Here is a 288,358-nt window from a genome sequence, read left to right on the forward strand (position 1 = left end):
TGCAAATAGCTTAGAGTGTCTACTTTTCCAAAAGGGGTAATTTGGGCAGGGGTTGTGCTGTCTTGGCATTTCATTGCCTCCAAAACTGTGATAGGTAGTCAGGAGTAAAATCAACAATTTACACCCTTGGAAAGCCTGAAAGAGGCGATTGATTTTCTACTCGGCTAGACTGCAAAAAAGTCTCACACATGGGGTGTCCCTGTACTCAGGAGAAGCAGTAGAATGTATTTTGGGGTGTCATTTCACATATACCCATGGCATGTGTGAGAAATATATCATTTAGTGACAACTTTGTGTAAAAAAACAAAACAAAACAAAAAATAATATATTTCCTGGAACTTGTGGCAAAATATAAAATATTCCATGGACTCACCATGCCTCTCAGCAAATAGCTTGGGGTGTCTACTTTTATGGGGTCATTTGGGGGGGTTTGTGCTATCTTGAAATTTCAGGGCCTCCGAAACTCTGATGGGTAGTGAGGAGTAAAATCAAAAATTTACGCCATTAGAAAACCTGAAGATGGTGATTGATTTTCCGGGTCCCGTACACAGCTAGGCTCTCAAAAAGTCTAACACATGGGGTATCTTCATACTCAGGAGAAGCGGCAGAATGTATTTTGGGGTGTCATTCCACATATACCCATGTCATGTGTGAGAAATGTATCTTTTAGTGACAACTGTGTGTTAAAAAAAATTTAAAATTTTTTTAAAATTTTCCCAAAACTTGTGGCAAAATATAAAATATTCCATGGACTCACCATGCCTCTCAGCAAACAGCTTGGGGTGTCTACTTTCCAAAATGGGGACATTTGGGGGGGTTTCATGGTATCTTGACATTTCAGGGCCTCCTAAACCGTTCTAGGTAGTGATAAAATGCAATGAAAAATGTACACCCTTTGAAATTCTGATGGTGGGGATTGGTTTTCGAGGTCCCGTACACAGCTAGGCTGCCAAAAAGTCTCACATATGTGGTATCCCTGTACTCAGGAGAAGCAGCAGAATATATTTTGGGATGTAATTACACATATACCATAACCAAGGCATGTGTGAGCGTTATATAATTTCAATGACAACTTTGTGTAAAAAAAAAATAAAAAAAAAAAAATGAGCTCAACATGCCTCTCAGGACATTCCTTAGGATGTCTACTTTCCAAAAAGTGGTAATTTGGGGAGGTTTTGTACTGCCCTGCCATTTTAGCACTTCATGAAATGAGATAGGCAGTCAGAAATTAAAGCTGCATAAATTTCAGTATTTACACCATAGTTTGTAGACGCTATAACTTTGGCGCAAACCAATAAAACGCTCATTGAGATTTTTTTTGTCAAAGACCTGTAGCTAAATACATTTTGGCCAAAAAATATGACAAATTGAGTATATTGCATATTTTTGAAAAGAAAGTTAAAAATGTCATTTTTTTTTCTCGAAATTTTCGCTCTTTTTTTTATTAATATCACAAAAAATAAAAAGCGCAGAGGTGATCAAATACCACCAAAAGAAAGCTCTGTTTGTGGGAAAAAAAGGACGTAAATTTCGTTTGGGTACCACAGTGCATGACCGCACAATTGTCAGTTAAAATCACGCAGTGCCGAGTTGCAAAAAGTGGTCCAGACGTAAGACAGCAAAATCCTCCGGTGGTAAAGTGGTTAAAGCATATTAAAAGAGAAGGGTAGGATTTAAAAAAAAAAACAATCATACTCACCTAGGTGGATGCAGCATTGGTCTGATTTTGCATCTGTCCCCCACCCTCTCGAAGACCTAGAACTGATGGAAGACCGCTGATCACTATTTTTGATCTTCAGTGAGTCAGGCACCGGCTCTCTGCTCTGCCCCTTCGGTTCTCATTGGAGCACTGGGTTGCGGAAGTGGCTGGCTCAGGCTCTCGGTAGCACGCTGATAGGCTGAGTCAGTTGCCATCTGAGTGGATCCCGACATTAAAGTCGGGATTCCTCCAGAGTCTGGGCTGGCTGTGTGATGTCGGCCAACAGCAGACTTTAGCCCGCCGTTGGCTAAACAAGGGCCACAGGAGTGCAAAAGTAAGTGTACTTCTGTGACCCACATTAGAAGTGTGGCAAAAGGAGCTTGGCCCTATTTCTTTATACATCTCAGAAAGACTATTAAAAGGAGAAGAAGTATAGCCAAAGCTTGTTTGACAGCCACAAGCTCTCTGCTTATGGAGCACTGAGAACTGAGCAAACAGTTATCAGCTTTGCTCCCTCGGTTCTCAGTCTTCAAGCCGGGGGGGGGGGGGGGTCAGATGTAGCATCGGACTGATGCTGCCTCCACCTAGGTAAGTATAATTAATAAAAGAAAAATGTTCCCATACTTCTGTTAAAGGAGGAGAAAAGGAAGGGCTGAAAGACTACTTTTCTCAAGAAATGCTGCTTCGGGTTTCTTTTATTGAGATGTCATATAGCAAAATGCCTAGGTCCAAATGGTTTCTGCTTAGGGGAAGATCAACCAGAGTGAACTCTGATCTTTCCCTTTTAATAGTGAACACAGTCTAGGCCTTCAGTCATGTGGCACGGTACTGAAAAGAGCATGAAGGAATATTTTCCCAAGTTTAATTTTTTACACTTTGCCTATTCCAGCCAAACCTTTTAATATAGCATTGTATTACCATTATAGGCCCACTTTGAAAACGCTTTGTGTGCCCATACCAAATCTCTATAACACCTCAGGCATGCCATCCTGCAAGTGAGTAATACAGGACAATGTTCCCAGTTTTGGATTAGAAATGTAGACTGGCTACTTGATACAGAAGGAAGAGGTTATAGTAAGGTTACAGTAAGCTGTATTTAATAGGTGCATAATAGTTGGGAAACTTAAAGGGGAAAATAAAAGAGAATTTCAGTAGAGAACACCTTTTTAATGCCCATGCATGTTTTTTTTTTATTAATAAAACTTATTAATAAAACTAACAGTGCCAAGTTAAACAAAATCATTTATAGGTCTCTGTATAGTTAATAAAATTACATAAGTGTATGCACTTTCCAATAAAAAGAATATTGTATTTCAGTAGGCAGCTGTCAGCATATGTGCAGTTTATTATCTTGTGAATAAGTTCATCTTAAACTACAGCTTGCCTTAAAAATATCATAGAAAATATGACTGCTAAAAACAATTCACAAATCTGAAGGAGAAAAAAAAAAATGTTAAAACTATAATTTCAACATTATAATAGATTACAAGGCGTTTAGGAAACAAATACAAAACATTTGCTTCAGAACACATTTAAATGATAATTATGTAAACTATATAAAAAAAACGGTTTACCTGGAAGAATTCAGGCAAATTATACTATAAGCAATATTTATATTTATATACTGTATATAGCAACTTTTAAAACATTTCACAGAACTGCATCGGCATTGCAGAAAAAAAAAAAAAAAATGCTAGAAAATTTATTTAGTTACCCCAAAATATACAACAGAAATCATAAAAGCTGCAACAGTTCAGTTTCTGAACTTTAGGTCATTTCAGGAGGAAAAAAGTTCTTTGGACATTGCATGATTTCTTAAAACCATACTTGACTTGAACCTACATTGAACCCACATTTTCAAATAAAAGCCAATTTGTTAAACCCATTTCATTTAGCATGTATGCATAGCATTTTATTTAATACATGGATCATACATCATTAAGAAGTGTCACAGAACCAGGGGCAAATATAAAATGTGTTGGAACAACAAATAAGGGAGCCAGTGAATTAAATACTATACTCAAACATCCACAGCAAAAAAAAAAAAAAAAAAAAAAAAGAAGAAGGAAAGAAAACTTTGCTTCGTTATAACCAATTGCCTCACCATTATGTTTCCATAGCCATGATATTAGCCAGGGAAGGAAAAAATAGACAAGTTCCTGAAATTATTTGTAACTGGGTGGATACACATTTTACTACATTAGTCGTCGTCATCATTTTCATTAAAGTCATCCTCATCATCATCATCTTCCTCCCCAACGTAGGATACAGGTGTTTCCACCCTGGAGCTGCTGTACTGTGATCCATTGGAGCTGGTTGCTTGCATTCCATCTGCCGTCAAATCACTGCAACAAAAATTGTAGAATTATTCCAAAAACAATTGTGTTCATAGAAAACACCCTCAAAAGTAAATAAATCCTAATAGCCCAGAGAGCCTTCCATGTGCTGCTCCCACCCACATCATGTAATTAACCCATATTGCATGGAAAAGGAAGCAGGGCTGCACCATGAGCAGGCATCTTTAAAACAACACTGACATAGTTACATAGTTTGTGAGGTTGAAGAAAAAAAAAAAAAAAAAAAAAAAAAAACACACCGGTCCATCTAGTTCAACCTATGTTGAGTTTGTGTGTTTTGCTGTTAATAGTACATCTTATACCCTTGTATGTTGTGGTCATTAAGGTGCCCAACTAATAGTTTTTTGAAACTATCGATGCTCCCTGCTGAGACCACTGCTTGTGGAACAAAATTCACAATCTTACCGCTCAGACGATAAGAACCCTTTACGAGTTTAAGGCTAAACCGCTTCTCTTAAAATTTTAGTGAATGGCAACGTGTCTTTTTAAATTCACTTTCACTGAAAAGTTTGTTCCCTATGCTAGGGTCACCAGTTTGGTATTTGTATATTGATATCATATATCCCCCTCTCAAGCGTCTCTTCTCCAGAGAGAATAAGTTCAATGCTTGTAGTCTTTCTTCATAGCTGTAGTCCTCCATTCCCTTTATTCGCTTTGGAGCCCTTCTCTGGACTCTCTCCAGTTCCAGCACATACTTCCCAAGGACCAGTGCCCAGAACTTCATGGCATACTCGAGATGCGGCCGGACCAGAGTCTTGAAAAGTGGGAAAATTTTTGTTTCATCTCTGGAGTGAATCCCCTTTTTAATAAATGCCAATATTTTGTTGGCTTTGCTTGCAGATAGCTTGGCATTGCATGCCATTGCTGAGCTTGTCATCTTCTAGGACCCCCAGGTCCTTTTCTATCTTTGATACCCCCAGAGATTCTCTCCCTAGCGAGTAATTTGCGTTCGTATTTCAGACACCCAAATGCATTACCTTACATTTTTCAACATTAAACCTCATTTGCCATTAAGTTGCCCACCCCATTATTTTGTTCAAGTCGTCTTGTAAGGCTTCCAACGTCCTGTATAGAATTTATGGCCCTGTTTAGCTTAGTACTGTCCTCAAATAATTGGATTTTTGTCTTACCGTAAAATCCTTTTCTCTGATGTTCATTGACTGACACAGCTCCAGAATCTTCTTAACTATTGGGTTATGCTACCCCCCTACAGGAGTAGGATATTCGGCAGGAAAAAGCTTTATCACGTCTATGGGGCAGTCCCAGGGGATACTTCCACACTCTGCTATAGGCATTCAGTTTTGTTGCAAGCAGTGTCAGAAGAAAAATAACCCAACTCAATAGAGGGGTGGGTGCTGTGTCCGTCAAACATCAGAGAAAAGGATTTTATGGTAAGACAAAAATCCAATTTTCTCTTTCGTTCATTGGCAGACACAGCTCCCGAATGTTCCTAACAATTGGGACATCCCAAAACAGTTAAAAATGAGGGGTGAGGTGAAAAAAAAAAAAAGCAGAAAAAATTCTCAAAAAAGGCTAAAACCTAGCCAACCAGGTAACATGGAGCTCAACCGAAAACAATACACCCTCAAAGAGCATCAAGTCCTCTCAAACAGCGGCCTGCAAAACTTTTGCGACCAAAAGTAGCATCCGCAGATGCCAGTAGATCCACTTTATAAAATTTTGTGAAAGTGTGCACAGACAACCAGATGGCCACCTTACAAACCTATATCACCGACGGTTGATGGCGGAAAGCCCAAGAGGCACTAAACGCTTGCATAGAAGGCACCTTAACAGGGAACAGAGAAACCTGACCCTGGATGGAATAGGCCCACACCACTGTCCGTCTTGTCCATCTGGAAATGGTCACGTCAGACGCGACCAACCCTTTGCGAGGTCAATCCATAAGGACAAACAGTAAGGCCGATTTCCTAAACGACTCGGTTGCCGCAAGATACACCCTGAGCGCCCAATCCGTATCCAGAGAGTGCAAAGCAATCCCCTAGGATGTTTAGGCTTAGAACACAGAGAAGGCAACACAATGTCCTAATTCAGATGGAAACCAGAAACAACCTTAGGAAGAAAAGACTGACAAGGGTGAAGCACCACTTTATCTCTGTGAGCCACCAGGTAAGGTTAACAAGACAACGCCGCCAGCTCCAACACCCTGTGTGCAGAAGTAATAGCCACCAAGAAGGCTACCTTCTGAGATAATGTAAGCAGAGGAAGCTTGCAAATATTTTTGAAAGGCATTACTGGTGAACTGACAGCACCAAATTGAGATCCCACGAGGCAACAGAGGCCGTACTTGAGGAGCCAAGTGACGACCCCTTGAATAAAGGTGCGAACCAAAGAATGCGTAGCCAAAGGACGGTAAAAAGACCACTAATGCCGAAAACCTGGCCCTTGATGGTACCCAAGGCCAGGCGCTACAGAACACTTCATTTGAGGAATGCCAAAATCAGAGCCACCGAAAGGGAACAGGGTCTTTAAGTGAAGACCCAGGAAGCGGAGGCGAGAACAAAAACGGTAACGCCCCAAACTGATAATGTTCCTCTCCCACTGCAAAGCAGGGGAAGCATTGGTGACCGACACACATAGGAACGTCAAGGTAGGCATCTTTTAATGTCTATAGAAGTAAGAAAATCCCCCTGATGCAGGGAAGCCACCACTGTACGAATGGACTCCATCCTGAACTTGTGCATCTGCACAAAAGTTCAGCGCCTCAAGGTTCAGGACTGGGCGCACCTTGCCCTCCTTCCTGGGGACTGCAAACAGGTTGAGCAAAACTCCTAAAAATGTTCCGCGATTGGAATCGGGACAATCACCCCTTGAAGCAAGAGATCTTGCACTGCCCCAAAGAGGGTCTGTAAGCAGTCTGGGGAAAGTCGCATGTTGGAAGGAAAGAAACTTTCCGGTGGGTGAGCACGAAACTATCTTGTATCCGGATCGTATGACTTTGTGGACCCAATTGTCTTGTATCAGGGAAGTCCACGGGCCTGGGAAGCAGCGAAGACGTTCCCTCACCCCAGATACAGTTAAGGGCACACCTTCATGCTGAATGAGCCATGTCTGCCGGTCTGGAGAAGCCTGCCCTTGACTTGCCAGACCAAGTATGCTTGGATCCATTAGAGGAAGCACCGAAAGGCTTCGATCCCTTGTCCGTCAATCCTGAGAGATGAAAAAAATTCTTACGAGCAGAAAAAGAGGGCCCACATTTCACGAGGGTCCTTGCCCTTAGTAGCCTGTGGAAGAAAAGTACTCTTCCCCCCCACGTTGAGACCCTTAATGATATCATCCAGGTTAGCTCCAAACAGGAAGAACAGCCAAAGGAAACGCCGAAGGATCACTGCCGAAAGAGAGAGCCGAGCCACTAGGGGAGCTGCATCCAAAGAGGCAGCACAGAAACTGCAGCCCCTGGACTAGCTGGTCCGCGAGCTCAGCAAAGGCAGGTGGGATCTGTTCTTCCTCCAGGTCACGCCGTAAAAGCTTTGTTTAACCTGGAAACCGGAGGGTCCACCACCGGTGAACAGACCACTTTTTGAAAAGGGACTCTTCATAGGGGTATTGCCTAGCAAACCGCTTAGGGACGTCCTTCACTAATTCGCAACAATTCTGTCAAATTAGGCAGAGAAAGGGGAATGCCTTTTGCCACTCTGGGTGGTTTGTGCATGCAAAAGGGAACCTGCGCCCTTGTCGCAGGTTCCCTTTTGAGGCTCACGCACAAATACAATCAGTGCATCCACCAGCGCCTTTTCGTGCGCAGTTGCAGACGTGGAGGAATAATCCTCACTATCTGAGTATTCTCCTTTAGCCACCAGGGGAACCCACAGATAAAGTGTAAAAACACTGCCAAGGGACACCCCCACTGAGCTGGCAGCACCAACCAGTCGCCAGCTACTTTGGCATGGCTGCCATCAAATAATAGACCTTTCCCACAGCGCCAAGGGAGACACCAAGCTGGGCGCATGGCCAGTAGGCTGCAAGCCGTGGCCTAAATTTTTGTGGAGGCCCAGCGGCAAGTGCACGGATTCCAGCCAGTAGGGCCAGCTGAGGAAAAAGCAGATGCTCAAAAGAAGAGCAGGAGATTCACCTAAACTTGCTGGCCCCCCCAACGGAGGCGTCCGACACGGCCACATGGCCTACATTTCGTGGCAGCAGAGGGGAGGGCGGAAGCCCAAACGGAGGGTATTGGCTTCAGCTACCATCAACTAGGGCAGTCCCACATAGCTCCCAACCAGTAGGCCGCAAAGCCGCGGGCCTAAATTTTCTACGGGATTTGGCCGCTTGAGGCGCAGACCCGCAGATACAACACCATGCGCTTCCCCAGCCCAACAACTGCAGGAGGGAGCCCAGAGGACATCCCTGCCCTAGTGACCCCAGGGTGGCGGGGAACCCTGCTCAATCTCCCGTTGCTCACCAGGAAAAAAACTGACCAGCAGCAACCCCAACAAGCTCCCCCTTGAGAGCATGTGGCAAAAGTCAGCTCATAACCTCACCCAGGGAGGGGGGCGGCAGACCCACAGTGACACCCAAAATATAGAGGGGCATCCGGGGGTACCACCATCCCAGGGAGGGTCCCACGTCCACCCCAAAACCCTTCAGGGGAAGAGGTGGGGACATGTACTTAACATACCATGGAAACCAGAGGGGCCCCACTCGGGGCAGACCACCTCTCCATCGGAATGGGGGGGGGGGGGTCTGTTGGCCAGGCGGAATGCTGCGACTCAGGCCGAGGCCATGCGGTATGCGCCCTCGCAAGATGTTTACTTCGTGGGCCAGCCCCTGTCTAGTGGGGCTATGTCGCAGCCGACCTAGCGTGGAGCTGAGGCCTGTGCACGCTTGCTGGCCAGACTGGGAGGACTGTCTGAATTTTGTAAAAAATATCCAGTTGGCCACCCAGTCCGCCAGTAGATTGCAGATTCTCACAGAAACAAAATAGAGATAGAAAAAATTTGATTTTTGTCTTACCATAAAACCCTTTTTCTCGGATGTTCATTGAATGACAGTTCCAGAATCTTCTTGACCACTGGGTTAAGCTGCCCCCTACAGGAGGGCAATGGGCAGGTAAAAAAAAAAAAAAAACACTTTACCACGTCTATGGGGCAGTCCCAGGGGGTATACTCCCACACTCTGCTATAGGCATTCAGTTTTGTTGCAAGCAGCATCAGAAGAAAAGTAACTCAACTCAATAGAGGGGTAGGTGCTGTGTCAGTCAATGAAAATCAGAGAAAATAATTTTACGGTAAGACAAAAAAACGAAGAAAAAAAAAAACAATTTTCCCTTTCGTTCATTGACTGACACCATTCCAGAATCTTCTTGATCATTGGGACGTCCCAAAGCAGTGTTAAACATGAGGGATGGAAAAAGACAGCAGAAAATAATTCCCAAAGGCCAACCAGTTAACATGGAGCTCAACCAGGAACAACTGGAGCTCACCTGAAAGCATACACCCTCAAAGAGGACTAGTCCTCTCAAACCGCAGCCTGCAAAATCTTACACGACAAAAAGCAGCATTCCGAGATGCCAGCATATCTTTGAAAAATTCTGTGAAAGTGTGCACAGACGACCAGGCGGCCGCCTTGCAAACCTGCATCAATGACGCCTGATGGTGGAAGGCCCAGGAGGTTCTAAGCACCTGTGTAGAATGTGCATTAACAGGGAAAGGCGAAACCCTTAATTGAATAGGCCTGCAGCACTGTCTGCTGCAACCATTTCTAGATGGATGAGACAGACGCGGCCAACCCTTTGAGGTCCATCCGTAAGGACAAATAGTAAGTCTGATTTCCTAAAAGACTTCGTAGCCGCCAGGTACACTCTGACAGCCCAAACCACATTCAGGGAACGCAAAGCAATTTCCTTGGGATGCCTGAGCTAAGGGCAAAGTGAAGGCAGTACAATGTCTTCATTCAGATGGAAATCAGAAACAACCTTAGGGAGAACGACTGACAAGGGTGAAGCACCACTTTATCTCTCTGAACCACCAGATAAGGTGAATGACAGAACACCGCCAGCTCCGACACCCTGCGTGCAGAAGTAAAGGCCACCAAAAAGGCTACCTTCAGGACAGCGTACGCAAGGGACGCTCTCTAACATTTTCGGAAAGGTGGTTTCTGGAGAACCGACAGCACCACATTAAGGACCCACAGAGGCAACGGAGACCAGGGGGAGCCAGGTGGCGAACCCCCTGAATAAAGGTGCGAACCAAGGAATGAGTGGCCAATGGTAGTTGAAAGACCGCCAAGGCCAAAACCTGGCCCTTGATGGTACCCAAGTCCAGGGGCTGTTCAACCCCTTGCTGGAGGAAGGCCAAGATCCGGGCCACCAAAAAGGAGTGAGGATGAACCCCAAGAAACTCACACAATGCAATGTACATCTTTCAAGTACGATGGTAAATCTTTCTAGAGATATATTTCCTAGCCTTTAACAGTGTAGTATCACTGATTCAGACAAACCCCTATCCTTCAGCATCTGACTTAACAGTCAAGCCTTTAAAGCCAGCAACTGTAAAGCAGGATGAAAGATTGGCCCTTGGAGCAGCAGATCTTCCCTGAGAGGAAGTCTCCAAGGAGCACTGGCGACCAGTCGTACCAGGACCAGTGAGGCCAGTCTGGAGCCACCAGGATTACTGGAATCCCTTCCCCCTCGATCTTGTGCATGAGGCAAAATTCAGATGATACTGACCCCAAGGAGCCACCAGTGCATCCGCAGCGTCGGCTAGTGGGTCCCGAGCCACAAGATTCTGTATCTTCCAGGTGATAGGAAAGGCCAACAGGTCCACCTCGGGAGTTCCCCACCGGAGACACAGGTGATGAAACCTCCGCATGGAGTGACTGTTCTCCCTGGACCAAACGCCTAATGGAGATAGTCTCCTTGCCAATTTTCCACCCATGAAATGTGTACCGCAGATGGCTGGAATGAAGCGTTCTGCCCACCTTAGAATTGCCGGCTAGTGCCCGAGCCGCCAGGACACTTCTTGTGCTCCCTTGGTGATTGAAATAAGCCACAGCCATGGCATTGTCTGATTGAATCCTCACCGGACACCCCTGAAGGCAATCTGTCCAATGAGTCAGACAAAAACTGATCACCCGGAGTTCCAGTATATTGATCGGCAATGTTCCCTCTAATTTTTTACTGTGCTGAGCAAATAAAAAAATTTCTGAGCGCCAAACTTTAGACTGAGCAATGGGGGGATGTCAATGCAGAGTGACCAGCGTGCCCCCAATAAATTGCAGAGTACCACAGCAATGCCCCCAATACATTGCAGAGTACCACAGCAATGCCCCAATACATTGCAGAGTACCACAGCAATGCCCCAATACATTGCAGAGTGCCCACAGCATTGCCCCCAATCAATGCAGAGATGCCAGCGTCCCGTCCCAGCCCCCCCCCCCCCCCGAATCCCCACTGCTCCATTTAGCTGACAGGAGTGAAGAAAAAACCTAGTAATTCTGGGTATGAAGGTGCAGGTGACATCCCTGGTGATTGGTCTAGTGCCATCCTATGACAGTTTTGACCAATGACTGCTAGCTATTGGCAGAATTTTGCTGCTACTCAAACTATGGGGACTGATGTATGGACTTTAAAAGTGTACAGATCGATAGATGGGAGAAGAGTATTTGAACATCAGATAAGTGCAGTACTTCTGGGTATGGAGGTGCGTGTTACAACCCTGGAGCTTGGCAATCGGCCTAGTGCCCTCCCAGGGGGTGGGGAGACAATTTGCAGCCTTGTGTAAGCTCCAGCCAAAGCAGCACATGCTGGCAACAAACTATTTTTGGAAAACCACTGGTGTATTTACCATAGAAAAAAAAAAAAAAGCCTTCGCTAATTCCCAAATGTTAAAAAAGGTGATGGGAGCACTGGCTCACCCACCAGTGTAGAAACCGTTTGCAACACCACACAGCAAGTGTGTATAATATACTGAACATAGCAATGCACAGAAATGTTTAATGAACTCTTAGTAAAGAATGCACTGTATAAATATTTTAACCAGTGTCAGATCTTACAGATACCCAAGAACCCCGAGTAAGGAAGTGAGGTTTACCAGAACCTGTAAATAATTTTGCATTGGATATACAGAAGAGGAAACAATGATAAAATCTTCCACCTACGACCCGTGCACTTACCTCACGAGTCGACGAGTCACAGCAGCTTCTCTTTAGTCCCGGCACCCGCGTCCCTACATCTTCTCAGTCCTCCCGCCTCCTCCTCGGACCTCGGCCAATGGCATGGGGGTGGTATGCCTTTCGGCCAATCAGGAAGCGGGAGGACCCGCTCCCTGATTGGCCAGGAGGAGGATCCGTGTGACAATAGCGAATTTTCATTCGCTATTGTAACACAATGGGCGGGCTCTCGCGGCGCACTGCGTGGCTGCGCCGTCTGACATTGTACTGCGCGGGACCGTCATTTAGACTGCGCTGCCGCGCAGGCGCGCAGTTTAAAGGGAACATTGTTGATCGGTAGTCTGGACTCCTCTAGGGTCCAGACTCCCTGAGCGCAATCGGTGCCGAGAAAGCTTCCCCATCCGGATAGACTGGCATCCGTGGTGACCACTGTCCAGTACAGGGAAAGGAAAGACTTGCCCTGTCAAAGTGCAAAAGAACTTAGCCACCAGATCGGGGGGGTCCTCTCGTATCCTAGCTCAACAGGATCAGATTGTCCCAAGACTTCAGATTCTTGTTCCATTTGGCAAGAATCTCTCTTTGCAGAGGTCTCACGTGAAACTGGGCAAATGGTACCGCCTCAAAGGTTGACACCATCAGGCCTAGAACATGCATACAAGTCTTTAGAGATGACCAACTGCTGGACAACAAAATCCGAATAGCCTCCTGCAGCTTTTGGAGCTTGTCCCCCAGGAGAAAAACCCTGGCTGAGGCCGAGTCCAGAGTCAGACCCAGATAGTCCAACCTTGTGAACTAAACCAGAACAGATTTCTGTAGATTCAAATTCCATCCAAACTCCAGCAGAGTTCGCACAGTGGTCTCCAGGTTGTTCGACAGAGCAGTCGAAATTCCGCTCGCAGGTCGTCAAGGTACCCCAGTACCGCAATCCCCTGCTGACGCAGCAATGCTAACACCGGGGCCAACACTTTTGTGAAGACCCGAGGAGCGGAGGTGAGATCAAAGGGTAACGCAACAAATTGATAATGCTCCTCTCCCATGGCAAAGTGGAGGGAACGCTGGTGACCTGCATATATTGGAATACAAAGGTAAGAGTCCTTGATGTGGATAGAAACCAAAACATCCCCTTGATGTAGGGAGTTCACCACCGTACGAACCGACGGACTCCATGCGAAACTTCTATACCTGCACAAAACTGTTCAGAACCTTGAGGTCCAGAATTGGACGTACCTTGCCTTTCACGGAACTGTAAACAGATTGAAATAAAATCCTTGAAAACTTTCTGAAGTCAGAACCGGTACAATCACCCCTTGAAGTAAAAAGTCTTTTACCACCCTGAAGAGGACCAGCAGGCGGTCTGGGGACAGTCGCAGGTTGGAGGGAAAGAACCTTTCTGGAGGAAAAGACAAACTAAATCTTGTAGAATCTTGAATCAGCGAGGTCCACGGATCTGGAAAAATGTGAAGAAGTCCACCCACCCCAGACACGGGTGAGGGCACCCCTTTAGGCAGAAGAGGGCTTGTCTGCAGTTCTCAAAGGAGCAGCTCTCGGTTTAACAGACCAGGTCCTCTTGGAATCACCGGCGGAGGTCAGGAAAGGCTTAGATCCTTTGTCCTGAGATCCTGTGGGTCGAAAAGCATGCTTATGAGCCAAGGAAAAAAGGACCCCGTATGCGACGAGACTCTTTGCCCCTGGTGGCCTGTGGAAATAAGAGTACACTTTCCCCCTTGTAAGACCCTAATGATATCATCCAGGGCAGAGCCGAATAGGCGATCCCCCACAAAGGGAATCAGATAACGCCTTCTTATTAGACTGGTCCGCCGACCAGTATTTCAGCCATATTATGCGGCAAAGAATCACTGCTGTCACAGACAGACTGGAGACTAGGGGAGCCACATCCAGAGAGGCGTCACAGATGAACTGCAACCCCTGGACCAACTGGTCCACCAGCTCCGCAAAGGCAGGAGAAGGCTGTTCCTCCTCCAGGTCTTGGCGCTTAAGTCTAGCACACTCCATCAGTGTCTGGGACACCAAGTTAATGGTAAATACCAGGCCTAAGGACCGAATCGGACATAGTAAACATATGGTGGGTCAATGCCTCAGCTCTTTTGTCAAAGGGATCTCTAAAGACTGGAGACTCCTTGAATGGAATTACTACCACAGGCGGTACAGTCCACTTTTTTTTTTAAAAGGGTATCATCAAAAGCATATCGTCTAGTGAAACGCTTAGGCACCGCCACATTGCGTTTTGGACAACCGCACTGATGCGACAATTTTACCAGAGTAGGTGGGAAAAGGCAAAACCTTTGCCATCTTTGAGGCTGTATAGGTACTAAAGGATACCAGCCCCTCCAACGACGCAGCAGCAGCTGCATCCTCTATTTTTAAAGTTTCCTGCACTGAAACAATCAATGCATCCACCAGCGCCTTTTCATGCATGGCTGTTGCAGAAGAGAAATCACCCTCACTATCAGAGCACTCAGGGTGCGTGAACACAGACCCAGCAGGTTGACTGGCGTCCGCAGCGGCCTCATATCTGAGGAGACAGGTGAAGGCAGGGGGCACTTTTTGCTAGCCCAACTGGTCAGAAACAAATCTCCTTTGGACACTAAGGACTTCAGAACCGCCGTCAGTGCAGACAGATTGTTGGGACCAAGAGGGGCCTGCAGTCTCCGAGAGGATCAGGTGGCGAAATGTGCTCCAGGGAATCCATGAGTTAACCAGGGGAACCTTACATTTAAAATAAATAGCACTGCAATGTGATCCCCCCACCGCTGCACTAGTGGCGCTACAGGTCCCAGAACAACCAGCCGCTGCTCCAGCAGAGAGAGAGAGGGAGAGCCCAAGTGCACCCCCAGGGACTCACCACAACCAGTCAGGCACAGACAAGGCACCAAAACACTGCACACCAAGCAGCGATCCGAGGAGAAAAGGAAGTCCTGGAGTTAGCACTAGATGCAGAGGAGAGGCTCCTGCTGCCGATTCAACGCCCACAGGGCTTCAAGAACATGGCCACCGCTATTACTAAATGGGAAACCACAAGAAAATAGCCACTGGACCTCACAAACACGACTGCCGATCTTCACAGCCAGCCATCCATGGCAAAATGGCAGCTCCCACGGTGCACACGAGGCTCCTGGGGCCCACAGGTGACCCCAGAAAAACAATGCAGAAGGCAAGAGGGGACCCCCGGTAGGGGCCCCAGCAGGGCAACTCCCCACCAAATTGGCAGGTCTGCCAATGGTGGTGCGTCTCCCCCCAGCCCTTATTGCCCGCTCAACACCCGAAAACCATACCTGGACATGTATGAGCCCCATAGGGGTGAAAGGGAAGGGGGGAGCTCGGTGTAGGCTAATGTGGGGTGATCCCAAAGGGAATCCAACATGTGGGGGGGGGGGGGACCCTGGCGGGAAGGAGAGGAACCAGAGGGTCTGACCATCCCAGGGAGGGGCCCATAAAACCCCTAAGAGACCACCAGAGGAGGGAGGGGACACACTACTTACCATATCATGGAACCGGGTGGGCACCGCTCTAGACAGATCACCACTTCATCAGAATGGGGGTGCTATCGGCCAGGAGACATGCTGCGACTCAGGGCAAGACCAGGTCGTATGCACCCTCGTGAGACTTAACTCGCAGGCCATCCCCTGTCCAGTGGTGCTATGTCAAAACCGACCTAGCGTGGAGCTGAGGTCTGGGCACGCTCACTGGCAAGACTGGGAAGACCGTAAGGATCTAAATTATCCAGTCGGTTGCCCAGTCAGGCAGTTGAAGTTCTCACAGGAACAGATCATAGCTAGGAACTAGGTCCTTACTCCTGATAAAGGCAGGGGAAAAACAATTCCTATAGCAGAGTGAGGGAGCATACCCCCTGGGACTGCCCCATAGGCGTGGTCAAGCTTTTCTTTCTAGTGTCCTATTCCTGTAGGGGGAAGTATAACCCAATGGTTAAGAAGAATCAGGAGCTGTGTCCATCGAACAGAGAAATGGATTTTACAGTAAGTCAAAAATCCCATTTTTTTTTTCTGCCCAGTCAGGAGTAATGACCCATTTCCTTGCTAGGATCTTCGGTCCTGGCAATCTTTTCCTTTTTACATATAATTTTTTTCTCTTTCGTTCATCTTCTTTCGGCCATCAATGAGCAAATGGATTTTACGGTAAATCAAAAATCCCAATATCTTTTTCGTTCATGGACAGAAACAGCTCCTCATTCTTCTTAACCATTGGAACGTCCCAAAGCAGTGTTAAACATGAGCGGTGGGAAAACAGCAGAAAAAAATTCCAAGACTAACCATAGCCAACCCGGTAACATGGAGCGCAACCAAAACAACTGGAGATCAACTGAAAAAAACAATACAACCTCAAAAGAGGACCAGGTCCTCTGAACATCAGCCTGAAAAAACTTGCGGCAAAAAGAAGCACCTGCAGATGCCAATGCATCCACTTTGTGCACACTTTTACAAAGTTTTATAGACGACCAGATGGCTGTCTTTGAAACCTGCATCACTGTCTGATGACAGAAGGCCCAGGAGGCAGTAAGCATCCGAGTAGTGTGCCTTAACAGGGAAAGGAGGAACCTGACCTCTAATTGAATAGGCCTCAATCACTGTCTGTCTGATCCATCTGGAAATGGTCAGAGCAGAAACTGCCAACCCTTTGAGGGCAAACCGTGAGTTTGACTTCCTAAAAGACTCTGTAGCTGCCATGTACACCCTGATTGCCCGAACCACACCCAGGGAATGCAGAGCAATTTCCTTAGGATGTTTAGGCCTGGGACATATGAAAGGCAACACAATGACTTCATTCAAACGGAAATCAGAGACGACCTTTGGAAGGAACAACAGACAGGGACGAAGAACCACCTTAGATCTGTAAACCAACAGGTAAGGTGAACAAGACAATGCCGCCAGCTTTGACACCCTGCACGCAGAAATAGTAGCCACCAAAAAGGCCACCTTCTGGGACAACGTAAGCAGGGGAACCTCCCAATATTTTCGAAGGTAGATTCCTGGACAACTAATAACACCAATTTGAGGACCCACGGCGGTAATAAAGACCGCACTGGAGGAACTAAAGGTCGAGCTCCCTGGATAAAGGTACGCACCAAGAAAAGTGTGGCCAATGAACGTTGAAAGAAAACCGCCAAGGACGATGATGATGGTACTCAAGGCCAGGTGCTGCTAAATCCCCCTGTTGGAGGAAAGCCAAGGTCCGGGCCACCGAAAATGAGTGAAGCAGAACCCCAAAAGACTCCTACCATCGCAATTGGAAGACCTACGTTGCATGGTGTATCTTCCTACAGATAGATTTTCTAACCTTTAACAGAGTAGGAATCACTGATTCAAACCTCTATCCTCCAGCACCTGGCTTTCAACAGCCAAGTAATTAAAACCAGCGACTGTAAAGCAGGATGGAAGATTGATCATTGAGACAGCAGATCTTCCCTGAGAGGAAGTCTCCAAGGAGCATTGGCGACCAGCCGTACCAGATATGCGTACCAAGACTGGCAAGGCCAGTCTGGAGCCACCAGAAAGATCAGAACCCCTTGCTGCCTCGATCCTGCACAGAAGCCTTGCCAGACGTTTGAGAGGGGGAAAGGCATAAATCAGACGATACTGACGCCAAGGGGCCGCTAATGCGTCTGCGGTGTTGGCCAGAGGATCCCGAGACCATGCCACAAATCTCTCTACCTTCCATGGAATGTGTACAGCAGAGGGCTGGAACGATCATTCTGCCTACCATAGAATGCCGGCTTCTTCCCGATCTGCCAGGACACTTCTTGTGCGCCTCCATGGTTATTGATATAGACTATGGCCTTGTCCGATTGAATTTGTACCCGACACCCCTGAAGACGAATTGTTCAATGATGCAGAAAAAGTCTGATTGCTCGGAGTTCCATAACATTGATCAGCAGTCTGGACTCTTCCTTAGTCCAGACCCCCTGAGCACAAGCTGTGCCGAGGACACCTCCCCACCCACACAGGCTGGCATCCGTGGTGACAACCGCCCAGTACAGGGGAGGAGGATTTTCCTGCCGAAGTGCCGGAGAACGAATCCACCTCTAGAGACTGTGGACTCGTCCCATTTCACCAGAATCTCTTTTTGCAGAGTTCTCTTGTGGAACTGTGCAAACGGAACCGCCACAAAGGTAGAAACCATCAGGCCCAGCAAACGCATGCAAGCCTGAAAGGATAACCATCTGCTGGAAACAGAAGCTGAATTGCCTCGTGAAATTTCTGGAGCTTTTTCAAAAGAAGCAACACTCTGGCTGAGGCCGAATACACCCAGATAGTCCAGTTTTGTGGAAAGAACCAGAGCAGACTTCTGAAGGTTCAGAATCCAAACGAACTCCCTCAGAGATAGAGTAATCTCCAAGGTGTCCATCAGAGCAGTTAGAAACTCTGCTCGCAATAGATAATCCAGGTATCCCAGTAGCGTGATCCCCCGCTAACGCAACAATGCTAGCACCAGATCAACACTTTGTGAAGACCCGAGGAGCGGAGGTGAGACCAAAGGTAAAACGCCACAAACTGATAATGCTCCTCGCCCACAGCAAAGCTGAGGAAGCAATGGTGACCAGCACACATATTGGAATGTGAAGGTAGGCCCCCTTGATGTTGATAGAAGCGAGAAAATCCCCCAGATTTAGGGACGCCACTACTGTGCGAATGGACTCCATTTGGAACTTCTGTACCCGCACAAAGCAGTTTAGCGCCTTGGGGTCCAGCATTAGATGTAAATCAAAAAACTATCAGGGCAAAAATGTGATCAGTGTATATAAATATAAATATGACCAGTGTATCAAAAAAAACATAAATATTAATATAGAGTGCAAAAATCAGATAAAGTGCACAAATCCGGCAGCATACACTTAACTGTGCTCAGACCTCACAATCGGAAACAATAAAAACATAAAATAGTGTTGCGCCAGATAAAATAACTGAAATATATATAAATCACAAAAGAGGACTGTGCAAAATAAACAGTGCAAGTAAATCAGAAGATGTCCATAAATAAATCACAATAGGTGCAAATCAGCAGTGCAAACATAAAAAGTGTCCATTAAATCAATCCCATGCTTCCAGTTGCAAAACAACAACAACGTGAGTGATAAGGAATCCCTTCACCATATGAAATGGCCTCTCCACTTAGTTTCTGTCTTTTATTCCCTTTACATGCCATATTGTGTCCAGAGGTGATAGCCTGGACTAAGTCTCCCTGGTTCGCTGGATATTTTTTTCCTAATTTAAGGATACAGGCTGGTAGTGACCCGTGTATCCGGGTCTGATACTAAGGTGAGCGGCCATTTCATATGGTGAAGGGATTCCTTATCACTCACGGAGTGTTTCTCAACTGGAAGCATGGGATTTATTTAATGGACACTTTTTATGTTTGCACTGCTGATTTGCACCTATTGTGATTTATGGACATCTTCTGATTTACTTGCACCGTTTATTTTGCAGTCATCTTTTGTGATTTATATATTTCACAGTGATTTTAGCTGGCGCAACACTATTAGGTTTTCATTGTTCCAGAATTAGATGTACCTTGCCTTTCTTCCAGGGAACTGTAAACCGGTTTGAGTAAAACCCCTGAAAACATTGCGAAGCCGAACCTGGGAAAATCCCCCCATGAAATAAGTCTTGCACTGCCCCAAAGTGACCTCGCAAGCGATCTGGGGGACAATTGCAGGTTGGAAGGGAAGAACCTTTCCAGAGGTAAAGCCCAAAACTAGATATTCTAGCCGTACCGAATGACTTTGTGAACCCCACTTGACCTGTAACAGAGGTCCACAGAACTAGAAATCAGCAAAAACGCCACCCCCCACCCCAGATACGGGTGAGGGCACACCTTCATGCAGAGGAAGCCTTGCCCCAAGGTCTGGAAGAGCCCCTCGTGGCTTGCCAAACCAGGTCCACTTGGAACCTCCAGGGGAGGCCCAGAAGGACTTTTATCCCTTGAGGGAAGAAAAAAAGCCTTAGAAAACGTTTTTTACGCTGGTCTGCGGAAGTCCGGTCCGCAGACCAGAATTGTCAGTCAGATAAGATGCCAAAAGACCACTGCTGATACAGACAGCCTAAAATCAAAGGAGCCACATCCAAAGAGGCATCACAAATAAACTGTAGCCCCTGGATCTACCAATCCGCCAGCTCCGCAAAGGCAGGGGAGTGGTTTCCCCTCCAGGTCCCAGCGTAAGGCTCCATGCACACAGGGCGTCATAAAAACGTGCTCCAAAGCTGTTTACATAACGCCGGGAAACAGCAGCTGTAAAAACGTGCTTTCAGTAGCTTTTTCTACTAGCGTTATTGCACGTTTGGCCACAGTAGCTGTTAGCAGCGTTTTTTTCTGCCTCCATTCAAAATCAATGGTTCCCTATTGATTTGAATGGAAGTCACACCGCAGGTCGGATCAGGGTGATCCGACTTGCGGTGCGACCTGCACTGTGAGAATCTTGAGGGGGAACTCCACGCCAAAATGGGGAAAAAAACGGCGTGGGGTTCCCCCCCAGGTTCCAAACCAGGCCCTTCGGATCTGGTATGGAATTTGAGGGTAGCCCCGCGCCGAAAAAACGGCGTGGGGTCCCCCCCAAAATCCATACCAGGCCCTTATCCGAGCATGCAGTCCGGCATGCCAGGAAAGGGGAGGGGACGAGCGAGCGGCCCCACCCCCCCTGGATCATACCAGGCCACACGCCCTCAACATGGGGGGGTGTGGGTGCATTGGGGCAGGGGGGGCTCTGCACCCCGCACCTCAAAGCACCTTGCCCCCATGTTGATGAGGACAAGGGCCTCATCCCCACAACCCTGGCCGGTGGTTGTGGGGGTCTGCGGGCAGGGGGCTCATCGGAATCTGGAAGCCCCCTTTAACAAGGGGGCCCCCGATCCCGGACCCCCTCCCTATATGAATGGGTATGGGGTACACTGTACCCCTACTCATTCACCCCATAAAATGCAGTGTATGGAAATAACGACAGGAGACGTTTTGGAAAATTTATTAAAAATCTTCATCCGGCTCTTGTCCTCTCCGGGGGTCTTCTCCTCTCCGAGGGTCTTCTGCTCTTTTGCTGTCCGCCCTTCTTGTCTTCTCCTCTCCGGGGTCTTCTGCTGTCTTCTGCTCTTTTGCTGTCCGCCCTTCTTGTCTTCTCCTCTCCGGGGGTCTTCTGCTGTCCGCCCTTCTGCTGTCCAATCTTCTTGTCTTCTCCTCTCCGGTCTTCTGCTCATTTGCTGTCGGCTGTCGGCTGTCCTTCTTCCTCCGGTCCTCCTCCTCCGACGTCTTCAGCGATTATGCCGGCCTCTGGTCTCTGCAGCTTATTATATAGCCATTAGGGGCGTGGTCGCCAGATGACGTCATCGGAGACCACGCCCCCTTGTGTCACAGATGACGTCATCTGTGACACAAGGGGGCGTGGTCTCCCGATGACGTCATCTGGCGACCACACCCCTAATGGCTATATAATAAGCTGCAGAGACCAGAGGCCGGCATAATCGCTGAAGACGTCGGAGGAGGAGGACTGGAGGAAGAAGGACAGCCGACAGCAAAAGAGCAGAAGACCGGAGAGGAGAAGACAAGAAGTTTGGACAGCAGAAGGGCGGACAGCAGAAGACCCCCGGAGAGGAGAAGACAGCAGAAGACCCCCGGAGAGGAGAAGACAAGAAGGGCGGACACAGCAAAAGAGCAGAAGACAGCAGAAGACCCCGGAGAGGAGAAGACAAGAAGGGCGGACAGCAAAAGAGCAGAAGACCCTCGGAGAGGAGAAGACCCCCGGAGAGGACAAGAGCCGGATGAAGATTTTTAATAAATTTTCCAAAACGTCTCCTGTCGTTATTTCCATACACTGCATTTTATGGGGTGAATGAGTAGGGGTACAGTGTACCCCATACCCATTCACATAGGGAGGGGGTCCGGGATCGGGGGCCCCCTTGTTAAAGGGGGCTTCCAGATTCCGATGAGCCCCCTGCCCGCAGACCCCCACAACCACCGGCCAGGGTTGTGGGGATGAGGCCCTTGTCCTCATCAACATGGGGGCAAGGTGCTTTGAGGTGCGGGGAGCAGAGCCCCCCCTGCCCCAAAGCACCCACACCCCCCCATGTTGAGGGCGTGTGGCCTGGTATGATCCAGGGGGGGTGGGGCCGCTCGCTCGTCCCCTCCCCTTTCCTGGCATGCCGGACTGCATGCTCGGATAAGGGTCTGGTATGGATTTTGGGGGGGACCCCACGCCGTTTTTTCGGCGCGGGGCTACCCTCAAATTCCATACCAGATCCGAAGGGCCTGGTTTGGAACCTGGGGGGGAACCCCACGCCATTTTTTTCCCCATTTTGGCGTGGAGTTCCCCCTCAAGATTCTCACAGTGCAGGTCGCACCGCAAGTCGGATCACCCCGATCCGACCTGCGGTGTGACTTCCATTCAAATCAATAGGCTCCCATAGGGAACCATTGATTTTGAATGGAAGAAAAAAAACGTATAACGTGGCTTAACGCACGTTAAGCAACGTTATGGAGCCTTATGGAGCCTTTAGCAGCGTCAGACGTTTTTTGCAGCTTGACGCTGGAGCTCCTGAACCCACAGTTCCTGGGTTTTTTTTGGAGCTGTAAAACGCCTATGCCACTTGGAGCTCCTAAAAGCTCTATGTGTGCATGAGGCCATAGAATAACATGGATGGGCGTTCTGCAGCTGCAAAAAAAAACGTCTGACGCTGCTAACAGCAGCTGTAAAAACGTCCAGTGTGCATGAGGCCTAAATGTTTGTAAATGTTTAGCCCACTCGTCAGAGTTTGCGACACAGGGCAATAGTAAATACCGGGCTAAGCCGAACCAGCTATAGTGAAACATTTGGCAGACCAGAGCCTCCGCTCAACCAGATCTTTAAAGGCCAAGAACTCCTCAATCGGAATCAAGGTAGCTTTATTTAACCTGGAAACCGGCAAGTCCACTACAGGTGGGACCATCCACTTTTTTAGGTAGGGAATCCTTAGGATACCGCATAGCAAAACGTTTCGGTGACCACAAGGGTACGTTTTGAACAACCTCACTGTTCTGTGACAATTTTGTCAAAGCAAGCAGGAAAGGGGAAATCCCCACCACAGTGGAGGACCTGTGGTGCCAAAAGGGACCGGCGCCTCAGACGCAGCATCTCCCCCATGTTTAAACTTTTCACGCTCTGACATCAATCAGTGCATCCACCAGCAGAATCCGATGGAGAGATGAGGCAGGGGAGGGCGGTGGAAGCTATATACTGTCACCCAGAAAAACAAATCCGGGGAGGGCCGCCAACTACGATCCCGCAAGGGGGCCGATGACCCAGGGTCCACGAATGGACCAACTACTTGACCCCGCAAAAAAAAAAAAAAAACAAGGGGGTCGCCCTCTGAGCCCCGCACAATAGGAAATAGCCCCTTTAAAAGGGGGCAGCCCGCCGTGACATGGAGGCAGGGTATCCTGATGGTTCCACAGTGCTAAAAGGGGTAGGTGCCCTCCATAATAATGGTGGCGTGGTTTTCATCAAAACTTCAACTGCCCCCCACAGCGCCACTCCTTCCAAGGGAGGTGTCAAGCTGGCCACATGTCCTAGCAGGCCTCAAGTTGCGGTCCAGCCGCAAGTGCACTGATCCCAGCCAGGATCACTGGGGCCGCCCCCCAACAGAGGCCAACTCCGCCACATGGCCTAGCATGCAGCAACAGCGGCCTAAATTTTTGTGGATGCCCAGCCGCGAGCCTCAGTGGAGCTAACCGCCCAGGAGCAGCGGAGGGGCGGGGAGGGCAGATGCCTGAATGGAGGGTAGTGGCTTCAGCCACCCTGGTTGGGGCCCCACCCCACATAGCTCCCAACCAGTAGGCCAAAAAGCCATGGCCTAAATTTGGGGCCGGATCCGGCCGCGTGAGGTGTGGACCCGCAGATGCCAAACCATTTGCTCCCCCAGCCCAACAACTGCAGCAGGGAGCCCAGAGGACATCCCTGGCCTAGTCACCAACAACCGTCAGGGTAGCAGGGGAACCCTGCTCAATCCACTGTTGTGCAGCAGGAAAAACGCAGTCAGCAGCAACTCCCAACAAGCCCCCCTTAAAAGCATGTGGAAAAAGCCAGCTCATAACCTCACCCAGGGAGGGAGGGGGCCCGACCTAGCACACAAAAGTTCTGGGCACATTATGTGGTCTCTGAGCAAGAGCAAAAAGGGTTCTTGCAAGAGAAGACCATCAGTTCAGTCACTTGCCTTGCAGAGGTGGTAGCAGGAAAGCAACCTTGGGGTTAAAAAGAGGAGACCTAATGTCTCTGATGAGCTCTTCTGAAGTACAAGTAAAAACCAGGAAATTATTTCAAAGCATCACAGGGACAGGGAGAAATCACATGGGAGACCTTCTACACAACTGGCTTAAGGAATGAGGGGCCAGAAACCTGACCCTTGAAAGTGTCAAGAGCCAAATGCTGGTCGAGACCCAACTGCAGGAAGGAGAGAAATTGTTCCACAGAAAAACTCTTTAGGTGAAAGCCCCTAGATGCACAGGTCGTTTGCATATAATACTAGACCTTGTGGAAAGGGACTTCACAGACATGGGTATGTCCCTGGGCATCAACAGGCATGCCATTACCCTAGCAATTGTGAAGCAGGAACAGTAGATCGGGATTGGTCCATCAGAGACCATCGTGCATCTACTCAAAGACTTGCTAGGTCTGAGTATTATATTTGCCAGGGTCATTCAAAAGGATCACCAGAATGCAGTGATAGCCATTGGCTCCTGCTGCTGTCGATCGTCAAAAGCCAGGAGTGTGAGTCCCCGGAGAGGCAAGGCTCTCGTGGACATCTCTGGATCAAGGGGAGGCTCAGGTAAGCATTAGGGGGGATGCTGCACACAAAAGGTTTTCTATCTTTATGCATATAATGCATAAAAAGGTAAAGGCACAAGGTTTTTTTTTACAACTACTTGAAAAGTAGTTTCAGGAGAGGAAAGGCATAGATCAGAGTATATGGATCCCATGGAACCACCAGTGTTTCTCAACCTTTTTTCCATCAAGGCTCCCTGTAAAATTATGGACAGTCTCGAGGCATCCCATTCTAAAATGTAAACTATTAGAATAGCTTTACATAATGCAGCAACATCCACACGTAGAACACCCACATGCAAATACACTTTTGCACACAGGTACTGACTAGCAATTTCAAGGTTTCTCTACTCCCTTAATTTCTCCCCATCAACCAGCTAATCTCACCCCAGTGCTGAGGAAGAGGGGGCACATGAGGGTTAAACAAGGATGCTGTGAAGCGGGAGATTAACGGAGGACTTCACTGGTTGTTAGGATGCCAGTGTTTAGAAAGTCGTAATGGAGCATAATAAAAACCCATTGCTTTATGTAACTAAAAGACAGGCTTGAGCCACCTGCTGGCTTGTGTATAATTTTTAGGCATTTTGTCAAGGCACCCCTGTAGAAACCTAAAGGCAGCACTATTTCAATTGTTTATCTGTCCTTAAAACAGGTACTTTCACCAGCAAATAGTAGATTCCTTTTAAATGAAAGTTATGGCTGGATCCACAGAGAGAAAATAAAGGTTAGAGAGCCAACAAACACCCCTTAGGGAGAGAAAAACAAACCTATCAGGAAACTTTGTATTAATAAAAACAGTTGAAAAAAAACAGTGCAAAGGGAAAGGCATTGCTGCCTTTGAAGCCCTATCAGATCCAAAGATGGAAATGGATAGAAGAAACAGACTGATCCTCTAGTTTCAGAGTGGTGTATAGCAGAGGGCCCAGCTATACCTGACATAGTCGGGTTTTTTTGAAGGCCAAAGAGACTTAGTTGACAACACAATTCCGGTCTGCAAACATCAACACCATCTTCATGAATGGTGCAAGCAGCCCATGAATCATTAGTGGAAAATGAGCTCGGGGTGGGTTAGCCTTGTAATAATATCCTGATACTTGATTACCCACTCTAACCTATTAATGCTTGCCTCCTTTTATCATTGTTCAAAATGTGACCATTTTTTTTCTGCAGCTGTTTTAACAGGGCCAACCTGTATTTATAAGCAGTTCTTCCAAAGGTTTCTATACAGTGGGTACGGAAAGTATTCAGACCCCCTTAAATTTTTCACTCTTTGTTATATTGCAGCCATTTGCTAAAATCATTTAAGTTCATTCTTCTTCCTCATGAATGTACACATAGCACCCCATACTGACAGAAAAACACAGAATTGTTGACATTGGTGACTTTTATTAAAAAAGAAAAAACTGAAATATCACATGGTCCTAAGTATTCAGACCCTTTGCTGTGACACTCATATTTAACTCAGGTGCTTTCCATTTCTTCTGATCATCCTTGAGATGGTTCTACACCTTCATTTGAGTCCAGCTGTGTTTGATTATACTGATTGGACTTGATTAGGAAAGCCACACACCTGTCTATATAAGACCTTCCAGATCACAATGCATGTCAGAGCAAATGAGAATCATGAGGTCAAAAGGAACTGCCTGAAGAGCTCAGAGACAGAATTGTGGCAAGGCACAGATCTGGCCAAGGTTACAAAAAGATTTCTGCTGCACTTAAGGTTCCTAAGAGCACAGTGGCCTCCATAATCCTCAAATGGAAGACGTTTGGGATGACCAGAACCCTTCCTAGAGCTGGCCGTCCGGCCAAACTGAGCTATCGGGGGAGAAGAGCCTTGGTGAGAGAGGTAAAGAAGAACCCAAAGATCACTGTGGCTGAGCTCCAGAGATGCAGTCAGGAGATGGGAGAAAGTTGTAGAAAGTCAACCATCACAGCAGCCCTCCACCAGTCGGGGCTTTATGGCAGAGTGGCCCGACGGAAGCCTCTCCTCAGTGTAAGACACATGAAAGCCCGCATGGAGTTTGCTAAAAAAAACACCTGAAGGACGCCAAGATGGTGAGAAATAAGATTCTCTGGTCTGATGAGACCAAAATAGAACTTTTTGGCCTTAATTCTAAGCGGTATGTGTGGAGAAAACCAGGCACTGCTCATCACCTGTCCAATACAGTCCCAACAGTGAAGCATGGTGGTGGCAGCATCATGCTGTGGGGGTGTTTTTCAGCTGCAGGGACAGGACGACTGGTTGCAATCGAGGGAAAAATGAATGCGGCCAAGTACAGGGATATCCTGGACAAAAACCTTCTCCAGAGTGCTCTGGACTTCAGACTGGGCCGAAGGTTTACCTTCCAACAAGACAATGACCCTAAGCACACAGCTAAAATAACGAAGGAGTGGCTTCACAACAACTCCGTGACTGTTCTTGAATGGCCCAGCCAGAGCCCTGACTTAAACCCAATTGAGCATCTCTGGAGAGACCTAAAAATGGCTGTCCACCAACGTTTACCATCCAACCTGACAGAACTGGAGAGGATCTGCAAGGAGGAATGGCAGAGGATCCCCAAATCCAGGTGTGAAAGACTTGTTGCATCTTTCCCAAAAAGACTCCTGGTTGTATTAGATCAAAAGGGGGCTTCTAATAAATACTGAGCAAAGGGTCTGAATACTTAGGACCATGTGATATTTCAGTTTTTCTTTTTTAATAAATCTGCAACAATGTCAACAATTCTGTGTTTTTCTGTCAGTATGGGGTGCTATGTGTACATTCATGAGGAAGAAGAATGAACTTAAATGATTTTAGCAAATGGCTGCAATATAACAAAGAGTGAAAAATTTAAGGGAGTCTGAATACTTTCTGTACCCACTGTATCTTATTGCATGACGTTTTTTTATACTTTTTGCATACTATACTTTAAGTGAAAAAAAATTGTCTTGGGGGAAATAAAAAAAAATGCTAGGTCCGGGTAACAAATACTAACAGTAGTGCAATCCTTTTAGGAAAAAAAGTGCTATAGCCCAAAAAACAAAAGTGCAGTCCTTTTAAATAAAGGTCCTAAATTTCATAGAAATCTTCCGAATCAGTGGATTCTTTAATTTTCAACGAGAGATAATATTTCAACCATCACAACCTTCTTTTTTATGCACCCAGTAGTGCTTAATTGGAATAACACTCACCAAATGACCATGACCCCTTTAACAAAAAAGGTATAAAAATCGACCTGGGTTGGCGAGTCTCCTTCAAACACTTTTTCCCCCTGTCAGGATTCTCAAGCAACTCTCCTCCACTCCGCCATAGCATCACGTCATAAAAAAGGGAAACTGATATAGTGATATACCATTTATTAAGCACAAATTAAAACTACATTTGCAAGCTGCTTACATTGCCAAGTGCCCTCCCCAACACTGGAACAGCCCAGAATGAATGTAGGAGCTCCTTCGCTCATGTGGTGAGTGCTAATCCAATTGAGCACTATTGGATGTAAAAAGAAGAAAGCGGTGCTGGCTGAAATATCTCACGTTGAAAATTAGGAATCCACTGATCCAGAAGATATCTATGGAAATTTACAACCTTTATTTAAAAGTACTGCACGGTTATTGTTTTTGGTCAATAGCACTTTATTTTAGAAGGATTGCATTTGCTGTTTACAGCACCTAGCATTTTTATAGACTGTGTAATTATCTATAGTTTATCTATAGTGCCCCCTCACTTTAAAATTTTTGTAGGGTTACCCTAAAGTGAAAAAAATTGTAAGTTTGTTTTGAAGTGGTGTGAAGTATTTTTTTTTATTATTTATAGCCTTGGAATAGCAGACTCAAAAAGGAGACTCCCACCCTCCTAGGACACTACATAATCACTGAGACATGCTGGTAGTGAAAGCGGTTATACCCTGGGCATTCTCACAGTTTTCCAGTGTCCAATCTCGGTAGGCAGCAGTATAACCTGAAGGTTTAAGAGTACTGTGTCCCTCAAAGGGGTGAGAAACTAGTATTTCTCAAAAAAAAAAAAAAAAAAACACTCCCACACAAAAAAAAACAAACCAGTCACCAATCTCAGATTACATTTTTCTCAAAGTCAGCAATGCCAACTCTCAAGCTTTAGTTAATAAACCTGTCTGTGTTGGGGAGAGCAAAACCACAGAAGGGCTCATATCTGAGAGGTGGCACATGCACTTGCCTGCTATGGGAGGTGGTGGAATCCACCAGACTAAAGTTACAACCTCTCTTTACATCACAAGAGTGTGAGGTAATGTGACCTTTACATGCGTTTGTGCACTGCAGTGCCAATCATTGTGAATGCCACCCCAACTTACTTCCATAACATGCATTTGCTGCAGCATAACAAACTGTTTCCTAATTGGTGTTTGGTACCAAAATTCAGTCTATTATTCTCGCTATGAGATGCATTGGGCCATTGTACAATAGTTTATAGCTTAATTAATAGCTTACTGCACATGACTAGCTGCTCACAGCATGTGTTTTTGTGCTTTGGGGAATGTTGAGGTTCACTACATTAAGCGGAGCACCTCAATGCGCAAAAAACGTGTAGTGCAGAGCACAGTATTGTGGTATGAATTGGCCCCAAAACATACAGTACAAACTAGCTGTTGGTCAGAGTTTATTGGTCACATGTGCCAAACTACAGGTCACAGCTAATTTGTTCCAGGGCTCTGCTCCATGTAGAATGCACCCAATGGAAACAAAATGTAGTCTCACATGGAGATAAAGAATATGGCTGTATCAACTAAACCTACTTGTTTTTAAATACTAAAAATGTATTTAAAAAAAAAAAAAAAAACTGTCAGATAAAAAATAATTACCTGGCTGAAAATCTGCGTCCATTTGACACTGCACCTGATGTTGAGGAGACATACACACTGCTGATTGATCCCTGAGCCATTTCTGTTGAGGAAAGATACAAGCCTTTAGTACAATGTCCATGTACGCATGGGTTTTGCTTACATTGCCATATATTTGGCACAGAAAGTTTAAAAAAAAAAAAGTTTTTACCTGTAAAAATTGTGCTCCCATAGCCAGAACAGGAAATGAAAGGCAAATCTCTTTAAAATTAGAGTAGAGAATCTCTGTGTGTCACCAGAAGCACTGTCTCCATTGGAAGATTTTCCCCCAACTCCTGTTCTGGTGTCAATCCAAAATTCAGGATTTTATTTTATTTCAAGTTTGATAATGGTAAACAGGACAAATAGAGAGGGTGAATATCTTTAAAGGGGGCACAGACAGCAATAACAACTGAAAGATGTTTTAATCCGTCTCCACTCTATCCAAAACTAAAGTATAAGCGAAGGCATTTTTTTTAAAGGATAGATGAGCTACAAAAAAAGGAATTTTGACTTGCCTGTAAATTCTTTATCTTGCAGTACAGGACACAAGCAATTTATTCACACACTATGGATTACAGACATCTCCAGGTGACTAAATGCTAGCAACCTTTTGAGGACATGAGCACCTGGGGTGCCTTCCTTATAACTCTAACCCTCTCCGTGAGTCCTCCGTTTTGTAGCAAGCAATACAGAGCATCTTAAATCATACAGTACAAGACATGGGCAATTTATTCAAAAACCAAGTGACGTCCCCAGACGATAAATACAAAGGGTGGTCAACAACTTAGCAAATGGAACTGTGCCTTCAGGCCCAAAAGACAACAGTTTTATTCATATGCATTAGAAGAGTGAGGGTTGATTGATAAATTCTGACAAAAATAAAAAATAAAACTTGTGAAGCGGATTTCTCTGCAAAAGTGAGGCAGTTCATCATTTTCAGACAATAGCAAAAAACTGAGGACTTATGGAGTGGAGTAGGGTTATAGGGAGGTGCACCAGGGGGGGGCCCCAAAAGCTTACCAGTGTCTACTTACCTGAAGTAACAAGCCAATTACTGAAGGTGACCTGTATCCTGTACTGTAAGATTGAGATACTTAAAATTTTTGTTTTTGAGTTTATTACCACTTTAAATACAAAAAATGCAAATGTAAAACTGAGAAATTCTTACATTTTTGCATTTTTTAACTTTAAAGTTTGTCTGTAAAAAAAATAAAAAATAAAGTTTGAGGAAACAATTCCCATATGTCCCCACACTTCCAGCAGCAAAACGGATGTGTCCCAGATTCACTATACAAGTTGAATTACAACTTCAAAAAAACGCACCATGCCTCTTATTACCTCAGACGGTCTACTTTCCAAAAAGGGGTAATTTGGGGGATATTTGTACTGTCCTGACATTTTTGGGCCTCAAGAAACGAGATAGGCCATCAGTACATCAGGACTGATCAATTTTCAGATATATAGCATAGTTTGTGGATTAACGTTCCTACAGACTAAATAATATACACTGATTTGGGTTATTTTATCGAAGAAATGTAGCAGAATACAATTTAGCCTAAAGTTATAAAGAAAGATTTGCAAAATTTTATAACAAAGAAAGCTCTTGTTTTCCCCCTCTATTTTTGGCAAAAAATAAAACTGTGTAGATTAAGTACAGCTAAAAGAAAGCTCTATTTGTGTGAAAAAAAACTATAGAAATTTCATATGGGTACAGTGTTGCATGACTGTCATTCAAAGCGCTACCCAAGAGTGAAACCTGAAAATTGGCCTGGGGAGAAAGGGGGTAAAAGTGCCCGGTATTAAAGTGGTTAATTAGGGTCAGGATCACATTATTGTGAATATAGGCACTGAACTATGAAACGTGCTAGGGCAGTGGGTCTCAACTCCTCTCCTCAGGACCCACTAACAGGCCAGGTTTGCAAAATAACTGAAACATCACAGTAATACAATTTGCTGCTCAGCGATTGCAGTACTCTAGTCTGCATCTCCCCAAGAAAATACTTAAAATCTGGCCTGTTAGTGGGTCCGGAGGACTGCGGTTGAGAACCACTGTGCTAGGGTGTCTCGGTACCAAACACCACAATTGCACTGCTGCGCAATGCTTTCTCAAACTAGGGTCCAGAGCAGTACAATTTCATCCTCATTGAGATGCCTCAAAGCAGAACTTTACCCATAACTTCATATATGTTCTTCAGCAAGGAACACGCATTCCAAATTAATTATGCTACCAAAATAAGTGTGTGCTGAAAATTGCATCCAGCATTGCTCCTGTTTCTTCTTGCTGGAGGCTGCAATTTTGCTGAAGCCCAGAGCCCCTGAATAGCAGTAAATCATAAAGCTGAACTAAACCTATTGATTTAACAGTTTAAAAAAAAAAACAGCAATTCCTGGAATGTTGGACCTGCTGTCACATTTGCTTGTGGCCTCAACCAAACTGTCATACCATCTAATGACTGGTGTCATAACGGATCACATGTGCAGCACCATTAACTGATCTTCGCAGTTGTGTTCTGTGGTTGCTGAATAAAGATGAAGATTTTTTTAAGAGCAACTACCGGTGTGCATATCATCTTTCTACCCACAGCACCATGGCAGTTGCAGATCAAACAGAAAGGTGCAAAGAATAAGAGGGTTTAAGTCCACATTAAAGTGAAACTTTAGTCAGAAAAGTCCTGCTAGATCACTAGAAGCTTTCCCTTTTTGCAGGTATAGCTTTGTAAAAAATAAAAAAGTGTCTATGCTGTTCAAGATCCAGTAATACGCTGTCTCGCAATGCTCTGCACGTGCTTTGTGCTTTTCATTTTAAGGCACTGTCGAGTTTGTAGAGGCCTGATCTGCTGACAGCTTTAACCACTTAAGCCCCGGAAGATTTTACCCCCTTCCTGACCAGGCCCTATTTTGCGATACGGCACTGCGTGACTTTAACGGACAATTGCGCAGTGGTGCGACGCTGTACCTAAAAGAATTTGACGTCCTTTTTTCCCACAAACCGAGCTTTCATTTGATGGCATTTGATCACCTGTGCGATTTTTTGATCATGCGCTATAAACAAAAAAAGAGCGACAATTTTGCAAAAATAACAATATTTTTCACATTTTTTTTATATGAAATTCCCAAAAAAAATTTAAAAATCAAAATTTAACATTTTTGGCCAATTTGTTTTCTGCTACATATGTTTGATAAAAAAAAAAAAAAAAAAAAAATCGCAATAAGCATATTTTGATTGGTTTGCGCAAGAGTTATTGCTTTACTAAGGGAAAGATTGTCATTTTTGTTGTTTTTTTTTTTTTTTTTTAACGAGTAATGGCGGCGATCTGCGATTTTTTTTTTGCTGGACTGCGACATTGCGGCAGACAGATTGGACTCTTGACTGACATTTGACACTTTTGGGGGTACCAGTGACATTACTACAGTAATCAGTGCTATACATATGCACTGTTACTGTAAAAATGACACTGGCAGGTAAGGGGTTAACTTTATTGGAGATGCAGGGGTTAAATGTGTCCCTAGGGGCGTGCTTCTGTTATGGGATGTGGCTGTTTGTGTAACTACAGAGATATACGAGCCTACATAGAAGGACCGTATGATCTCTGCACTTACACAGGGGAGAATGACAGGCGGCTTTGTTTACATTAGCCGCCTGCCTTTCTCCCTCTGTAATGGACGATCGCGAGTGACCGGCGGACATCGGGTCCGCCGGTTACACGCGCGGGGGAGTGCGCCTCCGTGAACCTTGCCCTTGGTAGCCTGCGGAAGACAACTCCCCCCCCCAATATTTTGTACTTGCCCCCCACCGCCGATGTACTGCTAGCTGGGTTTCTGGCCAGTGTCAACGTCGCCAGCAGGCGTCCCGTGCCGTCACAAGGAAGGATGCTTGATGTGACAGGGCTCCAGGTGGACCAACTGTACACAGACCGATACAGGAAATAGCTGCGCCGGACAGCTGAAGCGGTGGCGGCGCGGGAGATGACGTCACTCCACCGCACCGGCTGGAGCCCTGTCACATCAAGCATCCATCCAATCTTGTGATGGCACGGACGGCTGCTGGCGATGTCGACACTGGCCAGAAACCCAGCTAGCAGTACATCGGCGGTGGGGGCAAGTACATGGGCTCAGCCCGACATACGGTCGTGTGTTTTTAACTTTTATTGATTTTATGCAATAAACTGTGTAGTTTTTCCCACCACTATGCCGTTTACCATCAGGTGTTTGTGACTGATTTCATTAATACAATTGTTAGCAGAAGCGCTCCCTAACTTCCAGCCGTCTCTCTCAATATTTGGATTATCGGCAATATCGGCCAGTTCCAGGGCCAGGGCCAATACAGATATATCAGCAAACGTCAAATATCAGCCCTCGATATATCGGCCTTGCCGATAATCGGTCAATGCCTAGTGTTTACCCCCAGGGACTTCCCATAGGCATAGTACAGCTTTTTCCTGCCTAGTGTCCTACTCCTGTAGGGGGCAGTATAACCCCAATGATACAAAAAAAACAGGGTGGGACCAGCGCTATAGAGAGCCTAAATGCTTTTGAAGATGTAAGCTGCCACCAACTTACCCATTAGGTTAGGGGTACAGATTCAGGGTATGTAATGTGGTGTTGGTGTATGGTGCTACCAGTTAGGGAGTGTGTGTATGTAAGATGTTCACCAAAATTCCAATTAAAAACTATACCAATGTTGCCCAGTAAATAAATCATAGAATCACCTTATGCATACAACTATATACCTTCGATTTTCCACATATCACTGTTCAATAAATGGGTGCACTGTGTTCCAAAAAAGAAAGTGCCAGCGTGCTAAGTGCCTTCTGAATCAAACCACACTGCGGATCACATTTGCCAATGCTTTGAACCTAATCAATATTAAAGTGCTAAGTGCCATAAGAGTGCTGCTTGGTTATTGCACGGCAAGTGAAAATAAAAGACGGACTAATTGTGCTTGTGTCCACTTAGTGCTTAAAATGAATGTGCTGTGCCAACTAATATTATTATTAATATATTTAATAGGTTAATACTATATAATACAAAGGTGCTATTGTGGTCCCTGACCTTCAGGGGATATTGAATAATATGCCAGGTGGATCAAATGTGCAAAGTGACAATGCAATCAGTTGACATATAAATGAGAAAAAAGTCTCCGATAATCCGTAGCTGACAGTGTGGTGTCCAATTACTCCAGGTGTAATCCGCTGGATAACAACATACAGGTGTTCAGGTGCATCTACCCGTGGCCCCCCACTAGGTATTGCACTCACCACAATGTTTCCCCCTTTCCACAGGGGCACAGGCTGTATGGGGTTACTGTGTCTGGATCGCAATATTCCCCTATGACGCTATACTCCGCCATACGCGTTTTGTCACAACAACATCATCTGCCACTCCTAATGACGTCCTTGTGACGAATTGCGTAGGGCGGAGTATAGCGTCATACGTCACTTCCGGTAAAGTGGATCTGGGCCGTGGAAGGCAGAAGCATTGCGGCGACACCAGATCCCACTGATTAGTGAACTTCACTGTAAGTCCTCTGCATTTCTTCTCTATACTCTTGAATACCGCACAATGGGGAATCTTCTTATTTTGTCTTAAGCATACCAGACCCACTGGATATCTGAGAGGGGGATATTGCGATCCGGACAGACAGTAACCCCACTGAGTCATTTTCTTTCGCTCAACCGACCTTTCAATAAAAACCTTGTGTATAGCCAGCCTCAGACATTTCAAAAGAAAAATCTGAGTATTTTTCAAAGTAGATCAAAAGTGTTTGATTACCCAACCAGCTTCCTGTACATCTTCAAGAACAAGGAAAACACGGGCATATCAAGTGGGCGGTCAGTCAGCCAGCAAATTGAAAGCTAAGAGGGGGGGAGTCGTATGCTGTGCTCTCCGTTTTCCCCTTGAGTGCAGTACCCAGCTGTGAGTGAAGGTACTGTAAAATGTGTGTGCGTGTGGGTGTTAATCTGTGCGTGTTTATATCTGTACTTTCCCCTTGAGTGCAGTACTAACAGAAGTGCTATTTTAGGGCTTGTCCATAATATCAGAAAGGACTGCCACTCTTCTGAAAACCAAACCATGCTCAGATTGCTTTGCAGAGGCATTTGACAGGCAGAAGAGGCAATATGTGGACTCCTCACCGCCTGCTTTAACCCTCTAAATGCAGCATCACCACACTGCAACAATGCACACAGTTGCGGGGTGGTTGCAGGGCATGTATACACTAGAGATCGACCAATTAATCGGGGGCAGATATGCACTTTCCCCGATATATCTGTATCGGCCTTTGGATTTACCGATACTGCCGATACATTCGTGACGTCATTGCATATGTTGCGCGCACACATTCTGCCTTCAACACCACCTCCCATGCCGATACGCGACCGACGCATTTTACCATGCACTGCACATGTTCTCTGCCTTATCGCCTCCCACAGCCTTGTGTTACAGCCAACTGCAGTCCAGTCACGATGCCAGCCATTCAGCCACCCACCCACCACAGGTTGCCAGCCATCCGACCCACAATAGAACAGAGTTCCAGCAGGCCAGCATCCAGCCACCCACTCCACAACAGGGTTCCAGCGAGCAAAGCAGCCACCCGCCACTGTGACCAGTGACCACACAGTGTTCCAGCAAGCCAGCTACCCACAACAGGCCAGGGTGAGTGACCCCAAGCCAGCCACACTGCCAGGCGTCAGCCACACTGCCAGGCGTCAGCCACACTGCCAGGCGTCAGCCACCAAGCCAGCCACACTGCCAGGCGTCAGCCACCAACCCACAACAGGGTGCCAGCAAGCAACCTACACTGCCAGGCGTCAGCCACCAACCCACAACAGGGTGCCAGCAGCAGCAATTTCAGCAAGCCATTTTTTTAAAATCTTTTTTGTATCTTTCAAATTGAAATGGAGATGGATGAGGAGAGAAAAAGTAAAAAAGTGTGGTCTGGGACTATTTCTCGTCTCAACCTTCTCCAGGAAAAGCAGCAGTGTGAAACACCTGTACAAACATAAGCATGTGATTAGTAACTGCAAAAAACAAAAGTACGTCAAATCTTTGGCCCATCTAAGAGTTCATCATATTGAATTGTATCATGCAGCACAGAAAAAACAAAATGAATATCAATGTGATTTTGATTCAATACCTCCTCCACTATCCCAGCCAACAATAACAGATATGTTTGTGAAAAAAATCAGATGTCACTATCTAGATTGAGATGGAAGATCCCAACTGCTGGACAGAGTAATCACAGAGATGATTGTCACTGATATCCAGCCATTTACAATGGTGTCTGACTCAGGATTTCAGCGGTTGATGTCCATACTTGAGCCAAGCTACACACTGAAGAGTGAGAAGTATTATCAAACTGTAATGCTGGCAAAGCTTCACCAAAAAGCCGTTGACAAAGTAAAGGCTATGCTGCAACCAGAGAATGCTGGCAACTCACTCATTCACGACGGACTGCTGGTCACAAAGAGTCAGTCACTAATCATTCTTACATGCCACTTCATTGACAGCAGATGGACAAAAAGGCAATTGGTGTTGAATACAAAAGTGATGCAAGGATTCCACACTGAGTACAGTAGAGAAAGGTTTATAGGCATGCTTGAAGAATGGGGAATCAACAAAGAGTGATGCTTGCGCAACTTTGAGACAGTGGAGCAAACATGCGGAAAGGAATGAGGCATGATGATATGTCAGACCTCTGTGTCATGGCACACAACACCCTCCTTTTCACCCACCATTTCAAATGATGGTCTGTCAAGCCAAAGAGCTTTGAATGATAGGTTTTGAGAAGCATGAAGAGATTATGCTGAGATTATGCTCATGAAGAGATTAAAAATGTTGTGCTTGCAAGTCTTTTGAATCCTCGATACAAGAACCATGCTTTCTCTTCTGATAATGTATTGGCTAAGGCGAAACAATGGCTGACAGAAGATATTCAAAAGGAGGTGCAGGCTGTTCCTTCCGAACAGACAAGTCTAGAACACTTTTTTTGAAGAGCAGCATGCTGCAAAAACAGAAAAATGTCCAAAAAGACATCAACGAACAGAAGAGAATCTTCTTCATCATGGTCGAATTTAGAAGGACATTTTCAGTGTTTTATTGGGGCCTCATGCGGAGGATTCAACGTTTTCTGAATCTGCAACTATGAGCCTGGATCATGACCTTCCTCTCTATTTGAAAGAACCAGTAATTGATAGAAGAAATAATCCTCTTCAGGGGTGGAGAGAAAATGAGGCACGCTACAAAGACTTGCTTCCCATGCTAGAAGATACCTCTCTCTCTGCTTCTCTGTCCTCCACTCCTCCTGAGCATGTTCATGAAGTGGCAGCATTGTGTGAACAAAACAAAAGACCTTTAACAGGTGACCATGGACATGCTGAAATGTTCTGCTTTCTGCATTATAATATTGTTTTACTTAACTGGGAGTATTGAAAAGAGTAGTGTCCACTCCACTCCAATCCACTGTGTAGCTGTTGCCTAGCTTTTTTCTAGCAGTTTTGCACTGACTGCTGTAGTTGCAGTGAGAGCCCTACTGCAGAGATAGTCCACTGACTCCAGTCCAATCCACTGTGTAGCTGTTGCCTTGCTTTTTTATTAGCGGTTTGCACTGACTGCAGTAGTTCAGTGAGTGCCACACTGCAGACAGAGGTAGTCCTCCACTGACTCCAGTCCTATCCACTGTGACATGTGTAGCTGTTGCCTTGCTCTTTCTAGCAGTTTTGCACTGACTGCACTGCAATAGTTGCAGTGAATGCATTACTGCAGAGGTAGTCCTCCACTGACTCCAGTCCAATCCACTGTGTATGTATGTGTATTGTGTAGCTGTTGTTGCCTAGCTTTTTTTCTAGTAGTTTGGCACTGACTGCAGTAGTTGCAGTGAGTGCCATACTGCAGAGGTAGTCCACTGACTCCAGTCCAATCCACTGTGTAGCTGTTGCCTAGCTTTTTTTCTAGCAGTTTCGCACTGACTGCACTGCAGTAGTGAATTAAAAATATTGCAGGGAGTCCACTACTGCAGCACTTTATTATGCATTACTGCACAATCAGATGATGTGAAATGCAAATGTCCCTGCAAGTGCATTTTTCATGCAGTTAAGGTGTGAAGAATTTTAAAAATGTTAAGATTAACATCTTATGAGATGTGTCGAAATTTTTTTTTTTTGCAAAATTTTACGTGTGAAAATATCGGCAAAATATCGGTATCGGCAACGAAAAACCTATATTGGTTGATCACAGTTGGCGTGGTAACAATGGCTCAACTGCATGGTTTTACTGCCCCCAACCTCACGTGTGAACAAGCCCTTGGTTCACATCTGTGCAGCTGGGCGCAAGGCAGCCCATTCATTTCAATGGACTCCGCAATATGCAGTAACGTGAACCAAACCTTAGACTGGGGTCTGCCTCAAGACTGAAATTACATTTCAAGGGTGCCGTGAATGGAAAAAGGTTGACAACAGTGACCTAGCATATAGAGCATAAATGTATGCATACCCTTGCAATAACACACAGATGCAGATAGGACATAAATGCTAAATGTGAGGTTGGTCTATGTCCTGGCTAAAAACTGAATTTTTGTAAAATCTTACCTGTAAAATTCCTTTCTCTGAGTCCTGCCATCCATTGCTTGCCACCCGATGCAGCGTGTTACTTGACACCCATAGCGTGCCGCCAGATGCAGGGTGTCCCATGCCGCCAGATGCAGGGTGTCGCGTGCCGCCAGATGCAGGGCCTTATCATAGGCTTACCTATAGGTACAAGTTACAGGAGGAAGCTTTACGAGTCCTCTTCAGTATACAAAGTTCCTATTTCTCTTACGTCCGACAGTCGCCGCCACCTCCAAGTCATCACTATTGGGTATTGACTTCCGCTCCACAGAAGTAGCTAGGCATAAGACTTAGTCAAAAGATATTTGCATATACACACCCATGGGGGCTGTCCCACTAGTCAATACCCCCCTGCAGTGACACTCCCAACTCAGTTTGGTAGCATAGCAGTAGGAATTAAGACAACAACCCCAAAAGAGGGGCGGGGGCGGCGACTGTCGGAGGACTCAGAGAAAGGAATTTTACAGGTAAGATTTTACAAAAATTCAGTTCTCTCTTACGTCCTCCGACAGTCGAAAAGGCAACGCAGTACCCACATCAGAGAAAGGAACCTTACACGTACTGTAAGGGAACCTTCTGGGCAACAGAAAAAAGGCTCATCAGGAGCAACAGCCCAGGAAAGCAAAAAACCCAGGGGATTAACAACGCCAAAAGGCAGGGACCCATAACAAAACAAGGGTCCCTCATGACACTGCCGCACTGAGAACTTTGCGGCCAAAGGAGGCATCAGCTGATGCCAGAACATCTACCTTATAGAATTTTGAGAAAATGTGCACCGACGACCAAGTCGCAGCCTTGCACACCTGAGACACCGAGGCACGATGCCAGTAGGCCCAGGACGCACTCAAAGACCTGGTAGAGTGCGCCTTAACAGGGAAGGGTGGAACCCGTTCCGTCAAAGCATAAGCCTGTTCAATGGTCTGTCTGATCCATTTGGCAATGGTCGCCGCAGACGCAGCCATGCCCTTCCGAGGTCCCTCAGGAAGGACAAAGAGGAAGTCCGTCTTCTGAAAAGATTCAGTGGACGACAGGTAAACCCTGATCGCCCTGACAACATCCAAGGAATGCAATGCAACCTCCTTGGGATGCTTAGGCTTCGTACAAAGCGAAGGCAGGACAATGTCCTCATTAAGGTGGAACTCAGAAACCACCTTGGGAAGAAAAGACGGATGTGGTCGCAAGACCACCTTATCCTTGTGAACAATCAAGTAAGGAGAGCGGCAAGACAACGCCGCCAGTTCAGACACTCTGCGAGCCGAAGTGATCGCCACTAAAAAGGCAACCTTCTTAGACAGCAGAGGTAATGATATCTCCCGGATGTTTTCAAAGGGAGAACGCTGTAACACGGACAGAACCAAGTTCAAGTCCCATGGAGGTAAAGGCTCCTTCCTGGGAGGAGCCAAATGTCGCACACCTTGAATGAAGGTGTGAATTAAGGAATGAGAGGCCACAGGGCGTTTGAAAAGAATAGCCAGTGCAGACACCTGACCCTTTATCGTGGCCAGCGCCAGGCGCTGGTCCACCCCAGACTGGAGGAAAGCAAACACTCGACACCGAGTACGAGCGAGGGGAGAACCCCCTGGACTCACACCAGGCGAAATAAGCTTTCCAGGTATAGTAATAGACCTTACCAGAGGAGGTTTTCCTAGCCTTATAGAGTAGGAATGACCTCAGAGGAAAGACCCCTGTACCTCAGGACCTGGGTTTCAACAGCCAGGCCATTAAAGCCAGCGACTGTAAAGCAGGATGGAAGATCGGTCCTTGAGACAGAAGATCCTCCCGCATTGGCAGCCTCCAAGGAGGCGCCACTGCCAGGTGAACAACGTCAGCGTACCAGGACCGGCGTGGCCAGTCCGGCGCCACCAGAATCACCAGGTGCTGTTCCGAGACTAACCTGCGAAGGAACCTGGACAACAACTGAATCGGAGGAAAGGCATACATCAGACGATACTGATGCCAAGGTGCCACCAACGCATCTGAGGCTTCTGCCAGAGGATCTCGTGTTCTTGCCACGAACCTTTCCACCTTTCGGTTTAGCCGAGACGCGAACAGATCCACGTCCGGGGAACCCCACTTCACGCACAGCATTTGAAAGACCTCCGGGTGTAGGGACCATTCCCCCTGGTCCAGGGTCTGGCGGGTCAGATAGTCTGCCAGCCAATTCTCCACACCCGGAATGTGAACTGCTGAAATTGCCGGGACATGAGTCTCGGCCCAAGACAGAATGTCGGTCACCTCCCGGGCCGCCCGGGCACTCCTGGTGCCCCCTTGGTGGTTGATGTAAGCCACCGCGGTAGCATTGTCCGTCTGTACCCGAACAGGACGGCCCCAAAGTCGATCCGAGCACTGGAAGAGACAGAGCTTGATCGCTCTCAATTCCAAGATGTTGATTGGAAGGGAGGATTCCTCCACCGACCAAGTGCCCTGGGCAGACAGGTTGCCCAGGACTCCACCCAGCCTGACAGGCTGGCATCCGTGGTAATTACCGTCCACATAAACGGACGGAAGGACTTTCCGTCCGACACAGCCGGGGACTGGAGCCACCACAGAAGATCCATTCTGGTCCGGCGACTCAATGAGACACTCAGATCCAAGGACTGAGGCAGGGGGGAGAGGGGGGGGGAAACGCCTCAGTGGTTCAAGAGGCTGGAAGGTGAACGTGAGATCAGGGGGTGGCGATTTGGGCGAGACTCGAAAGTTAAACCTATGATGAGCCATAGTGGGGTCAGTCCGGGGGAAAGTATATTTGATGTAACTGTCCCATTTCTCGGAGAAGGATTCCCGTGAAGAGGGTGCTGAGAAGTCCGTATTGGTACTGTCTATGGTGAAAAGTGTGGAGAGCTCTGATCTAACCCGAGTGAGTGGAGGAGGAGATGTGGAAATCCAGTTGCTTAGGATAGTTCTCCTGGCGATTAGTAGACAAGACAGGATCCACATTCGGGGTGGCTTCACAGGTGTGCTGGACCATTTTTGGAGGCGTTTATCGCAATAGCCAAACAGGAGTAACAAAGGGTCCTTGGTTAGGCTGATCTTGGTCACGTCCTTTATGAATGATAGGACTTGATCCCAGAAAATGGTTATGCCGGGACAGGACCAAAATTTGTGGTGTAGTGAGGGCCTTTCTGCCGCACATCGAGGACATTTGTGAGCATCCAGGATTGTTTTATCCGAGAGAAAAGGGATATGTGCACGGTGAAAGATCTTTAGTTGGGTCTCTTTCCATATTGAGTTAGGGTGGTTTTGAGAACTTTGATCATGTTGGGTAGGGTGTCATCGCCTGGAAAGTCCTTAAGCCAATTGGAGGCAGTTGAGGTGAACAGTGCCGGCGGGCATTGCTTTAAAAGGGGCTTGTAGATAGAAGAAATTGTAAAGGTGTTAGAATCCAGCAGGGAATCTATTAGGGACGTTTTGAAGCGGGTCTCTGGCTTCTCAGTTGCTGAAGAGAGGGAATGGAGGCATTGCGCCCAGTAGAAAGTGTCCTTGTCCTGTAGATCGAATTTGTCCTTAATGACATGGAAGGGATGGGGGGATACCAGAACTTATATCACACAGGTGTCCAAAGGTCGACAAACCCTTCCCCTTCCATTGGCAAAACACGGACTGGGTTAAGCATGGAGTGAAGGTAGGATTACCCCGTATCGGGAGGAATTTGGAGAAATGCAGTGGCAGTTTCAAGAGTTTGCGTATCTCCCTCCATGCTATAGCAGTGTCTCTTAGAAGTAGATTGTGGCAGAGTTCCGGGCAAAGTGTCGCCCATTTAGTATGCAAAAGAGCAGTTAAGGAGAGTGGACTGGCCATCTGAGACTCCAGCTCGTAGTTGGAGTAGTGGGAGGTCTGAGATACCCAGTCCAAAGCTGCCCTGAGCAAACAAGATAGGTTATACATTCTCAGATTAGGCAGATTAATACCCGCGTCGCTTCTGGAGAGTTGCAGTTTTTTTATATGAGATTCTTGGTCTCTTTCCCCGCCACAGAAAATGGGAGAAGGCCTTTTGCAGAATTTGCGCATCCTTGTGTCTGATTAGTAAAGGAAGAGTTTGTAGGAGATAAAGGAGGCGGGCAAAGCTGACCATCTTAATGAGGTGGCATCTCCCCAAAAGCGACAGCGGCAATTCCATCCAATTGTCCAGTTCCTTCGTTATTTTGGAGAATAGGGGGGGGGGGGTAGTTTAGTGTATAAATTGATGCCGGGGTGCGCCCTATTTTGATACCTAGGTAGGTGATGTGTTTAGATGCTATCATGAACGGGGAATCCCTTTGCCATGGACGGGGGGGACCTACTCCCAATGGGAGTATTTCGCTTTTGGAGTAGTTTATCTTGAGCCCTGAGCACTGTCTGAATATGTCAAATGCAGAGACTATCACTGGGATATCGGCCGAGGGGTTTGATGTAAATAGTAGAACATCGTCCGCGAAGAGGGAGAGGCGCAGCTCCTGGGAGCCTATTTGTATTCCGTGGAGAGGGGCTTTAGTTAGCAGATATCGGGAGAGGGGTTCGTGTGCGAGGTTGAATAAGAGCGGCGAGAGGGGGCAGCCTTGTCTAGTGCCTTTGTACAGTGTAAAGTCGTCCGTGAGGGCACCCCTACACACAATCTGGCTGAAGGCGAGAGATACATCGAGTTAATAAGGTTGACGAAGGGTCCACGAAAGCCCATGCTGTCCAAGACACGACTCAGCCACTGGAAGTTGTCGGCATCAAGAGTTACAATGGCCATGTCTCGGTCCGGATGTATACGAGCTTGGTCTAATGCCACCAGGACTTTCCTTATATTAACAGTGGCTGAGCGACCCTTGGTGAACCCTGAATGCGCAGGATGCATCAAATGGGGCATAATGTTGGCTAGGCGGGAGGATGCAATTTTCGAGAGGATCTTGACGTCGAGATTTAACAAGGATATAGGCCTGTATGAGCCTGGCTCCAGTGGATCTTTCCCCTTTTTTGCCAGGAGTTTAATGATGGCTTGGTTACCCGTCGGAAGATAGGGTCCGCCGTTCCAGATGGAGGAGTATACATCGACTAGCGTCGAAATTATACTGGGGGAGGCTGTCTTATAAAATTCCCCAGATAGACCATCGGGGCCAGGTGACTTATTGGCCGCAAGATGCTTTATCGTCGACGCAATCTCGTCTGCCGTGATCGGGGCATTCAGTGCGGCTAAGTGATCTCCGAAGATTTTAGGAAATTCGGTACCAGACAGGAAGAAATCAGCTACAGAGCTGTCCATGTCCTCGGGGGCGTATAACGAGGCGTAAAAATCGCGCATGATCCCTTGTACCCCTCGTGGGGTAGAGTCTACCACTCCCGATTTGTTCCGTAGCGAGCCAATGTGGGTGGTGGACATAGGGCCCTTGCACAACCTGGCCAGCAATTTCCCGGCCTTGTTACCGAAGCGGTGTAGTGTCGCCGCGAGGTGTGCCTTATGAATCAGTTCTACCCTGTCGGCCCAAGTGTCGAATTCCTGCTTGGCCGCCAGCCATGTTGTGCGCGCCGTGGGGGTATCCGCCTGAACTAGTGCCCGCTGGGCTATTGTCAACCGTTCTCTGGCCGTTTTGTATCCGCTATTTGTGTGACGCTTAAAAGCCGCCGCAAAAGATATGATACGGCCTCTCAGAAAGGCCTTCCCCGCCTCCCAAAAGAGAGGGGAGCTGCTGTGTTGTAAGTTCGTCACAGAGTACTCTTCCCACGCACGATGTAGGTATGAGGTAAAATCCGAGTTATTTTTAAGGTAGGAGGGGAATCTCCAGATGAGAGGGGTAGGGGGGGGATTCCGATAGTGTTAGGGATACGGAAACTGGGGAATGATCTGAGATCGCTATGTCATGTATGGTGGCGTCGCGCAGGAGGGGGGAGGAGGGAGTCCGTGCAAAACAGGTAGTCGATTCTGGTAAAAAGTTTGTGGGGGTGGGAGTAGAAGGAATATTCCCGGTCCGTGGGGTGTGAATGCCGCCAAACATCTGTCATGGAGAGTGATTCTATTACCGACGCCAGTGGAGTGGGGCCGTCTCGTGGGGTGGCGTATGGTCCCTGACAGGGTGATGATTTGTCTAGAACAGGGTCCATTACCGCGTTAAAGTCACCGCCAGCAATACGGGGGACATTGGGAAGGGTGAGAAGCCGAGCCGCAATTGCGGCATGGAAGGAACGATCCAAGACATTGGGGGTGTATATGTTTGATATGACTAACTCAGTGTTGAAAAGCCGTATATGCGCAGATACATATCGCCCCTCATTATCGGCTTCCGTGGAAAGGATTTCCACCAGGAGGCGCTTGTGGAATAAAATTAGCACGGTGATCCTACGACTTTGCCCACCCAGAGTTTCTCCATGCGCTTCAGATCTTCCGCAAGCAAATGCGATTCCTGGATGAGAGCAATATCTGCCTTAAGCCGTTTAAGGTGACGTAAGACTTTCATCCTCTTAACCGGGGATCGAAGGCCCTTGACGTTCCAAGTTACTATAGGCATGGGATGGGGTAGAAGGATTTAAGACCAGAAGCAATCACATATGACCCAGCTATACCCGGGGACAGCGTAATGGGGTAGACCGGAGTGGGATTGCAGACCCGTAGAGAATCTCATATCCATGGGCTTGTAGGTTGAAGGTAAAAGCACACCTTCATAGGGGGATGGGGTGAGGATGGGATGGGTGGGAGAATGGGATGGAACCACGAATAAACAAATAATGTAACATAGCAGATCAATAATGTATACAGTAAGAACCTCTCTTTACCGCATGTGTACAACACGGAGCCCAGCCCACCAAGCGTGCCCCCTGAGTCGAGCAGGGATGTCCAGACCCACTGAATGGTCCGAGCGGTCAAGGTAGCCCGGGTTCCCAGCCAATCTTGGTACAAAGGGCAGCCGAGGTGTACAGAGCGGAAATAGAGCGTGAGCACATAGTGGTAAAAGAAACGGTGCACAGAACTATAGACCCAGGCTATGGTGCAGACAAGATTAACATTTCAAAGAAAAATAAACAGCATAAACAGCAAACCTGAGAGAATGGCGGGGGCACCACGAGTCCTCTAGGCACACGGCCTAGTGGGAAAAGTCCCAGGTGGAAACCTAGAAATACAAATCACAGATAACCGTGAGGGGGTCCTGTCAGCGCGGAACGTTCGGGCGACCAGAGCTAACCACGTCGGCATATCTTTGGCGTTTGGGAGATTCCTTCCTGGGGCTCCTTTGATCTAACGGTCTGGAAAAGGGAAGGGCTTTGGCAGATGAAGAGGGGCCCTGGTCCCCTAGACGGAGTGAGCGGACAAAAGCTTCTGCTTCCTCTGGATCCTGAAATGCCATTTGGTCGCCGTTAGGTGCACGAAGGCGTAGAGTCGCCGGATAGGCCAGGGTGAATTTCAGGTGTTCCTGATGCAGTTTTGAACACATGGTCTGAAAGGCTTTGCGTCTTTTTGCGACATCAACAGAATAGTCCGCAAATATCAGAATCTTCATGCCCTCAATTTGGAAATTTGCCAAAATTTTTGTAAGATAGCAGACTTGTCCCCGTAGTTCAGATACTTCGCAATGATCGGGCGCGGAGTCTTACGATCTTCGGAGTACAACCCCATCCTATGAGCCCGTTCGACCACACATGTGCCATGTAGCCCCAGAGCAGCGGGTAATTTTTTTTGCATAAAGTTCAGGTATGGCAGAGGGGGCAACGTTCTCCGGAATCCCTATAAATCGCAGATTGCTCCGACGAGATCTATTTTCCAGATCCTCCAGTTTATCCATTATGATGCGATTAAGCTTGTCCTGAGTCTGTTCAGATCCCTGCATCTGATATAGCTCATCCTCGACATTTGATAAGCGGGATTCAGCCTCATTGAGCCTCTTGGAATGTGCCTCCAGCTCCTTTATGCTGGCCATGCCAGCAGCCACAGCTTTCTCCACAGAGGCCGAGATGGTAGGGGTTAATAATGCCACTACTGCTTGGGCAATCTGCTCTGTGGAGGTACCTTGCGACGTGAGGGGGAGAGTCAGTGCAGAGGGCTGCTGTGGTGTGCCCGGCTGTTGATGAAGTGTCCATGTCTGTGTGCTCCGCAGCCGCGCCGAAGCAGGCCGAGACCGAGGCCTCGATTTGTGGTGGGGCCGGCGGAGGTCGGGATGCGGCCTTCTCAAGGAACCGCTCCATCTGGCGGAGTTTAAAATATTGCCGCCGGGTCCCTGGGGTTCGATGGACCTCCGGTGAGGGGTACGAGCCGTTCCTGGGCTGTGGGCAGGCTTTTTAAGCAGGTTTTGGGGGACTCGCCGCAGGAGCTGGAGAGCGCTCACCTACTCCATGCGGCGCCGGAACCGGAAGTGAGGGCGCTCCTTAAGGCAGAGGCGGATTGACCCGCCGCACCGGCACTGCCGGACTTCTGTTTGCCCGTCCAGGGCTTCTTCTGGCTACCCTGACCCTTGAAGGACTTGCCCTTGGTTTGATTCCAAAAGGCACGAAAGGACCCCTGAGTGGGCCGGGAGGTGGAACCCCCGCTTGCCAGGAAAGGACTTGTTTTTCGGGTTCTGGGGTAGGATAGTGCACTTACCCCCCGTGACGCCCTGTACCAAGGTATCCAACGCTTCGCCAAAAAGACGGGAACCTGCATAGAGAAAATCAGCAACTGTTTTCCATGACGTCTGGTCAGCAGACCAGCTCTTCAGCCAGATCAGGCGACGGTTGAGCACCGCAATACCAGACAGGCGTGCCACCAAAGGGGCCTCATTCAAGGCCGCATCACATAAGTACATAACACCTTGGTGAATTTGATCCACCATAGCCAGCGTGGCAGGTGGGGCAGAATCAGACGCGAGGTTGCGCCTAAGCACCTTAGTCCAATCAGCCACCGCCTGAGCCACCAAAACGGACGCAAAAACAGGTTTGAGCAAGGAACCCGCCACCGTATAGGAATGGCGGGCAAGAGACTCCAACCTCCTGTCCGTGGGATCCCGAAAAACCGTTGTCTCCTCAGTAGGAATCAAGATAGCCTTGTTCAAAGGTGTGATCCCCTTGTAGGGGCACACACCAACGCGATTCCGTAGCCGGTGCAAAGGGATAAAGTAACTTAAACCGACTAGGCACCATAAAAGGGCGTTTTAAAGTGCGCCACAGTTCATTTACAGTGTAATGAAACTCAGCGGGGCAGGGAAAAACCTGCGCCGACTTGCGGGTCCTGTGAGTGCCAAAAGAGGACACAATGCCCGGAGGACTGGGCTCATCCTCCAAATGTAGTGTTTCTTTCACAGAGGAAATCAACTCGTTCATAGTTGCGCGTTCTGCAGGTGACCCCGAAAGAGAATCATCAACCCCCTCCACCTCCGCCTCCCCCTCAGACCCCAAAGGGTCCACGGATGAGCGAGACCCTGAAAAGGGCACGCCCACCGCAGCAGCCATATCACCATCTGAATCAGAGGAGACAGATAATCTGGGCCTCGTCCTAGCAGCACGTTCAGCCATCAGCACCTCCATTTTGGACACTAAAGATGCCACTACAGCGGTCAAATCAGGCATAACAGGGACCGCAGCAGGACTGTGGCCCCCCACCAGATCAGCAGGGAATTTGCTGTCCTGAGATTCCATTGCCCCAAGGAAAAATAACAGTGTAATAAACTGGTACTATCCCTTTAAAAACCGATGCGGAGTGCGCAGCCCATCGCTATATGTACAGTGACAAAGCGACCCCAAAAGGAGAAGAAAACTGAGCCAGAAATGACAAAACAAAAGGGCATGGAAGAGACAGCCTGCAGAACCCACCGAGTGTTACCACCTAGATCGCTGCATCCGAGGAAAAGGAAGTGATGTCAGTGGAGGCTGAACTTTAAGCTGCAAATGACCCAGGGAAAATGGCTGCCCATAGAACTCAATGGGAGACTCCGGCAAAATGGCCGCCGACCATGTGTATTAACGATCGGTCTGCCACACGCAAAATGGCGCCGGATGGCGCCAAAACAGCATGGAAATCAGCCCACAGTGAAGCCAGACATGCTTGCCCAAAACAAAGATGGCGGACGGCGCGGTTTTCCCCCGCGGCGGCCGCCGCAATACACAGTGTGAACCCCCAAACACACCGAAGTGACACAGGGGAAGGGGCCCCCAAAAGCATACCGCACAGCAGCGCATGCATCAAATAAAGACCCCCACAGGGATCGCAACAGGGAGCCCACGGCGGCTCAGACATGGGGAACACACAGCATCACAGGACTGCCACCCCAGACAGAGGCCCCACACAAGTACTTACCTGTACCAGATGGCGTGGGGTGCCTCTCAGAACGGAAAGCCGCTGTCCTCATCTGACAGGGAATGCTGTTTGCCAAGGACATTGCACTGCAATATCGCAGATGCGTCCAGTGAGGTAGCCACCTCACAGCTGCATCCCTGCTGCGAGAAGGAATGGGCCGTTCATAATGCCAGGACGAACCATGGCCGAACGCTCGATGGCGGGCTGGGGGTCCCTCTGACCCTCTGCCCTGGAGAACCAGGGCGGCCAGTCCGATTCCCAGCTCTGCAAGAGTCCATCTTCATCCGAAGATCCGATATAAACTAAAGCTGACAAACAGCTAATATATCAAAGAAAAAACTGACATTTTCAAAGAAAATCAAAGAAAAAAAGATCAGAAAGGCTGAGACCGGAGCCCCAGCACAGGGAAAGACTAACTACTCCTGATGCTAGGCAGAAAAAAACTGAGTTGAGAGTGTCACTGCAGGGGGGGTATTGACTAGTGGGACAGCCCCCATGGGTGTGTATATGCAAATGTCTTTTGACTAAGTCTTATGCCTAGCTACTCCTGCGGAGCGGAAGTCAATACCCAATAGTGATGACTTAGAGGTGGCGGCGACTGTCGGAGGACGTAAGAGAAATAGGAACTTTGTATACTGAAGAGGACTCGTAAAGCTTCCTCTGTAACTTGTACCTATAGGTAAGCCTATGATAAGGCCCTGCATCTGGCGGCACGGGACACCCTGCATCTGGCGGCACGGGACACCCTGCATCTGGCGGCACGGGACACCCTGCATCTGGCGGCACGCTATGGGTGGCAAGTAACATGTTGCATCTGGTGGCAAGTGACAAGTTTAGGGCTCCCACTGACTCTGCATTATGGTGAGTTGAACCATTTCAGAATATATAACAATGTAGTAATAGAAATAATGTGATTCAATCATCCTGACACCATATCAAGCGTGGTGTCGGGATGATTGAAGTGCTAAAACCAGTCATTCGCCCGAGAAATCACGCGCTGCAGAATTCCCCATCAACCCTGTCCCTGCTCTAGAAGCAATGTAAAGAAAAGCCTAGATTGAGTAGAAAAAAGAAAAAAAAGTGGCAACAGAACACAGGTTGGTCTTTTTAAAAAAAAAAAAAAAAAAAGAAAAAGAGCAGATTTCCTAGACACTAGCATTAAAAATAAATATTTAAGGCATGCTGCTATTAGGAAGGATTATCGACCCAGGGTTGTATACATTTTTTTTTTTTTTCTGGCAGTATCCAAACCTCCTGTAGTAGTACAAAACAGGTGGTTAAAGACTTTGTCTCTTTAAAGGAAGAGAAATTACATTTTCAAGCATACGATTTGCGTTCTGAATTTCAACAATTGAAGAAACACGAAGTAGAACACCCTGTATTAACAAATTTAACATTGGCAATGTACCACTAGGTGATGCTGTCTGACAGGGTAATTTCTTGATTTGATAAAGGTGGGTTTCCCCACTATAGAGGTTTAGGTGACGTATGTTAAACGTGTTGATGTAAGCAGCGCAGAGGACCCTGCGCTCCAAGTCTGCATTCCACCAGCTGAGCTCAGCCAGTTCTGGTTCACGTCAAGCGACAACCGCGGACTTTAACCACCTCCCACCCGGCAATTGTACATAAACGGCCGGGTGGGAGTCTCGTCCTTCTGAATGGACGTTCCGGAACGTCCTTCAGAAGGAGCGAGATCGCGCAGCGGCGCAATCTCGATGTGCCTGTGTCCCTCGGACACAGCGCAACAAGAGAACATTGATTACCAGTGCAGCCCTGGGGGGGTGGGGTGCCACTAGAGCCACCAGGGATGGCAAACAGCCTGCCAGTGGTGCCCTCCTATCAGTGCTGCCCACCAATGCCATATATCAGTGCTGCCCACCAGTGCCCATTATTGCCATCCACCAGTGCTGCCCACCAGTGCCCGTTATTGCCATCCACCAGTGCCGCCCACCAGTGCCCATTATTGTCCACCAGTGCTGCCTATCAGTGCCACCTATCAGTGCTGCCTATCAGTGCCCATCAGTGCCACCTATCAGTGCCGCCTATCAGTGCCCATCAGTGCCGCCTATCAGTGCCCATCAGCGCCGCCTATCAGTGCCCATCAGCGCTGCCTATCAGTGCCCATCAGCGCTGCCTATCAGTGCCCATCAGCGCTGCCTATCAGTGCCCATCAGCGCTGCCTATCAGTGCCCACCAATGCTACATATCAGTGCTATCTATCAGTGCCACATATCAGTGCCCATCAGTGCTGCATATCAGTGCCACCCCATCAGTGCCACCCAATCAGTGTCTCCTCATCAGTGCCTGTCAGTGCGGCGTCATCAGTGCAGGAAAAAACGTATCTATTCACGAAATTTTATAACCTAAAAAAAATTTTTTTTTTTTTCCAAACTTTTTTATTTGTGCACCAAAAAAGAAAAAATCTGGCAGTGATCAAATACCACCAAAAGAAAGCTCTATTTGTGGGGGAAAAATGAAACAAATTTGGTTTAGGTACAATGTTGCATGACCACGCAATTGTCATTCAAAATGCAACAGCGCTAAAAGATGAAAATTGGTCTGGGAAGGAAGGGGGTTTAAGTGCCCAGTATTGAGGTTAAGTAGCAGAGTTAACTAGACAGGACAGCATTGCCACGCCACTCACGGGTTATTCATCCGAACCTGCATCTTTGCATTGTTGGCACCGGAGTGAGATCTGGATCACTTGGCAGAGGTAGATCGGTCGGGTGCGACCGGAAATCCCTTAGGCACCCTTGATCGACCCATACTCTACGGCCTCTAGCTGCTATATTACAGCCCTGAGTAGTCAGCAATCAATGCGCCAATATGCCTGAACCACTACTCAGTCTTTGGGGACTCACTAACAGTTACCTTACAGTTTGGCTACTGCATTTAAAGCCAGGGGCATATTCATGTGATATTGCCCATTCAGATTACTGTACAATTGACAGCTTTGAACCTCAACACCAGGGTTCCAGCAATTGATGAACAAATTTGTTGGAGGAACACCCACTACTTTTCATCTTTCAAAGACTCGTCATGGGCTTTTTTTTATTGTTGATACCATACCCCTTGGTACCTTCGTTCTTTTTGCTTTTGGATTCCTAGTATTTTATGGAAACTGTTCCATATTACAAGGGGCCTTCCTTGATTTGGAATATTTATATGATACCCCACATATCAAACTATCCAATAAGAATATATGAGAGGCTAACCGATGGAATGAGAGAGAGTGAATGGGGCCCTTTTTAATGTGCTCACCTAGACAATGTTGTCTGTGTGGTATACATAAGGTGTCTGGGTGGAATATTTTATTTTGTAATTAGATTGTCTTTCAATATTAACCTTCCTAGCGGTATTCCCGAGTGTGGCTCGGGGTTAAATTTCAGTGCCAAAAGCGTTAACCCCGAGCCACACTCAGGGTACCGCTAGGAAGATCACTGGATCCTGAAAGCGGGGTTACTTACTTTGTCACCGGGATCCAGCGATGTATCCTGGCGGTGTCTGGCGGCGGATCTTCCTCCCGATCCTCTGTGTGCCCTGGCTTCGGTCTCCTGCGACGTGACATTCGCAGGGGGGTGGAACCGGCGGCAAATTCAAATGTAAAAACACACCAAACACACTGATACAATGCAAAATAAAAAATCACATTATTTTGCCCCCCAGTGCCCTTTCCTGCAGTTTTACTGCACATGCACATACATATATATATATATATATATATATATATATATATATATATATATATATATATATATATATACACATATACATATAAATATACATATACACATACACACACATTCATAACTTATTTATAGTTTTTTATTATATTATAATTTATGATTTTGTGTTTCAAATATAATTTATGATTTTGTGTTTCAAACTTTATCATACTCGAGATGTTATAAAGAAGAACGCACAGTAAAAAAAAAAATCATATGTAAATAGTTGGTTTGGGCTGCTCATTCTTAATTACATGCAAAATAATGGCACCGCTTTCAGCACCTAAAATCCGAAAGAATCATACCGCCAGGGAGGTTAAACTTGTTTTCATCTTACACCGTTGATGGTTCTCCAACACATACTTTTTCTGGGTACCCCCGTGGGCTTCCATTGGTTTTTTTGTTTAATTTATCAACATGGCCCTATTGTTGGTTTCCAAAGCAGCCTAACCTAAAAATATAATACTTGGCACAGACCTTCAATGCAAAAGATTCTAAAACAAGATAAGAAGCAATCAATTAATCTATTGACATTTACCTATATCAGAATATAGAACTCATTTTACGTCTCAACAAGTGGGCATCCATCCAAAGGAAATTTTAGGTTTGTTTAGATTTGTTTTACCCTTTGGTGTGAATGGAATAAAACGAACCTCAATGCCTAAGCACAACTTTGCAAGTTTGACATGTGTTAAAACTGCACATTAACATAAAAAAATATAACTGCGCTAGTGAAAAATATGAGCAGCAACTTTCATTGTGACAACACAAAAACTATATATATATATATATATATATATACATATATACATACACATATATACATACACACATATATATATATATATATATATATATATATATATATATATATATATACATACATATATACACACATATACATACATACATACATACACACACACAGGTGTAAAAATTAGCATATTGTGATAAAGTGTTTTTAATACAAAAAAAGTCAACCTTCAAAAAATTATGTTCAGTTATGCACTCAATACTTGATCGGGAATCCTTTTGCAGAAATGACTGCTTCAATGCGGCGTGGCATGGAGGCAATCAGCCTGTGGCACTGCTGAGGTGTTATGGAGGCCCAGGATGCTTCGATAGCGGCCTTGAGCTCATCCAGAGTGTTGGGTCTTGCGTCTCTCAACTTTCTCTTCACAACATCCCACAGATTCTCTATGGGGTTCAGGTCAGGAGAGTTGGCAGGCCAATTGAGCACAGTAATACCATGGTCAGTAAACCATTTACCAGTGGTTTTGGCACTGTGAGCAGGTGCCAGGTCGTGCTGAAAAATGAAATCATCTCCATAAAGCTTTTCAGCAGATGGAAGCATAAAGTGCTCCAAAATCTCCTGATAGCTAGCTGCATTGACCCTGCCCTTGATAAAACACAGTGGACCAACACCAGCAGCGGACATGGCACCCCAGACCATCACTGACTGTGGGTACTTGACACTGGACTTCAGGCATTTTGGCATTTCCCTCTCCCCAGTCTTCCTCCAGACTCTGGCACCTTGATTTCCGAATGACATGCAAAATTTGCTTTCATCCGATAAAAGTACTTTGGACCACTGAGCAACAGTCCAGTGCTGCTTCTCTGTAGCCCAGGTCAGGCGCTTCTGCCGCTGTTTCTGGTTCAAAAGTGGCTTGACCTGGGGAATGCGGCACCTGTAGCCCATTTCCTGCACACGCCTGTACACGGTGGCTCTAGATGTTTCTACTCCAGACTCAGTCCACTGCTTCTGCAGGTCCCCCAAGGTCTGGAATCGGTCCTTCTCCACAATCTTCCTCAGGGTCCGGTCACCTCTTCTCGTTGTGTAGCGTTTTCTGCCACACTTTTTCCTTCCCACTGAGGTGCCTTGATACAGCACTTTGGGAACAGCCTATTCGTTCAGAAATTTCTTTCTGTGTCTTACCCTCTTGCTTGAGGGTGTCAATGATGGCCTTCTGGAGAGCAGTCAGGTCGGCAGTCTTACCCACGATTGCGGTTTTCAGTAATGAACCAGGCTGGGAGTTTTTAAAAGCCTCAGGAATCTTTTGCAGGTGTTTAGAGTTAATTAGTTGATTCAGATGATTAGGTTAATAGCTCGTTTAGAGAACCTTTTCATGATATGCTAATTTTTTGAGATAGGAATTTTGTTTTTTCCTGAGCTGTATGCCAAAATCATCAATATTAAAACAATAAAAGGCTTGCACTACTTCAGTTGTGTGTAATGAATCTAAAATATATGAAAGTCTAATGTTTATCAGTACATTACAGAAAATAATGAACTTTATCACAATATGCTAATTTTTTGAGAAGGACCTGTATATATTATATATATATATATATATATATATATATATATATATATATATATATATAAATTGCGCTAAATGACGTACTATACTATGCAAATATATGCACTTATGACTGACAGTAGTGAAAAAGTCCCAATTGTATACGGTGATCGCAGAAATCACAAATAATATCCACCGCTGGTGTGACAACCCTCACCGCATGCAGGTCTGCTTACCAGATGACAAATTAAATGCAGCCAAACAATAGAGCACCAAGGATGAATTCAGAGGGGGTCCACTGCCAGGGAGCAGAAAAAAAAACAAAAAATCTGCTCTCACTTGTATTCAACCGGAATTACATAGGGGCCAACATGTAAAAAAATAAAAAGCTCCATAGTGTAAAATCCTCAATGCGTTTATTAAAATTAAAGAAAGCCACTTACAAGATCGCAGAACATTATATATATATATATATATATATATATATATATATATATATATATATATATATATATATATATATATATATATATATATATATATATATATATATATATATACACACATACACATACACACACACACACACACACACACACACACACGTACACACACACACTCTAAATAAATGAATACATTGATCATAAAAAAAAAAAAAATAAAAAAAAAAAAGCTAAAATAAAAAACTAAGAGTAAGCTAAATTTCAATCTATACAGGAGTTCAGTGGCTCAGAGTGGATACACATCTGACAACGGAGTAAATTAATAAAAATAAATATAAAAATTATTCAGTGGAAATCTATGCTCATCATGAATTGTCAATAAAGGAATTGACATCCACATCAAAGTTAAGACCAAAAGGTGTATAACATTTAACCCTATGTATCCAGGCCATCTCAAGCCTTGATAAACCCCTCACCAAGGGTTCACCTTGCCAGTGAGCTAAATTTATCTATGGCTAAATAACTGAATTTTTGTAAAATCTTACCATAAAATTCCTTTCTCCGAGTCCTCTGACAGTCGCCGCCCACTCATTCAGTCTTCACCAATGGGTATTGACCTCTTATCCATAGGAGCAAGCTAGGCATAAGACTTGTTAAAAACAAAGTAATTTACATAGAAATACCTATGGGGGCTGTCCCACTGGTCCAATACCCCCCTGCCATCAGCCATCCCAACTCAGTTTGGTAGCAAGCAGTTAAAGTCTAAAGAACACCAAATAGAGGGGCGGGGGCGGCGACTGTCAGAGGACTCAGAAAAGGAATTCCTTACTGTAAAGGAATTTTACAGTAAGATTTTACAAAAATTCAGTTTTCTCTTACATCCTCTGACAGTCGCTGCCCACTCATTCAGTCTTCACCAATGGGATGTCCCAAAGCAGTGTAGACATGAGGGGTGGGAAACATAACCGTCATAAAGGCAACGCAGCACCCATGTCAGAGAAAGGAACCTTACGTGAACAGAAAGGTAATCCTCTGGGTAACAGAAGGCTCAACTGGAGCAACAACCCAGGAAAGCAAACAAACAAGGGGGAACAAAACAACCCCAACAGTCAAGGACCCACAAAATCAGGGTCCCCTCAAGGTACTGCCGCACAAAGAACTTTGCGGCCAAAGGAGGCATCAGCTGACGCCAGAACATCAAGTTTATAGAATTTGGAAAAAGGTGTGCACAGACGACCAGGTCGCAGCCTTGCACACCTGGGCCACCGAAGCCTGATGTCAGAAGGCCCATGACGCACTCACCGCTCTGGTAGAGTGCACCTTGACAGGGAAGGGCAGTACCCGTTGCTTAATCGAATAGGCCTGTACAATCGTCTGTCTGATCCATGTTGAGATGGTCGCCGCAGACGCAGCCATGCCCTTCCGAGGTCCCTCAGGAATCACAAAAAGAGAATCCGACTTCCGAAAGGATTCAGTGGACGACAGGTAAACCCTGATCGCCCTGACAACATCCAAGGAATGTAAGGCAAACTCCCTAGGATGTTTAGCATTTGCACAAAGCTAAGGCAAAACAATGTCCTCATTAAGGTGAAAATCAGAAACCACCCTTGGAAGGAAGGACTGGTTAGATCGTAGGACCACCTTATCCCTATGAACCACCAGGTAAGGGGAGCGGCAAGACAAGGCCGCCAACTCCGACACTCAGCGGGCAGAAGTGATCGCCACTAGAAAAGCAACCCTTTTTTGACAGCAGAGGCAAAGAAATTTCCCTGATGTTTTCAAAGGGAGGACGTTGCAGAACGGACAGAACCAAGTTCAAGTCCCAAGGAGGTAGAGGCGCCCGCCTAGGAGGGGCCAAATGACGTACACCTTGAACAAAGGTGCGACTCAAAGAGTTAGACGCCAAGGGGCGCTGGAAAAGGACGGCCAGTGCAGACAACTGGCCCTTAATCGTGGTCAACGCAAGGCACTGGTCCACACCAGTTTGCAGGAAAGCCAACACCCTCACCACCGAGTAGGAACGAGGAGAGAAGCCCCTGGATTCACACCAGGCAAAATAAGCCTTCCAGATACGGTAATAGATCTTACCAGACGAGGCTTTCCTAGCTTTGAGCAAAGTAGGAATGACTTCAGATGAGAGACCCCTGTCTCTCAGGACCTGGCTTTAAACAGCCACGCCGCTAAAACCAGCGACTGTAAAGCAGGATGGAAGATTGGTCCCTGAGACAGTAGATCGTCTCGCAACGGTAGCCGCCATGGAGGCTCGACGGCCAGTTGAATGATGTCCGCGTACCAGGACCGGAGCGGCCAGTCCGGGGCCACCAGAATCACCAACTTCGGTTCCGAGACCAACCTGTGAAGGAACCTGGACAACAACTGAATCAGGGGAAAGGCACATATCAGACGATACCGGTGCATCCGAGGCGTCTGCCAGAGGATCGCACGTTCTTGCCACGAACCTTCCCACCTTGTTTAGCCGGGACGCGAACAGATCCACATCCGGGGATCCCTATTTCGCACACAGCATTTGAAACACCTCCGGGTGTAGGGACCATTCCCCCTGGTCCAGGATCTGGCGGCTCAGATAATCGGCCTGTCAATTCTCCACACCCAGAATGTGAACTGCCGAAATCGCCGACCAATGGAGCAGGCACAGCCTGATCGCTCTCAATTCCAAGATGTTTATCGGCAGGGAGGATTCCTCCACCGACCAAGTGCCCTGGGCAGACAGGGTGCCCAGAACGCCACCCCAGCCCGACAGCCTGGCATCCGTGGTAATCACCGTCTACAGCAACGGCCGGAATGATTTTCCCTCCGCTACGGCCGGAGACTGGAGCCACCACAGAAGATCCACTCTGGTTTGGCGACTCAGACACCCTCCGGTCCAAGGACTGAGGGAGCCTGTCCCATCTGGCCAGTATCTCCGCCTGGAGAGACCACGTGTGAAACTGTGCAAACGGTATCGCCTCGAAAGCTGACACCATCAACCCTAGGGACCGCATATAGGTCCTGAGTGACGAGGACTCCCTGTCCCTGAGGGACCTGACCTCATCCTGCTGGGTCGGGTGCTTGTCCTTCGGTAGAAACACCTTCACTTGGGAGGAGTCCAGGACCATCCCCAAATATGGGAGACGAACTGAAGGAGACAAAGTCGACTTCTGAACGTTGATGGTCCATCTGAACTCCGAGCGTCTGAACCGTAGTGGACAGATCGCGCAGCAGGCTCTGACTGGCACTCGACCTTAACAGGAGATCGGCCAGATATCCCAAAAACGTGATGCCCTGAGCCCGTAATAGGCCCAGAACAGGAGCCAGTACTTTGGTAAGCACCCTTGGAGCCGAAGCGAGACCGAAAGGTAATGCCACAAACTGATAGTGTTCCTCCGCGATAGCAAATCGGAGGTACGTCTGATGACCCTCGAATATGGGGATGTGTAAATACGCATCCTTCAGGTCGATAGAAGCCAGGAAATCTCCCAGACTCAAGGAGGCCACCACCGAGCGGAGTGATTCCATGCGGAATTTCTGAACGCGCACGAAGTGGTTGAGAGCTTTCAAGTCCAGAATCTGACACACCTTGCCTTCCTTTCTGGGCACAGTGAACAGATTAGAGTAAAACCCCCAAAATCTGTCCCGATGAGGCACCGGGACGATTACCCCCTGGGCGAGGAGATCCTGCACCGCCCGATTAAGATCTTGCAACCGATCTTGGGTCAAATGAAGATTTGAGGGAAACCCGCGCAGACGTCCCCCCACCCCTGGAACGGGTGAGGGCACCCCCTCAGGCAGTGGCGGAATGGGCCGCCGCACCAGCCTGGGCGGCTTTTGGCTTGCCCGCCCAGGGCTTTCTCTGGCCACCATGGTCCTTGAAGGGTTTCCCCTTGTCCTGTGCTTTGAAGGCACGAAAGGACCCCTGATTTGGTTTAAAGGGAGGGCCCCACTTACCGCGGAAGAACTTACCGCTAGGACTCTGGGGCAGCAGAGTGCTCTAGCCCCCAGTGACCCCTTTAACCAATTCGTCCAGGGATTCCCCAAAATGAAGAATACCCGCATAAGGGATGTCGCACACCGTCTTCCTAGAAGTCTGGTCAGCCGACCAGCTCTTTAGCCAAATCAAGCGACGACAGGCGCGCTGCTAACGGGGCCTTATCCAAGGCCACGTCACACAGATACATAACCGCTTGATTAATCTGGTCCACCATCTCCAAAGTAGTAGGGGGAGCAGAATCAGCCACGAGGGTGCGCCTAAGCACCTTGGTCCAATCTGCCACCCATGATGGAGGCAAAAATAGGTTTCAGCATAGAACCCGCCACCACATAGGCATGGCGGGCAAGAGATTCCAGCCTCCTATCCGTAGGGTCCCTAAACACCGGAGAATCCTCAGTGGGTACCAGAGTGGCCCTGTTCAATCTGGACACAGTGTGATCCACTTTAGGGACCACAGACCAGCGCGAATCCGTAGGAGACGCAAAGGGGTAACGGAGATGAAACCGTTTAGGCACCACAAAAATGTGCTTCAAATTGCGCCATTGTTCAATCACAGTTTCGTGAAACTCAGCGGGGCAAGGAAACACCTGCGCCGCCTTTCGGGATCTGTGGGTACCAAAGGAGGACCGCTTGCCCGGAGGATTGGGCTCATCCTCTAAATGTAGTGCATCTTTCACGGCAGTAATCAGCGCAGCCATAGCAGCGCACTCCCCGGCCATCCCCCTCCTCATCCTCCGTCTCCCCTTCAGACTGGGAGGAAGGAGACCCCTCAAGGGGCACACTATCTACGGCAACCAAGTCAGACTCAGAATCAGAGGAGTGAGAAAACCTCGGCCTTTTCCTAGAATCCCGTTCAGCCATCAAAATATCCACTTTGGATGCTAAAGTCGCAAGTGCAGCAGTAAGTGTAGAAGATTCAGAGGAACCTGAATCATCCACCAAAGCTGGGGGAAATTTGCTGTCCTGGGACTCCATAAGAAAAAATTGTATATGGCGCTGGCCCTTTAAGTTGCACGGCGATCCCACCGCAGTACACCGTTATTAACCACTTGCCGACCGCCGCACGACTATCTACGGCGGCGGTCAGCCCCTCACAGGCAAAGTGACGTAGGTCTACGTCGCTCGCCTGTGAGGGTTTAGGGAGCGAGCGAGCGCGCGCCGCCGGAGGCGCGCTCCCGCGTGGTCACGGACCCCCCCGCGCGTGTGACCGGCGGACCCGATCGCCGCCGGCCACTCTGCGATCGGCGGGGGAGAGGGAGAAAGTCAGGCAGCTTGTGTAAACAAGCTGCCTGTCATTCTCCTCTCTGTATGAGAGATGATCACATGGATCTACTATGTAGATCCATTGATCACTCTGCATACAGTTGAAGCCACAGCCAATCACAGTTAGAATCACGCCCCTAGGGACACACACAGCCCCTCCCTCTCAAATAAAGTTAACCCCTTCACTACCAGTGTATTTTTACCGTAACAGTGCATATATATAGCACTGATTACTGTAGAAATGTCACTGGTAACCCCAAAAGTGTCAAAAATGTCAGTCAAGGGTCCGATCTGTCCGCCGCAATGTCGCAGTACCGCAAAAAAAAAAAAAAAAAAAAAAAAAAAAAAATCGCAGATCACCGCCATTACGCGTTAAAAAAAAAAAACAACAAAAATGACAAAAATCTTTCCCTTTGTTAGTAAACGCAATAACTTTTGCGCAAATCAATCAAAATACGCTTTTTGCGATTTTTTTTACCAAACATAGGTAGCATAAAACAAATTGGCCGAAAATATTAAATTTTGATTTTTACATTTTTTTTGGGGGGAATTTCATATAAAAAAAAAAAGGGAAAAATATTGCTATTTTTGCAAAATTTACGCTATTTTTTTGTTTATAGCGCGTGATCAAAAAATCGCACAGGTGATCAAATACCGCCAAAAGAAAGCTCTGTTTGTGGGAAAAAAAGGACGCCAAATTCGTTTAGGTACAGCGTCGCACGACCGCGCAATTGTCCGTTAAAGTCACGCAGTGCCGAATCGCAAAATACCCTCTGGTCGTTTAGCAGCCAAATCCTCCGGGGCTTAAGTGGTTAAGAGCTAACACTGATAGACCCCTCAGGCAGGAATAAAGCTGATAGCCAGAGATATTCCCCACAAAACAGCAAAGACAGACCCCACAAGTGTTACCACGCTTGCCTGACTATCTCCTCTGCATGAAAAAGGAAGTGATGTCACACCGCATGAGGCAGAACTGGATTCAGGCTAAGGGAAAATGGTTGCCCATAGAAAGCAATGGGAGGCTCCGGGAAAATGGCCGCCGACATGTGCACAGCCGAAAACACACTGCCACACACAAGATGGCGCCGGAAGGCGCCAAAAGTCACTACATACATCGCTGCAGAAGTGCCCATAGTGAAGCCAAGCAGCTGCCCACACCAAAAATGGCGGACCCGCGGTTATTAGCCCCGCAGCGGCCGCCACACATGTCTGCACCCAAACACACAAAAATAGTGTCACTCAGGATAGGAATCCCCACATCATCAAATGTGAGATTTACAAGGAGGGAAAACAGTACACCTCTCTGAACAGTGTCTGGGAGGCTGTGGTTGCTGCTGCACGCAAAGTTGATGGTGAACAGATCAAAACACTGACAGAATCCATGGATGGCAGGCTTTTGAGTGTCCTTGCAAAGAAAGGTGGCTATATTGGTCAACTGATTTGTTTTTGAATGTCAGAAATGTATATTTGTGAATGTTGAGATGCTTTATTGGTTTCACTGGTAAAAAAAATTAATTGAAATGGGTATACTGTATATTTGATTTTTGTTAAGTTGCCTAATAATTATGCACAGTAATAGTCACCTGCACACACAGATATCCCCCTAAAATAGCTAAAACTAAAAACAAACTAAAAACTACTTCCAAAAATAGTCAGCTTTGATATTAGTTTTTTGGGTTCATTGAGAACATGGTTGTTCAATAATAAAATTCTCAAAAATACTCATTTGCCTAATAATTCTGCACTCCCTGTATATCAGCAGGACCAAACGCCCTTTACATGTGCGCTTAAATGAGCACATAGCTAATATCAGAAGGGGTTTTAAACAGCATTTACTTTCAAAACATTATCTTTTGGCTCACAAGAACCCTAAAAATACTCTGTTTTTAGCCATAGATAAATTTAGCCCTTGCTGGTGAGGTGAAACCTTGGTGAGGGGTTTATCAAGGCTTGAGATGGCCAGTATACATAGGGTTAAATGTTATACTCCTTTTGCTCTTAATGTTGATGTGGATGTCAATGCCTTAATTGTCAATTTCATGATGAGCATAGATTTCCACTGAATCATTTTTATATTTTATTTTTATTAATTTACTCCGTTGTCAGATGTGTATCCACTCTGAGCCACTGAACTCCTGTATAGATTGAAATTTAGCTTACTCCATTTTTTTAGCTTTATTTTTTTGTTTATGATCAATGTATTTTATTATTTAGTATACATTTTTCATAATTTATTTACGGCCAGGTCGTTTGTATTGTATGCACATTATCTTCTGCGATCTTGTAAGTGGCTTTATTTAATTTTAATAAACGTATAAAGGATTTTACACTATGGAGCTTTTTATTGTTTTTACATGGTGGCCCCTATGTAATTCCGGTTGAATACAAGTGAGAGTAGATTTTTTGGCTACTTTTTGGATACTCCTTTTGCTCTTAATGTTGATGTGGATGTCAATGCCTTAATTGTCAATTTCATGATGAGCATAGATTTCCACTGAATCATTTTTATATTTTATTTTTATTAATTTACTCCGTTGTCAGATGTGTATCCACTCTGAGCCACTGAACTCCTGTATAGATTGAAATTTAGCTTACTCTTCATTTTTTTAGCTTTATTTTTTTGTTTATGATCAATGTATTTTATTATTTAGTATACATTTTTCATAATTTATTTACGGCCAGGTCGTTTGTATTGTATGCACATTATCTTCTGCGATCTTGTAAGTGGCTTTATTTAATTTTAATAAACGTATAGAGGATTTTACACTATGGAGCTTTTTATTGTTTTTACATGGTGGCCCCTATGTAATTCCGGTTGAATACAAGTGAGAGTAGATTTTTTGGCTACTGTTTTTTTCTGCTCCCTGGCGGTGGACCCCCTCTGAATTCATCCCTGGTGCTGGTTGGAAGCTATACTGCCTCTATTGTTTGGCTGCATTTAATTTGTCATCTGGTAAGCAGACCTGCATGCGGTGAGGGTTGTCACACCAGCGGTGGATATTATTTGTGAATTCTGCAATCACCATATACAATTGGGACTTTTTTACTACTTTGAAAAGTTTATTTATAAAAAATATATAGTGATGATTAAAACATAATAGAATATGTTCCAAACCAGATCTGTGGCGTTGCTGGGGGTCACAGGATGACAAAGCCACTGGGTGAGCCGGAACTGTGTAGATCACAACAGGGAACCAGGCAGGAGGGAGAAGGATCTTATGTGCCAAAAGCAGACCGGACCAGCCGGTAGGGTGGCGTGGCTTCCTCCCACCCGATAGTGTGGCTGCTCGCACCGGAGCAGTGTAGACGTGCCGCGGAGCCACCACCCGGAGGTATCCACAGCGGAGGCCGCTACCTGGAGGTGAGGTCAGCAAGCGTCGGGACCCGGCCTGGAAAGCATCAGGGTTGCCATGACGACATGTTTCGCACTGCTGTGCTTTGTCAAAGTCACTGGGGGGGAACAACAACCTGAACATTTAAGGTGGAGGGGGGGGGGGCACCCAGTGTCTCGATATCATTAACCCCTCAACATCCACTCTTATGAAAATTATAAAAAGGAACATAGATAAAAGCAATTGCTACTGCATAAACAGTTGGTAATGATAGTGGACATAAGCATTCAGTACTGGTACAAACATAAAACTGCAAATATGAGAAGAAATTAGGGCTGGGCGATTTTGCCTAAAAAAAAAAACTTTGATTTTTAAAGAAAAATTTGAGTTTCGATTCGATTTTCGATTTTTTTTCCAATGCACTTAAAAAATGACTTCAGACATCAGATATATTGTCAAAAGTGCAACTTTATTGCTATTTTAACTCCTCAAGAGTTAAAATGCGTAGAATCCCAAAACAATAGACTACTAGACATTAGACAGTAAAAGAAGACGCGGGGGCGTCGCGCTGAGCGGGGAGGGAGGAGAGCTCACTGTGTTGAGGGAGGGCTGAGGAAGGAGAAGCGCTGTATATGTGTGTGACTGACGGACCACCGCCGCGCCTGGATGTTGTGACGTCAGCTGCGGGCGGTGCGTCTGTACAGGGGCTGCGCTGTGATAGGTACAGTCCAGAGAACGAGTCCACAGTAACCGGCCACCTTAGTTGGACTTTGAAACATTTTTTTTTTTTTTCAAAAATTTGAGTTTTTTCTACAATAGTTTTTTCTGCCTTGTGCAGCCAGCTCCTAGCCCGCCGCACAGGAACCAAACTCCCCAGTAACGTTTAGTTTAATTTGAAACTTTTTTTTTTTTTTTTTTAAACAAGTTTTTTGTACAATACTTTTTTCTTAAATTTTTTTTTTTTTTCAATTTTTATAATTTTAATTACAAGATCCTGGAATAAAGTACAATCTTCTGATAGTTCATCTTGGGATCCTTTAGTCCTTTTTACCAGCACCCACGCTTGCTTTGGCTGTGCCCCTGACTTTCTTCATTCTGTTTTTCCTTTCTTTACTAGAAGTCTTTTTCTTTTCATATAGGCTATGCCTGGCAAGTCTGTGTTTGGGCTCGTTTTTGTGCAGCCACCGAACAACCGAACTCCCCACCGCCGCGCCCGGATGTGACGTCAGCTGCGGGGCGGGCGGTGCGTCTGTACAGGCCGGGGCTGCGGCGCGCTGTGATAGGTACAGTCTACCCGGTCTGGATGTGACGTCAGCTGCCGAGAGAGGAAGCGGGCGGTGCGCCTGTACAGATGCATCGCCCGCTTCCTCTCCCGGCAGCTGACGTCACATCCAGGCCGGGGAGACTTTACCTATCACAGCGCGCCGCAGCCCCGGCCTGTACAGACACACCGCCCGCCCCGCAGCTGACGTCACATCCGGGCGCGGCGGTGGGGAGTTCGGCTGCAAGGGAGAAAAAAGTATTGTACAAAAAAACTCGAGTTTACAAAAAAAAAAACCGTTTCTAACTAAAAAATCGATAAATCGATTAAATCGATTTATCGCCCAGCCCTAGAAGAAATAATGAAAAAACGCATAATAAAAACAAATTTAAAAAAATGCAAATAAAAGTAACTGGATGTAAGGATAATATTAATAAAAAAATATATGTATATATACAAAAATCTAGAAAAAAAAAAACAAAAAAAAAAAACGCACAGACTGATTAGACTATTGTGTGTACCTCCAACTCCTCGTTCAAGCCCCCAGGGGCCAAGGACCCAAATTTAAATATCCAAAAGTTCTCCCTCTTACATAAGAGGGAGAATCTCTCATTGTCAGTCAAGGTGCCTTTAGGGATGGATTCTATGGCCATTACCTCAAGCACCTTAAGATCTTTTTTGTGGACTTGTAGGAAGTGGTGGGGGACACTAGGTTTATCGCACCCTATGTGGATTAACCTCCGGTGTTCACTTATCCGGGTTCGCATGGTTCTTATAGTCCATGCTACATATAATAAATTACATGGGCACTGGTCCACAGACCACGATCTGCGATGGGTTTAGGCAGGGAATACCAGATGAAGCAGTTCATCACGTGCTCCACCGACTATGTGGTGTACGTTTTGAAGTGCCCATGCAATTTATTATATGTAGGACGGACTAGAAGAACCATGCAAACCCGGATAAGTGAACACCAGAGGTTAATCCACAAAGGGTGCGATAAACATAGCGTCCCCCGCCACTTCCTACAAGTCCACAAAAAAAATCTCTAGGCGCTTGAGGTAATGGCTATAGAATCCATCCCTAAAGGCACCTTGACTAACAATGAGATTCTCCCTCTTATGTAAGAGGGAGACCTTTTGGATGTTTAAATTTGGGTCCTTGTACCTGGGGGCTTGAATGAGGAGTTGGAGGTACACACAATAGTCTAATCAGTCTGTTTTTTTATACACACACACATATATATATATACATATATACACATACATAATATATATATATATATATATATATATATATATATATATACACATACATATATATATATATATATATATATATATATATATATATATATATATATATATATATACATACACTTTTTTTTGTATATATACATATATTTATTATTACATTGTTATTTTTATTTGCATTTTTTTTTATGCATTTTTCATTAGTTCTTCTCATATTTGCAGTTTGTTTGTACCAGTATTGAATGCATATGCCCACTATCATTACCAACTGTTTATGCAGTAGCCATTGCTTTAATCTATGTTCCTTTTTATAAATTTTCATAAGAGTGGATGTTGAGGGGTTAATGATGATATCGAGACACTGGGTGCCCACCCCCTCCTCCACCTTAAATGTTCAGGTTGCTGTTAAACCCCCCCACTTTGACAAAGCACAGCAGTGTCGTCACGGCAACCCTGATGCTTTCCAGGCCGGGTCCCGACGCTTGCTGTCACTTCCAGGTAGCGGCCTCCGCTGTGGATACCCCCGGGTGGTGGCTCCGCGGCACGTCTACACTGCTCCAGTGTGAGCAGCCACACTATCAGGTGGGAGGAAGCCACGCCACCCTACCGGCTGGTCCGGTCTGCTTTTGGCACATAAGATTCTTCTCCCTCCTGCCTGGTTCCCTGTTGTGATCATCTACACCAGGAGTTCCCAAACTGTGGGTCGGGACCCACTGGTGGGTCACAAGCTGCGTTTGAGTGGGTTGCGCTGAGCCGGAAATCACTGAGAGCATCCCTCTTAAATTGTGCTATGCGAGCCCCCGCAAATTACAGAGAGCCAGAGCAGTCAAATCGCGATGGATTCAGGACCCCGCCCACGCAGTTTACGGAGGCTGGTCTGCATTTTCCGCAAGGAGGATACTTGCATCAGTGAGTACGTATGTGGGCTGTTATGTAGGATATGTTCATGGGGTGCAGATCCTGCTGGCGGCAGCGGTGGTGGCTAGACTTGCGGCGGGATTCTCTCAGCTATAGTGGGCAGAGATGGCAGCCTCTGTGTCATAGGAGGACCAGCTGGCCAGGTGGTGTCAGGAATTCATGGCAGCTTCTGTGACCTCAGTAGAGGATCTGAAGGAGAAAAGCCAGGACACTAGAGCTGCAACTAACGATTATTTTAATAATCGATTAGTTGCCGATTATTTTTTCGATTAATCGGATAAAATCATAAAAAAAACTCAATATGCCTTTTTTTTTTTTTTTTCATTTATTTAAAATAATAATGAACAAACAGAGTGTAAGTTCCGGTTCACACTTGTGCGATGCAGGAAGGCTGCGAATTCGCAGCCTGTTCCCGCATCGCATCCGCACAAGAGGCAGTGCATACTGCCATATGCGATACGCAGGGGGTGTCAATTAAATGTTAACACCCCCAGTTTAATCGCATATCGCAGTGCGATCTGACAGTTCGCACAGGATCGGATCGCACAAGTGTGAACCACTGTGCGATCCGATCCTGATGCAGCTGAAAAAAAGGGTCCTGTGCGACTTTTGTGCAGGTGCAGTGCGAATTTCAGCCATACAAAGTGTATGGCTGAACTCGCATCCGCACATCAGATCGCATGTAATTTAGGAGCAGTGCGCTCTGAATTACATGCGATCAGCACACCCGCAGTAGTATGAACCGGCACTTAGTGACGGTTCACACTTGTGCGGTTTGCGAGAGCGCATGTAATTTGGAGCGCACTGCTCCTAAATGACATGCGATCTGATGTGCGGATGCGAGTTCAGCCATACACTTTGTATGGCTGAATTTGCAGCGCATCCGCAGCAAATTCGCACATGTGGCTTTTTTTGAGCCGCCTCAGAATCGGATCGCACAGTGGTTCACACTTGTGCGTTCCGATTCTGTGCGAACTGTCAGATCGCACTGCGATATGCAATCAAACTGGGGGTGTTAACATTTAATTGACACCCCCTGCGTATCGCATATGGCAGTGTGAACTGCCAGATGTGCGGATGCGATGCGGGAACACGTTGCATATTCGCAGCCTTCCCGAATCGCACAAATGTGAACCGAGCCTTATACCAAATTTTTTTTTTTTTTTTTTTTAATTAAGCTGCTATACACTGTAAATAATATAATAAATGCTTATCTAGATAAAAGAGTTAATATTCCCTATAAGGTGCAATATTATAATAGAAGAATAAGTGAATAAAAACGTCCATGTCAGCCATAGATATGAAATAGGCAGCATAGAAAGACCCCCTATATGTGCTATATGGACGTTTTTAATCACTTATTTTTCTATTATAATATTGCACATTATAAGGAATATTAACTCTTATATGGATAAGCTTTTTATTGTTTGGCAGGGCTGCATTGCATGGACAGGAGTCACAGGACACTGACTGTAGGACTGTAATCTCGGCACTCAAGTGCTGCTGCTTCTGAGTTCTCTCCCTCGATTTGACTCACTGATGTCAGGAAATGGGCGGAGAGGAAAGGCAGAGAGGAAAGGAGGAGGGAGGGGGAGGTCACGAAAGTCCCGAGCAGTGAGAGACAGCAAGTGCAGCCGACGGCTTCACAGAGGAGAAAGGCAGCTAAAGTCAGGAATGCAACGCAACTAATCGAAGGATCAACTAATCGATAATGACAATCGTTGACAACGATTGTAATTATCGATTATTATCGATTTTGTCGATTAGTTGTTTCAGCCCTACAGGACACCAAGACCAGCATAGTGCTCCTCATCATGGAGACTCTGGATGAGGTGTGCTGGGCCCTGGAGAAGGCAACAGGGGCTTCACCTTCACTAAGGACCGCTGGGAGAGGAAGGAGGGTGAGTGCCATATAGTCTGCAGATCACTGTCCTAGGGTGGTTGATTTCTGTCCTCTGCTTGCCTTACACTGTCTGAGGGTGCTGATTATTTACTCATTTTTATATGCCAAAGGTTTCTGACCCCTCACTTAGAACATCTGGCAAGTGTATTCAATAATAAATTGTAAACTTTATGGAAAAAAAATAAATTGAAAAGTAGTAAATTGATATTTCTATTTCAACATCCCCCTCCCTTTAAAATATGCATTATTATTATTATTTGCATTTATATAGCGCCAACAAATTCTGTAGCGCTTTACATTATTCAATTAAAAGCAAGTGGGTCCCGAAGAATAACTGTATTCAGAAGTGGGTCTCGGGCCAAAAAAGTTTGGGAAGCTCTGATCTACACAGTTGAGGCTCACCCAGTGGCTCGGTCCTCCTGTGATCCCCAGCAACGACACAGATCTGTTTTGGAACACATTCTATTATGTTTTAATCATCACTATATATTTTTTATAAACTTTTCAAGGTTTTCCATCAAGCCTGCCTGAGTTACATTGTAGACTATGTACCGTGGAATAGCGCTGCTTCCCCTCCCCCTATGCACTGACTTATGCTGAATCAGCATTAATTAGCAGCAGCACCACACAGTAACTTGATTTTATTCATTCCTGAGAGTGAGAGATATCACAGTTAGTGCTGGAAGTCCCTTTGTTGTTCGACTTTTTTACTACTGTCACTTTTTATTGTCATATCACCTGGACTATTAATTTTTCTATTGCACTATTGTTATTTTGTTTATCTGCATGTTTATGCAAGATCTTATTCACTGATATACCGATTGTTGTGCACTGTGCACATAGATTTTTTTGCATCATTTGTATGGTCATTTTATTATTCTTTTTGTATCAAGCATTCTGTTGGTGTTCACACTTTTTCAGTCAGAAATGTACCCATTTTCATAGTATAGTAGTGCATTTAGCGCAATTTATTTATATTAAAACTGCACATATCACCACAACTACTTTGTGTATCCAGGTGGATTATGCCTTTTTTTTTTTTTTTTTCTCTCAGGACAAATTCGGCTCTCTTTTGGTGGTAAATGGTAAAAAACATCTCCTGATTTTATTGTATTCTCAAAGGAAAACTGGCTCAAAAGAGTAACAAAAAAAAAAAAAAAAAACCTTGTTTAAAAATATACATTTCTTGCTATCATTTACCCCCAAAAGAACCCAAAATAAATTATCTTGCTCGACTATTGCAGCAATACTACATGTGTGTATATTAGTTGTTTGTACCCATAAGTACAGTCCAGAAACAATGGTGCACATTTTGCATTTTATTCTGCCTAAAGAGATGGACACTTTTTTTTATTCTACTCAAAATATGCTGACCGTGACCTTTGACCCCAACACTAACCCTAGCAAACCTATTTTTTTCTTTATAGTTTCATTATTTTTTATTCTTTATTTTTAATTTCTATTTTTTTTTTACACACTTTGGTTTGTTTACATTACCTCTTCTGCAAGAAGGGAAAAAAATACAGGGACAGGCTCACAATGACTGATCACTGATAGCCAATCAGAGGCTATCATAGCGATTAGGTGACCCGAAACTGACAGTCCTGGGTCCCGATTGTTGGCGAGAGTCCGGTCACAGTGTGCTCCCAGCACAAAAAGGGAGATCACTTCCGTGATGCCACATATATGTTATACGTCGACGTGAAGGAGGTAATATTTTGCACAAGACATACACAAAACAGAATTTTTTTTTCTATTTTTACTAAAGTGAAGAAAATCTAACCTGTCACATACGGTTCCAAAGCCTTTGGCACTAAGCTCCGCGCCAACTTTAGATCTTCTGCTGAACAGTTGCCAGTCTCAAGTCCACAAGCCATACCCATACGCTTTAGTACTTCTATATCATCATGTATTTCAAATGTGTTGTCAAAATTAAAAAGATACTCAAATCTGAAAGAGTCAAAGTAGGGGTTTGTTAAAAAGTGTCTTAACTACATTCTCATATCCTTAAGCCAGTATACACATTTAAAAGGCAGTTACACACCAGATTAAAGACATTAGGTAGAGAAACCCATAATAAATACTAAAAAACACCTGCAAAGTCCTGTTATTGGAGCACATGGAATTCGTTTATAAAAAGACAGGAACGCCCACCCAGGCATAACCCCTCACAGCTCTACTAAGACTCCATTTGGCAGCATGGGCTCTATGCTTTTCATATGCTCACCAAGAAAGTATTTTTATAGGTAAACAAAAAAAAAAAAAAAAAAACAATTTTTGTAAAATCTTACCTGTAAAATTCCTTTCTCTGAGTCCTCCGACAGTCGCCGCCTCCTAAATCATCACTGTTGGGTATTGACTTCCGCTCCGCAGGAGTAGCTAGGCATATAGACTTAGTCAAAAACAAAAGGCATTTGCATATACACACCCATGGGGGCTGTCCCATCTGGTCAATACCCCCCTGCAGTGACCACTCCCAACTCAGTTTGGTAGCATAGCAGTAGGTAATAAGTACCCCAAAAGAGGGGTGGGGGCGGCGACTGTCGGAGGACTCAGAGAAAGGAATTTTACAGGTAAGATTTTACAAAAATTCAGTTTTCTTTTACGTCCTCCGACAGTCGCCGCCTCCTCTAAGTCATCACTGTTGGGATGTCCCAAAGCAGTATAGACATGAGGGGTGGGAGACGCAACCGTAGAAAAGGCAACGCAGTACCCACATCAGAGAAAGGAATCTTGCATGCACCGTAAGAGAACCTACTGGGCAACAGAAAAAAACAATGCTCAACAGGAGCAACAGCCCAGGAAAGCAAATACCAACAGCCAGGGACCCAAAAAAAACTCAAGGGTCCTTCATGGCACTGAGAACCTTGCGGCCAAAGGAAGCATCAGCAGATGCCAGAACATCTCCTTTGTAGAATTTTAAGAAGGTGTGCACAGACGACCAAGTCGCAGCCCTGCACACCTGGGCCACCGAGGCCCAATGCCAATAGGCCCAGGACGTACTCAACGATCTGGTAGAGTGCGCCTTAACAGGGAAGGGTGGAACCCGTTCCTTCAAAGCATAAGCCTGCTCAATGGTCTGTCTGATCCATTTGGCAATAGTTGCTGCAGACGCAGACATGAACTTCCGAGATCCCTCAGGAAGGACAAATAGGGAATCTGTCTTCCGAAGGGATTCCGTAGACAGGTAAACCCTGATCGCCCTGACAACATCCAAGGAATGCAAGGCAATCTCCTTCGGATGCTTAGGCTTCGTACAAAGTGAAGGCAGGACAATGTCCTCATTAAGGTGGAACTCAGAGATCACCTTAGGAAGAAAGGACGGGGGTGGTCACAAAACCACCTTATCCTTGTGAATTATCAAGGAGAGCAGCAAGGCAATGCCGCCAGCTCCGACACTCTGCGAGCCGAAGTGATCGCCACTAAAAAGGCAACCTTTTTAGACAGCAGAGGCAACAATATCTCCCGGATGTTTTCAAAGGGAGCACGCTGTAACACGGACAGAACCAAGTTCAAGTCCCATGGAGGTAAAGGCTCCTTCCTGGGAGGAGCCAAATGTCACACACCTTGAATGAAGGTGCGAATCAAGGAATGAGACGCCAAAGGGAGTTGGAAAAAAGATAGCCAGTGCAGACACCTGGCCCTTTATCGTGGCCAGCGCCAGGCGCTGGTCCACCCCAGACTGGAGGAAAGCCAACACTCTTGACACCGAGTACGAGTGAGGGGAAAACCCCCTGGACTCACACCAGGCGAAATAGGCTTTCCAGGTACGGTAATAGATCTTACCAGAGGAGGTTTTCCTAGCCTTGATTAGAGTAGGGATAACCTCAGGGGAGAGACCCCTGTCCCTCAGGACCTGGGTCTCAACAGCCAGCGCCTGTAAAGCAGGATGGAAGATCGGTCCCTGAAACAGTAGATCTTCCCGCATTGGCAGTCGCCACAGAGGCGCCACTGCCAGGTGAACAACGTTGGCGTACCAGGACCGGCGAGGCCAGTCCGGCGCCACCAGAATCACTAGGTGCGGTTCCGAGGTTAACCTGCGGAGGAACCTGGACAAAAACTGAATCGGAGGAAAGGCATATATCAGACGATACTGATGCCAAGGGGGCCACAAACGCATCCGAGGCGTCCGCCAGCGGATCGTGCGTTCTTGCCACAAACCTTTCCATCTTTCGGTTTAGCCGAGACGCGAACAGATCCACGACCGGGGATCCCCACTTCGCACACAGCATTTGTAAGACCTCCAGGTGTAGGGACCATTCCCCCTGGTCCAGGGTCTGGCGGCTCAGATAGTCGGCCTGCCAATTCTCCACACCCGGAATGTGAACTGCCGAGATCGCCGGGACATGAGTCTCGGCCCAAGACAGAATGTCGGTCACCTCCCGGGCCGCCTAAGCACTCCTGGTTCCCCCTTGGTGGTTGATGTAAGCCACTGCGGTAGCATTGTCCGTCTGTAACCGGACAGGACGGCCCCGAAGACGGTCCGACCACTGGAAGAGACAGTTTTATTGCTCGCAATTCCAGCACATTTATCGGGAGGGAGGATTCCTCCTCCGACCAAGTGCCCTGGGCAGACAGGTTGCCCAGGACCCCACCCCAGCCCGACAGGCTGGCATCCGTGGTAATCACCGTCCACACCAACGGACGGAAGGACTTGCCCTCCGCCACCGACGGGGACTGGAGCCACCACAGAAGAGCCAATCTGGCCTGACTCCTCAATGAGACACTCAGATTCAGAGACTGAGGCAGTCTGTCCCACCTGGCCCGGATCTCCCGCCTGGAGAGCCCGCGTGTGAAACTGAGAAAAGGGTATCGCCTCGAAGGCGGACACCATCAACCCCAGGCCCCGCATACAGGTCCTGAGTGACGAGGACGGATTGTCCCTGAGGGACCTGAGCTCGTCCTGCAAGGTCCGGAGCTTTTCCTCCGGCAAGAACACCTTTGCCTGAGCAGAGTCCAGAATCATTCCCAGATAGGGAAGACGAACCGATGGAGACGTCGATTTCTGAACGTTGATGGTCCATCCGAACTCCTGGAGCTTCTGCACCGTGGTGGACAGATCACGCACTAGGTCTTGGCTGACACGTGATCTCAGAAGTAGATCGTCCAGGTAACCCAAGACCGCAATGCCCTGAGCCCTCAGCAGGCCCAGAACCGGCGCCAACACTTTGGTAAAAACCCTTGGTGCCAAAGCGAGACCAAAAGGTAACGCCACAAACTGGTAGTGATCCTCTGCGATAGCAAACCGAAGGTACCGCTGATGACCCTCGAAAATGGGGATGTGCAGGTACGCATCCTTGAGATCGAAGCCAGGAATTCCCCTGGGCTCAGGGAAGCCACCACCGAGCGGAGAGACTCCATACGGAATTTCCGAACGCGCACAAAGCGGTTCAGCACTTTCAGGTCCAGAATAGGATGCACTTTGCCCTCCTTTCTGGGCACAGTGAACAGATTGGAATAAAACCCCCGAAACCTGTCCCGATGAGGCACCGGGACAATCACCCCCTGAGCAAGAAGGTCCTGAACCGCTCGGTGCAGGTCCTGCAGACGCCCCCGGAGGCAATTAAGATTTGAGGGAAAGAATCTATCCGCCGGCCGGGAAAGGAATTCGATCTTGTACCCCGATCGAATGATTTCCTGAACCCACCTGTCCGATATCCAGAGCAGGCCAAGGTTGGAGGAAACCGCGCAAACGTCCCCCCACCCCTGAAACAGGTGAGGGCACCCCTTCAGGCAGAGGCGGACTGATCCACCGAGCCGGCATTGCTTGACTTCTGCTTACCTGCCCAGGGCTTCTTCTGGCCGCCCTGGGTCTTGAAGGGCTTGCCCTTGGATTGGTTCCGAAAGGCACGAAAGGACCCCTGATTGGATCTAGGCGCAGAACGCCGCTTGCCTCGAAAGGACTTGTTCTTCGGGTTCTGGGGCAGCATGGTGTTCTTGCCCCCCCGTAACGCCTTTCACCAGGGTATCCAACGCCTCGCCAAAAAGGCGAGAACCAGCATAGGGAAAATCAGCAACTGTTTTCCGCGAGGACTGGTCAGCCGACCAGCTCTTCAGCCATATCAGTCGCCGGTTAAGTCCCGAGACACTAGACAGGCGTGCTACTAAGGGGGCCTCATTTAAGGCCGCATCACACAGATACATGATTCCTTGGTGGATTTGATCCACCATTTCCAGCCGGGCAGGCGGAACATCATCAGACACGAGGTTGCTCCTAAGCACCTTAGTCCAATCAGCCACCGCCTAAGCCACCAAAACGGACGCGAAAATGGGTTTGAGCAATGAGCCCGCCACCGTATGGGAATGGCGGGCTAGAGACTCCAACCGCCGGTCCGTGGGATCCCGGAAAACCGGGGAATCCTCCGTAGGAATCAAGGTAGCCTTGTTTAACACGGCCACAGTGTGATCCACCTGTGGGGGCACACACCATCGTGATTCCCTAGCGGGTGCAATGGGATAAAGCAATTTGAACCGACTAGGCACCAGGAATGGACGTTTTAAAGTGCGCCACATTTCATTAACAGTGTAATGAAACTCAGGCAGGCAGGGAAAAACCTGCGCCGACTTGCGGGTCCTGTGCGTCCCAAATGAGGACAATGCCCGGAGGACTGGGCTCATCCTCCAAATGTAGTGTTTCCTTAACAGAAACAATTAATTCATCCATGGTCGCCCGCTCTTCAGGCGACCCCGGGGAGGAGGTATCAATCCCCTCCACCTCTGCCTCCCCCTCAGACCCCAGCGGGTCCAAGGATGAGCAGGGACCCTGAAAAGGGCACGCTCGCAGCAGCCATATCACCATCTGAATCAGAGGAGAGAGGCAATCTGGGCCTCTTTCTCGCAGCACGTTCAGCCATCAGCATTTCCATATTAGACACCAAGGTCGCCACTACAGCGGCCAAATCAGGTCTCAGAGGGGCCACAGGAGAACTGGGGACCCCCACTAGAGCTTTGCTGTCCTGAGAATCCATTGCCCAATGTGAAAAGATTAACAGTGCAAGAAGTTTGTACTGTCCGTTTAAGATTGCTGCGGAGTGCGCAGCCCACCGCTACAGCTACAGTGACAAAGACCCCCAAACAGGAGAAGAAAAACAGCCAGAAGCGACAATACAGAAAGATATTGAGAGCGATAACCTGCAGAGCTCTGCAGAGTGTTGCCACCGCTGTCCTGCATCAGAGGAAAAGGAAGTGCTGCTAAAGTAGGCTGAACTATATAGGCTGCATGATCCAGGGAAAATGGCTGCCCCATAGGATTGCATGGAAGGCTCCACCAAAATGGCGGAACATGCGGTCGGAACGATCGTTCGGCTACCGCAAAATTGCGGCGGATGGCGCCAAAACAGCATGTAGTATTGCCCATAATGAAGCCAACATGCTTGCCCATATCTAAAATGGAGGAACCGCGCAGATTTACCCCTGCTGCGGTCGCCACATACACAGTCTGCACCCCCACAAACACCGAAGTGACACAGGGAAGGGGGCCCCCAAAAACACACAGTGCCACAGCGCATGTACAAGCGATCCCCGCAGGGACCGCATCAGGGTGTCCCACAGGCACAGACATGGGAAACACACAGCAACACAGACTGCCACCCCAGACAGAGGCCCCACACAGAAGTACTTACCTGTACCAGATGGCGAGGGGAGCCTCTCAGAAACGGAAAGCCGCTGTCCTCATCTGACAGGGAATGCCGTTAGCCAGGGACATTGCACTGCAGCATCGCAGATGCGTCCAGTGAGGTAGCCACCTCACGGCTGCATCCCTGCTGCGAACAGGGACGGGTTGTTCATAATGTCAGGGCGAACCATAGCTGAACGCTCGATGGCGGGCTGGGGGTCCATCTGACCCTCTTCCCTGGGGACCCAGGGCGGCCAGTCCGAATCCCAGCACCGCATGAATCCATCTTCTTCCGAAGAGTCGACTAAAACTAAAGCTGACAAAATAAACCGCTAGTAAAGTAAGAAAAAAACTGACATTTTCAAAGAAAATCAAAGAAAAGATTAGATAGGCTGAGACTATAGCCCCAGCACAGGGAAGCCTAACTACTCCTGACGCTAGGCAGATTAAAACTGAGTTGGGAGTGATCACTGCAGGGGGGTATTGACCAGATGGGACAGCCCCCATGGGTGTGTATATGCAAATGCCTTTTGTTTTTGACTAAGTCTATATGCCTAGCTACTCCTGCGGAGCGGAAGTCAATACCCAACAGTGATGACTTAGAGGAGGCGGCGATTGTCGGAGGACGTAAGATAAATCATGATTTCTTGATCATACATCACAGGACAGAGAGGAGGTATTACTTGGGATGTCCCAAAGCATTGAACATGAGTAGGTAACACAGCAACAAGGCAAACATGCCCAAAGCCTTGTTGCTTTTGGGCATGTTGGCCTTGTTGCTGTGTAAGACATTTTCTCAGAAAACATACTGTCAGGGAGGAAAATTACAATCCTCACACCAGCTGAATTAAGTCTTCCATGAGGGAAGTTACACTTTCCTAGAAGATGCCTTTCTAATCTTGAGTAGGGTTGGGGGTTACCAGAGTCAAACACCCCTATCCCTGAGGACCTGGGCTTTATAACTATGCTGTTAGAGCCAGCAGCTCAGACCCTACGACAACAAATTTGGTCAATCTAGAAGAGCTCATAACTCCTCTGCCTAAAGAATACATATACCACGTCCTCCTTGGTCAGGCAAATGCTATCAAAATTACCAGAATCATTTTCAACTTTATTCTGATGCAGGACCAAGTTCTGCCCAAGACAATTTCAGGGCTGCTTCCCTGCATGCCACAACTGTGGAATTGTCTGTCTGATGGGAAGCACCCCAAAAATGTAGACAAGACCAATGTATGACAGCTAGCTAAATCGCCTGAAGATCCAGATGTGACTGGCAAACTTCTGCCCCTCCAATAGCCACGTTACCTAAACTGGGTTTTTTTAGGACACCTGCACAGCCTGACATAAGTCATAGTGACCTTCCACTTCCTGTATTAAAGATTTTCTGATATCCATCTTCATAAATATCAAACATTTCAGAGTCATCCTGGCTTGGGAAGCCAAAAGCATTGGAAGATCCAAGGACTCCTGAATGTTTGACCCGTAGAGCCCTGAAGTGACTCTGGGCATAGGGAACCACAATGAAGTTGGCTACAATTTTTCTCAGTACTTGCATGCATGTCAGAATCAAGGGATTGCTAATGACCTTACGGACTACACTTGGGCTCAGAGAAATGGATATCTCTCCTGCAAAAGTGGCACTTTTGTCTGTGTCATTGTGATTGAACCAAGGCAGACTTCTGAAGGTTCAGCACCCAGCCAGACTTGTACCATTTGCTGGACATTTACATTTCAGTTTCTGAAACAAATTGCTCCTTGAGCAGCAACTGTCCATATACCCCACAATGGGGATAACCCAAGTCATTAGCGACTCCAGAAATAAAGCAAATACCTTGGTACACACAACTTGGGGCCATGGACGGGCCAAAAGGAAATGCCATATACGGATAATGGCGATCCTCCACTGAGATCTGCAGAAACTGTCATTGAAGCTGTAAAGATAGGAATTTTGTTACAGTAAAATCCCTTTCTGAATTCATTGATAGACCGTTCTTCTGATTTTTGACCACAGGTAACAAAAATTCAGTTCTCGCTTACATTCATAGGTGGACACCGCTCTTCTGATTCTAGACTATAGGGACATCACCAAGCAGTGTCCAAAGAAGGGGTGTGCAAGCCTAAAACAAGGGATCCTAAATAGTGGCCTGGAAAAACACTTTTTTGTGTGTACACAGAGGACCAGAAAGCCGCCTTGCAAACATGAGACATTTTAGGTCTAACTGCCCAGGAGGAACTAATTGCCCAGGTGGAGCATGTCACACCGGGGAAGGGAAGAGCACGACCCTTAATGGCATATGCCAGAACAATTGTGTGCCAAATCCAACAGAATATAGTTGCAGGAGGTGGCCACCAGGCCTTTTCTTGGACAGTACATAAGCACAAAAAGACAAGGATTCAGGTGAAAATCTGACAACCTTTGAAGAAAAGGAAGGGCACAAAATAATTTTAAAATAAAAAGCATAAAATTAAATGCCGATGCAGACTCCTTAAATAAAAGACTTCACATACCTTACATGGACATTATCTTCATAAAACCACATACATCCCATAAAAAAAACTAAACATACTGCACATTTAACCTATTATTTTTATTATACAGGATTTATATAGCGCCAACAGTTTGCGCAGCGCTTAACAAAATGAGGGCAGACATTACAGTTACACTACAATTTGGAACAAAAGGAATCAGAGGGCCCTGCTCGTTAGAGCTTACAATCTAAAAGGGAGGGTCAATTGATACAAAAGGCAATAGCTGTGGGGGATGCGCTGATGGAGCAAGAGAAACAGCGTTATTAGTTAGTAGCCGTGTAGGCTTCTTTAAAGAGAAGGGTTTTCAGGGATCGTCTAAAGATGGATAGATTAGGGGACAGTCGGACAGATTGGGGTAGAGAGTTCCAAAGAATGGGAGAAGCTCTGGAGAAATCCTGGAGGCGAGCATGGGAAGAGGTGACAAGGGAGCTAGAGAGCAGGAGGTCTTGGGAGGACCGAAGAGAGCGGCTAGGTTGATATTTTGAGATCAGGTTAGTGATGTAGCTGGGGGCAGAGTTGTGGATGGCTTTGTAAACTGTTAGCACTTTGAATTTTATTCGTTGGGTGAGTGGAAGCCAATGAAGGGATTGGCAGAGAGGGTTGGAGGACACTGAACGGTTGGTAAGGTGGATAAGTCTTGCAGCTGCATTCATTATGGATTGAAGGTGGGATAATCTATGTAAGGGTAATCCAATGAGGAGGGAGTTGCAATAGTCGAGGCGAGAGATAACCAGGGCGTGAATTAAGAGCTTGGTGGTGTCATTGGTTAAAAAGGGCCGTATTCTAGCGATGTTGCGGAGGTTAAGGCGGCATGATTTGGACAGGGATTGGATGTGAGCCTGAAAGGACAGTGCAGAGTCCAGGGTTACCCCTAGCACCCTGGCATGTGTGGAAGGACTAATAGTTATTCCATTGATCTTGACAGAGAATTCTGGGGAAGGGGCACGTAGAGGAGGAAATATTATGAGCTCTGTTTTAGATAGATTCAGTTTGAGGAAGTGGTGAGACATCCAGGCTGATATGTCTGTTAGTAGATCAGTGATGCGGGAGGAGACTGATGGGGTGAGCTGAGGGGTAGAGAGGTAGATTTGGGTGTCATCAGCATAGAAATGGTAGTGGAAGCCATGGGAGGCTATTAGCTGACCCAGGGAGGAGGTATAGATTGAGAATAGTAGTGGTCCAAGGACAGAACCTTGGGGGACCCCAATGGTAAGAGGAGTTGCAGGGGATTAAGTGGAATTGTAAGTGACACTGAAGGTGCGGTGAGATAGGCAAGATTCGAACCAGTGGAGAGCACAGTCACGGAGACCGAGCAAACTGAGTTTTTTGAGAAGGAGGGGGTGGTCAACAGTATCAAAGGCAGCCGAGAGGTCCAAGAGTAAGAGTATCGAGTAGTGACCATTGGTTTTTGCTGTTAGTAAGTCATTTGTAAGTTTTAGGAGAGAAGTTTCTGTGGAGTGTTGCCGGCGAAATCCAGACTGAAGGGGATCAAGGAGGTTATTCTCAATGAGGTGCTTGCTCAGGCGGTTGTAGACTAAACCTTCAAGGAGCTTGGAAGCAAAAGGGAGTAAGGAGATGGGTCTTAAGTTATTAAGATTGGAGGGGTCTAGCGAGGCTTTCTTTGGTATGGGAGTTACTAGCCCATGTTTTAGAGAGCTGGGGAAGATCCCAGTGGAGAGGGAGAGGTTGAAGATATGAGTTAAAGAGTGTAGGATAGATTTAGAGGGTGACCGTAGTATTTGAGAAGGAACAGGGTCCAGGGGGCAGGAAGTTAGGTGGGCATTAGAAAAAATTTTAGTAACTTCCTCTACAGTAGTTGGGTTAAACAAGGGAAGTATTGATTGTGCAGGAGGACAAGGTGTGTAAGGTGAGGGAGATATCTTTAGTGTAAAAATCTCTTCACGAATTGTATCGATCTTATTTTTGAAGTGATTGGCAATCTCTTGGGCAGTGAGTAAGTTAGTGGGTGGAGGCAATGGAGGACGAAGTAGAGCGTTGAAGGTAGAAAAGAGTTGACGGGGACTGTGTGAGAGGGTGTTAATGAGAGTGATAAAGTAGGTCTGTTTGGCAGTGTGGAGGCAGGAACTGTATTTTTGGAGGGCAGATTTATATTGACAGAAATCTTGCTGTGACTTAGTCTTACGCCACAGACGCTCAAGAGCACGACTACGTTTTTTGAGGCTTCTGGTATTGTCTGTCTGCCAGGGTTGAAGCGGTCGGGGCCTGATTCTGTGTGTAGTGAGGGGGGCCAAAGCATCCAGGGTAGATGACAGTGAACTGTTGTAGACAGAAGTGGTCATGTTGGGGCAGGAGAGGGATGAGATTGTGTTGAAGAACCATCTGTAGCAGAAAAAAGAAGTGAAGGGTTCAGATGGCGAAGGTTTCTACGGGTAATTGTTCGGTAGTTGGAAGGTAAGGAGGAGGACAAGGAGAGACTGAAACTAATGAGGTGGTGATCAGAGAGAGGGAATGGAATGTTGGAGAGGTTGTGAGGGGTGCATAGGTAGGAGAACATGAGGTCAAGGCTGTTGCCATTAGAGTGAGTAGAAGCATGTGTCCATTGTTTTAGGTCAAAAGAGGAGGTTAAGCTCAAAAGTTTAGAAGTAGCAGGAGTGTTAAGATTAACAGGGATGTTGAAGTCTCCAAGAATGATTGTGGGAATTTCAGAAGAGAGAAAGTAGGGTAGCCAGGCAGAGAAGTCATCAAGGAAGCCTGATACCGGTCCAGGAGGCCGATAGATCACAGCAATTCTCAACGAAACTGGAGAAAATAGACGAATACAGTGAGCTTCAAATGAGGAGAGAGACAGAGAAGGGGGTGGATGAAGAACCTGAAAAGTGCTTTGAGGGGAAAGCAGAATTCCAACCCCACCTCCTTTCCGTCCACTAGGCCTGGGAGAGGGAGTCCACAGGAGGCCACCATGGGAGAGGGCAGCAGGAGAAGGAGAGTCAGAGTCTTGAAGCCAGGTCTCAGTAATTGCAAGCAGGTTGAAGGAGTTTGTGATAAATAGGTCATGGACAGAGTTGAGTTTGTTGCAAACAGAGCGGGCATTCCAGAGGGCGCAGGAGAAGGGGAGGTTGGCTTGAGGCAGAAGAGGAATAGGAACCAGATTGTGTGGATTTAGGCTGGTGTCAGAGGATAGGGGGTGACGGGTATGTCTGCCAAAGGTAAATGATGGGGGTCCAGGATTTGGGGAAATATCTCCAGAGGTTAGGAGAAGCAAAAGGGTGAGGGAGGTGATATGGGAGTATGATTTATGAGGGGGGGACACATCTCAGTGTCCTGTAGATTTTATTGGTGTGTGGGTTCAGAATCAGCAGGAGTTGATGAGTGCAGTATAAAGGTGAAGATAGGAGTGAGGGTGATATATACAAGCTGTGGGGCGGAGATGAGGGGTGAAGGAGAGAAAGTTTTAGGAGAGAGGATACAAACATGAGAAGGAGAATTAGGGATTGCATAATACAGGGTGGTGAGATTGAGATGTAAACTGAATGTGAGATGGAAAAGCAGTATAGAGTCTCAGATCACCTGTAGGCTGTCTGTTGGCTTGCAGTTGTATGCTTTGTGCATTCGCTGAAGTGCTGAGCAGAAGTGTAATACTTAATCCAATATTAATACTTTATCCAAGATAATAGTTGCCAATGCAATCCCAGCCTGTGCAACCCCCTGCCTGTGCATCCCCTAGAAAGGGCTTACATTTATACTGAGTTGGGTGGATGTATTGCCAATTAATCAATTAGGACAGGGCTCGACAATTCCCGGGCGCCAGGTCGCATTTGCGACTAGAAACTGAGTCCGGGCGCCTAGGATTTGAGCCATCTCCTGTCAGGCATCGGGACGCCGATCTGTGCTGCAGACTTGCAGAGATTTGAAATCCCCGTGGCTCCTGTCCACAATTCTCTATGTCCCTGACAAGGCATTTTAATTGGTCAGCACCGTCACATGGACGGCGCTAACCAATCAGAACCGGCTGCCTCTTCTCTTACTTTCAGTACATCCGAGCACTGCTCGACTTCACAGCACAGCAAGCTTCGGCCCCGCCTTTGAGGGCGGGCCCGGGACTGTCTTCACTCTGCAATTGGCCGATGTGGAGGAGAGGTGGAACGCACGCCTGCCTCCGAGATTGTGCGTCCACCCGATTTCAACATACAGCACGCCGACTTCCTTATCGTGCACCCCTGCATCCACCCTCAGATGTGGCCCCCCTCGCTGAAAACGGCAATGAATATCTGCTAACTGCCAGGGACTTAAGACAAGGTACTGGATTCTCCTCTGAAACAAATACTGGGTAGTCTCTCCAAACCCCCCCTATGATCTGTGACAAGACTCTATAGGGGGGAATGTCACTAGTACACATGCATGTGTCCATAAAAAACGGAATTTTTGTAAAATCTTACCTGTAAAATTCCTTTCTCTGAGTCCTCCGACAGTCGCCGCCTCTTCATATTCGTCACATATGGGGTATTAGACTTTGCTCCGAAGGAGTAGCTAGGCAACAGAATATGTTAACAATAAAGCTTTAACATATCCCACCCTCAAGGGGTGGTCCCCTCAGTCAATACCCTCCTACTTCCTGTAACCATATCTCAGTTTTAGTGGAATAGCAGTAGAGTATACATTCAAACCCCAAAAGAGGGGCGGGGGCGGCGACTGTCGGAGGACTCAGAGAAAGGAATTTTACAGGTAAGATTTTACAAAAATTCCGTTTTCTCTTACGTCCTCCGACAGTCGCCGCCTCTTCATATTCGTCACATATGGGGACGTCCCAAAGCAGTGCAAATATGAGGGGTGGGAAACGCATCCGCGCCGAAAGGCAACGCAGTCTCCACATCAAAGAAAGGAACCTTACCAAAGGAAGGAAACCAGCTGGGCAACAGCAAAAATAAGTGCTCAACAGGAGCAACAACCCAGGAAAAGACAAAAAACCAGGGGATACAAAACTTATCCCAACAGCCAGGAGTCCCCAACAAGGGACCCTAGGGAACAGCCGCACTAAGAACCTTGCGGCCAAAGGAAGCATCCGCCGATGCCTGAACATCTACTTTGTAGAATTTTGTGAAAGTGTGTACGGTCGACCAAGTCGCCGCCTTACACACCTGGGCTACAGAAGCCCCATGACGACAGGCCCAAGACGTACTCAGAGATCTAGTAGAGTGCGCCTTCACAGGCACAGGAGGAACCTTCCCCTGCAAGGCATAGGCCTGTTCAATGGTCTGCCTGATCCATTTGGCAATGGTAGAGGCGGAAGCCGCCATGCCCTTCCGAGGACCCTCTGGAAGAACAAACAAGGAGTCCGTCTTTCGAAAAGACTCAGTCGATTTAAGGTAAACCCTAATCGCCCGAACAACATCCAGAGAATGCAATCTCACCTCCTTTGGATGTTTAGGCTTCGTGCACAACGAAGGCAAAACAATATCCTCGTTAAGATGGAATTCCGAAACTCGTTTCGGCAGAAAAGAAGGATTAGGTCGCAAGACCACCTTATCCAAATGAACAACCAGGTACGGAGACTTGCAGGACAAAGCCGCCAGTTCCGACACTCTGCGAGCCGAAGTGATCGCCACCAAAAAGGCGACCTTTTTGGACAACATAGACAACGAGATCTCCCTGATCTGTTCAAAAGGAGCACGTTGTAACACAGACAGGACTAGATTCAAGTCCCAAGGGGGCAAGGGATCCCTCCTAGGAGGAACCAGATGCCGCACACCCTGAATAAAAGTGCCAACCAAGGAGTTGGAAGCCACGGGACGTTGAAACAGAACGGCCAGCGCAGACACCTGACCCTTTATCGTAGCCAGCGCCAAACGCTGATCGACACCCGTCTGAAGGAAAGACAGCACACGGGAAACCGAGTACGTGCGGGGTGAAAACCCCCTGGACTCACACCAGGCAAAATAGGCCTTCCAAGTACGGTAATAAACCTTACCCGAGGAAGACTTCCTCGCGTTGATCAAGGTATGAACAACCTCTGGAGAGAGACCCTTCTCCTTCAGGACCTCGGTCTCAACAGCCAGGCCGTCAAAGCCAGCGACTGTAAAGCAGGATGGTAAATCGGTCCTTGAGACAGTAGATCGTCCCGAAGAGGCAGACGCCAGGGGGCGTCGACCGCCAGATTCACGAGGTCTGCGTACCAGGACCGGCGAGGCCAGTCCGGTGCCACAAGAATCACCGTGCTGCGTTCCGAGTGTAACCTGCGAAGGAACCGGGACAGCAACTGAATCGGTGGAAACGCGTACATCAGCCTGTACTGATGCCACGGGGCCACTAACGCGTCCGACGCGTCTGCCCGAGGGTCGCGCGTCCTTGCCACGAACCTCTTCACCTTGTAGTTGAGGCGAGACGCGAACAGGTCCACATCTGGAAGACCCCACTTCGCGCACAACATCTGGAAGACAGCCGGGTGGAGAGACCATTCCCCCTGATCCAGGGTCTGGCGACTCAGATAGTCCGCCTGCCAGTTCTCCACTCCCGGAATGTGAACCGCCGTTATCGCCGGGACATGAGTCTCGGCCCAAGACAGAATGTCGGCCACTTCTCGAGCCGCTCGGGCACTCCTGGTGCCCCCTTGGTGGTCGATGTAGGCCACCGCCGTGGCATTGTCCGTCTGCACCCGAACCGGGCAGCCCTGCAGCCGGTCCGTCCAGCGATGAAGACAGAGCCTTATCGCACGCAATTCCAGAATGTTGATCGGGAGGGAAGACTCCCCCTCCGACCAGGTCCCCTGGGCGGACAGAACGCCCAGGACACCACCCCAGCCCGACAGGCTGGCATCCGTGGTGATTATCGTCCACGAGATCGGACGAAACGACTTGCCCCCGGACACCAACGGGGACTGGAGCCACCACAGAAGGTTTTCCCTGGTGCGATGACTCAACGAGATCCGAAGATCCAGAGACTGAGGTCGCCCGTCCCACTTGGACAAGATCTCCGCCTGGAGACCCCGCGTGTGAAACTGCGCGAAAGGAATCGCCTCGAAAGCCGAGACCATCAATCCCAGACATCTCATACACGTCCGCAGAGACGAGTTCGGAACGTCCCTGAGGGACCTGACTTCCTCCTGAAGAGTCCTGAGTTTGTCTTCCGGCAGGAAGACCCTCGCCTGCACCGAGTCCAGTATCATTCCCAGATAGGGAAGACGAACCGACGGACTCAGTGTCGACTTTGGAACATTTATCGTCCAACCGAACTCCTGCAGAGTTTGCATCGTGACAGACAGGTCCTTCACCAGACCCTGACTGGTCGCAGACCGAATCAGAATGTCGTCCAGATACCCCAGGACAGAAATGCCCTGGGCTCTCAATAATGCCAGAACCGGCGCAAGCACCTTGGTGAAGACCCGCGGAGCCGAGGCGAGCCCAAAGGGCAACGCCACGAACTGGTAGTGATCCTCCGCAATGGCAAATCGAAGGTATCTCTGATGACCTTCGAATATGGGGATGTGAAGATACGCATCCTTCAAATCGATGGAGGCCATGAATTCCCCCGGAACCAGGGCAGCCACCACCGAGCGCAGGGATTCCATGCGGAACTTGCGAACCCTCACAGAGCGGTTCAGAGCTTTCAAGTCCAGAATTGGACGAACCTTGCCCTCCTTTCTGGGCACAGTGAACAGATTGGAATAAAACCCCCGAAATCTGTCCCGATGAGGCACCGGAACCACCACTCCCTGAGCCCTCAGGTCCCGCACCGCCAGGTGCAGATCCCGCAGGCGCTCCGGAGACAGTTGTAGATTTGAGGGAAAAAATCTGCTCTCTGGCCGAGAGAGAAACTCGATCTTGTAACCAGATCGAACGATTTCCAGAACCCATCTGTCCCGCACACGGGCCAACCAGGGCTGAAGAAAACCGAGCAAGCGTCCCCCCACCCCAAAACTGGGTGAGGGCGCCCCTTCAGGCCGAACTGTTATGGGCCGCAGGTCCGGATTGGCCGGACTTCTGTTTTCCAGACCAGGGTTTCTTCTGAGAGCCCTGGCCCTTGAACGGTTTGCCCTTGTAGTGCGGCCGAAAGGCACGAAAGGACCCCTGAGGGGGCCGAAAATTAGCATGCTTCTTCCCAGAAGCCCCCTTAGCCTTGGGGAAATGGGGCAAGAGAGTGCTCTTACCCCCGGTAATCCCCTTAATCAACACATCCAGGGACTCCCCAAAAAGGCGAGACCCATCATAAGGCAGATTGGCTAAGGTTTTACGTGAAGATTGGTCCACCGACCAACATTTCAACCAAACCAGGCGGCGAGACAACACCGCCACGCTGTGCACACGCGCGGCCAACGGAATCAGGTCCAGGTCCGCATCACACAGATACATGACACCCTGGTGGATCTGATCCACCATATCCAGGGTCGCCGCTGAGGCCGAATCGGCCACTAGGACGCGCCTAAGCATCTGCGTCCAACTTGCGATCGCCTGGGCCGCCATGAGAGAAGCAAACAGAGCCTTAAGCATAGAACCCGTAACAGAATAAGTATGACGGGCAAGAGACTCCAGTCTCCTATCCGTGGCATCACGGAAAATAGGGGATCCCTCTGCAGGGATCGCAGTGGCTTTGTTCAAAACCGCAATAGCATGATCCACTGGCGGAGGCACACACCACCGTTCATCAGTGGCAGGCGAGAAAGGATAACGCAGCTTGAATTTACTTGGTACCGCAAAAGGCTTGCGCAAATCGCGCCATTGGTCCTTAACAGCGCGCTGAAAATCAGCATTGCAGGGAAAAACCTGCGGCGTCCTGCGTTTTCTCTGCGTCCCATAAGCCGCCAAGGCAGCTGGGGGACACACCTCGTCCTGCAAACGTAGCGTCTGCTTAATGGAAGCAATCAACTCATCCATGATTGCAAGCTCTTCAGGCGAGCCAGGGGGAGAATTATCAACCCCCTCAACTTCAGCCCCTACCTCAGACCCCACTAGATCAAGAGAGGAGCGGGACCCCGATAGGGGGGTCCCCGCCAGAACAGCCCCATCACCTTCACCCTCAGAATCAGAGGACAGAGCAACTCTGGGCCGTTTAGTAGATTGAGCAGCCACCAGCATTTGCACCTGTGCAGCAAGGCCAGCCACAATAGTGGCTAAATCCCCCCCTGGGGGGGAAACAGCGGTCCCCTGGCTTTCCACCAATACTGTGGGAAACTTGCCCTCCTGAGAATCCATTGCCCCTGTATGCCAGACAACCAAGGGTTAACTGCCCCCTTACAGCAAGCGCGGCAAGCGCAGCCCACCGCACCACACTCAGGCACAATGAGACCCCCACAGGGAATATACAGACTGAATACAGGCAATGGAACACAGGAATAGAAGGATAAAACCTGAGGAGACTCCGCTGCTGCTGCTGCCTCGATCGGTGCTTCCAGGAGAGAGGAAGTGATGCTGCCAGGGCGCTCTATGTAAGCCTATGGAAGCTACAAGAAAATGGCCGCCGTGCATGTAAACCATGCGGCCGGAGCGGGCGCCGGTAAAATGGCGCCGTTTGGCGCCGAAATCGCCGCTCCACAGTGCATAAAATCACACACAAAATTATCCCAAAATATGGATACATGTTAGATCGCCGCAGCGATCGCTGTATATGCCCCAGCATGCCATTAAAAACATGCCCCACAGCACACAGCTCCTCACACTGCCCAGCCTGACATACTCAGTGTCATACAGCTCCCCCCCCCCCTTGCAGCCCACAGCATGCAGCCGAGATATAGGGAGACAAGCAGTGTGATTAAAGGCAGGTTACACAGTCCCAGACTGAGACCCCCCCCAGACAGACAGGTCCCCACATAGATACACTTACCTCACATGGCGTGGGGAACCCGCACAGGCGAACAAGCCGCTGCACATGAGGCAGGGAGAGTCGCAAATCAAGACGCACACAATGGCGGTTCAGAAACCGCACAGCGTCCGGTGAGGTAGCCACCTCACCAATCATCCCTGCACCGAACAGGGATGGGTCGTTCACCGTGCCAGGAGCGTTACCTGGCTGAACGCTCGATGGCAGACTGGGAAGCCACTGACCCACGACCTGCGACCAGGGGGATCAGCCCGAGACCCAGTCCGCATGATCCTCTTCGTCCGAAGAACTAACTAATGCTGACAAAAATAACAGCTAAGTAAAGGTAGAGAGAAAACTCAAACAAAAATCAAAAAGAAGAAAGAGTCTGGGACAAAAAGTCCCAGCACAGAGAGAGCCAGCCACTCCTGACAAGCTAGACATTAAAACTGAGATATGGTTACAGGAAGTAGGAGGGTATTGACTGAGGGGACCACCCCTTGAGGGTGGGATATGTTAAAGCTTTATTGTTAACATATTCTGTTGCCTAGCTACTCCTTCGGAGCAAAGTCTAATACCCCATATGTGACGAATATGAAGAGGCGGCGACTGTCGGAGGACGTAAGAGAAATACTGGATTATGGCTAACATATCTGTTCTCTCTGTGTGGTATCCAGGCAGCAAGTAGACTGTATACTGGTTAGCCAGTCAGGTACAATGTCCATTTTTGGCAACTTTAATCTATGGACCTATGAAGCCTGCCTGTGTATCACTGCTTCCTCAGCCCCTGGGGGAGGTGGGAATGCAGACAGAGCCTATCCTGCCGTGGCTAAGGGAAGGGAACCACCTACAATTAGTTGAGGGGCACAGTTTACCTTTTATTGGCCAGGTGTGGGAGCCCCCCCCCCCATAGACACGTGTGTGGGGGAGCAGAGCAGGCCATTTTCTGAGTGTATAGGAGGAAGGTGGGGGATTGCCACATTTCTGTAAAATTCTTCTGTACACACCATAGAGCTGAGGGGATCTCACTATACATATACACATCTGCCTGAGACTTTCACTCTCTCCCACCCTCCCTCTCTCCCCCCCCCTCTTTCATTCTCTCTCACCCCAACCCCCCTCCCCTTCCCCTAACCTCCCCCCCCCCCCCCATATCCCCTTCTGTACCTCCCTCTCCTCTTTTTTTCTTTTCTCTTCTTTCCATTTCTTTCCCTTTTCTCTCTCTTTTTTTTCTGGGCGCGGGTCAGCTTTTTTAAAAAACTGGCTCCTAACTTTTTTAGCTGGCTCCTAGATTCAAAGAAAATTTGTCAACCCCTGAATTAGGATTGCATAGGAGGGACACATGGCTGACAGAATAAACTTCTCACACCAAAAACAGACTACAAGGAATAGCAAGAGGGCAGAATGGCAGAGTAATAAAGATAAGGACAGCTCATAATTTGGGTAGAGACAAGAGAAAGCAAAACAAACATCAGTGTTCAATGGACAGAGGTAAAAGATTTTGAAAGCAGCATAAGAAAGCAGCATATGATTACCATTAAGCAAATTAGAGAAATGATTCTGTTTCAGTTAAAGGTGGATTTTGAAAGCAGCATATGATTACCATTAAGCAAATTAGAGAAATGATTCTGTTTCAGTTAAAGGTGGATTTTGAAAGCAGCATAAGAAAGCAGCATACGATTACCATTAAGCAAATTAGAGAAATGATTCTGTTTCAGTTAAAGGTGGATTTTGAAAGCAGCATATGATTACCATTAAGCAAATTAGAGAAATGATTCTGTTTCAGTTAAAGGTGGATTTTGAAAGCAGCATAAGAAAGCAGCATATGATTACCATTAAGCAAATTAGAGAAATGATTCTGTTTCAGTTAAAGGTGGATTTTGAAAGCAGCATAAGAAAGCAGCATATGATTACCATTAAGCAAATTAGAGAAATGATTCTGTTTCAGTTAAAGGTGGATTTTGAAAGCAGCATAAGAAAGCAGCATATGATTACCATTAAGCAAATTAGAGAAATGATTCTGTTTCAGTTAAAGGTGGATTTTGAAAGCAGCATAAGAAAGCAGCATATGATTACCATTAAGCAAATTAGAGAAATGATTCTGTTTCAGTTAAAGGTGGATTTTGAAAGCAGCATAAGAGAGCAGCATATGATTACCATTAAGCAAATTAGAGAAACCCTGAAAAACCTATAGCATTCAAAAAGCTGTTTAGCAGCCTGATGGTACGAGAGGAAAAACGTCTGCCAGAGGACAAAACTGTAAAGAAGGCAGTCATAGCCAGCCTTCAGGATTATTACCAGCTCTATGAAAGCACCTCCTCTCCCCCAGTTCTTCAATGCTCGGTAAATACGCCCCCTTAATCTTCTGTGCTTTTTTTATTACCATTTGTAAAGCCTGTCAAGGACTGTGCACATTCCTTTCCACAGAGAGATGTGACAAGTCAACACACTCTCAATGGTAGCCTTGTATAAGCTGAGGAAGACCTGCTCAGAAGAGCCTGCAGTCCACTGTTTCCTCAAGAAGTAAAATATCTGATGAGCTTTGGCCACCAGTGCTCTGTCCGTGAAAGATTATCCCGACTTGTTCCCACGAAACTGAACTCCTGTACCCTCTCGACCTCCACCCCAATCACAACTGGCTCTTAGCTGGTTCCTCTACGTTTCCTAAAATCTACAATTATTTCCATTGCCTTAGCCACATTTAGCTTTAAATAATGATCTGTGCACAAACCACTAGGTTTCCTACCAATCTGAAGCCTCGTTACCATCCCTTATTCTCCCAACAGATGGTGAACTAATTAATCCTTAAGCAAGACCAAAGAGGGAGGCTCACAGGATAAGGCGCCAGTTCCATCTCCCGCCACGCAGAAATGGTGACTAAGAAGGCAACATTTGAGAAAGTATTGTGTAAAAAGAAATGCCAGCAACCAGCAAACTCGAAAGACAATTTGTAATAACCCAACAAATAATGCAGCGCTGGTATAAAATAGTGAAAATAATAATGATGCAAAAACATGAAATTTCGAATCAATGAAAAAAAAAAAAACTATTGGTTGGCATGCATTATAGTCACATATATGCGCTTTGTGTTTATAATCATTTTTGCACACATCGATGATGCTGTTTATAATTTAACTGTGTGTAAAAATGATTAAAACATAGTGCATATTTGTGAATATAATGCATGTCAACCCAGGGAGGGCTAATAAAAACAGTTGATATAATTGTACACAAATTAGAAAGTACATATAGTGGCTATATAGTGCATAAAGTTCAAAGGAAGCTAGTATGGCCGGCTCTGCAACAATGAGGTGATACCAAAGTGCAAAAAAAACTTCTTGCATTGAACAAAGTGTCTTCAATGTTGTCTCTGTGTATAGCCTCCACCAACAAATGGAAAAAGGAGGGGTCTTCCCTGGAAAAATTGGACCCAATAGAGCTTACACTCTTTAGGTCCCTCACGCATGAAGAAATAAATGGCAGTGTCTCACTGATGTTGGAATGGGTTCAATATTCCTCATCCTCCACCAGACATCTCATAAGGGGAACGTATATGTATTTTAATAGGTGTTCTCTTAGGGTAGCCAGGGAGACCGGATAATATCCTCTTCATGGGCTCAACAAAATCAAAAGACTCCACATAGTGTCTACCTGTGTAACAAGTAATTGAATATAAAATAGGAACACTTACAAATAGCCAATGTAAAAAAGCGCTTGAAATTGTACTTAAAATGTCCAGACAGAATAGCAGCAACACCTGTAGCGGACCCGACGCATTTAGTCTCACAAGACGTCCTCTGGGGTCACTATATTATACTAGCGCCGCATTATTTGAGAAAGCATAAGCAGAGGAAAAGCCCAAGTGCTCTCGAAAGGAGGAGTCAGGAGGACCAGAAGAACCAAGTTCAGGTTGCATTGCCAAATGCTAAAAATAAAAAATAAAAAGACCCCAACGAAAGGAACTTGCCTTTAAATGGTACTTAAGGCAAGCTGTTGTGCAACGCCACCAAGAACAAATGAGGATGGAAACACAGGGCCTAGCAACAGGCAATTTAAGCCTTCCAGGTAAAATGACAGGGTAAATTTGGTTGTTCTGCAAGCCAGCTGGAAGTGTGCTGGGAAATCTAGTGTTTGTGAGGTGCAACTATATAATCTTCCAAGAGGTAGCCTTGTGTGCCTTCAACATCAAAGGGATCACTGAACCAGACAACCCACATTTCCCAAAACCTGGCTCCAACAGCCATGCCAACCAAGCAGGATGGTAGACTGGGACCCTGGGACAGGTTGTCACCCAATGAGGCAATTGCCAAGGAAGGTCTGAACTGCCGTACCACATTGGCATACAAAGGACAACAAGACTAGTTTGGAGTTACCATAAGAACCAAAATCACTTCGGCCTCTATCCTGCACAGCAGGCAAGGAAACCGCTTAAGAGGAAAAAGTCGTAAATGAGACTTTAATGGTCCCATGGTTCCACTAACACATCAGTTGCAACCACCAGGCTAGTTAGGGCTGCAGGCTCTCGCCACTAACCTCGGTACATTCCTGTTAGGGCAGGGCACCACAAGCTCAACGTTCGAGGCCCCAACAGTAGGCAGATCTGATAGAACACATCATGGTGTAGGGATTACTCCCACTGATCCATTGTCTGGCAAGTGAGGTAATCTGCCTGATGCGTACAGCAGGGAGGCTAAATACATTGCTGCTTTGCCCACTGCAGAATGCATGATGCCTCCAGCATCACTGCCGCACTGTTTGATCCACCTTGGTGGTTGACATGGGCCATTGCTGTGGTGTTGTCCGATTGGCTCCTGAACTGGAGCCCTCGGAGACTCCAGAGACAGCCTCAATGCTCAGTCCCAGGCATTGACGGGTACTCGAACCGACTCTTGAGTCCAGCAATCTAGTGTCAATCTCGAACACAGGACACCTCCCCAGATGAACAGGCTGGCATCTGTCGTAACTATTAACCAGTGGAGGCACAAAGGACTTCCCGGTCTGCAGGGGAGAAGATTAGAGGCCCTTGTCAACACGCCCAGGCGAATGTGGTTGTCCAAAGAAGCGGGAGATTTGTCTGATGTCAACAAGATTTCCCCCTACAGAACTCCCATAGGGAACTAAGTATATGGGACCACCAGAGGCTGCATGCAAGACTGCAGGGAGGAACGCTGACAGAATGAGTGTAATTGAACAGCAGTTCGAAGCTTTCGGAGCTCATTTGCCAGGATAGACACTGTAACCTCCAGTCAAGATTTAGGCTCAGACATTCCAGCCTCCTGATCTCCATGTTGTCAGTCAGAGGGGCCTAGGAGTGGGGCACTGATGCTGAAAATACATTGCAAGGGGGCGTGAATATAAGCATTCTCACTGCTGATGCACAAGCCTGTAGCTCATCTGCAGAGTATACAAAGCAGACACTGCAGACTTCACATATAATGTATTTGCAAATGTGTGCAACTAACCGCTTTGTTTTTAGCGTCAATTTTTAGACAGGGTCAATTTGTTTTGCAGGCTAGCTGGTAAATGTGCTGTAAAACTTTGTGATGTGCAATGCACTTCCACACCTTATTGCAAAGGCTAGTTATAAATTGGGGTGGTTGCCATCTTTTTGTATAGCTTGTTCACAGATTTGGTGGGGGGATACCTTCTGCTGCCATTGTGCTCTTATATAAAAGTGAAGCTGCACTGTGCTTATACATTAAATCAAACAGATTTACCATGTGCAATATTAACATTGACCAATATAGAAAAGACCAACACAAATTGAAATTTGTAAATATTATTAATGTCCCAAAATGAAGTCCATTCACACCGATAATTCAACAGCAATGCAAAAATACATATGAATAAATAAAATGGCGTCCAACACAATATTCAAAATAAATCCACTTTGTGACCGTTAATTCTTCCACCAAGTGTGATATCCTCCACCAAAATAAGATTGCCCGTTTACCAGAAGGTTTGACCTCACAGGTCAGCAGCGCTTATGGCTTAAACTAAGCCAGGGCCTTGTGTCTCCAGAGGGGTTAACAGACTGGTTAAATCTCCTTTGCAAATATCCGGCAAGTAGTCCAACTTCAAAACCTCTCAGAAGGTAACAAATAGAGTATTGCAAGTGTTTACTATGCGGTCTGCCTGGTGCTGCTCAGCCTTTGGTTAAAATCTTCAGCTTAGGGAGGGCTTCCCAGTGAATCTCTCCAGATGGCACTCGTCATAGGTAAGCATGTTGTGCTTAAACGGAGGTAAATGAAAAATGGCGCCCAGTGCCAGGTAACCACACAGAGTTATGACCACAGTATACAGAGCACCCTTCACTGGGCACGGAGGCTTTCACATATGTTTGCAAATGTGTGCAGCTAAAACCTCTGTTTTTAATATAATTTGTTAGATAAGGGCATTTTGCAGGCTAGCTGATAAGTCTGCTGGGAAACTTTTTGTGAAGCTCATTAATCAGCACCTGGTCACACTGTCTTAGAAATTAATTTGCGCTTGACGCACAAATAATTCCGTTGCGCTAATAAGTGCACTTTTGGATATTAATATACGCCAATCACAACCCCGTTGTGCTAAAAAGAACAGTTCTCAGCTCTTTTGTATAACGTAATTGAACATGCTCAGCAGTAACCAGTAATAGACACATAGCCTGCTATCACATTGGATGCTCCATAGAATGTCCTGCTTAAGGCATGGAGCTCTATTTATGGGACAACAACAGGAAGTGATGGCTATACAACATCAGCCAATCATTTACAGTCACATGACACAAGTTACTCACATAGAATCAGCCAATGACACACTTGTATACATTCAAATATACAATAGAAAGGGGGAGTATATGATTGTGAAATTTGTGCATGTATTCCCGCCACTACTACTGTTGTGAATCCCATTCAGCAAAGCTCAGAGGAGAATGCCCAATAGGATTATACTACTGTTCCTATAGACGTGAGGCTATCTTCAGGGAAAGAGGCATGTGGTTTCCACTATGAGCGTGTATCCCTTCATAAGGGCAGATAAATATCAAAACGATATTGACTTCGCACTGCAATACACACAGATCTATAACGGCAAACAGACCAACTAATGGAGTGTGCGTCGGTGGAGAAGTCTATGTAGAGCGAACACGTCTACACATCTAAGGGAAGATTTTCACTGCCAGCAGTCTTTCCCCAATGCGTATTGCAAGCAAACCAACAGGAGCCATAATGACAAGCTAAATAAAACACATCCTGAAAAATGTCCACACACTAGTCCTAATAAAATTTCCACACCCCCACCTAGTCCTGCCAACTACTTTCTGGACTGACCACACCGACTCTCCCTGAGCACCTCCCTCTAGCAGGGAGACCATGAAAGACAAATGGAGGATCTATCTCAGTGAGGGAAGTTAAAGGAAGTTTTTTGTTTACTTTATGAGGCTTGTGCATCACATACTAACTAGTTTTGTTACTCTGACTACTAACCAGAGCTTTAGGCAGCAAGGCAATGTTACAAAATTTCTGAATACCATTTTCTTTAAAACTATGCTTGCATTTAAAACATTTACTTACTTGTCATTAGAAATGCTACAATCAATCACAGTCTTTTTGCTGGTGTTCACAATAATAAATGGTAAGTGTATAACTGAATTAGATGGAGGCGATCTATTTGTTTGCTGCTCTGTTTGACGATTTCTTTGAACTAGATTTTTGAAGGCAATTTGCTGGAAAAGAAACAAAGTAATGCAAAATATTAGAGTTAATGATTACTCGTATCAACCAAAATAAACGTTTCAGTGCCGGTTCACACTAGCGCAATGCCAGACATCGCATGTGATTCGCACTACACTGCTGTGCAGATCACATGCGATGTCCATGCGATGCAAATTCAGCCATACAGATTGTATGGCTGAATTTGTATTGCATTTGGACCAAAATGGCGCAGGACCCTTTTTTGGTCCGCACTTGAAACGCAAGGGTGTTCACAACCATGCGATCCGATTCCTGCATCATTTAACAACTCCCACTGTGATATGCAAACCGATCGGGGGGGGGGGGGCATTAACTTTCTACTGACACCTGCACTGGTTCGCACAGGGCAGTGTGAACTGCCTGCAAGTCCTCTGCAATGGGGGACCCTGCACTGGAATCGCACTGGTTCCTGCATCGTGCTAGTGTGAACTAGCACTCAAGTCTAAAAACATTTTTTCGTTTTGGATGGAGCGGAAAAGGGTTAGAAGCTGTTGATTTTTGCTGCTATTAAAGACTTAATAAAAAAAAATTTAAAAAGACAGCATGCCAACTGTAGATCCAGATTAAATGTTTACTGAACTTTTAAATATCAGCAAGGTAATGCCATCAACCATTGATTGCACAGCAGCTCTCTATCGAGGAGACACCTAAATAAAAGGTGACTATCATACCCTCCAAATGTTTTTGAATTTCTCTTGCTAATATAGGTCTTTAGTGAATCTGTAACCTGGATCTACAGCTGACATACTGGCAGTTCATTATCAGTGCATTTATATGGCACCATCATTTAGCCAAGCACCCAACCCAAGGTTATTCAGAAGTCTGGATGGTATAATTTGAGGTACAGGTGGTCCCCGGATTACAAAGATACAGTGTGTAGGTTTGTTCTTAAGTTGAATTTGTTCGTAAGCTGGAACATGTAAATTTTTTAAGTGTAGCTGCAACCGAAAAATTAAGGTTTTTGTAATATCTTACCATAAAATCTTTTTCTCTGATCTTACAAAAATCGTATTTTCTCTATCGTCCAACAGACGCAGTCTCATCTCCATGAGCTGAGTGGGACTTCCTAAAGCAGTATAGGCATGAGGGGTGGGAAAAACTTAACCAGACAGTAACGTCAACTCCAAGAGGCTAAACCTAGCCAACCGGACAACATGGAGCTCAACCAAACAGGAGCTCACCCAGGTAAAATACCCCTAACAGAACAATAAACAATAAAACATTCTCTTATGAAACCGCAGCCTGCAGAACCTTGCGGCCAAAAGAGGCATCCGAAGATGCCAAAAAATTCCCCTTGTAAAATTTTGTAAAGGTGTGCACAGACCACCAAGTCGCTGCCTTACAAACTTGTACCACAGAGGCCTGATGGTGAAAAGTTCAAAAGGCACTCAGCGCTCTAGTAGAATGTGCCTTCACAGGGAAAGGAAGAACCTGACACTTGATCGAATAAGCCTGAACCAGCGTCTGATCCATCTTGAAAATGGTAGCGGCGGATGCAGCCAAACCTTTGCGAGGACCGTCCAGAAGGACAAAGAGTCCGACTTCCTGAAGGACTCGGTAACCGTCAGATAAACCCTTACCGCCCTGAACCACATCCATAGTGCAAGGCAACTTCTTTGGGATATTTAGGCTTAGGACATAAGGAAGGCAACACAGTGTCTTCAGTCAGGTGAAAATCTGACACCACCTTAGGAAGAAAAGACTGATTCGGTTGGAGAACCACACTCTCTGTGGACCACCAAATAAGGCGGACGACAGGACAGCGCCGCCAACTCAGATACTCTGCGAGAGAAGTGATAGCCACTAGGTAGGCAGGCAATCATCTGTGACAAAGAAAGCAGAGAAATCTCCCTAATATTCTCAAAAGGAGGCTTCTGAAGAACAGACAAAACCAGATTAAGATCCCTTGGCGGGAACCGGGATCTCCATGGAGGAGCCAGATGACGCACCCCCGGAATGAAAGTGTGAATTTAAACTATTAGTAGCCAACGGATGTTGGAAAAAAATAGCCAAGGCGGACACCTGGCCCTTGATAGTGCCCAACGCCAAGCGCTGCTCAACCCCTTTTTGTAAAAAAGACCAAAACCCTAGCTACAGAGAACAAGCGAGGGTGCAGCTGCAGCAATTCACACCATAAAATGTATGATTTCCACGTACTATGATAAATCTTCCTAGATGTCGACGTCTTGGCCTTCAAAAGGGTAGGATTCACCATATCAGAGAGACGTCTGTCCTTCAACACCTTGCTTTCAACTGCCAACCAAGCCTTTAAGCCAGCGACCGTAAAGCAAAATGGAAGACCGGTCCTTGAGATAGCTGATCCTCCTGCAGAGGAAGACGCCATGGAGGATCCACAACCATTTCTACCAGTTCTGCGTAACAGGACCGCCGAGGCCAGTCTGGTGCCACCAGTATGACCGGAACGCCTTCCATCGCCACCCGGCAGGAGAACAAACAGAGGGAAGGCATAGATCAGGCGATACTGACTCCAGGGAGCCACCAGAGCGCCTGTGGCATCGGCCAGAGGATCCCGAGACCTTGGCAACAAAACACTGAACCTTCCTGTTGAGGCCAGGTGCAAACAGATCCACCTCCGGATGAAGGCACCATTCCCCTTGAGCCAACACCTGTCGACTCAGGTAATCCGCCTGCCAATTCTCCACACCCAGAATGTGGACTGCAGAAAGAGCCGGAACATTGTGTTCAGCCCACGCTAGAATCTCAGCCACTTCCTTGGTAGCCAGGGCCCCCCTGATTGATGTAAGCCCCAGCCATGGCATTGTCCGACTGAACCTGAACCGGAGAGCCACGTAGCCAACTCGTCCAGTGAAGCAGGCAGAGCTTGATCGCTCTCAGCTCCAAAATATTGATCGGCAAGGAAGACTCTTCCGTTGTCCAAGTCCCCTGGGCACAGAGCTTCCCCAGCACTCAACCCCAGCCTGACAGACTGGTGTCCGTTGTGACCACTGTCCAAAACACCGGCAGGAAGGACTGTCCTGGCACAGGACAGGTGACCGGAGCCACCAAGAGAGCTGACTTCGTGAGATGGCTCAACCAAATCTTCAGGTCCAATGACCTATCCCTGTTCCATTGTGTCAAAATTTTCTGCAACTGTCTCGTGTGAGCCTGAGCAAACGAGACCGCTTCGAAGAACGAGACCAATAGACCCAGCCCTCATGCAGGAACGCCAGGCTTTCCAGGGCTGCTGAAATCGTGGCCAGCGATTGTGATCTGGACTGTCCAGGAGTCGCACAGAGTGGGTGTGAGGGTGATTGCACAGTTTTGGACTCCATATTGCAAGTAGCAAAAACCGGAGTACTGACGCTTTAAGAGTGCCAATCGCAGCACCCACCACCGATCACAGCGTTCTGCAGGGAACCCCTTTAAACTATACTGACAGCAGAATATGTAGGAATATGCCCGCAGGGACCCCCAAGTACTGTACCTTCCCAGACAAACCGTCCCGATTCTTCCAGCAGCATGGAGAGAAGGCAGGAAGTGACCTTGGCTAGCAGCAAGAATCAAAAGCACAAGATGGGATGTCACCTGGGGAAGGTCACGCTGCTCAGCATAGCACAGGGGCTACACAAAATGGATGCCCATACATAGCAATAGGAAGGTTCAGGGAAAATGGCTGCCCCATAAAAGTCGAATGGGAAAAATTCCCATTGCCCACACTTAAGATGGCGGCGCCCACATGAGCCATGCGGCCAGGAACCGACACATGAAGGCCTCAGGAACCTCAACATGGACCAGCAAGCCCAAAGTACCATGACAAAACCCACCCCCCACCAGGGTGCCAGGCACTCCAGACACACAGCCACTGCAGGGACAGGGAAGGGTTAGGACACAGACCGGGCAGGCCAGGAGGATCTCTTGGGAAGCACAAATCCCATTATGCCCAGGAGAGGGCCCACATGCCCCCAAGGCCAGCAGGGGCACATTTACTCACCATACCATGGACCAGGTGGACTCCGCCTCCCACCCCAAGTGGGGGGTGATGCCAGCCGAGGGTTACGCTGCAACTCAGGGCGTTCCAGGTCGTCGCGTCCCAGCGAGGCATCTGCTCGCAGGCTCGTCCCCATCCGGAAAAGGGGTACCGTCGTGGCTAGGCCTAGGTTGGGACTATAACCTGCTCACGCTCGTAGGCCAGACCATAAGGATCTAGATTATCCAGAGCGAAGCCCCAGCGGGCATCGTTGCTTGTAGATCACAAGGAAAATTATTCCCTTAACACTAGCTAGCGAGTAAAGAGAAACAAAAAAAATGTTCGGAAAAGAATAAAAAAAAAAAAAAAAAAACTGAGACCGGAGTTCTAGCAGGAAACCTAGGTCCTACTCCTCTAGGCAGAAAAACTGATGTACTGGGCTGTGGGGGTTATGCCTGGAGGGACAGCCCCATGGGCGCATACCTGTTAAAAGTTTTGTACTAACGTACTACCTAGTACTACCGTACTACCTGCAGGTGGCAGCATAACCCACTCAGCTCATGGAGATGAGGCTGCGTTTGTCGATAGACAATAGAGAAAATCATTTTTATATTTTTGGATAGCATAGGGAAGGGGTAACACCCCTGTAACATTTGTTTTGCTGTCGGTGCCCCTGTTCAGAAGATTTTACCTCACTGTCTGTCCCTATGACAACTGGATTTTAAAAATTTTGGGTTGTTGTGGAAACAAGGATTGGTGATAAAGCTTGGGGGAAGATACCTTTTTCCCATAACTTTCCTAGGGGTAGATTTCCTCTCACTTACTGTTGTCTCCCTGCGTTTGTAAGTAGGAATAGTTTGTAATCTGGGGACTGCCTGTACTGTTAGCAATACAAAGATGACTGGGGTTTAGGTCTATTCGCACTCAAAAAAAAAATATGTATAGTTTGTAGTAATTAGTAGCTTTTTTTTTTCTTGTGCATAGCTGCCAGAGATTTTTCCTCACTTGCCATGTGGAGAAACCATTGTCCTTATTACAGTAAGGCCTTGTTCACAAAGGCTTCATCTTGTACGAGACTTGTGTACCATATGTACAGCAAGCTTTAGCAAAGCCTTAAGCTTCTGGCATCTTTGTTGAAGCCTTTAAAAAAAGAACCATTCAACTTCAGTATGAGGTGACTTATTAAGGACACATCTTAATGGGAGTGCTGTCACTCTGGAGTCTGTCAATGTGCTTTAGGCTTACATTGATGGTGTCAATTTGAGACTATTCTGAGATCATTCAGAATTCTTTTAAAAAAGGTGCATCTGACCTGCAGCTGCCCCAGTTTCAAGCGGGTTTTGCATTCTCATTGACTTGCATGAAAATGCAAAACCCATCAAAACAGGCTCTTTAGCAACAGGCTTCAGCACTACTTAACCACTTCTCTCTCTTTTGGTGGTTATTGATTACCTCTTTTGTTTATAGCTTAAAATCCAAAAACCGCAAAGACTGTCAATTTTGAAAAAAATATTTTTTACTTTCTTCTATAAAACATTCCAAATAAAAAATTTTTTTTATCAGTTTACGCCAATTTGTATTCTACACATTTTTGGTAAAAAAAAATCCCAAAAAGTGTATTTTAATTGTTTTGCGCAAAAGTTAGTGTTTACAAACTATAGGATAGATTTTTAGACTATTTTTTTGAGGGACTGCGACATTGCGGTGGACAGTTCGTACCCTTGACATTTTTGGGGTCCAGTGACATTAATACAGTAATCAGTGCTAATTAATATGCACTGTTACTGTAATGAGACTGGCAGGAAAGGGGTTAACACTGTGGATGATCGAAGGGTTAAATGTATGCCTGTTTGTGCTTACTGAGTGTGTGGGGGGGGGGGGGCTCTGTGATAGACAGAAAGATCAGGGGTTTCTTTGTTTACATAAGCCGGCAGGTCTTCTGTCAGTTTCTGTGAAGATTGCGGGAGGCCGGCGGCGATCGCAGCAGCTCCTCCGACGGTCTGACTCCTGCTGTGTTTAATCACCGCGTGCATAAATCCTGTAGATCTACGCGATTATGCGCAGCCGAGCCACCCTAAATCTATGTGGGGTGGTCGGCAAGTGGTTAACCTCCTTGGCGGTATTCCCCAGTGTGGCTCGGGGTGGAATTTCAGTGCCATTAGCGGTAACCCCAAGCCACACTCGGAGTACCGCCAGGGAGCATCGCTGGATCCTGTTAGACGATACTTACCTTGTCCCCGGGATCCCGCGATGTGTTCCTGCAGCATACGGCGGCTGGATCTTCCGTCTGATGCTCTGTTCCCCCGCGAGCGTCACGTCGCAGGGGGGTGGAACCGGCGGTAAATTTGAAAAGTAAAAAACACACTGATATATTGTAATCCTATTGGATTACATTACTAAATAAAATACATCGACATTAGTTTGCCCCCCAGTGCCCTTGCCTGCAGTTTTACTGTAATATATATATATATATATATATATATATATATATATATATATATATACATATATATACATATATATACATATATATATACATATACATACACACACGCACATTATATACATATATATATATATAATTTTGTGTTTTATTTTAGAAATATCCGATCATATATCATACCCAAGATGTTCTAAAGAAGAACGCAGAGTAAGAAAAAAAAAAAAAAAAAATCATATTTAAATAGTTGGTTTGGGCTGCTCGTCTAAGAATTACATGCAAAATAATGGTACCGCTTTCAGCACCTAAAATCAGAAACAATCATACCGCCAGGGAGGTTAAAGCTAATTTAAATCCTGCTAGCTGTGTTTGAAGCTACACTTTATATTCCCATTAAGATCTAGGTTTAATATGCCCATATTGTAAGTACATTTTTATTTTAAACTCTAACAGAGCTGCATGAGGCATAACGACCAGGGTTAAAAAATGTGTAGAAAGTCTGCATCTTTAGTAACTAGTAAGCCATTGAAATGTATCACTTAAAAATCAACCCAACTAAATCAGAGGCCGTCCTCATTAAGATCCTAGACCGGGAGGGTCACCATCTGTCTTCTAACTTTCCATACACCTGGAAATCAACGGCTCTTGGTAATATCACTGCATCCTATGACATCGCATTGCGTCAATAAAAAGGTCTATATTACCTAAACTTCTATATTTGTTTCAAACGCTACCAATTCCTGTTCCCACCTCGCAAATTAGCAAACTGCAAGTAGATTTACTAAACTTTGTTTGGAACTACATGCGACACTGAATACCCCCGTTTGGTCCTTCTGGCATCCCAGACTGATAGTTGCCTTGCATTTCCTAACCTACTGAAGTACTATCAGGCAACTTAGCTGCATGTGATCGCATCCTGGTTTACGCTACGAGTTTATAACAAATGGAAAGGAATTGAAAAATTATGGCTGCCGCCTACCGACCCTAATAACCTGTTATGAAATGCGAATGTGGAGGTAGATCTGCGTAACCTATTTGGGGCAATTGCTCCAGAACTTATGGTGTGCACGGTCCCGACAACTTGCCCTCCCAGTCAGAGGCCTGCATTTTTGTATAACCCCAGAGTGCCAGAAAGTCTGACATTTTAGATGTCTTCCCCTTGGTCGACTCAGAATTTTTTCGACTTTGGCTATTAGGTCGATCCCACGTCCAGCAGACTCTTACCGTTTGAGACACTTAAAGACAGGTTTGACCTTTCCTCGCCAGGTCTTTTATGGGTACTTACAGATCAGTCACTATGCTCAATTTATCAACTCCCACATAATAATTTTCTCTCATGACTCCCTTTGAGAGATTGATCCTGGAAGGTCCTTCTCAAAAGGGATTAATATCGGATATCTCTAAGATTCTGAATGCCTACTCACTGCAGACTAGTGGTTATTCCTATATGATTAAATGGGAGAGGTTCCAGAGTAAGGAGCTCTCAGAAGCATGGCAGTTGGTCTTATCTCAAGCGGCTCTCTGTACTCTTCATAAAGAAAACTTGTATACAATTCTCTATGTTTGGTACCTGACACCGAATGCCCTACACGCTATTTATCCTGCAAGCCCCGATCACTGCTGGAGATGCCACAGTGTTAAAAGGTACACTATCATTTACTGGAGCTGTCCCAGAATAACCTCTTACTGGAAATCAGTTCAAGACTTACTGCAGAGCCTCTTTGGTGTGTCTATCCCATTTACCCCAAAAACGTTTCTACTTGGCCTGTCCGAGAATCGTCAAGCCATAAAAAAAGTGCTACACCACATTCTTACAGCGGCAGTCTTTTTGCACTTCACTGGAGAAAACCGTCCGCCATCCTCAGCTGCTCTGTGCCATAGAAGGATATAGAACTTGTGGAAATCTTAACAGCTAGAGACTATCAAACTAGAGGCCCATACCTGTTTATGAGAGTTGTGGCATCTTAAAGGGGACCCTTTCTGAATGGCCCTATTTCTGAATCAGTTTACATCCAGACCTCTGGGTCGTAGTCACTGCAATGGAAAGTTGCAGCACACATTCCCTACACTTTTGCTTACTCCTTTGCTCCCCCTTTCACCGTGTTTTTCACCTCAAGTGTTCTAACATGAAATACTTGGTAATCCACACATCTAGATTTACTCCGTATACTCTATTTCTCATTTTCTGTCCACCATTTGCCAGCATACTGTAATTAGGATATTACTGGCCACCTTACTTTGAAACTGCTGGAATTTTGTTCTGTAGTCTTTCCTTATATGTAAATTGGACCTGTATTTCCATTTAAAATATTTTGTTATTCAATTGCAACTTTTTGTGCGTGGATTGTACAACTTGAAGTACTCAATACCGCGTTTGATTTTCTTTTATATAAATCTTAAAAAAATAAACAAAAAAAAAATAATGTATCACTTAAATTCTAAAATGAAAAGAACATAGGCTTGTTTAACGTATTAACGTATTTAAGTACTTAAAAATGGGATTTTTGACTTACCGTAAAATCCACTTCTCTGATTTCATTGACTAACAAAGCTCCTGATCTTCATAACAATAGGGTTACACTGCCCCGTACAGGAGTAGGAATACTAGGCAGAAGAAAATCTGGCTACGCCTATGGGCAGTCCCAGAGGGTATACTCCCTCTCTCTGCTATAAGATACTTTTGTTAGCGTGTCAGAAGAATTTCAACTCCACAGAGGGGTGGGTGTTGTGTTCGTCAATGAACATCAGAGAAATATATTTCACGGTAAGTCAAAAATCCTATTTTCTCTTTTGTTCATTGACGGACACAGTTCCTGATCATCATAACCATTGGGACAGTCCAAAGCAGTGTTAAACAGGACGGGTGGGAACAGCAAAAATTTCCCAAGGGTAAAAAGTTTGCCAATCAGGCAGCAGAAGCTCAACCAAAACAACTGGAGCCCACCTGAAAAAAAAAAAAAAAACAATACACCATCAAAGAGGATTAGGTCCTCTAAACCGCAGCCTGCAAAACCTTGCTGCCAAAAGAAGCACTTTATAGAACTTTGTGAAAGTGTGCACTGACGACCAGGTGTCCGCCTTGCAAACCTGCATCACCGACGCCGGATGACAGAAGGCCCAGGAGGCACTAAGTGCCAAGTAGAGTGCGCCTTGACAGGGAAAGGAGGAACCTGACCCCTGACGGAATAGGCCTGAATAACCATCTGTCTGATCCATCTGGAAATGGTCGCAGAGGAAGCGGACAACCCTTTCGGAGAACCATTAGTGAGCACAAATCGTGAGTCTGTCTTCCTAAAAGACTCCATAGCTGCCAGATACACCCTAACTGCCCAGACCACATCCAAGGCATGCAAGGTAATTTCCTTCAGATGTTATGGCATGGGAAACAGGGAAGGGAACGCAATGTCTTCAGTCACCTGAAAAACAGAGACAACCTTTGGAACGGCAGACAGGATAATGCTGCCAGTTTCGACATCCAGCGCGCAGTTAATAGCCACCAAAAAAGCCACCTTCTGAGAAAGCATAAGCAAGGGAATCTCCAGAAGGTTCTCAAAAGGAGGCTTCTGGAGGACTGAAAGCACAAAATTGAGGTCCCAACCCGGCAACGGAAACCACACTGGAGGAACCAAATGTAGGATACCCTGAAGAAAGGTATGCACCAGGGAGTGTGTGGCCAAGGGTCGTTGGAAGAAGACCACCAAAGCAGACACCTGGCCCTTGATGGTACTCAAGGGCAATTTCTGTTCAACCCCCCGATGGTCAACATTTAAGCCACCGAGAAGGAGCGAGGATGAACCCCAAGAGACTCACCACGAAATGTACATCTTTCACACACGATGGTAGATCTTCCTAGAAGTAGATTTTCTAGCTTTTAACAGCGTTGGAATTACCGATTCAGATAAACCTCTATCCATCAACATTTGGCTTTCAACAGCCAAGCCGTCAAAGCCAGCGACTAAAGCAGGATAGAAGATTGGTCCTTGGGACAGCAGATCCTCCCTGAGAGAAAGCTTCCAAGGAAAGTCGGCCGCCAGCTGCACCAGATCGGCGTACCAAGCCCAGGAATGGCCAGTCCGGAGACACTAAGATGACCGGAGTCCCTTCTGCCTGGATGCTGCATAGAATTTTTGGAAGAAGCTTGAGAAGAGAGAAGGCGTAAATCAAATACTGACCCCACAGGGCCACCAGCGCGTCTGCCAGAGGATCCTGTGATCGAGCCACAAACCTCTGCACCTTTCTATTGACCCGAGACTCCAACAGATACAACTCAGGGTCGTCCCACCTGAGACAACTGATGAAACACCACCAGAAGAAGGGACCACTCCCCTTTGTCCAATGCCTGCCAACTGAGGCAATCCGCTTGCCAGTTTTCCACCCTGGGACTGTGCACAGTGGAGAGTGCTAGAATGAGCCATTCTGCCCACCTTAGAATGCCGGCTACCTCCAGACCTGTCAGGACACTTCTTGTTCCCCCCCCACAGTTACTGACAATCCATGGCCGTGGCACTGTCTGATTAAATACACACTGGACATCCCTGAAGACGATCTATCCAATGTTCCAGGCATAGATCAGTAAGTCTGGACTCTAGAACATTTGCTGAGGACGCCTCCCCAACCGGACAGGCTGGCATCCATGGTGACCACTGTACAATACAAGGTGAAGAAGGATTTGCCTAGCTGAAAATGCCGAAGAACGATGCCACCATATCGGCGACTTTCGTTCCCAGGTTCAGCCGGGTTTGATTTCCAGCCTGTGGATTCTTGTCCCATTTGGCCAGAATCTCCCTTGCAGGGACCTCATATGGAACTGTGCAAACGGAACCGCCTGAAAGATGGACCCCATCAGGCCCAGTACTCGCATGCAAGTCCGGAGGGATGACCATCTGCTGGGCGAATTGCAGCCTGCAAGAGACGAATTGCAGCCTGCAAGAGACGAATTGCAGCCTACAATTTCTGGAGTTTGTCCAGAGGAAGGAGCACTCTGGCTAAGGCTAGAGTTTAGAGTCAGGCCCAGATAGTCCAGCTTTGTGGAAGGAACCAGAGCAGACTTCTTAAAATTCAGATTCCAGCCAAACTCCCTCAGTTCTTATGGCGATTTCCAGGTTTACCACCAGAGCAGTACGAGACTCGGCTTGCAGAGGGAGGTTGTCCAAGTAGCCCAGTACCATGTTCCCCGTTGGCCTAACAATTCTAGCACCGGGGCTAACACTTTTGTAAAGACCCAAGGAGCAGAGGTGAGACCAAAGGACTTTTAAGAAGTCTGGTCCGCAGACAAGCATTTGAGCCAAAAGACACGCCGAAGGACCACTGCCAAAACAGACAACCACTAGCGAAGCCCAATCCAAAGAGGCATGACAGATAAAGTGCAGCCCCTGGACCAGCTAGTCAGCCAGTCTCTGCAAAGGCAGGTCACGGAGTAAAAACTAATCCCAGGGCTCGACAGGCGCCAGGTCGCCATGGCGACCAAAAACCGGGTCCTGGCGCCTGGGCTTCCGCTAGCCTACTCACCACCAGCACTCCTATTGCTGTAACATATGCTGCTAAAGTCTGTCTTCTGCCCTGATGCCTAACACACTATGCCGAGCAGCAGATCCTGTAGCCAGCGTAAGAAGCCTGAAAGTCAAACTGCTTGTCATGCTGAGTTCTCTCCAATGTCAATACTGGCCCATCCCTCTAAGATGAGGTCATTCCCAGACCAGGGAGCTATTGCGGCGCTGAGCGGAGTGCTGACTGCGCCCCCTGAGCAGTTCTGAACTGGGTACAAGAAGACTTTTCATGCGCAGTTGCAGATGTGGAGGAATCATCCTCATTATCTGAGGATTCTGGGCGTGTGGTCGCAGACCCAGCAGGGTGACCCACGTCCGCAGCGGCTGGATCAGATTCAGGATCTGATGAGACAGATAAAGCAGGGGACGCTTTTTTCTAGCCCGTCACCAGAAAACCACGTCCCCCGGGACACAAAGGACTCCAGGACCGCTGTCAGTGCATCGATGGACGATTGGGACCCGCAGGCCCCACAGCCTCGGAGAGGGGATCAGGTGGGGAGATGCACTCCAAAAGACTCCATGAGTAACCAGGGGGACCCCACAAAAAGTGTAAAACACTGCAAAGGGACAACCCCCACCGCACTGGCAGCACCACCCGGTCACCATGCACAAAGCAGTCCTCAGAAGAAGGGGAGTAGAGGAGGAGAGAACCCCACCAGACTCACCACCCAGCAGAAACTTGCACCTGCAGCCACCAGGATAATCTGCACTCCATGTACAGCTATCGTGAAGTGAAAAAATCCAGGAGTCAGCACCAGGGAATGAGGAGGGGTTCCCACTGCCGAACTGGCTGCCAACAGGGCTCCACTGTCATGGCCACCGCTATTTTCAATAGCAAACCACCGTAAATTGGCCACCGAACTACACAAACATGGCCGCCGTGAATAGAAACACAGGCTACAGCAAAATGGTGGCACAACGAGGCTCCAAGGGACCCAGGAGGGATCCCTAGGGCTCAAGAAAAGGCCCAGCTAGGACAGGGGGCCCTGGTAGGAGCCCAGGTACAAACCCCCCCCCCCCCCGATCATCCGGATCCGGATTGGGGGAGGAGGGGGCAGAAGGATGAAAGGGGGGTGGCCTAATGGGAAGGAGGAGATCCCGGGGTTCCGACCAGCCCAAGGAGGGGCCCACGTCCACCCCAAAACCCTCCAGGGGGAGAGGGGAGGACAGCTACTCACATACCAAGAACTTCGCCAAACAGAACCCCCCTCGCCATCGAAAATGGGGGGCTGTCGGCCAGGAGGAACGCTGCGACTTGGGCCGAGACCTGGTCGTATGCGACCTCGCAAGGCGTTAACTTGCAGTCCAGCCCCCGTCCAGTGGAGCTATGTTGCAGCCAACCTAGCATGGAGCCGAGGTCTGCATGTGCTCGCTGGCCAGACTGGGGTGACCACTTGATCTAGATTATCCAACCCGTCGCCCACTCCTGCAGTTGATTGTAGATCTAACAGGAAAAAAAACAGGAGAAAAAAAAAAAAATCTAAAAGAAAAAATTTGCCAGGACCAGAGATCCCAGCAAGGAACTAGGTCCTTACTCCTGACCAGACAGCAAAAAAAAAAAACTGAGTACCTATAGCAGAGAGACAGAGTATACCCCCTGGGACTGTCCATAGGCGTAGCCAGATTCTTTTTCTGCCTAATGTCCTACTTCTGTACGGGGCAGTATAACCCAATGGTTATGAAGATCTGGAGCGGTGTCCGTCAATGAAAGACAAAGAAATATATTATTATAACTTATTGTATTTTTATAAATATTTATGCAAATATAACAAATTGTGATAGTGGCTGGATAAATGGGTCCAAAGAAAAAAACTGTACACCAAACATTTGCAAAATGCTCATGCGCTAGTGAAGTATTTAAGGTGAAAGTCCATTTAAATTTTTGTACAGACATGATAGTGTTGATTAAAATCCATATCAGATGGAAAGTGGTGTAGTGGTTAGCACTTTCACCTAGCAGCAAGAGGGTCACTGGTTCGAATCCCAACCACGACACTACCTGCCTTGAGTTTGCATGTTCTCCCTGTGCCTGCGTGGGTTTCCTCCGGGTACTCCGGTTTCCTCCACACTCCAAAGACATGCTGGTAGGTTAATTGGATCCTGTATAAAATAAATTGGCCCTACTGTTTATGTATGCGAGTTAGGGACCTTATATTGTTAGCTCCTTGAGGGCAGGGACTGATGTGAATGTGCAATGTATATGTAAAGCGCTGTGAAAATTGACAGCGCTATACAAGTACCTGAAATAAAATAAAATAATAAAAAGTGCAAAATTTTACAGTTGCCCCAAAACAAAATCCGAAAAGATTTTTACTATTGGGAACACCGGTTTTGTTATTTCCAACAGCAGAATGATATATTTGGACACAAGTTATCACATAAGATCTAACATTGCAGGGAAATGCTTTAAAAAAAATGCAAAGCAGTATTTTCATTCATGTATCATGACTTGGCTAAAAAGAAGAGCCTATATACTACATATATTATCTCACAAAAGTGAGTACACCCCTCCCATTTTTGTAAATATATTCTATTTTTTCATGTGACAATGAAGAAAACTGGATTTTTGACTTGCCGTAAAATCCTTTTCTCTTAAGCTGGATACACACTATCCAACTTTTGTGGTTAGATTTCCTTCAGATTTACCTTTTCTATGTAGTACAAGGGCCTGCCAGATTGCATACAAATTGAAAGTGTTTAGGTTTGACCTCATATTATATGGTTTTGGTAAGTCTAAAGGAAAAAGTCTTCAGAAAGTCTTATAGTGTGTATGGCCCACAAAGCTCATTGACAGACGCAGACTTCTTGATTAATATCAGTAGGGTTATACTGCCCCCTACAGGAGTAGGACACTAGGCAGAAAAAAAGCTCTGGCTACGCCTATGGGCAGTCTTAGGGGGTATACCCTTTCACTTCCTGCTATAGGATGCCAGTTCTGTAACAAAGCAGTGTCAGAGAAATACCAACCCAACTCAAAAACAGAGGGGAAGGCACTGCGTCTGTCAATGAGCTTAAGAGAAAGGTATTTTACGAAGTCAAAAATCCAGTTTTCGGTCGCTCATTGACAGACTTCTTGATTAATATCAGTAGGGACGTCCCAAAGAAGTGCCATAAATGAGGGGTGGGACAGCAGAAAAAAATGCGCAAGGCTAAACATAGCCCACAAGGTAAAGCAGGACTCATCGAAACAATAAGATGAGACCCACCTGAGAAACAGAAACCCTCAAGGGAGTCTAAGGGCCCCCTTAAACAGCAGCCCGCAAAAAGAGGCATCCGCAGATGCCAGCTCATCAACTTTATAAAACTTTGTAAAGGTGGGAACAGACGACCAGGCCAACCTGAAGTACAGAAGCCGGATGGCAAAAAAACCCCAGAAAGAACTAAGCGCCCGAGCAGAAAGCGCCTTCACAGGGAAAGGAGGAACCTGACCCTTATTGAACAATCCTGTACCACCGTCTGCCTGACCCATCTGGAAACAGTAGCAGCAGACGCAGGCAACCCTTTCCCAGGGCCATCCGTGAGCAGAAAAAAATGAAACTGACTTGCGAAAAAAGGCAATAGTTGCCAGGTACACCCAGATTGCCCGAACCACAACCAAAGCATGCATGCAATTTTTCGGATGTGTAGGCTGAGGACACAAGGAGGCAAACAAGACGACTTCATGCAAATGAAAAACGGAAACCACCTTCGGAAGGAAGGACGGTTACGGACGAAGTATCCTGAATTCCTATGAACCATCAGATAGGAAGGACAGGACAACGCCGGCAGTACCGACACCCTGCGCGCAGCAGTAATAGCCACAAAGAAAAGGACCACCTTCAGGGACAAAGTGAGCAGGGGAATCCCCTGAAAATATGCAAAGGGAGGGTTCTGAAGAACCGACAGCACCAAGTAAGGCCCCAAGGTGGTAACGGAGGTCGCACCGGAGACAGCAGGTGTCGCACCACCTGGATGAAGTATGCACCAGGGAAAAAAGTGACGAATAGCCTCAGGAATAACATTGCCAAGGCCGAGACATGACCATAGATATACGCAAGGCCAACCTTTGATAAACTCCCCGTGGAAAAAAAACTCCCCGTGGGGAAAAAAGCAAACAATCGAGCCACAGAGCAAGAGCTTGGGGGAACCCCAACAGATGCAAACCACGCAATATATGACTTCCTCGTACGATGATTCATCGTTCTAGAAGTCGCTTTCCTTAGTGTGAGCAAAGTAGGAATGACAGAAGTAGACAATCCCCTTTTCTTCAGCACCTGGCTATAAACAGCCAAGCAATCAAAGCCAGCGACCATAAAACAGGATGGAAGATTGGCCCCTGACAGTAGGTCCTCCCCGAGAGGAATTCCCCAGGGAGCGTCCGCGACCAGCCCAACCAGGTCGGCGTACCAAGCCCAACGAGGGCAGTCTGGAACCACAAGAATGACCGGTAGCCCTTCCACCTCTATCCCACAAAGCAGTCACAGTAGTAACCTGAGAGGAGTAAAGGCATACAGCCTCTGATACAAACCCTACGGGGCCACCAGCGCGTCAGCGGCGTCTACCCGAGAATTCCGGGAGCGGGCCACAACCCGCTGTACATCACTGTTGATCTGGGACGCCAACAGATCCCTATCTGGAGTGCCCCAACTTAGGCACAACTGGTGGAACACCTCCGGATGGAGAGACCATTCTAGATCCAAGGTCCGTCGACTGAGGAAATCCACCAGCCCATTTCCCACTCCTGAACAAGTGTTCCGCCCATCGGAGGATGCCTGCCACTTCCAAGGCCGCAAGGGCAATTAAGGTACCCCCCCTCAGCATGACACGGACGGCCGTGGCATTATCCGATTGAAAGCGCACTGGACAATCCCAAAGACGTTCGGTCCAGCGAAACAGGCAAGCCTGATCGCTCCCAGTGCCAGCACAGTAAGAGGCCAACCTGGATAATTCCAGGGACCAGACTCTCCCTGAACAGAAAATCCACCAAGAACCCCTCCCCACCCGGATAGACTGACATCCGTGGTAACAATAGAACAATAAATGGAAAAGGAGGGACTTCCATGGAGTTAGCATCAGGGACTGAAGCCATCATATCAGTGACTCCCTGGGCACCAGGCTCAGCTGAATCGGATTGTCGAGAGAAATACGATTATTGTTCCATTTGAGAAAGGTGTCCTTCTGGAGGATTCTCGTGTGGAATGAGTGAAAGGGACCGCCTCGAAGGCCGACACCATCAGTCCCGGAACACACATACAGGCCAGAAGGGACGACCATTTGCTGGACAGCAACAGCTGATCGCAGTCCGGAGCTCGTAGAGTGTGTCCAAAAGGAAGAAACACCCTGGCTAAGAGTGAGGCCAAGTCAGGCCCAGAAAGGCCAGTCCCCGCTGTCACAAAAGCGCCAGAACTAGAGCCAACCAACTATGTGAAGACCTGAGGAGCAGAAGCGAGACCAAAGGGTAACGCCACAAATAGACAATGGGCCACTCCCACTGCAAATAGCAGAAAACGGTGTCCTGCGCACAGGGGATGAGAAGGCAGGCATCATCGATAGCCGTGGAGGCCAGAAAGTCCAATGCAGGGAGGCCACCACCGTGCGATGGATTCCATCTTGAAATTTTGAACCAGCACGAAACAATTCATCTCCTTAAGTCCAGGATTGGACGCGGTCTTGGATCAAAGAGAGCCACGGGTCCGGGAACCGGCAAAGACGTTCCCCCACCCCAGATATGGGTGGGGGTGCACCTTCAGGCCAAAGTGGCCTTGTCCGCAGGCCTGGAGAGATTTGATTCTTGTTTTTAAGACCAGGGACGCATGGAACCCTCCAAGGGAGCCCTGAAGGAGTTTGCCTCATCGACTGACCCTGAGGGACGCGAGAACTCCGTGTGCTGCTGAAAGGGAGGGTCCTCGTCAGCGACGGGGGTCCTCACCCTTCGTAGCCTACGGGAGAAAGGTACTTTAACCCCCAGTGAGACTTGGAAAAAGTCAGCCAAGTTTGTCCAAAACAGACTATCCCCAGAGGGAAAGATCAGTTAAGCAATCAGCCAAGGCTGATCCGCAGTCCAACACTCCAGCCACAACATGCGCCAGAGGACCACTGCCCAAAAGGACAAACTGCCCAGCATGGGAGCAGTGTCCAATGCAGGAGCACAAACAACTGCAGCCCTTGCACCAGTTGGTCTAGCAGCTCTGAAACAGCAAGAAGCATCAGCTGATGCCAGAACTTCTACTTTGTAGAACTTGGAAAAAGTGTGCACCGGCGACCAATTCGCCGCCTTGCACACCTGGGCCACCGAGGCCCGATGCCAATAGGCCCAGGAAGCACTCAAAGACCTGGTAGAGTGCGCCTTAACAGGGAAGGGCGGAACCCGTTCCTTCAAGGCGTAAGCCTGCTCAATGGTCTGTCTGATCCATTTGGCAATAGTTGCTGCGGACGCAGCCATGCCCTACCGAGGTCCCGCAGGAAGGACAAAGAGGGAATCCGTCCGAAAGGATTTCGTAGACAAGTAAACCCTGATCGCCCTGACAACATCCAAGGAAAGCAAAACAATCTCCTTTGGATGTTTAGGCTTCGTACAAAGCGAAGGCAGGACAATGACCTCATTAAGGTGAATTTCAGAGAGCACCTTGGGAAGGAAGGAAGGGGGTGGTCACAAAACCACCTTATCCTTGTGAATTATCAAGTAAGGGGAGCGGCAAGACAACGCTGCCAGCTCCGACACTCTGCGAGCCGAAGTGATCGCCACCAGAAAGGCAACCTTTTTTGACAGCAGAGGCAACGATATCTCCCTGATGTTTTCAAAGGGAGCACGCTGCAACACGGACAGAACTAAAGTTCAAGTCCCATGGAGGTAAAGGCTCCTTCCTGGGAGGAGCCAGGTGTCGCACACCTTGAATGAAGGTGCGCACCAAGGAATGAGACGCCACAGGGCGTTGGAAAAGGACAGCCAGGGCAGACACCTGGCCTTTTATCGTGGCCAGCGCCAGGCGCTGATCCACTCCAGACTGGAGGAAAGCCAAGAGTCTTGACAGCCAGGCCGTTAAAGCCAGCGACTGCAAAACAGAATGGAAGATCGGACCTTGAGACAGGCGCCACTGCCAGCTGAACAACGTCGGCGTACCAGGACCGGCGAGGCCAGTCCGGCGCCACCAGAATCACCATGTGCGGTTCCGAGACCAATCAGCGAAGGAACCGGGATAGTAACTGAATCGGAGGAAAGGCATACATCAGACGATACTGATGCCAAGGGGCCACCAACGCATCCGAGGCGTCCGCCAACGGAGCGCGCAGACATGCCGCAAATCTTTCCACCTTTCGATTTAGCCGGGATGCGAACAGATCCACGTCTGGGGATCCCCACCTCGCACACAGCATCTGAAAGACCTCCGGGTGTAGGGACCATTCCCCCTGGTCCAGGGTCTGGCGGCTCAGATAGTCGGCCTGCCAAGTTTCCACACCCGATTTGTGAACTGCCGAGATCGCCGTAACAGAAGTCTCGGCCCAAGACAGAATGTCGGTCACCTCCCGGGCCGCACGAGCACTCTTGGTGCCCCCCGGTGGTTGATGTAAGCCACCGCGGTAGCATTGTCCGTCTGTACGCGAACAGGCAGGCCCTGGAGACGGTCCGACCACTGGAAAAGACAGCTTTATTGCTCGTAGTTCCAGCACATTCATCGGGAGGGAGGACTCCTCCTCCGATCAAGTGCCCTGGGCAGACAGGTTTGCCCAGGACTCCACCCCAGCCCGACAGGCTGGCGTCCGTGGTAACCACTGTCCACCAATGGACGGAAGGACCTGCCTTCCGCCACCGACGGGGACTGGATCCACCATAGAAGGCCAATCTGGTCTGGCGAATCAGGGAGGCATCCAGATCCAAGGACAGAGGAAGTCTGTCCCACCTGGCCAGGATCTCCGTCTGGAGAGCCCGCGTGTGGAACTGGGCAAAGGGAATCGCCTCGAAGGCCGATGCCATCAACCCCCCGGCCCCGCACGCAGGTCCTGATTTTTTAAACGTTGATGGTCCGTCCGAACTCCTGGAGCGTCTGTACCGTAATGGACAGATCGCGCACAAGGTCCTGACTGGCACGCGATCTCAGAAGCAGATCGTCCAGGTACCCCAGGACCGCAATGCCCTGGGCCCGCAGTAGGCCCAGGACCAGTGCCAACACCTTTGGCAAACACCCTGGGTTCCCGAAGCGAGACCGAAAGGTAACACCACAAACTGGTAGTGGTCCTCTGCGACAGCAAACCAAAGGTACTGCGCTGAAGACCCTCGAAAATAGGGATGTGCAGGTACGCATCCTTCAAATCTTTCGAAGCCAGGAATTCTCCTGGACTCAAGGAGGCCACAACCGAACAGAGAGACTGCATTTGACACTTCCGAACACGCACAAAGCGGTTAAGCGCTTTCAGGTCCAGAGTAGGACGCACGTTGCCCTCCTTCCTGGGCACAGTGAACAGATGCGAATAAAACCCCGAAACCTGTCCCGATGAGGTACCGGGACAACCACTCCCAGAGCAAGCCGGTCCTGCACCGCTTGATGCAGGTCCTGCAGACGCCCCGGAAACAGAGGAAGAGTGGAGGGAAAGAATCTGTCCGCCGGCCGGGAAAGGAATTCGATCCGGAAACCCGATTGAACGATTTCCTGGACCCACCTGTCCGATAGCCGGAGCAGCCAAGGTCGGAGGAAACCGCGCAAACGTCCCCCCACCCCCGAAATGGGTGAGGGTGCCCCTTCAGGTAGAAGCGGATTGAGCCGCCGAGCCGGCATTGCCAGACTCCTGCTGACCTTCCCAGGGCTTCTTCTGGGTGCCCTGGGCCTGGAAGGTCTTGCCCTTGGGATGGGCCCGAAAGGCACAAAAGGACCCCCGATTTGAACTAGACGCAGAACCCCGCCTGCCTCGAAAAGACTTGGTCTTCGGGTTCTGGGGCAGCATAGAGCTCATGCCCCCCGTGACGCCCGTTACCAGGGTGTCCAATGCCTTGCCAAAAAGGCGAGAACCAGCATAGGGAGAATCAGCAACCGTTTCCCTTGAGGACTGGTCGGCCGACCAGCTCTTCAGCCAAATCAGTCGCCGTTGAAGCACCGTGACACTAGAGAGGCGAGCCACTAAGGGAGCCTCGGTCAAGGCTGCATCACACAGGTACCTGACTCCTTGGTGGATTTGATCCACCAACTGCAGCCGGTCAGGTGTAACACCAGCAGACACAAGATTGTGCCTAAGCATCTTAGTCCAATCAGAAGCCGCCTGAGCCACCAAAACGGACGCGAAAACGGGTTTGAGCAACGAGCCCGCCACCGTATAGGAATGGCGAGATAGGGACTCCAACCGCCGGTCCGTGGGACCCCGGAAAACTGGGGCATCCTCAGTAGGAACCAAGGTAGCCTTGTTCAGCACGGCCACAGTGTGATCCACCTGTGGAGGCACACACCATCGTGATTCCGTAGCCGGATCAAAAGGATAAAGCAACCCAAACCAACTAGGTACCAGGAATGGACGTTTTAACGTGCGCCACTGTTCATTAACAGGGTCATGGAATTCTTCTGGGCAGGGAAAAACCTGCACAGACTTGCGGGTCCTGTGCGTCCCAAACGGGGACACAACGCCCGGAGGACAGGGCTCATCTCCCAAATGTAAGGTGTCCTTAACAGACAATCAAATCATCTATGGTCGCCTGTTCTTCAGGCGACCCCGGGGAGGGGGCCTCAACCCCTTTCATCTCAGCCTCCCCCTCAGACCCCAGGGGGTCCAAAGATGAGCGGGACCCTGAAAAGGGCCCGCTCGCAGCAGCATCTGAATCAGAAGAGAGAGACAACCTGGGACTCTCACAGCCCGTTCAGACATCAGCAGTTCCACATTCGCCACAGCCACCAGATCAGGGCGCAGCGGGGCCACAGGAGAACTGGGACCACTGGGACCACTGGGACCACTGGGACCCCCCCCCCCCCCACTAGAGCTGGAGGAAACTTGCTTTCCTGAGAATCCATGGCTCAAGGTATCAGAAACAAACTACAGTGCAAAAATTATGTACTGTCCCCTTTAAAAACGCTGCGGTGTGCGCAGCCCACCGCTACTGTAACAGTGATGAAAGACCCCCAAAGGAGAAAAGAAACTGAGCCAGAAGTGATATACAGAGGGAAGTATGAGAGTGATGACCTGCAGAGCCCGCAGAGCGTTGCTACCAGTGTCCTTGCTGCTGATGGAATGCTGCTGGAGAGGGCTGGACTAAAGCCAGACCCCGGGAAAATGGCTGCCCCATAGGGAAAGCATTGGAGGCTACGCCAAAATGGCCGCCGACATGCGGCCGGACCGATCGTCCCACCGCGCACAAAATGGCGGCGGATGGCGCCAAAATGACATGCAGGAGCGCCCCAGAGGAGCTACACATGTGTGCCCATAGCAAAGATGGCGGACCGCGCGAAAATTCGCCACTGCGGTCGCCGCACAGTCAAACGTCTGCACCCCCACAAAGCACCTATGGTGACACAGGGACAGGGACCCCCGGCAAACATACAGATCTGCACAAGCGAACCCCGCAGGGATCGCACAGGGAGTCACACAGGCACAGACATGGAGACACACAGCAACACAGACTGCCACCCCAGACAGAGGCCCCACACAGAAAAGTACTTACCTGTACCAGATGGCGTGGGGGAGCCTCTATGCACGGAAAACCTCTGTCCTCATCTGACGGGAGTGCCGTGAACCAGGGACATGACGCTGCAGCACCGCAGACAAGTCCTGTGAGGTAGCCACCTCACGGCTGCATCCCTGCAGTGAACAGGGATGGGTCGTTCCTAATGCCAGGGCGAACCATAGCTGAACGCTCGATGGCGGGCTGGGGGTCCATCTGACCCTCTGTGCCCTGGAAACCAGGGCGGTCAGTCCGAATCCCAGCACCGCATGATCCATCTTCATCCAAAGAGAAGACTAAAACTAGAGCTGACAAAATAAACAGCTAGTAAAGTAAGAGAAAAAACTGACATTTTCAAAGAAAATCAAATAAAAGATTAGGAAGGCTGAGACTGAAGCCCCAGCACAAGGTAAGCCTGACTATTCCTGACGCTAGGCAGATTAAAACTGAGTTGGGAGTGGTGATGCAGGGGGGGTATTGACCGGATGGGACAGCCCCCATGGGTATGTATATGCTAATGCCCTTTGTCTTTGGACTAAGTCTATATGCCTAGCTATTCCTACGGATAGGAAGACAATACCCAACAGTGATGACTTAGAGGAGGCGGCGACTGTCGGAGGACGTAAGAGAAAAATTGCTGCTCTACATAAAGATGGCATAGGCCAGTGACGGCAAACCTTGGCACCACAGATGTTTTGGAACTACATTTCCCATGATGCTCATGCACTATGCAGCTTAGTTAAGCATCATCACTGGCCTAGGCTATAAGAAAATTACCAAGACCCTGAAGCTGAGCTGCAGAACACTAGCCAAGACCATACAGCGATCTAACAGAACAGGTTCCACTAAGAACAGGCCTCGCCATGGTTGACCAAAGAAGTTGGGTGCACGTGCTCAGCATCATATCCAGAGGATGTCTTTTGAGAAATAGACATTTTGAGTGCTGCCAGCATTGCTGCAGAGGTTGAAGGGGTGGGGCAGCCTGTCAGTGCTCAGAACATACGCCGCACACCATCAAATTGGTCTGCATGGCTGTCGTCCCAGAAGGAAGCCTCTTCTAAAGATGATGCCTGCAAACAGCTTGCTGAAGACAAGCAGACTAAGGACATGGATTACTGGAACCATGCCCTGTGGTCTGATGAGACCAAGATAAACTTATTTGGTTCAGATGGTATCAAGCATGTGTGGTGGCAACCAGGTGAGAAGTACAAAGACAAGTGTGTCTTGCCTACAGTCAAGCATGGTGGTGGGAGTGTCACCGGCACTGGGGAGCTACAGTTCTTTGAGGAAACCATGAATGCCAACATGTACTGTGACATACTAAAGTAGAGTGTGATGCCCTCCTTTCCGAGACTGGGCCGCAGAGCAAGTATTCCAACATGAGTACGACCCCAAACACACCTCCAAGACAACCACTGCCTTGCTAAAGAAGCTGAGGGTAAAGGTGATTGACTGGCCAAGCACGTCTCCAGACCTAAACCCTATTGAGCATCTGTGGGGCATCCTCATAACAGAAGGTGGAGGAGCGCAAGATCTCTTACATCCACCAGCTCCATGATGTCGTCTTGGAGGAGTGGAAGAGGACTCCAATGGCAACCTGTGAAGCTTTGGTGAACTGGATGCCCAAGAGAGTTAAGGCAGAGCTCGAAAATAATGGTGGCCACACAAAATATTGGCACTTTGGACATTTTCACTTAAGGGTGTACTCACTTTTGTTGCCAGCGGTTTAGACATTAATGGCTGTGTGTTGAGCTATTTTGAGGGGGACAGCAAATTTACACTGTTATATAAGCTGTACACTCAACAACTGTACATTGTAGCAAAGTGTAATTTCTTCAGTGTTGTCACATGGAAAGATAATAAGATATTTACAAAAATGTGAGGGGTGTACTCACTTTTGCGGGATACTGTAGCTGCTAGCAAAGAATTTTCCAAATGCTGAGTAGCATCTTTCTCCATGTACCATAACTTGGCAAAAAAAGAGCCAATATTAATGCTAAATAACACATAATATGGTACTACTTAGGCACACACATTTAACTGTTTACAATTTTCAACACCACCAAGATTACCTGTAGAATAAGTTCCTGTAGCTGAGACTGTTTTTGCTTTATTCGTTCAAGTCGTCTTTGTCTTTCAACCTTAAAAAGAACCTTAACTTTAATAGCATAACAGTTTAAGATATAATCACAAAACACAGTTATGCATTACTGAAGAAGTGTCAGTCACTTTAACCAGAACAAATGCTGCTCACAGGTAGAAAGTGCAGACACTTAGAGATGACTACACATACAGTGGATATAAAAAGTCCACACACCCCTGTTAAAATGTCAGGTTTCTGTGAAGTAAACAAGACAAAGAATCTATTTCAGAACTTTTTCCACCTTTAAATGTGACCTATAAACTGTACAAAACAGTTGAACAACAAACTGAAATTTTTTAGGTGGAGGGAAATAAAAATAAAACAAAAATATATATAGTTGCATAAGTGTGCACACCCTTAAACGAATACTTTGTTGAAGAACCTTTTGATTTTTTGAGACTATCAGCATGGCACATCTAAACTTGGCAATATTTGCCCACTTCCCTTTGCAAAAACACTCCAATTCTAGCAGATTGCGAGGGCATCTCCTGTGTACAGCCCTCTTCAGATCACGCCATAGATTTTCAATCAGATTTAGGTCTGGACTCTAGCTGGTCTATTCCAAAACTTTAATCTTCTAGTGAAGCCATTCCTTTGTTTATTTGGATGTATGCTTTGGGTCGTTGTCACACTGAAAGATGACGTTCCTCTTCACATTCAGCTTTCTAGCAGAAGCCTGCAGGTTTTGTGCCAAAATTGACTGGTATTTGGAACTGTTCATAATTCCTTCTACCTTGACTAAGGCCCCTATACCAGCTGAAGAAAAACAGCCCCAAACCATAATGCTGCCACCACGTTTCACTGTGGGTATGGTGTCCTTTTGGTGATGTGCAATATCTTTTGGAATTTGGCCAAAAACTTCAACCTTGGTCTCATCAGACCATAACATTTTCCCATATGCTTTTTGGGAGACTTCAGATGTGTTTTTAGCAAAAATTTAGCCAGGCTTGGATGTTTTTCTTCATAAGAAAAGGCTACCGTCTTGCCACTCTACCCCATAGCTCAGACATATGAAGAATATGGGAGATTGTTGTCACATGTACCACACAGTCAGTACTAGCCAGATATTCCTGCAGCTCTTTTAACCACTTCCCGCCCACAGCACGTCATATGTCCTGGGCTTTGAGTGGGCATATTTGAATGATGCCTGCAGGCATCATTGAGATATTTTTGTTCAGCTTGCAATTCCCTTCACCGTTAGAGTGAACAAACTGGATTTTTGACTTACCCTGAAATCCATTTCTCTGAAGTTCATTGACAGATGCAGCTCTATATTCTTCTTAACTATTGGGTTATGCTGCCCTCTACAGGAGTAGGACACTAGGCAGGAAAAAAAAAAAAAAAAAAAACACTTTACCATGCCTATGGGGCAGTCCCTGAGGGCATACACCCACTCACTCGGCTATAGGAAGCAGTTTTGTTGCAAGCAGTGTTAGAAGAAAAAAAACCCCAACCCACTCAAAAATAGAGGGGCGGGTGCTGCAACTGTCAATGAACTTCAGAGAAAAGAATTTTAAGCCAAGTCAAAAATCCAGTTCTCCATCGTTCATTGACAAACACAGCTCCATATTTTTATATATGTGGTGTGGTTCCTGCGCTATCGTGGATTATGCTTGTTACCTTGATGCTGCACTACAGAGACTGATACTATAAAACAGTTGTGGATATTAATAAAAATGGGGGTTGTAGTGTGCTTCAAAGGTGTGAGAAAAACGTATTAAATTGCTTGTGTGTGGTTAACGATTTAAATAAATGTTGCAAATGTGTACTATATGCCCATTTCACAGAAATATATCTCTGGTTTTTATATGTGGTTCACTTGTGTAGATATTGTTTCCAATGCGATTATATAGCGTATCTCTGTGCTTCTTATAGGTGCTATTTTAAAAGTGCTCTGTGCTTTTAGTGTAGATCACAATAAATTATAAATTAAAATTTTGCTTAGATAATTCATACAATGTATCAAATATGTGCAGATAGACGAATGTACATTCTAGCACACCTAGAAGTTGCACAAGGTGGAGGAAAAGAAGTCACATCACTTATCCACTGTTATTCACAAATTGTTGTTATATATCAAAGTAACTTGAAGCAGCTTTTTATTGAAGATTGGTTATATGCACTGTTTGGACTGGACATTCCAGGATATGTGTTTTTGTCTATTCACACATATTTGATACATTGTTTTGTGAATATCTAGTCACATTTATATATTTATAATTTTATGAGGAATATCACTATAAGCACTGAGCACTTTAATAGCACCTATAAGAAGCACAGTTATGTTATATGACTATTTGGACTGGATAATTTAGAATATGTACATTCGTCTAATCTGCACATATTTGATACATTGTATGAATTATCTATGCAAAATTTAAATTTATAATTTATTGTGCTCTACACTAAAAGCACAGAGCTCCATATTTTTAACCATTGGGACGTCCCAAAGCAGCATTTGCATGAGGGGTGGGAAAACACAGAAAAGAACGTAATTCCCACAGGCTAAACTTAGCCAACCAGGTAACATGTAGCTCAACCAGGAACAACTGGAGCTCACCCTAGAAACAACATACCCCTTCAAAGAAAGAAAAACATTTTTCTTTTAAACAGCAGCCTGCAAAACCTTGACGCCAAAAGAAGCATCCGAGGATGCCAACACATCTACTTTGTAGAATTTTGTGAACGTATGCACAAACAAAATTGCCGCCTTGCAAACTTGTGTTACTGACGTCTGATGGCGAAAAGCCCAAGAGGCACTCAGCGCCTAAGTAGAATGCGCCTTCACAAGGAAAGGTGGAACCTAACCCTTAATTGAATAAGCCTGTACCACTGTCTGCCTGATCCATCTGGATATGGTTGCAGCCAAACCCTTCCGAAGTCCTTCCATGAGGACAAAGTCTGACTTTGTGAAAGACTCAGTAAAAGCCAGGTAAACCCCAATTTTCCCTAAGCTTTCCAAGTGCTCCTCCCCAGCCGGACAGGCTGGCCTCCATTGTTACCACGGTCCAATACAATGGAAGGAAGGACTTGCCCTGTTGCAGGGTCAAGGAACTGAGCCACCTCAGAAGAGCACTTTTTGTGTTCTGACTCAACCGAATCAGATTGTCCAAGGATTTTGGATCCTTGTTCCACTTAAGCATTTCCCTTTGCAGAGGTCTCGTGGGGAACTGCGCAAACTGAACCGTCTCGAAAGTAGACGCCATCAGGCCTAGAGCTCGCATGAGGTCCACAATGAGGGCTGGATAACAGCAACCGAATCGCCCTCTGCAACTTTTTGACGCTTTTCCAGGGGAAGAAACACCATCGCAGAGTCCAGAGTCAGTCCCAGATAAACCAATTTGGGGGCAGGGACATGAGCGGATTTTTTTAAATTGATGGTCCAATTGAACTCTTGCAGAGTCCGTACAGTGATTGACAGATAGCCCACCAGAACAGAGTGGGAGTCTGCTCTAAGAGATCGTCCAGGTACCCTAGTACTGCAATCCCCCTGCTGTTGCAGTAATGCCAATACAGGAGCCAACACCTTGGTGAAGATACTGGGGGTGGAGGCGAGACCAAAGGGTAATGACACAAATTGATAATGTTCCTCTCCTACCTCAAAGCGAAGAAAATGCTGGTGTCCAGCGTAAAAAGGGATGTGCAGATATGCGCCCTTGATATCAACAGAGGTCAAAAAATTCCCTTGGTGTAGAGACGTCACTACCATGGGGATGGACTCCATTCAAAACCTCTGTACCTCCACAAAGCAATTCAGAGCCTTAAGGTCCAGAATTGAAAGCACTTTCCCTTCTTTTCTGGGAACAGTAAAGAGGTTTGAATAAAACCCTTGAAAGCATTCGAGAGGGAACCGGCACAATCACCCTTTGCAACAGCAGATCTGTACCGCCTTTCGTAGAGCCCTTAAAGCGGTAGTATCCCGCTTTTTGACACTTTTACCTACAGGTAAGCCTATAATAAGGCTTACCTGTAGGTACAAATAATATCTCCTAATCCGGCATGGTTTAGGAGATATTTACAGTGCATGCAGCCGCTCTCGCGAGCGGCGCATGCGCTCTGAAGGTCCGGGGGGACCTTCAATTAATTTGCCGGGAGCTTGCCGGAAAATCACTCCCGCGCGCATGCGCGGGAGTGACGTCATCGCGGCTTCGGCCAATCATCGCGCCGGAGCCGCTGAACCCGGAACAGACGGCGAGGGATCATGGCAGCGCCCGCAGCGATGTCTGGGTGTCCGTGTCGGGGCTTCGTTCTAAGGTAAGTTACACATAATGGGCTAGTATGCTATGCATACTAGCCCATTATGCCTTTGTCTTGCAGGTTTTTTTTTTTTTCTCTTCTAGGGTTTACAACCGCTTTAACCGACCTCAAGATAGGTGTAGATTGGACAGGAAGAATCTGACAGTCGGGATCTGAATTCAATCTTGTAACCCGATCGGATCAGTTCATGGACCCATTTGTCGTGAATCAAGGAGGTCCATGGCTCCGGAAAGAAACAAAGACGTCCCCCCACCGTAGATACAGGTGAGGGCGTCCCTTCTTGCAGACTGAGATTTGTCTGCAGATCTGGAAGGGCCTGTTTCGACTTAACCGACCACTGCTTCTTGGGACCCCCAGCTGATCTAAACGGCTTAGATCCTCTCCTGCATGCTGTGAAATAAGGGCCCCGTCTATTACGTGGTGACTTGCCCTTAGCGGATTGAGTTAGAAGAGTACTCTTCCCACCTTTGAGTCCTTTGATCAGTTCATCCAAGGAAGATCCAAATAAGCGGTCCCCCATAAAGGGGAGATCTGACTGAGCCTTATTAGAGGCCTGGTCAGCAGACTAGTTTTTTTAGCCACATCAAGCGTCTAATGGTTACCCCTACAGCAGACAATCTGGCTACAAGAGGGGCCGCATCTAAAGACGCATCACATATAAAACAGTAAGGCTTGGCCCATCTGGTCCGTTCGCTCTGCCAGGCCCGGAGGAAGCTGTTCTGTGTCCAAGTCACATTTTACTAACTTTGCCCAATCCAATATGGTCTGGGAAACCAGAGTGATAGTGAAGACTGGTCTTAGTATTGAGCCTGCTATCACATGTAAGTGGCGAGACAGTCTCAATCCTATCCACAGGGTCTTTAAAAACAGGAGACTCCTCCACCCGTACCACAGTAGATTTGTTTAGTCTGGAGACTGGATGGTTCACCTTCGGTGGAACGATACATTCATTGGTTACAGCGTTCGCGAAGGGATAGCGCCTCTTAAAGTGCTTCGGCACCACTAACGTGTTTGAAGCGCCCCCACTGTTCAGAGACAATTTTGTCAAAAAGTTCCGGACAATGGAGAACCTTGCCCAACTTTGGGGATTTGCGTGTGCCAAATGACACCTGTGTCCCTGAAGCTGCAGAATCATCCACCATTTTTAGAGTTTCCCCCACTGACAATATAAGTGCCTCCAACAGTGTGTTTTCCCGTGTGGCAGCAGATGAGAATATATCGTTCTCACCATCAGAGTGCGATGACGCAGAACCCACAGGGTAACGCGTGTCTGCGGCGGCCATATCAACCTTGGAATCAGAGGATACAGGGGAGGGCATTGGGTGCTTTTTGCTAGTTTTCTTTAAGACCAAATGCACTTTTGGACACCAGATTTTCCAAAATTGCAGTTAGACAGGGGCTGTGATCCGGAGGTCCCCGCAACCCCAAGGAGGGAGTCAGCAGGTGAAACTTGCTCCTGGGACTCTATGTGGACCCAGACAGCGCAGGGTCTCTAAGAATACTGCGAATAAAACAGCCCCACACCGTTTCACCAGCGGTACTACAAGTCCCAGTTACTAAGTACTAGGGATCGACCAATTATCGGCAAAGCCGATATATCGAGGGCCGATATGCACTTTCCCATATATATCGAAATCGGCCACCAAGGTGACGATATTGCCGATATTTCAGGAAAGTGCTTGTACCGGAGTGATGCCTGCAGCTACAGGCATCACCCGGTACCGGCGTCCATAGCCGACGGTCGGCTGTCTTGTAATAACCGATACGGCTGAGAAGCCACTCGGCTGTCATTACAAGGAGCAGGAGGGGATGCCCCCTCCCGCGGCTCGTCCGAGTCTCCCATCCCACGGGGAGACTCGGGCAACCAGTCTGCATGGCCGCCAAAGACACGATCAAAGCTGCATTCGGCTCGGATTGGGTCACCGTGCAAAAAAAACGGAAGTGATGTCATGCGCGACATCGCTTCCGGATACTGTCTGGCGCCAGATTAAAAAAAAGACAGCATTCAAAACAGCCAAACTGTACTTGGAAGTACCTGGGACAGCACAAAAGTAAAGGCATAGCCACTCCCTGCTGTACAGCGTTCACGGACTCCGAGCAAATGGCCGCCTAATGCATCTCAATGGGGATACCACAACAAAATAGCCGCCCATGCATTTCGATGGGGACTTTTAAAAAAATGGTTGCTGAATTATCTATAGGAAAATAGCAGCATCCACGGCACCCCATGCAGTCTCCAGTATCCCGAGGGGTCCAGCAATCATAGGTAAGAAAGTCCGATTTTCTAAAAGACTCAAGTTACCCTTATTACCCTAACCACATCCAGAGTGCAAGGCAATTTTCTTGAGATGTCTTCGCTATGTCCTAAGCAACACAATGTCTTCATTGAGATGAAAATCTGACACCACCTTAAGAAGAAAAGACGGATAAGGTCGGAGAACCACTTTATCTCTGTGAACCACCAAAGGCGGACAGGACAAACTCGCCAACTCAGACACTCTGCAGGCAGAAGTAATTGCCACTAGGAAGGCAACCTTATTGGATAACGAAAGCAGAGACGTTTCCCTAATGTTATCAAAAGGAGGCTTTTGAAGAACTGACAGAACCAGGGATCTCAGCGGGGGGAGCCAGATGATGCACCCCCTGAATAAAAATGCAAATCAGGGCATTAGTAGCCAATGGACGTTGGAAGTAAATGGCCAAGGACGACACCTGGTCCTTGATAGTGCCCAAAGCCAACCGCTGCTCAACCTTTTTTGTAAAAAGGCCAAAATCCTAGCTATAGAGAACAAGCGAGGGTGCAACTGCAGCGAGTCACACCAAGACATGTACGATTTCCACGCACGATGATAAATCTTCCTAGACGTCGACTTCTCTGGCCTTAAAAAGTGTAGGAATCACCGAGTCAGAAAGACCTCAAAACCTCACTTTCAACAGCCATGCCGTTAAAAGCCAGCAATCGTAAAGCAGGATGGAGGATCGGTCCCTGCGACAGCAGATCCTCCCGCAGAGAAAGTCTCCACAGAGGATCGATGACCATTTTCACGAGGTCTGCTTACCAAGACTGACAGGACCAGTCAGGGGCCACCAGAAAGACCGGAATTCCTTCCACCACCACCCTGAGAGGAAACCTCGGCAGGAGTTTGAGCGGAGGGAAGGCCTAAATCAGCAGATACTGGCTCCAAGGAGCCACTAAAGCATCTGTGGTGTCTGCCAGAGGATGCCGAGATCTGGCCAAAGGACTTTTCTGTTGAGGCGAGACGCAAAACAGATCTACCTCCGGAGTCCCCCCACCGGGCACACAGGAGATGAAACTCCTTCCCCTTGATTCAGCAACTGACGACTCAGGTAATCCGCTTGCCAATTCTCCACACCCGGAAAGTGGACTGTGGAAAGAGCCGGATTATCTTCCGCCCATACCAGGATCTCTGCCACCTCCTTGGCGGCCAGGACACTCTTGATGCCCCCTTGATAATGGATGTAAGCCACAGCCGTGGCATTGTCCAATTGTATCCGAACCGGAGAACCGACTCGTCCAGTGGAACAGGCAAAGCTTGATCGTTGTGAGCGCCGGAATATTGATCGGCAAGGAAGACTCTTCTGTCGACTAGGTCCCCTGGGCACAGAGCTTACCTAGCACTCCCCCCCAGCCTGACAGGCTGGCGTTCGTGGTGACCACCGTCCAGAACAGCGGCAGGAAAGACTTGCCCTGACAAAAGCTGGCGACTGAATCCACCAGGATAGAGTCAAACTTGTAAGATGGCTCAAAAGTATCTTCTGGTCCAACGAACATGGATCCCTGTTCCATTTTGCCAAAATCTTTTTGCAGAGGCCTCGAATGAGACTGAGCAAACGGGACCGCCTGGAAGGTCGATACCATCTGACCCAGGGCTCTCATGCAAGTCCGTAGGGAGACCAATCGGTTTTCAACAGCAACTTGATCACCCCCTGCAACTTCTGAAGTTTTTCCAATGGGAGAAAGACCCTCGCCAAGGCTGAGTCTAGAGTCAGCCCCAGATAAGTAACCCGTAGGGAAGGCGTCCCGAGCCGATTTTTTTTTTTTTTTTAATTGATAGTCCCACCTGAATTCCTGAAGGGTCTGAACCGTAATTGAGAGCTCGTCCACCAGATCCAAGTCTGTTCGTAACATACCCCACGATCGCAATCCCTCTCTGACGTAACAAGGCCAACACCGGGACCAGGACCTTGGGAAAAAACTAGGGGAGTGGAGGTGAGACCAAAGGGTAACGCCACAAATTGAAAATGCTCCTCTGCCACCGCAAAGTGGCGGGATCGCTGGTGTCCCTCGAAGATGGGGACATGCAAATACGCATCTTTGATATCGATGGAGGCCAGAAAATCCCTGAGTCAAAGATGCTACCGCCGACCGAATGGACTCCATTCGAAACTTCTGCACCCGCACAAAGCGGTTCCGAACCTTGAGATCCAGGGTTGGACGCACCTTGCCCTCCTTTCTGGGCACCGTGAACAGGTTTGAATAGAAACCTTGAAGGCGTTCCTATGGAGGAACCGGAACAATCACTTCTTGCACAGCCTCCCGGAGATCCTTCAAATGATTCAGAGACAGGTGAAGATTTGACTGAAATAACCTGTCCACTGGCCGGGACTGAAATTCGATCTTGCACTCGGAACAAATCAGTTTGTGAACCCACTTGTGAACGAAGGAAATCCAGGGTTCCTGAAAGAAACGCAGACGCCGCCCCCCCCCCCCCCCCCCCCCCCCAGAAATGGGTGAGGGTGCCCCTTTATGCCGAAAGGGACTTGTCCACAGAACCGGACTGACTGGTCTTAGGATTGCCCCAGGGCTTCTTAGTCCCTCCAGAAGCTCTGAACGGCTTGCCTCTTTCTTGCGCCCCGGAGACATGAAAAAACCGTCTGAGCGATGAAGGAAGGTCCCTGCTTATTACGGGGTGCTTTACCTTTGAAGAATTGAGGAAGAAGAATACTCTTTCCACCAGTCTGACCCTTAACTCATCCAGCAAGTCGCCAAATAATCGCTCTTCCAGAAAAGGACGATCAGTGAAGGCCATCTTGGAAGCCTGGTCAGCTGACCAGCTCTTTAGCCGGACAATGCCTCTCAAGGCAATCCCCACAGCCGACACTCTGGCCACCAGCGGAGCAGCATCCAAAGACGCATCACACAGGAACAGCAGGGCCTGGGCCATCTAGTCCATAAGTTCCATTAGAACTCGCCAACACATGAAGATGGCATGAAAGGGATTCCACCCGCCTTTCCACCGGATCTGTAAAAACCGGGGAATCTTCCACAGGCATTATAGTAGATTTGTTCAACCTGGAAAAAGGATGATCCACCTTAGGCGGTACCGTCCAACGAATGGAAACAGTCTCAGCAAAGGGATAATGGCGTTTAAAGCACTTAGGCACTACTAGGATGTCATTGGTCATTAATAATATCATGAAAATTCATGGGACAAGGAAAAACCTTGCTAGATTTTTTGGGTCTTGCGGGAGCCAAGACACCCGTGTCCCTGCCGGCGTGGGCTCATCTGCCATTTTTAAAGTTTCCCTTACTGAAACTATCAGGGCTTCCACCAAGGCGCGTTCCCGCGCTGCAGCTGAAGACAGCTCTTCTTCACCATCCGATTGCAAGGACAGCGACCCCAGGTAAGGGGGCGTCCGTAGTGACCATATCACTCTCTGAATATGGACCCCACCAATGATGGTGAAGGGAGCGGATGTTTGCGGCTAGTAACCTTTATCATTACAAAATCAACCTTGGTCGTCAGGCTTTTCAGTGCTGCTGAATTCGTGGCCAGCGACTGCGATCTGGAAAGTCCGGTAGTCGCATTAAGGGGGTCCGAGGGTGAAATCACCACCTGAGACTCCATAGTAATGCACAAAAGAAAAAAAAAAAAAAAAAAAGTACTGTCACTTTAAAAGTGCCAATCGCCGTCCCCACCGCCAATCACCATGGCCTGCGGATTCCCCCTTAAATATATACAGATAGAGTGCACAGCAATATGCCCACAAAGACCCCAGTACTTTCTCACTTTCCTGCTGCAGATTGATTCAGGATGTATTCTGTGAAGGTGGTAGTCCCAGGAAATGATATCAGCCTGGTATGTGAAAAGGTCTCTCTGCCTCTTTAGCTCCATAGGGCTACACAAAAATGGCTGCCAATGCAAGTCTATGGGAAACACGGAAAATGGCTGCCCCATACAAGTCAAAAGGAAAAATAGTTCTAATGCCCACACTAAAGATGGCGGTGCCCACGGCGTGCCATGCGGTCAGGGACCCCCAATATTAAGGCAACAAGGGATCTGCAACCAGACCCAGCAGGAAAAGGTACCATTTCCACCCCACCCCCCGCACCAGGTGTTGCAATAATAGCGCCCCATGGGCCGGGAGAAGGAGGCAGGGCACAGGGCTGGGTAGCCTGACAGGCCAGAGGGATCATTAAGGAAGTTCAGGTCCCATTATCCCCAGGAGAGGGCCCACGTCCCCCCTAGGACCACCAAGGGACAAGGGGGAGTTGCATTTACTCAGCATACCATGGACCAGGTGGGCTCCGCTCCGGACAGACCACCTTCCGCCCGTAGTGGGGGTGCTGCCAGCCGAAGGGTAAGCTGCGACTCAGGGTGTTCTAGGTCATCGCGTTCCAGCGAGACAGCCAGGCTCGTCCCCATCCAAAAAGGGGCTCCGTCGTGGGACTATAACCTGCTCACGCTCGTAGGCAAGGCTAGGAGACTAAGGATCTAGATTATCCAGTGCGAAACCTCAGCTGGCATTACTTGTAGAAAAGGAGGATTCCCCTGAACACTAACTAGCAAAGTGAGTAAAGATAAAAAAATATTCTTAAAAGAAGAATAAAAAAAAAAAAAAAAACCTGAGACCGAAGTCCCAGCAGGAAATCTAGGTCCTACTCCTTCACTAGGCAGAAACAAGCTGTTTGCTGGAGCAGGGTGTGTGGGGTTATGCCTACAGAAACATCCTTGTGGGCGTTGTGAATTGCTTTTTTTTTTTCTTCTGCCTAGTACTACTCCTGCAGGGGGCAGCATAACCCAATAGATAACAAGTATGAGAGCTGCGTTTGTCAATGGACGATATAGAAAAAAAAAAAAATATATATTATATATATATATATATATATATATATATATATATATATATATATATATATATATATATATATATATATATATGTATATATATATATATATATATACACACACACACACACACACACACACACACACACACACATATATATACATACACACACACACCAGAGAGCTGTATGGGACCAAGGGGATTTAATGTAGATATGAACTGATGGAGATATGTGCTAATACTTACAGGGAAGAGATCTAGGGGGTGATCTAGGAAGTATGTGAAGGGTATAGTCACCTGAAAAAGATTATGGGATTAAGGGGGTATATATATCTAAAGGGCAGATATCAATACCATTAAACACAATGTCAACAGGGCAGATTACAATATTGTTAATATCTAATTATTTAGGCCTCGAGGTGCAGGAGTATCTAGAGTATATAGTCTCATGCAAGCACAACCTGTCTGATAGACATACCTACCTACACCAAACTCTCACAGGACCCATTGCCCAAATTCAAAGTAAAGGACGATAAACTGATCCAGACAGCTTTACAAAACAAAGTGATCAACAAAGAAAAAGCTTCCTTTTTGCGGAATTATTATAATACCCCCTATTTTTACCATCTAACTAAAATTCACAAAGATCTTCTACACCCTCCTGGCAGACCTATCGTTGCTATGAATAGTGTCATGAGGGTTTGTTCACAATATGTTGATGTCTTCCTACAACCACTAGCTCAGAGCCTCAACTCATACATACGAGACCCCCAACCATCTGCTTGAGTTGATAACCCCTTATCCGTGGGAGGATAGTTACCTTTCAATATTCTCTTGACATTCCTTGTACACATCGATACCCTACAAGCCACCCAATATTTTCTTCCACAAGACTCTTTACTCCAACCTGACCAAGTGGCTTTTATTTTAGATTCAACCCAATTCTGCTTAACACACACTTTTTACCTACAAACCCATGGCACAGCTATGGGGGCCAATTTTGCATCCTCATATGTCAACATAACTATGGGTTTCTGGGAAATGCTCTATTTGGAAGAACAACCCATTTTCCAGACATTTGATATATTTTGGTCGTTCGATCGACAATATCATCTGGGACAGACCATCAATTTAATCGACCAATTTGCTGGTTGTTGTAATAATAATCAGCTGGGCCTCAGTTTCACTTCCGTTTGGAACAAACAGACCTTCGCCTTTTTAGACCTGGAACTTGGGTATGAGCATGGTACTATGTTTGCTCAGAATTATACTAAACCCACTGGGCGCAACTTATTTACATTTTAATAGTTGCCACCACCTAGGGCTGGGCAATTTTGCCTAAAAAAACAAATCTTTGATTTTTAAAGAAAAATTTGAGTTTCGATTCGATTTTCGATTTTTTTTTTAATGCACTTAAAAAATGACTGCAGACATCAGATATAGTGTCAAAAGTGCAACTTTATTGCTATGATTGTCCTCAAGAGTTAAAATGCGTAGAATAGAATAAATTCAAATTAAATAGATTAAAAAAAAAAACAATAGAATAAAATAGAAAGAAAATAACGATCTTCCGAACGTTTTATTAGCAGAAAGTATAAAAATATATATATTTTTTTCAAAATTGTTGGTCTTCTTTCTTGTTTACAGCGCAAAAAATAATGGCGCACGACTGTGCAATTGCAAGTTAAAGTAATGCAGAGCTGTATTTAAAAAAAATGGCCTGGTCATGAAGGGGAGAAGGGGGGGGGGGTAAATCTTCCGGATGTGAAGTGGGTAATAATATTTGTGGTGCAGTGCCATACATGAAGCAGGACTGATGATAGAATCCAGCAGCCTGGAGTGTCCGGTCACATGAAGCAGGGATAACCCGGCATGCCTTAGGGGCAGCAATGGGCTCCTGACCCCACATGCACCATGTGCCCGCCTGCTTCACAGTGAGCTCATGCCACAATGGGCCAGCCTCCTCCAATCTACACCTCTCCAGCGCTTGCTCTCATTACCATACCCCCCACCGGTTGGCATAAAGTCATCCGAGCCCTTGTAAACATAGACCCGTCTACAGAGGTCTCCGGCAGACTACAACTCCCAGAAGCCCCGACGGCCAACCTCTACAAAATGCCAAACCCAGCCTCATGCATATGCAAATGCGCAGAGCGTTCGCCAGCCAATGGCGCGGCGGGCTGTCACGTGGCGCGTGGGCAAGCGCCGCTCATGAATAAAGACGTTGGGCCAATGGCGGCGCAGCGCGGTCACATGGTGCGCTCGGTGAGGGAAGAGAAGTTATTTATCAGTGAACACGGTAAAGAGACTCAGAGCTCAAGTGAGCAGTTGAAGGGGCGGCTAGTGTGTGTGTACTGTCTATGGTTACGCGGGGCGGAGGCTGGCTCATATCGCGCTATAGAAACAACTATAGTGGCAAAAAACTCGAGTTTGAAAAAAAAAAATAGTTTTACACTAAAAAAATCGATTTAATCGATTTTTTGCCCAGCCCTACCACCACCCCCAGTGGGTAAAAAACATCTCAAAAGGGTCAATTCTGTCGACTTAGACAAACTTGTACTAGAGACTGTGACTACGTGACCCAGAGCCAACACCTAAAACAAAAATTCCTAGAAAAAGGGTACCCTGATGACCTTATTGATCAGGCTCATGCAACCTTTCTACCTGGAAAACCACCCAAAACCTTTTTCCACATGTGATCCACCAGTTCGTTTTATCACTAGCTTTCATTGTCCATACAGAAAAATGGAAAAAATCCTTTATAAGCATTGGGATATCCTAAAAAAAGACCCACACCTAAACACTAATTCTGGACAGACCCAAGGTTACGTATGGGAGGGCCCAAATTCTTAAAAAAAAAAAAAAAAAAAAAAAGCGCTCCAAAGGAACAAGAAAACATTATGTAATTTTCCCTTTAAGAGGATGTATGTTTGTCACAAAGCATTATGCAAAATTTGTGACTTTGTTCAACATGAACAAAAATGTTTCACACAAAGGTAAAACCTACCCCCTAGACAACTAACTGTTCCACTGATTATGTGGTCTATTGCCTTACCTGCCCCTGCCAGCTGCTCTATGTTGGTCGCACCATCAGGCCCATGAGACAATGCTTTGGCAAACCCCGTGGTTTTGTGGAGGGGGATGTGACCAACCGTGTACCGTGACAATTTCTAGAGGTCCATACTAAATCTACGGTGGGCCTCCGAGTTTGGGTGATAGTCTGTGCCCAGGGACCTGCCTGAAGCCAAACGTTTTTCTAGGTTGTGCATACGTGAGACTTCGGATATATACTCTAGATACTCTAGCACTTCGAGGCCTATATTAACCCTATATTGTAATCTGCCCTGTTGACATTGTGTTTAATGTTATCTGCCCTTAACACGTAGGCCCCCTTATCCCATAATTTTTTACATGTATGTATATTTAGATATTCTGTATAAGGATTGGTTTATCCCATGCTATATCATGTACTCATCATTCGTGATTACATCCGCCATTATGCGAGTGAATATCTCAATATCTACCAATTTTATCTTAAATATTTTATTATCCATAATTTTTAATTTTTTAACTATTCACATCATGGTTTCTAGAATCTATTGTTGTGCCATGTATGGTTCATAACTTCTAAGTATGGTTTTTAGCATTACAGTTGGTTTTATGCATCCGATTTTGTCCATGCACTGCCTGCATACCCTCTTCTTTCCCCCCCCGCTCACTGACCAATTATATTCTGTATACAGTCAGGTCCATAAATATTGGGACATCGGCAATTCTAATCTCTTTGGCTCTATACGCCACCACAATAGATTTGAAATGAAACAAACAAGATATGATTTAACTGTAGACTTTCAGCTTTAATTTGAGGGTATTTACATCCAAATCAGGTGAAAGGTGTAGGAATTACAACAGTTTGTATATGTGCCTTCCACTTTTTAAGGGACCAAAAGTAATGGGACAATTGGCTGCTTAGCTGTTCCATGGCCAGGTGTGTTATTCCCTCATCATCCCATTTACAAGGGACAGATAAAAGGTCCAAAGTTAATTTCAAGTGTGCTATTTGCATTTTGAATCTGTTGCTGTCAACTCTCAATATGAGATCCAAAGAGCAGTCACTATCAGTGAAACAAGCCATCAGGCTGAAAAAAACAAAACAAAACAATCAGAGATAGCAAAAATATTAGGTGTGGCCAAATCAACTGTTTGGAACATACTTAAAAGAAAGAACGCACCGGTGAGCTCAGCAATACCAAGAGACCCGGAAGACCATGGAAAACTATGGTGGATGACCCAAGAATTCTTTCCCTGGTGAAGAAAACACCCTTCACAACAGTTGGCCAGATCAAGAACACTCTCCAGGAGGTAGGTGTATGTGTGTCAAAGTAAACAATCAAGAGAAGACTTCACCAGAGTGAATACAGAGGGTTCACCACAAGATGTAAACCATTGGTGAGCCTCAAAAACAGGAAGGCCAGATTAGAGATTGCCAAACATCTAAAAAAGCCTTCAAAGTACTGGAACAACATCCTATGGACAGATGAGACCAAGATCAACTTGTACCAGAGTGATGGGAAGAGTATGGAGAAGGAAAGGAACTGCTCATGATCCAAAGCATACCAACTCACCAGTGAAGCATGGTGGTGGTAGTGTCATGGACGTGGGCATGTATGGCTGCCAATGGAACTGGTTCTCTTGTATTTATTGATGACAAAAGCAGCAGGATGAATTCTGAAGTGTTTCGGGCAATATTATCTGCTCATATTCAGCCAAATGCTTCAGAACTCATTGGCCGGCGCTTCACAGTGCAGATGGACAATGACCCGAAGCAAGGGAGGAAGTTAGCTGCTTGATGCAAGTGCCATAAACTATTGGAGGTCGGCCATCTTGTCAGTTGGAAATAAGTTCATGCCATATTGTGATATGCTCATGTTTTTAAGGGAAAGTGTGAGTACCCTGTCTGCTTTTTATATATTTTTTTAATAAATTCATGTGTGACGTTTGCGCAATGACCGCCTCCTTATATTTTTTTGGAATATTTGGAATGTATATAGTTGATAGCGCTGGATCCATTGACCTGACCACAGCAGCACATATGCCTTGATGTCTGTTTAAATATATACTTCTGGTAAGAAGCTGTGTGTCTGGTTTTCCTTGGTGGTGGACCTTACTATCCTTGTCTCACAGTGTTTGCCATATTTCACTGAGGAATCCCTCTATGCCATATACATCATCTTTTGTTCCAACTAAAGATTTGTTAAAGATGCTTGCGCAATGATTACTTTTTATATTTTTTTACAAACATATTACACTATCGGAGTTGGTGGGATCCTCATCACCAGATTTGTTGACCCATAACATTAACCATCTCGTTTTGACGGCTGTTTTATTACTTACATCTGGTAAGAGGCTGCTTTTTTTGGCTCGTTCTGGTGGTGGATCTACTGAGTAACAAAGTCCTCCAGTGAAATATGATGGAACACTGTAGGGAATAATGTCACATCTGAGCGCTGCTATATATATATATATTTTTTATACTGCGAAAGCAACCAAAGAGTTTAAGGGAAAGAAGTGGAATGTTATGCAATGGCCTAGTCAATCACCTGACCTGAATCCGATTGAGCATGCATTTCACTTGCTGAAGACAAAACTGAAGGGAAAATGCCCCAAGAACAAGCAGGAACTGAGGACAGTTGCAGGAGAGGCCTGGCAGAGCATCACCAGGGATGAAACCCAACGTCTGGTGATGTCTATGCGTTCCACACTGCAGGCTCTAATTGACTGCAAAGGATTTGCAACCAAGTATTAAAGTGAAAGTTTGATTTAGGATTGTTAATCTGTCCCATTACTTTAGGTCCCTTAAAAAGTGGGAGGCACATACGCAAACTGTTTTAATTCCTACACCGTTCACCTGATTTGGATGTAAATACCCTCAAATTAAAGCTGAAAGTCTGCAGTTAAAACACATATTGTTTCATTTCAAATCCATTGTGGTGGTGTATAGAGCCAAAAAGATTAGAATTGTGTCGATGTCCCAATATTTATGGACCGGATCCATTATATATATATATATATATATATATACACACATACACACATATATACATATACACACACACACACAGTGGGTACGGAAAGTATTCAGACCCCCTTAAATTTTTCACTCTGTTATATTGCAGCCATTTGCTAAAATCATTTAAGTTCATTCTTCTTCCTCATGAATGTACACATAGCACCCCATACTGACAGAAAAACACAGAATTGTTGACATTGTTGCAGATTTATTAAAAAAGAAAAACTGAAATATCACATGGTTATTAAGTATTCAGACCCTTTGCTGTGACACTCATATTTAACTCAGGTGCTTTCCATTTCTTCTGATCATCCTTGAGATGGTTCTACACCTTCATTTGAGTCCAGCTGTGTTTGATTATACTGATTGGACTTGATTAGGAAAGCCACACACCTGTCTATATAAGACCTTCCAGATCACAATGCATGTCAGAGCAAATGAGAATCATGAGGTCAAAAAGGAACTGCCTGAAGAGCTCAGAGACAGAATTGTGGCAAGGCACAGATCTGGCCAAGGTTACAAAAAGATTTCTGCTGCACTTAAGGTTCCTAAGAGCACAGTGGCCTCCATAATCCTCAAATGGAAGACGTTTGGGACGACCAGAACCCTTCCTAGAGCTGGCCGTCCGGCCAAACTAAGCTATCGGGGGATAAGAGCCTTGGTGAGAGAGGTAAAGAAGAACCCAAAGATCACTGTGGCTGAGCTCCAGAGATGCAGTCAGGAGATGGGAGAAAGTTGTAGAAAGTCAACCATCACTGCAGCCGTCCACCAGTCGGGGCTTTATGGCAGAGTGGCCCGACGGAAGCCTCTCCTCAGTGTAAGACACATGAAAGCCCGCATGGAGTTTGCTAAAAAAAACACCTGAAGGACTCCAAGATGGTGAGAAATAAAATTCTCTGGTCTGATGAGACCAAAATAGAACTTTTTGGCCTTAATTCTAAGCGGTATGTGTGGAGAAAACCAGGCACTGCTCATCACCTGTCCAATACAGTCCCAACAGTGAAGCATGGTGGAAGCAGCATCATGCTGTGGGGGTGTTTTTCAGCTGCAGGGACAGGACGACTGGTTGCAATCGAGGGAAAGATGAATGCGGCCAAGTACAGGGATATCCTGGACAAAAACCTTCTCCAGAGTGCTCTGGACCTCAGACTGGGCCGAAGGTTTACCTTCCAACAAGACAATGACCCTAAGCACACAGCTAAAATAACGAAGGAGTGGCTTCACAACAACTCCGTGACTGTTCTTGAATGGCCCAGCCAGAGCCCTGACTTACCGGTAAACCCAATTGAGCATCTCTGGAGAGACCTAAAAATGGCTGTCCACCAACGTTTACCATCCAACCTGACAGAACTGGAGAGGATCTGCAAGGAGGAATGGCAGAGGATCCCCAAATCCAGGTGTGAAAGACTTGTTGTATCTTTCCCAAAAAGACTCCTGGCTGTATTAGATCAAAAGGGGGCTTCTACTAAATACTGAGCAAAGGGTCTGAATACTTAGGACCATGTGATATTTCAGTTTTTCTTTTTTAATAAATCTGCAACAATGTCAACAATTCTGTGTTTTTCTGTCAGTATGGGGTGCTATGTGTACATTCATGAGGAAGAAGAATGAACTTAAATGATTTTAGCAAATGGCTGCAATATAACAGAGTGAAAAATTTAAGGGGGTCTGAATACTTTCCGTACCCACTGTATACACACACATATATATATACATATATATACACACATATATACACACACACACACACACACACACACACATATATATACACATATACACACACACACACACGTATATACATATACACACACACATGCTGCTATCACTTTCCCACTGTACACTTGACAAAGGAGCGTGCATGCACAGAAACGCGTTGTGTCTTGATCCCTGGTTATGTCACACGCCTCTCCACGCGCTGCGGGCCCTCTTGCGGCTAAACCCGGAACAAATAGGAGGCTGCCAGCATCCCCTCCCTGCCAGACTATGGTCTCTGCATGTCGGAACGGCGTGGATGGACTTTTCATCTGTAGGAGATCTTTCTAGTCTATTGCTGAGTCCACATCTACCATCATCCTGTGAGTTGTTTGTTATTACTGTCTCTTGGAAATAAAGTTGTTCACTTAGAGGCGCTTTTCTTCCTTTTTCTACTCCCAAAACAGAGAGCCAAGCCACAAGGGGAGCCGCATCCAAAGAGGCATCACAGATCAAGTGGACCAGCTGGTCTGCCAGCTAAGCAAAGGCAGGGGGGAGCTGTTCTCCCTCCAGGTCATGACGTAAAAGCTTAGCCCACTCAGTAAGAGGGCAATGGTGAATATCGGCCTCAGTGCCGAAAGCAGAGTGTACATATTGCGGCCACAGCCTCCGCCTACCTGTCAGCCAGCCTTAAAGGCTAGGGAGTCTTCAACTGGAATCATGGTTGCTTTGCTCAATCAGGAAACTGGAGGGTCCACCACCGGTGGAAGAGTCCGATTCTTAATAAGGGACTTCTCAAAGGGGTAACGCCTAAAAAAATCGCTTAGGGACCCCAAGGGGAATCTTTGGTCGGGGGCCCCCCCTCTTTAGCATTAATTTTGTGAAAATAGGTGGGGAAAAGAAACCCATTTGCCGCTCTGGATGGCTTGTGAGTGCCAAAGGGAACCTGCACCTCCATCTTCAAAGTCTCATGCACAGATACAATCAGTGCTTCCAGCAGCGCCTTTTCGTGCACGGTTGCAGATGTGGATGAATCATTCTCACCATCAGAAGATTCCGGGCGCGTGGTTGCAGACCCAGCAGGGTGACAGACATCCGCGGCGGCTGAATCAGATTCAGTATCTGATGAGACAGATGAGGCCAGGGGCCCCAGTCGTCCGAAAGCCACCTCCACCCAGGACACAAAGGACTCCAGGACCGCAGTAAGTGCATCGATAGATGGTTGGGAACATGAGGGCCCAGGAGCTTCAGAGAGGGGGTCACATGAGGAGATGTGCGCTACAGACTCCATGAGTCACCCAGAGGACCCCACAAAAAGTGTAAAAGACTGCAAAGGGAAAAACCCCACCGTGCTGGCAGCACAACCCGGTCACCAGGCACAACCACCAAGCAATCCTCAGCAGAAAGGGGGGGGAGAACCCCCACCAGACTCAACAAGCAGAAACAGGGGCCTGCAGCCACAAGGATAATCTGCACTCCAAGTGCGGCTATCAGGAAGTGAAAAGATCCAAAAGTCAGCGCCTGGGGATGAGGAGGGGCTCCCGCTACCGAAATCGCCACCCACTGGGCTCCACTGTCATAGCTGCCGCTATTTTCAATGGCAAACCCCCAGAAAATGGCCACTGGACTACACAAACATGGCCGCCGTGCATAGAAACACAGGATACAGCAAAATGGCGGCACCACAAGGCCTCCTGGAGGGATCCCTAGGCCTTAAGGACAGACCCAGGCAGAACAGGTACCAACGCCCTTGTAGGTGCCGCCACCAGTTACAACCCCCGTCCCCGCACAGCCGATCATCCGGTTGCTGGCAGCACACCCCCCCTGGCACGCATCACCAGCATAGCACCCTGCCCTCACCCCAGGAGGTGGATCAGATCATCCATACAGCCACAGCATATGTGAGGGGGATAGGATGGGGGACAGATGAAAACAGGGTGCCTGGTCAGGAGGGGAACCCCGGGGTCCGGCCATCCCAAGGAGGGGCCCACATCTACCCCAAAACCCCCCAGGGGAGGAGGGAGGGATAGCTACTCACCATACCAGGAGGGCAGAGCTCCAGACAGAATCCCTCGCCATCTAAATGAGGGGGCTGTCGGCCAGGAGGAACGCTGCAACTTGGGCCGAGACCCAGTCGTATGCGACCTCGTGAGGCGTTTTAACTCGCAGGCCAGCCCCCACCCAGTGGGGCTTTCTCACAGCCGACCTAGCGTGGAGCTGAGGTCTGCGCGCACTCGCTGGCCAGACCACTTGATCTAGATTATCCAGCCCGTTGCCCAGTTCGTCAGTTGATTGTAGATCGCACAGGAAAAACCAGGAGAACGCTTGCTGGGTAGCAAGGTGGCCAGTAAACGTAATCAGGGACTCGTCAACGCAGACATCTTGTTGGGGGATCAACAAGGCTGCAAACCGCTGATTTAAGTGGTTTACGAGGGGTCGAAATTTTGTGGAGCAGGTCAAATCCAGGGTCTTCCTGAGGATGACAGAGTTCATGGTCGTTAAAATGCATGAGTAGAAATATTTGTTCGTATCGAATCCTGCATATACCAGCAAAGAACACGCGCATTTGGTGCATTGGGTCAGTGGACCAATATGACCGCAACTCACTCTTTTGTAATGCCCATGTTGAAGGATAGGCCCAGAAAGGTCTTAAATTCGTAAAACCGTTACAGGTTTCCAGCCAAAATCTCTGGCAAGGGACCAATTTGGATTGGCGGTGTTAAATTGGTTAGCATTCAAATTACTTTGATCCACAATAGATCTGTAAATATCTTCAGTGAAAAACCGCTCAAAAAAAATGAAGGATTAAAATCAGCTGTTTCCACTTGAATTCCGGGTTGGGCAGTGAATATGGGGGGGGGGGGGGGTAGGAGCGCTGTAGAATCTGTGGGCTGCCAATTAGGATATGCCGGCGCTTCAGGGAGGGCACTACAGGCTCTACGGCCTGTCTTCGAACTTGCGGTGGCTGCGGGCCACTACCCGTGCTAGCAACTGCACTTATGGGACTCGTCACGTCATCAAGTCTTACTGCAGTGCTGGTATGTTTAGGTCCAGGGTGTACTAGGCCGCTGGTGCTTGCCAGTTCACCAGAAGTGTGAGCGGCACTAGTACTGGCACTCTGCTGTATACGGGAAACATCCGGTTCTTGCATCTCAGCAACTCCAGAATGGGGTCGGGTACACCTGACCTTAGCAGGGACCCATCCGTCGTCGGAGCTATCTGTCAGGGAGCAACTGCTGTCTACAGTTTCATATACTGACCCCGATTCTGCCAGTGAAGCTTCCCCAGCGCTCTCATCTGACATGGTCGGTATACTGTAGGCCTCTGCACTACTGTACCACTGTTTGGTCATTTTAGCAACTAAATTTACAGGTACAGTAGTGTGACTCACAGGTAAAAAAGCACCTGGTTGTTGGACTATTGGGTCGCTACAAAAAAAAAAAAAAACTGCTAGTGCTAGCAGAGATCAGGCCTGTCTCTGCTAACACAGCGGTTGTGTAATTTGTGTTTTTTGGAAGTGACAGTAATAGATTACTGCACTTGCCGGGGTGGGGCCAAACGCAGGTGCTGGCAGGAATCAGTGCTGATCGTGCAAACACTGCGTTTTGGGAACACAAAAATATGGGGACGCTAGTATAGTTCTGATCAGATCAGATAGTGATCTGTTCAAAAGACTATACTAGTAATGGAGGTGTGTGTGTGTGTGTGTGTGTGTGTGTGTGTGTGTGTGTGTGTGTGTGTGTGTGTGTGTGTGTGTGTGTGTGTGTGTGTGTGTGTGTGTGTGTGTGTGTGTGTGTGTGTGTGTGTGTGTGTGTGTGTGTGTGTGTGTGTGTGTGTGTGTGTGTGTGTGTGTGTGTGTGTGTGTGTGTGTGTGTGAGAGTGTTACTGGTCGGTAATCACTGAAAATAGTGAACACAGAGGGCAGTGAAGGGGTTAACTGAGGGTGATCAAGGGGTTAAAACGTTATTAGTGGATAGATTGCAGGTGCCGTAAACCTATTTGGGCCTAGCGCAAGCGCAATTTAGGGTCACAAGTGACACTATATCCAGTGATCAGTAAAAGATCTGTATACCACTGTATATTAGTGTACACTGAGGGGTCTGGTGGGTGATCAAGGGGTCAAAAGTCTGCCTGCGTGTGTTAGTGTCAGTGTAGGGTTTGTGGAACTCACGTTTAGCGGCTACTTCTCCTGGAACCGAAATGGCTCCAGGAGGGAAAATAACATCACTTCCCCTGCCTGTGTTTACATTACACAGGTAGGGGACATGATGCCACTGGGCAGAACCGATCACCACAAAAATCATTGGTCTGCATCTGGTGACTGAAAGGTTCTGAGCCCAATCACACCAGGATCGGGCTCACGGGAGCGGGCCCTGGAGCCATGAATGCGCGCGACGTAGGTCTACGTCGCCAGACATAGAAGAGCTGCACTGCTGCAGTAGCAGCAATGTAAACAGTCGGAAAGTGGTTAAAACCAGTGACTAAAACAGGATGGAAGATCGGGCCTTGAGACAGCAGATCTTCCCTGAGGAAGTCTCCAAGGAGCATCGATGAACAACCTTACCAGATCCATGTGCCAAGACCGGCAAGGCCAGTCTGGGACCACCAGGATAACCAGGATCCCTTTTACCTCTATCCTGCAGAGAAGCCTAAGCAGGAGTTTCAGCGGAGGGAACGCACAGATCAGAGGATACTGACCCCAAGGAGCCACCAGTGCGTCTGGCATCGGATAGAGGATCAAGGCCTGGCTACGAACCTCTGCACCTTTTTGTTGAGACGAGAAGCAAACAGATCGACCTGGGGTGTCCCCCACCGGACACACAGGTGATGAAACACTTACGGATGTAGGGACTATTCCCCTTAAGTCAACACCTGACTCAGGAAATCCACTTGTCAGTTGTCTACACCTGGGATGTGCACAACAGAGGGCTGGAACAAACTTTTCCACCCAGGCCAAAACCTCGGCCACCTCCCTGGCCGCCAAGACACTCTTGGGCCCCCCCTGGTGATTGATATAAGCCACAGCAGTGGTGTTGGCCGATTGAATGCAAACCGGACAATCTTGCAGACGAGTCGTCCAGTGGCTCAGACAAACCTTTATTGCTCTGAGCTCCAAAACATTCATCAGCAGTTTGGACTCTTCTACTGTTCAGGTTCCCTGGGCACAGAACTTCCCCAGTACCCCGCCACAGCCCGACAGGCTGGCGTCCGTGGTCACCACCAAAACGACGGGAAGGAAGGATTTGCCCTGGCACAGTGCTGGAGAATGGAGACACCATAACAGAGCAGATCTCATGTTGTTACTCAACCAAATCAAAGTGTCCAAGGACTTTGGATCCTTGTTCCATTTGACAAGAATCTCCCTTTGCAATGGTCTGGAGTGGAACTGAGCAAACGGAATCGCCTCGAAGGTTGATACCATCAGACCCCAGGCCCGCATGCAAGTCCGCAGCAAGGACAGATTGTTCTTCAACACCCAGATGGCCCCCTGCAACTTCTGCAGCTTGTCTGGGAGAAGAAAGACCCTCGCCAATGCTGAATCCAGACTTATGCCAAGATAATCCAGTCTCAAGGAAGGTTATCAGGGAGGATTTTTTTTAAATTGATGTTCCATCCGAACTTCTGTAGGGAGCCGATAGTGATTGTCAGGTCGCTCATCAGGGCTGAATATGAGTCTGCTCTCAATAGGAGCTCATCCAGATACCCCAGTACCGCTACCCCCCGTTGGAGCAACAATGCTAACACCTGGGCCAGTACTTTGGTAAAATACCCTGAGAGCAGAGGCTAGACAAAAGGGTAATGCCACAAATTGATAATGCTCTTCTGCTTTGGAAAAACGAAGAAACCACTGGTGTTGTGTCCAGTGTACATAGGGATGTGTAGATAGGCATCCTTGATATCTATGGAGGCCAAGAAATCTCCCTGGTGTAGTGACGCCACCACCACCGTGCGAATGGATTCCATACAAAACATCTGAACCCGCACAAAGCGGTTCAGAGCCTTGAGTTTCAAAATTGGACACACTTTGCCCTCTGAGGCACAGTTAACAGGTTTGAATAAAAACCTTGGAAGCATTCCTGAGAGGGAACTGGCACAATCACTCCTTGTGACAGCAGATCTTGTACCGCCTCCCGTAGACCCCTCTACCGATCTGGAGATGGGCGCAGATTGGACGGGAAGAACCTCTCTGACGGACGAGACTGGAATTCAATCTTGTACCCTGATCAGATCAGTTCTTGAACCCATTTGTCCTGAATCAAGGAAGTCCAAGGTTCCGGAAAGACGTGAAGATGTCCCCACCCCAGAAGTGAGTGAGGGCGCCCCTTTATGCAGACGAGGATTTGTCTGCAGATCCGGACTGGCCAGTCCGATTTACTTGACCATGGCGTCTTGGAACTCCCAGAAGACCTGAACGGCTTTCCTTTGTCTTGTGACCAGGAGGTACGAGAAAGCAGCTTATGAGCAGTAAAAGAAGGCCCCCGCCTAGTACGCGGCGCCTTACCCTTAGAGCAGTGGTTCTCATTTCCAGGTTGGAACCCACTAACAGGCCAGGTTTGCAAGATAACTGAAATACATCACAGGTGATATAATTTGCTGCTCAGCGATTGCAGTACTCTAGTCTGCATCTCCCCAAGGTAATACTTAAAATCTGGCCTGTTAGTGGGTCCTGAGGACTGGAGTTGAGAACCACTGCCTTAGAGGATTGGGGAAGAAGAGTACTCTTACCCCCGGTGATACCTTAGATTAACTCATCCAGTCAGGATTCAAAAAGCCTCTTCCTTGTGAAAGGAAGATCAGTCAAGGCCTTTTTGGAGGCCTGGTCAGCAGACCAGCTTTTAATCCACACCATGCACCTAATAGCAATCCCCACTGCCGACGCCCTGGCCACCAAAGGAGCTGAATCCAGAGACGTATCACACATGAACATCAAATCTTTAGCCAACTGGTCCAGTAGTTCCAGCACGGCAGGGGGGATCCGATCAGCTTCAAAGTTACTTTTAAGTAACTTCACTCATTCAGTCTGCGCCACCAGAATGTTCAAAGGTAGTCTTTGAAATGGACCCAGTTATCACGTGGAGATGGTGGGACAAGGACTCCACCCGTCTATACACTGGGTCTGCAAAAGTCGGTGACTCGTCCACTTGTACTAGAGTCGCTTTACTCAATCTGGAAACCGGGTAATCCACCTGCGGCGGTACAGTCCACCTAGTGGACACTGCCTCCGAAAAGGGGTAATGGCGTGCAAAACGCTTAGGCACCACCAGCATATGCTTAATGCGCCGCCATTGTTCATCCACAATATTGTAAAAATTCTGGACAAGGGGACAGCTGTGGAATCAGCCAATTTTAAAGTTTCCCGCACTGAAACTAAGGGCTTCCACCAATGCGCGTTCCCGCGCGGGGGATAAAAGGTCCTCTTAACCATCAGAATGCGAAGACACCAACCCCTCAGATATGTCTGCAGCAGCCAGATCTGCATCAGAGTCCGAGGACCCCGCTAATATAGGTGAAGGCAGAGGGCGTTTGCAGCTGGTAACACTTGAAATGACAAAATCCACCTTAGACAGATTTTGCAAAAAAGCAGCGATTTCAGGCTGGGACTATGACCCAGAAGGTTCCCACAGTTGCTCCTAGGGGGTCTGCAGGTGAAAATTTATCCTGGGACTCCATGTTACACTGATTTTAAAAATAAAGCAGTGTCCCTCTAAGAACCGCCAAAACGCAATCCCACTACATTTACAGTGGACCCTCAATCCCCGACTAATAGAACTAAGAGGGTAAAAAAAAAAAAAAAAAAAAACCACTACAGGGAACCCCAGAAAAACATTACCGGTCCCGTTCAGGCGACTGCCAGCATGTGCTTATGCAAAACGTAAGTGACACTGACTGCACAGGAAGAGGAAAAAAACTGCCTCTACATTTAAAAAAAGCCATGCAGCACGCCTGTCCAGCTTGTGGACCTGAGGAAAAAGGCCGCTTAATGCATTCACAATGGGGAACTATAAAAATTGGCTGCCCATGCAGTACAATGGGAACAGAAACCTATATGATCCACACCAAAAAGCAGCCCCACGGCACGCCATGCGGTCTTCCAGGACCCCTAAACAGGGGTCCCAGAACAGTAGGCATCGGAAGGGCACCAAACAAGGACCCCATAAGGACAAGCCACCCCCACCACAGCAAAGGCGGCAATATTAGCTCCACCCCCCCCCCCCCCCCCCACCAGGAAAACTGCTAGGGGCAAGGGAGTGCCGAGGGTATACAGGCCCAGTCCTCCGAAAGGCCAGGGAATGGAGGGATCCCTTTGGGTCCGACTATTCCATGGGGGGGACCATCAGAGGTTTTGAGGGGGGGGGGGGGGGGGACAATCTACTCACCATACCAGGTGGGCGCCACACCAAAACAGAAACAGATGGGGTGCTGTCAGCCAGGGGGAAGCTGGGACTCAGGGCGTTCCAGGTCGTCGCGTCCTAGCGAGACAGTCCACTCGCAGGCTCATCCCCATCCATCGGGGCACAGTCATGGCGAGGCCTAGTTCTGGACTATAACCTGCTCACACTCGCAGGCCAGACTTTAAGGATCTAGATTATCCAGTGCGAAACCAAAGTGCGGCTGTTGCTTGCAGTTCCTCTGGATCTTTGTCCGTCAGGAACTAACTTGCACAAAAAAATAAAACATTTCCCTGTTAAAAGCGAAGACCGAAGTCCCAGCAGGGAGCTTGGTCCTATTCCTAAAACTAGGCAGAAACATACTGATGCAGAGAGTGTGTGTGGGGTTATGCCTGCAGGGACAGCCCCATAGGCGCAGTTAAGCTTTTTTCCTGCCTAATGCCTATTCCTGATTAGAAGAGCATAACCTATAGTTTCTGAAGAGATGGAGCTGCGTCTGTTAAGCGATAGAGAAATAAGGGTTTACAATCACTTCAGTATTAGAAAGGTCTTATAGACTTAGTCCACTACAGGCACTGCCCACTTTTAGAAACTCCTCCTCAAAAGAATACCGCTTAGCAAAATGTGAGGGAGAAGATATATTACAGACTGGGCCAATCACTATACAAAGTAGGGTTGCAAAGCGAATATACTAGAAAAGTCTTAACAGTTAAAAGCAACAAGGTCAGCATGTGCACTGGAAAAGGGTGCACTCGCATGCGCAGTGAACCTGGGGAGGACACTTATTCAGATGCAGTAGAGCCTGCTCAGCCACAGAGGGCTGCTACAGCACCAAATTTAAATGGGACCCAGTTCCCCTTTCAGTCGTAAGACTACTATCTTAGTTGGACACCGCAAGTTGGCCCTTGTGTACGTGGAAGCCTAATGGTACTTCTATTGCCCGGTTCTTCCCTAAAAGTTCAAACTTACCACAGCTAAGATCCTAAAAGGCCCTACATCTCCCACACAACCACACTGGTAAAAGAGCCAAGATTCAAAGAACATGCTGCATCCACTAGTCTTTGCCTCTCCGGTAGGCTTATTCCCTTAGTCTTAAGGAACAGTGTTTTACCAAACAGTTGCACTGCGGACTTGGACATGTAAAGTGTTCTGAGGCAGAGTTTACACACAGGTGTTTAGGGAGAACCTTCAGCACTGTAGTCGCCTTTATTCTTTTTGGCATAGGACAGCGGCAGGTATGCTGGATGTCGGTGTACATCACTATACACTGTGGTTCCTTCCTCTGACCCTCAAGTCACTGCCAAGTCATGTAGTGGAATAGGGAATTGGCATTTTATTTTTTCACCTGACAGGGTGTCTAAGGCAAAGTCAGCAGAGCAGTTTTACAGATAACCCTTTTTTTAAATGAATCCCATCCACTTGTAGTATAATCCCTTTACATTGCAATGCTGCAACAACTTAAAGCGGAGTTCCGGCCACAAAATCGACAGTCAATTTTGGGCCATCCGCTTGCTATAGCTCACCTGAAAAAGAAATGGGTAGTTAGAATTTTTTTTTTTTTTTACTTACCTTGCAATTGCAGAAAAAAAATACTCACCTTCTTTCCACTTCCTCCCTCGGCCGCACACGGCCCGCGCCGTCACTTCCGCTTTGCAATGATTCCTGGGAGATGAACGTCATCGCTCCCAGGAATCAATGCGCCTGCACCGGCCCCAACGTCAGTTCCGGTGCAGGTGCGTCATACCTTGCTAAACAGCTTCTGGGCATGCCCAGAAGCTGTGCAAGGATGACGCTGCAGACCCGGAAGTGACGGCGGGGCCGGCGCAGTGCATCGTGGGACCAAATAGGACGGAAGAGGACGCGGAAGAGGATCGCGCTGGCTTCAAGCTGCCCACACCTGAGATGGCAGCACTGGAGAAGAAATTTTAAAAGTATTTCTTCTAAAAGGTAAGTGGGAACCGGGACAGATCAGAGGCTATCCATTGTGGAATGCACTAGCCCTGACTGTCCCGGTGGTATGTTCATTGAAATTTTTTTTTTGTGGCCGGAACTCCGCTTCAAGATATAAATATTTCTTATATTTACACCAAGTACAATTTCATTTCACACAACATAGCAAAGTCCCCACCTTTAACACCCAATTTATATATATATTTTACACATTAGAATAAACCCATATCGCAAAAAAAAAAAACTAAAAAACACAAAACACAGGATACTTTTCTCCTATGGCCACTTCATATCAAGCTGTGCACCAAACATACCTCTAAATTCTGACATTCCTGAGCAGAGTTTGTTGGTAGACCAATCCACTTGATTTCTTTCTTTTCTTTAGAAATAATGTTCATTGCCATAAGCACATTTAAGGCATCATAAACACGTCGTCTTATATTCTTCTGGTCATAAGCTTGCTGTAAAAAAAATGGTGTTTTAAAGTTATAACACTTAAAAGATGAAAAATGAACCTGCTTATATTTTGCCTTCCTAGTTCGTCCCTCCTAACTCATTGACATGCCAACACATTTTAAAAGAAAAGCAATTTAGACCTAAATTAAAATAGTGACATCACTGGGTAGGATTGTCTATGGAATGCTGCCAGGTGATAGAGTACAGATGGTAGCTGTACATAGCTTCATGAAAACATCCTTGCACCCTGCCTCAGTAAAAGCCCTCAGCACTAATTGCAAGCAGCGGGGAGGAGTTATGCAAATATCAATATTTCATAATAGGTAGGTATCAGTTTAGAGGGGAAGGATATCCTAGGTAGGCTATATTTGCAAGCAGAACTCACTAGGTAATGCTCACACATGATGCTGAGCCTTCATGATTTAAAGAACTGAAATACAATGAATAGGATTGGTGAGCCTGGGACATTAGGATGCTGGACATACCCCAGCCAGAAAATCAGGTAAGCTCTGATTTGCTACAGCTTCTAATTCACAGTGTGAGAAGCTCAGAAGGTGTAGTGAAATCAGAGTAAACCTGGCCATATACGGTTCAAATCTTGGCCGGTATAGCAGGACCTGACCAAGATTTAAACCATGGATTTACAGGCTGAATCACTACCCTTCATCAGGCACTGCTCATGTGCCTGCAGACCAGGCATTAAAAGTCAGGAAGACATATCAGAATTCATCCATGATATGAAGTATAGGGATAGACCGATATGGTTTTTCAGGGCCGATACCGCTATATTGGTCACAACGTATCGGCCAATATTTTGTACATCCTATGTCAGGGTCCGCGACTAGTCCTCTCCTCCTCCAACCATTAGGTGGTGATGCTCATGTATGGGTAAAATGATGTTACATAACATTTATAAACGGAATTATGCTATTGAATATGCCACTCACATATGTACATAAGATATAAGCAATTCCACATTAGCAGATCTGCTGGCAGATTGGTATCTCTCACCCACTTGCCGTACGTGATACCCGGGTGATACCGCTCCATCTCTCACCCGCTCTGTCTCACCCACTTGCCGTGACACCGCTCTGTCCGGCATACGATCTCCGAGGTCACATCGTGACCTCGGAGATCGTATGCCGGAGCGAGCGGTATCACCCGGGTGTCACTTGCGGCACGTGGGTGAGAGACGGAGCGGTATCAGGTGGGTGGGAGTTTGAGCGGGTGAGGGACGGCGCGGTATCGACTGAATGCCGAACGGAGGGGTATCACTTACAGCAAGTGGGTGAGAGATACCAATCTGCCAGCAGATCTGCTAATGTGGAATTGCTTATCTTTTGTACATATGCGAGTGGCATTGTCAATAACATTTTTAAACGGAATTATGCTATGTGACATTTTACCCTTACATGAGCAATATTTGAAATATCGGTAATATCGGCCATTCCGGGGCCGATACATCGGCAAAAGTGAATATCAGCCCTCCGATAATCGGCTTTGCCAATAATCGGTCCATCCCTAATTAAGTGTACCCAGTGCGAAAATGATTGGCCTACTTTTTCTATGTTCTAATTCGATCAATCAACTTGGGTACAACCAGCCCACCATATTCTCTTGCGATTATCCCTAGGAGCTGCTATAGCCACTAGCGATAATCACTGTCTTCTCCTGGCGGGGATGGCTTCCCCCGCCAGGAGAAAAAAATTGCAGATTACCGTCAGCACTGTGTGTTGCTGGGGGAATCGTGCAAATTTCTTTATTGCAGGAAAAATATTTGCACCGTGTATGGCCGGCCTAAGCAATTTGTGCAAGACTGAATGTAAGGCTACAGTTCAGCTATAATTCAGTAGGATTACAATAATCATGAGCTAGCATAAGCAGAAAAAAAGTGGAATATATAGTTAAATGGAGAGTAAAGCAATGAGAAACTGAACAGACTAAAAAAAATGGAGGAACAAACGGAGACCAAAAAAAGTGAACAGCGAACTCACCGATTCATTTGGTGATATGTGGTTATCAGTTGAACTAAATTCTGCTACCAACTCATCAGCCACTTCATTGTAAGAGGTTGTGCCCTTCTTCTGTACTTTCTCACATACTTTCATTGAAAAGTGACGTAAGCCCTTGCCATTTTTCTCACCTTTTTTATTCCTCTTGCTAAATAGGAGACATTAGAAGTTTAAACTCTGTGAAAAATAGCATACAACGGAGCACACATCAAAAGCGTTCAATTCCCAAATGTAAAAATGAGGATCCTATTATCCAATTAAAAAGAACATACAACCCCTGGCAAAAAGTATGTAAATACCACTCTTGGAAAACGTACATTTAATTGTTTAATCGTGTAGAAAAAAAAAAAAAAGAAAATAAAAACGAATCACAGACATGCCTCAAAACTATTTTCATTTAACATTCCAACCTTCTGGCTTTAAGAGACAAAAAAAGAAGAAAAAGAAAAAAGAAAACCAGTCAACAGCAACTGGTTTTGCAGATCAAGCAGAAGAAGAAAAAAATATGGAATCACTCAATTCTGTGGAAATTATGGAATCATGAAAAAAAAAAAAAAAAAAAACTACAGTACACCACTAGTACTTTGTTGCACCACCTCTGGCTTTTATAACAGCTTGAATTCTCTAAGGCAGAGATGAAAAGTGCACACGTTACCACCGTGAGGATAGGGGCAAGCATGCTTATGGGATCGAACTGACCTTCAAATTATAGAAAGGTCAATAGTTGTTTATGCAGAAACAAGGCCAGATGGATACCATTCTTACCAGGCATCCTCTGGATCAGGGATGGAGAACCTTGGCACTCAAGAGGTTTTGGAACTACATTTCCAATGATGCTCAACCACACTGCAGAGTGCATGAGCATCATGGGAAATGTAGTTCCAAAACATCTGGGGTACCAAGGTTCGCCATCACTGCACTAGATGTTTCCTTAAAGTAACAGACTGCAGCCTGCTACATCTTGCTTGATGAAAAAATGGATAAAGATGCCCTGATTAGAAAGGTGGATTGCTAAACTTATTGGTCCCGAATAGCGGAGGATAAACTTTGGTAAAAAAAACAATTTTTGTAAAATCTTACCTGTAAAATGCCTTTCTCTGAGTCCTCCGACAGTCGCCGCCGCCGCTAAGTCATCACTGTTGGGATGTCCCAAAGCAGTATAGACATGAGCTGTGGGAGACGCAACCGTAGAAAAAGCCAACGCAGTACCCACATCAGAGAAAGGAACCTTACATGACCGTAAAAGAACCTGCTGGGCAACAGAAAACAATGCTCAACAGGAGCAACAGCCCAGGAAAGCAAATACCAACAGCCAGGGACCCACAAAAAAATAAAGGTCCGTCATGGCACAGCCGCACGGAGAACCTTGCGGCCAAAGGAGGCATCCGCTGATGCCAGAACATCTACTTTGTAGAACTTGGAAAAAGTGTGCACCGACGACCAAGTCGCAGCCTTGCACACCTGGGCCACCAAGGCCCGATGCCAATAGGTCCAGGACGCACTCACAGAGCTGGTAGAGTACACCTCAACAGGGAAGGGAGGAACCCGTTCCTTCAAGGCGTAAGCCTGTTCAATGGTCTGTCTGATCCATTTGGCAATAGTCACTGCAGATGCAGCCATGCCCTTCCGAGGTCCCTCAGGAAGGACATAGAGGAAATCCGTCTTCCGAAAGGATTCCGTAGAAGACAGGTAAACCCTGATCGCCCTGACAACATCCAAGGAGTGCAGAGCAACCTCCTGAGGATGCTCAGGCTTTGTACAAAGCGAAGGCAGGACAATGTCCTAATTAATGTGGAATTCAGAGACCACCTTAGGAAGAAAGGAGGGATGCGGACGCATGCCCACCTTATCTCGGTGAATCACCAAGTATGGAGAACGGCAAGATAACGTTGCCAGTTTCGACACCCGGCGAGCCAAAGTGATCGCCACCAAAAAGGCAACCTTCTTAGACAGCAGAGACCACGATATATCCCAAATGTTTTCAAAGGGAAAACGCTGTAACACGGACAGAACCAAGTTCAAGTCCCACGGAGGTAAGGGCTCCTTCCTAGGAGGAGCCAAATGTCGCACACCTTGAATGAAGGTGCGAACCAGAGAATGAGATGCCACAGGGCGTTGGAAAACAATAGCCAGTGCGAACACCTGGCCCTTGATCGTGGCCAGCGCCAAGCGCTGGTCCACCCCAGACTGGAAGAAAGCCAACACTCTAGACACTGAGTACGAGCGAGGGGAGAACCCCCTGGACTCAAACCAGGCGAAATAAACCTTCCAAGTACGGTAATAGATCTTACCAGAGGAGGTTCTCCTAGCCTTGACAAGGGTAGGAATGACTTCAGAAGAGAGACCCCTGTCCCTCAGGACCTGGGTCTCAACAGCCAGGCCGTTAAAGCCAGCGGCCGTAAGGCAGGATGGAAGATCGGACCCTGAGACAGGAGATCTTCCCACAGAGGCAGTCGCCATGGAGGCGCCACTGCCAGGTGAACGTCGGCGTACCAGGACCGGTGTGGCCAGTCCGGCGCCACCAGAATCACCAGGTGCGGTTCCGAGGCTAACCTGCGGAGGAACCTGGATATCAACTGAATCGGAGGAAAGGCATACATCAGACGATACTGATGCCAAGGGGCCACTAACGCATCCGAGACGTCCGCCAGCGGATCGCGTGTTCATGCCACGAACCTTTCCACCTGTCGGTTTAGCCGAGACGCGAACAGAGCCACGTCCGGGGATCCCCACTTCGCACACAGCATTTGGAAGTGAACTGCTGAGACCGCCGGGACATGAGTCACGGCCCAAGAGAAAATGTCGGTCACCTCCCGGGCCTCCCGAGCACTCCTGGTGCCCCCTTGGTGGTTGATGTAAGCCACCGCAATAGCATTGTCCATCTGTACCCGGACCGGACGGCCCCGAAGACGGTCCGACCACTGGAAGAGGCAGAGTTTTATCGCTCGTAATTCCAGCACATTTATCGGGAGGGAGGACGACTCCTCCGACCAAGTGCCCTTGGCAAACAGGTTGCCCAGGACTCCACCCCAGCCCGACAGGCTGGCATCCGTGGTAATCACCGTCCACACCAACGGACGGAAGGACTTGCCTTCCGCCACCGACGGGGACTGGAGCCACCACAGAAGAGCCAATCGGGTCTGACTCCTCAAGGAGACACTCAGATCCAGGGACTGAGGCAGTCTGTCCCACCTGGCCAGGATCTCCGCCTGGAGAGCCCGCGTGTGAAACTGAGCAAAGGGTATCGCCTCGAAGGCAGACACCATCAACCCCATGCCCCGCATACAGGTCCTGAGTGACGAGGACGGATTGTCCCTGAGGGACCTGAGCTCGTCCTGCACAATCCGGAGCTTGTCCTCCGGCAAGAACACCTTTGCCTGAGCAGAGTCCAGAATCATTCCCAGATAGGGAAGACGAACCGATGGAGACAACGTCGATTTCTAACGTTGATGGTCCATCCGTACTCCTGGAGCGTCTGTACCGTGGTGGCCAGATCGCGCACTAGGTCCTGGCTAGGACGTGATCTCAGAAGTAGATCGTCCAGGTAACCCAAGACCGCAATGCCCTGTGCCCTTAGCAGGCCCAGAACCGGTGCCAGCACTTTGGTAAAAACCCTTGGTGCCTAAGTGAGACCGAAAGGTAACGCCACAAACTGGTAGTGGTCCTCTGCGATAGCAAACCGAAGGTACCGCTGATGACCCTCAAAAATGGGGATGTGCAGGTACGCATCTTTTAGATCTATCGAGGCCAGGAATTCTCCTGGGCTCAGGGAGGGCACCACCGAGCGGAGAGACTCCATACAGAACTTCCGAACGCGCACGAAGCGGTTCAGTGCTTTCAGGTCCAGAATAGGACGCACTTTGCCCTCCTTTCTGGGCACAGTGAACAGATTTGAATAACATCCCCGAAACCTGTCCCGATGAGGCACCGGGACAATCACCCCCTGAGCAAGAAGGTCCTGAACCGCTTGGTGCAGGTCCTGCAGACGCCCCGGAGGCAAATGAAGATTTGAGGGAAAGAATCTGTCCGCCGGGAAAGGAATTCGATCTTGTACCCCGATCGATTGATTTCCAGAACCCACCTGTCCGAAATCCGGAGCAGCCAAGGTTGGAGGAAACCGCGCAAATGTCCCCCCACCCCTGAAACGGGTGAGGGCGCCCCTTCAGGCAGAGGCGGACTGACCCGCCGAGCCAGCATTGCCTGACTTCTGCTTACCTGCCCAGGGCTTCTTCTGGCTGCCCTGGGCCTTGAAGGGCTTGCCCTTGGATTGGTTCCGAAAGGCACGAAAGGACCCCTGATTGGATCTAGGCGCAGAACCCCGCTTGCCTCGAAAGGACTTGTTCTTCGGGTTTTGGGGCAGCATGGTGCTCTTGCCCCCCGTGAAGCCTTTCACCAGGGTATCCAATGCCTCGCCAAAAGGCGAGAGCCAGCATAGGGAAAATCAGCAACTGTTTTCCGCAAGGACTGGTCAGCCGACCAGCTCTTCAGCCATATCAGTCGCCGGTTAAGTACCGAGGCACTAGAGAGGCGTGCTACTAAGGGGGCCTCATTTAAGGCCGCATCACACAGATACACGATTCCTTGGTGGATTTGATCCACCATTTCCAGCCGGGCAGGCGGATCATCATCAGACACGAGGTTGCTCCTAAGCACCTTAGTCCAATCAGCCACCGCCTGAGCCACCAAAACGGAGGCGAAAATGGGTTTAAGCAAAGAGCCCGCCACCGTATAGGAATGGCGGGCTAGAGACTCCAACCGCCGGTCCGTGGGATCCCGGAAAACCGGGGTATCCTCAGAAGGAACCAAGGTAGCCTTGTTTAACATGGCCACAGTGTGATCTACCTATGGAGGCACACACCATCGTGATTCCGTAGCCGGTGCAAAGGGATAAAGCAATTTGAACCGACTAGGCCCAAGGAATGGACGTTTTAAAGTGCGCCACATTTCATTAACAGTGTAATGAAACTCAGCCGGACAGGGAAAAACCTGTGCCGACTTGCGGGTCCTGTGCCGACTTGCTGGTCCTGTGCGTCCCAAATGAGGACACAACGCCCGGAGGACTGGGCTCATCCTCCAAATGTAGTGTTTCCTTAACAGAAAACAATTCATCCATGGTCGCCCGCTCTTCAGGCGACCCCGGGGAGGAGGTATCAACCCCTTCCACCTCTGCCTCCCCCTCAGACCCCAGCAGGTCCAAGGATGAGCAAGACCCTGAAAAGGGCACGCTCGCAGCAGCAGCAGCCATATCACCATCTGAATCAGAGGAGAGAGACAATCTGGGCCTCTTTTTAGCAGCACGTTCAGCTATCAGCATCTCCATATTTGACACCAAGGTCGCCACTACAGCGGCCAAATCAGGTCTCAGAGGGGCCACAGGAGAACTTGGTAATCAATAAAGTAATATTGCTGCGCTAAGTGAATAAAAATATCGCTTAAATATGTGACAAATAATGCTGTGATAATGGTGAATCAATAACACTTGAAAAAGATAACAAATAATATTGTGATAATCATAAATCACTTGAATAAAGTGTCCCAATAGGTGAGCAGTGACTTTGAATAATATAACAAAAGTCCCAATAAACAGTGCAGTTTCAGTGATATAAAGATAAACAAATCTTCATCTGTGCAAAATGTGCTGCATGCTTCACTCTCAGTGCTCCAGTGACAGATAGTGAGATTAGCAGCTCACCTCAAATGGAGACTCAAATGAGTCAAGTCAGGCACATAAAGCAGTATTCACAATCGCCTGGTGATCACCTCTGCCTTCACCTCCAACCAATCTCTCAAAATAGACGGGCACTACAGCCGTGCCAGCTAGCAATTGCCTCCAAACACTTCATTTTGCACAGATGAAGATTTGTTTATCTTTATATCACTGAAACTGCACTGATTATTGGGACTTTTGTTATATTATTCAAAGTCACTGCTCACCTATTGGGACACTTTATTCAAGTGATTTATGATTATCACAATATTATTTGTTATCTTTTTCAAGTGTTATTGATTCACCATTATCACAGCATTATTTGTCACATATTTAAGCGATATTTTTATTCACTTAGCGCAGCAATATTACTTTATTGATTACTGAGGGTGTTTTGTGTTTGGCACTGATTGCTTGCAGCTTTGTGTTTTTCACTTTATTTTGAGGATTGCGCTGATTATTTTCACTTTATTTGATACAGGAGAACTTGGGACCCCCACCAGAGCTGGGGGGAATTTGCGGTCCTGAGAATCCATTACTCAAGATGACTAAACAGTGCAATAAAGTTTTTACTGCCCCTTTAGGACCGCTGCGGAGTGCGCAGCCCACCGCTACAGCTACACAGTGATAAAGACCCCCAAACAGGAGAAGAAAAAAACTGAGCCAGAAGCGACAATACAGAAAGCTATTGAGAGAGATAACCTGCAGGCCCCGCAGAGGGTTGCCACCGTTGTCCTGCTTCAGAAGAAAAGTGCGTGCTGCTAGAGTAGGCTGAACTTATAGGCTGCATGACTCAGGGAAAATGGCTGCCCCATAGGATTGCATGGAAACTGAAGAAAAGAAAGACACTGCTCCAGGTGTATATTGTGTGGTGATTGCCAGGAGATAGGCTATCCAATAGAGTGCTGGCCCCGGCCCGCCTCCGTGGGAACACTTGTAGGAAAAGAATTAGCCGCACATCCAGGGATTCCAATAGGTTTCAAATACCTTTATTTCCAAAAAGTTGCAAGTGATGACACCAAAGACACCAGCATAAAGTCACGTAGACGCGTTTCACACATACATCTTGTGCTTAATCATTACAATCATTAATGATTAAGCACAAGATGTATGTGTGAAACGCGTCTACGAGACTTTATGCTGGTGTCTTTGGTGTCATCACTTGCAACTTTTTGGAAATAAAGGTATTTGAAACCTATTGGAATCCCTGGATGTGCGGCTAATTCTTTTCCTACAAGGATTGCATGGAAGGCTCCGCCAAAATGGCCGCCGGACATGCGGTCGGAATGATCGCTCTGCTACTGCAAAATGGCGGCGGATGGCGCCAAAACAGCATGTAGTATTGCCCATAGAAGAAGCTAAACATGCCTGCCCATACTTAAAATGGCAGACCGCGTGGATTCACCCCGCTGCGGCCGCCACACACACACAGTCTGCACCCCCAACAAGCACCGAATCGACCCAGGGAAGGGACCCCCTAAAACATACAGCACCGCAGCGCATGCACAAGCGATCCCCGCAGGGACCGCATGAGGGAGTCACACAGGCACAGACATGGGGGACACAGCAACACAGGACTGCCACCCCAGACAGAGGCCCCACACAGAAGTACTTACCTGTGCCAGATGGCGTGGGGTGCCTCTATGAACGGAAAGACGCTGTCCTCATCTGACAGGGAGTGCCGTTAGCCAGGGACATGACACTGCAGCATCGCAGATGTGTCTTGTGAGGTAGCCACCTCACGGCTGCATCCCTGCTGCGAGCAGGGATGGGTCGTTCATAGTGTCAGAACGAACCACGGCTGAACGCTCGATGGCGGGCTGGGGGTCCATCTGACCCTCTGCCCTGGAGAACCAGGGCGGTCAGTCCGAATCCCAGCACCGCATGATCCATCTTCTTCCGAAGACTAAAACTAAAGCTGACAAAATAAACAGCTAGTAAAGAAAGAAAAAACTGACATTTTCAAAGAAAATCAAATAAAAGATTAGTTAGGCTGAGACTGTAGCCCCAGCACAGGGAATCCTAACTACTCCTGACGCTAGGCAGAATGAAACTGAGTTGGGAGTGGTCACTGCAGGGAGGTATTGACCAGATGGGACAGCCCCCATGGGTGTGTATATGCAAATGCCTTTGTTCTTTTGACTAAGTCTTTATGCCTAGCTACTCCTGCGGAGCGGAAGTCAATACCCAACAGTGATGACTTGGAGGCGGCGGCGACTGTCGGAGGACGTAAGAGAAAGAGGATATTCTTAGGGGGATCAATGACATTGGGAGCAACCTACAATCTGAAGGGGGGGGGGGGGGAGCCCTCTAAAAACAACCTGGGGGTTAGATGGTAAAACCGGACCCAACAGCATCATTTTGTAAAATGTGTCAGTGTTTCCGCAAAATGCGTTTTACCGAAAAATGCTGAGAGGAAAATGAGGAGAAAAATGCAAACTTAAAGGCATCATTAGGTTCTTTAGGTCTTGGTTGCAACAATTCTTTCCTACTCCTCTGGTCCGTACGCACCAGGGCTTCATCAAGCTCATCCACTCGGTAGCCCTTCTCCATATACCTCTCTTTAAGGACCCTAGCATCTTGGATGAAATCATGATTGGTGCAGTTCCTCTTTAGTTTCAGAAACTGACTATACGGAACAGAACACAACCAGGCTGAATGATGGCAGCTCCTAACATCTATGAAGCCATTTCTATCAGTGTCCTTCAAGAATGTGGAAGTAAAGATATTCCCATCCACAATCCTTATCCTGAGGTCCAAAAAATGGATCTCAGATGGACTGAACTCATACTGAAAAGAAATGCCTATGTCATTGCTATTCAGCTCCCTCAAAGATCTCCAAAGAGGAAGCGTCGCCATCCCATAGGAGGAGGATGTCATCAATGTACCTCCTTAAAAATACCAATTCTGGCCTGGAGCTAACACCGATGACATCCTCCTCCCACTTAGCCATAAAAAGGTTGGCCATACTGCCACACCCTGATTCTGTAGGTAGTAAGAACCTCTGTACCAGAAATAATTAAGGCTCATAGCGAACTTAAGCAATGTCAAAATGAAGTCACTCTGGGCATCCGACAGCGCACCTGCTTTTAGATAGTATGAAACGGCTTCCAATCCCTGCTCATGAGAAATGATCGTATATAGGGAGGATACATCCACTGTCACCCACAAGTATCCTTCCTTCCACTCAACTCATTAATGACCTGAGATGAATCATTTAAAAAACAAAGGAGTATTGACCACCAGGGGCTGTAAAAAATGGTCAACATACTTGCCTGCCCTAGAGGTAACCGAATCGATCCCACTCACTATGGGTCTTTCCGGAGCGTGAAGAGGATTCTTATGTACCTTGGGCAGGTAGTATATGACCGGCATCCTGGGGGCTGATGGAACCAAGTATGCTTTTTCTTTTTTAGTAAGGATTTTTTTCTTGATGACCTTTATCAATAATGGCATTTAATTCCTTCTTATAACTCAAGGTGGGATCTTTTAGTAACGAAATACAAGTATTCCGATTAGACAAGATGTTGTTCATCTCAGTCTTGTACGCTTCCACATCCAAGACTACGATGCCCCCACCCTTATCCGCTGGGCGTACTAGGATGTCCTTCCTATTTCTCAACAGTTGGAGACCCTTAGGAAAGCTATATTCCATTCTTTGCTTTTTAATCTGTAGCTGATCCAAAACTCTTAAAACTAGGTCCTTAAATACAGAAACTGCAAGAGCCACAGGGCCCGGGGGGTTAAAGAGGGATGCGTTGGACAAGGTGGTATGTTGAATAAGGATGTGGAGGCTTGAAGAGCATATACCTCTTAATATTCATCTTGCGTATGAATTTATGCATGTCGATAAAAGTGTTGAATTTATTAAGAGGTTTGGGAGGGGGAAATTCAGCACATGCTGCTCTTCATTAGTCAGAGTCTAATTCCACTCATCAGTGTTTTGACATAAAAAATCGTTCATCACATGTACTACCAAGCATGTGGTGTTGTCTCATATGGTGTCCATGTGGCCTGGTATATATAGGCATGCTTCATGTCAGATTGAAGGAGCATGTCACCAACATCTTAAAAGGGATACCCGAAGCATAGCATTTCCCGACACTATGATCAGCGCCACGGCAGAAATCCGGCAGGTACTACCTTTTTGGGCATGGACAAATATACTAGCTGTTGGAGGGGGGAGTAATCATACTAGGGGAGTTTCTAGGTTAGAAACGCAATGGATCTATAGGGCCAAAACTTACACTCCCTTTGGTAGGAACATTGATTGGGACATCAATTCCTTTATCAACAGTGCTTGATTGGTCCCAATTGGTGTTCCTTCTGCTTTAGGGTTTGCTGTATTCCGATTTCTGTATTTCTTTTTATAATAAAGGTTGACTTATTCTGAATAATAGTGCAGCGCTTAAAATGATAATATAATACTATTAAAAAGTCCATAAGTCCATAGAGGATATCAAAGTAAAGATGCCTTTAGTGTGAGAAAGGGGCGAATCAAACACCAATTCAGTGAAACCTTCCACCAGTGAGTAATACTGGCTCTCACCTCCAGCACTCGACCACTAAGGGTCATCAGGCAACAACAAAGAGGGATTGCTGACACAGTCACACCACCCAGTGACGTAACCCGTACGGGGGGAGGAGTTTGGCGTCACCCACGGTGGAAGACGTTCGTTTGCCTGCATTATGCCCGCATTAAGCACTAAGTCAGTGCTTTGCTTGTAAGTTGCTTTTAATCTTATCTAATAAAATAAGGGAGACAAAGCACTGGTGGAAGGTTTCACTAAATTGGTGTTTGATTCACCCTTCTCTCACACTAAAGGCATCTTTACTTTGATATCCTCTATGGACTTTTAAATATTATATTATTATTATTATCGTCATTTTAAGCGCTGCGCTATTTTTCTGTTGCTACATACTGAGGTTTTTTTGGTTTGACCTTAAGTGTCCAGCTGCTCTTTTAGGTTAGGGAGTGATTGAGCGCTGAATATTTTCTTTATTATTGACTTATTCTGAATGTCATGTTATTGTTCCTATGGACGTGTTCCAGTTGCGCAGTGTGTAAATTATGCTGAGCCCTACCCAGCCATCTTAATATATTATTGTTCATTGTTTGATTTTTATTACGATCAGGATCATATTTACTTTCGAACCTGTCATTTGCGGGTATAAGGATTTAAAATATCATTTAAATATTCTCTGATCATCAATTGCAGTGGACGAATCAGATTAAGGATCAGATGAGGCAGGAGCGCTTTTTGCTAGCCCATCTCCCGCAAGCCGCCTCCACCCAGGATACAAGGGACTCCAAGGCCGTCGTCAAAGCATGGATGGATGGTTGGGACCCGGAGGGCCCCGCAGCCTCAGAGGGGATCAGATGGGGAAACTTGCTCCAAAGACTCCATGAGTCACAAGGGGGACCCCCACAAAAAAGTGTCACACATTAAGGGACAACCCCCACCGCGCTGGCAGCACCACCCGGTCGCCAAGCACAAGGCACAGAGTGATCCTCAGGAGAGAGGGAGAGGACCCTACCAGACTCACCACATGCCGAAACAGGCACCAACAACCACCAGAATCTGCATTACACGTGCGGCAATCAGGAAGCTAAATGATCCAGGAGTCAGCACCAGGGGATAAGGAGGGGCTCCCACCGCCAAAAGGGCTCCACTGTCATGGCCTCCACTATTTGCAATGACAAACCACAAGAAAATGGCAACCGGACCGCACAAACATGGCCACCGTGTATAGGAACACAGGCTACAACAAAATGGCGGCACTATGAGGCATACAGGGACCCAGAATTGGAAGACCAGGCCTCGAGACAGATCCAGATGGGGGGGGCTGGCAGGAGCCCCCAGCAGGTACCCCCCCACCCCACAATCAATCGTCCGGTAGGCAGCGGAGCACCCCCCCCCCCCCGCCATTAGCGTCCTGCCACCACCCTAGTAATGTGCCAGACCATCCAAAAAAATACACCCTTGACAAGGGACCCTCCCCTTGTCAAGTCCCTCATTCTGCCGGGGAGGGGGGGGGGCAGAATGAGGGACTTGACAAGGGGAGGGTGCCTGTGGGAAGGAGGGGAACCGGGGGTCAGACCGTACCAAAGAGTGGCAAACATCCACAACAAAACCCTCCAGGAGTAGAGGGGGACAGCTACCCACCAGACCAGGAACCAGGTGGGCACCGCTCCAGACAGGTCCTCCTCTCCATAGAAATAGGGGGACTGTCAGTCAGGAGGAATGCTGTGACTCAGGCCGAGGCCACGACGTATGCGACCTCGCGAGATGTTTACTTCGCTGGGCCAGTCCTCGACCAGTGGGGCTATGTCGCGGCCGACCTAACACGGACCTGATGCCTGCGCGTAATCGCTGGCCAGACTGGGGTGAACCAATGGATCTAGGTTATTCAACCCATCGCCCAGTCCGGCAAGTGAAAGGTCTCACCAGAAATATCCAGGAGGAAATATATTTTCTATCTAAAAAATATTGCCAAAGATCCCAGCAAGGAACTAGGTCCTGACTAGGCATAAAAAAAAAAAAATAAGTGACTATAGCAGGAAGAGGGAGTTTACTCCCTAGGTCCGCCCATGGGTGTAGCCAGAGGTTTTTTTCTGCATAGTGTCCTACTCCTGTAGGGGACAGCATAACCCATTGGTAAAGAATGAAAGGAGCTGTGTCCATCGATGAACAAAAGAGAAAAACGGTTTGGTAATCTGGGGGGGAGTGTGGTAGATCTACTAGCAGATTTAGATACACTAACAAATTGAAGCTATGCTCCAGCTAACACTTTTAAAGCAGTTACAGCAATGTAGTTGGACAAAGTTTCTCTTTCATCCAGAGTGTAGGAACCATAAGCCAAAAACTGGGTTAGTGATCAGATCACAGTTTGAATGCCTGGAGGGGGAAGGGGGGGGGGTGCAAAAAAAAAAAAAAAAAAAACACATCCACCATATCTATGGAATGGTAAGTGGCAAGTGGCAATATGTTAAATTATTGGTATTGGGTTTAGTACTGTTTAAACAGTGCAGTAGCAGTGTTCATCTGCAAGCTTTCATTTTTCAACAGTCTCTAGCTTCCATTGGACGTCAGAGCGTACAGTGATCTCATGATCGGGAACCATACCGATTAGTTCCAGATCAGTGGGGATTTGAATGCTAGATCAGTGGGGATTTGAATGCTCAGTAACAGCTGGGACCGCCCCAGCTATTCCAAGTGTCAACAGGTGGTACTCAGGGAGGAGATCATTTATAAAAAACTTTTTTTACCTAGTAATCTGGCCAGGAACACACCTCCTGAATTAAAGAGATAGATTCACCTTTATTAACCTGTTATGTCCATATTTAAATACTGCTTAGTACAGATGGTGGTCTGGAATGAGTTAGAGGTTAAGACAGGCCATAGACGGTTCAGCAGGAATTGTCTAGAGATTCAAACTGTTTATGGCCATGCTGAATGTAAAAAGTTGACCAACTTGGGTACAACCAGCCTGCCAGATTTACTTGTGATTATCGCTAGCAATAATCACACGGTCTTCTACCGGAAGGGACGGCTTTCCGCATACCCCCCACCGCCGGAAGAATACATCACGGCAGGAGGGATTGCCCGGTCAGCACTGTCTGTGTTGATGGGGGAATTGTGTGAAATTTGCACCGTCTATGGCCTAACCACATTTAGCAACATGTTACACCCATAGCTCAGGTGTAACATGTCGCTAAGCACCCCTGGCTGTGAATTAAAGAACTACAAGTACAGTCTGCCCGGTGTGTAGCAGACTGACTTGTGGTTCTCAACGAAATACAAGTGCGGCGATTATTGCATTCATAGTCAACTGACCCCTTTCTCCTGCTCTGCAACTGCAAGGGAGCTGGAAAAGAGTTTGCAGGAGCCTAGCACTGCACTTTTTTTTTTTGAAGGTGAACTAAGCCTTTAAGGAAAGTGATTACATCTATTCTCAGCTATACAAGAGCTGATGGGAGGAGAAGCCACAGCACACGGATATCCCTAGCGAATGGCTGTGCAGCGAGGGCATGTCAGGACAAGTCTGATTAGAGGAGTGCAGGCTGAGTTCCCAGCATAGCTATAGAACTGACCACGCTGTGTTCTCATGCTTAATGTGGTCAGTTTTCAATAGGAAAGCAGAGGGACTGGCAGTAACACAAGGGATTTCACAAGAAGGAAGCAATACAAAGAACAGGAGACTCATGCAAGTACATTGTACAGCAGGCACAGATCAGGAATAACTGGACTTTTGACTTACCGTAAAATCCTTTTCTCTTAAGCTCATTGACAGACGCAGACTTCTTGATTAATATCAGTAGGGTTATACTGCCCCCTACAGGAGTAGGACACTAGGCAGAAAAAAAGTTCTGGCTACGCCTATAGGCAGTCCCAGAGGGTATACCCTTTCACTTCCTGCTATAGGATGCCAGTTCTGTAACAAAGCAGTGTCAGAGAAATCATACCAACCCAACTCAAAAAAACAGAGGGGCGGGTACTGCGTCTGTCAATGAGCTTAAGAGAAAGGATTTTACGGTAAGTCAAAAATCCAGTTTTCTCTGTCGCTCATTGACAGACGCAGACTTATTGATTAATATCAGTAGGGACGTCCCAAAGCAGTGCCATAAATGAGGGGTGGGACAGCAGAAACAAATCCACAAGGCTAAACATAGCCCACCAGGTAAAACAGGACTCATCGAGGCCCATCTGAGAAACAGAAACCCTCAAGGGAGACTAAGGGCCCCCTTAAACAGCAGCCCGCAAAAAGAGGCATCCGCAGATGCCAGCACATCAACTTTATAAAACTTAGGAAAGGCGCGACCAGACGACCAGGTAGCCGCCTCTCCAACCTGAAGCGCAGAAGCCGGACGGTGAAAAACCCCAGAAGGAATTAAGCGCCCGAGCAGGAAGTGCCTTCACAGGGAAAGGAGGAACCTGACCCTTATTGAACCATCCTGTACCACCATCTGCCTGACCCATCTGTAAACAGTAGCAGCAGACACAGGCAACCCTTCCCAGGGCCATCCGTGAGCACAAAAAAGGAATCCGACTTGAGGAAAAAAAGTCAATAGTTGCCAGGTACCCCCAAAATGCCCGAACCACAACCAAGCATGTATGCAAGTCTTCAGATGTGTAGGCTGAGGACATAAGGAGGCAAATAAGACGACCTCATGCAAAGTAAAAAACGGAAACCACCTTCGGAAGGAAGGACGGTCCCGGGCGAAGTATCCTGTATCCCTATGCACCATCAGATAGGAAGAACGACAGGACAACGCCGTCAGTACCGACACCCTGCACGCAGCAGCAATAGCCACAAAGAAAAAAAGCCACCTTCAGGGACAAAGTAAGCAGGGGGAATCCCCTGAAAATTTGCAAAGGGAGGGGTCTGAAGAACCGACATCACCAAGTAAGGTCCCAAGGTGGTAACGGAGGTCACACCGGAGATAGCAGGTGTCACACCACCTGGATGAAGCATGCACCAGGGAAAAAAAATGGCCAATAGCCTGAGGAATAATATTGCCAAGGCCAAGACATGACCCTCGATATACGCAAGGCCAACCTTGAGAAACTCCCCGGGCAAAGAAGGCAAACAATCGAGCCACGGAGCAAGAGCTTGGGGGAACCCCAAAAGATGCACACCACGCAATATATGACTTCCACGTACGATAATCAATCGTTCTAAAAGTCGTTTTCCATAATGTGAGCAGAGTATGGATGACTGAAGTAGACAATCCCCTTTTCTTCAACACCCGGCTATAAACAGCCAAGCAATCAAAGCCATCGACCGTAAAACAGGATGGAAGATTGGTCCCCGACAGCAGGTCCTCGCTGAGAGGAATTCCCCAGGGAGCATCCGCGACCAGCCCAACCAGGTCAGCGTACCAAACGAGACCAGTCTGGAATCGCAAGAATGATCGGAATCCCTTCCACCTCTATCCCGCAAGCAGTCACAGTAAAAACCTGAGAGGAGTAAAAGGCATACAGCAGCTGATACAGACCCCACGGGCCCACCAGCGCGTCAGCGGTGTCTACCTGAGAATCCCGGGAGCGGGTCACAATACGGTGTACATCACTGTTGATCCGGGACGCCAACAGAGCCCCATCAGGAGTACCCCAACTTGGGCACAACTGGTGGAACACCTCCGGATGGAGAGACCATTCTCCTAGATCCAAGGTCCGTCGACCAAGGAAATCCGCCAGCCCATTTCCCACTCTTGAAAAGGGAACAGCGGAGAAGGCTGGAACAAGCGTTCCCCCATCGGAGGATGTCGGCCACTTCCAAGGTCGCAGGAGCAATTAAGGTACCCCCTTAGCAATTGACAGCGCACTGGACAATCCCAAAGACGAGCGGTCCAGCGAAACAGGCAAGCCTGTGCCAGCACAGAAAGAGGCCAACCTGGACACTTCCAGGGACCAGATTTCCTTATCAGAAAATCCACGAGAACCCCTCCTCACCCGGATAGACTGACATCCGTGGTAACAGACCATAAATCGAATAGGAGGGACCTTCCTGGAGAAGCATCAGGGGCTGAAGCCACCATATCAGTGACTCCCTGGGCACCAGGCTCAGCTGAATCGGATTTGTCCAAGGAAATGTGATTATTGTTCCACTCGAGAAGGGTGTCCTGCTGGAGGATTCTCATGTGGAATGAGCGAAAAAGAGCCGCCGCGAAGGACAACACCAGCAGTCCCAGAACACACATACCTGCCCGAAGGGACGACCATTTGCTGGGCAGCAACAGCTGATTGCAGTCCGAAGCTCGTGGAGTGCGTGCGAAGGAAGAAACACCCTGGCTAAGGGCGCCGACAGTCCCCGCTGTCACAACAGCGCCAGAACCAGAGCCAACCACCTACATGAAAACCTGAGGAGCAGAAGCGAGACCAAAGGGTAATGCCACAAATAGATAATGGGCCACTCCCACTGCAAAGCGCAGAAAAAACTGTGTCCTGCGCATAGAGGATGTGAAGGCAGGCATAATTGATGGCCATGGTGGCCAGAAAGGCCAATGCAGGGAGGCCAACACCATGTGATGGATTCCGTCTTGAAACTTTGAACCAGCACAAACCAGTTCATCTCCTTAAGTCCAGTATAGGACGCTGTATTGAATCAAGAAGAGCCACGGGGCCGGGAACCGGCAAAGACGTTCCCCCCCACCACAGAAATGGGTGGGGGTATCCTTCAGGCCGAAGCGGCCATGTCCGCAGGTCTGGAGAGAATTGCTTCTCGTTTTTCCAGACCAGGGTCGCTTGGAACCCCCTGAGGGAGCCTTGAAGGACTTTGCACCATCGACCGACCCTGAGGGACGAGAGAACTCCCTGTGTGCTGAAAGGAAGGGTCCTCACCAGTGACGGGGGTCCACACCCTTCGTAGCCTACGGGAGAAAAGTACTTTAACCCCCAGTGAGACTTGAAAAAAGTCAGCCAAGGAAGTCCAAAACAGACGATCCCCAGAGGGAAAGATCAGGGAAGCAAGCATCCCAGGCCGATCCGCAGACCAACACTTCAGTCACAGCATGCGCCAGAGGACCACTGCCCAAAAAGGACAAACAGCCCAGCATGGGAGCAGTGACCAATGCAGGAGCACAAACAACTGCAGCCCGTGCACCAGTTGGTCCAGCAGCTCTGAACAGCTAGGGGGAGCAGCCTCCCCTCCAGGTCACAGCGTAGTAGCGTAGCCCATGCAGCCAATGTGTGTGACACCAGGACACCCAGCAACACCAGTCTTACGCAGGCCCCGCCAGAGAAAACACAGTCCGGGACATAGATACCGCCCTCTGATCCACCGGATCCGCACAGGATGGGGGAACCTCCAACGGGATCACAGCAGCTCCATACAGTCTGCATACCGGCGGATACACCGTAGGTGGCACAGACCACTATGCAATGAGGGACCCTGCAAAAAGATAGCGTCTAGCACCCCCTCAGGCTGGGAGCAGTGTCCAAACCTCAGAGGAACATTTTGGATGGTCCCACTCTTGTTTGAGCATATTGCCAAGTACGCAGGAAAAGGAAAAACCTTTGCTGCTCTGCAAGGCACGTGAGCGACAATGTAGCCTGAACCTCAGTCGCAGCCGCGTCCTCCATTTAACAGTATCACGCACAGACACTAACAGGGCGTCCACCAGCGCCTAGGCTTGCGAGGCATCGAAGGCAAAAAAGGGGACAGAAGACCCGACAGGGAGACCCGTGTCAGCAGCGACTGATGCAGAGTCTAAAGCATCAGATGAGGAAGGGGTGGGCGGAGGGTGTTTATTAGCACCCTGTCCTTTAAAGGCCACCCCCAGCCGGGACACAGATGAATCAAGGGCCACCAAAGTGCATCTATAGCCAGCCGGGAGCCCGGCGGCCCTGTGGCCACCTTGAGGGGTCAGGTAGGGACTCAAGTTCAGCAGGGTCCATTTTACACTAGGGGGACCCGTTAAAGTTGGAGACAAAACATTTTCTTTTTTTCTTTTTTTAAAAACGTCCCGTCCGTCTATAGCGCCCCCAAGTGGCCAGGCAACGTACTAGAGACCCCCCCCCGGCAAAGAGAGAGAGAGAGAACCCCAAGGCTCACCAACCCACAGCCAGATGCACCAGCAGGCCCAGAGTGTCGCAGCAGCACGCTGCAGTGTATTGCGCCCGGGTCTGGGGAGGTCAGCAGTGATCCTGCTGCAGAGTATTGCGCCCGGGTCTGGGGAGGGGCTCTGCACACCTCCAGGAACTCCCATACAATGAACCCAAGCACTGACATATGAGCTGGGTGTACCAAGATGGCCACCGCCATGCAGAGCACATGTAGGCTACAAGAAAATGGCGGCCCTCGGAAAAATGGAGGCCCCGCGCGGTCCGCAGCGCCAAAGGGGACTCCCGGGGCCCCCCCCCCTCGTGCCTACCCACGGATAGATTGGCAGAGGGGCCCGCGTCCACCCCAAAACCCGGGGTGGAGAGGGGGGAACAGTTTACTCACCATACCGGAACATAGCGGGCGCCACTCCAGACAAAACCCCTCGCCTCCCGGTGGGGGGGGGGGGGGGATGTCGGCCAAAAGGGACGCTGCAACTCGGTCGCTGACCAGTCGTATGCGACTCGTCGGGACGTTTAACCCGCGGGCCAGTCCCCGTCCAGTGGGACTATGTCGCGGCCGACCCAGCACGGAGCTAGGGCCTGCACGCGCTCGTAGGCCGGCTGGGGTGACCACTGGATCTCAACATCTAGCCCGTCGACCCTGATCCGGCATAATTGCTTGTAGATCTCACAGGAACAATCCGGAGAAGAAAAAAAAAAAAAAATAGCTAAAAAATTATCTAAAAAAAGGCTTGCCAGGACCAGAGATCCCAGCAAGGAACTTAGGTCCTTACTCCCGACTAGGCAGAAAAAAACTGGCATCCTATAGCAGGAAAGTGAAAGGGTATACCCTCTGGGACTGCCCATAGGCGTAGCCAGAACTTTTTTTCTGCCTAGTGTCCTACTCCTGTAGGGGGCAGTATAACCCTACTGATATTAATCAAGAAGTCTGTGTCTGTCAATGAGCGACAGAGAAATGAAGTGTTGGATTAACAAACGCTATGATTTTTCTTACCTGGCAGACCACGGAGAGGAGTCTGTGGCTTGGTTTTGTGATACAAAGTGCGTGCTTGGAGTATGGGGACTTCCTAACAAGATAGTATTTGGCTGAGATTGTCTCTGTGGTGTGCCAATAACCTGCAGAAAGAAAATTGGAAGAAATATAAAATCTTTAAAACCAACAAATGCACAAACTAAAATGATCTGAAGCAAATGCATACAGAATTAGATAAAGCAACCTCAAATTTGTAAATGAATAAAGGGGGGCACCCTGGGACTGAGGTGTACTGCTATGCACACTGCAGTGAAAATGGATGTGGCTGAATTTTGGGTGTACCTGAACGTCCTTGGGTTTGGTTTTAGTGGTTATACCGGGATGTTGCCTGCACTTACAGGCATTATCCTAGTACCATTATTTTTAGCCGGCGATTCCGTAGAAGGCAGAAGGGATCTCATTGGCTAATAAGCCACTCAATCACTTATGTGGGTGGTGGAAGGGCATCCCACCCCCCTCCCACCGCGTTTCCCGGGCCCTCCGGTCTCATCGCGGAGGCCAGGAGTCATGCGGCCAGCTGGGATGGCTGCCTGGGACAAGAGAAAAAGGAACTGAAGTCCTTACCCTCTCTAACGCTGGAAACCAGGAGCGACGAGTATTCCTCACTTCTGGGTTCTGCCCCTTTGTTTACCTGGCCAACAGAGGCCAGAGAAGAAGCAGATTGGACCGATCTCTGTCTGATCGGCTGCATGAGGGGGGGCCAGGGGAGAGATTTTGGGTCTAAAAGACCCAAAATCTATCCATAAAAAGGAGGACCTGTCACTGCCCATGCTATCACAAGGAATGTTGTTCATCCCTTCTGATAGCAATAAAGTTTGCGCAAAAAAAAAAAAAAAAAGTAAACATTTTTTGTATTAAAAAAATTAAAAGCCCCAGTACCACCGTGCTTACGCACAAATGCGAACGCATGTTACTCTCGCACGCATGTGTAAATAGTGATTGCACCACGCGTGAGATATTGTCGCGAACATCAGAGCGAGAGCAAGAATTCTAGTACCAGACCTCCTGGGTGACTCTAAACTGGTAACCTGTAAAGGCTTAAAAAGGCGTTTAAAGCGTCGCCTACGGAAAATATTAAGCAACGTTTGCTGCCATTCAACAAGCAGGCGCAATTTTAAAGCGTGACATGCAAGGTATCCATTTACTCGATGTTACATCTTTCACAATATACAAAAATATTGGGCTAACTTTAGTTATTTTTTTATTCATAAATGTTTTTTCCCCAAAACAATTGCAACACAAATGCGCAAATACCGTGTGACAAATTGCAACACGCACTCATTTTATTATACAGGGCCTCTGGTAAATATTAAATGTTTAGGGGTTCTAAGTAATTTTCTAGCAAAAAAAAAAAAATGTATTTTTGAGTTACCATAAAATCTATTTCTCTGATGTTCATTGATGAACGCAGCTGCTGATCTTCATGACCATTGGGTTATACTGCCCGCTACAGGAGTAGGACACGAGGCATAAAAATCTGGCTATGCCTATGGGCAGTTCCAGGGAATATACTTCCTCTCTCTGCTATAGGTACTCATTTTTGTTACAGTGTCCGAATTACAACTCCACGGAGGGGTGGGTGCTGTGTCATTCAATGAACATCAGAGAAATATATTTTTCGGTAAGTCAAATATCCCATTTTCTCTTTCGTTCATTGACAGACACAGCTCCTGATCTTCATAACCATTGGGACGTCCCAAAGCAGTGTTAAACATGAGGGGTGGAAACAGCAAAAAAAAAAAAAAGAAAAATTCCCTAGGCTAAACAGCCAACCAGGCAACAGGAGCTCAAAAAAAAAAATACACCCTCAAAAGGAGGACAGCTCCTCCAAACAGCAGCCTACAAAACCTTGTGGCCAAAAGAAGTATCCGCAGATGCTAACATATCCACTTTATAGAACTTGTGAAAGTGTGCACGTACGACCAGGTGGCCGCCTTGCAAACCTGTGTCACCAACGCCTGACGGAAGGCCCATGAGGCACTAAGTACCTGAGTAGAGTGCCCCCTGATGGAATAGGCCTGAATAACCATCTTTCTGATCCATCTGTAAATGGTCAGAGGAAGCGGACAACCCTTTCGGAGGCACATCCGTGAGCACAAACAGTGAGTGTCTTCCTAAAAGACTCCGTAGCTGCTAGGTACACCCTAATTGCCAAGACCACATCCAAGGCATGCAAGGCAATTTCCTTCGGATGTGTAGGCCTGGGACACAGGGAAGGGAACACAATGTCTTCAGTCAAATGAAAATCAGACAACCTTTGGAAGGAACCACTGACAGGGGCGAAGAACCACCTCATCCCTGTGAATCACCAAGTAAGGTGGACAGGAAGCCGCCAGTTCTGACACCGCACGCAGAGGTAATAGCCACTAAAAAGGCCACCTTCTGGGACAGCATAAGCAGGGGAATCTCCCGAATATTTTCAAAGAGGCTTCTGTAGAGCTGAAAGCACCAAATTAAGATCCTAAGGCAGCAACAGAGCCTGCACTGGAGGAAACAAATTTCAGACTCCCTGAAGAAAGGTACACACCAGGGAGGGTGTGGCCAAAGGTCGTTGGAAGAAGACTGCCAAAGCAGACACCTGGTCCTTGATGGCACTCAAGGCCAATTTCCATTCAACCCCCCGTTGAAGGAAGGTCAAGATCCGAGCTACCGGGGAAGGAGTGAGGAAGAACCCCAAGACACACACCATGCAATGTACATCTTCCACGTACGATGTTAGATCTTCCTAGAGGTAGATTTCCAAGCTTTCAACAGTGTAGGAATCACCCGACTCAGAAAAACCCCCCATCTTTCAGCACCTGGCGTTTAACAGGCAAGCCATCAAAGCCAGCTACTCTAAAGCAGAATAGAAGATCGGTCCTTGGGACAGCAGATCCTCCCTGAGAGGAAGCTTTCAAGAAATCTCAGCGACCAGTCACACCAAATCGGCATATCAAGCCCAGCGACGCCAGTCCAAAGCCACCAAGAAGACCATAATCCCTTCTGCCTCGATCCTGCGTAGAAGTCTTGGCAGAAGCTTGAGAGGAGGGAAGGCGTAAATCAGATACTGACCCCACGGGTCCGCCAGAGGATCACTTGACTGAGCCACAAACCTCTGCACCTTTCTGTTGAGCCAAGACGCCAACAGATCTAGGGTGCCCCTCCAGGCACACAGCTGATGAAACCCCTCCGGATGAAGGGACCATTCCCCATGGTTCAACGCCTGCCGACTGAGGTAATCCGACTGCCAATTTTCAGCCCCAGGAATGTGTATGGTGGAGAGAGCTGGAACGAATTGTTCTGCCCACCTTAGAATGCTGGCTACCTCCAGAGCCACCAGGACACTTCTTGTGCCCCCTTGGTGAATGACATAAGCCACGCCGTGGCATTGACCGATTAAATGAGCACTGGAAAAGCCTGAAGACGACCCATCCAATGATCCAGACAGTCTGATTGCTCGGAGATCAATACATATTGATTGGGAGTCCCCTGAGCAGAATGCTTGCCAAGGACGCCTTACCGGGGGACAAGAGTGAAACTCGATCTTGCAGCCGGACCGAAGGACTTTGCGGACCCACTTGTATTGCGCCCGGGAAGTCCACGTGCCGTAAACCAGCAAAGACATTCCCCACGGGTCTGGAGAAGCCTGATCTTGGCGGCCCAGAAAAAGTTTGTTTGGATCCTCCTGAAGAGGCCCTGTAAGGCTTCTAGCCCTTGTCAGTCGACCTTGAGTGACGAAACGTATGAGCTGAGAAGAAAGGCCCACGTCTATGACAAGGTTCCTTGCCCTTAGTAGCCTGTGGAACAAAGGTACTCCTTCCCCGTGAGACCTTTAATGATGTAATCTGCGGTAGCTCCAAACAGGCGACCTCCTTGGAAAGGAGATCAGTCAAGGACTTTTCTGAAGTCTGACCCGCAGAGCAGCACTTGAGCCAAAACACATGCCAAAGGACCACTGCGGTTCGACCAGAGGCGAGCCATCAGATGGAGCCGCATCCAAAAAGGCATCACCGATAAACTGCAGCCCCTGGACTAGTTGGTCCGCCAGCTCAGCAAAAGGCAGGGGGGAGCTTTTCCCCCCTCCAGGTCACGGCATAAGAACTTAGCCCACTCAGTCAGAATTTGTGACTCTAGGGCAATGGTGAACACCAGCCTTATTGCCAAACCAGCCAAGCTGCACATGTGGCGGGCCACAGCCTCCGCCTTTCGGTCTGTCGGATCCCTAAAGGTCTGGGACTCTTCAACCGGAATCATGGTTGCCTTGTTCAATCTGGAAACCGGAGGGTCCACCACCGATGGCACAGTCCACAACAAGGGACTCTTCATATGGTTAACGCCTAGTAAAGTGCTTCTGGACCCCACGGGGACGCTTTGGTCGTCCCCACTCTTAAATGACAATTCTGTCAAAATAGGCGGGGAAAGGAAACACCTTTGCCGCTTTGGATGGCTTGTGAGTGCCAAAGGGCACCTGCGCCTCAGTCGCAGCATCAGATGCGTCCATCTTCCGGGTCTCACGCATCCTATCAGAGAATTCCAGGCACGTGGTTGCAGACCCAGCAAGGTGACCCACGTCTGTGGTGGCCGAACCGGATTCAAGATCTGAGACAGATGAGGCAGGGGCACTTTTTGCAAGCCACCTCCAACCGGGACACATGGAACTCCAGGATCACTGTCAGTGCATGGATGGATGGATGGATGGTTTGGACCCAGAGGGCCCTGCAGCCTCAGAGAGGGGATCGGGTGGGGAAATGTGCTCCAAAGACTCCATGAATCACCAGGGGGACACCACAAAAAGTGTAAAACACTGCTAAGGGACAACCTCCAATGTGTTGGCAGCAGCAGTACCTGGTCGCCAGGCACAAAGCACCAAGCGCGCCTCAGCAGAGAGGGTGAGGACCCCAGCAGACTCACCACACACAGAACCTGGCACCTGCAGCCACCATGAGAACCTGCACTACACGTGCGTCGACCAGGAAGTAAAATGATTCAGGAGTCAGAACCAGGGGGTGAGGAGGGGCTTCCACCTGCAAAATTGCCACCCACAGGTATTCACTGTCATCGTCGCTGCTATTTCCAATGGCAAACCACATGAAAATGGCCGCTGATACAAACATGGCCACTGCATGGAAAGAATTGGATTTTTGACTTACCGTAAAATCCTTTTCTCTTGAGCTCATTGACAGACGCAGTCCTCTTTGATTAATATCAGTAGGGTTATACTGCCCCCTACAGGAGTAGGACACTAGGCAGGAAACGTTCTGGCCACACCTTAGGGGCAGTCCCAGAGGGTATATCCTCTCTCTCCCTGCTACAGGATGTCAGTTATGTAACAAAGCAGTGTCAGAATTTAACCCAACCCAACTCAAAAATAGAGGGGCGGGTACTGCGTCTGTCAATGAGCTTAAGAGAAAAAGGATTTTACGGTAAGTCAAAAATCCAATTCTCTGTCGCTCATTGACAGACGCAGTCCTCTTTAATTAATATCAGTAGGGACGTCCCAAAGCAGTGCCACAAATGAGGGGTGGGATAACGGAAATCAAAATCCAATCCAGAAGGCCCAACAGGAGCCAACCAGAAGTCTTAAAGGCTCATCGGACAAAAGGATGAGCTCAACTGAAAACCCAACAGAAAAAACCCTCGAGGTAGACCAACGGTCCCCTCAAACAGCGGCCTGCAGAACCTTGCGGCCAAAAGAGGCATCCGCCGATGCCAGCACATCAACTTTATAAAATTTTGTAAAGGTATGAACCGACGCGGAGAAGGTCATCTAGGTAGCCTAGAACCGAAATGCCCCGCTGTCGCAACAGCGCCAAAACTGAGGCCAAAACCTTTGTGAAGACCCGGGGGGCAGAGGAGAGACCAAAGGGTAACGCTGCAAACTGATATTGGTTCTCTCCTACGGCAAAGCGAAGGAAACGCTGATGTCCTGCGTAAATGGGAATTTGAAGATAGGCATCCTTGATGTCTATGGACGCCAGAAAATCCCCCTGATGCAGGGAGGCCACCACTGTGCGAATGGACTCCATCTTGAATTTTTGCACCCGGAAAAAATGATTGAGCGCTCTCAAGTCCAGAATTGGACGCACCTTGCCCTCTTTTCTGGGTATTGTGAATAGGTTCGAATAGAACCCCTGAAAACGTTCTGTTCAAGAAACGTGGACCACCACTCCTTGTTGCATCAAATCCGTCACTGCCCCCCGCAAAGCTTCTAAGCGCTCCGGGGATAGTCGGATATTGGAAGGGAAGAACTGCACCGGTGGAAGTGATCGAAACTCGATCTTGTATCCCGACCGTATGACCTCTTGAACCCACTTGTCTGGAATCCTGGAAAGCCATGGGTCCGGAAACCGGTGAAGACGCCCCCCCACCCCAGATATGGATGGGGGCATACCTTCAGGCTGTAGTGGTCTTATCTTCAGGTCTGTCAGAGCCGGACGTTTGTTTACCCGACCAGCGCCCTTTGAAACCCCCTGGGGGGGCTTTGGAGGACTTCGCCTTATCGCCCGCCCCAGAGGAGCGAAAAAAAAAAAACTTATGAGCGGAAAAGGAAGGTCCCCGTCTGCGACGCGGTCCTTTCCCCTTAGTAGCCTGTGGTAAAAAAGGTGCTCTTGCCACCAGTGAGACCTTTGATGATCTCGTCCAAGGTGGCACCAAACAGGCGATCCCCTTGAAAGGGGAGATTAGCAAAGGCTTTTTTGGAAGCTTGATCCGCCGACCAGCATTTTAACCCCAGCATACGCCTAAGGACCACCGCCGAGACCGATACCCACCCCATTCATGGAGCGGCGTACAGGGCGGCGTCACAGACAAACTGTAGCCCTTGTACCATCTGCTCCAGCAAGTCCGATACTGCCGGGGGGAGACTTCTCCCCTCCAGATCCCGGCGTAACAACTTGGTCCACTCTGTCAATGTTTGTGAAACCAGAGCAATGGTAAACACTGGCCTAAAGGCTGACCCTATCAGGGAAAATATCGAGCGGGATATAGATTCCGCCTTACGGTCCACCGGATCCCGAAAAGACGGAGCGTCCTCCAACGGGATAACAGTAGCTTTATTCAGTCTGGAAATCGGCGAATCCACCGACGGTGGTACCGTCCATTTATTAAGGAGGGATTCTTCAAACGGATAGCGTCTAGCAATCCGTTTGGAAATACCAGGGGTTCGTTTTGGACGGACCCATTCCTCCTTAATTATATCATCAAAACATTTGGGCAAAGGAAACACCTTCGCCATCTTGGTAGGCTTGCGAGTACCAAAAGCAATTTCACTATCAACTGCCTCCGCCGGTGTAACCTCAAGTCTCAAGGTTTTCCGGACAGACACAATCAGTGCATCTACCAGCGCTTCGTCTTGCGCTATAGCGGAGGCAGAAACGTCTTCCTCGCTATCCGAGTAGACGGGATACGAGACACCAGCCCCAGAAGAGGGACCTGCAGCCGCAGCGACAGGCTCAGAATCTGTATCTGAAATGTCAGACGAAATAGGGGTAGGCGGGGGTCGTTTTTTCGCCCCCCGTCCCTGACAGGCCACCTCCACCCGGGATACAAAAGACTCCAAAACCGCTGACAATGCATCAATAGTGAGTGGAGAATTGGAGGGTCCTGTGGCCACCTCGAGGGGATCAGGTGGGGATATATGTTTAGCAGGGTCCATGGCCAAGCCAGGAACACCTGTCAGCAAAGATTAAAAAAAAAAACATTTTTTTTTCTATGTAATCCCCCAGCGCAACAGCGCCCCTCAGTGCCACCTGCTTTGGAACCACCCACAGAGAGAGAGAGAGAGAGAGAGAGAGAGAGAGAGAGAGAGACACCCCAAGGGCTCACCACCTGATACACAGAAGCTCCTACCGAACTGCTCTCAGCGCTGTCTTTACAGAACAGGAAGTCTTATGGATCGATTTACGCGGGTAAAGGAAGCGGCTCCGCCCCTTTACACGTCTTCCGGCACTCCCACCGCTGCTCCTCGAGGCAAGGCTGGGTGTATCAAAGATGGCCGCCGCCACACAGGGGACACTTAGGCGTGCCCGCGAAGGGATCGATCGGTAAGTGCTTGCGGTTTACTCCATCTACACAGATCTTAGTCACGGATCCTCAATCCCTCTATAATGCAGCTTGCAGCAATAGATTTTACCAGATTGTCAGCTCCCAAACCAAGCCTGCTGGCGTGGTATCCTGGAAGGGGCGACCTGGGCCCGAGTGGTGCTCGGCCTGCTGGCGGGAGGGATCACGCAGGGATGGATTGCGACCACCCCATCTTTAGGAGTGTGTTTACAGGATAGAAGGGAACCCGGTCATCAGGGTCCGACCATCCCACGGAGGGGCCCGCGTCCACACGACAGAGGGAAAGGGGGACATTCTACTCACCATACCGGGACAGGCGGGCACCAACTCCTGACAGAACCCCTCTCCACCGAGGTGGGGGGCTGTCGGCCAACACGGACGCCGCAACTCCGATTCAGACCGGTCGTGGGCGACCTGGCGAGGCGTTTAACTCGCGGGGCCAGTCCCCGTCCAATGGGACTGTCGCGGCCGACCCAGCGCGGAGCTAGAGGCTGCACGCGCTCGTAGACCGGCTGGGGTGACCACTGGATCTCAACATCCAGCCCGTCGCCCAGATCCAGCATAATTGCTTGAAGATCTCACAGGACAAAAACTGGAGATAAAAAGCGAACTAAAAAAGCTTGCCAGGACCAGAGATCCCAGCAAGGAACTTAGGTCCTTACTCCTGACTAGACAGAAAAAAACTGACATCCTGTAGCAGGGAGAGAGAGGATATACCCTCTGGGACTGCCCCTAAGGTGTGGCCAGAACGTTTTTCCTGCCTAGTGTCCTACTCCTGTAGGGGGCAGTATAACCCTACTGATATTAATCAAAGAGGACTGCGTCTGTCAATGAGCGACAAAAAAAAAAAAAAAATTGCCAGGATCAGAGATCCCAGCAAGGAACTAGGGTCTTAACTCCTGACTAGGCAGAAAAAAAAAAAAACTTGGGGGGGAGAGAGGAGAGAGGAGAGAGGAGAGAGGAGAGAGGAGAGAGGAGAGAGGAGAGAGGAGAGAGGAGAGAGGAGAGAGGAGAGAGGAGAGAGGAGAGAGGAGAGAGGAGAGAGGAGAGAGGAGAGAGGAGAGAGGAGAGAGGAGAGAGGAGAGAGGAGAGAGGAGAGAGGAGAGAGGAGAGAGGAGAGAGGAGAGAGGAGAGAGGAGAGGAGAGGAGAGGAGAGGAGAGGAGAGGAGAGGAGAGGGGAGGGGAGGGGAGGGGAGGGGAGGGGAGGGGAGGGGAGGGGAGAGGAGAGGAGAGGAGAGGAGAGGAGAGGAGAGGAGAGGAGAGGAGAGGAGAGGGAGAGGGAGAGGGAGAGGGAGAGGGAGAGGGAGAGGGAGAGGGAGAGGGAGAGGGAGAGGGAGAGGGAGAGGGAGAGGGAGAGGGAGAGAGAGAGAGAGAGAGAGAGAGAGAGAGAGAGAGAGAGAGAGAGAGAGAGACTTATCTGCCTATTGTCCTACTCCTGTAGGGGGCAGTATTACCCAATGGTTAAGATGATCAGGAGCTGTGCCCGTCAATGAAGGAAAGAGAAAATTTAGTTTTTGAAGCACTGTCAAGTGACATTTGTCAAGTCATCGAACATACTGATGAGAATTGTATGAATGATTATACACAAAAGGTCTTTTTGAAAAACTTCTAGTATATGGCCAGCTAAAGGACTACTGACAGAGTTACTTTCCCCTGTGTAGAATTATAAATACTAGGTCCCTGTGCATTGGGGAATCTTGGGTATTGTGGGTAGGACTTTTTCATTCAGGAAGTAATGCAGAAAAAGCACACAAACATGGACGGAAAAATATGACAACAGTTGAAAGCATAATATAATTAATACAAAATACAAGTATAAAAGTGCACACTAAAGATAATGAGTTATTTTCAGCTACCTATCCTTTAGTTCTCCTCGCTAACTGGATAAATGCACTGCTTACCATGACCCTAATAGAGGCTGAGAGAGGATTTTTTTTCATTATCATCTGCTTTAAGTCCAAGTGACCTTGTTCAATGTTAACTGTACAAGCCATGGCAACATACAGACTTCAATAAATGTCACAAGCCACAATCATTTACCTTTATAACTACATATTAGTAAAATTAATCTGTTTAGTGGTTAGTAGAACAAAAAGCACTGCAAAGCAGCCCTTTATTAATGCAATGGCAAAAAGTAATACAAAATTGCTCAGTTCCCCCATCAACAGTCAATGTTGATGAGGGTAATCCCTCCCACAGCACTGTTGTGTTCTGCAGGGAGCTTTCCCTGTCAGCACAACACAATGGTCACTGCAGCTACAACCGCTGGCAGCGATCACATAAATAAAAAAAATCAAAATTAAAAAAAAATCAGACCGGCTGGTTGTACTATAGTCGATCCATGGATCGACTTCAGTACAACCAATCTGCCCACAGATTGAACCTCAGCCAGTCCATGATGATCCAGCCGTCTATAGCCAGTTTAAGAGACTGAACAATTTGGTAATCTTAATGAGCTTAGAAACAGGAAGCCAAAATGCAAGACAATGCGTTTAAACCATGGCAGCCCAATGGAACGTGCATTCTCAGAGTCCCAAGGCTGGAGACAGCCACAGAGAAGTCTGCAAGAAGCCAATATGCAGATGTTGCCAACACACTGAAGCTTTGCCAGCAAATGTAAGCAAAAACCAGAGGCTTTGATGTAAACATTGGCGGAGTTGGGGTGGGTAGTTTATGAGAGTTTAGAATACGCAAAAAGACAAGTACATTTTTAACTTTAAATAGTTTTACTTACCACTTGTTGAGAAATATTAACATTGGACTGTCCGAAAGTTTTTGGCAGGAGCTGCTTTCCAACAGATGATGAATGAACAGCCAGCAGTGACACTACCCCTACAAAGTAAATAAGCTATAGTTCAACAGGCAGGAAATCCCATACAAGCAAAGAGAAAATCAATCTACACAAATCAAGGGTGATCCATGATCCACATTTTACAAAAGTTTAAAAAAAAAAAAAAAAGTCTGCAAAGAGCATAAATGGGATTTAGGCTCCGTTCACATGTAGGCGTTGGCGTTTTTCAGGCGTTTGTTTATCGTTTTTCAGGCGTTTTTATAGGCGTTTTTGCAAGCGTTTGCAAGCGTTTTACAGGCGTTTTTGGTGACCAATGGAAAAGCAGAGTGTTTTTTTTACAACATTTGCAAAAGGAACCTCCCAGGGACCTCCTCCTCTGCATTGGACCTCCGAGGGACCTCCTTCTGCATGATTTTTTTTTATGGTTCTGGACATGCTACAGAGCTGAAACTTCACAGGTACACTTTTTAGACCCCCCAGACACAAAAATTAAAACTAAATCCAAAGAAATCATTTTTTTAAAATTTTTTTCAATAATTGGCTCTCTATCAAAAACGACAATTTTTAAGAACTTTTTTTTGCCTGATTCATAGTCCCTGTGGCATGATCCAGAACCCTAGGCACTTTTTAGGGGCATTTATTGGGTTTTAGGGCTTCAAAATTGTGTTTTTTGATTATATATATATATATATATATATATATATATATATATATATATCTACATTACGGTCACCTTGGCATAGCAGAGTCAATTTACCCTAAACTACATTACGGTCACCTTGGCATGGAAGAGTTTGGTCAGCCTGGCATAGTAGAGTCAGTTCACCTAAACTTTGTTACGGTCACCTTGGCATGGAAGAGTTTGGTCAGCCTGGCATAGTAGAGTCAGTTCACCTAAACTTTGTTACGGTCACCTTGGCATGGAAGAGTTTGGTCAGCCTGGCATAGTAGAGTCAGTTCACCTAAACTTCGTTACGGTCACCTTGGCATGGAAGAGTTTGGTCAGCCTGGCATAGTTGAGTCAGTTCACCTAAACTTCGTTACGGTCACCTTGGCATGGAAGAGTTTGGTCAGCCTGAAATAGCAGAGTCAGTTCACCTAAACTACATTACGGTCACCCTGGTATGGCAGCAGGCTACGGTCACCTTGGTATGGCAGGGTCTGGTCACCTAAACTGCCTAACTGCTGTTCTCCATGTTTCAGGAAAATGTGCTCACAGCAGAGGCATGCCAAGGGGGTGGAGACCTGGGTGGAGAGTTGTGCTGTTTGAGCTGATGAGGAGCAACTAAACGCTTGTAAAACACCTGTGACACGCCAAATATCACTTTACATTGAGGTCTATGGGACAAAACGCCTGTGATCTGCCCAAAAAGAATCTCAAGTACTTTTTTGAGCGTTGGGCGTTTTCCTTAGGGCGTCAAAACGCTCAGATGTGAACAGGGGTCATTGCAATGAATGGGATTTGCCTTGTTGGGCGTTTTTGAGAGCTGATTAGTGAGCAGAAAAACGCCCAAAAACGCCCACATGTGAACGGAGCCTTATAAAGAGTAACTCTGCTTTTGTTGTGGAGAAAAAAAACAAACACAAACATTCATTCCCCTCTGGGTGTTCTATTCGCATTGCAGGAATTTAGGCTGAATTTGCATTGCACAGACATAGCATGATTTGCACAGCAATGCAGTGCAAATCACATGCAAGGTCTGATCCCACAAGTGTGAACTAGGGTTGCCACCTTATCCCTTTAAACCAGGACACAATTACACAGGTTCTGGGGCTAATAGAATGCCCATAAGGCAGTGAGTTTAATTACCACCTTAACAAGCCACAGAACCTGTGTAATGTGTGTCCTGGTTTAAAGGGATGAGGTGGCAAACCTAGTGCAAACCCAGCCTCAAAGAAACTTTGTTGCAGATTCCCATACGGTCACCAGGCACAAATCAACAAGCGATCCTCAGCAGAGAGGGAGGACCCCACCAGACTCACCACTTAGCAGAAAAAGGCACCTGCAACCACCAGGATAATCTGCACTCCACTTGCGATCAGGAAAAGAAAAGACCCAGGACTCAGCACCAGGGGATGAGGAGGAACTCCCACCACCAAAATTGACACCCACAGGGCTTCACAGTCATGGCCACCACTATTTTCAATGGCAAACCTCCACAAAATGGCTGCTTGACTACACAAACACGGCTGTCACTGTGCATTAAGCACACAAGACTACAACAAATTGGTGACCACGAAGCTCCCAGGGACCCAGTAGGGATCCCTAGGCCTCAAGGACAGGCCCAGGCAGGACGGGGAGCCCTGGCAGGAGCCCCCAACCAGGTACAAACCCCCCCCCCTCCCCACCCCAGGCACAGCTGATGGTATGGTCGCAGGCGGCGCAAACCCCCCCCATCCCGCTCATTGCGCACTGCCCCCACCCCAGGTGGTGGACCAGACCACCCAAACAGCCGCAGCCTAAGTGGAGGGGGGTAGGATGCAGGGACAGCTAAATGGGGGTTCCTGATGGGAAAGAGGGGAACCCAGGGGTCTGACCATCCCAAGGAGGAGCCCACACCCAACCCCAAAACCCTCCGGGGGGGGGGGGGGGGGACAGCTACTCACCATAGCAGGTGGGCATGTCTCCAGATAGACCCTCTCATTGTTGAAATGGGGGGGGGCTGTGGGCAAGCAGGAATGTTGCGACTCGGACCGAGACCCGGTCGTATGCAACTTCGTGAGGCGTTTTAACTCGCAGGCCAGCAGCCGTCCAGTGGGGCTATGTCACGGCCGACCTAGAACACAGCTGAGCTGAGGTCTGCGCTCGCTTGCTGGACAGACTGGGGTAACCACAGGATCTAGATTATCCAACCGTTGGCCAGTCCTGCAGTTGATGGTAGATCTCAAATGAAAAAAATTTCTATCCAAAAAGAAAATTGCCAGGACCAGAGATCCAAGCAAGGAACTAGGTCCTTACTCCTAACTAGGCAGAAAAAAAACAGAGAGGGAGTATATACCCCCCTGGGACCGCCCAAAGGCGTAGCCAGACTTTTCTGCCTAGTGTCCTACTCCTGTAGGGTGCAGTATAACCCAATGGTTAAGAAGATCAGGAGCTGTGTTAGTCAATGAACGAAAGCAAAATATGCACAGTCATTGTACTGACACCGGCAGGGGAGTGGTTAACATCAGGGGCGATCAAAGGGTAACTGTGTGCCTAGCAAATGCTTGTGCACTGTGTGGGAGGTGCTTTTACTAGGCGAAAGCATACATATTCCTGTTTTGCAAGAACACAAAATCAATGCCTTCCAAACTGACAGAACGGCGATCCAACTTGTTTAGATCGCCGTTCTGGCTCTCTGCCTAATGATCGGCGGGTGACGGCAGACAGTCTGCGGTACCCACAGATCAGCTCCCACTGTGTATAATCACAGCAAGAACAGGTCGCCGGCAGCACGCATGCGCACCCCAGACCTGGAAGTGGAGAGCAGGAGCACAAGTTATACGGTCTGCAAGTAGTTAAGCAAGACAGTTTATACTATGATCACTTAAAATTTATTTTCTTCTCACCTTAAAAAAATATACGGTGCAAACTGGAACGTTAACTGAAATGCACAAAACTGAAGATGGATGTGCAAACTGATGTAACCTGCATCCGTATTCATCAGTTTTTTTTTTCTCAGTAAAAAGTGACTGAAAGGATGACGAGAAAGGACCCTTATTAACCGGTTGCCGTCTGGCCACAGTACATCTACTGCAGCAGGGCAGCATGAGCAGGCTGGATCATGTACATGTATGTCATCTAACCAAGAGGCATGCAGTGCATAAAAACAGCGGATTGCGGCTCTCAGTACCGAGCCACTTTGAGCTTTATGTGTTCACAGTGCAAAGAAAACGTATAAATTCATTTCTAAAAGCTGAGATTCCTATAATGCTGTGATTGCCCACAGCTATTAGATAGTACCTAATCACAGCACCCTGGTACCATGTGATCGCTTATCCTAAATACAGGACTCACAAAAAAAAAACCCCATTACCATATGCTAATGTTTTTGACCAGGACACAATGAGATTCCTTAAATTTTAATGACAATTTCCTGTGCTCTCCAGGAAGTAAGCCCAAATAAGACAAGATTAGGCCACTTAAAGGCTAACTCCACTTTAGTGGGGGGAAAAAAAAATAGTGTAAACAATTGCAACACAAGTCCTATTGTAATTGATTAAAAATTACCTTTCCTTTTCCATCTGCAGCCACTGTAATTTTCTGAAAAGGCAATGCAATATGGCTACCTGGAGTTGTTCTGTACACAGAATGTGTACTGAACACACCCCAAAACATTTCCTGTTTATGTGATTGGCTCTCCAATTTTCCCAGAAGTCTGCCTAAGAAAAGTCAGATTTCTGGCATCCCCTGGAACAAAAATGTCATTTTTGGACAGATACTCCCAATAAGACGACATCTAAAAAGGGATTCAGCCCAGCAGATTTCCTCATTAGTGCTCTGCAGGTGCCACAGCTGACTGATAATTAAACCACTCCCATTACACCCACTCAGCACAGAGTAACAAACAGTGATTTCTTCAGAACAAAAGGTAGGAATCTGCAACAAAGTTTGTTAAAATGATTGCAATATATATAACTTTTTTCTGCCTAGTGTCCTACTCCCGTAGGGGGCAGTAAAACCCTCCTGATATGGATCAGAGAGAACTGTGTCCATCAATGAACGATAGAGAAAAATGCATTTTTAATTTTCTTTCCACATTTTCCAAAAACTTGTGAAAAAAAAAAAAAAAAAATGACATGTTCAAAAGACTCATAATGCCTCATAGAATATACATTGGGGTGTTAGCTTTCCAAAATGGGATAATTTTGTGGGCATTTCTTTTGTCCTGGTGCTCCAGGGCCTTCAAAAGTGTGATAGGTTGTCAGGAAATTGTGTGTGTAATTTATGCTCTTAGAACGCCTGGAGGTGCTACTTGCGTGTTGGGCCACTGTATGTGGCCAGGCTGTGTAAATGTCTCGCATGTGGTATCGCCATACTCAGGAGGAGTAGCAGAAAGTATTTTGAGGTGTAATTTGTGGTATGCACATACCATGTGAGAGAAGATCAGCTGTTAATGACATTTCTGTTTAACCACTTCCATACCGAGTCATTGTAAAATGACGGCGGCAGGAAGCTTTTGCTGATCCAGGCCGACGTCATGACGGTGGCCCGGTCTCGCCGCTACTGCGTTCCCTCAGGGGCGCACAGCAAGAGGACCCTGAGGAGCAAGAGGACCCTGAGGAGCAAGAGGCGCTTCCGCATCCCTACGAGGCTTTGGTCGGCTCTAGCTTCTCCTGGACTATGGAAAATGGACCCCGTGACATCGGGCTACACAAACATGGCCGCCAGCTGGAGACCAGCCAGAATAAAGGAAAAATGGCTGCCATCAGCTAGAGATACTGGAGCATGCTGCCTGGATCTTTCCCTTCAACGCCGCACCCTCTGCAAGGGGCCCCCCAAAAGTAGGTCACCCGTTAGGTGAGACTCAGCTGCGCACTCCGCACCGGGACCCCCCTGCACTATACCCACACTGCAAACAGTAGGGCATGCACCTAGACTACCAGAGCAGGACACACACTATCCCAGGACCCTTACAGAGTGGTGTTAGCGGGGGAGACCCCAGGAGTCTCCGCTGCGTTCTCTGCCCTAGGACCCCCACCAGACTCCAGGTCCAGACAGGGGAAAGGGAGTAGGGGAATCCCAGCTCACTGAGGGATTTAAGGATGGGAGGAGGGAACCTGCAGGCAGGACTGACCGCTCCTGAAGGTTACCCGCCTCTACCCCCAAAAAAAAAAAAAAAAAAACACACACTAAAAAGGGGAGAGGGGCGACTTTACTTACCCTTCCATGGTGCAAGTAACACCCCAGACAGAATCCTTGCCATCGAAGTAGGGGAGCTGTGGGCCAAGGGACCGAAGAAACTCGGACCCACGCCCGATCGTATGCGACTCTGGGGAGACGTTTAACAGGCAGGCCAGCCTCTGCCTGTGAGGCTGTTGCGGCTGACCTTGTGCGCAGCTGCGGTCTGCGCGAGCTTGCTGGCTGGGGGGGGGGGGGGGGGGGGACAACTGGATCTAGATTAGATTATCTAGCCCGTCCGTTGATTGTAAATCTCCAGAGGTAAAAAAAAAAAAAAAAAAAAAGATGTAAGGAAGGCGGGGGGGGGGGGGGGGGATTGCTAGAACCAGAGATCCCAGCCGGGAGCCTAGGTCCTTACTCCTGACTAGACAGATTTAAGCGGATTACCTAGAGCAGAGCTGGGGGGTTATATACCAGCTGAGGACAGCCCATGGGCATAGCCAGGTGTTTTTTGTTCTGCCTAGTCCTACTTCTGGAGGAGGTAATATAACCCACTAGTTATGCTGTGTCCGTCGATCAACAAGAGAAAATACTTTGTGTGCGCAAATTTACAAATCTTGGCTGTAATCAGAGGCCCGCATTTCTGGGAGTATTTTGTCCAATAGAATACATTGATTCTGAAAAGTAAAAGGTTTTCTGATAAATCTATTGGGGTGTACTCCTTTATGCTGAGCACTGTATATACACACAAACATATGGGGGGTGCCACACACTCTTCTCCCCCTCACCCAGGAAAAATAAAATAATTTGTCTGGTCAAATATATTGATGTATATCAAGCCTATATTAAACACTCTACTACTGTTTTGTATTCAAGTAAAACATTTTTTACCAATGTCAAATATACCCAACATTTTTCTATATTGACAATAGAGAGGAGAACGGACTTATTGCAGACCAAAGCAACAAATTGGATTAAATAGACCGTTTCCTCAAAAGACTAGTAGGCGAGGAAAAAAAAAATCCAGTACACACATACCAAAATTCAGCAGGTTCCCTCTGAATTTCAGCTAGGCTTCTGTTGAACAGACAGCAGTACACACTAAATACCAACCTCTGTCAAACCGTCGTGCTGAAAATCCAGCAATTGATCACCACCCACTCTGGGGCCACTGGGAGACACCGGATGCTCTGAGGTCATCCTTTGACACAGGATTGCTTGGGTGTCTTGAGTAACACAGAATACACCAAAATAAAAAAATATTTTAAAAAAACACTGGTTTTTTGTCTTACCGTCAAATCTTTTTCTCTGAGGGTCACTGACAGATATCTCCATGTCTTCAGACCATTGGGCTTTATGCTGCTCTCTTTTCAGGATTAGGACTAGGCGGAAACCCTTTTGGTTACACCCCTGGGGCAGTCCCAGATGGTATACCATCACTTCCTGCTATAGGACTACAGTTTGTAACAAGCAGTGTCAGAAGAACATCCCACAGAGGTACCAGGGAGCGCACTGGAGGAGCCAGATGGTGAACTCCCTGTACAAAAGTGTGAACCAAGGACTTCACCACCAACGGCCTTTGGAAAAATATAGTCAAAGGTGGAAATCTGGCCCTTGATGGTGCCCAGAGCCAAACGTTGAGCTACACCTTATTGTAGAAACTCCAACAGGTGAGACACAGAAAAGGAGCAGGGGAGAAAGCCCGCTGGGACTCACATCAAGTAATGTATGCCTTCCAAACTCTGATAAACCTTCCTGGAAGTAGATTTCCTAGCTTTTAACAACATAGGAATCACCGATTCAGACAGCCCTCTGTCCTTCAGCACCTGACTTTCAATAGCCAGGTCGTTAAAGCCAGTGACCGTAAAGCAGGATGGAGGATTGGTCCCTGAGACAGAAGATCTTCCCTGAAAGGAAGTTTCCAAGGGACATCTGCTACCAGCCTTACCAGACCTGCGTACCAAAACCAGTGAGGCCAGTCTGGTGCCACTAAAATGACTGGAATCCCATCTACCTCGATTCTGCCTAACAGTCTCGACAGAAGTTGTATTAGAGGAAAGGCATAAAATCAGATGATACTGACCTTAAGGGGCCACCAAGGCGTCTGCCAGAGTATCCAGTGACCTTGAGACGAACCTCTGCACCTTCCTATTGAGACGGGAGGCCAGCAGGTCCACATCGAGGGTTCCCCAGCGAAGACAGTTTATAAAATACCTCCGGGTGATTAGAGACCATTCTCCCGGATTAAACGTCTGCCAACTAAGATAGTCCGCTTGCCTATTCTCTACCCCCAGAATGTGCACAGCAGTGAGGGCCGAACATATTGTTCTGCCCACCTCAAGATACAGGCCACTTCCCGGGCCACCAGGGCACTCTGTGTCCCCTTGATGATTGACCTATGCCACAGCCGTAGCATTGTCCGATTGTAACTGCGCAGGGCATCCCTGCAGACGATCCGTCCATTGGGACAGACAGTCTGATCGTCCGAATTTCCAGGATGTTGATCGGCAGCCTGGACTCCTCCCAAGTCCAGACATCTTGAGCCGAACAGACTCCCAAGACACTTCCCCCTGGTATCCCTGGTGATTACAGTCCAATACAGGGGAAGAAATTATTTCCCCAGACGCAGGGCCGGGGAGCGGAGCCACCATAGAAGAGACTCCCTCGAACCCCGACTCAACAGGATCAGATTTTCCAATGACAGCGCATCCTTGTTCCATTTGGCCAGACTCTCTCTTTGCAGAGGTCTGGTGTGGAATTGTGCAAACAGAATGGTCTAGAAGGTGGAAACCATCAGACCCAGCACTTGCATGCAAGTCCTGAGTGAAGACCGATCAATTGTTGGACAACAGGAGCTGAACAGCATCCTGTAGCTTCAGAAGTTAACGTCTGAGGTAGAAAAACCTGGGCAGATATTGGAATATAAAAAAGGTAGGCGCCCTTGAGATCAATAGAAGCTATAAGATCTTCTTGATGAAGGAAAGCTACTACCGTGCGGATGGACTCAATCTGAAATTTCTTAACCCGCACAAAGTGGTTCAGAGCATTGAGATCCAAGATCGGACAAACCTTGCCTTACTTCCTGGAAACCGTAAACCAATTTAAATTAAAAAAAAAAAAAAAAAAAGTGAAACTGTTGCTACTCTGGAACTGGCACAATAACTCCTTGTGCCAATAGATCCTGCACCGCTCCAGAGGCCCTGTGAGTGAGTCAGGCATGAGTTGGAAGGAAAGAACCTTGCCGGGGGCAAGGACCGAAACTCGATCTTGTAACCGAACCAGCTCGTGGACCCATTTGTCCTGAATGAGCAAGGTCCGGAAGTGCCTGCTTTGGACTTACCATTCCAGGGTCTCTTGGAGCTTCCCGCAAAGTTACGGGTGGATCTCGAACCCTTTTCCTGCGATCCAGATAGACGAAAGGACCGCTTGTGAACCGAGAAGAAAGAAGCACGTTTATGACGAGGTGCCTTGCCCTTAGCAACCTGTGGAAGTCATGTACTCTTACCTCATGTAAGGCCCTTGATGATCTCTTCCATATAGACACCGAACAAACGGTCACCTACAAAAGGTAGATCAGTCAGCACCTTTTTAGAAGCCTGGTCGGCCAACCAGTAGTTCAACCTAATCATGCTGCGAAGGATCATCGCCGTCCCAGAAACTCTGCTGGCCAAGGGGGCAGCATCCAAGGATGCATCACAAATATACTATAAGCCCTGGATCAACTGATCCACCAGTTCAGAGGGGTGTTCACTCACCTCCAGATTCTGGCGCAAAATCTTAGCCCATTCCGTTAAAGTCTGAGATACCAAGGTGATAGCAAACACCGGTCTCAAAACTGAACCTGCCACGGTGAAGAGGTACCGGACCAGAGCCTCAGTTTTTATCCACGGGGTCCTTAAAAGGATGGGGAATACTCCACCGGTAAAAGTGTGGCCTTATTTAGCTTGGAAACCTCAGAGTCCACCGACGGTGGAACCCGAAGTTTATTCAGGAGAGACTCCACAAAGGGATATCCCCTAGCAAAAAACTTAGGTATTCCAACCATGCATTTCAGGGAACCCCACTGACTAATGACAATCTCATCAAAATAGGCAGGAAAGGGAAAAACCTGAGTAACTTTGGAAGATTTGTGGGTGCCAAACTGCACAGGACGCAGCCGAGTCCTCCAACTGTAAAGTTTCCCGCACTGACAATTAGGGCCTCCACCAGCTCTAGGTAAACAGCCCGGCACGGTGAGCGGCCGCCACCTAGTGGCGAGCCGCAATAGGAGTCTTCGGTTCTGCACTAATCTCGTGAATCGCGAGATGTGCAGAAGATGATTCACACTATGCCCCGCCTGCGTTTCACGCGAGCGGGTCATGTGACGTGCCGGTGGTGCGCAGGAGCCGGCCGCACTTCCGCCATGCCGGACTTCCGAGCAGCGGACAGGGAGAGCGCCCGGCCCCCCCACACCAGGGACCCCACCAGGCAATCAACGGGAGGAGAACCAAACCAATCCAGTTAAGTAAACACAGCTGTGAAGTCAATTTGACTTTACATTTAAACCCCCGGATCTCGGCAGTGAGCCAATTGCTCGCTTGCTGTGAACACCGAGGGTTATCTGTCTGGCATGATCCAGGCTGACTATGATCTGAACAAGGTAACTTTGCATACCCGATCCTTACATTTACCACAGTGAAAACCCCTTTGTTTCTGTGCTTTGGGAGGTGACTATTCTATATCAATGGCTATAATTTAATGGGAGAAATATAACTTAAATTTTAGAGCTTGGCATGCAAAATTACCAACTCTGTATAATTAAGTAATTCTGTTCCTCTCCTTCCTCCTCTCTCTAACGTTTGGAGGAACATTAAGCCTCATGCCTCTAGATATAACATGCATATTCTGGCAATAATATTAAATCCCTTTCCCCATTCCCTTTTGCATTTCTTCACTCCCTGTTTTCAAAAAATAGCCACCTCCAATTACTGGATTTCTTAAACTACTCATTCCTGACGGTTTCACGTCTCTCCCTTCCAGCTGATCAGCCACTAATTTGGGATCCAGCGATCCTTACCTGGTGCTCCCTGAAGGCCATCCACGACAAACTGGCATATTCTCTTCTTCTATAATATATGCGTATGAGGTCTGAGTACCCCAATCATATCTCTGATAGCCAAAGTGTAGGTTCGGCAGAGCATATACAGCATCTGATTTTAACACATCCCGGCAGGTTTATAGTGCCATTCATCACTGCATAGAATGTAAGTCATAACTTTTCTCTACCTTGAAAAATAAATTTTTTCTTGTATGAATTGATGCAATGTATACATGACTGTATTACTGTTCTATTTAACTGATTTTTGTCTAATTAATTATGTAGGTATTAATTTATTTTACAATTCCCTAAACGACAGGTCTTTGTGAAGTCCTCCTACCAATTGAAGTGGCTGCAGAGCTTTACCAAGGCACAATGGCTGAAGGCCTTTCGGTTGAACTATGCACTTACCAAATGCTCCAACTTTCGAGAGGGAGCCCAGAAAATACACCATTGTTGGTACAGGACCCCATATGTACTGGCTAAGTTTCATACTGCTTGTTCCAATTTGTTGAAGTGGGCATGCTAGTGCATATGCTGTGGTCTTGTTTGTCCTTGAGGGGATTTTGGGCATCAATCCATCAACTGATAGCTGATATTTTCAATAAATTAAAGGTGGAGCAGGCCCTCCTGGGTATTGGGCTGGAATTGTTCCCACCCTTTTGCAGAGTGGTTGTTCAAAGTATCTTATATGCTGCTAGGCTAACGATAGCTCGTAGATGGAAGGATACAGTACTACCATCTAGTCAAGAGGGGATTCAGATTGTAAAAGATTCTTATGAATGAGAAAATCTTAACCTACTCTCCCCATAACTTTAGACAATTCAAGGAACGATGGAAGTTATGGGAAGCTTTTGTGGCTTCTGTAATTTTATCCTTTTTCTTTCTACGATCCAACATGGTGGATGGGGCTTAGGTGCGAGCGTCCCCATGGGGCAAAAAGTGTCCGTGTTTGGGTGCCCCAGGGGGGATGTGTGCGCATGTAAATTATAATTACACTGACATTAGTCTAAGGGTACATTTCGCTATTTTGTCATTACTTATTGTGTTCTTGCTTCATCCTTTATGTGTTATCCATGTATTTACATTGAGGTTTTCTTCAAACTGAAGCATTTTTATTGCCTTGAACATTTGTGCACTATTTTGCTTACAAGCACTGTGTAATATTTGCATAAAAACCAATAAAAAATATTTTAATCCTAATACTGAAATCTGTTAAAGAAGACCTGCAAAAATGGGGAACTTTGTTCTTATCATGGTTTGGTCGAGCTCCATTGATAAAAATGAATATTCTCCCAAGAATGTTATACATCCTTCAGGCTGTTCCCATCACAATTCCCGCATCCTTTTTCAGAAACTTCCGATCATTGTGTATTTGGTTCCTATGGAACAGTAAAAGACAGAGGATCAGCTTTGATCAACTGATAAGACCTAAGCAGAAAGGAGGCATCAGTATTCCCGATTTGCAGAACTATTACTGGGCCTGCCACATATCCAGAATTGTGGATTGGTCAGTTCATACCACCCTCAAAGATTGGGTAACCCTTGAGGGATCATTCTCCCCCCTTACATTAGAACATACGCCTTGGATTATGCCCGGTCACATACCGACATCACTTAAACACCCACTCATTGGCCCAACACTCCGCGTTTTCAAGAAAGGAGACTTTCTTCTAACCCAGGTCCCCTCACACCTATTAATAACCCAGCCTTTCCCCCAGGAATGGACTCAACCTTCATTAGAAATGACTGGCCATTTAAACACGTATTAGCAAAACACTTTCTCAGAAGGCCTCCTCCAAGATTATGCCTCTATATCTACTCAAGTGTCAGAAGGCTCTTTTCCTACCTCACTCTACCATCAAATAAGGCATTTCCTCACAACTTCCAACCACTCCATTGCAATGTCAATGCAGCTTACTCCATTCGAAACCTTATGCTCTCAATCTGCTCCCCAAAGACATGTAATCTCATTGACGCAAAATATGCTCTTCCTAAACACCTCCTCGAAAGAAGGGACGGCATGTCTTTCATGGGAGAATGATTTAAGCATAGATTTATCAGAATCTGACTGGGAGCGCATTTTTAGCATTGCACATAAAGGGTCCATCAACATCCTGACACAAGAAAACAACTTCAAAACATTGACCCGATGGTATAGGACACCTACTTTATTACACAAATTCAATTCCGAAAACTCGGATAAATGTTGGAGATGCTCCAGAGAAGAAGGTACCCTTTTGCATATCTGGTGGTCTTGCCCACATATCCAAACATTCTGGACACAAGTACATCAAATAACGACCAAAGTCTCCACCCTTGCTCTAGAATACACCCCAGCACAACTTTTACTACATCATTCTGAGACTCCAATATCTGTATACTGTAAAACCCTTCCTCTACACATGATAAATGCTGCCAAGTTGTGTATTCCCATTCACTGGGGTTCACAACACATTCCCTCAATAAGTGAATGGTTTAAAAAGATCAACATGATAGCAGAGATGGAGGAACTCATACATATTGCCAAAGATACACCAGCGAAAAAATTTTCAGACCTGGGCTTGTTTGTTACACTTCCGAACCACAAACCAATACACAGAACTCAAAGATGGGAATATCTTACAAAAACCATAACATACTACACAATAAATCCATATATAAATGCATGTGACTACACACTGTCCTTTGTGGAATCCAAACTATCTTTCTACAGGAGGTGAGACACCCCCCCCTACACCAGGGCTGTGAGGGGATGTCTCTCTTCAAACATATTGGCTATGCAGATTTAAACATCTTCGATCCAAGTTGTTTCCTAAAGAGATATGTTGTACCTTGAACTGATAAACGATTATCTAAATTGATTCTGTACATCTACATGTTTTTCCTTTCACCCCCCCCCCCCCCCCCATGCTCCAACATGTGTATTCACCCCCCCCCCCCCCCCCATCCTCCAACATATGTATTACGTTTTATAAACCTTTGTTAAGAACTTCAAAAGTTTATGTACCGCAATGCGTGTTACGTTTGACTTCGATGAATGTTGATATCGCTGTATCTTGTGCACTTATTTTAAATAAAATAAAACTTATTGGAAAAAAAAATGTTTTAATAAGAGACATTGATAGGTTTAAATCTAAATTGTCGGTTAAGCAAAAAAGGTTTAAATCCAATTGTCGGTTAATCAAAAAAAAAAAAAAAAAAAGGAAAAGTTAATTGTTTTATTAAAATATAAAAATATCTTTCTAGTGATAAAATGTTCCTGTCCCACTGTCCAAATCCTGAGGTAAGACACCCAATGCAAAAGGCAGAGCTGAGGGGTTACCCTACCTGGGGGGGACTGGTGGTGAGGAGCTCCAAAGCCTCTGTTAATCAAAAAGCACTGGGGGAGGGGCTACAGTGTCCTCTGATCTTAAGACTGATGTGCGTGCGGATGTAGTCAGCGTTAAGACGCCAATAAGCAGTCCTAACGCTGGGGGTGCACAATATCTGTGCAGTGAAATATCTTTGATTATACAATGAGGCCAACTGTTGCGGAAGTTATCTCCTGATTCCACAATGAAACTGTGGGGTCCTTGAAGCCTCTTTAAAAAATTATGCTAGGCCAGACCATCCCTGTGGAATTTTTTTGTTTTTTAAATCTAAAACTGATATATTAAATATATACTGATTATTTTCCTTGCAATGGAAAAACTGGATTAAAAAATCCCTTGCTAGACTGAGGCATCCACAACCTTCTTTCTGATGGCCTTAGAGAGCCCATATGATTTTAGCATGACAACATGACACGCCTAAATAGCAAAAGAGACCCTAGATATCAGAGCCTAAAGTAGTTGTAACCCATGCTAGTTACACCACTACGTGAACTGAAAAAAATTCAAGCTGAAACGGACTGAGTTTTGTTTTAAATAAACTTGCCTATACAGCACTGTTCAGCCTCATACCTGCATGTCAAGTGATCACTCTCGGTCCAACAGTGATGCATGACCTGCTGATGGGCATGTCAATTGTCAGGACAGTTAAGTCAGTACCCGAAGTGACACTGACGCAAAGCTTCTGCATTTCCATGGCAATGAACGCAACAAGACCTGGAAATAAACGTCACTTGCTCTTTTCCTTCTCTGAGAGCAAGGATAGGCAGCTCAGGACTGACTACGGAAGATACAGACGTGATGTGCTCTCCCACAGAGTGCTTGTATCCTTAGCGGGATGAAGCAAGACTTAAAACGGAAAAAAGCAGCATGGATCGGCTGCCATGCCACCGTGGTCAGTTTACTTGAAGGAGCGCTGCAGACAGTACTAGATATACAATACAGACAGGAGAGATCACAAATTTAAAGAGACAGTACAAGGTCTCTTTGCTTTTACCTTAAAAACACTTAAGTACAGTTCCACCTGCATAATACCTACGATGGTTCTAATCATTGTCACCTAAACTGGAACATGGATTTCATGGATCTGAAGTGGTGGCAAATGTAGGGCTGTTTTTTTCAATGTGATAAACATTTGCATTAAAGACATTGTACACTTTCAAGATGGGTTTGTGGTTTTAACTAGGTATTAGTATAGTTCTGATCCCTGTGCCATTTGTTTGCCTTTGTACTAATGGGCTCACAGCTTGTGTCGGGCAGTTTGTAGTGTCACGGGGAATTGACTCCTTATGTCCATGTATTCATTCACCTAGCCCGTCCCCCTATTTAACTTCTTCCCAACCACCCACTGCAGATGTACTGCGGCAGGCTGGCTCCTACAGGCAAATCGCCATACATGTACGGCGCTCGCTCTGGGGAGTCTAGTGGGCAAGTGCCAGTGCGATCTCTACCCGCTGAGAGAAGAGAAAAGGACGGTCAGCTGTTGTAAACACAGGCGTCCATCCTTCTCCCTGGGATGATCACAGAGACCATGTGATCCTGCTATATAGGATCGCATGTCTGATCATTTCACAAGCCCAACCCCCCCACAATTAGAATCACTCCCCTAGGCTTACATTTAACCCCTTGAGGTCAGCTGACTAATAATGCCATTGGCAGGGAAGTATTAACCCCTTCCCTGCCAATGGCATTATTATTACAATAACAGTGCATATTTTTAGCACTGAATACTGTAGTAATGTCACTGGTACCCCCAAAAGAGTCATAAATGTCAGTTAGGGGTCCGATCTGTCTGCCGTAATCCCGCACAAAAAAAAAAAATAAAATAAAAATGACAAATCTTTCCCGTAGTTTGTAGGCTTAACTTTTGCGCAAACCAATCAAAATACGCTTATTGGGATTAATTTTACCAAAAATATGTAGCAGAAAACAAATTTGCCTAAAATGTTAAAAAAATGTAGATTTTTACTTTTTTTTTTTGAGAATATCATAAAAAATGTGAAAAATCTTTTTTTCTTCAAAATTGTCGCTCGTTTATACGGATCAAATCCCACCACAAAAGAAAGCGCCATTTTTTTTGGGGGGGGGGGGCGTAAATTTTCGGGTACAGCATCGCACGACCGCATAATTGTCCCTTAAAGTAACGCAGTGCCAAATCGCAAAATGGGGCCTGGTCAGGAAGGGGTAAAATCTTCCAGGGCTGAAGTGGTTAAAGAGAAAGGCAACTTCTTGTTTCAGGTCATGTAGTATCTTATCCATGACACACATTTCCTGTGTGTTGTATCAAATGTGGGAGTGCCAATGTGCCTGCTTGCATCTGTTTCAGATCCAATTACTGTACAGCTTTCACCTGAACTAGCCTGAGACACTCTGGGATTGTGGGATGTATAGTTTTCCTCACAGGAAGTGTTGGTCATGTAAAAAAATAATAATCCCCTTGTATATGCATTTTTTTACTTACCATAAGCAGGGGTTATGTGACATTTTAATCCATAGTCTTCTCTATCACCTACTTTCGGTCCTTCCTTGGGTGTCCACATCACTGCCTGCGTGACATGGACACTTCCTATCAAATGGACACCAAGTCACCTACCAATATTTTACAGTACACCAATTCCCACATTCAAGCTTTTCTTTGCAAAAATATTTTTAATTGTACATTTAGTAGTTTAAAATAAAGTGATTTTGCTTAACTACCTCCCGCTCGACATATAGACAAATGCAATTGTCATTCAATGAGTGAGCGCTGAAAGCTAAAAATTGGCCTGGTCAGGAGAGGGGTTATAGATGCCCAGTAAGCGAGTGGCTAAACTCCAATAACCTGCAGTTCTGTCAGTTGAATGGAAAACTGAGCACATTATATTTTCACATGAACCAGACAAAACATTTTAATAACCATATTGCCTATCAGGTTTACCATTTTCACTTAGGAAAGTCAAGGAATGTCAATACAATTCAGGTCACAGACAGACAAAATCTGGTTGTACAAATAAAGCTTACAGCAAAAACCCAACAGAAATGTTGTAATTTACCTTTTGCTGGGCTGAGATTCTGATCAACAAATACTTTGAGCTCTCCATTTGCTTCAATTAAACCAGCCTGGAAAAAAAAAATGCAAATAAAAAAAATAAAAACGTCTACGCATAACTAGTTAAACAAAAGCAGAATAGCAAAGACAAGCTGCTGCACAATGAAACCGTGTCTTTAGCAGTCACACATGCGAGTTAGTAACCAAGGCAGTTGAAATCACTAAAACCCAAACAACCTCTAACTCATATTGTGTGTGGCTTTACTTTCCATTATCTGAAAACGTTCACATGTGTAGTATTTAGCAGCATAAAAAAAAATAAGATAAAAATAAAACTTCAGCTTGATGCTGCACAAAAGTTAGCTTCCATAACAATTATATTTAACGCATTAACTATGAACGAGGTTAAAGTCTGATGGAGGAACAGTGCCCCTCAGTGGTAATTTTCTAAGAACATGCTTAACTACACATAAGCTAACACTTATGCCAGGCATGTCCAAAGTCCTGCCCGTGGGCCAAACGCGGCCCCCGGCTGCTTTAATACGGCCCCACAGGTAATTTGGAAAAATACATTGGCATCATTCATGACTTTTTTTGCTGCCATCATTAATCATCATCTGTGGGTTCATATAGCCCTTATATGTGGTTAACCCTTGTGTGACTGATTAGGGAGCACGCATGCTCTGAATTGAGATGAATACATTGTAAAATCTCAGTTAACGTCAGTTGGTCTAAATAAGTTATCAATATATTTGGACACGACATGTATACTTGGTGTTATGTTCCGGTTCATATTTTTTAACTTAAAAGTTGACAGACAACCTTTATTACCAATAATATGTAACGTACTTTACAATGTTCCTGACATATATTATCTTCCTGGATTTTTTTTTCCATCTGGCTTTCAGATATGAAAGGCGGAGCGATTTAACATCCGTTTAGACTTGTCATCCATGTGATGAAAGGAAAAGTATGCCGTTTGCAATAAACTTTGCATAAAAGTTTGTTTGTATTTAATTTGAATGGTCCAAAGAATGTCAGGTAAAATGGTCGGCCCTCACGCATGTTCACTTCATCAAATCTGGCCCTCTTTGAAAAAAGTTTGGACACCCCTGACTTATGCGAACACTAAAAAAACGTTGTGATTAAGTGAAATGTACTTTAAAATTTAGAGCATTTTAGATTTAAAAATGACAAAAGTCAAAAGACTCAAGGTATTCCATATTCTTTGTTCTTTTATTTATTCACATTAATATAACTTAGATATTTCGGCGGTCTTTCCCCCTTCTTAGATTAGGGGAATTTAAAACTAGTGCACATGGAAAATAGATCCAGTTTCTGAAATGAATATATTCCTATGCAATAGTCTATTCTGGACTTATATTTCCTATAGACCCACAGTGCAGCTTGGCCCGACTCCCCCAGAAAATTTGACTGACATCAGAAGGAGCCAATGGCTCCCGCTGCCCAAGTCTTCTGAGAGACTAGAAAGAGGGGAAGGAAGAGATGCAAACTGGCGGAGTTCTGGATCGAGAAAGGGCTCAGATAAAAGTCTAGGAAAAACAAGTGGTCAAACATGTATCCTATGCAGGGAATGCATTAAAGTAAAAAAAGATTTTAACTTTAGAAGCATTTAAAATAGGCTTATAGGTTTACTAATTTGGGGCACACATCTCCATCCTCTTTTTTGCACATTAATTCTGACGCATATATACAAAATGTTAAAAGCAGTGTTTTTTTTTTATTACCAGAATTTATTCTCTGCAAGAATGTAAAAAAAAACCTTCCAATGCCTATGCCCCCCTCAGTCATCCCTAAACACTTACCCAAGTCCTCTCTCAAAACCAGTGCTGTCCCATGTGCAGCGCTACTAATCTTTCTGCATTCACAGGAGTCTCAGAGCAATGGGAACCATCGGCTTGGCTCCTGCTGCTGTCAAAATGTCAGGTGCTCATTTAAATAAGAAGTGCTCATTGCACTGGGGCATTTTTCAGTTATTTTCAAGCAGGGCCGATTCACCACTTTTTTTTTTTTTATTATGAACAGTGGAGGATCTAACGAACCAAGGGTACAGCATTATTAGCAGAAACTGAAAACCGCAGGAGGGTCCTGGCTCAGACATGTGTGAGGATGGTCAGGTATCCCAGGTATTACTGCATGTTACGAACCTCAGCGTAAAAAGGGTTAAAACCGTTTAGGAGATCTTCCCCTTCCAGAGCTACAGGCACAGCTACTTGCAGGACACCAAACTCCCGAACTGGAAACCAAGGAATGATGCAAACAGTGTAGCTGGAACCTTACGAATGCTGCGTACAGCTGAATAGGAAAAACCATATGCAGGGTTTACACTCCTAGCAGTCAGACTGGAACGGCATACAATAAACCCCCCCAATAATGAGACAAAGCTCCGTGTTGAGGATAAAGCAGGAACAACAACATTTATTGGAAGGACACAGCACACTTATACAGAAATTGGAACAGAAATTGGAACATCCTTCCCCCAACAACCGCTTTCACATTGGTCAATTTCACAGTACCTGCAGTCCCCCATAAGGTCCTCTCCAGCCATGCAAATGAGGGCTTGAAAATGAGTCAGCAGTGATTGGTCAGATAACTTGACCAGAAGGGCTGCCAGGTGCAAGGAGACAGAAGCCCCAGGGTGCAATCAATGTACACAATAGTCAGACACAGAACAATGGTTCCCCAACGAGCCCTCAATACACATTACTCTGAGTGTCAATACATCCCTTAGCAGACAACAGGTGAGGTCATTAGCACACCTGACAATAGGTGAATGAAGAGCCCCCTTAGACAGTCCGTCTCCTCAGAACTTCCTGGAATGACCATATTAGGAGTGTACTTCCTGTGCCTTACAGTTTACAGGAATAAGGTTTAGCTTCCAGGATAGAGGCAAGACTCCATTAGCCACATGGTTAAAGAAACACAAAAAGACACAAAAATGCATAACTCCCAGTCTACTGAACAGAACCCCCACATTCAACCCATCCCCAGATAGCCTGGATCTGAGCGCTCAACATATCCAAACAGCGCTCAGATGCCACAAACAGTCAAATTGCCATGGGGTTTACGTTTAGCATGGGCTGATGAGAGGGTCCATAGTCACCTTGCAGGAGGCGAGCAACCAGGCTTCTCCAATGCCCAGTGGCGAGATTGGTCTCGTCACACTGCATTTAGAGAAATATCTGCTTATGATCAGCTTTATGTTAAAGTGGATGTAAACCCTCTCCTATACCCAAGTGAAGGGAGCAGCCTCTATAATAGAGATTAAATCAAGTTTTACATGTATAGAGGTGCATCTCAAAAAATAAAAAACTCAAAAAAGTTAATTTCATTAAGTCAATAAGTGAAACTCCTATATAGATGTGTTACACACAAGGTGATATTTTTCAAGCATTTATCTTTTAATTTTGATGATTATGGCTTCCAGCTAGTGAAAACCCAAAATTCACTATCTCAGAATACATAAGACTAATAAAAAAAAATATATAGGTGTTGGCTTACTGAAATGTTCATGTACAGTATAGTATGCATTATACCAATACTTGGTCAGGGCTCCTTTTGCATGAATTGCTGCATCAATGCGGCGTGGCATGAAGGTGATCAGCCTGTGGCACTGCTGAGGTGTTATCGAAGCCCAGGCTTCTTTTATAGTGGCTTTCAGCTCATCTGCATTACTGGGTCTGGTGTCTCATCTTCCTCTTGACAATACCCCACAGTTTCTCTATGGGGTTTAGGTCAGGCAAGTTTGCTGGCCAATCTCAGTGACACCATGAGCATTAAACCAGGTATTGGTACTCTTGGCAGTGTGAGGGCAGGTGCCAAGACCTGCTAGAAAATGAAACCAGCATCTCCATTAAGCTGGTCAGCAGAGGGAAGCATGAAGTGGTCTGAATTTTCTGGTAGAGCTGCACTGAAACTGGACTAGATAGAACACAGTGGACCAACACCAGCAGATGACATGGCTCCCCAAATCTTTACGGACTGTGGAAAATTGTGCATTTAATTTGAAAAGCAAGGTCCCAGAGTCTGGAGGAAGGGATGAGAAGCACAGAATCCAAATTGCATGAGGTCCACTGTGAAGTTTCCACAGTCAGTGAGGATTTGGGGAGCCATGTCATCTGCTGGTCCACTGTTTTAGCGAGTTCAAAAGTCAGCACAGCCTTTTAATCAGGAAATGATAGAGCACACTTAATACTTCCCTCAGCTGACCAGCTTTTATGGGGATGCAGATTTAATTTTCAAGCAGGACTTGGCACCTGCCCGCACTGTCTAAAGTACCAATACCCATTTTAATAATGATATCGCTGTGCTTGATTGGCCAGCAAACTGACCTGACCTAAACCCCAGAGAATCTGTGGTGTATTGTCAAGAGGAAGATGGGAAACACCAGACCCAACAATGCAGACTAGCTGAAGGCCGCTATCAAACCTGGGCTTCCATAACACCTCAGCAGTGTCACAGGCGGATTGCCTCAATTCCATGCTGCATTGATGCAGTATTCTTGCAAAAAGGAGCCCCGACCAAGTATTGAGTGCATACTATACTGTACATAGACATACTTTTTAGTAAGCCAACATTTCTGTATTAAACATTTTTTAATTGGTCCTATATAATATTCTAATTTTCTGATACTGAATTTTGTTTTTACTAGCTGCAAGCAATAATCAAAATTAAAAGAAAAATGCTTGAAATATATATTTCGACACTCTTTAGTGCAGATTGTGTTACAAATCTTGCTTCCTCTTCCAGCCGTGGGTGTGGAGTCTGAGCCAACACTGAGCTGATTGGAGGAAAGGGACAGCCCCCCCTCCACAAAGGCAGAGGAATGAAGAAACTTGCAGAGCTGCAGTCTGAATATACAAGCTCTCTGCACATCTGTAAGCACCCTCTGACACAAACTTCCAGCTGCTTTCATCTCGTGTGTCAGAGCTTGTCAGAAGTCATCATGCTGATAGAGGAATGGAGCAGCAGAAAGACACGGAGCGACATGGGGCGAGTTAAGTAAACACTACAGATATATATGCCTAGTTCAGATTTCATGAATGCAGTTTATAACCACTTTATTTTCTGAACCAGTGAGCCTTATACTGCCAGAAACCGTTCCCTTGTCAAAAACCAAGTAGTACAGCATGGAATCACTGCACTAACTTTGCTTGTGTTAGTACAGCAATCTGAATTTTTTCCATTCAGTCCAATGTACCAGGCTTTATTCAAGAATACCATGTAGCAAAGGACTAACCAAGCCAAAAATTCATGGATGTGATGTCTGTATTAGTTTGCTTCTTGTAGGCTTTTTCCTCTATTCACCTTGTGATCCAACCAGGAAGTTTTTCAAAAGAACAAGCTCTCTTCCAGATGCATCAGTCTACAGGGTTGGCTCTCTTCCAGATGTATCAGTCTACAGGGTTGGGACAAACCCTTTAACAGCATGGGTGCTTACAATGATCAGATTATGTAAAACCTTTATCACAAAGAGGAAAAAAAAATTGGTTGCTGTAACTGGTTAAAGTATTAGCTGGAGTTCAGCTTCAATTCATTAGCATATTTAAGTCTACTAGTACATCTAACACCCCCCCCCCCCCAAGTTGACAACACTGCTTTCTGCTCTGCCCCATGCTCCTTCAGAGTAAAGGTACTCTAAGGGCGTTTTCACACTAGCACTTTTGGTACGCACCCGGGTTCGATTGACATCAGAATTCAGTTCTTTTTGATGATGTGAACACTATCTTTGAACTCGGGTGCGCACCCGCGAACCGTACCCGAGTCCACTTAAAAAGGGTGGTCTGGGGTACAGTTCATGTGAACTCCAGTACGGTTCACTGCTGATAACGCAATTGTAACAAAGCGAGCCATTCTATCCATTTTGACACCTTCTTGTTTACAGCGGTTGCCAAGCAACATGAGTACGCGCCGGCTGCAGCTTGAGGACACAAGTGTACTGCGGTTCGGATGCAAAACTTAAATGTGAACACAGTCCATTGGGGGGCAGGGGGAGCAATCTAAATCGGGTTCAGACCAGGCAATCGCACCAAGTGCGAAAACACCCTAATACAGGTGGTGTGGTACTGACCAGATCACCAGGTGAACAGAGGGTAAAAAGGATTTAAAAAAGATAACTAATGGAGCCAACACATCTAATGTTTGGCAAACTGCAATTACATTTTCCTTTGTGGGTTTATTACTGCTTTAAGTTCAACAAGGTGCCTGCAAGGTGTGGGACTTTGACAAATATTCTGTCAAACTTTAATTCTCTTACCTCCAATTTCTTTACAGTTACCTTTTTTGTTTTAACTTAGGATGCCTCCCCAGCCAGACAGGCTTGGCATCCGTGGTGACCACTATCCAAGGGGAGGTGGGTTCGCCCAGCTGAAACGTGGGAGAGCGAAGCCACCATATCAGGGACTCCTCATTCCCTGACTCAGCCAGATCCGATTTTCCAGAAACTGCGGAGTCTTGCCCCTTTTGGCCAGAATCTCCCTTTGCAGGGATTTCGTATGGAACTGTGCAAAATGGAACCACATTGAAGGTAGACACCATCAGGCCCAGCACCAGCATGCAAGCCCAGAGGGAAGACCATCTGCTGGACAGCAGGAGACCAATATTGCAGCCTGCAATTTCTGGAGATTGTCCAATGGAAGGAGCACTCTGGCTAAGGCCGAGTCCAGAGTCAGACCCAGACAGTCCAGCTTTGTGGACGGAACAAGAGCAGACTTCTGAAAATTCAGAATCCAACCAAACTCCCTCAGAGTTCGTACAGTTGTATTCAAAATTATTCAACCCCATCAATGCTGTAAAGGGTTTTAGGGAATTTAGTGTACATTTGTAATTGTATTCAGAATAAAATCCTACAAGGACTTCTTAAAGAACCATATGCAACTAAAATGACATCAATTGGTTTTGTAATACAGTAGTAAATGTTTCTTTTGCGAATTCTTCATTGACAATTATTTAACCCCTTAAAGGACTACCACTCTGAAGAACAGAGGTTCATTGAAGTGTTTTCAATCAGGTATTGAAAACACCTGTGGATGTCGGGGAGCAGCAATAAAGCCTAATAAGCACTAATTAGGCAGCTTTAAAATGACTGATACTCAGCTCCTTCTAGACATTTACTGGTGTGGTTACAAACATGGTGAAGAGAATGGTCCAGGAAGACAAGAGAAGAGGTGATTACTCTTCACAGGAAGGGCACTGGCTGTAAGAAGATTGCAAAGATGTTAAACATACCAAGAGACACCATAGGAAGCATCATTCGCAAATTCAAGGCAAAGGGCACTGTTGAAACGCTACCTGGTCGTGGCAGAAAGAAGATGCCGACTTCGACTGCTGTGCGCTACCTGAAGCGTAGAGTGGAGAAAAGTCCCCGTGTGACTGCTGGAGGAACTGAGAAAAGATTTGTCAGATATGGGTACTGAAGTTTCGGCTCAGACAATACAGCACACACTGCGTAATGAAGGCCTCCATGCCAGAACTCCCAGGCACACCCCCTTGCTGTCTCCAAAGAATAAGAGTCGACTGCAGTATGCCAAAAGTCATGTGGACAAACCACAGAAGTTTTGGGATAGCGTTCTGTGGACTGATGAAACAAAATTAGAACTGTTTGGGCCCATGGATCAACGCTACGTTTGGAGGAGGAAGAACAAGGCCTATGAAGAAAAGAACACCTTGCCTAATGTGAAGCATGGCGGGGGGGGGGGGGGGGGGCAAATCATGCTTTGGGGCTGTTTTGCTTCTGCAGGTACAGGGAAGCTTCAGCGTGTGCAAGGTACCATGAATTCTCTTCAGTACCAGGAGATATTGGATGACAATGTGATGCAGTCCATCACAAACCTGAGGCTTGGGAGACGTTGGACCTTTCAACAGGACAATGATCCCAAGCATACCTCCAAGTCCACTAGAGCAGTGGTTCTCAACTCCGGTCCTCGGGACCCACCAACAGGCCAGGTTTGCAAGATAATTAAATTACATCACAGGTGATCTCATTTGCTGCTCAGTGATTGCATTATTCTAGTCTGCATCCCCCAAGGTAATACTTAAAATCTGGCCTGTTAGTGGGTCCCGAGGACCGGAATTGAGAACCACTGCACTAGAGCATGGTTGCAGATTAAAGGCTGGAACATTTTGGAGTGGCCATCACAGTCACCAGACTTAAATCCGATTGAGAACCTCTGGTGGGACTTAAAGAAAGCAGTTGCAGTGCACAAGCCTAAGAATGTGACTGAACTGGAGGCTTTTGCCCATGACGAATGGGCGAAGATACCCGTAGATCGCTGCAAGACACTTGTGTCAAGCTATGCTTCACGTTTAAAAGCTGTTAGAACTGTAAAAGGATGTTGTACTAAGTTTGAATGTCACTTGGGGGTTGAATAAAACTGATGTGAGCACAGAAAAGACATTTGTGGTCATTTCATTATAAATGTTATGTTATATTTGTCTGACCTACACGTGCCTCTGATTTAATTGTAAGCAGGATGACTGAATGATCAAAATCAATGTCAAACTGGCCAAAACAATCAATTTCAGTGGGGGTTGAATAATTTTGAATAGAACTGTATAGTGATTTTTCAGGTTTTCCACCAGAGCCGGAGACTCAGCCCGCAGAAGGAGGTCGTCCAGGTAGCCCAGTACCGCGATCCCCCATGGTGTAACAATGCTAATACAATGGCTAACACTTGTGAAGACCAGAGGCTGCCACGACAAAGCGGAGGAAGCGCTAGTCACATACTGGAATCTGAAGGTAAGCATCCTTGATGTTGATAGAGGCAAGAAAATCCCCCCTGATGCTAGGATGCCACCACCGTGCAAATGGACTCCATCCTGAACTTCTGCATCCGCACAAAGCAGTTCCGTGCCTTTTGGTCCAGGATTGGACGCACCTTGCCTTCCTTCCTGGGAACTGTAAACCGGTTTGAGTAAAAACCCTGAAAACTTTCCGAAGTCGGAACCGGGACAGTCACCCCTAGAACAGGTCTTGTACCGCCCCAAAAAAGAGCCTGTAAGTGGTCCGGGGACAGGCACAAGTTGGAAGGAAAGAACCTTACCAGGTGACAAGAGCAAAACTGGATCTTGTAGCCAGACCGAATGAATTTGTGGACCCACTTTTCTTGTACCAGGGAAGTCCACAGATCCATAAACCAGCGAAGACATCCCCTCCACCCCTGATACGGGTGAGGGCGCACCTTCATGCTGTCTGAAGAAGTCCGCTTTTGGCTTGCCAGACCAGGTTCGTTTGGATCCTCCAGAGTAAGCCCTGAAAGGCTTCAAGCCCTTGTTAGTCAACCCTGAAGGGACGAAAAAAAACAAAAAAACGTATAAGCCGAGAAGGAGGGTCCACATCTACAACGAGGTTCCTTGCCCTTAGTAGCCTGTGGAAGAAAAGTACTCTTTCCCCTTGTGAGACTTTTAACGTCGTCATTCAGTGTAGCCCCAAACAGGCGATACCCTTTGAAAGGGGATTTCAGTCAAGGCCTTTCAGAAGTCTGGTCCACAGACCAGCATTTGAGTCAAAAGTCACGCCAAAAGGACCACTGTTGAAACAGCCGAGCCACTAGGGGAGTGCCATCCAAAGGAGGCATCACAGATAAACTGCAGCCCCTGGACCAGATGATCCGCCAGCTCAAAGGCAGGAGGGGGGAGTGGTTTTCCCTCCAGGTCACAGCGTAAAAGTTTAGCCCACTCAGTGAGAGTATGCGACACCAGGGCAATAGTGAACAACGGCCTCAGTGCCGAACCAGCCAGAGTGTACATTCACAGCCTCCGCCTTCCTGTCAGCCAGATCCTTAAAGGCTGCGGACTCCTCACCAGGAATCATGGTTGCCTTGTTCAATCTGGAAACCAGAGGGTCCACCACCGGAACAGTCCACTTAATAAGGGACTCCTCATAGGGGTAACGCCTAGAAAATTGCCTAAGAACCCCAAGGGGACACTTTGGTCGTCCCTACCGTTCAGCGACAATTCTGTCAAAATAGGCGGGGAAAGGAAACATTTGCAGCTCTAGATGGGCTTTTGAGTGCCAAAGGGAACCTGTGCCTCCGTTGCAGCTGCGTCCTCCATCTACAAGGTCAAATGGACAGATACAATCAGTGCTATGGCCAGCGCTTTTTCATTCGTGGTTGCAGTTGTGGAGAAATCATCCTCACTATGAGGACTCCAGCAGGGTGACCCACGTCCACGGCGGCCGAATCAGATTCAGGATCTGATAAGACAGATGAGGCAGGGGAAGGCAGGGGGTGCTTTTTGCTAGCCCAAAAGCCACCTCCACCCGGCACACAATGGACTCCTGGACCACCGTCAGTGTATTGATGGATGGTTGGGACCCAGAGGACCCTGCATCCCCAGAGAGGGGATCAGGTGGGGAGATGTGCTCCAAAGACTTCATGAGTCACCGGGGGGGACCCAACAAAAAGTGTAAAACACTGCAAAGGGACAATCCCCACCACACTGGCAGCACCACCCGGACGTGGGGCACAAGGCATCAAGCGATCCTCAGCAGAGAGGGAGGAGAACCCCACCAGACTCACCACCCTGCAGAAAAAGGCACCTGCAGCCACCAGGATAATCTGCACTCAATGCGCAGCGATAAGGAAGAGAAGAGATCAAGGAGTCCGCACCAGAAGATGAGAAGGGGCTCCCACTGCCAAAATCGCCGCCCACAGAGCTCAACTGTCGTGGCCACCGCTATTTGCAATGGCAAAACAACCACAAAATAGCCAATGGATTACACAAACATGGCCGCCATGCATAGAAACAGGCTACAGCAAAATGACCCCCTTCCTATGGACGGCATCATGGAGGCTCCCAGGGACACAGGAGGGATCCCTAGGCCTGAAGGACAGGCCCTTGCAGGATGGGGGCCCCTTGCAGGAGCCCCCACCAGGTAGAACCTTCTCCCCACACAGCCGATCATCCGGGTCGCCGCCAGCACACCCCCCCCAGCTCTCATCACCAGCATAGCGCCCTGCCCCCACCCCAGGAGGTGGACCAGACCACCCACACAGCCCCAACATAAGTGGAGGGGGTGGTAGGAAGGGGGCCAGATGAAGCAGGGTGCCAGACGGGAAGGAGGGGAATCCGGGGGTCTGACCATCCCAAGGAGGGACCATCTACCCCAAAACCCTCCAGAGGGAGAGGGGGTACAGCTACTCACCATAATAGGAACCAGACGGCACTGCTCCAGACAGAACCTCCTCTCCATGGAAATGGGGGGCTGTAGGCCAGGATTGCTGCGACTCGGGTTGAGACCCAGTCATATGCGACCTCGCGAGGCATTTTAACTCACAGGCCAGCCCCCCTCCGGTGGGGCTGTCACGGCCAACCTAGTGCGGAGCAGAAGTCTGCGTGTGTTCGCTTGCCAGACTGGGGTGACCACTGGATCTAGATTATGCAGCCCGTCGTCCAGTCCGGCAGTTGAATGTGGATCTCACAGGAAAAAAAACCAGGAGAAAAAAATTCTACCTAAAGAAAAAATTGCCAGGACCAGAGATCCCAGCAAGGAACTAGGTCCTTACTCCTGACTATAGCAGAGAGAGGAAGTATACCCCCCTGGGACTGCCCATAGGTGTAGCCAGATTATTTTTCTGCCTAGTGCGATACTCCTATAGGGGGTAGTATAACCCAATGATCATAAATATCAGAAGCTTTGTCTTTCAATTAACGAAAGAAAACCAAATGAAAATCAGTGAACATGTGCAAATTGGGCCCGATTAGCCATTTTTCCTCCCCGGTGTCACATGACTCGGTGTTAATTTGGTATTATCGCTCTCACTCTCGTGGCACCTCATGGCAAAGAACTCAGGGTATGAAAAGGAAGGTTCTGTTAAAGGCAGAGGGGTCAACAAGGGGTGGACGAACAGCACAAGTTCTTCAGATGCTGCTATTAACCCCTGCAGCAATGGAAAAATCACCATTCTGGCCAGGATAATAAACATGAACAAAAGGAATGTAGGGCTTTTGCACACAGCCATATATAAAACAGATGGGCATACAGAGTAAATTACAGCTGTAGTTGTGGCCAATAGGAGCCATAGCGTATTGTTGCCCATAGATATGGATTACAGGAAACATTTTCTCTATCGTCCATTGACAGACGCAGCTCCATATTTTCTTAGACCAAAGGGTTATTGTTCCTCCAATCAGGAATAGGCACTAGGCAGGAAAAAGCTTTACCACACTTATGGGGGCTGTCCCTGCAGGCATAACCCCACACACTCTTCCAGTTTGTTTCAGCGAGCGTGAGCAGGTCATAGTCCAGCACTAGGCCACAACAGAACCTCGATGGATTGGAACGAGCCCACGAGTGGAATGTCTCGCTGGGACGTGACAACCTGGAACGCCCTGAGTCGCAACATATCTCCTGGCTGGCAGCTCCCCCTCCCCTGGCCTCTGGGACATACCAGGGCTCCTCCCCCACCTTGAGGGTTCCTACCTTGGGGGGTGGGAGGGCAGTAATATTGCAGCGTTACTGCAGGGGGGGGGGGTTGAGACCTGGTGGGGTCTTTTGTTAAGGACCTTCTGATACCACTTGTCTGGAACCCCCCCCCCCCTCATGCCGCCTGGCATGCCGTGGGGGGGGGGGCTGTCATTTTGCTGTGGATTCGTGTTCATTGTTTTTGGATTGACAATGTATGGGCAGCCGTTTTCTGTTAGTTCCCCATAGGAATGCATGGGGCTTCCATTTTCTTGTGGTCCATTTCATTGGACAGGCAGCAGGCATAGCACAATTTCATCTAGAAATGTCCCAGGCATTTCTACTGTTTCTATTTCCTTTGTCAGAACATTTTTACTTTGTTTCACAGAACGTTTCCAGCAAGCCTCCTGAGCGGCTGGGTACTCTTTTTGGGGTCCCCTGTAGGTTTTCCTGACTCGCTCTGCTATCAGATTGTACTGGATTAGGATTTGGGATACCGCTAGAGCGGTGCTGGGATCGCGTTTTGCGATTTTTTTAAAGTGACACTGCATTATTTTTAATTGGTGAAATATGGAGTCCCAGGACAATGTTTCACCTACAGACCCTCAGTGTGGCTGTGGAACCATTAGGGTCACAGTCTGTCTGCTTTTACAGCAGTTTTGGAAAGCCTGGTGTCAAAGGTAGATTTTGTGTTCAAACGTATTGATAGCCGCAAACGTCCGCTGCCTTCACCCCCATTGGTGGTATCCTCAGATTCTGAGGCAGATATGGCCGCCACGGATGCCCCCCATCCTGATGGATCAGTGTCCTCGCATTCTGATGGTGAAGAGGACCCCTCTTCTTCAGCTACCGCGCAGGAACGCGCATTGGTGGAAGCACTCGGTTTCCGTGCGGGAAACGTTAAAAATGGCAGCGTCAGGTACACAGGTGTCTCTTGGCTCCCACAAAGCCCAGAAGTCAGGCAAAGGGTTTCCTTGTCCAGAGCTTTTTGATGATCTAAAATGAACAATAATGGCACATCAAGCACCTATTAGTGGCACCGAAGCGATTTAAACGCCGTTACCCCTTTGCGGAGGCAGTTTCCACTCGAAGGATCAGTTTCCGATCAAGTCTACTGTGGTTCCGGTGGAGGAATCTCCGGCTTTTACAGACCCTGTGGATAGACAGGTGGAGTCTGTCTGGCCATCTACACATGTTGGTGGGTTCCATACTTAAATTTTTGTGAACGTTCTGGTGTCTCCGACGGTCACTGAATGGATAAAACCGTCCGTAACAGTGTTTCTACTAACCTTCCAGGACGGCAACACATGAGAGATGAGAGGCTCCACCCTACAGGAAAAAACGGAATTTTTGTAAAATCTTACCTGTAAAATTCCTTTCTCTGAGTCCTCCGACAGTCGCCGCCCTCTTCATATTCGTCACAATGGGGTATTAGACTTTGCTCCGAAGGAGTAGCTAGGCAACAGAATATGTCAATATAAAAGTTTTAACATATCCCACCCCCAGGGGGTGGTCCCCTCAGTCAATACCCTCCCACTTCCTGTATCCATACTCCAGTTTCAGTGGAATAGCAGTAGAGAGTACAATCAACCCCAAAAGAGGGGCGGGGGCGGCGACTGTCGGAGGACTCAGAGAAAGGAATTTTACAGGTAAGATTTTACAAAAATTCCGTTTTCTCTTACGTCCTCCGACAGTCGCCGCCCTCTTCATATTCGTCACAATGGGGACGTCCCAAAGCAGTGCAAACATGAGGGGTGGGAAACGCAGCCGCGCCCCAGGCAACGCCATCTCCACAGCAGAGAAAGGAACCTTACCAAAGGAAGGAAACCATCTGGGCAACGGAAAAAACTTGCTCAACAGAAGCAAAAAAATCCCAGGAAAACAAATAACCTAGGGATAACAACATGTATCCCAAACAACCAAGAAGCCCATACAAGAGGCTCTAAGGAACTGCCGCACTAAGAACCTTGCGGCCAAAGGAAGCATCTGCCGATGCCTGAACATCCACTCTGTAGAATTTTGTGAAGGTGTGAATGGACGACCAAGTCGCCGCCTTACACACCTGGGCCACAGAAGCCCCATGACGACAGGCCCAAGACGTACTCAGAGATCTTGTAGAGTGCGCCTTCACAGGCACAGGGGGAACTTTCCCCTTCAAAGTATAGGCCTGTTCCACAGTCTGTCTGATCCATTTGGCAATGGTAGAGGCCGATGCAGCCAAGCCCTTCCGAGGTCCCTCAGGAAGGACAAACAAGGAATCCGACTTGCGGAAAGATTCAGTCGATTTCAGGTAAACCCTAATCGCCCGAACAACATCCAAGGAATGCAGCTCCACCTCCTTCGGATGTTTGGGCTTCGCGCAGAGCGAAGGCAGGACAATGTCCTCATTGATATGAAAATCCGAAACTCTCTTCGGAAGAAAAGAAGGGTTGGGTCGCAAGACCACCTTATCCAGATGAAGGACCAAGTACGGAGACTTGCAGGACACAGCCGCCAGCTCCGAAACCCTACGAGCCGAAGTTATCGCCACCAAAAAAGCAACTTTTTTGGACAACATGGACAACGAGATCTTCCTGATCTGTTCAAAAGGAGCGTGTTGTAACACGGACAGCACAAGGTTCAAGTCCCAAGGAGGCAAGGGTGCCCTCCTAGGAGGGACCAGATGTCGCACCCCTTGAACAAAAGGTACTAACCAAAGAGTTAGACGCTACAGGACGTTGAAAGAGAACGGCCAGCGCAGACCCCTGACCCTTGACCATAGCCAACGCCATACGCTGGTCGACACCCGTCTGAAGGAAAGACAACACCCTAGGACACAGTATGTGCGAAGTGAAAACCCCCTGGACTCACACCAGGCAAAATAGGCCTTCCAAGTACGGTGATGGACCTTCCCCCGAGGAAGACTTCCTCGCGTTAATCAAAGTGTGAACGACCTCCGGAGAGAGACCCCTATCCTTCAGGACCTCGGTTTCAACAGCCAGGCCGTCAAAGCCAGCGACTGTAAAGCAGGATGGAATATCGGCCCTTGAGATAAGAGATCTTCCCGAAGAGGCAGACGCCAAGGAGCGTCGACCGCCAGGTTCACGAGATCCGCGTACCAAGACCGGCGAGGCCAGTCCGGTGCCACAAGAATCACCGTGTGTGGTTCCGAGTTCAACCTGCGAAGGAACCTGGGCAGCAATTGAATCGGCGGGAACGCATACAGCAGCCGATACTGGTGCCACCAACGCGTCGGACGCGTCTGCCCGAGGATCGCGCGTCCTTGCCACGAACCTTTTTACCTTGTTGTTCAGACGAGACGCGAACAGGTCCACTTCCGGAAGACCCCACTTCGCGCACAACATCTGGAAGACAGCCGGGTGGAGAGACCATTCCCCCTGATCCAGGGTCTGGCGACTCAGATAATCCGCCTGCCAGTTCTCCACCCCCGGAATGTGTACCGCCGATATCGCCGGGACATGAGTCTCGGCCCAAGAAAGAATGTCGGCCACTTCCCGAGCCGCTCGGGCACTCCTGGTGCCCCCTTGGTGATTGACGTAAGCCACCGCCGTGGCATTGTCCGTCTGCACCCGAACCGGACAGCCGCGCAGCCTGTCCATCCAACGGTGAAGGCAGAGATTTATCGCACGCAACTCCAGAATGTTGATCGGAAGGGAGGATTCCTCCTCCGACCAAGTCCCCTGGACGCCCAGAACACCACCCCACCCCGACAGGCTGGCATCCGTGGTGATCACCGTCCATGAAAGAGGACGAAACGACTCCCCCCCCCCCCCCCCCCGACACCGCCGGGGACTGGAGCCACCACAGAAGATCCCATCTGGTGCGACAGCTCAACGAAATCTGGACATCCAGAGACTGCGGACACCCGTCCCACTTGGACAGAATCTCCGCTTGGAGACCCCTCGTGTGAAACTAGGCAAAGGGAATTGCCTCGAAAGCCGAGACCATCAGACCCAGACACCGTATGCACTTCCGCAGGGATGAGCACGGAACGTCCCTGAGGGACTGGACTTCTCCCTGAAGAACCTTGATTTTGTCGTCCGGTAGGAAGACCTTCGCATGGACCGAGTCCAGGATCATTCCCAAATAGGGAAGACGAACCGTCGGACACAGTGTCGATTTTGGATAATTTATCGTCCAACCAAAACTCCTGCAGAGTCTGCACCGTGACGGACAGATCCTTCTCCAGACCCTGGCTGGTCGCAGATCGAACCAGAATGTCGTCCAGATACCCCAGGACAGAGATGCCCTGGGCCCTCAACAAGGCCAGCAGTGGCGCAAGCACCTTGGTGAAAACCCGCGGAGCCGAAGCGAGGCCAAAAGGTAACGCCACGAATTGGTAGTGATCCTCCGCAATGGCGGATCATAGGTACCTCTGGTGACCCTCGAAAATGGGGATGTGTAGGTACGCATCCTTCAGATCGATGGAGGCCATGAATTCCCCCGGAACCAGGGCAGCCACCACCGACCGCGGAGATTCCATGCGGAACTTACGAACCCGTACAAAGCGGTTTAGAGCCTTCAAGTCCAGAATTGGACGAACCTTGCCCTCCTTCCTGGGTACAGTGAACAGATTTGAATAGAACCCCCGAAATCTGTCCCGATGAGGCACCGGGACCACCACTCCCTGAGCGCTCCGGTCCCGCACCGCCAGGTGCAGATCCCGCAAACGCTCAGGAGACAGTTGAAGATTTGAGGGAAAAAATCTGCTCTCCGGCCGAGAGAGAAACTCGATCTTGTAACCGGATCGAACAATTTCCTGAACCCACCTGTCCCGAACCGGGTGAGGGCGCCCCTTCAGGCCGCACTGTTGTGGGCAGCGGATCCGGATTGGCCGGACTTCTGCTTACCCGTCCACGGCTTCTTTTGAGAGCCCTGACCTTTGAACGGTTTGCCCTTAAAGAGGGCCGAAAGGAAGCATGCTTCTTACCAGGAGCCGACTTAGCCTTCTGGGATTGGGGCAAGAGCGTGCTCTTACCCCCAGTGATCCCCTTAATCAGAGTATCCAAGGATTCGGCAAACAGACGAGAACCGTCATAAGGGAGATTGGCTAAAGTCTTGCGAGAAGATTGGTCCACCGACCAACACTTCAACCAAACCAAACGGCGAGACAACACCGCCACACCGTGTACGCGTGCGGCCAACGGGACCATATCCAAGTCCGCATCGCACAAATACATGACACCCTGATGGATTTGATTCACCATGTCCAATGTCGCCTGCGGAGCTGAGTCAGCCACCAAAACGCGTCTAAGCACCTGCGTCCAACTCGCGACCGCCTGGGCCGCCATAAGGGAAGCAAACAGAGCTTTTAGCATAGAACCCATAATAGAATAGGTATGACTGGCAAGAGACTCCAGCCTCTTGTCTGTGGCATCCCGGAATACCAGGGTATCCTCAGCAGGAATCGCAGTGGACTTATTCAGAACCGCGATCGCGTGATCCACAGGAGGTGGTACACACCAACGCACGTCAGTAGCGGGCGTGAAAGGATAACGCAGTTTAAACCTACTGGGTACCGCAAAAGGTTTGCGAATATTACGCCATTGTTCCTTAACGGCGCTCTGAAAATCATCAGTGCAGGGAAAAACCTGCGATGTTTTGCGCCTTCTCTTTGTCCCATAAGCTGCCAAAGCAGCTGGCGGACACGGTTCATCCTGCAAGCGCAGCGTTTGCTTGATGGAAGCAACCAAGTCATCCATGAGTGCAAGCTCTTCAGACGAGCCAGGGGGAGAATTATCCACCCCTTCAACCTCAGCCTCCACCTCGGACCCCACAAGATCCAGGGAGGAACGGGACCCCGACAAGGAGACCCCGGCCATATCAGCCCCCGCACCATCACCCTCTGAACCAGAGGAAATTGAAACTCTGGACCTCTTTGTGGATTGAGCAGCCACCAACATTTGCACCTGGGCAGCAAGATTAGCCACAACCACAGCCAAATCCCCCCCTGGGGGAGAAACAGCAGTCCCCTGGCTATCCACCAATGTGGCAGGAAATTTGCCCTCCTGAGAATCCATTGCCCCACAAAACTTATGCTGACAAGAAAGGGTTAACTGCCCCCTTAACAAGCGCAGCGAGCGCAGCCCACCGCCACACACACAAGCCTAATGAGACCCCCACAGGGATAGCACAGAAAACAGGCAATGGATACAGGCAGATAGAAAAGTTAAAAACCTGAGGGAACCCCTGTAGTAGCTGCTGCTTCGATCGGTGCACATCAGGAAAGAGGAAGTGATGCAATCAGGGCGCTCTTGTAAAGCCTATGAGAGGCTACAAGAAAATGGCCGCCCGCATTGAAAACATGCGGCCGGGGCGATGCTGGCGCTTGGCGCCGAAAACGCCGCTCCCCGCTCTGCGATGTAACAACATCACCCATGTAAAAATCAACATGGCAGGTCGCCGCAGCGACCGCTGTACAGTGCCCCCAACATGACCAAAGGCATGCCCCACAGGCAGACACACAGTGCCACACAGCCCCCCCTCCTGCAGCCCACAGCGTGCAGGCAGACTGACAGGGAGCCAAATAGTGGGAATAGAGGCAGGTTACACAGTCCCAGACTGACACCCCCCCCGACAGACAGGTCCCCACATAAGTACACTTACCTTCTAATGACGCGGGGGACCCGCACAGGCGAACAAACCGCAGCACATGAGGCAGGGAGAGTCGCATCCAGGACGCACGAAACCAGGGTTAAGAAACCACACAGCGTCCAGTGAGGTAGCCACCTCACCAAGCATCCCTGCACCGAACAGGGATGGGTCGTTCACTGTGCCAGGAACGATACCTGGCTGAACGCTCGATGGCAGGCCGGGAAAACTACTGACCCACAACCTGCGACCAGGGGGATCAGCCCGAGTCCCAGCCCGCACGAATCCTCTTCATCAGAAGAACTAACTAACGCTGACAAAATGAACAGCTAAGCAAACAGAGAGAAAAAACTCAAACAAAATCAAAAAAGAATAGAGAAAAGGCTGAGACAAATGCCCCAGCATAGAGACATCCAGCTACTCCTGACAAGCTAGACATTGAAACTGGAGTATGGATATAGGAAGTGGGAGGGTATTGACTGAGGGGACCACCCCCTGGGGATGGGATATGTTAAAACTTTTATATTGACATATTCTGTTGCCTAGCTACTCCTTCGGAGCAAAGTCTAATACCCCATTGTGACGAATATGAAGAGGGCGGCGACTGTCGGAGGACGTAAGAGAAACAATCAATTCACAGCTGTCAAAAGGTCCCACCCTTCCCCTTATCCCTCAGTTGTAAAAAAAGTAGTTCTCCAACTGATTCACAAGGGATGTGTAATCACTTAGGTACTTACCACCTATTGTTTACATTCTTTCCTCACCCTTTTAACAGGGCGGAAAGTAGGCCTGCCACCCTGGAAGGTTCGTAGACACACCGTTACCAGTAATTCTAACGGACGGTTTTCTCCTCTCACCTTCCAGGACGACAACACGAGAGGATAATAAAGTACCCACAGGCCTACCTTAGGGTGGGACCACTGCCTGCAAGAACTTACAGCCAAATGCCAGGCTTGCAGTGCGTTTTACCAAGGGGCTGATCAGCAGGTTCGTCCCTCTGAAGTCTCTGCCCTCTCTGCTTCGGATGCAGGACCTATCTGGAGTGGAACTTAAAGATGAAATCAGAAAACCTGTGAAATCAGTAGGTTAGCAAGAATGACTGTCTATATCCTCTAGCAATCATGGTCTATCATGTCTGTACCTCTTCTTAGGGCCACTGACAGGACTAATTTAAGACTTGTTCTGTGAAACAGACACTACTTTGATTAACACAAAGCGGATTGGGCCTAAAGACTACTCTGTTCAGGAGCATGATTTAACAGGAGGCTCCCTGACAGACACCCCTTGCAGGTCCCCTTTAAATTACTATTTATCTTTCATAGTGATGGGTAAAGGGAAGCCCGCTTAATGGAAATAGATTAAGGTAAGGTTATTACCTGAGCTCAGAAGCTGGACTGGTATGTACCCAAAGCAGGGCTGTGGAGTCAGTAGATAAATGTTCCGACTCCTCAGTTTTTTTGTACTTCCGACTCCTCTGTATTAATATGTATTAATCTTTCGACACTAACTTGGGTGGGTGGCACTGCAGTAACTATTGTGGCCACATCACTAACGATCTCTGGATAAACAAGGATGGCTTCTTCAACTAACAAGATTTAATTTTCCAGCAAAAGACTCTTTTCATCATTGAAGATGCAATGCCCTCAGCTATTAACCCTCCATTTTTGTTCAGGCGATACAACAGGCTCTTCCATTCCAAGAGGAATTTACCCAGGGTTAGATCATCACATTGCAACCTCTTGGTGACAGTGAAGGGGTGAGAAAGAAGGTTCTCCAGTTTTTGTGTCCTCTGGCTTTCAGTTAATGCAAAATTTTCATTGTCCATTTCTTTTATAAAGTCTAAGTTCAAGCAAACGCTTCACCATTAAATAAGTGCTTCCCCAGCGAGTTGTTTGATCCAAAATGACTCCTTTTTCTGCACATCTTTTCAAAATTGCATGTTTTTGGGGCTCTGGCTGCAACAGTTACTTGCCGTAATTTGCCAATTAGTGTACCCGCATGGCGATCTTTTAATCCATCTCTTATGGCAAGTTGCAGTGTATGAACAGTACATCGCAAAAGATGAAGAGTAGCAAGCTTCAATGCTTCTTCAACAAAGTTGTCTAAAAAAAGGTCAGCATTCTCTTCATTCTAAACTTTCTCCAATACTTGCAGACCTGTCTTCCTCTAACTCTTTTCTTTCATTGATTTTTATTGAGAAAAAGTCAAGTACAAAATACAACAAACATGGTAAAACGATCAGGCTAGACATAGTCCTGAATACCATACATATAAAAATTGAGGAGTACTAACATTCGAGGGGGGGCATGTCCATTAACCGACTGTGTTGAGGTCAAAGAGGGTAGTCCAAAGATCCACCCCCAACATGCTATGGGAGCTAAAACCGGATGCAGAGGGTCGAGTTCCCATATAGAGGGATGCAAAGCCCAAGAATAAACCACAGGCAATATACGAGGTAAGGCGGAGGGTATCTCCAGGAGGGGAAGTATAAGGGGACACCATGCCCCCAATGGGTGGCGAGACATATGGGTCCAGCTCATTCCCCTTCCAGAGAAAGCCCCCAAGAGTGGTAGGGCGGCAAAGAAGGGTGGGGGGGGGGGGTAAGGTAGGATAGACTGGAAGGGGGTAGAAGGGAATAAGAGCATAGGAGGCTCAAGAGGTTAGCTGAAATAAGGAGAGAAAAAGAGGAAAAAGAGAGGGTCTGGCGGCCAGATCAAATGGAAACCTGTCCATATTTAGCCCAGGGTTCCCAGATGGTCTCAAATTTAACCACATTATTGATAATACCAGAGATTTTTTCCTGTGACATGATCCAGGAGATCTTAAGTTTGGTTTCCCTGATGAACACCCTGGGTGTTTTCCATGCTCTGGCTATGGTGAGAGTTTGGCTCCCAGGAGCATAAAATGGAGGAGTTTCTGAGCAATTTATGGGGACTGAGCGATGGGGTGATCAAGTACTTTACGAATGATCTGGAATAATTTATTCCAGAATAGCCTATTCTTGGGGCAGGCCCACCAAGTGTGCAAGTGGTCACCAGATGAACCGCAGCCCCTAAAGCACTGTGGAGAGGCGTTTGGAAACATGGCCGCAATGCGGGTAGGAACCAGGTACCATCTGGTGAGCAATTTAACATTAGCTTCGATGAGAGAAACATTCAGTATACCTGTAAAGGAGCGTTGAAGGCGAAAACCCCAGTTGTCCAGGTCCTACTCCATTTCCAGGTCCCTCTCCCAGGCTAGCGCATATGTAGGTTTGACATCGCTGTTGGATAGTATTGAATAGATGAGTGAAATCCCTCCCCTTGGGTCCCTGGCTTCCGAGCACCAGCGTTCATAAAGAATGATTTGTGGAGGGTCAGGTTTATCGTCCCATATGGAGTGGAGGAAATGTGATATCTGGGAGTGGCGATGTCTCTCAGTGAGGGGCATTTTGAGGAAATTGACACAGTGTGGGAAAGAAAGGGGCCCCATGGAGTTAAAGAAGTGTCCGATGCGAAATAGGCCCTTGTTAAGCCACCAATTGAAGGCTTTGATATTTAGTCCAGGGGGAAATAGGGGGTTGTTAAAAACTTCCTCTAATATCCGTTTGTTACCTTCTTCATCTGCGTTCATCTTCTCAATTGTGCTCAACATGTTAGAAGCGTTCTGTCACAACACATAAAATCTGTTCCTTTGTCATTTCAAAATCTTCTATAACACCCTCCACTAACTTCTGAAGGTAATCACTGGTGTGATGTGCCCGAGTGTCCTTTAATCCGAGGGTCCGTGTTATTGTTTTGTTATTTTCATCCACAAATCTAACATGAATAGCAAAATAATTGACTCTGACGTGTGCATGCATCCATTTTAAGGAAGACAAAACGTCCTTTCAGAACTTTCTGTAGTTCTTCCTTTTTACATTTGGCCTTCTCAATTATAAGTTTCCTTATACTAAGTCATTAATTATAACTTTTTGTGAATTGGGACATTTAAAACTTGCTTTTTTTTTTTTAAATTCCAATCTAAATTTAGTAGTAGGAGCATTGTTTGCCGACTCCAACTCCAGGTACCCAAAATTTCCTCCGACTCAGACTCCACAGCCCTGACCCAAAGTACACCAAACCTTTGACTTCCCTCACAACTGAATGTTGGCATGTCAGTTGTGAAAAATGCTCTATATACCAGAAAACACCTTATACAACTGCCCGCAAATGCAATAAAATCAAGCAATAAAATCAAGCGGAAAGGAGTTTGTTAAAAGAATGCTTTTAACCATAACGTAGCGATCAGGTGTCCTACCCAATGCCTGGAAGCACCATAATCCACTTCAATACCATTGAGTGCCTTTTCGTACTGATGAGGGATACATTAAGGAGATCCCTACTTTGCTACATTGGCTTACTTTACTGCAACCAGTTATGCTAAGAGAGTGATACATATAGAATTGTAAACCTATTAAGTTGGGTATATGGGTCAGATAAGTTCCGATAATGCATCTTTAGGCCAGAATACCTCTATAAAACAAAGTTCTTAAAAAGGGAAGGAGAAGGATATTTTATAACCTTCTTCTTGTGTCCTACAACCTTACCAGGTTTTAAGCAGAGGGAATTCCTCTGGTATGCCCGAATGTAAGGGACTGCGTATTCTGACATCTGAGGTTTCTGAAGCCAGAACTCCTGGCCCTTCCATGTCCCTGGGAATAAAAGGTCTGCAATAAAAGTGATACACGTATAACTATCACCACAAATATAGAAGATCACAGATTGTGCGTTACTGACGCACAGCACCAGAAAATAGATGCAGACAAAGGTCATCAGCATAGACTAGATAACAATGTTGTGTATTTCTGAAGTGCAGTTAGATAGACCAACCCAGAAAAGACACAACAAACTTCAATGCTGTGTATTTTAAAAGTGCAATAAGCTAGGGCTATATAATATAAATAGGAAGACACAAACCGTCTTCACAGTTGAGAATTCAGATGGGCAGCCAAATGTAAATACAGAAAGACACAAAAACATCTATGGTTTGTATTTCTGAAGTGTGGGAAGATCAGCAATAAAACCAAATATAAAGACAGAAGGGACACGAACTCCATTGCTGATGCCTGACAAGGTACAGTCATTAACAAAAAAAAGTTTACAGAAAAGAGAAACTCCAAAGTTTGTGCATTTCCGATAAACAAGGTATAGTTATAGGTCAGAAAGACACTAGACTTCCATGACATGCATTTCTGACTGTCCACAAAGTTACAGTCATAACAGGAAGACACTAACGTCGTCGATATTGTGCGTTTTTAATTAGCAACAAGGTATAGTCATATAGCGCAAATACACTGCCGTCATTGTTGCGCATATCTAATAAGCAACAGTTTACAGTCAAAAGACCAGAAAAAAAAAAAAAAAAGTCGCCAACTTAAATGCTGTGCTTTTTTTTTTTATTATAAATGTTATTAAAGTTTTAAAAAAGTTGTGCATCTTTATTGGTAACAATGCAGACATAACAGAAAGGTCACTAGACATCTTTAATGGTGTGGATTTCTGAATAGTAACATGGTCTAAGCATGTAACAGAAAAGTTACTAACAAAATTGAAAGTTTATGGAACTTGATTAATAACTGGGTAGTCATAACAGAAATGTCACCTAGCCAACTTTAATGCTGCGCATTTCTGAATAGTAACATGGTATAGCCATGTAACAGAAATGTTACTAACAAAATTTCAAAGTTTGTGCAACTTGATTAGTAACAATGAAGTCCTAACAGAAATGTCACTAACAATCTTTAAAGTGGTTGTAAACCCACTTTAAAGACTTTTACCTATATTGAGGCTTACCTATAGGTGCTATAAATATCTCCTAAACATGCACTGTTTAGCAGATATTTACAGTGCATGCAGCCAATGACGTCATCGGCGCATGTGCTCTGAAGGAACGGCCACCCGTGCCATTCCTTCAGAGCCTTGTGCCATGAACAGCGGCTCCCAGATGGCCGGACGCGAACCAGGAAGCAGGGCGGCCAAACGTGTCGGCCGTCCTGTCGCTGAGCGGGCGACACTGCAGGGGCTTCGTTTTAAGGCAAGTACTTAATAATGAGCTAGTATGCGATGCATACTAGCTCATTATGCCTTTGTCTTTACAGGTTTTTTTCTTCCTCTTTTTTTGGCTGAGTGAACTTACTCTTTAATGTTGCACATTTCTGAATAGTTACCTGGTACAGACATGTAACAGAAACGTTACTAACACTTTAAAGTTGTGCACTCTGATTCGTACCAGCGTAGTCATAAAACAAATGACACTAGGAATCTTTGTGCATTTCTGACTTAGCAGCCCGGGTACAGCCATCAGTTTTTTTGGCGGATCTGAACGGATGCCCCATGCATCTCTATGGGGCATCGGATGTCAGCGGAGACATGTCCGCTGACATCCGATCCATCAAATCTGGACGGATGGAAACCATATTTTCCATCCGTCCAGCGGATCGGATGGGATCAGATGAGAACGGACAGACGGTCTCATCCGATGCCCCCATAGAGAACAGCGGGGACCCAACAGCTCCGTCTCCGCACACAGCGCGGAGACAGAGCTGCCATCCGCCTGCTCAGCGGATCGATCCCCTGCTGAGAAAAACAGAGACCGCTGCAGGACTCCCCTGTGTGAAAGGGGCCTAAAGGTATAATAGAAAGACACCCCTAACTTTCAATGTGGTGTATTTCTAGTAAGCAAAAGAGTCATATAGCCAACAAACAGAAAGGACACAAAATAAAACTCCAATATTGTGCATTTCTGATGCTCAACAAGGCAGTCAACCCAGAAAAGACAGACAACTTAGTGTTGTGTATTTCTGATGAGCAGTAAAACAACCGGAAAGACACAAATAAACTTCCACATTGTGTATTTCAGAGATGCAGCCAGACCAGGCATAAAGTCAAAGTCATGGTGAATTCAACTAAAAAATAGCCAGCAGAGGGCAAGCTTTATTTAGGCATAGCTTGGACTCTAAAAACTAAACCTTCCTCCACCAGAGGAGAACCAGGGTAGTTCCAAATAATGGAAGTCTAAGGTGGGTGCATACACCACAGTAGTAGCAGCGGTTCCCCGACCATTGTATGAGTAGGTGTAGTTAGCCCACACACAGGTGGGAATCCAAGTCTCCCAGCATCTAAGGTCTTGACAAGCACAGACCTGGAGATCAATTAAGTCAGCCTCAGGAAGGGGACACAATTTTAGCTTGGGAGACACCTGAAGGGCTTAACAAGCAAACATTAAAATACATATGTTAGTATATGTAGCTCTTAGTATTGAGGTTTTGCACCCAGAAAACCATCAGAGTTGCAGAAAGCAATGATTCTAGTTCAAGGGGTTGAGCAGTAGCTCAAACCACCAGGAGTCCCAATTAACTCTTACACACCAACCGATCTAACAGCAGTGTAGGGAGGAAACAATAGGTTGAAGCTTGTTAAGTTGTTACACATAGCATGTTAAACATAGCAAGCAACTTCATTAGAAAAAGTTGCCCAAGGGTACCCCTTCCTTACTGTGTCTTTCCACCATAAGTGGAGAAAATTTAGGAGTCAGGCTTTAAAGAGCAAGAAGTCTCTAAATCATGCATGTCCAACCTACGCCCCGGAACCCCAGGCAATGCGACCCACTGCCCCCTGACAATTTTTTTTTTGCTGGGGAGGAAGGAAGTCGGATCGGGGGCATGGCCACATCGGCTTCCAACTAACGGTAGGCAGAGGCTGCCTCGGAGGGGGAGGCGAGCATGTGCAGTGTTTCTGACTGCTACCACCATGAACACTTCTTCAAATCACTGAAGTGGTCATGGTGGTTAGAGTGTTCCTTTAATATCTCTCAGAAGAAGTAAACCTCTGTATACTGATTCCATTTCATTTGATCATCCTCTAGTTGTGTTATATTAGTGCAGGGGGGTGCGGCGGCGTGGGAAGGGCGCGGCGGCATTTTACTACTTATATACCTTAACTATAATATATTTTATATGCGGCCCAAGAAAATTTCTAAACACTCAATGTGGCTTAGAGAAGCCAAAAGGTTGGACACCCATGCTCTAAATGAACCATCTTGGAGATACATGCCAGAATCAAAGCCGCTAGCTTAATATATTCAGATTATCTGGTGTGCATTGCTGACCAGGGAATAATCTGTGGTATTACTCATAGAATCTCCAGGTTCCTGCAGACCACCTTACAGTGCCTTGCGAAAGTATTCGGCCCCCTTGAACTTTTGCCACATTTCAGGCTTCAAACAAAGATATAAAACTAATTTTTGTGAAGAATCAACAACAAGTGGGACACAATCATGAAGTGGAACGAAATTTATTGGATATTTCAAACTTTGTTAAATAAAAAACTGAAAAATTGGGCGTGCAAAATTATTCAGCCCCTTTACTTTCAGTGCAGCAAACTCTCTCCAGAAGTTCAGCGAGGATATCTGAATGATCCAATGTTGACCTAAATGACTAAGGATGATAAATAGAAATCCACCTGTGTGTAATCAAGTCTCCGTATAAATGCACCTGCACTGTGATAGTCTCAGAGGTCCGTTTAAAGCGCAGAGAGCATCATAAAGGACAAGGAACACACCAGGCAGGTCCGAGATACTGTTGTGAAGTTTAAAGCCGGTTTTGTGATACAAAAAGATTTCCCAAGCTTTAAACATCCCAAGGAGCACTGTGCAAGCGATAATATTGAAATGGGAGTATCAGACCACAGCAAATCTACGAAGACCTGGCCGTCCCTCTAAACTTTCAGCACATAAAAGGAGAAGACTGATCAGAGATGCAGCCAAGAGGCCTATGATCACTCTGGATGAACTGCAGAGATCTACAGCTGAGGTGGGAGACTCTGTCCATAGGACAACAATCAGTCGTATACTGCACAAATCTGGCCTTTATGTAAGAGTAGCAAGAAGAAAGCCATTTCTTGAAGATATCCATAAAAAGTGTAGTTTAAAGTTTGCCACAAGCCACCTGGGAGACACACCAAACATGTATAAGAAGGTGCTCTGGTCAGATGAAACCAATATCGAAATTTTTGGCAACAATGCAAAACGTTATGTTTGGCGTAAAAGCAACACAGCTCATCACCCTGAACACACCATCCCCACTGTCAAACATGGTGGTGGCAGCATCATGGTTTGGGCCTGCTTTTCTTCAGCAGGGACAGGGAAGATGGTTAAAATTGATGGGAAGATGGATGGAGCCAAATACAGGACCATTCTGGAAGAAAACCTGATGGAGTCTGCAAAAGACCTGAGACTGGGACGGAGATTTGTCTTCCAACAAGACAATGATCCAAAACAAAGCAAAATCTACAATGGAATGGTTCACAAATATCCAGGGTGTTAGAATGACCAAGTCAAAGTCCAGACCTGAATCCAATCGAGAATCTGTGGAAAGAACTGAAAACTGCTGTTCACAAACGCTCTCCATCCAACCTCACTGAGCTCGAGCGGTTTTGCAAGGAGGAATGGGCATAAATTTCAGTCTCTCAATGTGCAAAACTGATAGACACATACCCCAAGCGACTTACAGCTGTAATCGCAGCAAAAGGTGGCGCTACAAAGTTTTAACTTAATGAATAATTTTGCACGCCCAATTTTTCAGTTTTTTTATTTGTTAAAAAAGTTTGAAATATCCAATAAATTTCATTCCACTTTATGATTGTGTCCCACTTGTTGATTCTTCACAAAAAATTACAGTTTTATATCTTTATGTTTGAAGCCTGAAACGTGGCAAAATGTCAAAAAGTTCAAGGGGGCCGAATACTTTCGCAAGGCACTGTATATTCCATTTGATTAACCATTTAGGAATGTCTAACTTGTTCAGTGGCAGAAATACCTGTTAGACAGTCTTACAGGCTGTCATTCCTTTACTAGATTTACCCCTTTTGATGTGCAATACTCTTTATAGTGAGACTGCCAACTTAATGTTATAATAATAACCACAGCATCTCCTGACTTAAAAGGAAACTGGACTTTGGTCTAGCCGAAACTTCTGGGTTACTTGTTCGCAGCCCTAAGGGAAAGGATAAGGGAAAGGATAGTAGTACCCTCATTAAGGGAGGGCTCGGTGTCTTCCCTGTTCAGACGGGAAGTTCCGGTTTCAGAACACGGCTTGGAGCGTACTGGGTCCTCCCTCATCGCTCCTGCTGTTATGCGGATGGCAATTACAGCATGGTGCCCACTGTTTGCAGGGGAGGACAGGAGGAGACGCGAGCTGCTGAGTGGTGCAACCAAGCTGTGCCTGACTTGCCTGTGACAAAAGAGGCAACCTGTGAAATGCCTTAAAGGCGTGTAGGTATTGTGCGGCCCTCACCGGCGTTCCTGACCGTGCCTCACAGGAGTACCATCCCACTTTCTAGGTCTTCTGGTCAGTGAAAAAAAAAAAAATGTTTCGCTGTAGAACCACAATCAATACTGAGGGACAAGGGGAAGGGTGGGGCCTTTTAACAGGTGTGAACCAATTGTGTTTCCTGTAGGGTGGAGCCTCTCATCTCATGTGTTGCGTTCCTGGAAGGTGAGAGGAGAAAGTTACGCCACCTGATGAAGAAACCACGGCACGCATAAATCAGCCGATACTGGTTCCAAGGAGCAACTAGAGCGTCTCTGGCATCGGCCATAGGATCCCAAGACCTGGCTTCAAACCTCTGGACTTTTCTGTTGTGACACACAAAGAGATCCACCCCCGGAGTCCCCCACCGGGTACACAGGAGATGAAACGCCTCCGGAGGAAGGGACCATTATCCTTGATCCAACACCTGACGACTCCAATTCTCCACACCAGGGATGTGGACTGAGGAGAGAGCTGGAACATTGGCTTCTGCCCAAACCAGAATCTTTGTCAACTCCTTGGCCGCCAGGACACTCTTGGTGCCCCCTTGATGATTGATGTAAGCCACAGCCGTGGCACTGTCAGACTGTAACCGAACCGGAGAACCGTGTAGCCGGCTCATCCAGTGGAACAGGCAAAGCTTAATCGCTCCAGAATGTTGATCGGCAAGGAGGACTCCGACGCCCAAGTCCCCTGGGCAAAGAGCTTCCCCAGCACTCCATCCAAGCCTGACAGGCTGGCATCCGTGGTGACCACCGTCCAGAATAGTGGCCGGAAGGACTTGCCCTGACAACGCAGGAGACTGGATCTACCAGGATAGAGTCCACCTCGTGAGATGACTCCAACAAATCTGGTCCAATAAACGAGGGTCCCTGCTCAATTTTGCCAGAATCTCTTTCTGCAGAGGCCTGCAATGAGACTGAGCAAACGGGACTGCATCGAAGGTCAACACCATCAGACCCAGGGCCCGCATGCAGGACTGATCGGTTTCCATCAGCAACCTGATCACCCTTTGCAACTTCTCCAAGGGGTGAAAGACCCTCGCAAGAGCGGAGTCGAGAGTCAGCCCCAGATAAGTGACCCGTACGGATGGCTATAGAGCAGATTTCTTGAAAATTATCATCCACCTGAATTCTTGAAGGGTCTGAACTGTAATATAGATGTTATCCAACAGATCCGAATGAAAGTCTGCTCACAACAGATCGTCCAGATAGCTCAAAACTGAGATTCCTCGCCAACGTAAGAAGGCCAACACAGGGGCCAAGACCTTGGTAAAAACTCTGGGAACGGAGGCGAGACCAAAGGGTAATGCCACAAATTGAAAATGCTCACTGATGTCCCTCGAATATGGGGACGTGGAGATATGCATCCTTGATATTAATGGAGGCCAGAAAATCCCGGATTTAAGGATGCCACCAAAGAACGAATGGACTCCATTCGAAACTTCTGCACCCGCACAAAGTGGTTCAGAGCCTTAAGATCCAGGATTGGACACACCTTGCCCTCCTTTCTAGGCACTGTGGACAGGTTTTAGTAGAAACCTTGAGAGCATTCCTGCGGAGGAACCAGCACGATCACTCCTTAAGCTAGGAGGTCCTTCACAGCTTCCCGAAGATCTTTCAAACACTCTGGAGACAGGTAAAGATTTGACTGAAAAATCCCTGTCCCACAGCCGGGACCAAAATTAAATTTTGTACCTGGAACAAATCAGTTTGCAAACCTATTTGTCTTGAACAAAGGATGTCCAGGGTTCCTGAAAGAAGCGCAGACGTCCCCCCACCTCAGAAACGGATGAGGGCGCCCCTTCATGCTGAAGAGGACTTGTCCGCAGCACCGGACTGACTGGTCTTGGACTTGCACCAGTGCTTCTTAGACCCTCCAGAAGCTCTGATTGGCTTACCTTTTTCTTGCATCCTGGGGGCACAAAAAAAACGTCTATGAGCAGCAAAGAAGGGCCCCCTGCTTAGCACGGGGTATTTTACCTTTGGGGGATTGAGGAAGAAGAGTACTCTTCCCACCAGTCAGACCCTTGATCAACTCATCCAGTGAGTAGCCAAGCAAATGCTCTCCCAGAAAAGGGAGATCCGTCAGGGCTTTCTTGGAAGCTTATTCAGCCGACCAGCTCTTCAGCCAAACCCCACAGCCGAAACTCTGGCCACCAGGGGAGTCGCATCCAGGGACGCATCACACAGGAACACCAGGGACTGGGCCATCTGTTCCACAAGTTCCATCAGTTCTGGAGGAACTACGTCAGGGTCCAAGTTCCTTTCAAAATCCTAACCCATTCCGTAACCGTCTGCGATACCAAAACAGGAATAAGACCGGTTTCAAAATAGAACCCGCCAACACGTGAAGATGGCGGGAAAGGGATTCCACCTGCCTATCCACCGTATCCATAAAAAACGGGGAATCTTCCACAGGCACAATGGTAGATTTGTTCAACCTGAAAACAACCTGGAAAAGGGGTGGTCCACCTTAGGAGACAGTATCAGCAAAAGGATACCGGCATTTAAAGCATTTTGGAACAACTAGCACGTACTTAACGTGCCGCCGTTGGTCATTCACAATATCATTAATATTCTCGTTAGAGGAAAAACCTTGCCAGACTTTTGGGTCTTGCGGGAGCCAAAGGCCACCCATGTCCCTGCCGGTGTGGGCTCATCAGCCAATATTCAAGTTTAAAATAAGTCCCAAAAATATATTGATTAATATATGAATAGTTGAATCAACAGAAAAGTCCAAACATTCAGCCAAAAATCCACAGGTGTAGACAATAAATGAAGTTTCTGCTTACCAGATGTAGCAGTATAACGAGCCTTAAGCATAGTTAGCCAAGCCAGATGAAGATCTATGAGGGATTCCTCACCAGCGATAGCCGTCCCAGGATCACAATTAGGTGGATATTGGAGTGGAAAAACAAATGCAAAAACATAGAGTGATACTGTATAATAAAGGTGTATAATAACCACTCCCGTGTGTATCAGAAAAGAAGAGTGCTAATAGAAACCACCACCATCACAGGCTGCTGCTTACCAGAATAAAAGTAAATATGGCAAATCCAAAGCAATCCCAAATGAATGAAATAAGCCGTAAGATGAGCCACCACCTTATTCCCAATTTAATTACCAGATTTGTGCAGATATATCAAGCGTATAAGATCACTCAGATAGCTCGTGACCCCATTAGGACCTTCACCATAAATCCCTGCTTACCAGAAATAAGCAAATTAATGCATAAATCACAAGTCCGGATGGCACTGGATATGGTATCCTATCCCCTGTGAACGGTCCGGTCCCTTGTTGAATAGAGGCTGACCCACAAATATGGCTCCGAGGTTCACATAAAAATGATAATGGAGATGCCCATAGTGTAAAACCATTTATTAAGAGCAAAAGTTAAAAGAAATGCACTTACAGAAGAAGCATGAAAAGAAGCGCTGAATCAAAGCTGCCGGCCGGACAGCTTCAAACACCCGCCTGAGCGTCTCGTAGAGGTGACGTCAGCACGCCGCGACCTGGTCTCCATTATCATTTTTATGTGAACCTCGGAGCTATATTTGTGGGTCAGCCTCTATTCAACAAGGGACCGGACCGTTCACAGGGGATAGGATACCATATCCAGTGCCATCCGGACTTGTGATTTATGCATTAATTTGCTTATTTCTGGTAAGCAGGGATTTATGGTGACGGTCCTAACGGGGTCACGAGCTATCTGAGTGATCTTATACGCTTGATATATCTGCACAAATCTGGTAATTAAATTGGGAATAAGGTGGTGGCTCATCTTACGGCTTATTTCATTCATTTGGGATTGCTTTGGATTTGCCATATTTACTTTTATTCTGGTAAGCAGCCTGTGATGGTGGTGGTTTCTATTAGCACTCTTCTTTTCTGATACACACGGGAGTGGTTATTATACACCTTTATTATACAGTATCACGCTATGTTTTTGCATTTGTTTTTCCACTCCAATATCCACCTAATTGTGATCCTGGGACGGCTATCGCTGGTGAGGAATCCCTCATAGATCTTCATCTGGCTTGGCTAACTATGCTTAAGGCTCATTATACTGCTACATCTGGTAAGCAGTAACTTCATTTATTGTCTACACCTGTGGATTTTTGGCTGAATGTTTGGACTTTTCTGTTGATTCAACTATTCATATATTAATCAATATATTTTTGGGACTTATTTTGGACTCATTTTCACTTATGTTTTGTGTCACTTAGCGCAGCTTCCCCCATTTACTGTTTTTCTGATGTTTGTCACATATTAAGTTGCTGCTACCTTTTTTCCTTGATATTTAGCGCAGTTTCTTCCCCTCTTTTTTCCAATATTCAAGTTTCCCTCACTGAAATAATCAGGGCTTCCACCAAAGCACGTTCCCATGCTGCAGCTGAAGACAGGTCCTCTTCGCCATCTTACTTCGAGGACAGCGACCCCTCAGGTAGACGGGCATCCGTGGCGACCACATCAGCTACTGAATCAGAGGACACCACTAAAGATGGAGAAGGCAGCAGCCGTTTTTGGCTATTAACCTTTTTCATGGCAAAATCAACTTTAGTTGCCAGGCTTTCCAGAGCTGCTGAATTTGCAGCCAGCGACTGTGATCCCGACTGTCAGTCGCATAGAGTGGGTCAGAGCATGAAATTACATCCTGGATCTCCATATTCAAAGTAACAGAAAAACGGAGTACTGTCACTTAAAGAAGCTCCGGTCCCAGTTCCCATCGCAGCGGTCTGCAGAGTCCCCCTTAAATATACACTAAAAGCAGAGTGTGCAGGGATATGCCAGCAAAGTCCCCAGTACTGTAACACCACCAGAGAAAACCCTCCTGTATGGCCTGCAGCAGGAAGACGTGACCTCTGTCTAGATGTAAAAGGTCACGCTGCTAATGCAGTACCATAGGACTACACTAAAATGGTTGCCAATGCATTTTAATAGAACGCTCAGAACGGCGTGCCATGCAGCCAGGGACCCCCACAATGAAGGCCTCAAGGATCTACAACAAGACCCAGCAAGTAACAAGGTACTATTGCCACCCCCTTCAGGACGCCAGGCGCCCCAGTTACACAGCCCCCGCCGGGGGCGGGAGACAGGGCACAGAGACCGGGTACCTGACAGGCCAGGGAGATCTTTTAGGAGGTACAGGTCCTATTATCCCCAGGAGGGGGCCCACATCATCCCCCAAGGCCACCAGGGTCAAGGGGTGTCAAATTTACTCACCATAACATGGACCGGGTGGGCGCCGCTCCAGGCAGACCTCCTCCCAGCCGAAGTGGGTGAGCGACTCAGGACGTGCGAGGCGACCGCTCGGGGCGTCCCGGCGAGGCGACCGCTTGCGGGGCCGTCCCCAATATGGAAAGGGTCACCATCGTGGCGAGGCCTAGTGCGGGACTATAACCTACTCACACTCGTAGGCCAGGCTGGGGGGACCATAAGGATCTAAATTATCCAGTGCGAAACCCCAGCCGGCATTGTGTGCAGATCACCAGGAGGATCCCCCTGTACACTAGCTAGCAAGTGAGTAAAGAGAAATAAAACAAAATATTCTTAAAAGAATAAAAAACTGAGACCCGAGCAGGAAACCTAGATCCTACTCTTTCACTAGGCAGAAATAAACTGCTTGGCTGAGCAGAGGGTGTGTGATTTATGCCTGTGGGGACGGCCCCGTGGACATGTACATGTACAACTTTTTCCTGCCTAGACTACTCCTGCAGGGAGGAGCATAACCCATTCAGCTAATGAAGATGGAGGCTGCATCTGTCAATGGACGATAGATAAACTGGATTTTTGTACTTACTGTAAAACCTTTTTCTCTGAAGTCCATTGACAGACGGACTGAGTGAAATGGGTTTTTTTGTTCTAAACACTGCTTGCAACGAAACTGGAAGCTGTAGCAGAGTGTGTGGGGTTATGCCTGCAGGGACAGCCCCCCATAGGCGTGGTAAAGCTTTTTCCTGCCTAGTGTCCTATTCCTGATGGGAGTATAACCCATTGGTCTAAGATACGGAGCTGCGTCTGTCAATGGACTTCAGAGAAAAGGCTTTTACAGAAAGGGCTCTTTCACACGGGCGCTCCGTATGTCCGCAAATCATCCTATTTTTTTGCGGATGATTTGCGGACATAATGTAAGTCTATGGCATTGCGGATGTCAGCGGAATACCATCCGCTGACATCCGATTTTCCTCCTTTTAGTTCTGTTCCATTTTTTGGAAGGAAGGAAAGGAAGGAAAATCGGATGTCAGCGGTGTCATCCGCTGACATCCGCAATCCCTATAGACTTACATTATGTCTGCATATCATCCGCAAACGGATGGGATGATATGCGGGCATACGGAGCGCATATCAACAAATGTCATCCGCTCCATGAAAAAAAAAAAAAAAAAGGTCCCCCGCGGAGCTTTCACACGGAGCGGCCGTGTGAAAGAGCCCCAAGTAAAAAAAATCCAGTTTATATGCTCATATACACCGTAGGTTGTGTTTAGACGTTCGCATTTTTCAAAACATAAGATCGTACGTTTTGAAAACAATGGCTGTATGCATGCATGTGTAAATGAAAGTGACAGCGTTTACACAAATTTAGCCGCATATGTGGTTTTCAGTAATGCATCTGAATGGGCAAAATTATGCTGCAACTTTGGCTCCCAAGTGCTACAAATGTATTTTAATCTGTACAGCCATGTGAAAAAGACCTTGAATAAAACAGCAGCCTACAAATCATGGGATAAATACCATTATAGGTAACCATTGGGTTTAGTGCTGTCCTCATTGCCAAAAAAAAAAAAAAAAAAAAGTTACTAAACTTCAGTATTTATAGAAGCGCCCTCCCCCCCAAAAAATTAAACGCCAGCAGCTACAAAAACTGTAGCTGCTGACTTTTACTATTAGGGTACTTACCTGTCCAGGCATCTAGAAGTGGCCATTTTAGCTGAGGGAAACTGGCAGTGAAGTCTTGCGGCTTCACAGCCGGTTTTCCCTACTGCGCATGCGTGGACCATGCTCACTCAATGGGCCAGTGCAGGGGTTGGGGGGGATAAGCAGAGCTTCCCCTTTTGAGTAGAGCTCTGCTTTAAAAATATTTAGAACTGTATTTTGATAGAAATGTCCTACTCCACTTCAACAGCATTTTGACTAGTTAATGTACTACGTACAGCTTATTAGCCAAATTTATAAAGAAAAGTTTAAAACAGCAAAGCTTCAACAATTAGACAGTCACATCATCGTAAAGGAATAAAGTTAAGAAGCAATGCCAATTTTAACTCACATCTTTTGCCATTATACCAGATGGCTGAAATCAGATAAACAGGGCCCAACTTGGCAGGAACGCCACCCAAGGTGATTGCTCTGTTAAAACAAAAAAATGGAAATATTCTTAGTGTCAAAAGCACACAATGGGGAGTGCAAAATCTTCCTATCCTAACATACATTTACATCAATAAAAGCACATTGCTGCAATTTATCAAAAATATTTATAAAAAAAAAAAAAAAAGATATAAAAAAACTAAAATTATATATATATATATATGATATAGAGATACACACACACTTATTTTTAGGATACAGGATTTTTATAGCGCCAACAGTTTATGCAGCGCTTTACAATGTCGGGGGGGGGGGTACAATTACAGTAGGAATAGGAGGAGATATACAAACACGCATATATACACACACCGGCCACATTAGATACACTGGCTCAATTGCTTGGTAACACAAATTGATAAATCAGCCAATCACATAGCAGGAACTCAATGCATTCAGGCATGAAAACAATGACCTTCTGAAGTTCAAACCGAGCATCAGAATAGGGAAGAAAGGGGATTGTGGCATGGTTGTTGGTGCCATATGTTCTGGTCTGAGTATTTTAAAAACTGCTGATTCTACTGGACCTCACACACAACCATTTCTACAGTTTATAGAGCATGGTCGAAAAAAAAAATATATATATATCTAGTGGGAGGCAAATGTGTGGACAAAAATGCCTCGTTGATGTCAGAGAAGAATGGGTAGACTGGTTTGAGATGATACAAAGGAAACAGTAACTTAAATAACCACTCTTTAAAACCAAGGTATGCAGAATTCCATCTCTGAACCTGCATCACATCAAACCTTGAAGCAGATGGTCTACAGCAGCAGAAGATCTCACCGCGTGCCACTCCTGTCAACAGAAAACTGAGGCTACAATTCGCACAGGCTCACCAAAACTGGATAATAGAAGATTGTAAAAACGTTGCCTGGTCTAATGAGTCTCAATTCAGCTGCGACTTTCAGATGGTAGGGTCAAAATTTGGCGTAATTAACATGAAAGTGGGGATCCATCCTGCCTTGTATCAACCGTTTCAGGCTGGTGGTGGTGTAAAGGTGTGGGGGATATTTTCTTGGCACACTCTGGTCCCCTTAGTACCAATTTAGCATTGTTTATGCCAAGGTCTACCTGGGTATTCGTGCTGACCATGTTCATCCCTTTATGACTACAGTGTACCCATCTTCTGATGGCTACTTCCAGCAGGATAATGCACCATGTCACAAAGCTCAAATCATCTCAAACTGGTTTCTTGAATATGACAATGGGTTCACTGTACTCCAATCACCAGATCTTAATTCAATAAAGCACCTTTAGGATGTGGTGGAGCGGGAGATTTACATTGTGGCTGTGCAGCCGACAAATCTGCAGCAACTGCATGATGCCATCATGTCACTATGGAGCAAAAGCTCTGAGGAATGTTTCCAACACCTTGTTGAATCTACTGTATGCAGGAAGAATTAAGGCAGTTCTAAAGGCAAAAGGGGGTCCAACCTGGTACTAGCAAGGTGTGCATAATAAAGTGGCCGGTGAATATATATATATCTCTATTGCTCAACACTTGAAACATTAAGCAAAAAGCAGGTTGTAAACTGCCCGAGTAGCACTACAAGTGCAGACAGAATTACAATGTTGATAAAGAAAAAGAAAATTTTAAATTAGCAGTTTAGCAACAGAATATGAAAGGTGTAGAAAAATACATATAAAATATATACCATAACATACCTACACAAGCACACAACTGCAATTAAGAATATGAAAACAGTGCATGGGCCAAAGTGCAGTACCCTCAGCAACCCAGGCAGTATTCATCCTTTGCTTTTTGTATAGTCTAATTTGCTCCTTACTCAGGAACAGACAACATAACCGTACTTCCTTGGGTGATTCAAAAACTGCAGTGGCCTTTGACGGATATTATGAAAGCTGCATCCTCTGTTCTTAGGCCCCTAGCTGACAATCTAAGCTCCACCGAAGCAGAGAACCACCTCAAGAGGCCTCAGGGAAGCCACACGGTACTACCTGGCAATATGCTCCAAAGACAAACAAGAAATGAGTTTACAACTAAGACCTAGGAAAAACCTGAAACAAGTTTAGGCCTAAGTCTTACTGATTTTGATACCAAAGACATAAAGCTAAAAGATGCCATCTCGCAAAGTAAAAGTCTGGCATGCTCTTACACCTCACTTCATATGCAGCCTTTTCTGTGACACTGGTGAGAGGGGGGTCACTCCAGGTCAGGGGGATTGTATGTCTGTTTCTCTCCACTCCCTTCCACCTCCAAAATAAGCCAAGAAGCATACAGAGAGCTTGCAGGAAAGGATCATGCATGTATCTGGGAGGGAGGACGGTGTCTAATGGAAAAACACAACGCTCATGTGCAGCAGCCTGCCATGCACACAGGGGAGGGTGAGGGAGCCGAGCCTCAATCCCACCGACCCCAAGCAAAACTTCTCAATCCCCTGCAGATGTGTCCTAGTGTTAGGACACCCCCTTCCCCCTCTTCTCCACAGCAGTATAGACTGACACCCAAAAAAAAGGAAGGGGAGGCCTAAGAACTAGAGCCAAAAAGGAAACTAAGCAAAGCAGGGCTTCTCAGCCAGCAGGCCCTAAATAGTGGCAGACACTCAGTATGAATAAATGAGCAAATGGGAAAGGCATTGCTTTTATAAAAACCTGGGGCAATTAAGGTTCAAAATTAGAGGCACAGCAGACCCTTCAGTTGTTACATTAGATCTGTTTACACCAGATGATCCAAGGCATACCTATGACCAGATGATCCAAGGCATACCTATGACCAGATGATCCAAGGCATACCTATGACCAGATGATCCAAGGCATACCTATGACCAGATCTGTTTGCAGCAGATGATCCAATACATATATATGACCAGATCTGCTATCACTAAATGATTCAATGCATATATATGACCAGATCTGTTTGCAGCAGATGATCCAAGTCATATATATGACCAGATCTGCTATCACTAAATGATTCAAGTCATATATATGACCAGATCTGCTATCACTAAATGATTCAAGTCATATATATGATCAGATCTGCTTGCAAACAATCCAAGGCATATATATGATCGGATCTTCCTGCAAATGAACTAAGGCATTTATACAATCAGATCTGCTTGCACCAAATAATCCAAGGCATATATATATGACCAGATTGCAGCAGATGATCCAAAGCATCTATATGACTGGATCTGCTAGCACCAAGTGACCAAAGGCATACATGTATGTTCAGATCTACTTGCACCAATTGGTCTAAGGCATAAATTTGATCAGATTTGTGTCTAAGGCACATATACGAGATCTGCTTGCACCAGATCTAGGCATATGATCAGACCAATAATCACTGGGAATGGGGGGTATAGCAGGCAATCAGGGCAGGGAAGCAGATCCCTCTCCCCAGGTTTGACATGACAGGGCCTAGAAAAGACAAGTCGTGTGTGAGTAGGTGTAAGCAGGCAGCCATTTTCCCCGCCAGCTGTCCGGTGCCATGCTGTGTCCCTGGCTCAGGCCTGTACGGGTACACAGGAGCTGTCATCACCCAGCAGGCCCTAGCACAAACAAGCTGTGGATGGCCCCGGGCCTAGCACAGCCACCCACCGCACACCGGAGCTCCAGCAGGGAGGAGGAGTAAACAAAAGGCCCCGTCCGCCTAGCAGTGCACGGTACCCGGCTTTATTTGGCGGTTTCTCCCGTACAGGACACCAACCTCCTCCTCCAGCTCGTCCCGTGCGGCTGTAATGTGTCCACACTTCCGTCAGCACGGCGGCTTTCATGTGAGAAGGGGGAGGGGAGGCGAGGAAGGGCCGGAGACGGCGGTAGGCGAACGGCTCGTCAATAGCAGGGCATAAGAGGGGCTCCCCACAGGAATGCGGGCTGTCACGGGGTGCGAGGGGCAGAGGCGGACAGGGCCGGGCTCCGGGGGTGCAACATCCTCAATGGCGGGAGCTCGCCCACTACTTATCGCACGGTCAGGGCTAATCCCCCGGTCTCTCCCTCTCCAGCTCGTGACTACCCCTCGCCGCCTGTGGCTGCCGCGAGCCCTGCACGCGGTGTCCGCGCACACTGCCGCGAAAAGGCGCGCAAGGCTTGGAAAAGCGGAGTTGTGCGGGCGCTGGTCCCCCTCTAGGGCCGCGTACTAGCACGGTCCGTCCCAGGCCCTTCTTCTCTTCCTCCTCTCGCTGTATCCTCCCTTCTCCGTCACCTCAAACAAAAAACCGAGCTTGGCGGCGTCTGGACGACCTGCGCGCTCATTGGCTGCCAGCTGTTTCGCGTCAGCCAGCGTGACTCCGCCCCACGCCGGCTCCGGTGGCCAGTTCTCCATTCTGTTTGGGTGGAATCGTGAGGAGTCGTGACGACATGGCCAGTTGCGAATCCGCCGGGCGCTGATTGGCAGTGAGCCACATCAGTGAAAGGGATCGAGGCGTGGCTACGGAAACTCGTGCACGAATGTTTGACGTAACCAACCGCCTGTATTATTTACCTGGATATGGTTGCAGGGAACCTCTTCCTGGCAGCAGGGGGCCGGGGATAGTTTGTTGTGTAGCGTTTTCCCTGCATTGCTACTCACGTGCAACATTTTTTATTATACATGTCATAATGTTGTGGAATTTACTAAAACTGGAGAAGAATCTAAAGCAGCACGGAAACCATCCAGCTTCCTGCCTCAGCTTGTTGGGTTAAAGCAAAATTAAAGTCATTCTTTAGCCACTTAAGCTTTGGAAAGTTTATTACCCCCCCTTCAGGACCACACCATTTTCTGCAATACAGCACTGCATTACTTTAACAATTGCGCGTTCGTGCAACGCTGTACTCAAAATTCATGTACTTTTTCCCACAAAAAAAAAACCTTTCTTTCGTGGTATTTGATCACTTCTGCGCTTTTACTTTTTTGCACTATAAATAAAAAAAGAGAGATTTGAAAACAAAAATAACATTTTTACTTTCTGCTATAAAACATACACAATAAAAAAAATGTAAAAAATCAAATGTCTTCATCAATTTAGACTAGAGATCGACCGATTATCGGCAAAGCAAATGTATCGAGGGCCGATATGGACTTTCCCCCATATATCGGAATCGGGTTTTTATTTACTGATATTTCAGGGAAAGTGCTTGTACCAGAGCAATGCCTGCAGCAAGAGGCATCACCCCAGTACTGGTGTCCATAGCCGACGGTCAGCTGTCTTGTAATGACAACCAATGCAGCTGAGAAGCCGCTCGGCTGTCATTACAAGGAGCGGGACTTCCGGTGTTGTAAAATTTTGTCGGACCCGTGAAAAAATCGGACCTCGTCACTTCCGGTGACAGAGCATCACAAAACAGCTGATGGGAGTCGTCCGTGCGCATGCGCAGAAGACATTTTTCGAGGTTTGGAAAAATTATAACAGAGAGCGGACAGCTGATTGAGAGGAGGCGGGGCTGAGGTGCGACGGAGGACACCGCCGCGTCATCGAGACATTAGGGACGGAGGCACATATGCAGAGCTGGCGGAGGAGGCGGGATTGAGGTGCGGCCGTGTAATAAATGCAGGGCTTAAGCGACTCCTTCTGTTTTATTATCTTTAGTAATTATCGTATTATTTATCCTTAGGATTTCATTACATTTAGTATTTCTTATTTTGTATTATAGAAATACTAAATGTTATGAAATCCTAAGGATAAATAATACGATAATTGCTAAAGATAATAAAACAAGGAGTCGCTAAAGTCCTGCATTTATTACACGGCTGCACCTCCGTCCTGCCTCCTCTATTCAGCTCTGCAGATGACGCGGCGGTGTCTTCCGTCCCACCTCAGCCCCGCCTCCTCTCATTCAAATGCCCACTATGTGTTATAAGTTTACCAAACCAAGATAATGTCTTGTGCGCATGCGCACTTGAGACTCCCATCACCGGAAGTGACGAGGTCCGATTTTTTTCACGGGTCCGAGAAAATTTTAGAACACCGGGTCTCCATTTCTTTGAATTTGGCGCCGCCGCGTACCCGGAAGTGATGTCATGACATGACATCACTTCCGGGTACTGGCGGCGCCGAATTAAAAAACTTACAGGATTCAAAACAGCCAAACTTGGCGTTTTGAATGCTTAAAGAGGAAGTAAACCCTCCTCTGCAACTTTTACCTATAGGTAAACCCATGATAAGGCTTACATATAGGTACTGTAAATATCTCCTAAACATGTACCGTTTAGAAGATCTTTACCTTACATGCAGCCATTGACATCACTGGCGCATGCGCTCTGAAGGAACGGCCGCTGGTGCTGTTCCTTCAGAGCCCCGTGCCGTGACTGTCAGCTCGCATGTGCGGGAGTGACATCACCGCAGCTCCAGCCAATCAGATGGCCGGATGCCGCAATCCCGGAAGACGGGCAACTGAACATGTCGCCTGTCATACAGGTAAGCGGATGGCACGGCGGGGGCTCGTTCTAAGGTAAGTATTTCATAATGAGCTAGTATGCGATGCATACTAGCTCATTATGTGTTTCTCTTTCAGGTTGAAAAAAAAAATTTTTTTAATGGGTTTACAACCTCTTTAAGTGCAGAGGAGGGGTTTGAGACCCCCAGATCCCTCCACCACTGTACCTGTAGACATAAAAAAAAAAAATGTAATGTCCGAAAATATCGGCAGATATCGCCTAATACCGATACCCGATGACCAAAATATCGGTATCGGCGGTAAAAAACGATATCGGTCAACCGCTAATTTAGACCAATATGTATGCTGCTACATACTTTTGGTAAAAAAAATCCCAATAAATGTATATTGAATGGTTTGCGCAACAGTTATAGCATCTCGAACTATGGATTACATTTTTGGAATTTTCATTTATTTATACTAGTAATGGCGGCGATCAGCAACTTATAGCGAAACCTTGATATTGCAGCGGACAAATCGGACACTAACTGACACTTTTTGGGGACCAGTGACACTAATACAGTGATCAGTGCTAAAAAAAATATGCACTGTGATTATACTGACACTGGCAGGGAAGGGGTTAACATCAAAGGGTAAAATGTGTTCCTAGGGAGTTCTTGCTAAACTAGGGGTGTTTTTCTGTGGGAAAGCAGAAATCTGTGTTCCCGCTTAGCAGAAACACAAGATCTCCCTTGTCACAGAATGGCAATCTGCCTTATTTACATAGACAGACCACCACTCTGCCTGTCTCCCCTCAAGATCGCTGGGTGGCAGCAGACATTGCGTCTGATTGGCTCCTGCTGTGTCCAGTCACAGCCCGAGTGGTTCGCCGGCAATGTGCATGCACGCCCCAGGCCCAGAAGTGCAGAATCATGTACAGGTACATTAATCTGCCCAGAGCGGCCGCCCTGCCACAATAAATGTACCTGGGTTGGTCGTTATCTGGTTCAAAGAGAAATACAGTATCTCAAAAAAGTGAGTACACTCCTCACATTTTTGTAAATAATTTATTATATCTTTTCATGTGACAACACTGAAGAAATGACACTTTGCTACAATGTAAAGTAGTGAGTGTACAGATTGTATAACAGTGTAAATTTGCTGTCCCCTCAAAATAACTCAACACACAGCCATTGATGTCTAAACCGCTGGCAACAAAAGTGAGTACACCTCTAAGTGCAAATGTCCAAATTGTGCCCAAAGTGTAAATATTTTGTGTGGTCACCATTATTTCCCAGCACTGCCTTAAAGAGGTTGTAAACCCACTCTTATAACTTGTACCAATAGGTAAGCCTATAATAAGGGTTACCTATAGGTACTGTAAATATCTAAACTTACACCTAACAAGCAGGGCCCTCTAGTTCCTTCTGTATTGAATTGTATTGTAACTGTATTGTCCTCCCTCATATTGTAAAGCGCTGTGCAAACTGTTGGCACTATATAAATCCTGTATAATAATAATAAATTAGGAGCTATTTACTTTTCATGCAGCTGATAACATCATCGGCGCATGCGCTCTGAAGGAACGGCCACCCGTGCCATTCCTTCAGAGCCCTGTGCCGTGAACGGCGGCTCCCACATGCGTGGGAGTGATGTCATCACAACTCCGGCCAATCGGTTGGCCAGAGAACGCGAACCAGGAAGCAGGGCGGCCAAACAAGCCTATAATAAGGGTTACCTATAGGTACTGTAAATATCTAAACTTGCACCATTTAGGAGATTTTTACTTTTCATGCAGCCGATGACGTCTTCGGCGCATGAGCTCTGAAGGAACAGCCATCCGTGCCGTTCCTTCAGAGCCCTGTGCCGTGAATTGCAGCTCCCGCATGCATGGGAGTGATGTCATCACGACTCCAGCCAATCGGTTGGCCGGAGAACGCGAACCAGGAAGCAGGGTGGCCGAACATATCGGTCCTGTCACTGGCGAGCGGGCCGATGCATACTAGCTCATTATGCCTTTGTCTTACAGGGTTTTTTTTTTTTTCATTTTTTTTTTTTGAGTTCACAACTAGTGATGGATGAACATCGGCCGGGGCGGTTCGCGAACGCCAGCCGCAAATTTTCTCAAAAGTCAGCGAACCGCGAGTTCGCGGCGGGCCCAATTGACTTTAATGGGAGGCGAACTTTAAAAACCTTTAGGTCATATTTGCAGCCACAAAAGACGTACTAGCTGTGCACAAATAGTCCCAGCACATGGACAATGTCATAACAGAAGTATTGCAATTGAAAAAGTTGCCCTAAATGTTTTTTTTTTTTTTTTTTACAGCAAAAAACTGATAGCAGCCGGTAAATACATTGTCTAATACATATAGGGTCCATTCACACAACTGTGACAACCACTGGATACCTGCACCTATAGTAAAAAGACTGTAATAGACATTAAAACGACATTGGAGCACCTTAAATTACTTTTGTGGACATTGACATAGCGATTTGTGTGAGATCAAAATTAGCGATTTGTGTGTGACTGCAGCCAATCTCTAACTGCCCCTAAAGCAACCACAGGATACCTGCCCCTATGGTAAAGAGACTGTAATAGACTCTAAAACGACATTGGAGCACCTTAAATGACTTTTGTGGACATTGACATAGCGATTTGTGTGAGATCAAAATTAGCGATTTGTGTGTGACTGCAGCCAGGATACCTGGCCCCTATAGTAAAGAGAATGTAATAGACCCTAAAACGACATTGGAGCACCTTAAATTACTTTTGTGGACATTGACATAGCGATTTGTGTGAGATCAAAATTAGCGATTTGTGTGTGACTGCAGCCAATCTCTAACTGCCCCTAAAGCAACCACAGTATACCTGGCCCCTATGGTAAAGTGACTGTAATAGACCCTAAAACGACATTGGAGCACCTTAAATTACTTTTGTGGACATTGACATAGCGATTTGTGTGTGACTGCAGCCAATCTCTAACTGCCCCTAAAGCAACCACAGGATACCTGGCCCCTATAGTAAAGAGACTGTAATATACCCTAAAATGACATTGGAGCACCTTAAATTACTTTTGTGGACATTGACATAGCGATTTGTGTGAGATCAAAATTAGCGATTTGTGTGTGACTGCAGCCGATCTCTAACTGCCCCTACAGCAACCACAGGATACCTCTCCCTAAGCTCAAAAGATACTAGACCTATACCGAAATACCAGCCCTTGAAAGGACTTTTGTGGACATTGACAGAGCGATTTGTGACTGCAGCCGATCTCTAACTGCCCCTAAAGCAACCACAGGATACCTGTCCCTAACCTGAAAAGAGACTGTAGAAGGCCTATACCGAAATACCAGCCCTGGAAAGGACTTTTGTGGATCTTCACAGTGCTATATGTGTCTAGCAAACTCTCCCTAATGAGCACAGCAGACCTCTCCCTACACTGGCAGAAAGCGGAATGTGAAATGGCCGCCAGGTCAGGTCTATTTATAGGGTAGGGGGACTGTCCATGTGCTGGAATGTTTCAATTGGCTGTCCCGTTCCACCTGACGGCTGTGTCACAGGTCAAAGTTCTTCTGAATGAAAAAGAAAAAGGCGTCGCGGACATATTCGTGAACATCGGCAAAAGTCTGACTTTTTGAGAATTTGCGAACAAGCAAAATTCGCTGCGAACCGACCGCCGGGCGAATCGCAAGGCCATCTCTATTTACAACCTCTTTAACCCTCATGGGCAGTTACTTTCAACACCCTGGTCTGACCATGACTCTGTTGTTTTACTACTTTTTAATTTGACAGTCAAATTGGCTAAATCTCATTGAATCTATTCTCAGAAATAAATCATATTATCTAGAAATCTGTGCCCACTTGAAAACCCACTTTGATACTAATAGAGCAGAAGACACTAACCCCGCTATCAACTGGGTGGCACATAAAGCTTCTATCCGGGGTTTTCTGATTCAGCTATCATCTAGACTTAAGAAAGCTCGCAATAAGGTAATTGCTCCCAAAACCAAGGAATACGAAGCCCTAGCTGACCAACACAAACGTTCCCACCACCCTGACCTACTGAACAAACTTGAACAAGCTCGCATAGAACTTAATATTTGCATAACTACAAAAGCGGAGAAAGACTTACGCTGAGCAAATCATACATTTTCTTCCTGGCGTGACCGACCAGGCTCGTTATTAGCACGTAAACTCACCCCTAAACATACATATACTGCCATTCCAAAAATTAGACTTTCGGGAGGCAATCTCTCTCAAAATCCCCATAAAATCCTTCAAGAATTTCAGAATTTTTATACCGAATTATAAAATCCACCTTAAGATCCTGTTTCCAATTCTATTAATAGGTTCCTGAATACCATCTCTCACAGAATCCCATAGGGAGCTCATGGATCAACCCATTACAATCAAAGAAATTTATACTTCTATCAAAACATTGTCCTTAACCACTTCCATACAGAGCAGTTAGACCCCCTTCCTTCCCAGACCAATTTTCAGCTTTCAGCACTGTCACACTTTGAATGACAATTGCTCAGTCATGCTACACTGTAACCAAACAAAATTTTTATCATTTTTTTCACACAAATAGAGCTTTCTTTTGGTGGTATTTGATCACAACTGGGTTTTTTTTTCTTCGTGATATAAGCAAAAAAAGAGCAAAAATTTTGAAAAAAAAACACTTTTTTTTAGTTTCTATTATACAATTTTGCAAAAAATTAATTTTTCTTCATACATTTGGGCCAAAATTTATACTGCTACATATCTCTGGTAAAATTAAACCAAATTAGTGTATATTATTTAGTCTGTGTGAAAGTTATTGAGTCTAGAAGCGATGGTACCAATTACTGAAAATTGATCACACCAGATGTACTGACTGCCTATCTCCTTTCTTGAGGCCCTGAAATGTCAGGACAGTACAAATACCCCCCAAATGACCCCTTTTTGTAAAGTAGACAGTCCAAGGTATTTAGTAAGAGGCATGGTGAGTTTTTTGAAGTTATAATTTTTTCCCACAATTCTTGGGAAAATTACGAAAAAAATTTTTTTTTCTTTTTTTTCCCAAAACGTTGTCAATTTATAAGCTATTTCTAACACATAGCATGTACACAGCAAAAATGACACCCCAAAATTCATTCTGTTACTCCTTCTGAGTATGGTGATACCACATGTGTGAGCCTTTTACACAGCCTGGCCACAAAAAGAGACTCCACGTCCAAGTAGCACCATAAGGCGTTTTAGGAGCATAAATACACATAAAACTTTCTTACTACCTATCACACTTTTCAAGGCCCTAGAGCACCAATACAATGGAAAAGTCCACAAAATGACCCCATTTTGGAAAGCAAACACTCCAACGTATATTCTATGAGGCATTATGGGTCCTTTGAACATGTCATTTTTTTCCACAAGTTTTTGGAAAATGTGGGAAAAAAATAAAAACTTTTTTTTTTTACACAAAGTTGTCAATTTATAGGATATTCCTAACACATAGCATGTACACAGCAAAAATGACACCCCAAAATACATTCTGCCACTCCTCCTGAGTATGGCAATACCACATGTGTGAGACTTTTTCACAGCCTAGCCATATAGAGGGGCCTAACATCCAAGGCGCATCATCATGCATCCTAGCCACTTGCCTAGGCCTATTTTTGACATTTGGTGTTTACAAGCTAAAATCAGTTGTTTTGCTAGAAAACTGCTTAGAACCCCCAAACATTATATATTTTTTTTTAGCAGAGACCCTAGAGATTAAAGTGGAGATTATTGCAATATTTTTTATCACACCGTATTTGCGCAGCGGTCTTCCAAACGCAATTTTTTTGGAAAAAATTCACTTTTTTTAATTAAAAAATAAGAAACCAGTAAAGTTAGCCCAATTTTTTTCCATAATGTGAAAGATAATGTTACGCCGAGTAAATAGATACCCAACATGTCATGTTTCAAAATTGCGCACGCTCACGGAATGGCGACAAACTTTGGTACTTAAAAATCCCCATAGGCGACAATTTAAAAATTTCTACAGGTTGCCATCTTTGAGTTACAGAGGAGGTCTAGGGCTCAAATTAATCCCCTTGCTCTAACGATCGCGGCGATACCTCACATGTGTGGTTTGAACACCGTTTACATATGTGGGCGGGGTTTCCACATGCGTCGCTTCTGCGCGCGAGCTAACGGGGACAGGGCGCTTTAATTTTTTTTTTTTTTTTTTTTACTATTTATTTTATTTATTATTTTTTATTTTTACACCGTTTAACAAAAAAAAAAAAAATTGATCATTTTTATTTCTATTACAAGAAATGTAAACATTACTAGTAATAGAAAAAGGCACGACAGGACCTCTTTTTGTGAGATCTGGGGTCAAAAAGTCCTCAGATCTCACAAGTACACTAAAAGATAGATAAAAAAAAAAAAAAAATTATTATATAAAATGAAAAAAAAAAAAAAAAGGACATTTAAACCGGTTGCTAGGCAACAACATTTTCCGTAGCTCCGGTCCTCCAAGACCATAGAGTCAAGTGAGGGCAAGCTTGCCCTCACTCGACATCCTGTCTGTGAGGATCCGGGACCGGATCGTTTTCCCCGCTGCCGGCGGGTCCGGTAAGCGGGGAAAAGGACCGGACGCGGCGGGAGGGGGGGGGGGCACCTCTTCCGCCATCCCGGAAGGGTGAACCCACGGCGAATCCGCCGCTGGGACCACCCTTATCGGAAAGCCAACCGTCCACCGTTTAAAAAAATACCAGGGTTATGGCAGCTATCTGCTACCATAACACCAGTATTTAGGTTTAAACGGAGGATGTATATAAACCTTTTTGGACTTGGACATGGTGGCTGTATGAAGGGTGACAGGTACTCGGGTAATTTGTTGGGCAGGTGACAGGCAGGTGACAGGTACTCTGGTACTGATGAGCAGGTGGCAGGTACTCGGGTACTCCGATAGGCAGGTGACAGGTACTCGGGTACTCTGATGGGCAGGTGACAGGCAGTTGATAGGTACTGATGAGTAGTACTGATACTGATAGGTGATACTGTACTGATGGGTACTGATGATCAGTACTGATAGGTGATAGGTACTGATGAGTACTGATGAGTAGTGATGGGTACTGATGAGCAGGCGGCAAGTACTCGGGTACTTCAGGCGTCAGGTACTCTGATGAGCAGGTGGAAGGTACTCGGGTACTCTGATGGGTAGGTGACAGGTACTCAGGTACTCTGATGACGGGTACTCCGTTGACAGGTAATCAAAGTATCCGAGTACCTGTCATCAGAATACCCGAGTATCCGTCATCAGAGTACCCGAGTACCCGTCATCAGAGTACCCGAGTACCCGTCATCAGAGTACCCGAGTACCTTTCGTCAGAGTACCCGAGTACCTGTCATCAGAGTACCCGAGTACCTGTCATCAGAGTACCCGAGTACCTGTCATCAGAGTACCCGAGTACCTGTCATCAGAGTACCTGCGTACCTGTCATCAGAGTACCCGAGTATCTGTCATCAGAGTACTTGAGTACCTGTCATCAGAGTACCCGAGTACCTGTCATCAGAGTACCCGAGTACCTGTCACCAGCCCATCAGAGTACCCGAGTACCTGTCACCAGCCCATCAGAGTACCCGAGTACCTGTCATCAGAGTACCTGATGGGCTGGTGACAGGTACTCGGGTACTTTGATGGGCTAGTGACAGGTACTCTTTATTGGGGGGGGGGCAATCAGTGTGTTTGGGGTGCACTGTATTTGGTAACTAGCTGTTACCACACTCTCTTCCTCACACAGGATCAGTGTGTGAGGAGGAGAACACGGTGACAGCTAGTTACCGTGTTCTCTGTTGACATTTGTGACCGGCTGTGATTGGACACAGCCGGTCACGTGGTAAAGAGCCAATTTCATTGGCTCTTTACCTAGATCGGAGATCGACTCTGTCCGAGGGACGAGCCTCGTCCCCGATCGCTGCTCTGCGCGCCCCCGGGGGCGCGCATTGCAGAGAGAACGAGCGGCTCGTGCAGGAGCCGCTCATGTGATCGGCTGTGACTGACACAGCCGATCACATGGTAAACAGCCAATATCTATTGGCTGTTTACCTTGATCAGGGATGGGCTATGTCCGAGGGACGAGCCTCACCCCCGATCGCCGCGCTGCGCGCCCCCGGTGGCGCGCAGTAGCAGCTAGAGCGGGCGGACGTCATATGACGGCCGCCCGGAACGGTAAAGCCATCCTGCCGGCGTCATATTACTATGCGCCGGTATGGATGTGGTTAAATAAGTCACCAGGTCCCGACGGTCTTCCCAACATCTACTATGGAAAAATTTCTGAACAGTTTACCCCTCATATGGCTCTTTATTTTAATTCTTAACGTGGCGGCGGAAAGGTTCCGTATGATGAGCATAGGGCCTTCATCAGCGTTATACCCAAACCGAATAAAGACTCTACTGATATCCTTAATTACCGCCCTATTTCATTGATTAATTGTGACCTCAAGATTCTAACGAAACTTCTAGCTTTATGTCTAGGCACTTTTTTAGCTCACTATATCCATAAAGATCAATCCGGCTTTATAAACGAATGCAAACATTAGATCAGATCCGTTGGTCTATAGACTTGATCTCTGCGGTATGCTCCAACTGGGATTCTTCTTTACCTAGAGAAATGTTACTTCTTTCATTAGACCTTCATAAGGCTTTTGATGTCTAAATTGGGATTATTTACTTACCACTCGAGAGGCCTTTGGATTTGGCTCTACCTTTATTTCACTACTGAAAATGCTTTACAGCAATCCGTCAGCTCAGGTCTCCATTAAGGGTTTTAAGTCGCCTTTGTTTCCTATCTGACGTGTCCACTTCCTTTATTGCTATTTGCATTGGCAATTGAACCCTTAGCCATAGCGGTTCGATCACATCCTAGCATACATGGTGTTTGTTGTGGACAACAGGAGCATAAATGTTCCTTTTTTGCCGACTTCGTCCTCATGTATGTCACTAACCCTCAAACTATCCTATTTAATCTATTGACTTTGCTACAACAATTTCCCCAACTCTCAGGACTTTCTCTGAACACCCATAAAACAACAGCCCTTAATATTTCTTTAACTCTCTTGATGGTGCAGACCTTACGCAACACTTATAATTTTCAATAGGCACTACACTCCCTTCCCTATTTAGGGATTCAATTGACTCCTTCAATTGACACTCTCTATCGGGCTAATTATCCTCCACTCTTTCGCCGACTTCGATCTTCGATGATGGGCAGACTATCCCTTAGCATAGTTTGGCAGAATTAACTCTATTAAAATTACATTTCTACCCAGAATAATTTACTCTTTTAGAACCCTACCAATTGCTCTCCCGAAAAGAGACATACAATCAGAAGTTCTTTGTTTTATGTGGGCGGGGTTTCAGCGAGACGCTGAATGGATGCCTGAACGGTGAGCTCTGCCAGACTCTCGGGGATCCATGACCATCCGCAGTGATCCGCCGCTCTACAAAGCCCGCATCTCACCCCTCTTGTGCCCGGCATCGGCAAGAATGGCTAGGCGGAAGAAGGAGTCCGGCCAGCTGAAGAAATTACAACACTTCTTCCTACCTCATGATAGGCCGCGCTCCCAAGATGGCGCCGGCGGCGGTTCCCTGGCCTCCTCGACTGGCAGCTCATCTCACTCGGGCACACTTGTATAAAGTACTCGAAACCCATACTTGAGTAAAAGTACAAGTCCTCGATCAAAAAGTGACTTGAGTAGAAGTGGAAGTGCTCTATCAAAAAGTGACTTGAGTAGAAGTACTAAAGTATTCAACATTTTTTGTACTTAAGTATTGCAAGTAGTTTTTTTTTTTTTAATTTTGCTACTCAAGTACTGAAAGTAAAAGTACCAGTAGTTTTTTTAAAAAAATTGCTACTCAAGTACTGAAAGTAAAAGTACAAGTACTGTGTTATGTAGTTATTAAAGAAAGAAGTCAAAAGTTTGAACATCATATTGTTTTTTATTATTTCAAATGATTAACCTAAAGGACAATCACAATTCCTTTGGCTGTAACTTTTTGTAAACAAAAACAGATTAAGTATGTCCCTCCCTTCCCCCTTTAAAGCATTCCTCCTTCTCTTCCCTGCATGTTTTTTTTTTCTCCACAGCTTATTGGTGCGCAAAATCATATATAAACCAATGTGATATACAACAATATATTCCAATAATGAAATAAAGGAAGAGTGTATGAAATCAAAGTCAATAAAAAGTCCATATATATAATGCCATAATACCATATACTGTATATGTGACAAAACAAGATGAATATATTTTCAAAGGTGCAGGAATCAAACAGGTGCTATTCCAAATAATAGGTGCAGACTCCCACCACCTTGTGGATTTCCCCCTTACCCGGCGGATGAAGGTAAGTGCAAAATAATATCCAAATAGACTCTTCCAGTGAAACAAAACTGCAAAACCTGTGCTCTCAACTTCCAGTGAAAAAAACAAAATCAGCCTCTTACCAGAAAAAAGGTCTATGTATGCTTGTGACTCTCCTTGGTTGGGGGAGGTTCTCTTTCCCCTTAACAGCAGATATGTAGACCATTTTATTTATACATACAGTAGCATTTATTTTCGTGTGTGCTGATTTACACATGACATTATACACATTTTTTTGAACTTCATGAAACCTGCCATCTACTGTTCTGGCAGTGGTAATTTTTATAATTGTAACGAGTAACTATGCAGCACAAAAAAAAAAATATCAGAGTAGAAGTATTGAAATCATCAAAAAAATGTAGTGAAGTAAAAGTGGAAGTAGGAGAAAAAAATTATACTCCAGGAAAGTACAGATACCTCCTTTCGGTACTTAAGTACAGTAGTGAAGTAGTTGTACTTAGTTACTATACATCTCTGCACTCGGGATACAGCTCTCCTCCTTCTGCTGCTGATAAAACGACCTTAACCCGCTTGTCCTCTGCATCCACGCCAACATCACAGAGCCCTGCAAAAAGCAAACCACGGCTGCTATCTGATGTTTCCCCTGTGGAGGTAGGCCACGCTGTTTCCTCACTAAATGATACTACGGAACTAGTGGAGCAGATTAACCATTTCCCTACTGCCAATCTGCCTATTTCTGACACTACTCTGCGGGCTATGTTAGTATCATTGAGAGCATCCCTGCATTCGGACATGATGGAGTGTGTACAAAGCTTTAAAGCAGAAGTGCATGAGTTGGGTGGCAGGGTAGATCATCTGGAATCTAAAATGGGTGAATTTGCCACATCGCATAATACTCTTATTGATGCCCACAACAGCCAGGAAGATGAACTAGAGGGTCTTAAGGTGAAATTGGCGGACTTAGAGGACCGCTCTAGGCAGAACAACCTGAAAATCAGGGGTGTCCCTGAATCTGTACTGCCTGCCCAATTGAACCTGTCAGGGTTATTTGGGGAGGTTAAATTTAATAAGAAGAAATTAAATGTCATATATTGTTTTACATAGAAATTTTGAGCAGTGGCGTCCATTTTGTTAAAGGTTGTTAAAAGTTCAAACCTATAAAAGTGCCTATTCAACGGGTTTATCCCAAACATGCTGTGTTGACCTAAGGTAATGAATAAATAGTCTGTTGACTTTCCTTAGATATAAGTCTAAGACGCTATTCCAAGGTAATCTTATCTGTGTGTGGAATCATAAACCTTAGTCAGTATTTTCTAAAAACCTTAGTCAGTATTTTCTATGCTTAAACCCATTTAAAAATAAAATTTACAGATATGTTATAATCTTATATGTAACATAATATTAACAATGAAATATATATCTAACTAGCATACATAGATATGTAGAAAACTGTTATATATTATAATTGTTTCATATTTTGCTAAATTCTAACTTTACTGATTTTGATGACTCATCACTGCATGTTTAGTAAGGCTTCAGTAAATAAGCTCTTGTAAGTGGTAAAGTTTCTGGCCTTGCTAGGGTCTAGGAGGTCTGAATTGTAAGCTCTTTGTCAATATAAGGTGCAAAGTTTATTTGAAGATAAATAATGTTGCTATATGTATGTCGAACCTAAGAGCAATGCAATACTGCCATCACTGGTCACTGAATGCTACTACGGTAATTGAAGTCTTGGGTTAAAAAGTAAAATCCAATATATTTTAAATAAGATATATTAAATATTAAGATGGTGTTACCAGATTTAATCTTTATTCAGATACCTGGTGGATATTAAATGGACATGTAATAGATGAGAGCATGGTTACATTTTATGTTGTTTTATAATAGTCTTAAATGGAGAAATCTTTATTTAATTTTAATATACTGGTTGACCAAGAGGTGTCACCCAATGACATCACCAGTTAATGAATAAGATGTTCCAACCAATGGGGATCATGTTACTCCCTCTGGGTTTAACTTATGGTAATTGTTCTATACCATATAAAAAGGCAATCCCAGATGAGAGAGAGACACACACACACATTACATAATATACATCACACATACAACACACACGCTACTACAGCCATGCATAGACTCATCTACACAGACTCCATTTCGCTCCATCATGTATCTGAACCTTTGAGGGACGCCAAACGAAACTCCTCCCTAATTGGCCACCATCTTGGAAATGCAGCCATCTTAAGGACTCTGGTAACTACCATTCTAAGCTAGCGGCCATTTTAAATATGGTAAATATGCCTTGCTAATTATTTGATTATTATTCAATATTGTTTAAGTACTTCCTTAAATGTTTTACATTTCATGCTAAATGGTAACGAGAGTACAATCCCAGCCATATAAACCATATGTAGATTTTTCTCTAAAGAGATGATTTTTGTTTTTATAACACTTTTTATTAATATCAGATTTAGCGCATATTGGCGTATTAGTCTCACGTTTTGCATAGCCTATTCTCGCTTCATCTGCAGTGGAGTGACTATCGGCCGCGCATTGCGCAGACAATTGTGGTCTGATTATATAGAACATTCATTTATGGTTTATACTATACCTGGAGAAACGTAATCTTGCTTTATTTTTACTTTCATTACTGAGCTACACATCACATTGCATTAATTGTTTGAAGTTTGTATTTTTGTAAAGTTATCTTTTTGTGTCATCTCAAGTCTGATCATTTATCGTGATAACACGTTTGGTGAATAAATATTCTTATATATATTCCATACTGTAGACTGTTTTCACTAAGATTGGTATATGCTTTTAAAAAGAAATTAATCAATAAAAGGAATTCGCTACATATTGATTTATGGACATAAGTGAAGATTCTCCTTCCTCATAGATCTTTGCTTATTATTAACCATAAATAGACACTGTTATATTCAGAGCAGTATAAACATTCTGACATAATGGAGGCACAGCGAGATATTATTAATTTATTATTAATTCTGACAAACCAATTTGCCTGCGACTTTATACGTGCTGTTCTATCTTCTGTTTCTGATTCTGAAGTGATAATTGACAGAATCCATCGTCTACCCAGGCCATCCCTTCTTTCTAAAGATATCCCCAGGGATGTTATCATGAGGGTACATTTTTATCACGTGAAAGACTCTCTAATGTCTGCATTTCGCAAGATGTCCCCAGTGCCTGATCAATACTCCCGCCTCCAGCTGGACGCCAATCTATCCCAGTACACTCTGTTAAAACGAAAATCTCTCATACCTATCACAAAGGTACTTAGGAACCACAACATTGTGTACCGCGGGGGATAGCCTACTAAACTCCCCTTCACACACAATGGTGTAACCTCCACTGCTATCACTCTGGATGAGGGCCTTGCGCTACTTCGCTCATGGTATCTTGTTCTGGACCCTGATCCACCTTCTGCTACATCCCCTCCTTCTGCGCTGGATGCTCAGGGGGGCTGGCAGGCTGTCTCCCACAAGAGAAAACAGAAACGTCAGAAATGAGGATCGCCTTCAAACAACATGGCCTGATTTACTGTCCCGGTTTGAGTCTGGTGTTCCTATACCACGATTTACCCCCACTGTTTTGTGTAGTTTACTGCAATCGGGTTTCATATGAATCCGCTTTCTTTTTTATATACTGTTTTGACTGTGTTCCCCTTTTCTTGTTATTCCTATGTCCTTCTTATCTTCGGCAAGGTCGGTACTGGATGCCCTGGTGAACTGGTCCTTCTCCACCTGCCCTTAAGGACCCATCTCTCCCTGAAGTATTCTCTGCTCCTTCCCGAATGCACCCCTGGTGCTGGCAAGGTATTATGCATCATTATGTTTGCCTCGCGATATGGTGATTAAAATGACTTCCTTTAATGTGCATGGTCTGAACCATCCTGCTAAACGGATGTCAATGTGGAAGGAAGTCCTTAAACTGGGTTGTGATGTGCTCTGTGTGCAGGAAACTCATTTCCAGCTCTCTTCTACCCCAAATACCTCCAATAAGAGTTTCCCGCACATTTTTATGTCATCAGCACCGGCGGAAGGGAGTGCTCATCACCATAAAAAATACTGTGGCTTTTTCCCTTTTGGATGCGATATATGATCCTGAGGGCACATATTTGATTCTGCTCTGCGAACTCAATAACCGTACATACACTTTAGTCAACGCATATATGCTGTGACGGTATGCAAGGTGAGGTAGTAGATAATCAATATATTTCACCTCGCATTGTTCTGTGGTAAAAGATTGAACCTGAATCCGGCCCGGGTTTTTCCAGCCTCTGTGACAGGCTGGGTTCCGGTCCGCAGGTTGTGATTCGCTTGAGTCCATGCTCAGGTGGACTTTAAATGAACAGGAAGAGAGCACAGAAATGCTCTGGCCTGAGACTCGGAAGGGAATCTGAGAAAGGGAGCTCTGTTTGGACTTTGAAAGGAAAGGTTTACTTTACTATGTGTTTTTGTGGGTGATGGGGACCAGCCCCACACTGTATAGTGAGAAAAATTGCTGTTTAGTTTAGCGCTGGACGGCAAGGATTTATTTTACTGTTTTGTTGTTGTTTTTTTCATATTTGCAAACCTCTGCTGAATAACCTCTGCTAAATAAAGCTGGAAATCCACCAGACTTTAAAGTAATTACCTGCATGCTGGCCTTACTTTCCTGGAAAAGGTGATCCCTGTGAGCTAATCTCCCACACGTGGTGGACTCAGCGGGCATATTCTAAAGATGGAGGAAATATTAAAGGCCCTGCTACAGGCCAATGCAGCTCAGTGGGAAACCAACCGCCAAATTGCAGAGGCCACTACAGCACAACAGAAGGCCGCTGCAGCTCAACAGGCAGCCCAGCAGGAGATGAACCGGCAGTTCGCAAAGGATCTGCTGGAGTTGAAAAAAGCATTTGCATCTCCTGTGCCAGCTGAACCAAAATTGGTACGTGCCTCGTACCACCTGCAGAAGATGACACCAGCCGATGATGTTGAAGCATACCTGGCGACTTTTGAGAGGGTCGCTGTCCGTGAAGGTTGGCCTAAGAGGACTGGGGGTAGAGAACATACAGTGTTTCCGCTGCCATGCATTTGGGCATATTGCTGCAAACTGTCCCATAAATGATGAACCTATGCAATGCGAATTTGCTTATAGGAAAAGACGCATATCTCTGTTTGCACAGGTCGCATATACTGCATCATGTCAGAGTCGCATTGAAAAACAAAAGTGTGTTATTGCAGTGGATGGAAAGCCGCTCCCAGCCCTGCTAGACTCTGCAAGTGTGGTGACCCTAGTCAGAAGTGATTGTGTAAATCCCACAAAACTACACTCCAGTACTATCGGGGTCATTTGCATCCATGTGGTTGAGGTTGATACCCCTTGGGGCAGGGTGACGCATTCAGTGGGGGTGGTGCCTTCGCTACTTCATGAAGCTTTAGCGGGGAGGGATTTCCCTCATTTTTGGAGATTATGGGAGAGCAAGGGGAGGCTGGTGGATAGATCTCCCCCTGCTCCGGAAGCACAGGAACTCTCACCAGACCCTTTTTGCCAAAGGGAAGGAAACACTGTTGGGGGAATCGAGGGAGCTGGAGATCCTCTTCCTTTCCCTGTCATGGCTGGGGAGCCGGAGGATCCGGAAGCTAGCTCCCAGCCCGAGGGTAACGAACAGGAGAACAACTCTGGCCCTGACAATGAGAGTAGGCAGAATGTGGTACCCGACTTAGAGGTCAGGAGAGAGGATTTCTGTACCGAGCAACTGCGAGATGTCACCCTCAGTAAAGCCAGAGAAAACGTTAAGATGGTGGATGGGGAACCGGTAGATCCTAACTGGGGGGTGTCTTTCCCCTACATGGCCATTAAAAACAATTTATTGTATCAGGTGGTAAAACGTGGAGAGGATGAGGTAGAACAGCTACTGGTTCCCAAACTCATGTCATGTAATGGGGGGACATCTCAGTATCGAAAAGACCAGGGAGAGAATTGCCTAGAGATTTTTCTGGCACAGGTTGCATGCAGATGTCAGGGGGTACTGTGAATCATGCCCTGAGTGCCAAATGTCGGCACCTTCGCCTCATTTTCACAGTCCCCTGGTTCCTCTACCAATCATCAAGGTTCCTTTTGAGAGGATTGGCATGGACCTGGTGGGGCCGGTAGTGAAGTCTGCCCGGGGTCACCAGCATATTCTGGTAATCCTAGACTATGCGACACGCTATCCTGAGGCCATACCCTTGCGTAACACTTCCGATAAAGCTATCGCCAAGGAGTTAGTCCAGGTGTTTAGTCGAGTGGGAATCCCAAAAGATTTAATAAAACCTTGAAAAGTATGCTAAAAAAGGTGGTTGACAAAGATGGGAGAAATTGGGTTTTTTGCTCCCATATCTTATGTTTGCCATACGAGAGGTTCCGCAAGAATCCACAGGCTATTCTTCCTTTGAGCTCTTGTATGGTAGACATCCCAGGGGGCTGCTGGATGTCGCCAAAGAAACATGGGAAGGTGAGATCACCCTATATAGAAGCGTCATAGAGCATATCTCCTTGATGCAGGATAGAATCGCTACTGTCCTGACCCTGGTGCGAGAACATATGGAGCGAGCCCAGGAGACCCAGAGGAGGGTCTATGATCGGGTCCGTACTTTCAGCCCTGGGGACAGAGTGTTGGTACTGGTTCCCACGGTTGAAAGTAAGTTTCTAGCCAAGTGGCAAGGTCCCTTTGAAGTTATCGAAAGGGTAGGAGAGGTCAACTATAAAGTCTACCAACCAGGGAAAAGGAAACCACGACAAATTTATCATGTGAATCTCTTAAAGCCCTGGAAGGACAGAGACTTTATTGGCCGCATTTCTGGCCCCAGCAGACCGGGTACTGGGGACACCTGACATCCCTATAACAGATTCCCTGTCGGTGGCACAACAAAATGTGGTTATGGGGTTTTTGTTCAAAAATAGAGACTTTTTCTCCCCCTTACCTGGACTAACCAATGTGGTCCAGCATGATATAATGACGGAACCAGGGGTTCGCGTAAATTTAAAGCCATATAGAATCCCAGAGGCCAGGCGAGAGGCAGTTGCAAAGGAAATCAAAAATATGTTAGCGTTGGAGGTAATAGAAGAGTCCCACAGTGAGTGGTCGAGCCCCATAGTACTGGTCCCAAAACCTGATGGCACTATCGGGTTTTGTAACGATTTTAGGAAACTCAACAGTGTATCCAAGTTCGATGCATATCCGATGCCTTGGGTCGACGAACTTGTGGACAGGTTGGGACAGGCCCGCTACATAACAACCCTAGATCTAACTAAAGGCTATTGGCAAATACCCCTAACTGAATCGGCCAAGGAGAAGACTGCCTTTTCCACTCCTGAGGGCTCGTTTCACAAGCGGATGCCTTTCAGTCTGCATGGGGCCCCTGTGTCCTTCCAGCGAATGATGGACAAAACTTTGAGAACACATCGCTCCTATGCAGCAGCCTATTTGGGCGATGTGGTCATCCACAGCCCAGATTGGGACTCGCACCTGCCCCGAGTACAAGCAGTGGTAGATTCCCTTAGGGAAGCAGGTCTCACGGCCAACCCAAAAAAGTGTGCCATAGGCCTGGAGGAGGCCAAATACCTTGTGTACGTTATTGGTCGGGAACTGGTCAAGCCTCAGACCAATAAGATTGAGGCAATTCAAAAGTGGCCCCAACCGGTAAACAAGAAACAAGTTCGGGCCTCACATTCATTCTGTGGTGAGAGAGTGAACCTGAATCCGGCCAGGGTTTTTCCAGCCTCTGTGACAGGCTGGGTTCCGGTCCGCAGGTTGTGGTTCACTTGAGTCCATGCTCAGGTGGACTTTAAATGAACAGGAATAGAGTACAGAAATGCTCTGGCCTGAGACTCAGAAGGGAATCTGAGAGAGGAGCTCTGTTTGAACTTTGAAAGAAAAGGATTGCTTTACTATGTGTTTTTGTGGGTGATGAGGACCAGCCCCACACTGTATAGTGAGAAAAACTGCTGTTTAGTTTAGCCCCAGATGGCAAGGATTTATTTTACTGTTTTGTTGTTTTTTTCATATTTGCAAACCTCTGCTGAATAACCTCTGCTAAATAAAGCTGGCAATCCACCAGACTTTAAAGAAATTACCTGCATGCTGGCCTTACTTTCCTGGAAAAGGTGATCCCTGTGAGCTATTCTCCCACAATGCCCAATGCACACCAAGTGAGATTTTGGAGGAAACTTCTTCACAAAATAGAAGTTCTTTGTTTTATTTGGGACAATAAAAAACCTAGAATGAATAAATTGACGTTATATGTCTCGCAAAACCAAATGGTGGACTTGACCTCCCTAATTTACAAGCTTATTTTCAAGCTGCTCAAATAACTCAGCTGTCCTATACAATGGCTAAGGGATCCACACCTATTTGGATCTTTATTGAAGCTCTCTCATGCCACTCTTTTGCCCTTGGTTCCCTAATGTGGCTTCCTGATCGCCTTAGCCCTCCTATTTTATGCCCTACCCCTGTCTCATTCCTTACCGGTTTGGGATAGAGTAAAACATCGAAAACCCCTGTCATCTTCAGTATAGGTGACTACCTCAATGGAGACCAACCACACTCTTTACAATATTTTAGGATACGCTACATGTGCCCTTGAGTGAATTATTCTGACACAATCAGCTTATTTCTTTTATATGATCTAAACTCAACTAAAGAGACCCTATACAATTACAAATTTTGAATTATCTTGTCAAACAAAGAACCTCCTACGGGGATGGTTATCTACGGTACATGCCACTCTTATTTATCCGACCACTAAACTCCTTTATATGTCTCAATGGGAACGGGACTTGAATACCTCTTTTGAATTATCTGACTGGCAAGAAATTGCCTATGCATTATCCAAAATATCCAGTAACACAACACTAATTGAAGCAAACGATAAAACGCTTCTACGTTGGTATCTAGTCCTGACCAGAGTTGCGAAGATGCTCTCGTCTGCATCTTCCATTTGCTTTAGGCGCTGTGGCCAGATGAGTACAATGTATCATGTTTGGTGGCAATGCCCTGTAGTCACTAGATTATGGATTTGTGTATTTAATCTGATACACTCAGTGACAGGGGTTATCCGTAGATCTCCGGGAACCAGCGCTTTTTCAAAGACTTTCCGAGGAAATTGCCAAGGAATTGACAAAACTAATTACCTATATATTCTTAGCAGCCAGAATAACTACTGCTAAATACTGGAAGCAGTCGACGGTTCCCCTTGAATATGTAAAGAATAAACTTAACTGGATAATGGTTAACGATAAACATGAAGGAAGTTTTGTCTGCAAAAAGACCCAAGGGCACTACATCCCATTTGAAGAAATAGGAAAACTCAACCACCCAAAGAGGGGGGGGGGGGGGGGGGGAGAAGAGGAAAATGGATTGGGGATTTGTTAGGTGCCAATAAACAGGTAAATCATTTAAAATGTACAAAATGTATTATTAAATTGTATTAATAATGCAAAAACAGTCAAAAAAATAGAAAGACATACAATATTAAAATCAATTTTTGAGCTGCATATATAATCAATTCATATGCAAATAAGTGTATTAATATCATGGAGTGGCCATCCCGTTGCATATATAATCAATTCATATACAAATAAGTGTATTGATATCACGGAGTAGCAATCCCGACATGTTTCACCAAAACGGTTTCCTCAGGGGACAATTTCTGAGCTACTTCAGTGATAAAGCAAATAGAAAATTTAAATATATTGTACCATATATTAGGTTGATTATAAACGGATCAAGGAGTGCTTCAAGGGGTTAATAGGTCAACTATATATGCCTAAATAAGTATACGATTTCTGAAGGAATACAGGAATGTCAGCAAATCCAGATTACCAAGATTTGCACCTAAGGTAGGTATGAGAAGATAAATTCGGCATAACTTGGTTCAATATATATAATAGGGGACAGAGCGCTGCAGCTGGACATCTGTGTGCGGCGCCGCCCTCGCCGACACTGTTGGTTAATGATAGACTTACCTGTTTTTTTTCACAACTCCACCAAGAAATTTGATGCGACATGGGATCCATGGATACAATACTTATACATGCCCTATTGTAACTCTGACTCTTCCCCCTTCTTTCCTTTACTTCCCCTGATCTACTCTCCCTTTTCCTACCTTTTCCCCCTTTCTCACAGTTTCTCCTCTCTTCGCTTAGCTTATTTCCTCAATCATTACATAATATTTTGATGGAACATATAGTTCTATACTGACGATACAAATAGGAATGTACAATGGGGTTCCACTTCATCCTTTTTTTTTCATACTCATACATACTGTCTTGTTACCCCGACTGATAATTCTATCGAGATTACTCATTGCTGGGATATCCCTGTTTATCGGTATGTGTATAACTGCGCTATCCCCCTAATACATATGGATACTGGGAATGACCCCTGTATCTATTATGCTCCTTATTTATTTCTTCCAAAACAAAGTGCATACAGTGAACTTAAAAAAAAAATGCATATACTGTACATAAAAAAATGGCTAAAATCATATATCATACAAGATGCATAAAACTTTTACATTTATATGGCATAAAACTTTGGCAGTATATATCAAACAGTCCTTTGTATTACACGTGGGCTATTGTTTCCACAAGAGCATATAGATAGAGAAAAAGTGCCGTGGTGCAAAAGTCCTTCTTATAATATTTTGTGCTCCAACCTCAATGTTGTAACCCTTCACCTGTCACCTTGCTGTGGTATTTGTGGTAAGAAAACTCACTTACCAGATGTTGTAGATTCCTAGTGGCATACGCCAGTAGGAATCAAACTGTGCTTAATGTTTGTTGTGTCCCGATTCCTCCGTGCCTCAAGAGTCTACCGGATATCACTCACGGTCCACGGTGAGATGGGAACTCTTTCTTTAGTGTGTACTTTGTGGCTCAATATAAAATAAAAGCAAAGTGCTCCTCATAGTGCAGAGTGTTAAAACAACTCCTTTATTTAAAACATGGTTAAAAAGCACTCCAAGCTTTAAAAACACTCCAAGCTTAAAAACTACATGAGCCAAAAAACCATAAAACGTACACTCTTTGTGAGGGAAAACACTCCAAAATAGTGGTTAAACTTCAAGCAAAATACAGTCTCTGCTGTGAAAAAAGAAGCCGCTCTTACCCCTTTGCAAACACTGTTCAGCCTTGCGGCGTATTGCCGTGTTTGTGTGTGACCGCGCCGTACCCGGAAGTGGGATCGCGGCGTGCGGTTCACCAGCGGGGTTGAGCGTAGCGGCGTGCGTACCAACTTGACGCGTTTCGTCAGCAAATTGACGTCTTCGGAAGTCCGAAAGTTTTTCACAGCAGAGACTGTATTTTGCTTGAAGTTTAACCACTGTTTTGGAGTGTTTTCCCTCACAAAGAGTGTACGTTTTATGGTTTTTTGGCTCATGTAGTTTTTAAGCTTGGAGTGTTTTTAAAGCTTGGAGTGCTTTTTAACCATGTTTTAAATAAAGGAGTTGTTTTAACACTGCACTATGAGGAGCACTTTGCTTTTATTTTATATTGAGCCACAAAGTACACTCTAAAGAGAGAGTTCCCATCTCACCGTGGACCGTGAGTGATATCCGGCAGACCCTTGAGACACGGAGGAACCGGGACACAACAAACGTTAAGCACAGTTTGATTCCCACTGGCGTATGCCACTAGGAATCTACAACATCTGGTAAGTGAGTTTTCTTACCACAAATACCACAGCAAGGTGACCGGTGAAGGGTTACAACATTGAGATTGGAGCACAAAATATTATAAGAAGGACTTTTGCACCACGGCACTTTTTCTCTATCTATATGCTCTTGTGGAAACAATAGCCCACGTGTAATACAAAAAACTGTTTGATATATACTGCCAAAGTTTTATGCCATATAAATGTAAAAGTTTTATGCATCTTGTATGATATATGATTTTAGCCAGTTTTTTATGTACAGTATATGCATTTTTTCTAATTTCACTATATGCACTTTGTTTTGGAAGAAATAAATAAGGAGCATAATAGATACAGGGGTCATTCCCAGTATCCATATATATTAGGGGGATAGCACAGTTATACACATACCAATTTAAAAAATACCTTCTGGTTATTTTTTGACTTGCAGCTTTCCTAAATATACATTATATATACCAGAGGCGCGAGTGAAACTACATACACAACATCCCTGTTTATCGTTGGGAGATTCTATGTTTATGAACAACTTGAGGAAAATACATTCCTGTACTTGTATTTGATCTTATACCTGTTTGCATTATTGTTCAAAAATTGTACCTTTTTGATATTATCTTACTGCCTCAATAAAAATATTAAAATATAAATTCAGGTTACTAACCACAACTTACAAAGTCATCCATAACTTGGCACCCAGCTACATCACTAACCTGGTCTCAAAATACCAATCAAATCGTTCTCTACGTTCCTCCCAGGACCTCCTGCCCTCTTGCTCCCTTGTCATTTCTTCCCATGCCTGCATCCAGGTCTTCTCCCAAGCCTCTCCCATCCTCTGGAATGCTCTACCCCAATCTGTCTATCTCCTACTTTGTCCACTTTCAGACGATCCCTGAAAACACATCTCTTCAGAGAAGCCTATCTGGCAACCACCTAACAACTGTACTTTTATTTTCTCCATCAGCCCATCCCCCACAGTCATTACCTCTTGTATCTCTTGACCCTCCCTCTTAGATTGAAAGCTCTAATGAGCATGGCCCTCAGATTCCTACTGTATTAAAGTGTATTGTAATTGTACTGTCTGCCCTCAAGTTGTAAAGCTCTGCGTAAACTGTTGGCACTATATAAATCCTGTATAATAATAATAATAATAATCATCATCTCACTCCCTCCCAGTAGAGTGTCAACAGCCAAGGTAAAGTCAGAGATCGACCCAGGAGGGGAGACTTAAGTGGCTTGCTTGTGACCTTTGTTATCTACTATCTACAGCCTCTAATAGGACTAAAATTCTGACCATGAATTAGACATTATGAAAGAAATTGTGCACCCAGCAGTGGCAGGTGGTGTAAATGGGGCGCAGGGGCGCCGCCCCCCCCTATCTATGCGTCCTACCCCCTAATCTACATGCGGGCGCTGGACGCATGGAGTTCAATGGGGATTTTATTTTTAACCATATGATTAGAGCCAGAGGCTCTCAGAGGCAAAAAAAAGGGTGTGCTGTGCGCCCCGAGCCCACCCAGTTGTGTGACAATAGTGAATGAAAATTCACTATTGTCACACGGATTCTCCTCCTGGCCAATCAGGAAGCGGGTCATGAGACCCGTTTCCCGATTGGCCAAAAGGAGAGGCTGTTATTGGCCAAGGAGGAGGGAGGAGCCGCCAGGGAAGCCGCCGCCGTCGCTGTCAGGGGAAGCCGCCGCCAGAGATGAAGCTGATGGGAGGCTTCCAATGGGGCCAGGCAGGAGTGTTCCAGGGCATCTTTAGTGTTTTAATGTAAGTGACCCGGCGATGGAGGGGGGGGGTGGTTTGTGACCTGGCGAGCTGGTGTGGTCCAGGGGGGGGTATGGTGTGGGCTGCCTCACACCCCCCCTCCCCCCCTGGCCCATGGAGCACCAGCCGCCACTGGCCCCCAGATAAGAAGGGAGGCTGTGCAACCAGAGGACCAGCGGAGTCCCCAAAGTAATGCATGGAATCAGTCTGGGGGCAAGTATGCAAACAGAGGGTACCAAGGTCCTGTGAAAACCTCTCCACCCCGCAGAAGCATGCACTGAGTCTACGCTAGCAAGGCCATCTGACCCTTAACCTAAGTGCCTGTGATCTGCAATGTGCAGCACAGAAGTGTCCCCAGAGAGGTACTCAGGACCTTTGCTGTTGTAGAGATGGAAGGGTTAAGCCTTCTGTGCCAGGAAACGCTACGCTGTTCTTTGGATGGAGCCTGGAAAGAGAGGGAGAAGGAAAATGGCATGCACATGCTCTATGAAGCAGCTGAGAACGGCAGTATTAGTAGCACCAGATGTATCTACACATTCTGCATAGGATAGATACTGTGTGTGGGATCCATCCTGGCTTCACCCTGCATTGTGAGCATACCCTCGAAGGGTCTTCAGGGACAGGGCTCCACGCTCTGAAGACCTCTGCACTGGACCTGTATGGTACCCTACAGCTAACTCAAAGTAATGCACCAAGTGCCAAGGTGAGCTCCCACGCAGGATCCATGCCTCGAAGCAGTATAACAGTCCAGCCCCACATCTTCAATCTGGCAAGGTATGAAGGTATGAATGGGATCTAAATATTATGGGGGTTGAAGAATAAGCCGGGTATGAATGGGGTCTAACTGATATGCATGGCAGAAGAGGAAGTTTGGAACATTATGTTTTTTCTGTTCAAATCAATACTAGTTTTAAAAAACTGACCTATGATGCTCAGAATGTCAGAATGAGCCATTTTCTCTTTTGCTTTTCACAATCCTTTTCAGAAAATAGTTAATCCAGTTTGCAATCCATGTCAACTCTCTGCTGCATTCATCATAAGCTTTAAGCCTTTTACTGATGCAGATGGGTCTGACACACTCGTTTTATTACACGGTAATTGTCACGCTCGATCTTGGGACACAGCAATTTTATATTTTATTAGTAGATCCTAAAAATTGATTTTGGTGGACCGACAAATAATATAATAAAAATTCATATACAGTATGCATGTTTATAATTGAATAAGTAAGTAAAGGTCAAGGTGAACAATATGGAAAGTAAAACACTAGTGTCCTAATGTCAGGAGCTTCTGGCCTAATTCCAGCATCCTGGTTTTGGCTTTGATGCATTCTTCCAGCAAGGTGATTGATGTAGCAAATTTCTGGGTGGAGACCAAACCCAATTTAAGGCTCAGTTCACACTATTGCGGGCCGTGCGGCTTGTGTTTGCTCGGACACGGCAGCTAATTCATTTGAATGGGCTGCTGTGCTGCATGTACAGCTGAAAAAAAGGTACATGCACCTTTTTAAAAATGCGGCCCCTGGGAAACCACATGTTCTTTTTGACCATGTGACTTCCCCTTGGTTCCCGCACCTGTGATCGTGGGCTGAGATGCATGGGGGTGCCATTCAGAATGAACAGCAGCCCCGTGTGTCTCACAAGAGCAGCGCGATTTAGCTGCGAGTGGTTGATGGTGCGGGAATCAATGTGATTCCTAGACCTACGACCAGAACGCACAGCCCGCACTAGCATGAACCGAGAATAAAGAGACATTTGTTTGATTTTTTTTTTAAAAACAACAATATACTTACCTGTTCTTTGCAATGGTTTTGCACAGAGCAGCTCAGATCCTCCCCTTCCAGTTCTCGGGAACCTCGCCAGCGCTTCAGGCCCCTCCCTCCTGCCTAATACCCACATAGCAAGCAGCTATGGGGGGCTCGCGAGCCACGGTTCTGTGTGTCTCTTCCTACACGGAGCGCTGCTTGGCCCCATTCCTCACCTTTTGGCTCACTTGGTATGATTGACAGCCATTGGCTCCTGCTGCTGTCTCGGCCAATGAGAATTGAGAGATCTGGGAGAGCCAAGGCTCTCATGCACATCGCTGGATTGAGATGGGGCTCAGGTAAGTTTGAAGGGGGCTGAGGGCACTGCTGCACACAGAAGTTTTTTTTAGCTGTATGCATAGAATACATAAAAAGTAAAAAAAAAACCTTTGAACCTTTACAACCACTTTAAACCAGTCAAGCCTGCAGTCTCATTTGGAATAGTGTATTTAACACGTGCTTCAAGCTCCCTGTTTGTCAGCCCTGCTCGGTTGTTTGGATTTCCCTGTTTATGACCTCTGATTTGAACTTGAACTATTCTCTGAACTCTGCCTACCATTTGACTACAAATTTGACCTGGACTATTCTGAAGCTTGCCTGCCTTTTGACTACAGATTGGACCCTGGACCTGGACTGTCATTGAACCACTCCACCTCTCTGTCAACAGCAAGTACCTGTTTGCTGTGCTCAGTTCGTCCTGGTGTGGTGGCCAGGCACTATAGCATTATATCTGTATAAGACCTGGGGCAACTCAGTACTAGTAGGCCTGCTTGCCTTATGGGAATGGGGGCTGCTATAGGTGAAGAACACAGAAGCCAGCTAAAGTGCCTGACCACCCGCGCTAAGGGTGTTTGTGACACCTATAAACAAAACAGGAAAGAATAAAATTCCAATAAAAGAAAGAAAATAAAAAGAGACAAAAAGCAAACAACACAATTTTATTAAATTACGAATTTTCAATCATTGGAATTATATTGGCATTGTGGAAAGATTGTTGCCGCATTTCTGTGAAATAATGTTATGTCCCTGGTTGTTACGTGTGGAAAGCACATAAAGTTTAGTCTGTGGCTCTGTCTGGAAAAATATTTTGTTACCAATTGTCTAGGGTGAGAGATGAGCATCAAATGACAAGGAAAGAGGTCAGAATCTCTGCAATCCATTCCAAGCAAACTTTTTCTGCTCATGTAGAGGACATAAGGCTCCGTTCACATGTAGGCATTTTGGGGCGTTTTTCTGCTCTAGGATCAGCTCTCAAAACGCCCAACAAGACAAATCCTAATTATTTCAATGGCCCCTGTTCACATCTGAGCGTTTTGACGCCGTGAGCAAAACGCCCAACGCGCAAAAAAGTACATGAGCTTCTTTTTGGGCAGATTACAGGCGTTTCCCATTGGTCTCTAGTCAATCTAAAAACGCCTGCACAAAAAACGCCTGTAAAAACGCCTGCAAAAACGCCCATAAAAACGCCTGTAATAGCAACGCCAAGATGTGAACGTAGCCTAAATGTGAAACTGTAAATCCCATCATGCTTCTGTGGCCTTCAGGGCCTTGCAATATCTCATGGGATTTGCAGAATAACTACAGCTGGAGTGCTAATGTTACCTACCCCTGGTTGAAAGGTTTTCCTACTTACCTACTTCTGTCAATCACAGCCAGCGATGAGGGAGCAGGGGCGGGGCTAAGCCCCGCTCTTAGTAGCTTAGGTTTGTTATTTTAATTTAACCGCTTGCCGACCGCCGCAAGTAAATTTACTGCGGCGGTCAGCCCCGGCCAGGCAGAGTGACGTTAATTAACGTCACTAGCCTGGGAGGGTCTGGGGAGCGAGCGCGCGCCCGCGGAGGCGCGCTCCCGCTCCCGAGCGTGTGACTGGCGGACCCGATGTCCGCCGGTCACTCGGCGATCGTCGGGGGAGAGGGAGAAAGTCAGGCGGCTTGTGTAAACAAGCCACCTGTCATTCTCCTCGGTGTAAAAACACTGATCAGACTGATCTACTATGTAGAACCGTTGATCAGTGTCCTTACACCTCAAGCCACAGCCAATCACAGTAGAAAGCACGCCCCTAGGGACACACACAGCCCCTCCCTCCCAAATAAAGTTAACCCCTTCACTACCAGTGTATTTTTACAGTAACAGTGCATATGTATAGCACTGATTACTGTAGAAATGTCACTGGTAACCCCAAAAGTGTCAAAAATGTCAGTCAAGGGTCCGATCTGTCCGCCGCAATGTCGCAGTACTGCAAAAAAAAATCGCAGATCGCCGCCATTATGCGTTAAAAAAAAACAACAAAAATGACAAAAATCTTTCCCTTTGTTAGTAAACGCGGTAACTTTTGCGCAAACCAATAAAAATACGCTTTTTGCGACTTTTTTTACCAAACATAGGTAGGATAAAACAAATTGGCCGAAAATGTTAAAAAATTTAGATTTTTACATTTTTTTGGGGGGGAATTTCATATAAAAAAATTTGAAAAATATTGTTATTTTTGCAAAATTTACGCTCTTTTTTTGTTTTTAGCGCAAAAAGTAAAAAGCGCACAGGTGATCAAATACCACCAAAAGAAAGCTCTGTTTGTGGGAAAAAAAGGACGTCAAATTCATTTAGGTACAGCGTCGCACGACCGGGCAATTGTCCGTTAAAGTCACGCAGTGCCGAATCGCAAAATACCCCCTGGTCGTTTAGCAGCCAAATCCTCCGGGGCTTAAGTGGTTAAAAAAAAAAAAGCTTTAAATCACTTTAAGCAAAATGTAAAACTTCTAGACTCTGTCTGTTAACACACCTATAAACCAGACTTCCTCTCCAGCCCTATGTCAAGGTCTTACCTTGCCTTCCGGTTGGCAGCCATCTTGGACATGTGCAGACTGCTGTCTCTTATAATCTCTGTTTGCATCATCACTTGCCTGCTGCCTGGGCGTTGCTCAGTAATGATATTGCACACCTGACTATATATACGACATGATGGCTTGTCTTCTGTTCTCCGTGCATGACCTGGCTTGGCTGACGACATTCCTGGCTGTCGACCCTGCATCGTCAGACTACCCATTTCTGGACTCGATCCCGGCTTGGATGACTACCCACTTCTAGACTCGATCCCGGCTTGGATGACTACTCGCTTCTGGACTTGACCCCAGCTGTTCCTGATTTCGCTCCTCCCTCTTGCTGTGCATTTATTGTTGTTGCTCTAATAAACTGCTTTATTTTACTTACATCTTGGTGTGGTCTGGTTTCCTGGCACCCTGACACCCTACCTTTATTTACGGACCCGTGGCACAACCTGAAGTGGCCAAGAATTCCATTCACTTTTTTTCTTGCCAGTATTTAGTACCCTACAAACAGAATCCACATGTTTTTTTTTTAATAATTGTTTTCCTCTGGAGCCACATATTGGACAGCACAAACACCCATCAATGACCACTCATTTTGCTATTTGAGGCTTTTTGTAACAGGAAGCATCTGTATTATCACTGGTCATCAGTGTTATCCTTTTTCATTTTTTTTTTTACCACCACTGCTTCCCTGTGGAATATATCTACAAAGGAGTGTGTGTGTGTGTGTGTGTGTGTGTGTGTGGTGGGGGGGGGGGGGCATTACCAAGGGTGATTAGTAAGTATGTTGCAGAAAAACTGGTATTTACCAGGTATTTTCAGTGTGGTAAACAAAAAGGTTCCTTACTCAATCCACCCCCCCTCTATCTGGAGGGTCGATTAATCACTTTTGCAGGACACCCAAGTTCAGGACCACATCACTGCAGTAATATTTAAATTTCTATCTGACCATCCCACCCCCCTTACGAAGTGGAAAACTCTCATGTACAGTACATGTTCAAATGTGTTCTAAAGGGGGGATTCCAATAGACCACAGCTCTCGATTTAAAAAACTAGAGTCAACTAGAATCTCTTCCTTTTTCATAAAAAACCAAACCCTTGAAACAACACACAAACGCGTGCGCAGTATACTTCCACTCATCAATCTACTCGCCTTAAGAATGCAGAAGTACAGAACTTCCTTGATCAATCATACGAATTTCTGGTTCTGTAAGAGAGCAAAGATATCTAATTGTGCGCTAACTATTGCCTAATCTTCCTAATATAGGCCTCAAACCATTTGCTAAACTCATCTCCAACTGAATACAACTCTACATCCCATTTCTGTTTCACACTGAACACTGAAGTGGGCTCTGTCACTTTTCAAAAGAAACATCAACAATATACAATAACATTGTCCAACATGCAATCTGTACTATATCCCTCATCTATTATGCTCCTGAACAACTGGAGGGCCATAGTTTGGAGACCCTTGCTCTACGGAGACAACATGCTACTATACGCTTTCAACCTTAGACTGGCATTTCCTTCTATCCTACAAAAGTTTCAAAAGTATGGTCAACTTAGCAACTTTGAGGAAAACACCCATAAATCTGTTGCCCTACAAAACTTTTCCTTCCTGTGGTCCACAGGAGTAATTAAATACCTAGGAATTTCTATGTTAGCAGATCTCACTAAACTTTATGACCTCAGTTCCAAAGACACCTACACAAGACTCAGAGAATGATCTTCTAAGAGACATTCTTGTTTCAGCTGTATCACCCTGTTCAAGATACTACTGCATTTATTACAGGTACTTAATAGCTACTAGGTATAGCGCCATAAATTTACGCAGTGCTTTACACACATATATATATATATATATATATATTAGTGTACATTCACATTAGTCCCTGCCCTCAAGGAGCTAACAGTCTAAGGGGTCCCTAACTCACATTTATACATACACACACAATTTAGACAGGAGCCAGTTAGCCTACTAGCATGTCTTTGGAGTATGGGAGGAAACTGGAATACCCAGAGGAAACCTACGTAGGCACAAGGAGAACCAGCAAACTCCAGGCAGGCTGCGTTTGGAATTATTCAAATTGATAACTCTGTGCTGCTGGGCAGAAGTGCTAACCACTTAACCACTGTACTGCCCAATTTCCTGTATGTATTCCAAAGTTTCCCTATAACAATCCTCAAACCCTTCTTTGCCAGACTGAAAAACTCTTTGAAACATTGCATTTGGGCCCACTCTCCACACCAATAACAGTATGACATTTAGTCCGACATAAACAAACAGGAGGATTAGGTCTCCCAGACTTAAAATATACTACAAATCTATGCTGCTGACTTACATAATAGACTTGATATTTCATGGTGAGAACAGCTTTGGGCTAAACTCTAGGACAAGATCTTGAATGCAACCTCAACATTTCCCATTGTCTTCATGAACCCATCTTCCTCTGCTGGTCTGGTAGGAGGCCTAGTAGTCAAACATTTGAGAGAAGGTCAAATGGACTATTTTGGTACACCAACTGTGGAGTAACATCCCCATCCCAGTCGATGGCTCCACTCTTATGAACTACACAACTTCTTCAACCCGCTCCGTAGCCTGGGCTTTTCCACAGTGGGGCCTCTCTAAAGGCTGGGTTCACACTGCTGCACCAAGCAACTCACAGCAGGGGTCCCTGTTCACCATTTTAGGTCAGATTTCAGTCCGAATGTTTGGCTGAACTCAGACCTGAAATGGACCAGAAGACGCACAGGACACTGTGCAATTTGCCATGGAGATATGTAAACTGGCTCCATAGAGAGCCGGTCATAATCTCCTGACATGCAAATTGGATGTGGGGAAACCTGCATCCAATTCGCAATAGTGTGACCCTGCATAAAACTCTTGACTGAAATCCTCTACACCTACACACCTTATCTGCCAGCTATATGCCATTCTCTTGAACCATGCGTTTACCACTATCTCTCCATAAAAATGCACCCAGGAAAAAAGGAACTGAAATGTCAGTTCTCAGATAGTGACCTCTACCAAATATTTGTTCTGACATAAAAGCTAAGTACTGCAAGTGCAATGCAGGAGAATAGCTTTAAAGTGGTAGTAAACTCCGCTTTGTGATTTTTACATACAGGCAAGCTTATAATAAAGCTTACCTGTAGGTAAAATGAATATCTCATAAACGTACTCTGTTTAAGGAGATATTTGCTCCTATGGTAGCCAGTGATGTCACTGGCGCATGCACGCTAAAGAAATTGCATACTCGTTCCTTTAACCACTTCAGCTACAGGTTTTACCCCCTTCCTGACAAGGCTGATTTTTGCGATACGGCACTGCGTTGGTTTAACTGACAAATGCACGGTCGTGCGACGCTGTACCCCAAAAAAAATTGATTTTTTTTTTTCCTCCCACAAATAGAGCTTTCTTTTGGTGGTATTTGATCTGCCCTGCACAGTATATATGCGGCGGGAGGTCCGAAAGTGGTTAAGGCGCTATGCTGTGGTTGTGACTGCTGCGTGCATGCGTGAGATTGATGTCATCATGGCGCAACCATTCAAGCAGAGCACGGCTGGAGGGCTTCCTTCTGAGGTAAGTATTTCATAGTGTGCTAGTATGCAATGCAAACTAGCACATTATGCCATTGCCTTGCAATGCTGTGGTTTACTACACCATATAGAAAATATTACCCCCAATATTCCACTTGGCCTCAGACCAGTGCTCTAGCTGTTAAAAAGCAAGAGGGACTAAACTACAGATATTAGCCTTCTGGAAACAAATCTTCACTATATATGAACAGGCTTTAGGACAGAAATGACACTCCACACAAGTGAAAAAAGAATGATTCATAAAAAGGAAAACGGTGTTCAGTGTTTTGTGAGAAAAAAGGAAAGAAAATGAATCTACACCTAATATATCTTTACACGTCCTTATACATGTGAAGGAGGCTTTGTTTACACATGTGGCTAGGGCCCACCATTGTTTTACCACCCCTCACCATACGTCTGAACCTGGGCAAGCAGTCGCTCAAAGCTGTACACATGCTGTGGCTGAAATACTGCTCTTCATGGCACAAAATTAAACAGTATGTCTCATTCAGCGTGCATTACAGTGCCGTAAGTCTATGGAGCTGAGCTGTAACCACATGCAATGGCGCAGTAGTGTGACAATTAAATGGTTAAATCAGGCAATGAGGCTGCAATGTAACTCCTCCTCACTGCCTGTCAAATGTCCTTTGAATAGCAATCAAATGCAGATTGCTTTTCAGAGGGCATGGCACATGTGAACAAGACCTTAACTACTTGCCGACCGCCGACTATTTACGCCGGCGGTCAGCCCCTAACAGGCAGAGGGACGTAGTACTACGTCGCTAGCCTGTGAGGGTCTAGGGAGCGAGCGCTCGCCGCCGGAGGCGCGCTCCTGCTCCCGCCGGAGGCGCGCTCCTGCTCCCGCGTGGTCACGGACCCCCCCCCCCACGCGTGTGACCGGCGGACCCGATGTCCGCCGGTCACTCGCGATCGTCGGGTGGAGAGGGAGAAAGGCCGGCGGCTGATGTAAACAGGCCGCCTGTCATTCTCCCCTGTGTAGAAATAGTGATCATACGGTTCTACTATGTAGGACTAGGGCTGGGCGATTTTGCCTAAAAAAAAAATCTTCGATTTTTAAAGAAAAATTTGAGTTTCGATTCGATTTTCGATTTTTTTTCCAATGCACTTAAGAAATGACTGCAGACATCAGATATAGTGTCAAAAGTGCAACTTTATTGCTATTTTAACTCCTCAAGAGTTAAAATGCGTAGAATTTTTTGACTGTGTTGTTCTTTTAATAGACGCACCGCCCGCTTCCTCTCCCGGCAGCTGACGTCACATCCAGGCCGGGGAGACTTTACCTATCACAGCGCGCCGCAGCCCCGGCCTGTACAGACGCACCGCCCGCCCCACAGCTGACGTCACATCCAGGCGCGGCGGTGGGGAGTTCGGTGGCTAGTATTGTACAAAAAAACTCGAGTTTAAAAAAAAAAAAAACGTTTCAAACCAAAAAATCGATAAATCGATTAAATCAATTTATCGCCCAGCCCTATGTAGGACCGTTGATCACTGTTCCTACACCTCAAGCCACAGCCAATCACAGTTAGAAACACGCCCCTAGGGACACACATAACTCCTCCTCTCAAAAAAAGTTAACCCCTTCACTGCCAGTGTAATTTTACAGTAACCGTGCATATGTATAGCACTGATTACTGTAGAAATGTCACTGGTAACCCTAAAAGTGTCAAAAATGTCAGTCAAGGGTCCAATCTGTCCGCTGCAATGTCGCAGTCCCGCAAAAAAAATCACAGATCGCCGCCATTACGCGTTAAAAAAAAAACAACAAAAATGACAAAAATCTTTCCCTTTATTAGTAAACGCAATAACTTTTGCGCAAACCAATCAAAATATGCTTTTTGCGATTTTTTTTACCAAACATATGTTAAAAAAAAAAAAAAAATGGCCGAAATGTTAAATTTTGATTTTTACTTTTTTTTGGGGGGGAATTTCATATAAAAAATTTTGAAAAATATTGTTATTTTTACAAAATTGACGCTGTTTTTTGTTTATAGCACAAAAAGTAAAAATCGCACAGGTGATCAAATACCACCAAAAGAAAGCTCTGTTTGTGGGAAAAAAAGGACGTCAAATTTGTTTAGGTACAGCGTTGCACGACCACGCAATTGTCCGTTAAAGTCATGCAGTGCCGAATTGCAAAATAGGCCCTGGTCAGGAAGGGGGTAAAATCTTCCGGGGCTTAAGTGGTTAAACTGACACTTTCGTGGCTTCATATATTTTTGGATGGTGATGGTGCCTTCAGTATGTAACTAGGTTTCCCTATTTTCATTAAACATTCTATTTCTTCAGCCTGTGACACTTACGGAAGTGTTAAAGGGCCCCAACCTGGCAGCAGTAGAGTGCACCCTACAAGCCACCCTAGGTGCTAAACTAAAAGTGATACTAAACTCTGGATAAAAAATTTAATATATTGAGTGTGTATTCCTAACTTATTGCCCATTTTGTTTTCCTTTTGTGATCTGACTTCCTGTCAGAGGGTGGCTACGTTCGTTCTCCATGCACCCACTGTATATAGGAACACGGCCACCCTTTTTGTTCACTCCTGAGATGGACTATGGGATTTGTTGTGTGCATTGAGCAATGCTCATGCCTGCAACTAAAGCTCCGTACACACGCATCGATTATTGGCCGGGAATTTTTGGTCAACGTCCGATCGGCCGATTTTCGGCTTGTTAGTATGATGCTTCCGACAACCGACTCCGTCTTTTCGGCCGAAAAAAATCTGGTGTGCAGGCTATAAAATTTTTGTTGGCCGTCAACACAACGGCCGATTTTCCGTCAGTCAGTACAGATTTCGGCAGACAAAAATCTGATGAGAAAGACTGGGCATGCTCAGAGAAGAAAAAACACACGGAAAGTAAACCAGCACATGACATCACTTCTGAAGTAGATTTTTGTTGGCCGAGAAAATTCGTGTGCAGTCTAGGCACATTCCAACCAACAAAACACAACTCTGGACAAAAGTCGGACGATCGGTCGGCCGATAATCGTTGCGTGTGTACGAGGCATAACTCGCACTGCTCAATCCAAACAAATGGAAGTGATGAGGGGAAAGGGAGAGGTTTGGGAGCTCACGGAGGATGTTACATAAAACAAGAAAAACACAGTAAGGCTATTTCACAAAAAATCGATTATAAGGATATTGGAGGTGTAGGAATTATATTTTGAGAATAGAGATATCGTTTAGTGCCACTTTTGAGAGAACTGCACCACTGTCACAAAGTTGATGAATATGGCAACATGTCATTATAATAATAATAATGATATTTGTCATTAACACAAACAAGGTGACATGATCCCATTACTCAGGCACAAACTCAGGCATTCAGAGTGCTTTAAGTTGAACTAGATAATTAGTATGCACATTTACTGGAATGAGACCTGTGGGTGGAAATAATACCTGCAAACACATTCATGAAACAGGAATTGCTGGTTCAACTCTTTCATCCAGCAAAAAATCTCCCCTGCAACTGCACGTTTCAGCAGCTTCAAAACAAAATAATACCGGAAATGGAGTTGTTGTTTTTTTATTTTTTTGGTAAAATATTTTGATTCTTTGTACTTCTGAAAGAATATGGCATTTACCAGGTATCGAATTTTCTCATAAAGCACATGCCTTATCCTACAGAGATATTGTAAAATAAACTTACAGTACATGAAGTAGCCATGACAATTTGGTTTTAAGTAATTTTTCTTAGGGACCTTTCACACTGAGGCGCTTCTAAACTGCCCAAAAAAACCTGAGCGCTTTTGCAGCCCTCTTCAGTCACTCTCGAGGCAAGGTTTTACCCCCTTCCTAAACCAGGCCATTTTTTGCGATATGGCACTGCGTTGCTTTAACTGACAATTGTGCGGTCGTGCGACGCTGTACCCAAATAAAATGGATGTCTTTTTTTCCCCCACAAATAGAGCTTTCTTTTTGGTGGTATTTACTCACCTCTGCGGTTTTTATTTTTTGCACTATAAACAAAAAAAGGTGACAATTTTGGGGGAAAAAAAAAAAAAAGATATATATTTTTCTGCTATAAAACATTCCAGATAAAAAAAATTTAAAAAATCAAACATCTTCATCAATTTAGGCCAATATGTATTCTGCTACAAATTTTTGTTAAAAAAAATTCCCAATAAGTCTATATTGATTGGTTTGCACAAAATTGATAGCTTCTATAAACTATGGGGTAGATGGACTTTTTATTTTCTTTATTGCTTTTACTAGTAATGGCGTCGATCAGTGATTTTTAGCGTGGCTGCAACATTGCGGCCAATTTAGGCCAATATGGGCCAATATGTATTCTGCTACAAATTTTTTTTAATTTTCTTTATTGCTTTTACTAGTAATGACGTCGATCGGCGATTTTTAGCGTGACTGCAACATTGCAGCGGACAAATCTGACACGAAGTAACACTTTTTGTGTACCAGTGACATCAATACAGTGATCAGTGCTAAAAATATGCACTGTACAAATGACAGTGGCAGGGAAGGTGTTAACACTAGGGGGGATCAGGGGGTAAATGTGCTCCCAGGGAGTGCTTTCTAACTGTGGAGGGAGTGGATGCGCTGGACAAAAAGAGAGATCTGTGTTTCTGCTTAGATGAAACAGAAGATCTCTCTTTTACTGACCAGGTAATTATTTGCGATATGGCACTGTGCTGCTTTAACTGACAATTGTGCGGTCGTGCGACGCTGTACCCAAATAAAATGGATGTCTTTTTTTTCCCCACAAATAGAGCTTTCTTTTTGGTGGTATTTACCCACCTGTGCAGGTTTTAATTTTTTGCCCTATAAACAAAAAAAGCTGAAAATTTTGAAAAAAAAAAAAAAACGATATATATTTTTCTGCTATAAAACATTCCCAATAAAAAAAATTAAAAAAAAAATCAAACATCTTCATCAATTTAGGCCAATATGTATTCTGCTACAAATTTTTGTTAAAAAAAATTCCCAATAAGTCTATATTGATTGGTTTGCACAAAATTGATAGCTTCTACAAACTATGGAGTAGATGGACTTTTTATTTTCTTTATTGCTTTTACTAGTAATGGTGTCGATCAGCGATTTTTAGCGTGGCTGCAACATTGCGGGCAATTTAAGCCAATATGTATTCTGCTACAAATTTTTGTTAAAAAAAATTCCCAATAAGTCTATATTGATTGGTTTGCACAAAATGTATAGCATCTACAATCTATGGAGTAGATGGACTTTTTATTTTCTTTATTGCTTTTACTAGTAATGGCATCGATCAGCGATTTTTTAGCGTGACTGCAACATTGCGGCAGACAAATCTGACACGAAGTAACACTTTTTGTGGACCAGTGACATCAATACAGTGATCAGTGCTAAAAAAAATGCACTGTACAAATGACACTGGCAGGGAAGGTGTTAACACTAGGGGGGTGTGACGAGACCCTTGCTCGCTCGCTTCCGCTCTCCTCTGTTTCTAGTGAGTCAGCTTGCAGATCGCAACGTCTGATGGTTCGGTCAACCAAGGCTCCGGGATCCGAACTACAGCTATGTGCCGTTCGGAATCCATTAGAACAAACACCAAGCAGGCTGTATGTAAGTTCAAACAGGAACAAAATTTATTGGAAGTATACAGCACACTTTTATACAGAATTTGGAACATCTTGCCCCCAACAACCGCTTTCCCATTGGTCAATTGCACAGTACATGCCGTTCTCCTTCAGGTCCTCCTTAGCCATGCAAATGAGGACTTGGAAATGAGTCAGCAGGGATTGGTCAGATAGCTTGAGTAGAAGGACTGTTATGTGTAATGAGACAGAAGCCCCCAGGGGACAATCAATGTACACAATAGCCAGACACAGAACAATGGTTCCATAACAAGCCCCCAATACACATTACTCTGAGTGTCAATACATCCCTTAGCAGACAACAGGTGAGTTCATTAGCACACCCGACAATAGGTGAATGGAAAGCCACCTCAGACAAAAGCAAAATTGTTAGACAGTCAGTCTCCTCATTGAACTTCCTGGAATGACCATATTAGGAGTTGTACTTCCTGGTCAGAGACCTCATGGCAAATGGGAACAAATCTCAATATTTCTAAATGGAGACCTTGCTGACAAATATGAAGCAATCCAAACCATCACCCATCTGTCCTTAAATTCCAGTGACGGTGAACACCGTCACAGGGGGGATCAGGGGGTAAATGTGCTCCCAGGGAGTGCTTTCTAACTGTGGGGGGAGTGGATGCGCTGGACGAAAAGAGAGATCTGTGTTTCTGCTTAGATGAAACAGAAGATCTCTCTTTTAATTCCTGACAGAACAGCGGTCTGCCTTTCCTCCAAACAATGAGCGGATTGCAGATCCACTGATTGGCTTTCGCTGTGTGCAATCACAGCAGGAGGGGCCCTCCGGCGGCGCACGCGCCTCAGATCGCGTGCACAAAATCACATACATGTATGTGATTTTGCACAGCCGGACCATCCTGCTGCACTATTTATGCGGTGAATGGTCCAGAAGCAGTTAAAGAACATGTGACTTAAAAACTTCTCAAAAAAACAATTTTGACGCTTTTGAAGCGCTTTTCAGCAACTTTTCGGGTGCTTTTCTGGTGCTTCCTATTCATTTCAATGGAGAGGGGCATATTTTAGGCACTTTTTTAGCTCTCCAAAAAAGCTCCAAAGATGCTGCATGCTGTATTTTTTTCACTGCACTGCCAGCGCACCGCCCCCAGTGTAAAAGTAGTATTTATTGATTTTAATGGGAAGCAGTTTCAGGCATTTTTTTAAATGCCAAAGCGCTGAAAAACTCCTTATTGTGAAAGGGCTCTTAAAGTGGTAGTACTCCCCACCTAAATTTCAAAGAAGTGTATTACTGTAATGTTCTGGTACCTTTGGTACCCTAATTCCACTTTTCCTAAGTATATGCGCCCCACCATTCTCTTTTGGTAAGGTGCGCATACACCTTTAAGACCGATGCTGTCATCACTGAGCGCCGCTGGATCGGCTATTTCAACCTCCGGCGGTCTCACTCACATGTTCGTTCAACGCCGCATAATCTGCCTTGAAGCTCTCATGCTTGCAAGCATACCTCGCTATCGGAACCACGCTGCTGATCCCTGTATCCCGCTACCGGATCATCCGCTCTTGCCGAACCTCTCCTCTACTACATTGCTACTAGTGATAAGTACCCCACAGGGGAAACCTCTATAACCTTCATACTAAAGCTTACACTATCTAGCTCTGCATACTAAGGACTATTACTACATCTGCATTAACTAAGATTGCTAGCTCTTGAGCCTAATACCATCTGCTCTTGCACTGGGTTGGTCTATCCTGTATGTTCACCTGCTACTCTATCATCTGCTACCATACATGATTGCTAAACCTATCTGCATCCTATCTGCTACTACTTTGAAGAACATTCCTTTCAAGTGTCTGTCATCTACCATCTCTACCCAACCTGTCTCTTCAGCCTATCATCACTATATTACTATACATATAAGTCACTCTAGGAACATCTATTTGAGTGTGTGTACTTACTTGCTGAATTGAGACTATCCACACATGATGAGTCTTGGGAGTTGGGATTGGTGTCTCAGCGTTTCTCTACATGACTACTGAAGTGGAATATTTCTGCAGCTGTAAATCCACATTATACATAAAACGCAGGAGCGTTACAATTACTTAATTTTAAACCATTGCACCACAGACTGAAACCATATTTCATGTTTCTTTAGTCCCAAGCTCCTTTCCGGGTACAGCTACCACCATACTGACTGTTGTCTTCCACGTCCGATGCAATCAAAATGTCCGCCCCTTCTCCCTCTCCCTGTCCGTAGTCTCGCACATGCTCAGTACTTAGTAAACCAAGCCTTGTTTTTATTGTAAGCTTACTATGACAACCATGTCCTGTAAATCGGAGCCGGCCTGCTTCTGTATTACTTCATATTTGGGGTACTAATGTATGGAAAATGGAGTCGCGCGGAATCTTGGAGCTGCCAGTGAACAAAGGAAATGAAGTAGCCCTGGCATATAAACACAGGACTTACGGCGTGAAGAGCGTTCCGGAAAAATCTGACTAAGTGCACATGCACCGATGATGTCATTGCAAAGAAATGGACTGGTTACACAGAAATAAAAAAGGTAGGAAGAATTCTACATAGAGCAACAATTTCACTAAGTTAAAATGCTTGAGATGGCATAAATAGGACAGAATAGGTTTACTACCACTTTAAACGACATTTTTAATGCTTTTTATTATCAGGCAACAACTGGTTGCTAATCAATCAGTAAATAACTGTAAAATAGTAGCAAGAGAAGGTTGCACCGACCTCGAAACGCGTCAGCCAGTTTAAACGCCGCCTGGTCTTCATCATATTTGACCTCAGGGCTCGCAACTGCTTTTGCTGTGATATGCCTATGTACACTGCTTGTATGGGAGTACAACCATTGATGTTTTTATTTTGTAATAAAACATTTTTTGATAATGCACTACATCAGTGCACCCTTCTCTTGCTACTATTTTACAGTTTTTAAGGATACCCATTGTCCTGGGGAGGGCAGCAAGGCCATTGGTGCAGAGAGAAGTTGTCTGAACTATACATCCACAGGCCTAGCACTTGAGCGCAGGAGAGGAACTCTGAATATACAATCAGTAAATAACCTCCTGAGGCAGAACACAACATGTCACACAGCCGATGTGAATTATGAAATGAGAGATGCTAAAAATTCCCTTTTCTTAGACCAGGGATTCCCAAACTACGGCCCTACAGTTGTTCCGGAACTACAATTCCCATCATGCCTAGTCATGTATGTGAATGTCAGAGTTTTTATAATGCCTCATAGGATGTGTGGTTCCACAACAGCTGCAGGGCCGTAGTTTGGGAATCCCTGTCTTAGAAATCACCAGAGATTAGGGGTCTAACTTAATAACTAAGCAAACAAGGTGAAATGCAAAGAATTGTATTTCCAATAAGGCCATTTAAGGGAGAGTGTTTTAAGCACCATCATGGTAATAGGAATAATGATACTCTACATTTTTCTGTACCAAATTTGAGAAATTTATTTCTCAAATACTAGCTGAAGAGGACAGGAGAGATGAACCCTTATGACTTTAACCATCTTTAGGACAAGAGAATTCAATTGTAACAAGCCTGGTGTCTGTTTCCCTTTAAAGTCTGAGTGTGCTTTCTCTTTCAGGGCAAGTGTGAAGGCAGCCTTATAGGGGCACAGGACAGTAAGGGATAATTTACATTTGCAGTTTGGGGGCAGAATAACCCCATACTTGAGACCTTTTTTTTACCACACCCACTAACCACTGGTGTAGTGTCAGGGGTCGCAATGGCAACCCCACCCCATGCTCCAGGGATCCCTTGCAACCTCCCTCTCAAATTCTGTTTTACACTTGGACAAGAGGGGTAACGGGGGCGGCAAATACAGAAATCGATCCCCTCTATTTTCCTCCTCTCACTCCCGCCGGTGGTAGATGTTCATTATGCTATTCAAAGTTAAAAATGTGAAATTCTGAAACATTTCATTGTAGCACGCGATCAATTACCAAATCACTTCAAGCGAAACTTTGCCCATAACAACTTTCTTCTTGCTGGAGGCTGCAATTTTGGTAAGCCACAGCCCCCAAACAGCAGCAAACTATAAAGTGGAACTAAACCCATTGATTTAATGGTTTCTAAAAACAGTTACATTCCTGAAATACCAGGATTGGTAACTGTCACATTTGCTTGTGTCCTCCACCATACTGTCAAACCATCAAATGGCTGAGGTCATAAGTGATCACATGTACAGCACCATGGCAGTTTGCATTTTAAACAGAAGCAGCATCTTTGGCTGTAAAGGATAGGAGGGTTTAATTCCGATTTAAAGCGGAGTTCCAGCCATTTACTCACCTGTCCAACGGTCCAGCGATGCGGCCGCCGGAAGCCTCGATCCTCTCCCACGGCGCCGGCATCACTGCTGTGGGCACCCGGCTGTTACAGTTTGCGGCTTCACAGCCGGGTGCCCACTGCGCATGCGCGAGTCGCGCTGCGCGCCGTGATTGGCCGGCAATCTTCTGGGACCTCTGACGTGTCCCAGAAGATTGCAGGGAGGGAGGGGGAGAGGAGAACTTCCGCTCAGGGCGCCGCGCTCCGAGCGGAAGTGGGAGCGGGTACCTGTCAAAACTAGGTACCCGCTCCCCCCCCCAAAAAATGACATGCCAAATGTGGCATGTCGGGGGGTCAGGACTCCCTAAAGCGGAAGTTCCACTTTTGGGTGGAACTCCGCTTTAAGGCGGTCAGCAGATCGGCCTTTACAAACTCAGCAGTGCCTAAAAATGCCTAAAATGGAGAGCAACTGAGACAGTGTGAAACAGTGTATTACAGAATTTTAAACATTATAGACACTTACTTTTAATGTTTTACCAAGCTATACCTGCATAATGGGCCAGCCTGAAGTGATATAGCAAGACTTAATTTTCTGACTAAAGTTCCACTTTAACCATTTGCCGACCAGCCGCCGCAGATAGATGGCGGCAGGTCGGCAGTTCCCGCAAAATACAGTACCCGTACGGCGCTTCATGGGAGCAATCATGGGGGCTCGTGTGTGCCCCTATTCGCCAGCGGGGAGGCTGATCTGTGGGGCCGTCGCCCGTGGCTACCGCCGGCACCCGCAATCGCTCCCCGTGGAGACAGAACAACGGTCTGCAGTTGTAAACACAGCAGACCGTTGTTCCGTAAGCAATCAACACAGGGATCCTGTGTTCCTCCTATTTAGGAACACAGGTCCCTGTGTTGATTCCATAAGCCCATCCCCACAGGTAGAAAACACCCCCTAGGCATACATTTAACTCTTGTTAAAGAGATCGCCTCTGGTGTTAACCCCTTCCCTGCCAGTGTCAGTACAGTAACAGTGCATATTTTTAGCACGGACTACTGTAGTAACGTCACAGCTCACCCCAAAAATGTAAAAAATGTTAGTTAGGTGTCCGATCTGTCCGCCGCAATGTGGCAGTCCCGCTAAAAATCGCTGATCGATGCAATTGCTAGTAAAAAAATAAACACATAGAAATTACATAACTCTTTCCCCTAGTTTGTAGACGCAATAACTTTTGCGCAAGCCAATCAAAATAAGGTTATTGGGATTTTTTTCCCAAAAATATGTAGCAGAATACAAGTTGGCCTAAAATGATGAAAACATGTTTAATTTTTTTTATTGGGAGCGCTTTATAGCAGAAAGTGAAAAGTATTGTTGTTTTTTTTTTTTTTTTTCAGAATGGTCGCTCTTTTTTTGTTTAACCGGTTGCCGACCGCCGCAAGTACATATACTGCGGCGGTCAGCCCCGGCCAGGCAAAGTGACGTACCGGTACGTCACTAGCCTGGGAGCCAATAGCGGGCGAGCGCGCGCTGCCAGAGGCGCGCTCCCGTCTCGGCTCGTTCACGGACACCTCTGTGCGTGTGACCGGGGGACCCGATGTCCGCCGGTCACTCGCGATCATCCGCTGTAAAGGGAGAAAGGCAGGCGGCTAATGTAAACAAAGACGCCTGTCATTCTTCCCTGTGTAAAAGGACTGATCTAACGGTCCTGCTATGTAGGACCGTTGATCTGTGCTGTTACACACACAGCCACATCCCTGCACAGTTAGAAGCACGCCCCT

At 46.6% G+C, this 288,358-nt stretch overlaps 1 protein-coding gene across 2 annotated transcripts; it reads right to left on the reverse strand.

The window, feature by feature from the left end:
• Positions 1 to 2,853: 2,853 nt before the first annotated feature.
• On the reverse strand, positions 2,854 to 242,615 carry TFDP1 (transcription factor Dp-1). 2 transcript variants are annotated; one of them, XM_082246262.1, is made up of 12 exons: positions 242,060 to 242,615; positions 238,297 to 238,376; positions 201,690 to 201,756; positions 184,332 to 184,429; positions 173,519 to 173,640; positions 154,231 to 154,396; positions 152,095 to 152,241; positions 122,256 to 122,324; positions 97,475 to 97,626; positions 71,817 to 71,983; positions 29,809 to 29,890; positions 2,854 to 4,044 (listed from the first exon to the last, which is right to left on the reverse strand). In XM_082246262.1, exons 2-12 carry the CDS (start codon positions 238,306 to 238,308, stop codon positions 3,900 to 3,902), a joined length of 1,227 nt encoding a protein of 408 aa, XP_082102388.1. In that variant the 5' UTR covers positions 238,309 to 238,376; positions 242,060 to 242,615; the 3' UTR covers positions 2,854 to 3,899. The 2 variants fall into 2 exon arrangements, with proteins under 2 accessions (XP_082102388.1, XP_082102389.1); XM_082246263.1 differs by lacking the exon at positions 242,060 to 242,615 and adding an exon at positions 241,958 to 242,053.
• Between the last annotated feature and the right edge of the window lie 45,743 nt (positions 242,616 to 288,358).

This window comes from Pelophylax lessonae (genome assembly GCF_965119305.1).
Source record: "Pelophylax lessonae genome assembly, chromosome: 2".
Classification (NCBI taxonomy): domain Eukaryota; kingdom Metazoa; phylum Chordata; class Amphibia; order Anura; family Ranidae; genus Pelophylax; species Pelophylax lessonae.

Coding starts and splice junctions, on each gene's coding strand:
- TFDP1 (XM_082246262.1), bottom strand. Junction 122,325..152,094: donor AGGAATGTCAGAATTTAGAG/GTATGTTTGGTG, acceptor GTTCTTTTTAAG/GTTGAAAGACAAAGACGACT. Junction 29,891..71,816: donor TTTGGAACCGTATGTGACAG/GTTAGATTTTCT, acceptor TTTCCTCAACAG/AAATGGCTCAGGGATCAATC.